General features: G+C 44.5%; 3 protein-coding genes and 1 long non-coding RNA gene across 11 annotated transcripts; 1 reads left to right on the plus strand and 3 right to left on the minus strand.

Annotated features, from left to right (window-relative positions):
• Positions 1-4,239: 4,239 nt before the first annotated feature.
• LOC106029622 (maestro heat-like repeat-containing protein family member 2B) lies at positions 4,240-55,795 on the minus strand. The gene is made up of 44 exons (XM_066996572.1): positions 55,784-55,795; positions 54,474-54,537; positions 51,367-51,448; positions 50,694-50,822; positions 46,355-46,479; positions 19,769-19,902; positions 19,225-19,347; positions 18,556-18,724; positions 18,136-18,234; positions 17,633-17,787; positions 17,183-17,326; positions 16,801-16,893; positions 16,440-16,509; positions 16,217-16,330; positions 15,882-15,955; positions 15,539-15,658; positions 15,179-15,271; positions 14,843-14,996; positions 14,600-14,640; positions 14,202-14,340; positions 13,457-13,509; positions 13,223-13,333; positions 12,836-12,955; positions 12,548-12,655; positions 11,972-12,127; positions 11,651-11,773; positions 11,299-11,378; positions 10,724-10,823; positions 10,535-10,630; positions 10,065-10,169; positions 9,811-9,934; positions 9,169-9,290; positions 8,753-8,905; positions 7,986-8,140; positions 7,592-7,733; positions 7,190-7,386; positions 6,614-6,751; positions 6,328-6,439; positions 6,050-6,196; positions 5,559-5,741; positions 5,023-5,178; positions 4,796-4,918; positions 4,531-4,624; positions 4,240-4,381 (listed from the first exon to the last, which is right to left on the minus strand). Exons 1-44 carry the CDS (start codon positions 55,793-55,795, stop codon positions 4,269-4,271), a joined length of 5,145 nt encoding a protein of 1,714 aa, XP_066852673.1. The 3' UTR covers positions 4,240-4,268.
• LOC136790656 (maestro heat-like repeat-containing protein family member 2B) lies at positions 20,117-42,861 on the minus strand. The gene is made up of 41 exons (XM_066995746.1): positions 41,710-42,861; positions 41,386-41,519; positions 40,842-40,964; positions 40,173-40,341; positions 39,753-39,851; positions 39,253-39,407; positions 38,803-38,946; positions 38,421-38,513; positions 38,060-38,129; positions 37,837-37,950; positions 37,502-37,575; positions 37,159-37,278; positions 36,799-36,891; positions 36,463-36,616; positions 36,220-36,260; positions 35,822-35,960; positions 35,077-35,129; positions 34,456-34,953; positions 34,168-34,275; positions 33,592-33,747; positions 33,271-33,393; positions 32,919-32,998; positions 32,344-32,443; positions 32,155-32,250; positions 31,685-31,789; positions 31,431-31,554; positions 30,789-30,910; positions 30,373-30,525; positions 29,606-29,760; positions 29,212-29,353; positions 28,810-29,006; positions 28,234-28,371; positions 27,948-28,059; positions 27,670-27,816; positions 27,179-27,361; positions 26,645-26,800; positions 26,418-26,540; positions 26,153-26,246; positions 21,691-21,827; positions 20,725-20,802; positions 20,117-20,158 (listed from the first exon to the last, which is right to left on the minus strand). Exons 1-41 carry the CDS (start codon positions 41,732-41,734, stop codon positions 20,117-20,119), a joined length of 5,169 nt encoding a protein of 1,722 aa, XP_066851847.1. The 5' UTR covers positions 41,735-42,861.
• Positions 55,796-63,973: 8,178 nt separating the features above from the next.
• Positions 63,974-99,171, minus strand: LOC106043985 (uncharacterized). 2 transcript variants are annotated; one of them, XR_010831246.1, is made up of 9 exons: positions 99,017-99,171; positions 98,838-98,923; positions 98,311-98,491; positions 77,210-77,295; positions 72,174-72,267; positions 69,635-69,712; positions 64,945-66,711; positions 64,743-64,851; positions 63,974-64,059 (listed from the first exon to the last, which is right to left on the minus strand). It is a non-coding gene; the product is annotated as an uncharacterized lncRNA (long non-coding RNA). The 2 variants fall into 2 exon arrangements; XR_010831245.1 differs by having other exon boundaries at positions 64,743-66,711.
• A 33,898-nt stretch (positions 99,172-133,069) lies between these two features.
• Positions 133,070-207,911, plus strand: TECRL (trans-2,3-enoyl-CoA reductase like). 7 transcript variants are annotated; one of them, XR_010831248.1, is made up of 15 exons: positions 133,074-133,627; positions 147,358-147,409; positions 166,565-166,609; positions 167,955-168,058; positions 179,199-179,314; positions 181,598-181,703; positions 183,428-183,500; positions 184,881-184,924; positions 188,589-188,646; positions 189,924-190,009; positions 190,407-190,452; positions 195,572-195,610; positions 196,366-196,550; positions 205,975-206,094; positions 207,382-207,911. XR_010831248.1 is itself a non-coding variant. In XM_066996331.1 (13 exons), the coding sequence occupies exons 1-13, from the start codon at positions 133,394-133,396 to the stop codon at positions 196,461-196,463; spliced, it is 1,101 nt and encodes a 366-aa protein (XP_066852432.1). In that variant the 5' UTR covers positions 133,074-133,393; the 3' UTR covers positions 196,464-196,878. The 7 variants fall into 7 exon arrangements, 3 of the variants coding, with proteins under 3 accessions (XP_066852432.1, XP_047929487.1, XP_013049237.1); XR_010831250.1 differs by having other exon boundaries at positions 133,070-133,627; positions 167,955-168,043; positions 205,975-207,911; XR_010831247.1 differs by having other exon boundaries at positions 205,975-207,911.
• The last annotated feature ends 80,447 nt before the right edge of the window (positions 207,912-288,358 follow it).

The following is a 288,358-nucleotide window of genomic DNA, read 5'->3' on the forward strand; positions in this document are numbered from 1 at the left end:
GGACTTGCTTCACTAGATTACCAGGGGTGGTGGGAGGTGCACCACTAGACCTTCTGTTCACAAACAGAGAAGGACTGGTGGGAGATGTGGTGGTTGGGAGCTGTCTTGGGCAGAGTGACCACGAAACGGTAGAGTTCTCTATCCTTGGCGATGTCAGGAGTGGGATCAGTAAAACTGCTATCTTGGACTGTCGGAGGGCAGACTTTGAGCTGTTCAGGACACTGGTTGGCAGAGTCCCTTGGGAGGCAGTCCTGAAGGGCAGAGGAGTCCAGGAAGGCTGGGCACTCTTCAAGAAGGAAATCTTAAAGGCTCAGGAGCAGACCGTCCCCACGTGCCCAAAGACGAGCCAGCATGGAAGAAGACCGGCCTAGCTGAACAGAGAGCTCAGGAAGAAAAAGAGGGTTTATGGCCTTTGGAAAAGAGGGTGGGCCACTCAGGAGGATGATAAGGCTGTTGCGAGGCTGTGCATGGGCAAAATTAGAAAGGCCAAAGCTCATCTGGATCTCAATCTGGCTACTGTTTTTATAAATACATGAACACAAAAAGGAGGACTAAGGAGAATCTCCATCCTCTACTGGATGCGGGGGGAAACCTAGTGACAAGAGACGAGGAGAAGGCTGAGGTGCTTAATGCCTTCTTTGCCTCAGTCTTTAGCGGCAAGGCCAGTTGTTCTCTTGGGTACCCAGCCCCCTGAGCCGGTGGAAGGGGATGGGGAGCAGAATGTGGCCCTCATAATCCACGAGGAAATGGTTGGCGACCTGCTACAGCACTTAGATGTATGGAAGTCAACGGGGCCAGAGAGGATCCACCCGAGGGTGCTGAGAGAACTAAGTGGTGGAAGTTCTGACCAAGCTGCTTTCCATCACTTATCAGCAGTCCTGGCTATCAGGGGAGGTCCCAGTCGACTGGCGGCTAGCAAATGTGATACCTATGTAAAAGAGGGGCCGGAGGGTGGACCTGGGAAACTATAGGCCTGTCAGTCTGACTTCGGTGCCAGGGAAGCTCATGGAGCAGATTATCTTGAGTGTTATCACGCGGCACTTGCAGGGCAACGAGGCGATCAGGCCCAGTCAGCATGGGTTTATGAAAGGCAGGTCCTGCTTGACGAACCTGATCTCCTTCTATGAAGAAGTGACGCGCTTAGTGGACGAGGGAAAGGCTGTGGAAGTGGTCTACCTTGACTTCAGTAAGGCTTTTGACACCATTTCCCACAGTATTCTCCTCAAGAAACTGGCTGCTCATGGCTTGGACTGGCGTACGCTTTGTTGGGTTAAAAACTGGCTGGATTGCTGGACCCAAAGAGTCGTGCTGAATGCAGTTAAATCCAGTTGGACGCCAGTCACTAGTGGAGTCCCCCAGGGCTGAGTACTAGGGCCAGTTCCCTTCAATATCTTTATCAATGATCTGGATGAGGGGATTGAGTGCACCCTCAGTAAGTTTGCAGGCGACACCAAGTTGGGTGCATGTGTTGATCTGCTCGAGGGTAGGAAGGCTCTGCAGGAGGATCTGAATAGGCTGAACCGATGGGCTGAGGCCAACCGTATGAAGTTCAACAAGGCCAAGTGCTGGGTCCTGCATTTGGGGCACAACAACCCCAAGCAGTGCTACAGGCTGGGAGATGAGAGCCTGGAACTGCCTGGCAGGGAAGGACCTGGCAGTATTGGTTGATAGTTGGTTGGATATAAGCCAGCAGTGTGCTCAGGTGGCCAAGAAGGCCAACAGCATCCTGGCTTGTATCAGAAACGGCGCGGCCAGCAGGACTAGGGAAGTGATTGTCCCCCTGTACTCGGCTTGGTGAGGCCACACCTGGAGTGCTGTGTTCAGGTTTGGGCCCCTCACTACAAGACGGACATCGAGGTGCTCGAGCGTGTCCAGAGAAGGGCAATGAAGCTGGTGAGGGGTGTGGAGAACAAGTCTTACGAGGAGCGGCTGAGGGAGCCGGAGTTGTTTAGCCTGGAGAAGAGGAGGCTCAAGGGCGACCTTATCGCTCTCTACAGATACCTTAAAGGAGGCTGTAGCGAGGTGGGGATTGCTCTGTTCTCCAAAAGGCCCAGTGACAGGACGAGGGGGAATGGGCTAAAGTTGCGCCAGGGGTGGTTTGGGTTGGATAGTAGGAAAAACTTCTTTACTGAAAGGGTTGGTAGGCATTGGAATGGGCTGCCCAGGGAAGTGGTTGAGTCACCATCCCTGGAGGTCTTTAAAAGACGTTTAGATGTGGAGCTTAGTGGTATGGTTTAGTGGAGGACTGGTTCGTGTTAGGTCAGAGGTTGGACTAGGTGATCTTGGAGGTCTCTTCCAACCTAGATGATTCTGTGACTGTGTGATTAAATTTTGCTTGCTTTGACAAGCCAACGGAACTAACTGCTGAGCCACCTGTGCTATCTATCACTGGGCTGGCAGCACTCAGACCACGGGGAACCTCAACTTTGGGTGTCAGACTCGTTTCTTCTGGTGAAGAATGGCAAAGCTGAGGCAGAAACGGCCATCTAACAGCCCTAACGACCACATAACGACTGTAACGGCCACCTAACAGCCATGGAACGGTCTCCTCAGCAAGGGCGCTGAGGGGCTGCCTCACGCCCGCCAGGCGGCGCTGTGGTAACGGCAGCCGCGCGGCGAGGCCCGGCCCCTGTGCCCGGTTCCCGGCCCCAATTCCCGGCCCCTGTTCCCGGTTCCCGGCCCCTGTTCCCGGTTCCCGGCCCCAATTCCCGGCCCCTGTTCCTGGTTCCCGGCCCCTGTTCCCGGTTCCCGGCCCCAATTCCCGGCCCCTGTTCCCGGTTCCCGGCCCCTGTTCCCGGTTCCCGGCCCCCTCCAGTCGCGTTGGAGCCAGCCCGGGCGTAGGCAGGGCTGTAAATGCGTCTCTGTCACGACGGTCGGTCTTCATCTTCGTGCTGTGCTCACATGTTGTGTGAACGCTGACCGGCTGTGTTGTGCGTGTAATTACCTGTCTGCAGGTAATTACAGCTGGTGCTTGTCCCAAAAGCCTGGGCAACTCGATCGCTGTTCTAACTGAAATGTTAATGCCAGACGCCCTAGTTGTGCACTGTATACATAGTAACTAATACAGTCTGGCCTGGCTGAGGGCTTGGCCCCAAAGCAGCCGGTGGGTTCAGTTTCTGAGCCTGAGTACACTGGCACTGGGCTCGATTCCGAGATCCCAAAACGTGCTGCTTACTCTCCATTTCTGAGCCCCCAGGCTGGACAGATGAGCCTGGCTGGGCCCACAAAACACAGCAGGTGGTCTCCCTTTTCAAGCCGCCCACAGCTGCCCAACGAGCCTCCTATAAAGGCTGGAAACCACAGGACTGCCTGCATTGCTGAGCCTGAAAACCAGCCAAACAAGGCTCATTTTGAGCCCCCCAAAGACAGATGATGACTCCATCTTCACATAGGGCCCCAAAGCTAGTGCACAAAGACTGGCGTTGAGCCCCAACGTGCAACATTTCACCTCTGTTTTCGTGCCCCAGCCCAGTTTCCCCAGCTGTGATCCCAGCCGCCATCAGCAGCCCCCCCGTTTTGCTTTTCTTTCTGCCCCAGGCCGTGTTTGTGTAGTCCGTAGGTTCGTGCCCGCGCCAACAAGCACACAGAGTCAGAATCCACATGAAGGTCGTTTAATTAAATAATTAATTATATAACTCTGCAGAGTCGGGTGCTTGGCGATCTTTCTCAAAGCAAGCACACCTCTGACTCGAATCACCGTAATTTATACACAGCAAACTTGTGAAAACTCTCTCTTTGGTTACTTTTGATTGGCTGTCATAGCTCACCTAACTTATCTCTACTGAGTTTGCTCATTACAAAGGAACAGTGGTGGAGGGGAGGACACCAAATCCCACATCAGCATACATTAGCATTTTGATGGGCGTGATTTTTAATATGTTAATGACCCTTAATGAGCAAAAGGTAACTATAGTTGGAAAACCAGTCTGGAGCTGGTTTTCTCCTTCTTCTTTTTAACCTTTTATCCCTTATCTTCCTTGCTTCTGCTAGCTCAAGGCTACCTGTCTCTTTCCTTCAGCTAAAAGACTACACAAGCTGCAGGCCTCCCAATTTTCTTCAAGGTTTTCTTGTTTTTTCCCAGCTTTGGGACTACATTTGGACATGGATGGGGGATCGGAGCACTGGTGCTTTGGCCCTGACCCTCCCCATCCCACCAGTGCTGAGAGGTTTGCAGGCAGCGCTGCCTGGCCCCAGCTCCCACCAATGCCACCCTGGGAAGGACCCAGTCCACAGCCGCTGTGCTCTCTGGATTTTTATTCTGTGGGTGCTCAGGCCTCTGCAAGCTCGGGGACGTCTTCTGTGTGCCCCGAGAGATCTTCTGCATGCTCTGGGATGTCTTCAGCATGCTTTGGGCTGCCTTCTTTGTGCTCCGGGCTGGCTTCTGTAGCGTGGGGAAGAAGAGGCAGTGTCAAGATACGGCCCCTGGCCGTGCCCTCCTGGGCACCGTAGGGAAGGCGGCTGGGGCAGCGCTTGGCAGCCCCTGGGCCGCCCCGGTGGGAGCGGAGCAGAGAGCTCCGTCCCGGCTCTCACCAAGGACGTGGAGAGTGGCATCTGTGGACCGCTTCTTCAGTGGTGGCTTCTGCTGGCACTTGAGTGTCTTCAGCAGCTCGGGAGCATGTGTCTCCTGGGGGAGAGCAGGGAGGTGTGAATTCTGCTTGGGCCGGAGAGGCCTCGCTGCCGAGCCCTCAGACTCCCGGGGAGCATGCGGCGGGACGGACGGACGCGTCACGCCATGCTCCCCGCTCGGTGCCGGGCCCCGTGGCCCCAGCGTCGCCCCGGGACAGGGCTCACTCACCAGGTAAGAGCAGACCTCGCTCTGCAGCTGTGCTCCACTGCGCCCGATGGCATTCTTGACGACTACCTGCAGCCCCTTTGGCTCGACGAAAGGAGCGCAGACATAGAGGGCTGTCCTGCAAACCTGGAAAAGAGCATTGTGCTCGGTCGTTCCTTCTCCCTTGCCAGGGAGGCAGCTCCTCAGGGAGCCTTTCTGTGGGTTGGCAAATAAGCTCAGGGGGTTCTTACGCTGGATACTGCACAGCTGGGGTCCTGGAGGTGCAGGAAGAGGCTTCCCAATATCTGCTCCACTTCTCCGCTGAAGAACGTGGTGAGATTGTCCTTGGCGCCAGCAGCCAGGGCCGTGTAGAGACTGAAGGCCGCAAAACGAAGGTCCTCTTGCTTCTGCAACCCAGAAAGCCATCTGTGAGCTGGGTCACGAAGGCATCGTCTCCCAGCCTCTCTGCAACAACGAAGCATCAGGGACTGACAACTGAGGGCGAGCGAGCACAGCGCTGTTGGCAGTGGCGCTTTGGAAACCAGCTCCAGAACGAGGTCACCTCATCCCGGCCCCTTCCCTGCCATGTGGAAGGTCCCTTCCTCGTCCCACCCCTAAGAAATGGCACCTGAGTGCCGGGGCGCTCGGTGCGTCCCACCCGCAGGAGAGAGAGAGAGAGAGGGGCCACGGCAGCTGGTTGCCTGGAGGAGCACCTCCTCGCAGCACAGGCAGGCCCCTGCCCACCCCACGCCCCTCGGACAAGTGGGAGAAAAGTAGGTTCACTCACGGCATCAAGGAACTTCCTGGTGGAGCGGGCGATGCGTCTGAAGGCCCCGCCCAAGCCCTTCGCTGTCTGCTTTGCAAATATTTCTGCCAGGGCCAACATGCTCTCCACAGCCACCTCTGGATGGTCCACGTTCCTCATTTCACGCTCCAGTGCTGCCACGATGCTCCTCTTGTGCTTTTGAACCTGCAACGCCAAAGATGCGCACAAGCTGCTCGCGGCTCCTGCCTGCAATGCCCACCCTTTCTCCCCACGTCTGTTCGGCAAGGGGGTGCGGCTGCGGCACAACCCCGTGACGAACGGCACTCGCACGGTTCCCCGCTGCCACCGTGCTGAGCTTGGAGAGCAGCCTGGCTGTTGGGAAGCCCCCATCTCCCCGTGCTGCTCTGCCCCAGGCTCCCGAACTGCCCCGCGGCTCTGCTTGGCTCTCACGCAGCCTCTGCCCGGCTCTCTGCTGGGGGGCTGCAGCCAGAGCAGAGGAAAGTGCGCCTCACCTTCTTGGGCAAGCCACTGACAGCACTGCCCAGGCCTCTCGCTGCCATGTGCTGCACAGCACAGCTCGGATGCTGCAGCTTCTCCAGGAAGAGCCGTACCAGGGGCTTCAGGAGATCCTTCCCCTCAGCTGGCGGGTCCTTCATCAGCTACAAGACAGCCAAAGGTCTGTTAGTGCTGGCATGGGACCTCGGCTGGTCTCTTCCATAAAGAGACACCCCAAGCAGCAGTTTCTTCCGAAAAGCCCTCTGAGCCCGCCCCGCCCCACGCGCCGCCTCACCTCAGCGAAGAAAGCCAGCGCCGTGACCTGCAGGTTTGGCAAGGGGGAGTGCAGCCACGGCAGGAAGGTCTGTATGAGCGCACGCGAGACGAGCCGGGCACGGAGCAGCACACTGCACACAGAGCACAAGCAGGTGACGTGGTCAGGTGGGAAGGCCACGGGCCACGGCCCGAAACGTCCCCTGCTGCGATGCAGGCGCTGCCCTGCCTCCCAGGAGAGCTCCCCAGGCACACGGGAAGGGTCCTGCGGCTGCTTCCCGGGGCACAGCCACCCGCTGGGCTCTCACCTGGTCAGCAGCTGCACGCTGTTGCAGTGCCACTGAGGCAAGTCCAAGGATGGCCACACTCCGTGCCTGCAGAGCACCTGCTGCCACCTCTCGTCCAGGCATCTTCTCAGCACTTGCTCCAGAGCATCACAGTAGAGTCTGGCGAAAGAAAACCCACAGAAATCTCACATCGTGGCACCAGAGGGGAAGTTTTGTCTTGGCTCTGCCGAAACACCCCGGTCCCAGCGCCCCGGGCTGCCCCACGCCTGGGGTCTCCCCTGTCCCGAGAGCTGCCAGCCCTGCGCAGGGTTTGACGCCCGGTCTCTCCTGGATCGGTCCAGGGAGAGGAAGGACACGCTGTAATCGGGGACGCAGAGGAGACAGGCCGAGAGCAGCCGTCGGTCCCGTCCCGTCTGGGAACAGATCCTTCTCCAGCAGAGGACAGAAGTCAAACGAGCCCCGGCGACCCGTTTCCACACCTGGGAGACAGGGCAGGCTTGGGAAACAGGGCAGCCCTTTGGCTCCCTCAGCACCACGAACAAACGTGCCTGGCTGGGGAACTGAAGCCCCCCGTTCCCCGCCCCTGCTGCTCCTTACCCGCACAACAGCTCCTCTTGTCCCGTGTCCTTGAAGAGGAGGAGTCCTCTTGGAGGACTCAGAGGGGGAAACAGCAACTCTACCCCCAGTTCGTTGCTGACCCACTGCAGGAGGACTGGAAGGAGGTGAGGAAGCAGGTCCCGGACTGCCTCCGCGGTCAGCAGAGCAGACACTACCTCAGAGATCGCACAGAGGAGCTGCAGGGAAATGTGACCCACAAGAACCTGTTAAACACCGCCTTTCCCACCAGCCCGCTGGTGCCCCTGTCCCCCTGGGGGACTCTTCCTGCCGGCAGGTCTCACACCTGGGACAGCCTCGGATGACCCCCAAGTCCCTCACCCTGATGAGCTAAGTTAGAAAGCAGGTGGGAAGCTGCAGAAATGCTTCTGCCGACGAACATACCTTGAGACGATGCGGCTCTTGATCAGCATCGTTGCACAAAGGTCTGGTTTTAGGTGGCTTGTCCAGCCTCTCTGCTAAGTGCCTCAGGACCTGAGGCCCGAGGTCGCTGCTGCCCAGGCTCCTCCAGAGCTGCACCATGTCTCTGCAAGCAACCAGACGTTCACCCGTGAGCCCCGTCCTCTGGCAGCCCTGGTGCCCTCCCCAGAGGCCAAACGCTCTCCTCGCCAGCAGCGGGCATACGATGCCTGCTTCCCCAGAGGCACGAGCGCACGATCTCGCAGAGCCCAGGCTTCTGGGGGAGGAATGGGACCTGCTGCTTCCCTGGATCTGCCTTCCGCAGGCAAGCCTGGGGTTGCTGTTTGGCCACAGCGGGGCAAGGGGGGAGCGCACATACCTCTCTGAGGGCAGTTCTGTCTGGAGGAGGCTGTCCACCACAGGCTGGGGGTGGAAGCCGGCCAGGAGACGGGCTGCCTTGAAGAGCAGGTCCCTGAGGGTGCCCTGCTGCATGGTATACATGGCCTTCCACAGGATGTTCACGACTTCAGGCACCTGCAAGGCAAGGGGCGAGATGGCACACCTCAGCGTATCCTTTGCCTGTGCAGGACCCCAGCACGGTCACTCGGCGCCTGAGCAACGCCTGCCGCCTTGGCACGCTGACAAGCCCTCGTCCCTGAGCCCTGCCTCACGGCTGGGGGCGCGTGTGCTCTCGGCGCTGACGCACACCAACGTGCACACGCGCACACCCCCCTCCGTCGCTGCGTGTGCCTGGGGCCGGCGGTGGCAGCAGCTGAGCGATTTGAGCACACCGAAGGCCTGGGCACATTTTATGCCCAACAGCCTGGATAATCGCCGGCGCACGGCTGCAGCGATGGGAGATCGCAACCCAGCAGGCTCCGACACCTTGCAGGCAGTGGGGAGGAACGGGAAGGTTGGTGTGTCCCAGCGGTAACTGCCTCGCCCGGGGCAAGGACCTGCGCCGACGGGAGACTTGAGAGTGCAGTGCCTGAGTCCTCGTCAGAGGACCGCACAGAGCAGAACGTGTCAAGCAGCAGCGGTCCCCTCAGCTCCGCGCTCGGGCTGCATTTCTTCAGCCCACACGAGGTGCAGCACAACAGCCAACAGAGAGAAGTCAAGGCCGAGGGTTACAAGGGTCTCCCTTACCTCTGGACGTATTTCCTTTCCGCACGCTTCCAGGAATCCGATCATCCAGTCGCCAGCTGCCTGTGCACGCTCCTCGTTAGCGCATTCGAAGGTCTTCATGATGGCGTCCATGAAGCTCCTGGCCTGTCCCTGGGGGAAGTACTGGCAAACCCCCTGGAGAGACAGGAGAGACACTGTCACAGCTCTGCTCCGGCTCTTTAGAACAGAAAGGAAACTCCAGGGGCCTCTGAGCTCAGCAGCTCGCTGGTCACTGAGAGGGCACTCAGGGCACACTCCTCTGTGCATACGCTGCTTTTTTGTACTTCCTGCAGCGGAGGGGTTTAGAACCATCTCCTCTCGTCTTGTTTCCCTGCGTGCGAAACGCACCTCCTGACAAATGCACTGGGGCCCCCACCTCACTCTCTGGAGCCAGTTACCTTCGCTATTTTGGCAGGCTCCTCACACAGAGACCCGTCCTCCGTGCTCTTCAGCCTCTCACACAGCTCCTTGCAGTCAGGCACTTGGAGCACCGCTCTCCTGGTCTTCGTCATGCCACATGCTGTGAGGGAAGGGAGTCCTGGTTAGGGGAACTGAATCTCTGGCGCCAGACGTGGATAGAGGAGGCTGGGGAGCAAAGGCCAGGGCCCTCCCAACCCTCCCGTGGCAGGATGCCACCAGCCCGGCTCCGTGGCTGACACATCCCGGGCCGCACAGAGCCCTCCTTCCCCTGGAGCTGTTTTGGGGCTGTGGGGTCCCAGCAGCCGCAGGCCTCTGCTCCCAGCTGCTGCGTCCCCAGGTCCTGCACCGGGCACCAGCGTCTCCGGGAGGGAGCAAACCTCCCCGCAAATTCCTCAGCGCAGACGCTGCTCACTGAGGAGGGGGCAGGAGCTCGCTTCCAACCGATTTCTTAGTGGGAACGGTGATTGTGCAGGGCCACAGAGCGCCCCGTCCACTCCCCTCATTCGTCGCGACAGTGTTTCTTGACTGGCTGGGAAGGGACGTAAACAAAAGCCCTCGCTGGGCAGGGAAGGAAGAGAAGATGGGGCTGATGGGGGCCAGGAAGAACCCGCTTTCCTCACCTTGGATCCGGAGGAGGCAGCTGAGGCAGGCCCCTGCCCTCTGCCGGGACGTGGCCTGGGAGTCGCTCAGCAGAGGCCCCAGCACGCCGACCAAGGAGCCGAACTGCGAGCAGGTGCGTTCCCTCTGCGGGGGCGAGAGGCAGGAGGAAGCTCGCAGGCAGCCCAGTGCCTGCTCGCCTCCCCAGGCCATGGCCAGGCATCGGGGCCGTGGCCAGCAGGGAGAGGGGACGGGGCACGCGGGGCTCCCTACTCACCGAACACTTGAAGAGCTCTTCGTAAGTGCCCAGCAGCTGGGCGCAGACCTGCAGGGCCCTCTCTCGCTCCCATGCTTTCGTTGACGTGAGGTGGCGCAGCAAGATCTGGGGTGGAGCACATGCGTCTCGTGACGGGTGTCCTTCTCTCCCCAGCACCCCTCTCTGCCTCCCTCCTCTTCTGGCCCCTTCCCGCAGGGCCTGCCCTGCGGCTCCGCGTGGCCCCAGCCCCGCCGAGCACCGGCACTGCCACCCCCCTGCCCCGCTCGCTCCACGCACCCCTGCCCTCACCCAGGAGCCGTTTCCCCACCGGCATCTCCCTGTGCCAGCCTGGCACTTGGGAGCCTGGCTCTTGGCTTTGCCTCCCGCAGGGCCCGTTCCTTTGCCTGCCCTGGCACTGCGGCAGGGAACGGATCCTCCTCTGGGCATCCCCTAAGGCCCCAACTCTGCCCCACTGCCTCATGGATACTCACGGAGACCACGTCCGCGAAGGCGCTGGAGGTCCCTTCTGCTTTGAGAAGGGCTGACACAAGCTGGCCCAGAGCTTCCTCACACGATGCCTGCAGAGACTGAAAACGGGAAAGGAGGAGTGAGGCTGAGCACCGCGGCAGCTGCCAGGGCACAGGGAGCGCTGAGGTGTGCAGGGAAGGGCTGGCAGGTACCTGCAGCTCTGTCTCCTCAGGAGGGCACGACAGGACTCTCCAGCAGCACACAGCCACCTGGGAGCACCTGTTCTCCCAGTCCATGCAAGGCTTCAGCGTGCTGGATGGAGAAAAGAAGGAGAGAACAGTGAGGGGGTTTACCAGCAATCTCCAGAGTGGCCCAAACGCCGACTGGGTTTGAGCCCCAGACCCGGCCCCCCCAGCCCGTGCTGGTGAGCTCCAGCTCCGGCAGTTCCTGGCAGCTCCCTGGCAGCGGCCAAGCACTCACCCCCAGGGGCAAGGAGACCCCCCCCAGGTGCCCGTTCCTTGCCCTTCCCGTCCCCTGGAGAGCCAGGGCCTTTCTGCCGGCACAGCGCTCATGGCTCGCTGACCATGACAGCCCAGCCCCGTCTCTGTGGATGCGGCCCCCCAGCCCCAACAGCCCCCCGGCCTTCGGAAGTCACCCAGGACGGGGCACGCCGTCCCGGCCCAGAGCCGCACAGCTCCCTGCCCCGTACTCGAGACCACTGGGGCTGCACCAGCCGGCTGGGCTGGGACGCACAGCGAGCCCCCACAGCCTGGGGCACAGACCTCACCTCAGCTGCTCCAGGAGCTGAAGCATCTTGAGATGCACTTGGGACACAGGGGTGTCGCAGGCATCCTCCTCCATCAAGTCCTGCAAGTCCCAGAGAGACGCACTCAGGGCGGGCAGTGGCACGGAGAGCCTGCCCACCCGCCCCAGGAGCCGGCTCTGCTGACAGGCCTGCGCCCGCACCAGCCCCTTCATCCCCACGGCCACCACAGAGCCACCGTGCTCCCCAGCCACCGAGTGCCAGCTCCCCAGGGCCCAGAAGCTGGGGACAAGGCTTCGGGAGCTCAGGAGCTGGTGGGTGGCCGGGGGAGACCATCGCACCTCCCCTGCGGGCAGCCCCGGCTCCAGGCACTCACCAGCAGGATCTCTAGCACCTCCGGCTTCTTGCAGAGCCTGAAGCTGTGCTGGGTGTCCGCAGCCTGGATGGCACAGGTGACCTCCTTGATGCTGTTCAGCAGGGCGAGCTTGTGCTGCAGTTCCTGAGACCCGAGAGAGAAAAACACCAGTTGAACTGCTTGAAGAGCTGGGAGAGGAACACGGGCGAGGGGTTCTTAGGGGCTGGGGTTGGACCTGGACATTCAGGACAAACCACTCAGGGGACGTTCAGAAAGAGACCGTCCACCTCGGCACGTGGGGGCCCCCAGCCCTCCCTGCCCCTCTGTGCCCCACGCTCCTACCTTTCTGCAGGCATGGAAGAGCTCCAGGATGTTGGCCAGGATGTCTTCCTCCACGCAGGCCAGCAGTTCTGACTTGGGCGCGTGCAGTGCAACCTTGCCATAGGTAAGCATGGCTGCAGCCCAAGCGGCCTGAGCTCTCTGGTGTCCCTTCTGCGCCTGTGTTGAGTAAGATGCCCCGAGATGTCAGTCCGCTGGCCCTGCTGTGCCCCAGGACTCGACGAATTTGTGGGGCTGGGGAGCGGGGCTGTAAGGGGCTGTGTGGCTCAGCTGTGCAGGGCCGTGGAAAACCATCCGAAGGAGTTTGTCCCATTCCTGCCCTGAGGTGAGCAGCCTGTGCCCGGCAGGGGCGTACTGGCCATGAAAGGCTTGCCCATGGCCCCCAGGTGAGGGGCAGAGCCAGCAAGAGCTCACAGGGCTCCGGCTCCTGGCCCTCAGCTTTCTGGAGGGGGCAGTGCGTCTTAGGTAGCTCTTACGGGAGGGGTAAATGCAATGTGGCTGCCACGACTCGGCCGCCACTGTTCAGGAAGTGAGAACAGGGCAAGAGAAGGCCGAACACTAAAACCCTGCACCCATTACCTTTCGACGTCTGTCGAATGCGATGAGCCACTGGGTGAACTCACGCATTGCATCCAGGGCCAGGTAGAAGTGGCGCTCAGCAGCATAGGAGACCACTGAAGCTATTCCCTGCAGTGATGGAGAAATGGGAGTGAGCTCTGGCACACGCTGGCCAGTCCTGGCCAGCTACGACGGCAAGGCAGGACATTGCCCGAGGGAAACAGCAGCTACAAGGAAATGAAAAAGGTCCGGAGCAGGGCTGGGACGAGGGGACACCGGGCAGAGCAGGGGCAGGAGAGGAAACCTCACCTGTCTGTCACATGGGCTGGTGGCATCTGTTTCTTTTAAGTATTTCAGCAGCTGCCCTTGGACGTGGGTGAGCTGCCGACAAGAGGCCAGCACCGTGCCGAGAGCCTGGTACAGGAAGTTCTGAAAGAGAAGAGACCGAGACAGAGACGTGGTAACGGCACGACTTGTCAGGACAGGGCCTGGCCGCGACAGGCCCCAACAGCCCAGGGAGCAGCCGCGGCGCCCGGCTGTAGCCGACCCTGGGCAGCACGGAGGGAAGCATCTTTGGGGCGAGGGCAGGGGGAGCGGTGACGACAGCCCGCACGGGGAACGCGCTCCTTCAGCCCCAGCCCCGGAGCTGGGTGCCCCGGGGCTGTGCTGCCAGGAGGGTGCAGGCAGGGCGCAAACCTTGTCCTCGGCGCTGCTGGAGGGGTTGCTCAGCTGCTGGCTCAGCTCCCGGCTCAGGCACACGACCCATGGCTGGTCCACCAGCATCTCCTCCACCGACTCCGTCAGGAACTGGGGGGGAACACGACAGGAGGCAAATGTTGTCTCGCCCTTTGCCCGGGCCTTTCACGTTCACGTGCCCCAGGAGCTGTCGGGGCACAACTGCCCACAGCCTCACCCCCAGGGATGCTGTACCTTAAGCAGATAGCACTGCCACTCTTCAGAGTCCAGGAAGCCCTCTGTTTTTTCTGGAAAGCAAGAGGAAGCAAAATGCCTCGCTGTCACTTAAGCCAGCACCGGAGAAGAAAGAGTTCAGTGCTCTCCTTCCCTGGGAGCCAAAAACCCCAGAAGTCCCGGGCTTGAAAGGGCCTAAAATTGCCTGCACCAAAGCTCTTGCCAGGCTGCAGACCCGGGCTGGATCCCAGGGACATTGGCCAGAGCCACCGACTCAAGCCGGGGAAGGAAAGACTGACTGGGGCCGATCGCCGCTGCCCGACTGTGATCCCCGCACTACTCGAGCACCGTGCCCCAGCGTGCACAGCCGCACACATTTTCTCCTGACAGACCCAACACTTGCAGCCCATTTAGGGCCTCCTCCCAGGCTACTGCGCTGCCCAACGTGGGACCGAGCTGCCCAGAACAGCTGCTGCAGACCTGCCCCAGGCACTCGGCCTTCCAGAGCCAGGGGCGCTGGTCCCACCCCTGCCCCAAGCACCGTCCCAGCAGGGGCAGGGGGACACTGCCCAGACCTGCCCTCCACGGGGACATCGATGGCCCCGTCCACCCCTGGGACGAGCTGATCCCAGCAGATCGCTGCCCCCAGCCTCCACGCTGGCTGCCTGGAAGGGGGACGGCAGCGGTTCCCCTACGCCATGCTGGGAGGCTGTTTTCCTGCCCCCTCCAGCTCTCCTGAGCCCGGCCCTCCACACTGGCACCTTACCTTCAAGGTACTGCAGCATGCGGGGGATGCGGATGGGCCACAGTCCCCTCAGGGAGCTGTGGATCCTGCTCTGCAGGGCCTGCAGCAGCTGTAGGGCAGCAACCGCGCATTCCCTGCACTGATCACAAGCTGCCACCACCTAGACGAGGACAGAGAGAGATGGGGTCACTCCTTCCACCAGGGACGCGGCTTCTCCCACGAGGGAGCTCGACTCTGCCTCGGCGCCTCCCCCCACGTGCTTCCAGCCCCAGGGAGGGAGCGGGATCCCCAGCCCGTGGGCTTGGGCACGCTGGGACGCGCTGCCTCCTCCTCGGGGCTGCCAGCAAAAGCATCCCTGCCCCAGCATCTCCCCCTGCCCCTGGCCAGAAAAGCTCTTGCCCCGGGGCCCCGCTACTCACCAACAGCCGAACCAGTAGGGCCTGTGGCGTGGGCTTCTTGGCTGCAAGGAGGAAAAAAGGCAGGGTGAGCCCCTGAGCACCTCTGCACCCAGCCCCTCGCACCTTCGACGCCCCGACGCGGGGCTGAGAGTACCCGTGCAGCTGCAGAGCTGGCCTGGGGGCTGCCAGGGTGCAGGGAGGCATGCACCAGGCAGGCCCCTGGCCGAGCCCGGCACAGGTTGCTGGGGCACCTTCTGGTCCCACCTTGCTCCTGGACGTCAGCAGGCTTCTCGGTGTCCTCTTGCCCTTCCGTTTGCTTCTGCCTCTCGATCAGGGCTTGGAGACAACGCAACAGCGGGACCAGCATGCCGCAGTACTGGGCCGGCACCACGTACTGCAGGAGCCGTGGCCACAAGAGCTGCAGAGGAGGAGGAGGAAGTTTGGCACATCAGCATTCCCATCTTGGCTCAGAGGTGAAAAGGATGGCTTGCGCATCCCTTGGAGCCCATTAGGGTCGAGCTCCGGGGGGGCAGGCGAGGGCTGGCAAAAACACCCTGAAGGTGAAAAGTGGCTGCAGCAGCAGGGAGCAGGACCACTTACTTCGGTCATCCCTTCCACAGAGAGATCCAGAGACTCCAGGATACCTATGCACTGGGCCTGAAGGTCTCTTTCCTCTTGGACGTCTTCTACCGCCTGCAAGACAGCGTTGGGAAACCCCCCATTACTCTCAGCTCCCACCTCAGGAGGCTCTGTGGAGGATGAGGACAGCCAGGCCCCACTCAGGGGCCACGTCCCAGCCCCAAGGAAGTGCTGGGCAGCTTGGGAGCAGCGAGCGCTGCACAGGGCTGTCGGGCACACGAGGTTCTGCGGGGCCCAGGCGATGCTGCGAGTGCCACTGAGGGAGCTCTCGGCACAGCCTGGGCACGGGACCGAGCCGCGGGTGTCCCGCTCTGTCCTTACCAGTCTGTCCGAGGCCCGCCTGAACTCGACAAAGATGTGCGCCACCACATCCCATGCCAAGCAGCTCGGGATGCTGACGCTGAGCAGATCCTTGATGAAACCCAGGAGCGCTCTCCTCAACTGCCAAGGAGACAGGGTGGTTACGGTCTGCCCCGCCAGCAGCCAAAGGGAAGCCACCTTTGCCTGGGGGCAGCCCTCGCAGCCCGTGGAGAGGCAACGAGTGCACAGGAGAAGCCTTCGCTGCCAGGGGTCGGGGCTAGGCTTTGTACAGCACAACAACCTGCCCGCTCTGGGGGCTTTCTCTGCCCCACTGGTCTCGCTGTTCCTTCCTAAATGAGCTCACCTGGGTGCCGGACTCAGTGAACAAGGGCTGCACGGCCTCTACAATTAGGGGCAGCTTCTCTCTCACTGCAGGTTCTGCAAGAGACACAGAGAGGTATGCGTTCAGGCAGGGCTCAGATGGCAGAAGGGATCCCTCGAAGCTCCCAGGCTTTTCACAGACAAGCGGGACAGCACAGCAGGGCTGGGCTCTGACTGCAGGGGAAGCACTGGCGTCCCAGAAGGACTTTGTTTCTGCCGCTACTACTGCATTACAGGGCCTGAAAGCTCTGACAGCAAATAGCTTCAGCCCCCTGACTGCCCCAGCCCTGGCTGGCGGCCCTGGCCTGTGGTACTGACCGTCAGAGCGGGCCACAGCTCCCAGCAGAGTCAGCGCTGTCCCGCGGGAGCCCTGGTTCTCGCTGCTCAGCTGGGACAGCAGGAACGTGACCGTCTCCTCCGGGTAGATTCGAGCTGCGGGCAAGAAACCATGTTTTGCATGAATAGTCAGCAAAACCCCATGGCTGAGGTTCACAAGGAAGTTGGGAGAACACGACAGGCATCGTCCCATTCCCTCCCTTACCTTGAAGCACAATGCACTGCCTCAGTTCTTCTTTATGGCCTGCACTGTGCTGCCTGGTCTCGTCCCCAAGCTGTGGGAGAAAGGTCCATTTTAGAGAAAGATCGCAGGCAGAGCAGCGATCAGAGGCTGCCTTTTGGGTCCCGGCACTCCAGAGTCCTCCTGCCAGGTGGCTGAGAGGGAAGTGCTGAAGGAACTGAGCTGCCCCTCGGGCCTGCACAAAACAGCCAGGATCAGGGTGCTCACAGCCTCGAGGCACCTCCAGGAAGGTCCTGGTGGAAGGACGCCCTGCCCTGCCCTGCCCCTCTGTGGCAATCCGGCCTGCAGGACCTGGGCCAGCAGCACAGGCACGGGCTCCCTTTACCTCGTGGTGCACAGCAGCAGCGATGGCACGGAGCTTGTCCTTGGGGGCGACAGCGTGAAGTTCCTCCAAGGTCTTCAGGAAATAATGGAGGCTCTACAAGAGAAGGGAGAGGACGAGTGGGTTAAAGCCACTGAAGCCACGTGGGAAGGAAGAAACCCAGCACGCCTGTGGCATGGGGAACCCCTAACCCCAGCTCCCAGGGAGAACCCCAGAGCTCCTGCCCAGGGCTTCCTGCTCACCTGGGTTGTTCTCTTCCTGCCCGAGCAGCCCAGGAAGCCTCACAGCTCCCCTGCTGCCCCCCTGCCTTCTCGGAGGGCTCCCCGACACCTCGTGGCACTCACACGCACACCACAGCCACACCAGACCCCGCGCAACGCCTCACCTCTGTCACCCGGGAAGTATCTTGGACCTCCTGGTACTGCTGCAGGAGCCAGACGACCTGCTTCCACACCCGGTCCTGGTGCTGCGCATCATGGAGGACGACAGCCATCATAGCAGTCACTGCTCCGAAGATGGCCTGCTTGTCCTGCAGAGGGAAGAGACGAGATACTCTGAGGGCTGTCTAGCACTCGGCGTCCCCCAGCACATGCCTGCCTTTGCACAGAGAGGGCTTTCCCTTTCCCTTCTGCCCCACAGAAGGGCTCTCTCCAGAGGACAGCAAGCATTCCCCTGCCAAAGGGCCCTGGGGCCCAAGCACTTGCCAGCTGGGAGCCCCCAGCCCCGGGCACGGCGTCAGCCCGCCCGCTCCCTCCCCTCACCCCTCTGCTCCCACCCAGGGGGCACGGGCAGCCCCAGCCAGGCACAGCCCCGCTGCTGCCCCAGCAGCGCTCACCTCCTCCTTCTTATGGCGGCCCAGCCAGTTTACCACAGCGTGGCAGAACAGGGAGTACACCTGCTCGCAGAGCTGCTTCTCCCCGATGCGAGGGAAGGGGCACTGCTCCCAGGCGTTGAAGTAAGCGTTGATCGCCCTCGACCACTGCTCCAGCACTGCACCAGAAGGAAGGAGCTCGTCAAAGTCTGCAACAGGCAGCGTGCCTGGCTCCCTCACCCACGCCTGCGTGGAGCAGTCCCTGGCTCACCAGGCGTCGGCTTGGGACTGCCAAGTGCTGCGCTCCCGGCATCTGAACTAAAATACGGTGCCCCTTCTCCCCTTCTGCACACCGCACCTCCTCCTCCTCCTCCTCCTCCTCCTCTTCCTCGCAGGCCTCTTCCCCTCCAGCACTTACCATTGCAGCCCCCGCCCTGCCCTTCCCAAAGTTTGCCCCCCAGCGCAGGACCACGCCGCGATCCGAGCGAGGCACCGAGGGCCTGCCCGGCCCCTTCCCCTCTACTCACCACTGCAGATGGTGCGCAGGATCCGGCTGCTCTCCACTTGTCTCAGCATGGCGTGCAGAGCAAGGAGCGTCATTTCGACGAAGGGGATGCACCGCAGGGCTGCAGAGAGAGGACAGGCAGAGGGACAGAGGGAGCCACGGTCAGCCAGAGCCAGAGCAGCACCGCGGGCAGGAGGGCTGGGGCTGCCGGGCTGGGGGACGTGTCAGAGGGACAGGGGAGGTCGCTGCGGGTTCAGTCCCCAGCAGCTTCCACCCTTGCAGCACTGGCATTGGGGTGGTGGGGCGGAAATCCCAGCTCCAGGCGAGGAGGTGCCACAACCCCACAGCCCTCTGGCCCAAAACAGCGTTCAGGGAGGGGCAGGGTCCCTGCTCCTGGCCGTCATGGACCATAACCCAGAGCACGAGGCCAAAGGGGCCATACCATAGCTGCTGGCCAGTTTGCTCAAGGTGGTGAGCACAAACTCCTGGCATGCTCCTCCCCTCATGGTCTTCAGGTGGCCCTGGAGCTCGGACATCACAAATCCAAAGTGGGAACGAGCCAGAGCCACCAGGACGTCACCAGCAGCTGCTGTCACATTGTTCATTGCACCCTGAAAAAGAGCCACAGGTGAAATGCTGCCCAGGAGAAAGGCTGAGGCACCAGGTCAGGCCCTGCTGGCCAGTGAGGACCACGGGGCTTCAGCTCATCGTTTTGCTGTCAGAGCCACTGGTGAGACGACCGCGTCTCCCCCACAGAACACCCCCGGGACAGCTGTGCCCGAGCTGGGACGCGTCCCCAGAGCCTCTGCGTTAAGCAGGAGTCGCGCGAGGCAGGAACTGGGGGACTGCACGGCCCAACTCCGGCCCTGGGAGGTGGCGCACACGTCGCCTGGCGTGGAGGAGCTCACCACGCTCTGCACAGTCTGGAGCAGGGCTGGATACAGCCTTTCCCCTAGCGGGATGCGCTCCCTGGGAGAGGGAGCAGCCACAGGGGCACTGGGGAAGTCCCCAGGCCTGAATCCCTGTGAACCATCTGTGCGCCACTCCATGTCACACCCACAGCTGGGGAGAGGCAGGCTGCTCCGTTCGCCCTTCTAGAGAACAAGCTCACCTGGGCTGCCTTCATGTCTCCAGACACCTCTGCGAGCACTCGGTTCACAACGCCGCTCTGCAGACGGGTATCATCTCCTTGCAAGACATGCTGGAGGCGGCGGTAAGTCTCCGCTCGGTCACCCTAGGGAGAGACCACGACACCACTTGCTTTGCCCTTATTCCCGGGCAGCTGCGAGCTGCTGCCCCTCACTCTAGAGTGAGAGCCCACAAGCAGCACCACCGCGTCCTGTCCCAGCTTGTGTCCAGCTACACAAAGGAGCCGAGGGAGCAGCAGCCCTGGGAACCGACCAAGCACCAGGCACCAGCCTGGGACCATGGTACAGGGCCAGGACAAGGATGGATGCTTGGGCAGCTCCAGGCTGAGCTGCTGCGGGAAAGGAGGCAGCGCAGCAGCGTCAGCCCAGCGTGACCGCAGGGTCAGCCTTTGGGGACCGGGCACCAGCAGCAGGACAGAGGGGCCATCAGGCAAGACCCCTCGGTGGCACCCAGGGTGGAGGGGAGCCCTCAACCCCCCACGGCACAGCGGGATGTCCGCAGCTCACCTCTCTGTCTTGCAGCTTCTTTAACAAGGAATTCACGACGGTGGCAGAGATGGCAACAGTCTCAGACCCTGTCTCTCTGCCACCGTCCTCATGACGTGTAGGTCCAGTCCTGACCCCTACACAAGCAAAGGAAGCTGGAAGGAAACAACCAAACAGTTTGCGTCAGCTTGGCTGGCTGTGGGGATTCGCACCAGGTTGGGGCAGGCATCCTCCCAGCCTGGAGAGGAATCCTCCCCAGCACCAACAGCACAGGCTGGGGTCCCCATCTCTGGTCGTGCTGGGAACTCATAGGGATGCAGCCCCCGGCCTCCCCCTGCCCCTCACCAAAAAATCTTCTCAGCCTCCCCATCACAGCAGGATCACCCCAGAATCTCTCTCCAGGTCCTCCTCCTGTGGCCGCCGAGAAGCAATGGGCCACCTGCGCTCACCGCAGCAGCTATGAGGCACCCAGCCATTGTGACCTCCCTGAGGGCTGCCATGGATACGGGGACACATCACAGGGCAGGGCCGGAGGTGGCAGCACCCCCATGGCCCAAACCCACAGCATATCCCCACTCTCCATCGCTCCAGTTCGCTCCGGTCCTTGCGTGGTTTTCAGCAACGGCCTTCCGTGCACTTCTCTGCCCAGCCCCGGTCCCATCTGGTTCCACTCTCCAGGGACCCCAGGGCGCAGGAGAAGGGAGAGGACGAGTGGGTTAAAGCCACTGAAGCCACGTGGGAAGGAAGAAACCCAGCACGCCTGTGGCATGGGGAACCCCTAACCCCAGCTCCCAGGGAGAACCCCAAAGCTCCTGCCCAGGGCTTCCTGCTCACCTGGGTTGTTCTCTTCATGCCCGAGCAGCCCAGGAAGCCTCACAGCTCCCCTGCTGCCCCCCTGCCTTCTCGGAGGGCTCCCTGACACCTCGTGGCACTCACACGCACACCACAGCCGCACCAGACCCCGCGCAACGCCTCACCTCTGTCACCCGGGATGACACCAGGCACACGACCCATGGCTGGTCCACCAGCATCTCCTCCACCGACTCCGTCAGGAACTGGGGGGGAACACGACAGGAGGCAAATGTTGTCTCGCCCTTTGCCCGGGCCTTTCACGTTCACGTGCCCCAGGAGCTGTCGGGGCACAACTGCCCACAGCCTCACCCCCAGGGATGCTGTACCTTAAGCAGATAGCACTGCCACTCTTCAGAGTCCAGGGAGCCCTCTGTTTTTTCTGGAAAGCAAGAGGAAGCAAAATGCCTCGCTGTCACTTAAGCCAGCACCGGAGAAGAGTTCAGTGCTCTCCTTCCCTGGGAGCCAAAAACCCCAGAAGTCCCGGGCTTGAAAGGGCCTAAAATTGCCTGCACCAAAGCTCTTGCCAGGCTGCAGACCCGGGCTGGATCCCAGGGACATTGGCCAGAGCCACCGACTCAAGCCGGGGAAGGAAAGACTGATTGGGGCCGATCGCCGCTGCCCGACTGTGATCCCCGCACTACTCGAGCACCGTGCCCCAGCGTGCACAGCCGCACACATTTTCTCCTGACAGACCCAACACTTGCAGCCCATTTAGGGCCTCCTCCCAGGCTACTGCGCTGCCCAGCGTGGGACCGAGCTGCCCAGAACGGCTGCTGCAGACCTGCCCCAGGCACTCGGCCTTCCAGAGCCAGGGGCGCTGGTCCCACCCCTGTCCCAAGCACCGTCCCAGCAGGGGCAGGGGGACACTGCCCAGACCTGCCCTCCACGGGGCACATCGATGGCCCCCTGCAGTACAAGCACAAAAAAGCAATTTCTGCTGTTGGAGACTCCATGGGCTTGGTTTGCAGATGTGTCTGAGGGAAAAAAAAAAAAAATATATATATATATATATATAAGAAAAGGAGGCAATTGGCATCTCCTGGACTTGCTTCACTAGATTACCAGGGGTGGTGGGAGGTGCACCACTAGACCTTCTGTTCACAAACAGAGAAGGACTGGTGGGAGATGTGGTGGTTGGGAGCTGTCTTGGGCAGAGTGACCACGAAACGGTAGAGTTCTCTATCCTTGGCGATGTCAGGAGTGGGATCAGTAAAACTGCTATCTTGGACTGTCGGAGGGCAGACTTTGAGCTGTTCAGGACACTGGTTGGCAGAGTCCCTTGGGAGGCAGTCCTGAAGGGCAGAGGAGTCCAGGAAGGCTGGGCACTCTTCAAGAAGGAAATCTTAAAGGCTCAGGAGCAGACCGTCCCCACGTGCCCAAAGACGAGCCAGCATGGAAGAAGACCGGCCTAGCTGAACAGAGAGCTCAGGAAGAAAAAGAGGGTTTATGGCCTTTGGAAAAGAGGGTGGGCCACTCAGGAGGATGATAAGGCTGTTGCGAGGCTGTGCATGGGCAAAATTAGAAAGGCCAAAGCTCATCTGGATCTCAATCTGGCTACTATTTTTATAAATACATGAACACAAAAAGGAGGACTAAGGAGAATCTCCATCCTCTACTGGATGCGGGGGGAAACCTAGTGACAAGAGACGAGGAGAAGGCTGAGGTGCTTAATGCCTTCTTTGCCTCAGTCTTTAGCGGCAAGGCCAGTTGTTCTCTTGGGTACCCAGCCCCCTGAGCCGGTGGAAGGGGATGGGGAGCAGAATGTGGCCCTCATAATCCACGAGGAAATGGTTGGCGACCTGCTACAGCACTTAGATGTATGGAAGTCAACGGGGCCAGAGAGGATCCACCCGAGGGTGCTGAGAGAACTAAGTGGTGGAAGTTCTGACCAAGCTGCTTTCCATCACTTATCAGCAGTCCTGGCTATCAGGGGAGGTCCCAGTCGACTGGCGGCTAGCAAATGTGATACCTATGTAAAAGAGGGGCCGGAGGGTGGACCTGGGAAACTATAGGCCTGTCAGTCTGACTTCGGTGCCAGGGAAGCTCATGGAGCAGATTATCTTGAGTGTTATCACGCGGCACTTGCAGGGCAACGAGGCGATCAGGCCCAGTCAGCATGGGTTTATGAAAGGCAGGTCCTGCTTGACGAACCTGATCTCCTTCTATGAAGAAGTGACGCGCTTAGTGGACGAGGGAAAGGCTGTGGAAGTGGTCTACCTTGACTTCAGTAAGGCTTTTGACACCATTTCCCACAGTATTCTCCTCAAGAAACTGGCTGCTCATGGCTTGGACTGGCGTACGCTTTGTTGGGTTAAAAACTGGCTGGATTGCTGGACCCAAAGAGTCGTGCTGAATGCAGTTAAATCCAGTTGGACGCCAGTCACTAGTGGAGTCCCCCAGGGCTGAGTACTAGGGCCAGTTCCCTTCAATATCTTTATCAATGATCTGGATGAGGGGATTGAGTGCACCCTCAGTAAGTTTGCAGGCGACACCAAGTTGGGTGCATGTGTTGATCTGCTCGAGGGTAGGAAGGCTCTGCAGGAGGATCTGAATAGGCTGAACCGATGGGCTGAGGCCAACCGTATGAAGTTCAACAAGGCCAAGTGCTGGGTCCTGCATTTGGGGCACAACAACCCCAAGCAGTGCTACAGGCTGGGAGATGAGAGCCTGGAACTGCCTGGCAGGGAAGGACCTGGCAGTATTGGTTGATAGTTGGTTGGATATAAGCCAGCAGTGTGCTCAGGTGGCCAAGAAGGCCAACAGCATCCTGGCTTGTATCAGAAACGGCGCGGCCAGCAGGACTAGGGAAGTGATTGTCCCCCTGTACTCGGCTTGGTGAGGCCACACCTGGAGTGCTGTGTTCAGGTTTGGGCCCCTCACTACAAGACGGACATCGAGGTGCTCGAGCGTGTCCAGAGAAGGGCAATGAAGCTGGTGAGGGGTGTGGAGAACAAGTCTTACGAGGAGCGGCTGAGGGAGCCGGAGTTGTTTAGCCTGGAGAAGAGGAGGCTCAAGGGCGACCTTATCGCTCTCTACAGATACCTTAAAGGAGGCTGTAGCGAGGTGGGGATTGCTCTGTTCTCCAAAAGGCCCAGTGACAGGACGAGGGGGAATGGGCTAAAGTTGCGCCAGGGGTGGTTTGGGTTGGATAGTAGGAAAAACTTCTTTACTGAAAGGGTTGGTAGGCATTGGAATGGGCTGCCCAGGGAAGTGGTTGAGTCACCATCCCTGGAGGTCTTTAAAAGACGTTTAGATGTGGAGCTTAGTGGTATGGTTTAGTGGAGGACTGGTTCGTGTTAGGTCAGAGGTTGGACTAGGTGATCTTGGAGGTCTCTTCCAACCTAGATGATTCTGTGACTGTGTGATTAAATTTTGCTTGCTTTGACAAGCCAACGGAACTAACTGCTGAGCCACCTGTGCTATCTATCACTGGGCTGGCAGCACTCAGACCACGGGGAACCTCAACTTTGGGTGTCAGACTCGTTTCTTCTGGTGAAGAATGGCAAAGCTGAGGCAGAAACGGCCATCTAACAGCCCTAACGACCACATAACGACTGTAACGGCCACCTAACAGCCATGGAACGGTCTCCTCAGCAAGGGCGCTGAGGGGCTGCCTCACGCCCGCCAGGCGGCGCTGTGGTAACGGCAGCCGCGCGGCGAGGCCCGGCCCCTGTGCCCGGTTCCCGGCCCCAATTCCCGGCCCCTGTTCCCGGTTCCCGGCCCCTGTTCCCGGTTCCCGGCCCCAATTCCCGGCCCCTGTTCCTGGTTCCCGGCCCCTGTTCCCGGTTCCCGGCCCCAATTCCCGGCCCCTGTTCCCGGTTCCCGGCCCCTGTTCCCGGTTCCCGGCCCCCTCCAGTCGCGTTGGAGCCAGCCCGGGCGTAGGCAGGGCTGTAAATGCGTCTCTGTCACGACGGTCGGTCTTCATCTTCGTGCTGTGCTCACATGTTGTGTGAACGCTGACCGGCTGTGTTGTGCGTGTAATTACCTGTCTGCAGGTAATTACAGCTGGTGCTTGTCCCAAAAGCCTGGGCAACTCAATTGCTGTTCTAACTGAAATGTTAATGCCAGACGCCCTATAGTTGTGCACTGTATACATAGTAACTAATACAGTCTGGCCTGGCTGAGGGCTTGGCCCCAAAGCAGCCGGTGGGTTCAGTTTCTGAGCCTGAGTACACTGGCACTGGGCTCGATTCCGAGATCCCAAAACGTGCTGCTTACTCTCCATTTCTGAGCCCCCAGGCTGGACAGATGAGCCTGGCTGGGCCCACAAAACACAGCAGGTGGTCTCCCTTTTCAAGCCGCCCACAGCTGCCCAACGAGCCTCCTATAAAGGCTGGAAACCACAGGACTGCCTGCATTGCTGAGCCTGAAAACCAGCCAAACAAGGCTCATTTTGAGCCCCCCAAAGACAGATGATGACTCCATCTTCACATAGGGCCCCAAAGCTAGTGCACAAAGACTGGCGTTGAGCCCCAACGTGCAACATTTCACCTCTGTTTTCGTGCCCCAGCCCAGTTTCCCCAGCTGTGATCCCAGCCGCCATCAGCAGCCCCCCCGTTTTGCTTTTCTTTCTGCCCCAGGCCGTGTTTGTGTAGTCCGTAGGTTCGTGCCCGCGCCAACAAGCACACAGAGTCAGAATCCACATGAAGGTCGTTTAATTAAATAATTAATTATATAACTCTGCAGAGTCGGGTGCTTGGCGATCTTTCTCAAAGCAAGCACACCTCTGACTCGAATCACCGTAATTTATACACAGCAAACTTGTGAAAACTCTCTCTTTGGTTACTTTTGATTGGCTGTCATAGCTCACCTAACTTATCTCTACTGAGTTTGCTCATTACAAAGGAACAGTGGTGGAGGGGAGGACACCAAATCCCACATCAGCATACATTAGCATTTTGATGGGCGTGATTTTTAATATGTTAATGACCCTTATTGAGCAAAAGGTAACTATAGTTGGAAAACCAGTCTGGAGCTGGTTTTCTCCTTCTTCTTTTTAACCTTTTATCCCTTATCTTCCTTGCTTCTGCTAGCTCAAGGCTACCTGTCTCTTTCCTTCAGCTAAAAGACTACATAAGCTGCAGGCCTCCCAATTTTCTTCAAGGTTTTCTTGTTTTTTCCCAGCTTTGGGACTACATTTGGACATGGATGGGGGGATCGGAGCACTGGTGCTTTGGCCCTGACCCTCCCCATCCCACCAGTGCTGAGAGGTTTGCAGGCAGCGCTGCCTGGCCCCAGCTCCCACCAATGCCACCCTGGGAAGGACCCAGTCCACAGCCGCTGTGCTCTCTGGATTTTTATTCTGTGGGTGCTCAGGCCTCTGCAAGCTCGGGGACGTCTTCTGTGTGCCCCGAGAGATCTTCTGCATGCTTTGGGCTGCCTTCTTTGTGCTCCGGGCTGGCTTCTGTAGCGTGGGGAAGAAGAGGCAGTGTCAAGATACGGCCCCTGGCCGTGCCCTCCTGGGCACCGTAGGGAAGGCGGCTGGGGCAGCGCTTGGCGGCCCCTGGGCCGCCCCGGTGGGAGCGGAGCAGAGAGCTCCGTCCCGGCTCTCACCAAGGACGTGGAGAGTGGCATCTGTGGACCGCTTCTCCAGTGGTGGCTTCTGCTGGCGCTTCAGTGTCTTCAGCAGCTCGGGAGCATGTGTCTCCTGGGGGAGAGCAGGGAGGTGTGAATTCTGCTTGGGCCGGAGAGGCCTCGCTGCCGAGCCCTCAGACTCCCGGGGAGCATGCGGCGGGACGGACGGACGCGTCACGCCATGCTCCCCGCTCGGTGCCGGGCCCCGTGGCCCCAGCGTCGCCCCGGGACAGGGCTCACTCACCAGGTAAGAGCAGACCTCGCTCTGCAGCTGTGCTCCACTGCGCCCGATGGCATTCTTGACGACTACCTGCAGCCCCTTTGGCTCGACGAAAGGAGCGCAGACATAGAGGGCTGTCCTGCAAACCTGGAAAAGAGCATTGTGCTCGGTCGTTCCTTCTCCCTTGCCAGGGAGGCAGCTCCTCAGGGAGCCTTTCTGTGGGTTGGCAAATAAGCTCAGGGGGTTCTTACGCTGGATACTGCACAGCTGGGGTCCTGGAGGTGCAGGAAGAGGCTTCCCAATATCTGCTCCACTTCTCCGCTGAAGAACGTGGTGAGATTGTCCTTGGCGCCAGCAGCCAGGGCCGTGTAGAGACTGAAGGCCGCAAAACGAAGGTCCTCTTGCTTCTGCAACCCAGAAAGCCATCTGTGAGCTGGGTCACGAAGGCATCGTCTCCCAGCCTCTCTGCAACAACGAAGCATCAGGGACTGACAACTGAGGGCGAGCGAGCACAGCGCTGTTGGCAGTGGCGCTTTGGAAACCAGCTCCAGAACGAGGTCACCTCATCCCGGCCCCGTCCCTGCCATGTGGAAGGTCCCTTCCTCGTCCCATCCCTAAGAAATGGCACCTGAGTGCCGGGGCGCTCGGTGCATCCCACCCGCAGGAGAGAGAGAGAGAGGGGCCACGGCAGCTGGTTGCCTGGAGGAGCACCTCCACGCAGCACGGGCAGGCCCCTGCCCACCCCACGCCCCTCGGACAAGTGGGAGAAAAGTAGGTTCACTCACGGCATCAAGGAACTTCCTGGTGGAGCGGGCAATGCGTCTGAAGGCCCCGCCCAAGCCCTTCGCCGTCTCCTTTGCAAATATTTCTGCCAGGGCCAACATGCTCTCCACAGCCACCTCTGGATGGTCCACGTTCCTCATTTCACGCTCCAGTGCTGCCACGATGCTCCTCTTGTGCTTTTGAACCTGCAACGCCAAAGATGCGCACAAGCTGCTCGCGGCTCCTGCCTGCAATGCCCACCCTTTCTCCCCACGTCTGTTCGGCAAGGGGGTGCGGCTGCGGCACAACCCCGTGACGAACGGCACTCGCACGGTTCCCCGCTGCCACCGTGCTGAGCTTGGAGAGCAGCCTGGCCGTTGGGAAGCCCCCATCTCCCCGTGCTGCTCTGCCCCAGGCTCCCGAACTGCCCCGCGGCTCTGCTTGGCTCTCACTCAGCCTCTGCCCGGCTCTCTGCTGGGGGGCTGCAGCCAGAGCAGAGGAAAGTGCGCCTCACCTTCTTGGGCAAGCCACTGACAGCACTGCCCAGGCCTCTCGCTGCCATGTGCTGCACAGCACAGCTCGGATGCTGCAGCTTCTCCAGGAAGAGCCGTACCAGGGGCTTCAGGAGATCCTTCCCCTCAGCTGGCGGGTCCTTCATCAGCTACAAGACAGCCAAAGGTCTGTTAGTGCTGGCATGGGACCTCGGCTGGTCTCTTCCATAAAGAGACACCCCAAGCAGCAGTTTCTTCCGAAAAGCCCTCTGAGCCCGCCCCGCCCCACGCGCCGCCTCACCTCAGCGAAGAAAGCCAGCGCCGTGACCTGCAGGTTTGGCAAGGGGGAGTGCAGCCACGGCAGGAAGGTCTGTATGAGCGCACGCGAGACGAGCCGGGCACGGAGCAGCACACTGCACACAGAGCACAAGCAGGTGACGTGGTCAGGTGGGAAGGCCACGGGCCACGGCCCGAAACGTCCCCTGCTGCAACGCAGGCGCTGCCCTGCCTCCCAGGAGAGCTCCCCAGGCACACGGGAAGGGTCCTGCGGCTGCTTCCCGGGGCACAGCCACCCGCTGGGCTCTCACCTGGTCAGCAGCTGCACGTTGTTGCAGTGCCACTGAGGCAAGTCCAAGGATGGCCACACTCCGTGCCTGCAGAGCACCTGCTGCCACCTCTCGTCCAGGCATCTTCTCAGCACTTGCTCCAGAGCATCACAGTAGAGTCTGGCGAAAGAAAACCCACAGAAATCTCACATCGTGGCACCAGAGGGGAAGTTTTGTCTTGGCTCTGCCGAAACGCCCCGGTCCCAGCGCCCCGGGCTGCCCCACGCCTGGGGTCTCCCCTGTCCCGAGAGCTGCCAGCCCTGCGCAGGGTTTGACGCCCGGTCTCTCCTGGATCGGTCCAGGGAGAGGAAGGACACGCTGTAATCGGGGATGCAGAGGAGACAGGCCGAGAGCAGCCGTCGGTCCCGTCCCGTCTGGGAACAGATCCTTCTCCAGCAGAGGACAGAAGTCAAACGAGCCCCGGCGACCCGTTTCCACACCTGGGAGACAGGGCAGGCTTGGGAAACAGGGCAGCCCTTTGGCTCCCTCAGCACCACGAACAAACGTGCCTGGCTGGGGAACTGAAGCCCCCCGTTCCCCGCCCCTGCTGCTCCTTACCCGCACAACAGCTCCTCTTGTCCCGTGTCCTTGAAGAGGAGGAGTCCTCTTGGAGGACTCAGAGGGGGAAACAGCAACTCTACCCCCAGTTCGTTGCTGACCCACTGCAGGAGGACTGGAAGGAGGTGAGGAAGCAGGTCCCGGACTGCCTCCGCGGTCAGCAGAGCAGACACCACCTCAGAGATCGCACAGAGGAGCTGCAGGGAAATGTGACCCACAAGAACCTGTTAAACACCGCCTTTCCCACCAGCCCGCTGGTGCCCCTGTCCCCCTGGGGGACTCTTCCTGCCGGCAGGTCTCACACCTGGGACAGCCTCGGATGACCCCCAACTCCCTCACCCTGATGAGCTAAGTTAGAAAGCAGGTGGGAAGCTGCAGAAATGCTTCTGCCGACGAACATACCTTGAGACGATGCAGCTCTTGATCAGCATCGTTGCACAAAGGTCTGCTTTTAGGTGCCTTGTCCAGCCTCTCTGCTAAGTGCCTCAGGACCTGAGGCCCGAGGTCGCTGCTGCCCAGGCTCCTCCAGAGCTGCACCATGTCTCTGCAAGCAACCAGACGTTCACCCGTGAGCCCCGTCCTCTGGCAGCCCTGGTGCCCTCCCCAGAGGCCAAACGCTCTCCTCGCCAGCAGCGGGCATACGATGCCTGCTTCCCCAGAGGCACGAGCGCACGATCTCGCAGAGCCCAGGCTTCTGGGGGAGGAATGGGACCTGCTGCTTCCCTGGATCTGCCTACCGCAGGCAAGCCTGGGGTTGCTGTTTGGCCACAGCGGGGCAAGGGGGGAGCGCACATACCTCTCTGAGGGCAGTTCTGTCTGGAGGAGGCTGTCCACCACAGGCTGGGGGTGGAAGCCGGCCAGGAGACGGGCTGCCTGGAAGAGCAGGTCCCTGAGGGTGCCCTGCTGCATGGTGTACATGGCCTTCCACAGGATGTTCGCGACTTCAGGCACCTGCAAGGCAAGGGGCGAGATGGCACACCTCAGCGTATCCTTTGCCTGTGCAGGACCCCAGCACGGTCACTCGGCGCCTGAGCAACGCCTGCCACCTTGGCACGCTGACAAGCCCTCGTCCCTGAGCCCTGCCTCACGGCTGGGGGCGCGTGTCCTCTCGGCGCTGACGCACACCAACGTGCACACGCGCACACCCCGCTCCGTCGCTGCGTGTGCCTGGGGCCGGCGGTGGCAGCAGCTGAGCGATTTGAGCACACCGAAGGCCTGGGCACATTTTATGCCCAACAGCCTGGATAATCGCCGGCGCACGGCTGCAGCGATGGGAGATCGCAACCCAGCAGGCTCCGACACCTTGCAGGCAGTGGGGAGGAACGGGAAGGTTGGTGTGTCCCAGCGGTAACTGCCTCGCCCGGGGCAAGGACCTGCGCCGACGGGAGACTTGAGAGTGCAGTGCCTGAGTCCTCGTCAGAGGACCGCACAGAGCAGAACGTGTCAAGCAGCAGCGGTCCCCTCAGCTCCGCGCTCGGGCTGCATTTCTTCAGCCCACACGAGGTGCAGCACAACAGCCAACAGAGAGAAGTCAAGGCCGAGGGGAACAAGGGTCTCCCTTACCTCTGGACGTATTTCCTTTCCGCACGCTTCCAGGAATCCGATCATCCAGTCGCCAGCTGCCTGTGCACGCTCCTCGTTAGCGCATTCGAAGGTCTTCATGATGGCGTCCATGAAGCTCCTGGCCTGTCCCTGGGGGAAGTACTGGCAAACCCCCTGGAGAGACAGGAGAGACACTGTCACAGCTCTGCTCCGGCTCTTTAGAACAGAAAGGAAACTCCAGGGGCCTCTGAGCTCAGCAGCTCGCTGGTCACTGAGAGGGCACTCAGGGCACACTCCTCTGTGCATACGCTGCTTTTTTGTACTTCCTGCAGCGGAGGGGTTTAGAACCATCTCCTCTCGTCTTGTTTCCCTGCGTGCGAAACGCACCTCCTGACAAATGCACTGGGGCCCCCACCTCACTCTCTGGAGCCAGTTACCTTCGCTATTTTGGCAGGGTCCTCACACAGAGACCCGTCCTCCGTGCTCTTCAGCCTCTCACACAGCTCCTTGCAGTCAGGCACTTGGAGCACCGCTCTCCTGGTCTTCGTCATGCCACATGCTGTGAGAGAAGGGAGTCCTGGTTAGGGGAACTGAATCTCTGGCGCCAGACGTGGATAGAGGAGGCTGGGGAGCAAAGGCCAGGGCCCTCCCAACCCTCCCGTGGCAGGATGCCACCAGCCCGGCTCCGTGGCTGACACATCCCGGGCCGCACAGAGCCCTCCTTCCCCTGGAGCTGTTTTGGGGCTGTGGGGTCCCAGCAGCCGCAGGCCTCTGCTCCCAGCTGCTGCGTCCCCAGGTCCTGCACCGGGCACCAGCGTCTCCGGGAGGGAGCAAACCTCCCCGCAAATTCCTCAGCGCAGACGCTGCTCACTGAGGAGGGGGCAGGAGCTCGCTTCCAACCGATTTCTTAGTGGGAACGGTGATTGTGCAGGGCCACAGAGCGCCCCGTCCACTCCCCTCATTCGTCGCGACAGTGTTTCTTGACTGGCTGGGAAGGGACGTAAACAAAAGCCCTCGCTGGGCAAGGAAGGAAGAGAAGATGGGGCTGATGGGGGCCAGGAAGAACCCGCTTTCCTCACCTTGGATCCGGAGGAGGCAGCTGAGGCAGGCCCCTGCCCTCTGCCGGGACGTGGCCTGGGAGTCGCTCAGCAGAGGCCCCAGCACGCCGACCAAGGAGCCGAACTGCGAGCAGGTGCGTTCCCTCTGCGGGGGCGAGAGGCAGGAGGAAGCTCGCAGGCAGCCCAGTGCCTGCTCGCCTCCCCAGGCCATGGCCAGGCGTCGGGGCCGTGGCCAGCAGGGAGAGGGGACGGGGCACGCGGGGCTCCCTACTCACCGAACACTTGAAGAGCTCTTCGTAAGTGCCCAGCAGCTGGGCGCAGACCTGCAGGGCCCTCTCTCGCTCCCATGCTTTCGTTGACGTGAGGTGGCACAGCAAGATCTGGGGTGGAGCACATGCGTCTCGTGACGGGTGTCCTTCTCTCCCCAGCACCCCTCTCTGCCTCCCTCCTCTTCTGGCCCCTTCCCGCAGGGCCTGCCCTGCGGCTCCGCGTGGCCCCAGCCCCGCCGAGCACCGGCACTGCCACCCCCCTGCCCCGCTCGCTCCACGCACCCCTGCCCTCACCCAGGAGCCGTTTCCCCACCGGCATCTCCCTGTGCCAGCCTGGCACTTGGGAGCCTGGCTCTTGGCTTTGCCTCCCGCAGGGCCCGTTCCTTTGCCTGCCCTGGCACTGCGGCAGGGAACGGATCCTCCTCTGGGCATCCCCTAAGGCCCCAACTCTGCCCCACTGCCTCATGGATACTCACAGAGACCACGTCCGCGAAGGCGCTGGAGGTCCCTTCTGCTTTGAGAAGGGCTGACACAAGCTGGCCCAGAGCTTCCTCACACGATGCCTGCAGAGACTGAAAACGGGAAAGGAGGAGTGAGGCTGAGCACCGCGGCAGCTGCCAGGGCACAGGGAGCGCTGAGGTGTGCAGGGAAGGGCTGGCAGGTACCTGCAGCTCTGTCTCCTCAGGAGGGCACGACAGGACTCTCCAGCAGCACACAGCCACCTGGGAGCACCTGTTCTCCCAGTCCATGCAAGGCTTCAGCGTGCTGGATGGAGAAAAAAAGGAGAAAACAGTGAGGGGGTTTACCAGCAATCTCCAGAGTGGCCCAAACGCCGACTGGGTTTGAGCCCCAGACCCGGCCCCCCCAGCCCGTGCTGGTGAGCTCCAGCTCCGGCAGTTCCTGGCAGCTCCCTGGCAGCGGCCAAGCACTCACCCCCAGGGGCAAGGAGACCCCCCCCAGGTGCCCGTTCCTTGCCCTTCCCGTCCCCTGGAGAGCCAGGGCCTTTCTGCCGGCACAGCGCTCATGGCTCGCTGACCATGACAGCCCAGCCCCGTCTCTGTGGATGCGGCCCCCCAGCCCCAACAGCCCCCCGGCCTTCGGAAGTCACCCAGGACGGGGCACGCCGTCCCGGCCCAGAGCCGCGCAGCTCCCTGCCCCGTACTCGAGACCACTGGGGCTGCACCAGCCGGCTGGGCTGGGACGCACAGCGAGCCCCCACAGCCTGGGGCACAGACCTCACCTCAGCTGCTCCAGGAGCTGAAGCATCTTGAGATGCACTTGGGACACAGGGGTGTCGCAGGCATCCTCCTCCATCAAGTCCTGCAAGTCCCAGAGAGACGCACTCAGGGCGGGCAGTGGCACGGAGAGCCTGCCCACCCGCCCCAGGAGCCGGCTCTGCTGACAGGCCTGCGCCCGCACCAGCCCCTTCATCCCCACGGCCACCACAGAGCCACCGTGCTCCCCAGCCACCGAGTGCCAGCTCCCCAGGGCCCAGAAGCTGGGGACAAGGCTTCGGGAGCTCAGGAGCTGGTGGGTGGCCGGGGGAGACCATCGCACCTCCCCTGCGGGCAGCCCCGGCTCCAGGCACTCACCAGCAGGATCTCTAGCACCTCCGGCTTCTTGCAGAGCCTGAAGCTGTGCTTGGTGTCCGCAGCCTGGATGGCACAGGTGACCTCCTTGATGCTGTTCAGCAGGGCGAGCTTGTGCTGCAGTTCCTGAGACCCGAGAGAGAAAAACACCAGTTGAACTGCTTGAAGAGCTGGGAGAGGAACACGGGCGAGGGGTTCTTAGGGGCTGGGGTTGGTCCTGGACATTCAGGACAAACCACTCAGGGGACGTTCAGAAAGAGACCGTCCACCTCGGCACGTGGGGGCCCCCAGCCCTCCCTGCCCCTCTGTGCCCCACGCTCCTACCTTTCTGCAGGCATGGAAGAGCTCCAGGATGTTGGCCAGGATGTCTTCCTCCACGCAGGCCAGCAGTTCTGACTTGGGCGCGTGCAGTGCAACCTTGCCATAGGTAAGCATGGCTGCAGCCCAAGCGGCCTGAGCTCTCTGGTGTCCCTTCTGCGCCTGTGTTGAGTAAGATGCCCCGAGATATCAGTCCGCTGGCCCTGCTGTGCCCCAGGACTCGACGAATTTGTGGGGCTGGGGAGCGGGGCTGTAAGGGGCTGTGTGGCTCAGCTGTGCAGGGCCGTGGAAAACCATCCGAAGGAGTTTGTCCCATTCCTGCCCTGAGGTGAGCAGCCTGTGCCCGGCAGGGGCGTACTGGCCATGAAAGGCTTGCCCATGGCCCCCAGGTGAGGGGCAGAGCCAGCAAGAGCTCACAGGGTTCCGGCTCCTGGCCCTCAGCTTTCTGGAGGGGGCAGTGCGTCTTAGGTAGCTCTTACGGGAGGGGTAAATGCAATGTGGCTGCCACGACTCGGCCGCCACTGCTCAGGAAGTGAGAACAGGGCAAGAGAAGGCCGAACACTAAAACCCTGCACCCATTACCTTTCGACGTCTGTCGAATGCGATGAGCCACTGGGTGAACTTGCGCATTGCATCCAGGGCCAGGTAGAAGTGGCGCTCAGCAGCATAGGAGACCACTGAAGCTATTCCCTGCAGTGATGGAGAAATGGGAGTGAGCTGTGGCACACGCTGGCCAGTCCTGGCCAGCTACGACGGCAAGGCAGGACATTGCCCGAGGGAAACAGCAGCTACAAGGAAATGAAAAAGGTCCGGAGCAGGGCTGGGACGAGGGGACACCGGGCAGAGCAGGGGCAGGAGAGGAAACCTCACCTGTCTGTCACATGGGCTGGTGGCATCTGTTTCTTTTAAGTATTTCAGCAGCTGCCCTTGGACGTGGGTGAGCTGCCGACAAGAGGCCAGCACCGTGCCGAGAGCCTGGTACAGGAAGTTCTGAAAGAGAAGAGACCGAGACAGAGACGTGGTAACGGCGCGACTTGTCAGGACAGGGCCTGGCCGCGACAGGCCCCAACAGCCCAGGGAGCAGCCGCGGCGCCCGGCTGTAGCCGACCCTGGGCAGCACGGAGGGAAGCATCTTTGGGGCGAGGGCAGGGGGAGCGGTGACGACAGCCCGCACGGGGAACGCGCTCCTTCAGCCCCAGCCCCGGAGCTGGGTGCCCCGGGGCTGTGCTGCCAGGAGGGTGCAGGCAGGGCGCAAACCTTGTCCTCGGCGCTGCTGGAGGGGTTGCTCAGCTGCTGGCTCAGCTCCCGGCTCAGGCACACGACCCATGGCTGGTCCACCAGCATCTCCTCCACCGACTCCGTCAGGAACTGGGGGGGAACACGACAGGAGGCAAATGTTGTCTCGCCCTTTGCCCGGGCCTTTCACGTTCACGTGCCCCAGGAGCTGTCGGGGCACAACTGCCCACAGCCTCACCCCCAGGGATGCTGTACCTTAAGCAGATAGCACTGCCACTCTTCAGAGTCCAGGAAGCCCTCTGTTTTTTCTGGAAAGCAAGAGGAAGCAAAATGCCTCGCTGTCACTTAAGCCAGCACCGGAGAAGAAAGAGTTCAGTGCTCTCCTTCCCTGGGAGCCAAAAACCCCAGAAGTCCCGGGCTTGAAAGGGCCTAAAATTGCCTGCACCAAAGCTCTTGCCAGGCTGCAGACCCGGGCTGGATCCCAGGGACATTGGCCAGAGCCACCGACTCAAGCCGGGGAAGGAAAGACTGACTGGGGCCGATCGCCGCTGCCCGACTGTGATCCCCGCACTACTCGAGCACCGTGCCCCAGCGTGCACAGCCGCACACATTTTCTCCTGACAGACCCAACACTTGCAGCCCATTTAGGGCCTCCTCCCAGGCTACTGCGCTGCCCAGCGTGGGACCGAGCTGCCCAGAACGGCTGCTGCAGACCTGCCCCAGGCACTCGGCCTTCCAGAGCCAGGGGCGCTGGTCCCACCCCTGCCCCAAGCACCGTCCCAGCAGGGGCAGGGGGACACTGCCCAGACCTGCCCTCCACGGGGACATCGATGGCCCCGTCCACCCCTGGGACGAGCTGATCCCAGCAGATCGCTGCCCCCAGCCTCCACGCTGGCTGCCTGGAAGGGGGACGGCAGCGGTTCCCCTACGCCATGCTGGGAGGCTGTTTTCCTGCCCCCTCCAGCTCTCCTGAGCCCGGCCCTCCACACTGGCACCTTACCTTCAAGGTACTGCAGCATGCGGGGGATGCGGATGGGCCACAGTCCCCTCAGGGAGCTGTGGATCCTGCTCTGCAGGGCCTGCAGCAGCTGTAGGGCAGCAACCGCGCATTCCCTGCACTGATCACAAGCTGCCACCACCTAGACGAGGACAGAGAGAGATGGGGTCACTCCTTCCACCAGGGATGCGGCTTCTCCCACGAGGGAGCTCGACTCTGCCTCGGCGCCTCCCCCCACGTGCTTCCAGCCCCAGGGAGGGAGCGGGATCCCCAGCTCGTGGGCTTGGGCACGCTGGGACGCGCTGCCTCCTCCTCGGGGCTGCCAGCAAAAGCATCCCTGCCCCAGCATCTCCCCCTGCCCCTGGCCAGAAAAGCTCTTGCCCCGGGGCCCCGCTACTCACCAACAGCCGAACCAGTAGGGCCTGTGGCGTGGGCTTCTTGGCTGCAAGGAGGAAAAAAGGCAGGGTGAGCCCCTGAGCACCTCTGCACCCAGCCCCTCGCACCTTCGACGCCCCGACGCGGGGCTGAGAGTACCCGTGCAGCTGCAGAGCTGGCCTGGGGGCTGCCAGGGTGCAGGGAGGCATGCACCAGGCAGGCCCCTGGCCGAGCCCGGCACAGGTTGCTGGGGCACCTTCTGGTCCCACCTTGCTCCTGGACGTCAGCAGGCTTCTCGGTGTCCTCTTGCCCTTCCGTTTGCTTCTGCCTCTCGATCAGGGCTTGGAGACAACGCAACAGCGGGACCAGCATGCCGCAGTACTGGGCCGGCACCACGTACTGCAGGAGCCGTGGCCACAAGAGCTGCAGAGGAGGAGGAGGAAGTTTGGCACATCAGCATTCCCATCTCGGCTCAGAGGTGAAAAGGATGGCTTGCGCATCCCTTGGAGCCCATTAGGGTCGAGCTCCGGGGGGGCAGGCGAGGGCTGGCAAAAACACCCTGAAGGTGAAAAGTGGCTGCAGCAGCAGGGAGCAGGACCACTTACTTCGGTCATCCCTTCCACAGAGAGATCCAGAGACTCCAGGATACCTATGCACTGGGCCTGAAGGTCTCTTTCCTCTTGGACGTCTTCTACCGCCTGCAAGACAGCGTTGGGAAACCCCCCATTACTCTCAGCTCCCACCTCAGGAGGCTCTGTGGAGGATGAGGACAGCCAGGCCCCACTCAGGGGCCACGTCCCAGCCCCAAGGAAGTGCTGGGCAGCTTGGGAGCAGCGAGCGCTGCACAGGGCTGTCGGGCACACGAGGTTCTGCGGGGCCCAGGCGATGCTGCGAGTGCCACTGAGGGAGCTCTCAGCACAGCCTGGGCACGGGACCGAGCCGCGGGTGTCCCGCTCTGTCCTTACCAGTCTGTCCGAGGCCCGCCTGAACTCGACAAAGATGTGCGCCACCACATCCCATGCCAAGCAGCTCGGGATGCTGACGCTGAGCAGATCCTTGATGAAACCCAGGAGCGCTCTCCTCAACTGCCAAGGAGACAGGGTGGTTACGGTCTGCCCCGCCAGCAGCCAAAGGGAAGCCACCTTTGCCTGGGGGCAGCCCTCGCAGCCCGTGGAGAGGCAACGAGTGCACAGGAGAAGCCTTCGCTGCCAGGGGTCGGGGCTAGGCTTTGTACAGCACAACAACCTGCCCGCTCTGGGGGCTTTCTCTGCCCCACTGGTCTCGCTGTTCCTTCCTAAATGAGCTCACCTGGGTGCCGGACTCAGTGAACAAGGGCTGCACGGCCTCTACAATTAGGGGCAGCTTCTCTCTCACTGCAGGTTCTGCAAGAGACACAGAGAGGTATGCGTTCAGGCAGGGCTCAGATGGCAGAAGGGATCCCTCGAAGCTCCCAGGCTTTTCACAGACAAGCGGGACAGCACAGCAGGGCTGGGCTCTGACTGCAGGGGAAGCACTGGCGTCCCAGAAGGACTTTGTTTCTGCCGCTACTACTGCGTTACAGGGCCTGAAAGCTCTGACAGCAGATAGCTTCAGCCCCCTGACTGCCCCAGCCCTGGCTGGCAGCCCTGGCCTGTGGTACTGACCGTCAGAGCGGGCCACAGCTCCCAGCAGAGTCAGCGCTGTCCCGCGGGAGCCCTGGTTCTCGCTGCTCAGCTGGGACAGCAGGAACGTGACCGTCTCCTCCGGGTAGATTCGAGCTGCGGGCCAGAAACCACATTTTGCATGAATAGTCAGCAAAACCCCATGGCTGAGGTTCACAAGGAAGTTGGGAGAACACGACAGGCATCGTCCCATTCCCTCCCTTACCTTGAAGCACAATGCACTGCCTCAGTTCTTCTTTATGGCCTGCACTGTGCTGCCTGGTCTCGTCCCCAAGCTGTGGGAGAAAGGTCCATTTTAGAGAAAGATCGCAGGCAGAGCAGCGATCAGAGGCTGCCTTTTGGGTCCCGGCACTCCAGAGTCCTCCTGCCAGGTGGCTGAGAGGGAAGTGCTGAAGGAACTGAGCTGCCCCTCGGGCCTGCACAAAACAGCCAGGATCAGGGTGCTCACAGCCTCGAGGCACCTCCAGGAAGGTCCTGGTGGAAGGACGCCCTGCCCTGCCCTGCCCCTCTGTGGCAATCCGGCCTGCAGGACCTGGGCCAGCAGCACAGGCACGGGCTCCCTTTACCTCGTGGTGCACAGCAGCAGCGATGGCACGGAGCTTGTCCTTGGGGGCGACAGCGTGAAGTTCCTCCAAGGTCTTCAGGAAATAATGGAGGCTCTACAAGAGAAGGGAGAGGACGAGTGGGTTAAAGCCACTGAAGCCACGTGGGAAGGAAGAAACCCAGCACGCCTGTGGCATGGGGAACCCCTAACCCCAGCTCCCAGGGAGAACCCCAAAGCTCCTGCCCAGGGCTTCCTGCTCACCTGGGTTGTTCTCTTCCTGCCCGAGCAGCCCAGGAAGCCTCACAGCTCCCCTGCTGCCCCCCTGCCTTCTCGGAGGGCTCCCCGACACCTCGTGGCACTCACACGCACACCACAGCCGCACCAGACCCCGCGCAACGCCTCACCTCTGTCACCCGGGAAGTATCTTGGACCTCCTGGTACTGCTGCAGGAGCCAGACGACCTGCTTCCACACCCGGTCCTGGTGCTGCGCATCATGGAGGACGACAGCCATCATAGCAGTCACTGCTCCGAAGATGGCCTGCTTGTCCTGCAGAGGGAAGAGACGAGATGCTCTGAGGGCTGTCTAGCACTCGGCGTCCCCCAGCACATGCCTGCCTTTGCACAGAGAGGGCTTTCCCTTTCCCTTCTGCCCCACAGAAGGGCTCTCTCCAGAGGACAGCAAGCATTCCCCTGCCAAAGGGCCCTGGGGCCCAAGCACTTGCCAGCTGGGAGCCCCCAGCCCCGGGCACGGCGTCAGCCCGCCCGCTCCCTCCCCTCACCCCTCTGCTCCCACCCAGGGGGCACGGGCAGCCCCAGCCAGGCACAGCCCTGCTGCTGCCCCAGCAGCGCTCACCTCCTCCTTCTTATGGCGGCCCAGCCAGTTTACCACAGCGTGGCAGAACAGGGAGTACACCTGCTCGCAGAGCTGCTTCTCCCCGATGCGAGGGAAGGGGCACTGCTCCCAGGCGTTGAAGTAAGCGTTGATCGCCCTCGACCACTGCTCCAGCACTGCACCAGAAGGAAGGAGCTCGTCAAAGTCTGCAACAGGCAGCGTGCCTGGCTCCCTCACCCACGCCTGCGTGGAGCAGTCCCTGGCTCACCAGGCGTCGGCTTGGGACTGCCAAGTGCTGCGCTCCCGGCATCTGAACTAAAATACGGTGCCCCTTCTCCCCTTCTGCACACCGCACCTCCTCCTCCTCCTCCTCCTCCTCTTCCTCGCAGGCCTCTTCCCCTCCAGCACTTACCATTGCAGCCCCCGCCCTGCCCTTCCCAAAGTTTGCCCCCCAGCGCAGGACCACGCCGCGATCCGAGCGAGGCACCGAGGGCCTGCCCGGCCCCTTCCCCTCTACTCACCACTGCAGATGGTGCGCAGGATCCGGCTGCTCTCCACTTGTCTCAGCATGGCGTGCAGAGCAAGGAGCGTCATTTCGACGAAGGGGATGCACCGCAGGGCTGCAGAGAGAGGACAGGCAGAGGGACAGAGGGAGCCACGGTCAGCCAGAGCCAGAGCAGCACCGCGGGCAGGAGGGCTGGGGCTGCCGGGCTGGGGGACGTGTCAGAGGGACAGGGGAGGTCGCTGCGGGTTCAGTCCCCAGCAGCTTCCACCCTTGCAGCACTGGCATTGGGGTGGTGGGGCGGAAATCCCAGCTCCAGGCGAGGAGGTGCCACAACCCCACAGCCCTCCGGCCCAAAACAGCGTTCAGGGAGGGGCAGGGTCCCTGCTCCTGGCCGTCATGGACCATAACCCAGAGCACGAGGCCAAAGGGGCCATACCATAGCTGCTGGCCAGTTTGCTCAAGGTGGTGAGCACAAACTCCTGGCATGCTCCTCCCCTCATGGTCTTCAGGTGGCCCTGGAGCTCGGACATCACAAATCCAAAGTGGGAACGAGCCAGAGCCACCAGGACGTCACCAGCAGCTGCTGTCACATTGTTCATTGCACCCTGAAAAAGAGCCACAGGTGAAATGCTGCCCAGGAGAAAGGCTGAGGCACCAGGTCAGGCCCTGCTGGCCAGTGAGGACCACGGGGCTTCAGCTCATCGTTTTGCTGTCAGAGCCACTGGCGAGACGACCGCGTCTCCCCCACAGAACACCCCCGGGACAGCTGTGCCCGAGCTGGGACGCGTCCCCAGAGCCTCTGCGTTAAGCAGGAGTCGCGCGAGGCAGGAACTGGGGGACTGCACGGCCCAACTCCGGCCCTGGGAGGTGGCGCACACGTCGCCTGGCGTGGAGGAGCTCACCACGCTCTGCACAGTCTGGAGCAGGGCTGGATACAGCCTTTCCCCTAGCGGGATGCGCTCCCTGGGAGAGGGAGCAGCCACAGGGGCACTGGGGAAGTCCCCAGGCCTGAATCCCAGTGAACCATCTGTGCGCCACTCCATGTCACACCCACAGCTGGGGAGAGGCAGGCTGCTCCGTTCGCCCTTCTAGAGAACAAGCTCACCTGGGCTGCCTTCATGTCTCCAGACACCTCTGCGAGCACTCGGTTCACAACGCCGCTCTGCAGACGGGTATCATCTCCTTGCAAGACATGCTGGAGGCGGCGGTAAGTCTCCGCTCGGTCACCCTAGGGAGAGACCACGACACCACTTGCTTTGCCCTTATTCCCGGGCAGCTGCGAGCTGCTGCCCCTCACTCTAGAGTGAGAGCCCACAAGCAGCACCACCGCGTCCTGTCCCAGCTTGTGTCCAGCTACACAAAGGAGCCGAGGGAGCAGCAGCCCTGGGAACCGACCAAGCACCAGGCAGCAGCCTGGGACCATGGTACAGGGCCAGGACAAGGATGGATGCTTGGGCAGCTCCAGGCTGAGCTGCTGCGGGAAAGGAGGCAGCGCAGCAGCGTCAGCCCAGCGTGACCGCAGGATCAGCCTTTGGGGACCGGGCACCAGCAGCAGGACAGAGGGGCCATCAGGCAAGACCCCTCGGTGGCACCCAGGGTGGAGGGGAGCCCTCAACCCCCCACGGCACAGCGGGATGTCCGCAGCTCACCTCTCTGTCTTGCAGCTTCTTTAACAAGGAATTCACGACAGTGGCAGAGATGGCAACAGTCTCAGACCCTGTCTCTCTGCCACCGTCCTCATGATGTGTAGGTCCAGTCCTGACCCCTACACAAGCAAAGGAAGCTGGAAGGAAACAACCAAACAGTTTGCGTCAGCTTGGCTGGCTGTGGGGATTCGCACCAGGTTGGGGCAGGCATCCTCCCAGCCTGGAGAGGAATCCTCCCCAGCACCAACAGCACAGGCTGGGGTCCCCATCTCTGGTCGTGCTGGGAACTCATAGGGATGCAGCCCCCGGCCTCCCCCTGCCCCTCACCAAAAAATCTTCTCAGCCTCCCCATCACAGCAGGATCACCCCAGAATCTCTCTCCAGGTCCTCCTCCTGTGGCCGCCGAGAAGCAATGGGCCACCTGCGCTCACCGCAGCAGCTATGAGGCACCCAGCCATTGTGACCTCCCTGAGGGCTGCCATGGATACGGGGACACATCACAGGGCAGGGCCGGAGGTGGCAGCACCCCCATGGCCCAAACCCACAGCATATCCCCACTCTCCATCGCTCCAGTTCGCTCCGGTCCTTGCGTGGTTTTCAGCAACGGCCTTCCGTGCGCTTCTCTGCCCAGCCCCGGTCCCATCTGGTTCCACTCTCCAGGGACCCAAGGGGATGTGGTCTTATGGGGGATGTTGCCCCTCTGCTCCCCTCTGTGTCTTTTCCTAATTTTCTCCAAAAAAAGAGGGTTCTGTGCACACTGAGCCTGTGTGTGTCCTCTCCTCAGTCTCCTCCATGGCCTTTTGCTCCCCTTTCCCAGCCAGGATATAAGCGACCCACAGATCTCCAACCCATCGCGGTCCCAGCTGCGTCACCATCAATGGTTTTTGCAGTGGGGGCTGCAGGGGTGGCCCCTGTGAGAAGAGCACCTTTAGACCAGTTGAGAAAACATCCCATTTCATGTAGTTTTATTTAGTTTCATCTTGTTTAGTTTAATTTCTTTTAAAATGTTATCTAAGGAGACCTAAAACAACAAATAAATTATGTTGTAAAGTCTATCCCCTCAGGATTTAAGGTACTCTCTGAAAATTGATGATCTACAACCGGTGTTTATTAGCAAAGCTCCACTCAGACCAAAAGACTCCACTGCTCCCCATTTGCTGAGGGCCTTACCCAGTGCTACATTTAAATGTTGACCCTGAGGATCTTTCCATCACAGCTCTGAGCAAAGAAATACTGGGAACTCTGACTTTTTTTGTAGTTTCAGGCTCTGTGAGCATGACAAGGCTAAGGTAGGGCTGACATGCACGTGCAGAAAGAAATGGGCACAAGCTCTTCTTTCTGCTGTACAACGGAGAACCTTGCCCAGCACTCAGCCCCCGTCAGGCAGAGGGATAGAGGAATGGGGACTCTGTACTGCAGCAGAACTAAATACCATGTATCATGGAAAATGTTAGCACTCACTCAAGAGTTTTCTTTGTGGGTCACAGATGCAGTTCATTTGCTAGCTAGAAACCCATTCAACCACTTACTTATTTCCTAGAGCACAATACCCTCTTCTTTTGGAACTTAACGCATCTTCTTGCACAAAGGATAACTTCAGTTTTATGACATGTGGCTCATGTAGACATAAATTAACAATTATTAGTTTGTTTAATTCTGTTTTGTAGCACTAGATACAGGAGCTTATGCTGCTGTGATCTAGGAAACCAAACATGGGAAGACTGACTTAAAATCTTCATGGGTGCAAAAAACCTATTAGTTCTGATACAAAAAAAATCCCTCAAACTACAAGTGACTCCGTATTATCTGAATGCCTGTCTCCCAGTTTTATTGGACTGTAGGGTCCAATAAAAACACATAAAATATTTTATACTGCCTTCCATGGAGCTTCAGTGTTCTCAGTATTAAATGTCTATCACTTAGTGAATGGTTACACTACTACAAAGGGCATTAATCCTGCCTTTACCATGAGAGATTGCTATTCAGATGGATTTTTTTCCACAATCTGCAAACAGTACAGATTCCTTGACCAAAGGCCTTTGTTGTTCTTTGGAAAATGAAAGGGATGAAAATGTTTTGGACAGGAAAGCTGGAGCCCAGTAGGAGTGTTACACTGACCAGTGGAATCCCAAGACTGGGCACCGAGAAAAACACCAGTCTTGTGCTGAAGGTACTGGAGCAGGTGTCAGGAGGCAGAGGTGCGCAGCCTGTAGCAGACTTCACAGTCAATCCTGCTTTTCACTTCATTTTCATGCTTCAGTACCACATCTGGGAAAAGTCTAGATAGAATGCCTTCCCAAGCTCAAAGGAGGCTTGCAAAGACAAAAGCCCTCACGGTTCTGTAAGGCTCAGACAGTGCAGTGACAGAGGTAGATGAAATGAGATATTCAGCCCAAATCCAAGCTAGTGGCAACAGGAATACTTGTTGTGGTACCCAAGCACAGGAGACACTCATCAGGCTTAGTCAAGTCAATTCACCTAATTCCCAGAATTATTTCTGGGAAAAATTAATTCTGGGAAATAATTCTGGGAAATAATTCTGCAGTACTGTGCAGAACAAAACGTTGTATTTCTATCTTATTTCTATTAATTCTTATTCAATGTTGTTATGTGTTAAATGAACTTTATCTGCAGCTTTCGCTCTGACTTCTGAGGCACATTCCTTGTCCATTGTCTAGTTACAGTCAGAAGGAATCCTTAGAATACACTGAAGTGAAAAACATTCCTTCTCCAGGATATTAAGAAGGGCTAAAGGGTGTAAGATATTATCTTAAAGCTGACCTACAGGAAACATTTACTGTAGCTGCAAAGACTGGCAGAAAACAACTCCTGAGGCTACAATAACTAATGCTTGATATACAGAGACTGAAATGTCATACCACTGGCATTAAGAGATCCTAATGAATTAATAATGCGAAGTGATAAAAGGAGCTTTCTCCTTGCTTCACCCTAAGGATAGTTCAAAGGAATGCTGTGAACCTGGGGGTTATGGCTTTTTAAAATCAAGTTCTCAAACCTACATGTGTCACACCACACAAATGTCTGCAGTAAAACTTCTCTTCAGTGCATGGTTGCACAGCAGCCTTTAGCAAAATGTTCAACTCTTCTCACCTAAATGTAGGCATTTAAACAGCTTACTTCATCCTAAATGGTGCTTAAGTTGCCTAGATGCCACAGAAAGCAAGAAGAGTAATGAATGCTTGAATCCCCACTGCAAACAATGAATGCAATGAGCACGTGAAATTTTTGAAGCACTCAAGGAGCAATTTTTGCCTCATATTCTAACCAGATTCTAGTGATCTTCTACTGGAGATGTCAATTACTGATTTTCCTAATGGCTTAGAAGGGTTTGGTCAGCTTTGCATTCAGCCTTAAAATGGCATGTGAGTGTCAGAAAACAAAAGGGTTAATTTCTCTGCAATCTTTTTCTCTGGGTAAACAAAATACATTTCCCCAGGTTCTCCATAGATCAATTGCATCTTCCACACAGTAGTGCAGGTTAAAAAGGTCAGTCTCCTTTAAATAAGCCCTAATTGACATTTACTTCCCAGAATGAGGGTTATCAAAGGTTAAGGTACATTTCCCTAGGCAGTCAGCGACCTAATTCTAAACATCATTAATCCATTTCACTCTGAAAAGTAACACTGGCATTTTGAAAAGCCTGCTACATGGAGGTACATTGCTGCTGCCTCTTCTGGAGGTTGAGTGAGTTGGGTTCCTTTGCTAAGAGCTCAGGCCATCTCCCATTATTGCTCCTCAAACAATGCCCATGGTCTGCATCTGGCTCGTTATACCTCTCCTCATTGCTGGCCTCCTGTGTGCTGGGAGCACAACTGCTTACTCCTGTCACACTGCCTGCAGGTCTGTGAGAACTCACCCAGTTCCCAGTTGTGTTCCTCCACCTGTTCACGAATGGTTGGTGGTCTCTCACTCAGAGCATGAGTTTGAGCAGCTCCTCATCTGCTCCAACCTATACTGGAAATGCTTAGGCTCAGGTTCACAATGCTCAGGTTCACAGGCAATGACTCACCTGACTCTACACTATACAAATGATGTTGTTATGCACAGATCATTTCTCTGTCACTTTGCTCCTCTCTTCTTGTATCCTCTCCTCCCAACTACCAGTGCCCTGGAAAGGTGTAGGGCAGCTGCCTTGGATCCATGGCTGACCATCTTGCTGTCTTAACAGAGCTGTCCTGTGTGCTTGCTTGAGTTTAAGAAAATGATGTTATCCTCCTTCCCTGGCTCTGCACAGTTTTCCTTGGTAAGCTGATATAGCAAATGCTCAGCCTCCAGCATATCTGAGAACTGACCAGAAGACATCCTACAAGCAGTGCCTTCCTCACTTAATCATGGATGTGAGCACCTCCTTCAGTCATGTCCTGAAACTCCATCAAGACTGTGTGTGTACCACGAGGCACTACAGAAGTGACCCAGAATCTGCTCCTCCCAAACTTGCCCATTTTTCTGTCTAGCATTATCATCTCCCTTCTAACTCTGCTTTAAAGGTGGCTGCAAACAGTTCAACCAACCGGCAGGCACTGAGCAAAGTGGTCCAAAGAGGACGCGCTGTAAAACAGTGAGTCTTTATCTCCTCCTGGTGGCTGAACTATCTGTAGCCACCTGTAAGCACACTGCTGCCTTCTAACAGGTAACAAATCCTGCCAGCTCTGGAGACAGAAATCCCCTCAACACAGTCCCTCCAGGGATCGTTAGCCCAGAGGTTACTGCACAGTCATCTTCAACGGATCCATTTACCAAAGAACAGGAGTCTAAAACATTTCAGGAGAAACTGAAAATAACAAATGAAGCGGTATTTCCAGATGGGAGAAAAGCTGAATTGAAATATTTTCTAACCTCAAAAAGGAAGTATGTTGATAGTTGACACCTTTTCTGTGATACTGGTTATGTTCAGGCTGCAACTGTGGGGATGGAAGAGTGAGCACTGTGTCTTTCACAGTCGGCATCTCACCTGCTGGAGTCAAGTACTTCCAGACTGCGGGCAGGAGCACAAGGCTGCAGGCTGTAACCAGGACTGTTGTGCACTGTGCTGGGGGCTCCTCTGCCAGCTTGCAGCAGAAGCAGTCTGCCCAAAGCCTAAAAGGACAAGAAAAAGAGGTGGGTGACAAGGTGAGGCAAAGAGAAGTCATGAATCAGAATTAGAAGGTAGCAGGGATGGGGGACAAAGAACAGGGTGCTGATCCCTCTCAGGAATCTACACGCACTCCCATCAGCCCTTCTCTAGCACTCTTATTTGCAACTAGAAGGAAGATGATGAGAAAGCTGTTTCCCCTCCATTTTAAAGAAGACTCTAGGAGCACTATAATACAATGAGAGCCATCTCTCAAGGCAACTTGCAACAACTCAGTTCCCCTGGATCTGAGTCGCATTTCTCTCAGGGTCACTTTGATCTGGGCAGGTGCAAAAACAGAATAAGAGGAAAACAACCCAAATTGCAGATACCTTGTATTGCAATAGCATCCCTGGCAAGAAGTTCATTAACACTCTGGTTGAACTGCCAGGTTAAATCATGGATCCATAAAGGACAGCTTTGTACTGAGAGGTTCAAAGGCAATAAAGAGTGTTTATTAGGCAAGGTAATAAGGCATGGCTAGTGTCTGTGCTCTGTAATCTTTTCCATCTGGCATTTACGTGTTTCTACTGACGGCCTGGAGCTCAGCAGCGTTTGTAGAAGCTACTTCATTCTTTTCACCCAAGTGATTGTGCACTGTTGTGGCTCAGCAGCAGGGATGTCTGGATGCTGTCCGATCCCAGTCATTTTAGTTGACCCAAATGTCAGCATCAAAATCAGTGACATCAGTCCTTAGAAAGAAAGAGAGAGGAAGAGGAGGAAAGAAGAAAAAAAGCAAAAGCACTTTTCGGTGTATCCCTTTTATTCAGCCAAGATCATGTTCTTTTTAGTCTTGTGCCCTGCTCAAGGGAGAAAGTAACTTTTGATGGAAAAGAAGATGTGGGTGTCTTAAGGAGATGAAGAGATCAAAGAAACCCTTCACAAAATGGATCACCAAAATTGCTTTTCGTCCCAGTTACAGAAGTAATTCTCAGGAAAAGAAACCTTTGCGGTCATAAGAATGGCATTACTATTTCAGGCCAAAGATCTCTTTTCTGACAGGGGGCACAAGCCCATGGTTAGGCAAAAGACAGAAGAAGAAAGGAAGGTTTAAATGATTATTCTCTTTGTGTCATTTTTCTCAGGTGCCAAAATTTTAAGAACCCCCTCAACTGTTGGTTATATCTGCACCATTCTATTTAACAGCCACCCATGCATAAATCCTCTACTGTCTTTCTGAACCACATTTATACTTCCCATAGTGTCCCGTGGCAAGGAGTTATGTCCTACACCAGTGCTGGTGTGGCGGCTGACAGCAGAGGTCTGTGTCCTAGCAGCCTGATTTTTGCCCTCCCTGGGAAAATACCCCAGGTTACCCTTGAGTTTCATGAACCATTTCAAGCCACAGCAAATTCCAACAAGAAAATAAGTCACTGGAAAATTTCCAACCAAAAAGACATTCTAGGTGGGGGAAAATCAGTATGTCTAAATCCAACTTTTATTTTAGATTTTATTTCTATACTATGTTGCAGCTCTGACTGCAAGTCTGTACACTATTTTGGATACTAATATCCCAGTATTAATGAATATGTTCTCTGCATCAGTGAGGTCTTTGATAACATACCAACAATGGAACTATACACTATGATGTTCACCACTGGTGATGAATCTTTTGAAGCCATGTGTCAATCTATGTCTGGTAAAATAGGCAGAGGGCTATCTATGAAGATTTTTTTCCCAAGGATTGCTATTAAAAGTCCTTATCAGTTTAATAACAGGCTACAGAAGGAGGTGTGTTGTAGGCTCCTTTTAACTTTGAGTTCAGGTATCAATTCAGTAATAAACAGAGCAGTGGGCGTTGTTGAGAAATACAGCATTTTCACTTCTGTGTGAGAGGCAAAGCATCAATAAGGTGCATAAAGGTTCCGAATTTCAATTCAAAGTTCCAGTAAATAAGCCTTAGCCTTCTACTGTAAATCAAGGTGATGAAGAGCCAAGTGTTGCAGCTTGATTCCCATGATAGCTATTTCTTTTTTCCTTTGACTTCAGGAAATGTCATCCTACTCTCTACACATTTGAAATATTTGCACTGTGGCCTGCAAGACATGTTTCAGGACTTACTAGAAGACATATTTCATTTTCCTATTTCTTTTTTTTTTTTTTCCTTAGTCTTGGATAAACTGTTTGCTATTAATGTTTCAGATTGTATTTTATAAAACACTGCTCTGAGTCATATAACTGAACAGCCAAGTTGCAACTGTCTTTCATTAATATTAGCAATATTATGCTATATAAATGAGAACAAAATAATTCAAGAAAGATCCTCTTCCCAAGTCTCCTACTATTATTTCCACTTCAATCTACTCCATTTTTCTTTCTCAAAGTTCATTTCTAAAATAAAAACACACAAAAACCAAGTTCTGGCTGTGACTGTTCACTGAGAAGTTGCTAGCTCTCTGAAATCATTAATTTATTTTATTGGAATTACTTAGAATAAAGGGATTTATACAGGGAAAGCAAGAATCTCAAATCTAACCCATTAATATCTTCTCTCCCTTGTGCCAAAGCTAGGAAGACTGTGGCAGATCTTTTCACTTAAAGGCGGGTTGAGAGTAGGGAGAAGAACCTGCATTCTTTAAATGGTGTTTTAGTTCTAAGTGCTTCAGGATTTGTCTTTGTGGCTGACCCAAGCTTTAGAAAAAGTTGTCAGTATTACTACTAACACTGTGAGTGGCACTGCTGCTTTCAGTGAGGCTGGCTCCAAAAGGAAGATGTCACCAAACAGAAGAAATAGGCACACAGCCCGGCTCCTTATTTGCCAGTGAAGTGTGAGGTGACTTTCAGAGGACCAAGCCTAATGCACTAGTTCTGCAGCATGAGGTACCAATTCGTCTGTAGAGGAGGCATAATCAAAGCCAAACAGCAGCTGATTTCTGAACAGGTGCTGGTTATAACCTTGTTGTTTACCTATCTGTAAATCACTCAAGGCAGCTGTGGAGCCATCCTTGTGATCTAAGAGCACTTGCCCACTGAGACACACATCAGCTCTCTTCTCTTCTACATCTTCTTAAAAAACTGTCAAGTCCTGTGTGAAAATATCAGCTGTTACCTTGAATTACTGTTACCACAGAGATGCTCCACTCATGTAAGCCCAATCTGAAGTGTATGAGTAGAAACATGGAAACTGATCGGCCAACCAAGTACTGTGCAACTCTGAAATATCTGTCCTTACATTGTCTTATTCCAGAACTGCTCCCACAAATCTAGATTACGCTGTTCATTTCCCACATATCTCCCTTTACATCTCCTCTCTGTGGGTGGACATGATCAGGAAGGATATGAGAGACTACCAAGAACAGCAGTGGCTCGCTAGATCCCTATTTTGGAGTGAAGAATGCAAAGGACAGATACAAGTGAGGGTCTAATTTTACACCATGAACTACATTCCCAGCTGATGTTGAGAGTGTTAATGAAATCTACTTCTAGCCATAATCCAAGATGTTGACCCAGACCATTGACAACAAAAGGAAGAAATGTGTAAGGAGGTGGAAACATGCCATTGGATAGTGAACATGGCTCATCACTGAAATTCTGATGATGCACCTGTGTCACAGGCAGGCCTGTATCAACAGGAAAGAAACAAACAAAAAAAAAATCCCGCTCTCTATAAAGCATCCTACTTCCTCCAGCAGTTAAATAATGCACAGCAGATTATTATGTCCTAACTGTCCTCAGGGTTTCCTCAGCTAACCAATAGTGACCTATCTGATGCTATCTTTAGATGCTGTACTCTTGGAAACCACAGGAGACGAATGTTAGTCCATGCAAAGGCCATATCACTTAGAAGATTATTTTTCAGAAATCCTTTAGAAATTATTTGAGACTGTTGAGGAAAACATGGAGATTTTTACCAGGAAGACTTCTATGATAAGTCTTCCAAAACTGATGTGACACGAGAACACTAAAAGGTTTCCAGATCATCACTGGACTGTTTTCCCTCATGCCTCTGGCAGATAGAGAAAATACGTTTGATTGCTTTCAAACCTTATGAATCCAGGTCTGTTCAGCATCTCTGAGTAGAACATCCCCTGCTCCCTTCATATGAAGTGTTGTACAGACAAACAACAAGCCAGAAGCTCCAAATAATGTGAAACTGTAGGAGATTTCCTGAGACATGAAAAGTAGTCAAGCATCTGAATTAACACAGATATTAGATGGCGGTAGTATCTTCAGACATTACCTTTGCTGGCTGCCTTTTTCTAGCCTCCACTTGTGGAGATCCCAGTGGAAAGGTTTGCAATGTTTTTTGAAATCTGAATGTCCAAATCTCTTCCCACGACTCTGTTTAAGCCTCAGCCAGTCCAGCTTCCTGGAGGAGGAAGAGCAAGAAATAGGCACACACCCATTTGTCTGAAGATGAAAATTCATTTTGCCAGAGAGAGAATTAGTTCATATGAGACTAAGAAATTGGAACTCGCCAAGCTTGTAAGCTGTTAAATAGGAACTAAATCCCTTCATGTAAACACCCACAAGAACAGCCCAATATGCGCCAAGGGCTCTTCTCTTCCTGTCAAACCCTGGAGCTACCCTCAGCTGGTTGATCAGCATGTCACCAACAATGCACATGATGCACTGGAATGCAGCACCTAAACACAATCCAGGTCCCATGAAAAGACAGTATATTTAAAGGAAGCTTCCACGCAGTAGCAAAATTTTTTCTGTCCTCCTGGCTTATGGGGAAAGCCTTCAATATATTTACAGGGACACACGTGGAGTAACACAGTTGCATGGCTGTAAGTGTGGTGCTTTGCTTCCTCCTCTAAAACTATTTTTAAGACAGTGTCTAAACTTCAAATTGCTGTACTAACTTGCCAGTGTTCTGTTTCCATTAGCACAGCCATTGACTAACTCACCTGGGAAGTGTCTGATCTGAATCATCTACTGTTTGCTCCACGGCCAGATCCAACAGCAGCAGAAAACAGCTCTTGGTGACAACTCAGGCAGGCAGACTCTACAGCAAGGTGAGACAGAACAGAAAATGAAAGACCACGCGCAATGTGCCCTTCTTTAAAGAGCAACATTTTAATGTCCTTTTAAAGATGTGCATCTTCCTTCGGAAGAAAAAGATGTAAACCAAGAAAGAACTGTAATGCTTCAGTCCCTAAAGCAGCACACCCAATGTAACCCGGTTTTCGTGACACCTGTAAATGTCATTAATATTGCAAATTAGCAAGTTTAATTATAGGAACGGGTGGATTATGGTATGCTGTAACTTTATTTCTCAGCTTGCCTCTGATCATTCCTAAACAAAAATGTTGTGGCTAATTCTGTAGATATTACACCAAGTGACGTGATTAAAAGGAAAAAGGTAATTAAAAAGTCTGTATACAATAAAATAGGTACTTAATTGTACAGTATACCTTAATGAAAAAATTATTATTCATAAATTTAATCAGCCTGTAATTTGCCTCCAAGGCACCTGATTAAAATAATGGTAATGAAATCTTGGCACAGTGAGACAGATACTCAGAACCCAACGGCTTCCACTGAAAAAAAAAAAAAAAAAAGACTCCTTGTTGCATCTGCCAGGCACCTCTGAAAAGCTGGCCACCTCACTTATGTGAACCAGTGAACCAGGCATGCCCCGAGAGGGCTTTTAATGCAATCATTCCATTTAGGTACTCTATTTGCAGCTGCTTTAAAGTACAACATGTCAAAACCTGACCTTGTCACCTTTAGGCTGAGCGAGGGAAGGAAAGAGTAAAACATGATCACCTCCGAGATACAAAATCTGCCAGATTCTGCCAGTTCTGTTGCCCTAAAGCACACCATCTGCTGCCGTACTCTGGAGATGGTGCTAGCACTGTGCCCACTGTGGGTAAGAGACAGCCCCAGGTATGTGGGTTTGGATTTATGGGGTATCAGATGAGCTGCGCCACGAAGCCTGCTCGGTGATGGCTCTGCTTGAAGCTAGCTGCATTACTGTTTTTCTAAAAGGAAAATACTGTTCACAGAGGACAAAGGGCTTTCTGTCAAGTTGTGGAAGGGACTCGGTTTTGAAAAGGTGGAGAAACAGCAACAGTGAGGTCAGCTTGAAGAGGAGTAGGGTCACAGTGAAGGGGTCCATGAACTAGCTTGTTCATTTTAGCGTTGCAGATACATTTTTTTGCCTCATTCCTCAAGTTGTGCTGAACGCAAAAGAGGTTTTACCCATACAGGACTTTAACAGATCTAAGTCATCTCCCAAAAGCACTTTTCACTGAAGGATTCTACCCTTGTGCTCATTGGTATGTCTGCTCAGCCTGGTTTACCCTAAAGTGATGACTGCTTTATGCTTCTCAGTCCCATTCAGGACAACGGTGTGTTCTAAGGGCTGATGGAGGAGAGGCAATCTTCAAATGCACTGCTGCCATAACAGAGTTAGAGATTTCTCTAATTTTCCTTTAAGAGGCTTGAGATTATTGTTCTTCTGATTTATACAATTTTTGCTCTGGCAGTTCTCCCACAAAGTCACTGAATTTATGTCGCCGTAAAACAGTTGCATGTAGTACTCTGTGTGTGTGTTCCTCTGTTAGTGTGGTTTTAAGCTTCATAAAACACTGATCTCACAAGTGTGGAAACAGTCAGTTGTTCAGCTGGAATAAACCACAGCAACTGTTGTTATCAGGAGCTAAATTTATTTACCTTAGCTAAGAATTGTGGCATAAGCGATCTTCTCAAGTTACCTGCAACGTCTCTAATCTACTGACCTTCAAAAATAGGAAGACTTTGTCTGGCAAATGTTTATTTCTTGCTGTAATTTTCTCAATTGCCTTTTTCCATTTCCAGACTTAGAATATTTGTCAGTCTTATCTAGTACTACTATTGCCTTCTACAAGATGCTATCATCAATAACAGATAAGGAGGACTAGCAATTATTTTCCCTTTCTTTCAAATGTGAAGCATGTGATTCCCTGCTGCCTAGTCCTGCAGAGCAGATATATAAGAAGGTAGGGTAAATATAAAATAAATGTGGCTGCTCTGGGGAACGCGCAAATCTTCATCTGTGAACAAGGATTTTCCTATCTCCTTTATGTGCCAATCAAAATGGCAACAAACACAACACAATCCTTTTCCTCACACAAATCGGTTTATTTTCCTCATCTGCCCTACTACAGTTTTGCAAACCAAATTCACGATTTGGCTTTTTGTAGACATAGCTCTGACATGATCATTCTTTGTTCTGCAGGTGATGCCATACGATCTCACAGTACAAAGGCCTGCAGAGGTCTTTCTGCAAATGTGTGAAACATCCCTAAAGACACAGTCTGAGCTTTCGGAAGGGGTGAAAGGGAAATGAAGCTGTCACATGAGGCAGCATCCTATTAGCCTCCAGTGGAAAGTCAGCCCATGCCTCTGTATTTCACATGCACAAACAGATGGCTGAACTCCAACTTAACAGCTTTTTTTTTTTTTTTAAAAAAAAAAAAAAAAGATTAAAAGCAGGATACTGATATCTCTAGCTGCACAAAGGTAAAATTGGGGGTAAAACTGACCTGGTAAAACCTGCCCATACTCTTCTGCTGCAGCAGGATGCAGCCTGACAGAAAGAACATAACTCCTCAAAACTCTGGACTTAATTCTCACTTAAGCTTAGACAACTCACTCTCTCCATCTACCTCAATGCAGAGAACATACATTGCTTTATTTATAAATAAACCAGAAATACAAACCCTATAATCCTTATTCACCTTATTTTCCAGACAAGAGTGAGGACTTGTTATCCTTTAAGTTGTGGTTTTGCACCTTAAAAGAATCAACCAGAGCCTTCAGTCCCTTCTAGAGTAAGACAGACCTTTTCTAATGGTTTTTGGAGTCTTTTCTTTCCTTCTTTCTTTTTTGGGGGGGTTTTGGGGTTCTAGTTTGGGGTTCTTACACTGGAAGCCTGTAAGACTCACACATGAAGCTATTTTTAACTCTTACTCCGATAGATCAAGGACAACCTGGAAGATAACCAAGGGAATGGAATACACAGGCTCACCTGAGGATGACTCGAAGCATGTGTTTAGCTTGTTAATGCCACAATCTGCAACAAAGACCCACATCTGAAAAATGAAACGCACAGAAAGCAATATAAGCAAAATAAATACTGCAGCTTTTCAAGTGCCCATTAGCAATATACTTTCAAAGCAAGCTGACTGCTTCAAGTGTAGAGGAACTTTCATGAGCTTGCTTATGGAACCCTCTGCCAGAATTCAACAGGTAAAAATCTTCATTTAATCATCTTAGGATAGTGTCATGCTGGGCTACTCAGAGATGAAATTGAAATGTTACAGATGGTTGGCCTTTCTTTACAAGTTTCAACATTGCACAATTAAAAAGACAACATCTAGCCCTTCCATACTAGTTCTGGTAAAAACCAGAAACGTGGAGATGCCACAGAGCCATTTTGCTAGCTCAAAACCAGCATGCTAGGGTCTAGCTTGGAAAACAGCACAGTCGGGTGCAAACATCACGCACCCACCTTGCAAGAATCCCCTAAGCTAAAAGAGTTAAGATGCAGACTATGACATGGGAACACAGGAAAGGAGTAAGGTAGTGTGAGTGGAGAAAAAACAATCAAATTACACAGTTGCTTTGATATTACATTTATGATTTAGCAGTGTTCTCTCTGATTTGAAAAAAGAAAAAAAAAAAAAGAATGCCTGCTGGAGTAGCTGAGAAAATTTCCCTTTCTCAAATTCAACACTCAGAATTTTCCCCTTCTCGGTTTCACTACTGTATTTAACGTTGGAAGACACAGAGCTACCACAGATCTCCTGTTCAATATTTCCTTTTGAACAAAGTGAAATGCCAAAGGCAGTATGAAACCAACTAGAAATAGGAGGTCACATTCTGGTGTAAACAGGCCTAGCCTCATTAAAATTTGCTGCAGCTCAGTGATTTACCCAAATCAAGGCCCTAGCCTGTGATTATTTGACATCTTTTATCACAAAGCAGACTGTGTTCCCAAAGGGATGGATTCTCTCAGCATAAGACCTAACTCCTTAACCTGCTAAAACCAATGCCACTGACACAACTGTGGGATATTATTCCTTTTGAGTAAAGGAATCAGCCGGAGTCAGCACCAGGTGAACTCTAGGCTCAGCTGCTGACTAGCAGACTACAAGGACATGATTCTCATACAGTAATATTATTACTAGCACACATGCTGTTCAAATCCAGGTGTAAATTAAATACTCTTTTTTTTCTAGATTCCAAAGATACTGATTCCTGGACATGAGGTTTGAAATTGAGATTTACTGCATGTGTTGGAGACAGGAAGGACTAACAGATTTCTATATTCTGTACCTGGATGGGCATATGCGGCCTTACCATGTCTAGGCTTGACATGATAACCACTGGGTTTTCTAATCAGAAGTTGAGAGGGTAAATACCACACAGCACTAATCATGTAGGAAACACATTGCCCTTGGTGAATTACAGCACTCTTTAGGAAGCATTCCCCTGATCGTTTGTTCCCTGATGGATACTCATTAAAAAACAAAGCGTAAAGGCTATTGCTGTCTGTGTTGACAACAAAGGGTGGCTACAACAGCTGGGTTTGTCTAACATTTTCTAGACACAAAGCAAAGGACGACAGTAGCCAAACACAGACTAGGTGCCTAGTAGAAATTCGGAGGAGAGAACAATCAAACACCTCATCCTGTATTGACACTGTAAGCCAGGACTAAGAAAAAGAGAAGCACCTGGAAAGTGCATTCCTTTATAATGTCCTTGTCCTCCTGTCTTTACTTACTTTTTGATGCATGAGGAATTTGACAAGACAAAATATTACATTTCTCCCTCTCTTTAGTGTTAACCTGCTGGTCACAGCTTCTGATTTACACCAGTTTGAAGCCACACTCAGGTCGATTAAGTTTTAGCCAACTTCAAGCAGAAAACAGAAGAAAAATGTGCTCATTTGTAAAGTATTCATCTGAGATTTGGAGCCTGGGATTGCATTCCTGTCTCCTACAGAATCCAAATGGATATCTGGGCAAACCAACTCAGCTCTGTGTCTTGCAGACACACTCCTTTTTCTCTAATCTCTTTGGGGTAGATTTTGGAAATGTGCTTGGTAGAGGGATGTAAGGGATTCTCTGAAAAGGCACAAGACACTCTTCAGCCTTGCCTGTGTATTTAAGTGCATATAAATTACTCTCATAAGAAAATTCTTCTCTGTTTTTCTGTCAGGTTTTCAGATTAGGAATGGAGGCGGAGGGTGGAAAGCTGTCCAAACACCGACAGCTTCTGCCTAGCATGTCTGGCACTGCCTCATACGGAGGTACTGTGTTCACGCTCTAGATCCAGCCCGTCAAGTTGCCTCTCTGAAATCAGCAAAGCACTGGTGTCAATTAATGAGGAATCATAGAACTTACACACTATGAAGTCTCCCTCACTATTCCTAAAGCAATGTCTATTGCTTAACTCAGCCAGTACTACAGCATTTAAGTCCCCAAGCTGATCAGTCACTGTTCTAAAATGCATTGCTATAGAGAGTTGGAACTCAATACTGGAAATAAAGCAGAGGGAATGAAATGTGAAGCACTATGTATTAGACTTATACCAAGACACAGATCAGAGTTATTGTCCAGCAAGAGCCGATGTGAATCTGATTATATTTCACTATTAAGTCTGTGTATTATCCCTTTGCTTCAGCTATGTTTCTGCTAAACAAATTCCTAAAGTAGATTACTTCTTCCTGCCTTCTCCTATCCATCTCCATTGTACCCCAACAGCAAGATGAATCCGTTAGTGGCGAGGATTTGACACCATTTGCACTCATTTCCCACTCTACCTTCAAGCACCATCCTCATTCCCTGCTTGTCATTCATGTTCATGCAATGCTTTCCCTCAAATGTTGTCCCAAGCCAAATGGGGAGCAAAGGAAATTGATGCTTCTGACATGGAGCTTCCCATTTTGATGTATTTTTCTATTTGCTGTTAATGCACTGGAAACTGTTATTTCTGACCATCCATTTGTTTTCTGTACTAGCAGAGCAGAGAAGCAGCTTCTAATGCCATGTTCTGATGGGACAAAAATAACACAGAACTTAGTCACTTCTGCTGTGTTTCTTTTCAAGGTGTAAGCGAGGTTTGTACTTAATCTGATCTTTTGTCTTCAGATCAGGTAAATAAATTTTCAAAGCTTCATTGTGAAACCAGATGTTTAGATCATCTTTGGTTTATTTTCTGATTAAAGTATGTGTTTTAGTCTTACACTTATTTTAAAAACTTCAGCCCAAGAAGTAAAATAAGGTCTAAGGGCTCCAAATTTAGAAGAGCATTAATTTATGCGTTCAAAAAACACATCGGTTGCTTTCAAAAGACAACTACTTTTTTGGAAAACCTGCAACACATTTTATTCACGGTTCCACAATTTCCTTTAGGCTTGAAGTGAGATTTTACATTAGCATCTGCCTTTCTCCTTTGAGGGGGCGAGGGGGTGAGCAGGGAAGAGAAATAGCAAGTACACATCTGTCCTGAATTGTAAATATATGTAAAATCCAGACTTTCTAATGTGCCTCACTGTAACTCATCAGGATATTTTGGCTATTTGTGCTAGAATGTGTTTCTTTTGTGGATGAGCCATCAGCTGATCGTTGCTGTAGTACCACTCTGGTGATAAAGAACAAAACCTTGTGCAGAGTTGTTCCCGAGTACTACAATATCAGAATAACTTCCTGTACAGGAACAACTTAAAGTTGTGTGTCAGAGGGAAGAGGGCATAAACCAGGTATAAGGATGAATACTAAGCGTACAGAAAGAAAAGGCTCTTTCAAATCCACCTACCTCCTGGACAATCATACAGGTGTCACATGCCATCACGCTTGCCACAGGAAACAGGACTGGAAGGAACATCATGCAGTTACATGGTGTGTCCCACTGCTCCACTGAAAATGAGAGAAATATGGCTCAGAATCTTCCACCAAGGACTGGGTTTCAAGCTCCTGTGTGCAAAGCAGCTGTAAAACTCTACTTCCAGATTCAAACTCCAAGTTCAGTATCTCTCTTCTTACCTGAGATGATAATTCCTTCTTTCAGGCATGCTGCCATAACAATTATGACAATTTACATTGGAGCAGCCAAAGAAGGGCAAATGATGGATCACCCGAGCATAGTAAATAGCACCGTAGTAACACTGGGAAAGATTAATTGGTCCCTTCCATGAAAAATGTGCAATTCCAGGAGCAACCTAGAAGCAACAAATGGAAACAACGAGCAGATGGTAACTGGGGGAACCCAAAGAAACAATAAAGACAATTACTGATAAGCAGTGGTGCTGTACACCCTCCAATGGGATATCATTTGAAGAAGACAGTGGTTTGATTTCCTTGCTATCTTGTGGGCTACATATCTAGCACAACAAAGCAACCATAAACTCAATTTAACAGGCTTTATGACGTGCTTTATGTTTGCTTTGTGCCACTGGGACAATGTTAGGCAGAGAGTGCCTGCCTATGAATCTACCTCTATGATATTGGTCCAGGTGGGAAATAAGCTTGAAATGCAGTTGATTCGTAAGAAACAGATGGTGAGATTCACTGCTATGCAGGGTGAAACCAAAGCAGTCCAAGTCGGGGTCTGGGGTCCCTGGCTGAGCTTTTGCTTCAGGAAGCTGCCACTTCACGTAGGCAGGTATAGGAAGTGCCACATTGGTGCTTTTCTCTCTGGATAACCTCACCATGTCTTTGGACAGTCTGTCTTTTCCCAGGACAGAATGAGGAGACCTGAAGCCTCACAGAGTCTTCCAGAAGCCTATTAGCTCCTCTGTAAGTTCCCCTGAAATCCTACTCTCTTTTCCTACCGACAACTCACCCATTTCTAAAATGTCATTGTCCCTTTCCTCCATCCCCTAAACAATAACTGTGTGGCTAAGAAGCTCCAAGCTAGACCTGCTTCAAGGTAGAGAAAATGTGTTTCTAGACCTTAAGTTCCACAGAAACCTGTGCGTCTCTGGATAGATCCTGCAAATGGAGGCAAAAATGGGCTAAAAGATGTGTTAGGAAGGGAACGTTCTCTTCCATACACAAGACAATTAAGCCCTACAAACATTCCTAAAAAGGTTCATCTTTCCCCCTCGGTGCAGACAAGACCAACACCACACCATTCTTTCTTTCTTTTCCCTTGTCTATGCTCTCTCTCCTTATGTCTGTGAGGCTCAGGCTGCGAAATGCAACACCAGCCATCCTTTCAGACACTTCATTTTCTAGTGTTCAGTATCCTTGCCCCCAGAAAAGAGGCTATTCCAGAGGCTGGGAGAATTCCTCAAGACAATGTGTCTCAAAGTGTCTCTAAGGAAGAGAAAACAAGAAGTCTGATGCTGGAGATGAGTGTCTCAAAAAAAAAAAAAAAAGCTAATTTCCCTGTCAGCAGCCTCCCATTAACCAGGTGCTTGTGCATGGGTGACACAGGGGAATGTTCTCGGGAAGAAAACAGATTTCAGTGTCAAAACTGAAAAGGGTTATTAATACAAACAGAGGAGATAAACTACAATGATTGCTGAACATTATGAAAAATACCTCAACAGTGTCCTTTTCATGTTGCTTGCTCACAATTTGAGAGTTTAAAGGACAAAGTCATCATGCAGATCCAAGAGGCTTCCTGGAAACACTCACATCTGCCTTCGAACATCCTTTTTCTTTTTTTCCTTCTGACAATGTGATGCATAATTGACCTTCTGTGTTTAGCATCTGCGGTTATCAGAACAGCTTCCTTCTAGTTAGGGAACATAACAAATGCAGTCACCTCAGTCCTGTTCCCACTGAAATTAGACGTGCAGCTTTAGCAAAAGCAACATGAAAAACTGTAAAGGATGATGAATACACAGCCTCTTGTGTAAGGTCCATTACAACATTGACTGTTGCACAGATCCAAGCATAATTACAGAATAAGATGAAATAAACTCAGGAAAGTTTGGCTCCATTCAGTATGCTGCTGGTATAAGTGCTGAGCAGAGGGATTACACTGACACACCCTGAAGCATCTTGTACCCTTTCGAACTCCTTCCAAACACTCATGAGAAGTCAGGAGGAGACACTGGAGAGTTTACCGAGAACCAATTCAACTGACAGTCAGCAGCTCAGCACTTCAGGATCTGTAAGTGAATTGGGGGCTTGTGGAAGAACTTAGTGATGATCTGGGGGGGGGGGGGGGGGGGGGGGGGGGGGGGGGGGGGGGGGGGGGGGGGGGGGGGGAGTAAAAAGTTTGTGGTTTAAGTTGTAGACTAGTCAGCAGAAAGAAATAATGAAAGGATGGGACTTTTTCCTTAGCAGCCCTAAAGAACAGCACGTCTATGAACAAACACTGAAGGTCTGAGCACCTAGTTCATGCAGAAGTACCAACATCTAACTACGAGAGAGCAGTATGAGAATGACATGGGTAGCAAGGGACAACCTCCTTCTGCAGAAGCATTTGATGCCAAGCGTTGTGGAGGACAAGACAATGAAGTAAGTGGGTGTAGTCCTGGTCCTGTGTCCCTGTGATCCTAAAAATCCATTGTATGACTTTGAGTGGGATGTAGCAGCTTTTCTAAAGAAAAACTAATACCCATGTGAGATATTGCTTGGATTTCTCTATTATAGAAAGAATAATGTTTTGGGTTCCCCCCAAACTACTCCCACCCCGACCACCTCTCCTGGAAACCTAACTGCATTTAAATTTAAAAATAAAAATCTTGTTTCACTCTCCTGCCTCAGACGATGAACGTATGCCTCTAGAACGGCCTTTGATTAATCTAATAGCATTAAACGATGAGAAGAAAAATGGCAGAACCAAATTCTGAGTTCTATGTTGGCACCTGGAAATGAAACGTATCAGAAGAAATATGCTCTGAGACTGGAATGCTCTGAATGACAACGAGAAAACAGCGTGCAGGATTTACTAAACAGACTCGTTCTGTGATGCGCGAGGCTGTAATACCTTGTTACTTGAAGCAAGTGCAACCACAGGTTCAGTTGTTTACATAGCAATATTTTGTTCAGTACCTCTCTCACTCTCTTCCTCAGACTGAAAGAAGGAAAAGCAATGCTTGATATCCACACCTAGTTTCCTACCTGGAATTAAGAGAGTATTAGCAGGTACGTTTTAAACAGTGAAGCTGATGAAGAGTCAGATCCTGAATATACACAACCGTTCCTTTCCACATTGAAGCTTCTCTTCATGTTGTTGTATATTAGGCTTTTTGCTGCTCCATAGGCTTTACATCATTGATTTCAGGACAGTACAATCATGCTGACGCTACAGACACATACATATTTCACAAAAATCTTCTAGCTATAGGAACTCAGGAGTGAAGCAGAAACCCTGTAGAATAACAACAGGATAAAACTGTTGAGGTGCTTTGCACTGCTTTGCTTGTATTTCAATTTTTATTATGGATGAGGAAAAATACAAAGTCCCTGGAGATCTTAATTTTGTGTCTTTCTCTTTCAAGGAAAGCGCCACTTCCTTTGGGGCACTGGTAAATCACTCTCCGTACCTCATGCCTCCGCATGTCTCTAGATAGGGGAGCTTCAAGGGAGTCTCTCACATTCCTTACTGACAGCACCTGATGCCAGGAGCTACCAAAGTGACAGGAACCTCCAGAATCCACAGTCACGAGAACAATTGTCTCTGAGCAACACTACGTGCCCTGTCTGTCCAGGAGATACACCACAGAATGGCTTGGGTTGGAAGGGACCTTACAGATCAGCTGAGATCCAACGCCCCTTACCATGAGCAGAGATGCCACCCAGTAGATCAGGGCCTCAACTGAACCTGAAGGGCTGAAGACAGAGACAGCTACAGCGTTGCTCGAGCAAGGACTGCAGGCCCTGGGCCTACATGGAGCTCACGGATCCATGGGAAGTGGGTGGGAGCCCACATGAAGCTGCCAAAAAGCAGTCAGGGCTTTTAGGTAGCGCACACCAGGGATGCCTGCTGCCCACCTACCCTTAATTTAAACAGGCCATGCGTAGAGCCTGTATGCTCGACAAAAGGAGGCTGGTACAGAGACAGTTGATGACACAGCCCACGGTGCAGGTGTTTTTCCTATGAGAAAGGCACCGTAACACCATCACAGCCCGAAACATCAGTGCTTAGAATAGATCTTCCTCAGATTCTCCAAAAAATCCCGCTGGAAAAAATGCACCACGAATCCAGAGCTAGTCTGAGTAACAGCAAATACGAGGTGGGGCCAAAATCAGGGACACGAAGAAATGGGGATTTAATTTAGCTCAGGGAGGCTTTTAGGTCATGGCAAGAACCAGAAAGTTGTTTAGTTGTTCTCAAGTCCCAAGAGCTCCTATACCCTACACAAAGGAGAAAAGCTTACTCAAAGTTTGCTTCTGAGCAAGGGCCATTAGATGAAACTAACCAACATCAGCCAGCTTTTTAAAGTCTTTTCAGTTCAAGCTTCCTGAAAGAAAATTTGTTTTTAAAAAAACCTGGCACAGGTTTCTGCAGACCAGAACCTTAGCTGGGACTAAGAAATGTTCGTGATGGATCTGCTTTGCCCCTGTGAGCCAAATCCTAGTCTCAACGGCAAACCTGTCAGATTCCACCTTTAAGGAAGAGAAAACAAGAAATCTGATGCTGGAGACGAGTGAATGCTGGGAATGGCAGCTTCAACCAAGACCATAAGGACAAAAATTCATGAGCAGCTCCACTACCGATGGCCGACACCAGGTTTGGCAGTAAGCAAGTTCCAGCAACTCTAACTGTGATGTACTTGGCTCAATTTTCAAAGAAACCCATCATGAGAAAAATAAACTCCAATCCTCCCTATTTCACACCGTTGCATTTAGCCATGCTTCCCAAAATGGCATCTACCGTGTGCTGATGATTTTTGCAGATCTGCCTGTTAACGTCATTAATAAAAAGCAAATTATTCTGGAAATCTCACCCCAGTTTTGAGTGCATTTAAGAAAATCTGGGTTTATATGCACACTAATCAAAAAAGTCAATCTGCCTTTAATTATCTTCCAAAAGCAGGTCTCCCCATAAACTGCTGAATTATATTCACCCACAAAATAATAATTCTTCAGTAAGATAGCTCAGACTCTTATGAATGGGAGAAATACAAATGGAATCATTCACTGGGCTGCTGAATGTCTCCTTATTTTATTGTTTCACCAATTAACCAAGCCTGAGAGCCTTTGAAGTATCAGCTGTGATAAGCTGTTTGACATCACTGTCGGGCTTCATCATTCCCAATGAAAAGTGACAGTCCTGAGATTAAGCTATTATTTCCTTATAAAGATGAAGAGTCACATTTACTTATAATTAGTATGCAGGCTTTGACAGGCCAGGCATTTGTAGCACAATTTCAAATTACCACCACGAAAAAGAAAATTAAAAAAAAAGACTTATCTACAATGTAATATTTATGAGGTGGATGAGCAGCTAAATTTGACTACCTTCAGTGGGAGATCATTCTGTAAAGGAATAGTGACCTCTTTCAAGGAAAATCATTCAAAACAAAACTTGTGGCAACAACTGTATGTTCCGTTCAAAGTACCTGTTATGCTTGAGGAAACGCAGGGCGAACTTACACACTGTAGGAAGAGTGCTTTGGAAGCCACTTTCCAAAAGCTTGTCTCCCGCTAAAGAGAATAAACACAGCAGAGAAAAATCTCAGGCCAGAATCTGAGTCTGAGCAAGTCTGAGAGCATGATTCAGTCTCCTGTAACAAACAAAAGCTGTTGACAGTGGCCACAAGAGGAAGATCTAATTCTTGAAAGAGCTGCAAGAGAAGGGGGGTCGGTAAAGTGCCAATTGTTCATTGAAATCCCAGAGACGGTATCCAGGTTCTAATAACATTTGCAGAAGCAAGCCTCAAAAATGCACAAGCGGCAATAATTAATTTCTAACTCCCTCCTTTTGCACATACTGACCTGGATGAACAAAAATTGCCTAAAACATGAAAGAATACACATTTCTTCAAAAGCACCTCTGACGAGGTAAACTACACCAGGAGAAACAAGCAATTCTGCCGACATACAAGAAGCCGATGATCTTTTGTTTCATTACTCAATCACATTCAGCACGGCCAATACTGAATCAGTGTATACAGGAGGAAGGTTGCCATGTCTGCACGCAACTGTTTCAAGGAAGAAATGGGAATTAACAGCTGAAAGCAAACAAAGAGGTCTTTGTTGAGATGTTGTGAGTGTACATTCAGAAGACCAGAAGATTTACCAAGCTATGTGGCAATACTATCCCTTTTTATTCATTCCTTTATGCAACTGGGATGGTGATATTTCATTCACCGCTTAAATGCTTTTACCTCACACAAGCGATTTCCAGATAGTGGCAGGCAATTCATGCCATGCTGGATTGCTTCCTCACCAAGATTCACCTCAAGTTGCATCATTTCTTCTTTTGTGCCCTGGAAGCTGCATCAAAATATTGCAGTTAAAAGAAAAGCAGAATCACAGAGAGTGGCCAGTCTGAGCGCTACAGCAATCATTTGGTCAATCTTTACTCACTGAGAGCCAACAGCAGGTATCCTGCAGGTGACTGTGCATGTGCAATGAAACTCCTCATGCTTTTTGGAGGTGCTACGATAACTTGCTGTGTGTGGAAAAGGCCATGGACGATCCAGTGCAAATACTTTGTCCCAAAGACGTATGTTCTTCTGTGCTTAAGGAGGCAATGATCAAGGCCTCCAACTCTTACCATAACCCACAGAACACTAACAGTAGTAGTAAGTGACACAGAGCAGACGAAGGGCCATAAAATCTCACTTTCCACAAGAATGGCATCTCCTGAAAACACTCTAATTGAAAAAGCAGTGGTCAGTAAGCAAGTACCAAACAGGCACAAGCTACTGAACATTCATTTTATTTAGAAGCCTTGTGCTGTGGCTCCCCCTTTAAATTAATTTAATGTAGAAGTCCCATCAATAACACTGCCAGCATCAAAACACCTATGGGCTGAGACTCTGCGAACAGCCATTCCATCGTGTCACAGTTTCTTCTCTCTGGAAGCTTTAGCTGCTAATTAGCTGCAACATTTCTGACAATGGACCATAATTCACCAAGGTCCTTCACAAGTGCCTGTTTTCCCAAAGTTAGTGTATTTTCAAGGCTTAAAATAAACTTGACTCCTTTAGCAGGTTTTCCATCTTGACGGTAGTCTCCCTTGTCTTGCACTACCTGTATTTTGCATGCTATGTGATACAGTAAAAACAGTATTAATGAAGTGATGGTGTTGATGGAAGTGTTTAGGTCACTGTTTTGTCTAGGAAACACTTTCTGTGAACTAGGGAAGTTAGTGCATACCTGAGGACAGATTCTCAGTTGGACTAGAGTAGAGTAGGTTGTTTCAACCCTGTAGGTTGATTACGCTTTACCAATTTCTGCAACAGAGGCCAGCAAGACTAGCCTGATTTGCACCAGCAGAAAATTGGTCTTGCTTCACAAAAATTTGCTAGTAGTCCTGAGTGCTCCAGGTTTCCCTTGAGTGCCTGGTACTTCTTGAACCCATTGAAACTGAAGTTAGTATTTGCATCAACTTCTGTTGAGCATATACACCATAAAGAGCACCGCCATGCTGAATCTTGACAAACCTTACATTTCAGGGTCCACTCCCTCTTCAGCAGTGGAGTATCTTTTACTAGCACCTGTTCCATCAGCTCTTAAAGGGGTCTGGGTGCTCTGCACCTCTGATGCTTTTGGAAATCTTGTCACGAAATTGTAAGACTTATTGACCTCTTGACAGAATTTTTTAAGCACCTAATTGTTGGAAGAGATTCCTCCATACCAAAACATGATCATCTTTAAAAGCCATTTTAAAACCACTGGTCCTCCATGAGCCGTCAGGTTGTGATTGGTATTAATAATCTAGCCAGAAGATACGGATCCTTCTCCTTCTCACTGAAACTCTTCCTTTCAGTGTTTGATTTGGCTGTCATTACATTAAAGACACCTCCTACGTATAAACTTAAGAGTTCTCGTTAATCACTGCTTGCAAACAGTCTTGCACTCAGGCACATAGAAATGTTAGATTTCATTACAGTTAAGTTTCATCAAAACGTTAAGTTTAAGTTTTCACTCAAATCACATGATACCATCTTCTTCAAAATGCCCAAATCACTGCTAAATGGGGCCTCACACCTCTCAGTACTCCCAACACTTTCAAAATGCTGCTTTTAACTAAGGTAACAAGGCACCCTTTTTGATGTTTTGTACTTACCACCGCCTTCAGCATTACTAACAGTAGAAGTTACACGTGTTACATGTCATCATTGTACTCTGGACTCCAACAAAACGTGAAAGAAGACAGATTTTAATTATAGCATGACAGAGCATGACACGGTATGAACAGATTCAAGATTCAAATGAGTCCTAGCAATTACTTCATGTAGGCTGAAATATAGCTGCAGAAAATACTTAATAATTCAGTATGATGGAAAAAAATCAGTCTTGTTTGCAAACAATGCAGTACAGAAGTTTAAAGAGGCTAAATTAATCAAATAAATTATTAATTACAGTTAGCTCATCCATTGGTGTTATAGTAGCATCTAAATGCACCAGCCAGCTAAGGGCTCTTTCCTCTGGCCCCCAAAAGAACTTGCACAAAGGCAATCCTCTAGGATCCTCTAGGTACTAGGTGGCAGGACTGTCTGCGACTGAAAATCCCACCACTGGTCTGCCAAGGTAAAAAAATAATAAAAAAATCCCTTCTTACCTGGCCCAGTAAATGATCATTTTCTGTATGCGAGAACACTCATTCAGCAAGATTGGCTGAGAATGTTGCTTAGCCAGACCCTGCAACCCTGAGGTCAGGCATACTCTGGAAATTGGAATGGGGAGGGCAAGGAGAATAATATTTTGTGCAAGATCTGAACTGAACTGAGCCTGTTCATTGCTTCTGTAAATGCTTTAACCACTGAATTGAAGCAGTTATGGGGGAGTGGGGTGCTTTCTTCCTGCAACATGCTTCAGAAGAAAAGAAAGCCTTTTGGAAGGGAGGGAACAAACATTTCTCTTCCAAATATTGCATATATAGAGTGGGAAGATATATAGATTGCATATATATATATATAGATTATATAGATAGATATAGATTATAGATATATAGATAAGATATATAGATAATATATATAGATTGCATATATTGCATATATAGAGTGCCCTGGAAGCAGTTAAGTCACCCAAGACCTGTGAAGGCTGGGTTCACATGTTATTTCTCATTCTGACATCCTTGGCTCTCTACAACCAACACACGCAGCCAAGTGACAGGATGCTGCATGGTGCCCTGCGAAGGGATCTCAAGATCTCAGATCTCACAGTCAGCATTACAGCGCTCGGCCTGGAGGAACTTAGAGCAGCAGCTCACAGTTTCAATGACAGAGCAAGGACCAGGGTGTGGGTCCCACAAGTCACAGTCCAGTGCCTGATTCACTGGACCACAAACCAGGTTGCTTAAAAAAGCCTTAAAATACACATAGCATGAAGCTATTACCTATTACTCTATCAGGATCAATAGGACAATTCCATTCTGCAGAACTATGTTCTACTAAAACTCAAAAGACTGATTAGAACAAAAGTTTCAATAGTATTTTTGTGATACCATTTATTATCCCACATGGTTTGACACAGTGTAGTATATTGAACCTATAAATCAGTTCCAGCAAATTATTTAATGATGCATTAACTGTGGAATTTCACATATATTACAGTTCTTTAGCCAATGTTGAATGCTTTTTCAATAGCTTAATCCATCCCAGAAGTACCGAAGCAGGCATATTCATCCATCATCAGAGTGCACAGAGTCTTCTCTTTGCTCTTTTTATTTTATTAAAGCCCTCTATCTACAGGCATGGCATTAAATAATATCCCAGAGCTTTTTCTGCACCATATTCCCACCACCACCCTCACCCTTCTCTCACAAAAAACTTTTCATTCTCTATTAGATGCTTGCTGTCCTCTGGCACAGCTTAAGCCTGGTTTAGCACTGACTTGGGCAGCCCTGCCGAGAACTCAGAGATGACACCACAGTGTCATCACCATACCACATATGTGAAGGTGTTATAACAAATTACTTTCAGATTACAGAAATGATGTGCTCAAGAGCTTGAAAATAAAAGCAGTGAGTCTACCTAGAACAGGACACAGAGGAGGAAAAGACCCAAGAAGGGATGATTATAGAAGAAGGGATATAAATATATAAATATACACATATATATATATTTAACTTCCAAGGTAAACCTTGATGAACATTCCTCTGACGTCCTGGAGATATACAGAATTGGGAATTTAATTTTCTGGGGGGAGGGAATTGCTCTCTAAGGATCCCAGACATCAAAATAACCTTATTTAGTTTTATGATATCCAATTTATGGTGCTGAATTCAAACAGCACTTTCACAGGTAGAAATCCAGATGTTTTGCTCTTGAACACTACATTAGGCACCTACGTAAGAGGCAGAGCACTCCAGACTTTCATGGAGTTCTGACTTTGCACCTCAGCAAGTTTCTCCATTTGGGGAAAATCAACAGTTCTAGATGTTCCCTAGCTGATCATTCCTTTAATGTACTCAGCTTGCTGAAAGGCACTGAGATTATTATTGGGAAACTTACCATTTGAGTCATCTCTCCCCCTAATAAAATGGTTTTATAGTTCTGCAAACAGGAAGATTTAGTTTCCCCTGAAGATAAATATTGATAGACCTACTTTAGTCAATATTTACTATCTGCTTTTGGGAAGGAGCAAAAAAGCCTAGCCTGAAGTTTAATAGAGTTTGAGAACTGATTTTTATCTACACTACAAACAATATCACATTGCTGTCTTGGCAGACAAAGGAAAATTAGTTTTTATTCATATTACTGAAATGCTATGGGGCTCTTTGTGCTAGGAGAAGGATGGGAGCCTAGGGCTTGTGCACCAAATATAACCACATTGCTTACAGCTGGCAGTGCTCTGTTGGATTTGGTTTTGAGGGGGCTACTGAGGTGCAGCTTAGATGTGACCTGCCACTTCTGTTATAAAAGGCTGCATCCCCACTACATAGAGGCTCTCCTCTAATTCTTAAAGTAGAATTAGCTGCTTTACAAGCACCCAAAATGCAACAGCACTCACTTAGGGAGCTCTTCACCGTGCTGTGTGAAAATATGCATTAATTTGGCTTGGCATGAATTGGTAATTCTTGACACTTAGAAAATTAACATATTACCTTATTAAATGCTGTTCACTCACAAATGTGGAGACCAGCTGTTTCCTCCCTCCATTATTGAACTGTAGCAAGCATTTTCTAGAAGAAAATTAAAAGTAATGATTACAATCCATTTTAAAAAAATCGATTTAAATTCTTCAGCTACAGAGGGAGCCACAGCATATTTTCAAGAACGTTGTATTCCACTTTGTCAAAAAGTTCGTACATGTTATGTAGGGCCTCCTATAGATAAAATATCCTCCTTCAAAATTACCCGTTTGCTTACTTTAGACAATGTGCATGCACCCAGGCAAAAAAAGAAAACCTGACCAGAGATATATAGGACAGCCCTCATCCAAAAACACTCTGAAATTGTGCTGAAATATAAACACAAGTGTTTAATCAGGCAAGGAGGTGGATGACAACTAAACTCTCTAAAATACACTTGGAATTCAGACATCCCCTAAACCTGACAGTTCTGATCAAATAGTAAGGGAAAATTCAAGCCATGTCAGCCAGGATCTAGTAATTACTCTCCTTCGCCAGCTCAGGTAGTTTTCCATGGGTCAACATGGAATACTAATTTTCCCTGCACATGAAGTTCTCTTATATACCACTTACATTGAACTGCACCCAAAGAATATTTTCAGTGAAGGCATGGAATGAAAATGATTCTCTTTTAGGGTTATTGAAGAAGACAGGCAGCAGGTACCATTCCCCCCATTTTATCTTGCACTGTAAAGTACTTGCTCTTATTGGTTATTTTTCCTCACGTATTTTAGCAGCCTTGATTGCCAAAAGCAGAAAGCAAGCCTTGATAAGCATGCATTCTGCAAGAGCGTTTTACCTGGTAGAACAAATCACTAGCACTGGAGCGAGCATGGAAATCTTGATTTACGACCACCATCAAAACACTTGTCAAGTGAAGGCACTGATGAAAGGAACCAGAATGAGCTTTGTTTGCTGTGCTGCCTTCCTTCCTGCTGCAACTTTGCTTTTGCATGCATGCGTGTATGAAAATGTGCATTCACTAAGATCTGTGCTCCTGTTATTCACTGGGTTCCTCTCACACAGTGATCACCGCTGGTCCAGAATGCTGACAGCTTCTTCTGGGTGCTATCTTCCCACTCCTTTGACATTTAGGTGACCTCGGCTGCATTGGTATTCAGTCAGTGTCAGAGATGTGCTTGCTTCAGCTGCTTGGGCCTGGGTGAGCAGGTGGGGGAATGACCGGTTGAAAATGAGTTGTTAAGACCACTACAGCAAACGATTGGTGCAATTAATTTTTCATTATGTACCGTCTCTCTGGATTGTAATCAGCTTGGATTCTTCTTCCTCTGAGGCACAAATAAAATGCAAATGTTTTTTGAACGAAAGGAAATGTTATGAGCTACTGTGCTATTGAGAGCAGCAAAATGGCTTGAAGTAAGTGGGGATTATGAAGAATGTTTTATGAATCCACCTAGAAGAACTTAATATAAGCTTCATGCAGGGAAAACCACGGGTGAGTTTTCCATCAGATGATCATATTACTGCTCAAGCAACTGGAAACAAGGAAGAGCTGAAGGCTTTGAGTCTTATTTAATAATACTAATACCTAGCTCTTTTCATGAGGAGATTTCAATGCTGTTTACAGAGAAGGCACTTATCTTACAGATGGGTTTAAATTAATTATCTTCTTCAAGGCTTCCCTTCCCGTCTACAGCAAAGACTAGGTAGGTACGTTTGCCAAAGCCCTCCCCAACCCGTGGCCGTACGTTGGATCAGAACAGGGGCCAGATCAGTTTTGAACAAGGCTGTTCACACTGCAAAGCCTTCAGCCAGACAAAACAGATGCACTGTACAGTTGTTTCAGAAGTTTGGCCACACAGTCAGCAGGCAAATGCTCTCCAGACCAGGAACGTGGTACCTAGAGACTGCTGTATAGCACACCTACCCTTCAGAGTCAGAGCTCCTGCCGTACAGAGTAGACACTAGCTTGGCAGTAAGGCAATTGTGCCAGCTACTGAGTGGTCCCACACCCCAGGATAAATGAACTATTTCTCAGCTGGGCCAGCAGGCCCAGGGCTCAGCCCACTAACAGCTTCCTGAGTCAAGGAGGATGGAGTTTAACTGCAGGGAAAAAGGCCCTTGGTGTTAGCAGCAGCACTGAAGGCCTGTGTGTCTCCTGGAGGTTGTGTGGTACTACTCAGAGGTGGATTTAGAGAGTAAGGTGCTAGATCCAGAAACAAAACACAAACTGGGCATTTCACCCAAAACAGAGTGAAACAGAGATCCTGGTAGCAAGACACAGATAGTTTCCCTTGTGGTTTAACTGCAACTGCATGCAAGAACGGGCTCAGCATCTTATGACCAGTCGAGGCCTAGGCTGCCCCATATGTGTAACATGGCACACCACTTGAGTATCTTCACTCAGTGAAGCCACTTCATTGTGAGGCTTCAAATCCTCTTTCCAGGTCTTTTCCATTATGTGAGACACAGTCCTCAGGGAGTGTGAGGTAACCAGTGTGCTACAACCAGAACAAAGTGTTCCTCGCCCCTACTTGCCTGTTATGCTTACCCATTGCCTGCAGAACATGATGCCATACAGTCAACAGCACCAAAACAAGGGTCTGTCTTCATTTCCACAGCAGGGGTCTTCTTTCTGGGTATCACTGTAATAGATGTACACGTTATGATTCCTATGGCAGAGGGACCACAAGCCTATAGCAGTCAGTTCTGAGTGCCCTGGTACAAGAACCCCAACAAATGCTGTCGTTGCACCTTCAGAACCATGAAGTGACAGGATCCCCAAAGTCATATGCTAGTACATGTGCTTAATCAAGCCCTGCTGATAATAGTGGCCATGCAACTCGAGTCCCAGGCCGGGGACTGTCTTCTCCTTTAGCTTTCTAAGAATTAAGCTAGGCTGTCAGGCTACGAGATGAAGACTCTGACAGCTACATGCAACAGCAGCCTCTGCCGGAGGAGCCCAAGTTGTATGCCATTGCTCAGGTCAAATGCAACTGGCAATGTGTACTCAAGTGTGCAGCAAGGGTTACAACTGTTCAGCAGTAACCGAGAAGTCTGCTCCACTGAAGTCAGCGTTAATTTTGTTGACATGATTCACAGAAGGGTTCCACCAAAGTCAACTGACTTGGAAAATCTCAGCCCAAGAATCACAGCTGTTCCCTGGTTTTTAGTTTAAGGCTCTGCTGTTTGGCAGTTCTGTTCTGTTTGTTTCTTTAGTTGTTGGTTGTTTTTTTGTTTGTTTTTTACAGTGCACATCAATTTAAATATGAGGATTTCATTTCAGGATGATCATGGCAGAGGCCAGCTGTTTACCTGAAATCTGATGTTTTATGTTTCACGACAGCAGTAGAAACATTTAAACACATGAATACATTGCAATGCTTTGCTGCCGTTGTTTACGTTCTCAAACCCTGATGCAAAAACATGGGTATCAGATGGTACCAGGAGACACATTTTCATTCATGAGACCTTAATGCCTGTTAACAAAAAGATTGCGTTTGAAAGATCTCACTCTACTGAGCAGACTTATCCTTTGGGATCAGTGTTACTTCACTCTTGTTAAAGTTTGAACAACACCTAGGAACCGAAACATACCAAGGACATTTCAGCACAATGCAGCCCTCTTCTGGCTCAGAACCTCTAGCATAACAGTATAACATATAGACTATCTTGACCAAAAATGTAAACATCTAAGCACAAGACTTGCAAGTTGCTTTTGGCTTGCATAGTACACATTCTCTAGCATACCGAAGGCTCATCACACTCTACATGCCAAAACTATTCCATGTCCTGCAAAGAATGTGTTTGGCAAAGTCAGTTCACTGCTTAAAATAATAATAAAAAAATGCATCTATTACATAAATCATTAAAGGAAAGGGGATGGGCAGTAAGAGTCTGGATTGCTTCATGTTTTCATCTGAAACTGCACACAGCAGACATTTTTTCACAATGCCCTTGCAGGATATATGGCGTTGTGCTAAATAGGAAGAAATAATGTTCAGGAGAGAACAAAGGCAGTATGAGCCAGATGAAACCGTTAATGGTTTGGAAATTGGAAAGGCACACTGTCAGTCAGCCTAGGTCAAGTCAGGGTGGTGAAGTGTGACATAGCCCCACCTCTGCCCTGCCAAACCGTCAGTCTCTCAGCAAGGCCACTGGTCTTTTCCTCTTGGAATGGTTTTTAATGTGCTGGTCCCGATTTTATTTTTTAAGCACACCTCTGACCATCTGAAATTTTCCTTCCCTTCACTCTCTCTCCACTTTCTTTTATGCTCTCCCCTTTGCCTTTTGAAACCCCATTTTATCGTGTAACTGGAGAGACTTAGAACAGCTTTTTCTTCATGTACTTGTTCAGGAGGGGCTTCCTAAAACTCTTTTGTCGCAGTGTCTGATTGTATGGTATTAATTCAGAGCAAGTATGCCAACGTGCATGGAAGCCCCAGACCTGAAAGGCTAAAGAGTTAAGAACTATAAGCTCTTCAGGGCAGGAAGGATATTTTGAGCGGAGTTTTCCCCAAATTGGAAAACTCCTGTGTCACTACACTGTTTTTGAAATTAAGTCCAGAAATCCTACAGGAAGCATTTAATTTGCATGTGGATTTGGCCCTAAAGGAAATAGCATGTTACACTGAAAAAAAATCAAAATAAGAAACCTGGCCCTGCCATTCAGTAATCCTGCAGTTTACATGAAGAATTCCTGACTGAGTGCATGTAAAATGATTCTATGTGGCATGAGTGTTTGTTTAGTTTTGGTTTAAGGATCTAACTACACAGCAAGCATCTGTGAAGTTCCTTGCTCTCTCTGATGCAAACACTGTGCTCGAGGATTGCTCTGGAGAGTGGCCAGTAGCAGGTGTCTCTGTAAGAGGGTAAGACCAAAGCAAGCTCAGAGCAGTATTTCCCAGCTACGTGCTTCAGCAACCCAAGACATAAGGCCCTTTGAAGGAGATGTGTTGATGGGGACTAGCACTCTGGAGTGGCTTTCTGTTTTGCCTGAGTTTATTCAGTCACTTTTTTGAAGCCTTGCAAGTTCCTAGCATCCACACCACCCTATGGTGACGAGTTCCACAGATAAACTGCATATTGTACAAGAAAGCATTTCCTTATGCTTGCTTTGAACCTGCTCATCTGCTAGGTTGCTGCTCCTACAGCATCTGTTCCACACCCTTGATCAGACTGTACACTTTTTCCTGCCTGCTCGATTTCAGAGGCTGGTATGTCAGCTGAGCTCTTGCTACATGCCTGGGCTCATGATATTAACATTTATTAGTGGCATTTCTGGTTGGGCTTGATAAATTTGCTCTGGAAAGACAATATGCCAACACATCTTCCTAAAACACAGAATACGTTTAAGTGCCTTGCCCTGATCTGACAGTGTCAGCAGCATAAAGCACAAGAAAAAATGACACTGTTGGCACAACAGCCAATTGCCAGCAGTTTTAAAAGATATTGTCTACATTCATATTCCTACTTTATTGCTTTACATGCATTCATAGCCCTCCAAACTGATAAAAGGAAATGTAAGCCCTCAATGTCACATCTATAAGCTAATCTTACCAACAAAGAACAGAAAAGGACGCGTTTAAGAGGAGCAGAACTTCTCTTTTTATTCCTAGGAAGCAGCCAAGCGGTATAGCTGTGACCTTTCCTTAGCCATTTGCTCCTCTCTGCTTCTCCCTTAGTTGTGTTTCTGTGTCACTTAGCAGTCGCATACATAATGTCAAGAAGCCTCAGCCATGGAAAGCTGCAGTGAGCCATGAGCCATTCCAGCTTTAATTAGGTACACAAACTAAAGCCAGTAGTAATATGTCTGAGGTACCAGTAATATCACAATCACAAGTGCTTGCACTTCGTGAGAGCAAAACATTTCAGGAGACATAAAGAAATCTACTATGTCATAAAGAAGCAGATTTGACTTTCACTGGTGCTGTTTCAATTGGCAGATGCCCACTCTGTTCATCAAAGACCTCAGGGTTTTCCTTTCTCCACCCTGCCTTTGCCCACCTGGCAGTTCTTGAGGTTTTCGAAAAGGTGCTGAAATGCAAACATAACTATCTTAGAGCAGCTCCGGCAGCACTCTCTGCATAGGAAATACTTTGGAAGAGTTTCTGGCTTTCTGAATAATTCAAATATTCATAATTGAATAATTATTCCAACGATTCTTGGAATCCTGATAATATATCAGGCTAGGCAGTAAGGCACTCAGCTAGGCCTCACTCTGCTCATAGTGAAATAGTAAGCCAAATTCAACCCATGTTCAGTTATCGCAGACGATAACTGTTTTTAAAACCATGGCTCTATAGCATATCTTTTAAAGGACATTTTTAAGAGTTACGATTGGGTTTACAAAGGAACTTTGGGCCAGCTGCCTTCCCTGTCACCTGTCTGGCAGGCTGCTGGCCAAATGCTTTTGGAGACGCGCTCTCAGATGGCAAAGAAGGTGGCAAAAGGGAAGTGGGTAACTGAATCCATTCCCCTCAGCCTCCAGCTTCAACTAGATTAAGGTGACAAAAGCAGAAAAGTCAAGACTTAGCTCCTGGCTAGTCTGTGGTTTGGCTGCACTTCCAATGAACTCATCAGAGATGTATTCATATGAAATAAGCTCTTCGGTTTGGAACGTCACTAGCAGTTTAATCAAATTAGTTTGGCATCTTGCTGATGATAAGCTAACTCCTCAAACCCTCCAGAGGGTGAGCAGATCAGGTTACCCTCATCTCATAGGTATGTAAAGCCAAATTTGCTCCTGCTCAGCTTCATTTTTTCCCGATTCATCATTCATCCCTTGTGTTTTATCTTACTGAGGACTCTTTATCTCATCTTTGGTACTGGGTCATAATCAGATGCACATTATGGTCAAAAAATATAAATGCTGAGAAACCATTTTCTGCAAAATAATTTGGGGCTTCTACAATACTTCGTGTTAGTGGAGAAAAGTATGAGAAAATATATTTTTTTCAGTGTTGCAGCTGTTTTTGCCCACGGAAAAACAGCCTGAACTTCCAAGAAATGATTTGAAGGTGGACTCACACTGTGGCAGGAGGGACTGAGAATATAAATGTGTATTCTTCTTTTCCAAAACAGTTTTTCAGCTTAGAAGTTTTAGGATCGAATCAGTTCTCATACTTTTGCAGATTTTTATCTTATTTTTTTCAAAATGAGGCATTAATGAGGCGTGATTTTTCTCATTTTGCTTTTGTTTTCCTGAAGAATTTTGATGTCAAGAAATCTCTACTCTGTAAACAATGATGCAAGTGAGGACAATTCAGATGCTTTTGTGATTTAACTCATAGCAAAATTAATTGACAGGTGTGGCCAATACTGACACAAACCTAATGGGTCCCAGCAAAAGCAGTCGAAAAAATATCCAGAATAATCTTCACCAGTCCTTTCATCATTTTTGGTAGCCCCTAGAAAATTCTTAAGCCACAGTATTTTAGAACTCATTAAATGACACGGGGTTTATAGTTTCTGTGAAAGCCATAGACCATTTTTTAAAATCAAAATCTGAAATACCAATGAAAAATCTTATTTCAGTGTTTGTTCCTGACAGGCCTAAGTGAGAAGAATTGAAATTTCATGACTCACCGCAGATGAACTGCACAACGTTTCTTATCCACCAGCTTCAGGTCAGATTTAGCTTCTATGGTTTGACCAGACGTCCATTCCTGCAGCTGAGAAACACAGGTAACATTACAATTTTTCCCCTTCATTTTCCTGGTCAGTTTTAGGTGTGAGATTTGGTCTCAGTTGCGTGTGAAGGACTTGCTTGTGTGAAGGGAATGACGACACTGACTCCAAGACAGTCGAGAAATGGAGACCCCTTATTGTCCCAATGCCAGATCTTATAAAGTTTTTCTGGGCCCCTACACGCACTGCACGTGGCTGGCAAACATAGTTACAGGCTTCTGATTGGTGCATCCCTTTTGATCACGCATAGCCCGCTATCGGCCCGTCCGAGCCTAGCAACTCCTCCTTACTGCTTCCCACTTGCTCTTATTCTAGCCTGGTTACCACTCTGTGCCTCTGAGTAACCTTCTTCTTAACCCTTAGTGCACCGCCGTATCAATCAGCTCCAGTTTGTCACCGAACGGGTCACCCATACTTGTGTACTAAACCAACTTTTCTGTCCAGGTCTGCCCCTCTGGAATTCATCATGAGTCTTTAGTGATACACAAAGAGGATATAAGAAGTGACACAAGGGGGCTAGGTGCACAAGGTAGGAAGGAGACTCTACTGTACCTTCCTCTATACTGTGATTCAGAACACAGGAGGCTAGGTTATATATTTTTTCTTTTTAACCTTATTTTTTTTTTTTCTTCCAGAAGTGAAATTTAATCACATTTAAGCCATGGTATGCTGCACATGTTTAATAATACTCTCTTGTCCAAAAGAAAGGGTTTCACTGAAAAATTAGTTTTGCATAGGAAAAATATTCCTAGTGAAGCTGCCTGTAGAAGGGAAAGTGTTTAAATGTTTTTTGTTGTTTTGTTTTTAAACAGAAGACAAAAAATTACATGAAATGATGATTCAGCATTTGGAAACACCAAAAAAAAAGAAAAAAGAAAAAAAGAAAAAGGTATGTTTAGAAGCAACTGTCTCTTTATTAAGATAACAGAATTTAAGCACTTTTTTTTCTCTTCCCTTGCAGAAAGGTCACGATTTAATTTCATTTTGGATTTTTTTCTCAGCTCACTGAACAGATACACGATATACCACCTCAGCTTTATAAGATATATTTATATATATCCTTTATATTAAAGGATCGACATCACTTACCATTCAATGCAATCTCAAAGGTTGACCATGTCTTACCTGAACTGGCAAATTACCTGCCACTTCCCACCAATTTTCTATTAAAGCAAATCCTGATTCAGCAAGGTAATTAAAGCTTGTACTACTAAGCATGTGCCAAACATTAAGCATTTGTCAAGTTCCACTATGACCAATACTAAACTAGGGTTTCAGAGTACAACAACATCTTCTGATTTCAATCTAGAAACAACTAGCCTTTAACAGGACTTCTCTTCGGTATTAGTTCAGCTCAAAAACTGAATACGGATTGGCACAGAACCAAGTAACAGAGCTGGTCCTAATCTCAGTGAGAAACCCTGTGCTTCATAAAAGGTATCAGGAGAGAATTTGCCTCAGCATTGGCTATGTAAGAGGTGCACTCTAGCGGCACAGACACTGAAATACATGTTCTGGGCTACCTCCACACCTCAGCCCCGCTGCTTGCATGCAGATCTGCAGAGATGTTTTGGGTACCTGGCGGATTTGACAGGCTGGAAGTCACTTAGCATGCCCTCCAGCCTGAGGGCATCCCAAATGACATTCCTGTGTGTGATTAAGGCAGAAGTCTGCCCGCAGTTTCTACTGCATTACTTTTATTTATTTTTATATTTATTACTGTATTATTTTACTTGCCTCGCTGGGTCAGAGAGCAAAGACATGCACAGGCTGCACTGCAGACTGTTAAACCACCATGAAGTCTGGGCTGTCGAGATTACAAACAGCTTATTTTCTCAAGACAACGCAGCTCTGCAGACCCCACTTTTTTTAGGTCACTAAAAATTGACCACTAGTGAACCCAGTTATCTAAAATTTTCCTAGATATTAAGTGCCTAAACAGGACCTGAACCTCCTAACATCTGTCCCAAGAGCACCTGAACTTCAAGCTAGCTAAATCAGCATTGATGCAGAGAAGTCATCAGCAGAGCCACAGCTGGAATTACTGCCCATAACAGAGTTAAAGTGAGGCTGAAGATCAGTCCCTGTATTTGAATAACCCAAAAAGTAGCTTGGATAAAGTCCAAATCTCCCCTGATAGAAGAATAAACTAGAAATGAAGGGCTTCTGGGTGCCACACATAACCAGTAGACACCAGAAGGAACTCATTCGCATTAGCTTAACCTGCTCACGTCAACTGCATGTCCCGAACCAAAGCCAAAGGTGATCTGAGAACATTACACAACAAGGTTTGTGGAGGTCATTGCCCGTGACATGTTTTTGATGCTGGTAGGCCCTCACTGTGTAGAAATGATGCACCAGGCAAGTCATGGTTGCCTCTCAGACTTATCCTTGTCATCTGCTCTGCAGAGACCTTCTGAATCTTTCCAACTACCCGTGTGTGCAGCACGAAGCACAACTGGACCATGACCTTGGTTGAAAGATCTAGGATTCGCATTAGACAGCTAATGTTTGTTTATTAGCAGTGCTATAACAAGACCACATCTTGTGTGTAACATTTTAACCTGCACACTGAAAGCAGATTTTATGATACAGGCAGCACTTCAAGATACTTGCTTCAAAAAACAGTTTAAAAGCTGTTCACAAATAATTTGGGGAAAAAAAATAATGCAAAGGACAACTTCTATGACAGTCACCTGCATCTCAACTGTCAATGCGATTCTGCCACTGCTTTCTTTGCAAAACATCAAAATATCTCTTTACGGGGGAAGCATTAGCCATCTTTTTGAAATGGCATCAAGGGAATGTGTTCTTCTAATTTCAGTTACCCCAGGGAAAAGCTAAGGTTGAACTCTTCTGCTGGCATTCAAGAACCAAAGTGACCTCTGTCTTCTGCTTCAGAGAAGACTCTCCTTTTGTGCCTAGTATTCCATGGTCGTGATCATTACACTTTAAAAACAAACAAACAACAACAAAACAGATTTTTTTTCCTATTACCATACAGCTGTAGATCAAACATCATCAGTCAGGTGCACAAATAAAGCATTCTGAAGCCACTCTTCGTGCACCTTGTCCTGTTTGCGATTATTCAAGCTGTTGGCTTCAGGCAATAATTTGCTTATGCAGGTGCATCATGTTTTCCTGGGACTATACAGGCTGGAAAAGTGACTTTGAATAAAGGAGAGATGAAATCCTACAGCTGTCACAGAGCTGGGCCAAAAGTTAGGGCTCTGGACTGACAGGGACTATCGCCTTCCAGCCATGCCTGTAGAAAGACCTACCTTCAAATATCAGAGGAGAGTTTTCATTTCAGTAATTGATTGACACGTAGCAATGCATTCAGTAAAGGCAAAGGTGATAAAAGTGCTGAGGATATAGTTTCATGGCTGTCTTCCTAATCTAAACACAGGTATTTCTCCCTTGAAGGAAGAAAAGCTGTTGAAAGAAAATAGGAGGAGAAAGAAAGGGAGAATATCAAAGATATTCCCATTTAAATAAAGCCTATTCTGCAGATGCTAGGGTGAAGGTGCATAACAATCCGTACAGCTGACATGTTTTCCTCTAATTGTCATCCTTGTTGTTCTTTTATATCAAGCTCACATGCCATGAGAAGTAGTGAGGAGAATTTCATATCTGCTAATTATTACCATGATGTTATTAATTTAGACTAAGGATAATAAGATAGGGTGTGTGCAGGAAGAATTCATTATGAAATTAATTGCTCTGACTAGGGTCAACACATAAGATAAGGTTTATAAAGCATTTCAGAAACAATTAGTTTTGAGGGCTATTTGGCTTCCTAAGACATGTAAATCTGCAGCATGTAGTTTACATTTCTCCCCCTCCCCATTCATATGCTAACTCCTCTGATAAATGCCACTTGTTCAAAAGAAAATTGAAATCAGTGGATTGAAGCAAAGCTGGATAATGAGGTATTATTGATATATTCTGTAAATGCTTCAATTATTCCTGCCTTTGGTTTTGAAATTATTTCACAGAAGCAAAAAATAAAAAATGGCTTTTTACAAAGTCAATTTTAATCTCTCCATTGCATTTGTGGTTGTTGTCTTTTCCCCTTAATAGCCATGGAAAGGACTTGATTATAGTTATCTTTCTGAATATACTGTTGCTCTTTGTAATTTCTTTCTCTTGACTCTCAAGGGCTCTCTCAGAATGGTACCCCTCAGTTATGTGAAACACCTGTTTCCAATTCATCTCCATAAATGAAACTTAACATGGCTTTGTGTCCTTGCATCTCAAATACACTTTTCTTTCACTCCTCTCAAGTCTTTTAAAAAAAAAAAAAAAAAACTGACAGAAGGAGCTTGCAATAATATGCTTTACACAAGAGGCTGTGCATTCAGGATGTTCTTTACCACGATGTCTGCAGCACTCTGACTTCATTCCCTCCCTGAAGCAGTCGAGGTGGGCCCTCAATTTCCATGTGATCCCATTCACAGAGCCTATCCCAAGGATGGGCTGCTTACAGCAGGCAGACAGTTTAGCTAAGTGGCTGGTTCTGGCCCAGCAGCGCTCTGATCTGTCTGCCACGACACAGAGCAGCAGCAGCGTAGCTGCCCATTCACCACACAGTTCCCAACCGTCACCTTCACCCAGCGCTCTGCCCTCCAGCAGTGTATTAACAGCCTCGAGGCACCAATGCTGTGCAAAGCATCCTTGACACTGCATTTTATTATTCTATGCCACAGTTTCTCCCTTTGTTTTTTCCACCTGATGTCACCCCACGGAATCTGGAGTACCCATTCCAGCACTTGGCAACATAAACTGGGGGGGGATGAAGCCCCAGTGCCTTCACAGAATAAAGGCAAAATCACCTTTTGTGATGGATCAGCATGGGAATGAGTGGGGTATCCCCATGGCACAAGGAACACCCCCAAAAATTCCCATGTCAGTGCTCTGTCCTTTGGATGTGATGGGAATTTTGGAGAGCAACAGCAATGCAGTGCACTGCAGTAGGGGATATGCCACTCAAACAATGCCCCGTATCACAGCAGACTAGGCTCTTTCGTGAGTCCAGTACAATGAAAAGAAAAGAAAACATGGCTTATACAAGAGCAGGCAGCCCTGCCGCTCAATACCAAGCAATAAAAATCAACTGAATGATCAATAGGCTTTTCTGTCCACCAGGGCTTTGAAGAGTCTGCTGTCGTGCTTTCTGCTATAAATAGCACTTGACTAACTTAAAATGGTTAATCGCTGTGAAATTGTCTCCTACAGAGACAACGCACATCTGGAATAACAGTATGCAATTCAGGGTCTGCGGAGTCCCACACCATTAAACACAGAACTTCAAATGGAGTTTTCGCCGCAAAAATGGAGCTGTCTCTTTGACATGCTCACATCAGCTCTGGTCCACTTGCTTCCCACATTGCTGACAGCAGACAAACTCCAAAGAGCTCGGGGCATGCCTTAAATCAACCACAGTGTTTGCCTGTTTAGGGATGAACATACTCTCCTGGTGGTAGAGGAAGCGTGCTGGACCACCCTCACCTCAACTTCACCTTCATGCTCAGAATGAAGGCAGGATGGCATACAGGAGAGAGGGAAGAGGAAAAAATGACCAATCGACCCATTCCAGGCTATGAGGGCTCCAGTGTAAAATAAGCTGCTTTGTGATATAGAGCAGAAAAGAAAATCTTCTGTGGGGGAAGAAAAAGGAAGAAATTCATTGCAAATGTGACCAACTCCAACTGACGGCTTTGCAAGGCTGAGGATGCAATGGAGATGTACATGAAAGTAAATGCCTCCTTTGTTATCACGGCGTTGTTCACCGCACATATTTCATCCTCGCCTGCTAAATGAAAGCAGCACTCTTGCCTGAGCTGGGGACACATACCTGAAAAGGAAAAGCTGAAGCAATAAACCAGGACAAAGGGCAAGGAGAGGCTGATGTTTTCTCTACCATGTTCAGCAAAAGCTTGGCCATGATCTCAGTTTAGAACCGATACATTCACAGGGCTAGGATAACCTGGACTAATGCTTCTAGCTCAGCTATTTATGACTCATGCTGGCAATCACCAACCCCAGAAAAGAAGACCCCCTTGTATCAGACTGCTATTTCCAAAGAATATACGCACAAGATGGATCAGATGGTGCCATCAACCTTGCTTGAAGGGCTAATGCCACAAAGATAACGTACTGGACTTTCACAAAACATTCACCCTGAGGAGCTGGCCATCTCAAAAGGAGGACCCATGACACAGGAGCACTACGTGGCAGCTCTATCTGGCCTAAGTTGCCTTACACTCTATGAAGAGTCTAACAAAGGAAAGCATGCAAATGGATTTTGTCCTTCGGGGGCCTTTCAGGGCCAGTCCTTAGGACCAAATCCTGATTAGGGAAGCTGAGGCGATTCCAGATAAGAAAGGGTTAAGAATGTAACTATTAAAGGAGAACAGAACATTAGGTGTAGGGCAGGAAACAGATGTACGGACAATGTATCTCAAAATAGGACATATACAGGCAATATATCTCGAACAAGACATTGGAATCCAAGATAAGAAAATAATGAGCAGAAGATTCGAAGAAAAAACAGTCCTTGCGGTTAGGAAGAAAGCTAATTCAGCAGAATCCTGACCAAGGGTGAAAAGTACACTGTGAGGAAGACTTATGGCCTTCCTCTCTGAGACCACCGACCACAGCTCGACGACCCCTGCCCAAGACCACTGAGAGGATCTGCGCAGGCGCAGGACACAAAAAACTGATTAGCATGAGAAGCGAGAGTAGGCGGGGTTAGATAATGAATATGTATAGGCGTTAATAAAATATTAATCACTGTGATGTATAAATTTGGGACGGCTTTTCACTTCGGGATGCACGATAGGCGGAAAGATCCCCCGTGCATCCGGCGCCGTCAATAAAGAATAAATCACTTAAAGAAATTGGATTTATGATCTTTGAATCAATCTGGCACCCCAGATGGGACATCTTCTCTGTCGGACCGCAGGACCCGCTGGGAACAGGACTCCCTAGGGTACCCCCGGGATTTCCCGGAGGGACTCCTCGACTCAACGGATCACTGCGGAGGCAGACACGGACCCCATCACTGTAAGTGATTATATTCTTTATTTTGGTTTATTTGGTTGACCGGTCAATTGGGGTCGTCTGTAAGTCAGAAAGTAAAAGTTTTCTGCAGGACGGCATTTGGTTTTTTGGAAAGCACTCAGTTGCTGTTGGGAAACAAGTAACCTTTGCATGCGAGGTTGGTATTACGTTGTGTTTAAATGTGGAACTTGACCTTGGCTATTGTCTTTGGGATTTTGATTATACTCTTTATAACGTTACTAGGATCTTGGTGTTATTGTGGAAAGCTGCCGGCTTGTATTGTGTAACAAGAAACATTCTGAACTGTAACATGGGGGGGCAGCAGAGTAGTGGGATTCCAAAGAAAAGCCCGTTGGGATGTATCTTGAGTCATTGGAAAGATATAGGGGGATCCCCCGGTGGAACTGAAAATAAGAAAACGTTGATAAAATATTGTAATCAATGGTGGCCACTTTATAAGTTGGATTGTGAGGGAAATGGCCACTGAATGGAACCTTAAATTATAATACTTTACTACAGTTAATGTTGTTTCTAAGGAGAGAAGGAAAGTGGGATGAGGTGTCATACGCAGATATGTTTTTCACTTTGAGAAACCACCTGGAATGGCAGAAGGAGTGTGGAATTAACTTAGCCCCACAGGATCCTTTGATCCTGGCAATAGAAAAGGATATGAAGAAGGAAGGGGCAGGAAAAATGAAAAGATGTTGTTCGGCGTGCAGTATCGGGCAGAGATGTTTGAAATTGAATGAGTCAGAGGAGAGAATGGAGGATTATGTCCTCCCGCCCCAGATAACAGAACGAGACGTGGGGGCGAGCTCAGGAAACGGCAGAATAGATAAGAAAAATGAGAGTTGGGGGAATGGAGACTTTACCCCGATCACGGCTCGAACCCGAAGTAAGGTCGGGCCCATTATTCAAGCCCCGTTACGACAGGCTATGGGGGCTAACGGACCAGCTCGGATAAAAGTACCTTTCACAACTGCTGAGTTAGATTCATGGAAGGAAGCTGTGAAAGGATACCGGGATGATCCAGAATCAGTGGCCCGGAGGTTTGAGCTGATTGTAAAGAATTTAGATCCCGATTGGAAAGATATAGAGATAATGCTGGCAGCATTATCGGAAACGGAAAAGCAACTGGTAATTAAGAATGCACAAACTCAAGTACAGACCCAGGTAACGTCAGGAGTTTTACCTGGAACTGTGGAGGTATATGTGCCCAGAGTGGACCCAAACTGGGACTATAATGATGAGGGTGATTATAGGTTATTAAAAAGATATCAGGAATGGATTAGGATCGCCTTGGAAAGTGCGATACCAAAGTCTGTAAACTGGTCTAGGTTATATACCATAAAACAGGGGCAAACTGAGACCCCGTCAGAATTTCTCGATTGACTAAGGACAGCAATGCAAAAATTTACAACGATAGACCCCTCTTCTGAGGAAGGTAAAGTCCAGCTAGTATCATTGTTCTTGGGTCAGTCTGCGGACGATATAAGGCGGAAGCTTCAGAAAATGAAAGAGCCGGATGTGAGAGATTTAGAAAGGCTGGTGGAAGAGGCATGGAGGGTATTTAGGAATCGAGAAGGGAATGAGAAACAAAGGCTGGGTAGGGCTATTGCTGTGGCAACTGTTGCGGCCTTACAGAGGCAAGAAGAACCTTTTCGGGGAAAAGGAAGAGGGAATGGGATAAGGGGAAGGTCAGTAAAGCCTCCCCTGAGACCGAATCAGTGTGCATATTGTAGGGAAGTGGGTCATTGGAAAAGGGAATGTCCGAAACAATGGGAGAAGAACAGGTTGATGGTAGCTAGTGTATCTCCCGACCAATGAAGTGGACCGGGGGATTCTACCCTAGCAGATCCGCTGGTTAAAATTAAGCTAGGGAAATCAGGACAGGAAGTGAAGTTTTTAATTGACACAGGAGCGACTTATTCTGTGTTAAACCAGAAATTGATACCAGAGGATGAGGATTTTGTGACGGTGATAGGAGCTACAGGCCAGCACGAGAAAGCCTTTTTCCTAAGGCCTTTAAAATATAAGTTAGGGAAACAGATGGGAATACATAGGTTTTTATATTTACCAGGATCCCCGAAGTCTTTGCTGGGGCGAGATTTACTAGAACAATTAGAAGCGGAAATTGTCTTTGAAAAAGGGAAGGTGGGGTTAAAGGTGAGAGAAGAAAAGCTGATAACTGCGCTAAGCTTAACGCTGATACAAGCAGACCCCATCGGTAAAGTACCTTCGGAGATTTTAGACCAAGTTTACCCAGGAGTCTGGGCTACTGACATCCCTGGGCGAGCCAAAAATGCAGCCCCGATAGTGGTGAGATTAAAGCCAGGGGAAAGGCCAGTTAAGATTAAGCAATATCCCCTAAGATTAGAAGACAGGAAGGAATTAAGGGGATAGTGGATAAGTTTTTAAAACATGGACTGCTGGTTGAGTGTGAATCTGAATATAATACTCCTATACTACCAATTAAGAAGCCAGATGGGAAGAACTATAGATTAGTGCAGGATTTAAGAGCTATAAATAAGATCACTGAAGATATACACCCTGTGGTAGCCAACCCGTACACATTACTGACTAAATTAAAAGATAATTTAGTTTGGTTTACCGTACTGGATTTAAAAGATGCCTTCTTCTGCCTGACTTTAGCCCCAGAAAGTCAGAAGCTTTTTGCTTTTGAATGGGAAAATCCAGACTCAGGACGAAAGGCTCAATTGACCTGGACCGTATTGCCGCAGGGATTCAAAAACAGCCCCACGATTTTTGGGAATCAACTAGCAAAAGAGCTTGAGGTTTGGGAGGCCCCAAACACCGAAGGAGTTCTGCTGCAATACGTTGATGACCTTTTGATAGCCACTGAGAATAGGAGCAGCTGCATGCAATGGACGATAAGTCTCCTTAATTTTCTGGGTTTGAATGGGTATCGAGTCTCTCAACAGAAGGCTCAGCTGATTCAGTCACGTGTAACTTACTTGGGGTTTGAGATTTCAGGGGGACAAAGGGAGTTAGGAACAGAACGGAAAGAAACTATCTGCCGTACCCCAGAACCACAGACCATTAAGGAATTACGAACTTTTCTAGGGATGACAGGTTGGTGCCGTCTATGGATTAATAATTATGGACTAATTGTAAAACCCCTATATGACCTCATCAAGAATAACCAATCAAGATTGGTCTGGACGGGGGAAGCACGGGCTGCCTTTAAGAAGCTTAAATTGGAGTTAATGCGAGCACCAGCTTTGGGTCTACCGGACTTGTCTAAACCCTTTTGGTTGTACTCCTATGAGAGACAAGGGATGGCTCTGGGGGTGCTGGCACAGAAGCTGGGCCCCTACAGGAGAGCTGTGGCCTACTTCTCTAAACAACTGGATGAAGTAAGTAAAGGTTGGCCGGGTTGCCTTCGAGCGGTGGCCGCTGTCATCATGAATATACAGGAGGCTCGGAAGTTCACTATGGGACAGAAGATAACCGTGCTGGTATCACACACTGTCTCGGCAGTCTTGGAGCAGAAAGGGGCACACTGGTTATCCCCTCAAAGATTTTTAAAATACCAAGCAATACTGGTGGAGCAAGATGACGTAGAAATTGTGGTTACTAACATTGTGAACCCAGCTTCTTTCCTTAGTAACGCTCCTGACGAGCCAGTGGTCCACGATTGTATCGAAACTATGGAAACTGTGTATTCTAGCCGACCAGATCTCAAGGAGGAGCCCTTGGAAGACGCGGACGAATCATGGTATACTGATGGAAGCAGCTTTGTGAAACAAGGACAACGCAAAGCAGGGTATGCGGTGACGACCACTCAACAGGTAATTGAGTCGAAACCATTACCCCCTGGGACGTCTGCTCAGAAAGCAGAAATAATTGCCCTTACGCGGGCATTGGAACTAGCAGCAGGAAAGAAAGTAAATATCTGGACAGACTCTAAGTATGCATTTGGTGTGGTGCATGCACATGGGGCTATCTGGAAGGAACGAGGATTATTAACGGCCCAAGGAAAACAAATAAAATATGCTGAGGAGATTTTGAAGTTGTTGGAAGCGGTAAAGCACCCAGAGAAGGTGGCTGTTATACATTGCCGGGGACACCAAAAAGGAACCGCTGACTTCGAGGTAGGGAACCGATTGGCTGACCAAGAAGCAAAAAGGGTGGCCGGATTGGCTGAGGCAGAAGCGCTCACTTTAATACCAGACGGTAAAATACAAACTTTAGGTGAAGGACAGGAACCTAGGTACACACAGGAAGATCAAAAGTTAATTGGGGACCTGGGAGGAAAAGCAAGGAGTGATGGATGGGTATACCTGAAAGATAATAGGGTTGTACTACCCTCTAATTTAATATGGCCTATGGTCATGGCAGAACATAATAAGACTCATTGGGGAGCAGACACCTTATATAAAAATCTGAGTCGAGTCTTGGTGGGAAGAAATCTGTATACTACGGTAAAACAAGTAACCCAGCAATGCAGTATTTGTTTGCATCATAACCCTAATACAGAAAATAGGGTAAAGTTCGGAATAATCAGTAAAGGAAACTATCCAGGACAACAATGGCAGATAGATTTTTCAGAACTGCCAAGAAAAGGGGGGTATCGATACTTGTTGGTTTTGACAGATACTTTTTCCGGGTGGCCGGAGGCTTTTCCCTGTCGAACCAACAAGGCAAGAGAAGTGGTTAAGGTTTTACTGAATGAGATAATACCGCGTTTCGGAATTCCGGCAGCAATGTCCTCGGATAGAGGCTCTCATTTTTGTGCGCAAATAGTTCAAGAAGTAAGTAAGGTCTTAGGGGTAGACTGGCAACTCCATACCCCTTACAGACCACAGGCAAGCGGACAAGTGGAAAAGATGAATCATCTAATCAAACAACAAATAGCCAAAATAGGACAAGAGACTAATTTATCATGGCCTCAGTCTCTCCCTTTGGCTTTACTTAGAATTAGAGTAAAACCACGGACAAAGGAAAATCTAAGCCCTTTTGAAATATTATACGGAAGACCCTATCAGTTTTTGTTCAGCGGGGAGGACCTGACGCAACTGGGGTCGGGATACTTGTGTAATTATTTAATAGGACTCCAAAAACAGTTGGATCAAATATCTAAAGTTGTCTCAGGAACCAGGGCTAGAGGGCTGGACCAACCAATCCACCCCTTTAAACCTGGGGATTATGTGTATGTAAAAGCATTTGCAGGTCGCCCTTTGGAAGAAAAGTGGACGGGACCATACCAGGTGCTGCTGACAACACATACCGCCATCAAGATTAAGGAGCAAACGGCCTGGATCCATTATTCGAGAGTGAAGAAAGCTCCAAAAGCCCCCTGGAAAGTAACGCTGGGTGACGGTGAACTGAAACTAAAGTTCAGTCAAGCAAAATGAAGACACTATGGTCAGGAGTATTTAGTAATGTAGCTAGCAGAAATTTAGTTAACAGAATTGTTTTATTTCTGTGGCTTATAGTTGCAATTGTGATTCAAGAACTGGAAGGTGCTTCTATGATGATAGAGAATGGTGGGTGGCCTTGGTCTGAAGCCGTAACCACAGAGGATAAGAGCATTAATGGAAAGTTAGCTGTTGTAGTTATTTGGCGAACAAATGGTGATCATTTCTCAAGCGTGTTGAATTGCTAATACAAATTAACATCTCAGCAGTTCAACCAGCCTGTTCTCCTTTCCTCCCATATGTAGTAAGGAACACAGGCCAACAACAATCTGGAACACAAAACTAAAACAGCCCCTGCAATCATCCTTACTGGCATTGGGAACTAGCCAATGGCAAGTTTCAAAGGTGTTACCAATATGGGAAAAGGCTGAAGACCAGGACCACAGACTAATAATAGATGCACTTAGTATGGCCCAAGATAATGTATCCTTAGCTCTTAGTTGTATACAGGTACAGTTATGGATGCAGGCAACGGCTGCCTTGATCATTAGGGAAGGAAGTGAAGGCATTTTTCCGGCTGAAGTCCGAAAGATTGTTTGGGACAATGCCAATGATTTTGAAAAGAAGTTCCAATCTTGGTGGACTCTGGTAAATTTTACCTATGATCCCATTATTAACATGGCTACTGCCTTTGTGCTTACTATACGTAATGCTACAGTTTATGTTATCCACCCCATTGTTGCACTAGGGTTAAATCATGAGGAAACAGTGCTCTATCCTTCGGAGCATAGAACTTGGGCCCGGATGAAGAACGGGAAATGGCAGTCTGTGAATCTAGAATCATGTGTTACCCGGGAACAACAAGGATTTATTTGTGAGAGCAACACAATTGATGCTCAGGATGTCTGTCTTGACACTGAGCAAGGTGTTTGCCACTTTGAAATTCATCCAAATACTAGTCAAAAGACGGTGCTTGTATATATTTGTCAAGGCTGTGTGTGTTTAAGAACTGCTTGTGCTTTTGTAGAAGTAGATAAGGAAAACATAACTCTACCTAGCAAAAATCACTCTAACTTTTGTATTTGTAACTTTGTTAGAATCATCGGGTGTGATTTTTTTATATTCAGCACCAGTGGTATCCCACCAGTTGATCAAGTCCAACAACACAATGTATCACAAGTTATTACCCACACCTATTGGGATGAACCTCACGCTAGTGAAGCAATTACTTAAACACCAAGACCTGATCAAAATTTTAAAAGGCATTCAGGAAGATGGAGAGAAGACTTTAATCACTGTCCACCATGATACAAAAGAAATAAACAGAGTTTTGCAAAGAGTAAAACAAGACACAGATCATAGCTGGTGGGACAAACTCTTTGGATGGTCGCCAACTGCAACTGGGATTTTGAACACATTGTGTCACCCAATTATTGTTCTATTGATGTTAGTTGGTATAAGTTTAATATTGTCTTTTGTAATACTTGTTTGGAATTGGAAATTGTTACAACGAATGGCAATATTAGCTTCCCTGACGAAAGTACATGGCAAGGTATTGAGAGATACATATCGTAGAGGCTGGGAAGAAGAATTTTTGTATTCGGAAAGGTCTCTACCGACATAGAGGAAATATAGAAACAAACAAAGGTTCTGTATAAGATTAGTAAGGATAACATTTCATGGGGCTTTGAGGAAATATGGAATAAGTTAACCTCATGGTTACCCAACTTTCAATAGTTAGAACAAGTTTTTACTGATCTGGTTATGTTATTGGTAGTAGGAATATTTGTATGTATGTTACTGCGATACTGCTAATGATAAGGGCATGCAATGCAAAAGAATTTGCATGGGGAAAAGAAAAGGGGGGATTGATTAGGGAAGCTGAGGCGATTCCAGATAAGAAAGGGTTAAGAATGTAACTATTAAAGGAGAACAGAACATTAGGTGTAGGGCAGGAAACAGATGTACGGACAATGTATCTCAAAATAGGACATATACAGGCAATATATCTCGAACAAGACATTGGAATCCAAGATAAGAAAATAATGAGCAGAAGATTCGAAGAAAAAACAGTCCTTGCGGTTAGGAAGAAAGCTAATTCAGCAGAATCCTGACCAAGGGTGAAAAGTACACTGTGAGGAAGACTTATGGCCTTCCTCTCTGAGACCACCGACCACAGCTCGACGACCCCTGCCCAAGACCACTGAGAGGATCTGCGCAGGCGCAGGACACAAAAAACTGATTAGCATGAGAAGCGAGAGTAGGCGGGGTTAGATAATGAATATGTATAGGCGTTAATAAAATATTAATCACTGTGATGTATAAATTTGGGACGGCTTTTCACTTCGGGATGCACGATAGGCGGAAAGATCCCCCGTGCATCCGGCGCCGTCAATAAAGAATAAATCACTTAAAGAAATTGGATTTATGATCTTTGAATCAATCCCACCTTTTTTACGCTTTCTCTTCAATTTTGGAAAGACTGCTGTGGAAGTCCTGCCATGAACTTGTGAAGAAAGAACTGTAGATCTGTTAGCACTATGCTGTCTTTCATTATGTGGACAAGAAGGTAAGATGTGAGGGCTGGAAAAGAATCTCTAGTGTGTGATCTCAGCATTCAAGCTGGGTTGCTTAAAGCTAAGCCTGTGCTGACACTGCCAGAACATGCCAAATCACTCCTGTTTCCTATCTACAAGGCCTGGGAGCTAACAGTGCTCTGCAACACCCAAATACAGTAAGAATTGTCTGTTGCTGAAACAGAATAGTATCTCATATAAAAAAAAAAAAAAGCACAACTATGCACAAATGCAGATTAAAAACAACAAAAATCTGCGAAGTACCAGTGGGCATTTTCAGTCTGCTTTTGTAAAGCGCATGTAGAACTTTTTAAAGAGAGGGGTTAAGCATTTGACCTTCACTTTGAGCTTTCCCACCTCTGAAGTGTTTCCACAGACACCTAATACATGAGACAACCTGACCTTTGAAGAGTGCTGTATTGAGTTTTCAAATATTATCTAACTGTAGCACTTTATCCCTAACCTGTTCTTGGCTTCTGTTTCCTATTAGTATGATGAATCCAGAGTTTTCTCCCTGTACAGGCAAGGTCTTTGCATTTTTCCTTAAAACTGCAGGAGATCAGCACTGGAGCCTGCCTTTGCTCTCACCAGTCCTTCGGCACCTGAGCTCTGACAATAGAACCACAGCAAAAGCACAAGCACTACAACAGCTTTGTCAACCAATTCCCTACTGCCCTTAGCACCCCAATCTCCCGTATCTTTTTCTAGAAAAAATGAAAGTGTAATAAGCTTATCTTTAGCATTTTAGTGATAACACGCTGGAAGACAACCCGAACACGTGGGAGAGCTTTGCTTAGCTACCTTTCAACATGCTACATGGGTAGCAAAGGCCATGCCAAATTGCTCCCCTGACCTACAAACATATCCCAGCACACTGCCAGGGATTTCAGCTCTACTGGGACATTAGATCTACTGCACCTGTGTTGTTATTCACATTGAAAATGCCTGGGTTATGGTTTACATTTCAGGGAAACACCCCAAGTTACAAGAGCTGGAAGTGCTGGGCCAATGACCTCAAATGAAGAGATGATAATTTACAGCAGCAGGTTGGCAGAACATTACTGATTTAAACCAGTGGAGGATTTTGCCCGTTATCCCTGGAAGTATTCCACAAAAATACAACATTCCCTTTGGTCGTCATCATCTCAAGCAATTACTGCACTAAATCCCCAAGAAAGGGTTTAGCAATATGTATTTTAATCTCAAGGTGACTTACTGCCTGTTTTTCCATAACTAGAGATGAGCGGTTTACTTCAACAGCTGTTATTAGTGGTGAAAAAGAATAGGCAGTGATCAGACTTTGTAACTGAACGGAGAAGGTAATTCACACTCCAGTCATCTTGGAAATGAGACTTTTCATTAGAAAAAGGAAGAGGTCTGGAAGGAATACCTAGCTTCTGTGCACAGGGATACATAAAGTAATCTGGAGAATAGTAGAGGCTCTCTCTTCCTTTGTTTTTGTTTGTTTGTTTGTTTTGGGGGAAAACAGAGCTAAATCCCAGCCAGATCTCTCTGGCACTTCCCAGTTACTTGGCTTATTTTTCATGACATCTGATTTTAGTAGGAGCACTGTGTACTCTAGCTATAGATCAGGTGACTGTCTGAAGAAGTAGAAAGCCTCAATTTTAAACAAAAGGCTTTGATTTCGATACAGAGTCAGGAATTTCAAGGATGAGACCGAAATCAGTGGCCCACAAAGCTAGGCTTCCAAATGAATAGATGGGAAGTTGGTTCAAAGCCCAAAGATATGTTTCACAATAAATAAATAAATAAATAAATGTTTTGATACCCTTTGATAAAGTTCCTAAATAAAGAAAAAAAAGACCACTTACAAGTACATTTTAAGCACCACTTCCGTATATACAAAATTTTACATTTTCAAGTCACTTGGAGGGGTGATCTTCAACGCAGGAAAGGAAACTGAACTGTGTTTTCAGAAACTGGTGTGGTTTAGTTTCTTCTTCTACCTTATCTGGTTGCTATGTTTATGGCAAGAATAAATGAAGACGGATAACCTAAGGGGAAAGAAACTGCATTTCAAAAACTCTTGAGCCAAATGAAAAAATAAAGTTTGTCTGAATAAGAGGTTTCTAAACTTAATATGACCTAGAAACTGCACATTCCCCTGTAGTCCCAGCAGCTCTAATTAGTTGAAGAAACTGTGCATTATACCACATAACCTTCAAATCATCTCTTTGAATTCACTCTTTGCCTCTAAATCTCAATGGTTTCCCAAGTGTTTCCTTGTCTCATTTCATAGAACTAATGAAACAACTCAATCAAGCAGCAGGTTTTCATACGTGAGCAGGTTTTGCCTGGATTCTAGACTGAAATTAGAAATAAATTACAACTCATTGCTTTGTTGCTTGAAATAAAATAAGCGTCAGTGCCATGTCCTCTTTCTGACCCATAAATGTTTTGTCCGGTACTCCTCTTTACTCAGAAGAACATTTTCACATCTCAGGAAAAGAGTTTTGGCACGGGAATCCAAAATACTTTGTTTCTGATGCACAGCTATTTGAAATGTGTAGCCCCTCTCCAGCTTTACCTTTGGAGATGGGGTATTTTTCTTTGGAATTTGAGTGGCATTTTTACAGTTTCTTCTGCCTTTCTCCTTGTTTTCTTCCACTCATTTTAACTATAAGTAGTAAAGTACAGTTAAAAATCACTATTTATTGGAGTTATTACCATTGCCAAGTCTTCTTCCGGGAAAGAAGCTCTAGGAATTTAATATTTTTGAAATATCAATCAATAGGATTCAGACTGTTAAGGAGACATAAGGAACCTAATTTCCTTCTAAATTTGGGATCCAGGTGGCTCAATTAGCTACCCAGAATTGTCAGCCTCATCACTGTTTATCTTTCTCCCTTACTCACCAAGAAGTGACCCTAGTTAACAACAGAAACTAGTCATAGAGATTTGTCAGCTTTACTAATCAGTGGCTTGAGAACTGATGTTAAGTGAAAGAAAATGAAGTCTATTTGTCTACAAAAAAATAATTTAACGTCGCTTCTCTAAAAAATAGTCAATTAAACGCTTTAAAACTAAGGTTTTAAAACACCACTAGGTTTTCACTAAAAAAAAATCCTGCAAAACTTGTGATTTTGTATTTAAACTGAAGAATACTGGGCAAAAGATTCACTGAAAGAATGTGGTCAGCCCCAGATGCCAAGAGAACTTCTACCTTTGTCTTACTGTTACAGATGTAGGGATAAATACATAATGGGGTAAAGGAATTATATATCAGCAAAGACCTGTCTGTCTGCTTTCTGAAACAAACAAACATCTTGTAATTGATGACAAGAACTACAAGAATGCAAGCTCACTGTCTGCAGCATTATAACCCATTAGTGCCACAGCAGAACAAAGAGAACAAAGGAAAACAGAAAAGGAAGAGATGAAAAGTGCACAGAAATCTGAACTAAAGGACCAGCTAGGAATTTTCCATCAGGAGAATTCCTCAATGGAAAGCAACTTCCACAAACATCCGAATTGCATTTTTAAAGTAACTATTTCAGCTCCACAGTGGGGGAAATTGCAATGAAGTTACGTGATTTTGCCAATTTCAGGCACACAAAGGATCTTTGTTTTAACTTGTATACCACAGTTATTTCATTTTAAATCTGGTTTTGTCAAAATCCATTCAGTAATACATCCAAACAGGCCAGAGAATTCATGCTGCAGCCCAGGAGACACAGCTCACTTGAATACCACAGCTGGTGGCGCTGGGCCTTAAGTTCCCAGAAGGCTGCACTCAGGTTGTTTACAACTTCATGCTCCTTTAGTTCAAGAGTATACTCATAGATTATCTCCAAGAACACACCAGGTTATTTTAGAGAGACCAAAGAGTATTTGGCAATTTATAACTGCAATACACCTGTTTTGGATTCAAAAGTTTTCAACATTTCAAATTCTACTTTAAGGCAAAGACAAATGCTCAAAGACTTGAACATCCCTTAAGAGAAAAACAAAAGCAAGCAAACAACAACAAAACCAACAGATTTTGCTTAACCATACCCTTAATTTGACTTTCTTGGGTAAGCTTTCCTTTTGACAACCAAATACCCATCAAATGGAAGCAAACCCAATGGTTCAGAACCAACTGAAATATCATTCATCTCACAGCTTTGACAGCTTCTGCTTTCCTCAATGTTCTTGGAGGAGTGTTATTCAGAGAAAGTGCAGAGGGTAAATTTGCTCCAGGTTGCATTCATTTCCTTTTCAGATTAATCAGAGATAAAGTGAAACTGACACCACCATCAATAAACCATCTATCCCTCTTATTCTGTACCATGTTCTGACTCCTCATGATGGGGGGGGGGGGGGGGGGGTAACAGAGCAGGTGGTTTGCTGGGCCTGTTCAGCGTCACATATGGATTATACACCTCTTTTGCTCCAGTTGTCGTTCACTTCGTAAGAGCTGCTATTTTTCCATATGTGAAGTTTTGCAGCTGCTTGAAAATCCTACTGGAAAATGTGCTATGTTTCTGACACTGTTTGCCTAGCTGTATCCACTCACAAAAAATAGAGACCTGACTCAAGACTTAGCTCCTGGCTAGCCTGTGGTTTGGCCGTATTTCCAATGAACACATCAGAGATGCATTCATACAAAATAGACTCTTCATTTTGCAGTGTCACTAGCAGTTTAATCAAATTAGTTTGGCACCTCACTGATAACACAAGCTACTCCTCAAACCCTCAAGAGGGTGAGCAGATCAGGTTACCTTTATCTCTTAGGTAGGTACAGCCAAGCGTGCTCTTGCTAGGCTTCATTTTTCCCAACTCATCATTCATCCATTTGGTTTTGTCTTACTGAGGACTCTTGTTATCACACCGTTGGTAGTGGCTCATAAGCAGATGCACATTAGGGTCTAAAAATACAAATGCTCGAGTATAAGTATATTGCCTGCAAAAACAGTCTTGGGCTTGTACAACACTTCATGTAACTACATGATATTTTTTTTTCCTAAGTTGTAGCCACTTTTCAGTCCCAGAAAAACACATGCGTGAAGAAACAGCCTGAACTTCCAGTAGACGATTTCAAGCTGCACTCTGCCTGTGGCACAAGAGACTGAGAATACAAATGTGGATTTTTGTTTTCCAAAACAGATTTTCATTCCAGTGGTTTTAAGAATTAATTGGTTTTCACAGTCACAGCTTCTGCTTTCCTCAGTGTTTTCCTGGATGGAGTGTTTTTTCAGAGAAAGTACGAAGGGTAAATTTGCTCCAGATTTCATTCATTTCCTTTTTGGGCTAATTAGTGACAAACCGAAATCGACACCATCAATAAACAACCTATCCTTGTTCTGTACCATGTTCTGACTCCTCATGATAGGGGTAACTGAGCAGGTTGCTTGCTGGGCCTGTTCAGCATCACATACACGTATCATATACCTCTTTTGCTACAGTTAGTATTCCCTTCTTAAGAGTTGTTCTTTTTCATGCACACAATCTTGCAGCTGCTTGAAAATCCCAGTAGAAAATACGTGCTCCTATGTTTCTGACTCTGTTTGCCTAGCAAGATATGCACTGTCATATGCACCAGCTAGCCAGAGACCTGACTGAGAATTTTGCCAGAAATGCAACTGATTCGAGGCCATTACCTTAAAGAATTAAAAATAGCAGACGTTATCAGTCATTTCATGTGCATATCTAAAAACTAACTTCTCCTGGAAAGTTAGCTGTATGATGCTGAGCTGATGTTGTACCAGATGGTTAATTGATACACCACAAGGCATTTCTGCAGGGCAATAAACTGCTCATGCAATTCCAGAGCTCACCCTTCCTTTGCTTGACACTCACACCTTTCGAGCTAACCAGAACGTTTCTTACTGTTTCACCACAAGAAAACTTCTCCTGCAGAAACTTTTTCTAACCCATTCCAAAATGGATCTGTACTGTGAAGCATGACCAGTTCGAGAGTACACAACACCGCAGTTTCTCTCTCACTAACTCAAAGTACTTCAGCTTTGCCTACCTGGGCTGCTGCAGGCTGGCCCTGGTGTCTTCCCCCAAGCCAGCCCTGGGAGCTAGGAGCTGTGCACTCCCCCGGCTGGGAGAGCAGGGCTCAGGCTGGCGGGCGGCGTGCACCACCTAGGGATGGCCGCAGGCTGGCACAGCTCCTCTTTCCTTCCTGCAGTGCCCCGTGCTGGGGATCTCTGCAGGAGGGAAGGAAAAACAAAGAAACTGCTTATCACAAAAACAGTGACAAGGGCTAGCGTTCTCTCCTCAGCATCACAACTTTTTAACTGGCTTTTTCTCTGACGCACTATGTAACACCGGGTTAAGGGCATCTGCATCACATTTGTATGGATAACGCACGGGATTTAGAGGACACAAGGCGCTGGTACTGGCCTCACCTGGAGGAAGCAGGATGCAATGGGGAGGGCCCTGAACATTTCCATATGCGTTTTTTTCTGTAAATCCAAAGTTTTCAGACAAAAAGAAAGTCCACGAGGGTCATTTATATTCCCCAGGAAACAAACAAACAAACAAAAAACGCACCTTCTAGTTCCAGAGGCTGGTGACGTTTGCTTCAGCGGTGAAAATCAAGTGCCTAAACAGGGCTTACAGGAAAGCTAGGAGAGATTCTGTACCAGGGAGTGTAGCGATAGGACAAGGGTTAACGGCTTTAAACTGAAAGAGGGTAGATTAAGGTTAGGTATAAGGAAAAATGTCTTTACCATGAGGGTGCTGAGGCACTGGCACAGGCTGCCCAGAGAAGCTGTGGATGCCCCATCCCTGTAGGTGCCCAAGGCCAGGCTGGATGGGGCTTTGGGCAACCTGGTCTGGGGGGAGGTGTCCCTGCCCGTGGCAGGGCGGTGCAACTGGAAGCGCTTTAAGGTCCCTCCCAACCCAACCCTTTCTGTGATTGTATAAACAGAGCCCCCCTGCCCAGCTGGACATGTCTCGGCAGGTCCCAGGCCACCTCTGCTGGAGCCTCAGCGAGCTCTCAGCCCGTCGAGAGCTGAGCTCACAGCCCCGCTCCTCACGGAGCACCCCCAGCCCGTTCCCCTCGGCACTTTTCTCCCTGGCACGAAGTCCCTGCCACACACACACTTGTCCTACGTGCTGCCAGAGGCTGTCAGAGGTCATCTTTGCATCTCCTAAATACCAGAATAGGTTTGGAGTAACTCTAAAGGCCGACTCCAGATTTCATGTGTGGAAATGATAGAGTTGGGCTAAACAGTTTAATTTCAGGTCCTCACTGAAAGCCGCTAAGGATTGACCAGGAAACCCCTTAACTGTAGGGAAGGCATTATCCTTTCTCTTCTCACTAGTAAGCCAGACCATTGAGCAATGCTTCAACGAGGCCATAGGAGGAAGAATTATATCTTTGGCAAGAGGATGCAAGGGACACAGTTTGGAGGCCAGCTACTCATCCAGCCATCAGGAAGAATCTTTGTTCCTAAACATCCCTGCAACTTTGTTTTCTGAACAGAAAATGTCCTGCCAAGCTCTCTAGACAGGATTGTTATAAATGACTGAGTCCCAAATAGGATTACAATCAAAGTTTACAATTTATTAAATGAATAGAGGCAAGCAAACAGCGCTGGGTGCGCCGGGAGTCTCTGCTCCACCAGGACGCACACCTGTTACGCAAGGTGGCTGGTTTTTATGCTCCTAGGCTAATACATATTCACTACTACTTCTAGAAGAGGCAGGGTTATTATAATTGGTTTCCCGAATCCGAACTCCTCCCAGGTGCGCCTGCTTATCAGTCTCTGTTAGTTTCTCGGGGGCCGCTCGGCCAGGGAGGCTCATATTCTTCCTCCTTATCTAGTGGTCTCTTGGCCGGCTGTCAGAAGTTACTGCACGTCCGTGCAAAGTCAGCAGTTTTTCTCTGAAGAAATCCCTTTGTTCTCTTCTCGCCTAAACCCAGGCCTCAATGTTAACCCTTCACACCCCTTAGTGGCACGAATTGCTGGACTATTCCTTACAGGATGATAGGTGTTTTAGCATCATTCACAAATAACTGCAGACCAAGTACTTCTAAAACCTTTGCCTCTCAAACAGCCATGAAATAAAGAGAGGCAATCACAAAAGCTGCCATAGAACTGAACAGTTCAGTCAAGTGTCTTCACTTTCCTCCAAGTGTCTGATGATGAAATAGCAGCAAAAAAGAATTGCAGAACCGACTGTAATGGACGTCACTAATGGCAAACAGAGAAGGAACTCTCAAAGGAGACAAAAAGTGGCAAAAAGGGTCATTTAAGGTTCCTTGGTTCTCTGTATAAAATATCAGTGCACTCTAGATCAGTAGGGAAATTGCAGAAGGAAGAAAAAAGGATGAAGCCTGGAAACTCTTGAGCATTCAAAACAATAGAACTACCCAGGCTAAGCTCATTAAAAGTAAAATTGCTCCATGCCTTGCTCTTTCTGAACATTAGTTAGTGCCATTAATTCAGTCCATCAAAATGACATGGTGCATCACATCAGTCTAAGCACAGAGCAAAACAGGAGGAGCCCAAAACACAGCTGGGTCCCAGAGGTGCTCTAGGAATGCAGATGATGGAACAGGTACAGAAACACTGCATTCAAAGTGGAGTTGGTCTATAAGAGGAAGAGCAGGAAGAATGGTTTAATAATACAGCTGATGAGCAGCAGGGTAGACTCTAGAACTGTTAGCTGATTTGGTATTGCTGAGCTGGTGAGGCTGTCTGATGAGAAGATGCTGCTTCTATTTTAACTTGATGCCATTTTAAGATGGGTCTAGGATGTGCATTAATGTGAAGTCAGAAAAAAAAAGGATGTAGGTTTTTTAAAGCTTGAAAGCTGACTGGGAGGGAAGGAGGGAATTAACAGAAAGAGCAGCTGGTTTATTTTTCAGTGCCTTTTCTTTGTCTTTTCTGCAATGCACTGTGATCTAGACTATTAGAGAAAAACCAGGAGTCACCATCTCAAGCTCTGAGATGCGTTGTTATTGTTTTAAAAGTGTGAAAGTTTGTATTTCTGTGGTGTTCCTTACAATTTCTTTACGTGATACCAAGGAGCTGTTTTATCAGCCTGGAAGTTCCACACAAATTTCAAAATAATTTTCACTCTTTAGAAGTCTTAAGGAGCTTTTCAGCCTCCAATCCAATGCAGTAATTTTATTCTACAATGCAATTCAGATGGAAAAAAAATGAGTTCTGTGAAAGGAAATATAATCCCAGCCTGTGCCTTAAAAATATCTGCTGCAATGAAGAACAATTCTGTAACATCCAAGTAATGTCTTATTAATTTCATTGAATATGTATAAACTAGATCTGTAGATATTAGCATAAGTAGCATACTTGACAAATAATTACTTAGTATGCAGTTAATTGTTCAATTATTACAAAATCAATTTGGAAATTGGAGAAGCCTTGTGAGTTACAATAAGAAGACTGAAGAGCAGATAAAAGGAAAAGAAAGTAACTTAGATGAAATTTTAATTGCATTGAACTCCATCCTTTTTAAGATAGTGTAAAGAGGCGGGCAATTTCCATCCTACTGCTCAGAGAGATCACTTCTCTGCCATTCAGATTTCTAACCCCATTAGCCCTGATCCTCTGAACCTTCGCTTGCACAGTGGCTTGACCTGTTGCATAGGGACTGTTAGTCTCACTGAACTGTGGGGCTACTCTCCTTCAGAGAAGCTTACTTATGTGTACAAACAGGGATGCTTGAAAGCTTCTCCCTTCAATACCACATTATTGGGAAGCAGCTTTCTAAGTACTGGAGTCTTCTTCATTTTTGCAGGCTCAGCATAGGGCTTGCAGCAAATATAGGTGGACCATCAGCCAGTCTCTGATGCTGCCTGTAAGAGCATGTTCAGCTTTAATGACCCTCCTTTCATGCAGATGTACCAGCAGCAAACTTTAGACTGACTTCTACAGAAAGCTAGAGCTTTCTAGGCCAACGAAGGTGTGTAGGACAGTACATCTCACTGGGCATTATGTATTTCACACTAAGGGAAAGGTGAAAACTATAGTTTTTTTTTTTTTTTTAAAGAAGGGAAAAGGCAGGGTGTTAGAGTAGCAGAGCTGAAGACCAGAGGGTAAACAGCTCTTTAGGAAGCAGCACTGCAGTCACTCAAGCTTGGCAAGGCAGAACTGCCAGCAGTGGGGAGAGGCAGCACCTTGGAAGAGGCCAGCAAGTTCTGGTGTTCACTTTCTCTGACCACCTTAAAGCACAGCCTCTCCTTCTCACATGCTGCTTTTCAATTCCCCTTTATCTTAGCTATGCCTTCACCCACTAGCAAGTTTCCTTTTCAAACAGCATTTCAAGTGAGAGAGAGTAACTGCAATTTTAATAAGGGACACTTTCAGATGGGTATTTATTTTTAGTGAACAGTCTGTTCCTCCCTCCCTCTCCTTTCTTCCCCAGGTAATTGGGTACGCTCCTACTAGATTACCTTTCATTCTTTGCCATTGGCTTATGATGACATTTTCCCTGTCACTCACTTTCTTGGTAGTTAAAAAATGTTTGCCAGGATGCAATGTGTTCTACTGTTTATGATGTGAATAGTGAAACTCCCTTCCTGCCTCTCTCACCCCCCCCCATTACACAGCATGCAAATATAGTCATTTACAACATTTGCAAAGCCTAATTTTTTTCCTTGTCCATTTAACTATTAGCAGCTGCATTCATCTCTTTCACATATATTGCCATTTCCTCCCTTCCTCTGCTTTTCTCCAGCTTCATTTAAACGCTGGTAAGGACAATACAACTCCTGGACATTTCAAAACATTTCAGCATTATGAACACTCCCCCCAAGTAAATGAGCCCCCTTTATGGTCCTGTGACCTTTTTTTCAGGGGAGGTTAGCTGTGGGTGAGAAGACACAGCCAGATATCACAGCTCAGCTGGCCAGGGATAACTGTATGAAATGTAAGTCTTCACAATTAGTGAGATAAAGAAACCTTGATGTTTCCTAGTTCTTTTGACAATGAGAACAAACTGCTTTGGAAAGGAGCTTTGTTTTGTCAGCTTTTGGGGAATACATCGTTGTGGTCCTCATTCAAACACCTACATGTTGCTAACCACAAATGACTGATACTCACCAAACAGTTATTTGTTGTATTGTTCTTACTCATACTGCTCTCTTTCCTTGGCATTCCTCTATTTTGTCATTTCAGTTGTCTGCTTTAACATGGCTGTGGTTACCCAATAAGCACACACTATTTCTCTCTTGGAGTTGCACTACATAACACAGTTACATTACCTTTTCCCATCAAGGCAGCAGGCAGTGTTGAGATGTGTTAGGCATCAGGCATAATGCAAAGAAAAACTTGTTTGGGAATAGAGTTGAAGGTAACCATAAGAAAAACTCACTCTGTGTTTGAAAGGTAACTTTGTCCCAGATGTTTCAAGGACTGAGTGTTAACAAAGACTTGTTATTCTTGGTGCAAGGTTGTACTAAAATGCTGAATGCTTGCTCTTCCTCAGAGTTTTTCTGTTTCATTCAGCAAATACTGGAAAGTTTTAATTAAGATAGACCAAAAAGAAATCAATGAAAATTGTGCTGCATTTATCTCAGCTGCATCATACAAATGCTGTAAAAATCTTGAACAAGTGCAATTGCCAGTAGTAGTTCTGCACAGGATAATATCTGCTACTCAGCTTACCAGAACAGAAAATGCAGTGGTAACTCATAAGCACTGAGTATATGTGTGTATATATATATATCAGCTAAAAGCTTATGTATGCCAGGCTAGTCTAAGAAGTAGCAGGTCTGCTTTATGCTGCTATTGGTCTTACCATCCTCCACTCACCTAGGGCTGGGGAAACAGTGATTTTGTGCACTGGTGTTGACTTACTGTATGCTCAGAGGCAAACTGCCTAGGATCATATCTGTAAAGATATTCAGGGGCAGAGAGCTTCTAAAACATAAACAACAGTAAAACATTTCCTCATTGATATATTAAAGTTTGAGGTGATAAAGTAGTTTGGTGATAGAAGGAGTGTAGGTCCTTAATAAATGCCTGAAAATAACCCCTTTGCATCCCTCACCCTAACTGGACATTTCTAATTTATCAGCTCCAGCATGGCTGGAAGCAATGTATGGAGAATGAAGAATCTCATGTTACGCCCATGTCAGTGAACAGGTACATTACTAACCAGGCAGACTCACAGCACCTGCACTACCTGCAGGTCCCAGATGACAGTGGCAGTTGCCCTTCCTGGCTGAATTGACCTGCAATGAAATCAACATCCTCTGTCTGAAGAAGTCATGCTGATTATCAGTTCCTTCCAAGGGTCATTCAAAAGCTGTTTTTGTGATGTGGGATATAAACCATGCTGTATAATAATTTAGGACTTGGGCAGGCTTTGAAAAAGTTAAGGTTTCATATAAGCCAGTTATAAAATCCTTAAAGCCTGCAGAATTAAAAAAAATTGCCCCTGTAGCTACGTGCCTGGTATCAACAGCCACAGAGGTCTTCCTTCATAGTGTTACGGTGGCATGTCAATATTTGTCCCTTGTTATTTACGCTTAAAAAGTGACACTTAAGGAAACACCAAGTTTCCTGTATTTAATAGGCTTAAGCTAGAGGATCAGTTCTTTGCCAAGTTTTCTTGCTGTACCACTTGATGGCACACTTGCCTAAGCACACAGCAGCCTCAAGTCAGCAGAAATCAACAAGCAAATCCTGTCCAAAGTTGTTCTACTTAATTTGTTTTGCATGATGAATGTACCTGTTTAATTGATTAAATGAATCTAACGCTGTAGTATTGAGTGGAAATAAGTAGGGCAAACAAAATAATTATGCCAAGAAAGCCCTGTATTTTGCAAATTTAATCCCAGATATTGCCTGGATAATTCATTACTTTTTCATTCTTTCAGCAAGTTTGGTAACAAGCTTGCTTTTACCTTACTGAGCCCTTTCCAAGGGTTGCAGATTTTCCTTTCCTCTTTATAAGAATGTTTATAGCAGTTTTGTTCAGTGCATATGTTCATGCACTGCTCAGGGATTTCTTTTGTCCTTTTGGTTCAAAAGCAGCAAAGCAGTAAATTCCTACTGAAACTATACAAGGATACCTTCTGTTTGGCTAGAGAGAAAATGGAAATTAATTTATATCCTCTGACCAATAAAATTATGATCCAACTTCATATCAAAGAAATATTCTCCAGGGGGTTATATGAGGTTAATAAATGAGTATGATGTGTTACTACATATGCCACTTAACTCTAGGTAGTTGTAAATACATGAGTGAATACTGCAGATGGTTACAAGCCACAGACAGAAACAACTTGCTGGTCCGTTGGATTTTATGACTGTATGGAGAATGTATTAAAACATGCACTAGCTCTTTATACACAGACTTTTAATGGAAAGTGTAACTGACTGGGCTCTTAAGTTAAAAGGTTTTAGGGAATGGGGTGAAATTTGCAGAGGGCGCTTGACTGTCTTAGGAGCATCTTCTATTCAAGGGCTTGGATCAGAGTTCCAGATGAGTACATTACTGGAAGCGATATAAACAACTGGGTACCAAATGACCCCTAGATTTACCAAGGCCTAAGTCCCACAAGCATTTCTGTTTTAACTTTACCTAATCCAAAATGCAGTTACTAACATAATCTTACTTGCCTGTAACTGTCTGATCCCTTCCTGTTACTTCATCAGTTCTCCAGAGGGCTGAATTAGCGAGGTTAGCGAGTGCTTACCTTTGTTCTGTAACTACCCTCGTTTAACTTTTGACTCTCTCTTCTCCCACACTCATTCACTGCTCTTTCAAATACGCGGATGAAAGATGGGTTAGTGGTCTAAATCAGGGTGAACAGATGTTTTTTATCCTGACTGGAACATGATATGCCTGGAACAAAGGAGGAACAGAGTGGGATCATCATAAATAAATGTCATTATCAGGTAGCACCTGAGAGTTTTTGAAGCATGTACTTTCCTGACTTCCTCCGTTACCCAGTGAATTGCATTGGCAGTGATAATTACAGCTTCAGCAAAAATAACTGCTAAACAATGATAGCAGTAAAGCCCTACAGCCTTCCTCAATTATATGAAGTGGAAATTTAGTCCTTGAGTACTACTTCTGAAACTGGCTGAGCAGTGTAAGAGCATGTTCTGTGGTGGGTTGGAGGATAGCTTGTGACAGGAGAAGCAGATTGCTTGCTTTGCTCCGTGACCATCCTCCCCATACCACATCCAAAAACTCAGTAGCCACTTCTGCCCTGTGTCTAATACTGGCACGAGAATGAAAGCAACACATTGCAAGTTGAATCTACTCTAAGACACCGTGTAAGCTGATGAATTTAGGAGAAGGTCACTATCATCTCTGTAGCCATCATTCCTCTCCTAGTTTTGCATCAGCAGCTTGTACTTTCACTGTTATTCATCTGTCTCAGCCTCAACCTCTTGATCTTTGAAGGCTATTTTGGTATTGTTAGTCTGTCCTTTCTACCTCCTTTATTTCTGCCTTTTCTCCTTATCCTTGCATACTTATGTTTGTCAACACCATCTGCACATATCTGACATTTACAAATGGGTCTTACAAGCTTTTAGTCTTACAAAGTAGAATTTTTTGTTGCTATACACTTCTGTGTGAAAGGAAACTAGGAACATTTCCAGTAACAAAGGAAATATCTTTACACTGATTTGATCTAAACTACTGTTGTGGTTTAAGCTGGCAGGCAGGTAAGTACCACACAGCTGTTTGCTCAATCCCCCTGACCCACTGTGGGTCAGGGGGAGAGAATTGGGGAAAAAAAGGTAAAACTCATGGTTTGAGATAAAGACATATATATATATAATATTATATACATCATAATTTCATATTATAATTATATATATAATATAGGACATATAATAGGACAGAAAAGGAAGGGAAAATGATGATGATAATAAATACATAAAAACAAGTGATGCACAATGTGATTGCTCACCACCCACCACCCTATGCCCAGCCAAGCAGCACTTGTCCCACCCTGGCCAACCCAAAAGTCCTTGACACTGCCCTGCAACAACTAAAACTTCAGTGTGTCATCAGTATTATTTTCCTCTTAAATCCAAAACACAGCACATACCAGCCACTATGAAAAGAATTAACTCTGTCCCACCTGAAGCCAGGACACCTACAGAAAGTGGGAAAAATGAAGCAAAAAAAGCTGTGAAGACTTTGTCATAATACTTAGTCAAACTAGGAGATTTTCTTTAGATGTGTCTAAGGGAGCATTTACTTTAGCTTTCATAAAGGAAAGGGAACTCTTTTTTTTTTTTTTGGAAGAGAACAGCCTGCAAATTGACACAGCCTTTTAACCTTTCTGCTCTGCTAACAGTACCTTAAATAAGTAGAATGGTGTTTAGCTGAGCTTTACATAATGTAACTCTTTAAGAGGTTCTGTCTCAAAGTGATGCTTTCACTGTAGTACCTATTAAATGAAGACCACACAAAGAATAAACAAAGAAGATGAGATGAATTTAATGCACTTTCCATAGCACAGAGGCTGTCCCTAGTGGTAAGTAAGGAGTTACTTTAACAACATTTTGTCAGCGGACAGTATTATTTCCTTATTGACATGCAGCAGGCCTTCCATGAAGCACAGAACTGTAGGGATGGATGCTTCTCTGCTGCTCAGTGCAAAGTGCAGTGTTGGGGGTAATGAAGACATGACCTTACACTTTCTTTTGGGTTAGGAAATCCTTACATACTACATTATGGTTCTCATGTGAAGTACTTGGGCACAGATCTGCATAACCAAATTGTTCACAGTGCTTGGAAAAGGTATGTAACTTTGGAAAACATATAGGCACAGCACATGACTGATTAAGAAAAATGGGTGCATTTGTGCAGAGCTTGTCCATTGAATTGAATTTGTGCAGTTCTCCCCATAAGGTGACCAAGCTCCTAGCTGTGCTTTCTCCCTTTCATCATAATTTCTTGTGCCGCTTCCCCGTTACTTTCAGTGTATTTTGAACAGCACTTAACCCCAGCACTCTGACAGGCACTTTATCAGTGTAACAAAGCATCCCAAGCCTTGTGGGAAACAGAAGTAGTCGTCTGTCTGGAAGTGGCTAAGACTTACTACAGGTTGTCATGCAGAGTCAAAGGCTGGGAAAAGAGAACTTGTCAGCTTTACCTTGATAAACCCATGAGTGTGAAAGACATGCCACATGCAATTTCCATTACAGAGATCACTAGGAATCCAAAAGAAGCATGAATGAGTGGAAAGAGTCAGGTGTGCGGAAAGTTATTCCGACCAGAAACCTTGGCCAGCTTCAAGTGCTCTTCCAGCTGTACTTGTGTTCCATAGGAAGAAAGGGGATTTTCAAACTTGTCTTTAAAGGTCAAGACAAAATAATCCATTACAAAGTACATCAAGATAGCAAGATAATGTTTTCAGATCACCCTATGTTACCTCTCCCCTCAAGTCAAAAAGAAGTTCTCTCACAGTAGGAAAGCAGTTTTAGTATCATCCAGAAATATTCCAGTGCTTTTCCATTTTGCTAGGACCATCTTCTTGGTTCACTTCAGAGCAGTGTACTGCATCCTTCTTTTCTTGTCCTGATACTGGCAACTTCACCCACAGATACAAGCATCCTCTCCCTTTGTGCTGGAGGAATAATATGGACTGTCAGGAGAGCTAGCTTCCAGAGATTGTTTGAGCATCTCAGCTATCCTTCCTTATAAGAGAGATCCTACTCTTAACAGCATCACAAATTTTGAAGCTGAGTAAGCAACTCAGGAAAAATAAATTAGTATATTAGGCCAGTGAGGGGGCTAAAGCAGTTGTTGCCCCCTACGTGCACAATATCCATGTCCCACTGCTGGCCATTGGACCCTTGTAACGCAGCAGCCTTCTTGCAGCTGACATGAGTCCATCTAGGAGATGAAGGCTCATATTCCCGAAGCTGGCTGTTTTGTGTCATCTGGGAGTGTTAGAAGCAGCAAGAAGCCATGCAGCTTGAACACGTGTTTGTCACTGGCTGAGCTGACCTGGGTAAGGAAAGGGGCTTCCTTTGGCACATGCTAAGATGTAAGCAAGGAAAGCCCTGAGCTCAGGCTTGTCTCTCAGCAATGGGGCATGTATGGGTGCTACCACATGTTTTGAGCAGTGCCTAAAATCACCAATGTAAGTGCGCACAAACACATTTTTGAACAAATGACTGTCTCCACAGCATGAGTGCTTGGTTTCCAGTCAGCAGCTGTGTTTTTAAAAGTAATTGCAGTTAAGGAAGGAAGCAAGTCTTTGTTACTTGCATTCACCCCCTCACACAAAGTTTCCACACCTGAAAGCTGATAACAGCACAGCATAATTTTGTAGATGTTAAGAATACTCTTTTGCTTAGGAAAAATAAAGTCTAAAACTCCAGTTAGTTGAAAAAGAGATGTGATATTCACATAAGACCTTTCAGACAAAATGTTTGTTCAACCATACAGTGCTAAAATAGCATCATTCAGTAGTTCAGCAGCATAGTTTGAAGAACTAAAGTGAGAGATTGGTTACTTTGGCAACACAAGTAGAAGCAAAACCAAACCAAACCAAAACACCTGAAAGACAGTGCAGTCATTGGTCACAGTCAACATGGGTTCATGAGAGGAAGGTCCTGTTTAACAAACTTAATTTCCTTTCATCGCAGAATCACAGGATGGCCAAGGTTGGAAGGGACCTCTGAAGATCATCTAGTCCAACCCACCCGCTGAGCAGGATCACCCAGAGCACATTGCGTAGGATGGCATCCAGTCGGGTTTTGAATATCTCCGGAGAAGGAGACTCCACAACCTCTCTGGGCAGCCTGTCCCAGTGCTCTATCACCCTCACAGTAAAGGAGTGCCCCTCATATTCAGCCGGAACATCCCGCGCTTCAGTTTGTGCCCATTGCCTCTTGTCTTCTTGCTGGGCACAACTGAAAAGAGACCAGCTCCATCCTCCTGACACCCTCCCCTCAGAGATTTATAAATATTGGTGAGGTCTCCCCTCAGTCTTCTCTTCTCCAGACTAAACAGGCCCAGCTCTCTCAGCCTGTCCTCATACAACAGGTGTTCCAGTCTCCAAATCATCTTTATGGCCCTCCTCTGAACTCACTCCAGGAGCTCCATGTCCCTCTTGTACCGGGGAGCCCAGAATTGGACATAGTACTCCAGGTGTGGCCTCACCAGGGCTGAGCAGAGGAGGAGGATCACCTCCCTTGACCTGCTGGCAACACTACTCCAAATGCACCCCAGGATACCCTTGGCCTTCTTGGCCACAAGGGCACATTGCTGATGTGTGGTCAGCCTGCTATTTATAACAAGGTTACCCACCTAGTTGACCAAGGGAAGCCAATTGATGTAATCTTTACGGATTTCAGCAAAGATTCTGCTACTGTTTCTCACAGCACCCTTCTGGATAAAGTGTCCAGCATATAGCTAAAGAAATACATGATATAGTGGGTGAACAATTGGTTGATGGGTTGGACTCAAAGGGTTATAGCAAATGGGGTTACATCAGGCTGGCAACCAGTCACTGTAGGTCTCCATTATAGGGCCTTTTTAATGCTTTCTTAAATGACTTCAATGTAGGAATTGAAGGTATACTAAACATGTTTCTGGGTGTCACTAAATTTGGAGAAGCTATTCACTCCATCAAGGGTAGAGAGGCCTTGCAGAGAGATCTTGACAAATTAAAGGGCTGCGCTATCACCAACAATATGAAGTTCAACAAGAACAAGTGCTGGATTCACCTCCTGGAACAGGCAAGCCTGGCTATATGTACAGACTGGAGAACAAGAGGATGGAGAGCAGTCCCACAGAAAGGGATCATCTGGGGGTTCTGTTTGATGGCAAGCTAGATATGAGCCAGCAGTGTGCCTTGGCAGCCTAAAGAGCCAACTGTACCCTGGGGTGCACCAAGCACAGCATTGCTCGTTGGTCAAGGGAAGGGATTGTCCCAGTCTGCTCTGCGCTGGTGTTTCCTCACCTTGAGGTACTGTGTGCAGTTCTGGGCACCACAATTTAAGGACATAAAACTATTGGAGACTGTCCACACTCTCCAGAGGCTGAGGAGGTCTACAAAGATGGTGAAGGGTCTAAAGGGGAAGATGTATGAGGAGCAGCTGAGGTCCCTTGGTTTGCTCAGCCCAGAGCAGAGCAGGCCGAGGGGAGGCCTCATGGCGGCCTGCAGCTCCCTCACGAGGGGAGCGGAGGGGCAGGCGCTGAGCTCTGCTCTCTGGGGACAGCGACAGGACCCGAGGGAACGGCATGGAGCTGGGACAGGGGAGGGTCAGGCTGGGTGTTAGGGAAAGGTTCTGCACCCAGAGGGTGGTCGGGCACTGGGACAGGATCCCAAGGAAAACAGTCATGGCAGCAAGCCTGCTGGAGTTCAAGAAGTGTTAGGACAACACTTTCAGACATGTGGTTTGATTTTGGGTGGTCCTTTGTGGAGCCAGGACTTGGACTTAATGATTCTTGTAGGTCCTTTCCAACTCAGGTTATTTGGTGATTCAAAGTCTGCTTATGTCAATCAGTATGAAAATGTAATTCAATTCAGCGCAACACAAATCAATTTTTCTCTTAGGATCCAAGATAACCAAATATCACACAGACAGCTTAATTAGTTTCTGATCTTTGTACAACTTCACCTTTAAACTCTGGAAAAAACACAGTCTGTGTATTTGTTCTTTATAATTCCTTTTTCCTCTGCTTTCATGCTTAGGAGGAGGAGGAGGCTTGGTGAGCTTCATAGTGACAATAAAATCTTAGTCAAATTCCAGCTTGCTTTCTGAGACCAGGAGGTGGAAGCAGTGTTCCATCAGATCCTACAGACCGTCTCAGTATCCCTAAAACAAACTAAACACAAGGAAGAGCACAAAAACAGAGGTCTTCAAACCTTCCAAAAACCATTCTCCCATCAGTAGCCTTCCCTAGAGAGGAATATCAGCACATAAACAGAACAAGACCTTCATTTAAACAGCTTTCTGTTCTCCAAAAACATACAACTATCCAAATCCTTTTCAGCATCAGTGGCTTCCCTTAAAGCCCCTGCTCTGCCATCTTGCAGTCCAGGGACTGCCAGGTCCTCACATTGGGGCTAGGAGCTCTCACAAAGCAACCCAACTCTAACAGACAACACAGAAGCCCTAAGTAATATCCCATAGCTTTATGTTGCTCTGTCTAATGCATTTCCCAGGTACATTTGTTTTTGGACTTTCACACACACATGACCCTGCAAGGGACATTACGCCCTAGAACAGGTCTTTGGGCAGGCCCTTGCCCCAGGGATGCAGAGCTTTTTCCAGCCATCAGAGCACCTGGCACTTTGGAGTCAGGAGGCCAGCAGCAGGGTGCAGGAAAACCACAGCTGCTCCACCCAGGAGGACAAGCAGGGAACCCAGAGATCCACAGCATAGGCAAGGCAGCAGCTTCACCAGTGTGGTCACGCTGCCAAGTGGAGCAGGGCTGGTAGCAGTATGAAGTCCCAGCAGCAGTCCAGAGACCATCAGGCAGACATGCACGAAAGAAACAGCTCCCACAGCAAACTCAGAAACCCAGAGAGCAAAAGGGCTGGACCCAATTTACCTGCAACACAGCTCCCAGGGAGAAGGGAAGGGCCCAGACCTCTCCAGGCTTCCATTAGGCTATGGGTGGAGCCTGCAAGGCCGTAGACCCCAGGAAAAGTTAATGAGGGCAGTTAGGGTCTTTTATCACCCTCCTGCCTTGCCAGCTGGCTCTCCTTAGGCTAAATTTGTCAGAAGGATATTACCACTGGTCCTCCACATGCCTTGAGAGACAGTGGACACTTTGGTCATTGAAGTATTTGCTCTGTGAAAAGAGTTTTACTTGTTCTGAAAGTTGTAATCACACAGCTGTGCTCATCCCTCATCCCAGATAAAGTCTGTAGAGGTTGAGCTAAGTTGGCTTTTGCACTTCGGTCTGTGCCTCTGAGTCTGAGGGAAGGACTATTTCTGAAACTCCTGAGCGGTCTCTTTTGCAATTTGCCCTGAAATACTCAGCTCTGTTCCTTTCCCTTGTGCACCTTGCTGGCTCTGAAGTGCTTTTGCAGGCTCAGGCATTTGCCGTCAGCACTGTCCTCAAAGAACAAAGCCAGGCCTGTGGGATTCACTGGTCTTCGGAACAGGCACGGTCCTGCTGTGCCTGTAACCCAACCTGAGCAGCCCCAGGTCAGGTAGGCAGTGTGGGATGGAGCAGAGATTTATTAATGATTAATGTTATGTTCTCCAGACCACAGTAAGCACTTTCATAAAACCATGTTCACTGAAGGGGGATTCAGTGAGAGGGGATGGTCGCTTTAGCAGAGCTCCTTTAAGTGCAAAGTCATGATGTGATAAAATGAAAGATGGAAAAAACGCGTGGCTGTGCAATGTGCAGTGATAAAGATGATTATAACCTCAAGTTCTCTTTAAACTTACCAAGGGCAATGGGGTGAGGGCTTAGTTAATCAATGCTGAGGAATCCTTTCCTGCTATCTTTTCCATCAGTGAAAGAATGAAATCACAAATGATGATGATGATTCATACCCAGCAAACAAAGGCATAAGAAGCTCAAAGTGCAGTTGGTTCAACGCAGCTTAATTAAAACAGGCATTGTGGGATGCTGTTGATAATGCCTTCTCAAATCTTTTTGAAGTGACTACATCCCAATTAGATAAGGTCTTGAGGTAAAAATTCTCTAAAACTGAAGGCAAAGAGCTTATTTCCACGTCACTGGCCTACCATAACATGGGTGTGCTGGGGCAGAAACTGGAAACCCCAGCTGAGAAAGCAGCACCAGTGTTTCAGGCACTGGACCATCGACCTTAAGTTGTGTTGGGATTCCTTTGCTTTTACCACACATGTAGCTAGCTGCCTGAGGCTTTCACAGGGGTTACCTGAGTGAGAAGCTGGCTGCTGACAGAAGCTGAGGCACAGTATAAAACCACAATCCCCCCCCCCGCCCCCGAAGTGCACACTTTGGAGCTTCCTTATTGACTCTTGGGTTAGTTATGGGATTGCAGAGGTAAAGATGTCAAGAAAGGAGTGTATGCATATGGATGTGTATGGATTGTGGAGGGAAAGAGAAAAGCATTAAAAATATTTGGACTGGCAGGGGAAGCAAGTTGGAGTGAGACCGATCCTTTGTGGCACATCTGATTGCCTGTCATGGCAAGAATTCTTTGCATGGGTGAAAGTTGTCATCTTTGCATTCCCATTGGAATGGGTCACATGTAAAATTAAGCATCTTTCCAGGATCTTGCAGCTCTTCTCTGCTAAGATAGACAGTGCCAGCCTTGCCAACACTGACATTAAGATCATCATGCTTTGGGCTTCAAAGATGAGAAGCTTAAACTTTCTGGTGATGAAAACTGATACTCTCACATAACCTCTCTACTCCAAGAGGCTGATCTTTCCAGGAAACTTCAAAAACCTCCAGCCTTGCAAGGTTCATGCTTAAAATCTCTGCAGGTCTGATTTACTGCACAGGATGGTTTAGGAGGCAATCGGTCCTGTGGCCATGTTGGTGCATGTTACTGTGAGCAGCAGAATTAAACCAAGCAAAGCTGGGGGAAAAGAAGGGAAGATCCTGCTCAGGAAGGAAGAGTTCTCTAACAGAAAATGTACTTCATTTTCCCTGTGTTTCATGAGTTGAAAAATTTGCTGGGTAGTTTCAAACTGCAGCCCAGACCGATGTGTAGTGCGAAACACCCAGACCGGGGTGCTCAAAGCCCCATCCAGACTGGCCTTGAACAATTCCAGGGAAGGGACATTCACAGCTTCTCTGGGCAGCCTGTGCCTCACGACCCTCTGCGTGAAGATTTTCCTCCTAACATCTAATCTAAATCTACCCTCTTTTAGTTTGAAGACATTACTCCTTGTCCTATCACTACGTTCTATGAGAAAGACAAATATATTGAATCAAGGAGAAATTACAAAACTGTATGTGTAAATAAGTTACTTTTTTTTTTTTTTTCCCCAGTGAGTTTGTTGAAAACTTACATATATACAAGACAAGAAGAAAATCTTGAAGGAGACAGAGAGCTGATAGCATCTAGGATTAGACATCATTAGTTTGCAACCCATTTAGAAAAGGCAGTGCCATTCAGAGCTGCCTGTACAGAAATTCTCTGGTGCAGTCATCTCTCGAATGTCGTGCTGAGTCTGGGCCGTGTGTTATCAGTAGGCAGAGGTCACAGCTGACAGAGAAAGAAATTGATGAGCAGATCATTGACTTGGAATGAGCGACTTGTACAGTATGAGAAGATTAAAAGTACCAAAGTGATTTATGCCATCTGAGGATCTGAGCTAGCTAGTTTAGTTTTGGCCACTAGCCAACCTAAAGGGTGAGAATGGAGCTCAGCAGTCTGCAAATAACCAAAGGCTGTTAAATACCAAGGAGGAAATGAAATGATTTAATGAAGCACACAAAGGTGTAACCAGAAGTAGTTGGACTTAATTAAGGAAGGGAAAATTGTAAATGAGTATCCAGAAAGATTCTTGCTAATGAAATATAATAGTCTGCAAAATCATCTTTGCCTGAGACTTTTAAAACGGGGTGTGATGGAATACAAATATCCTGCAGGTTGAGAGAGGTTTGTGTGTTTGTGGCATATGAATTTACAGTTACCATGGGGCTGAGCCAGCTGAGGGTTAGCAGTCTTGGGCTCATCACATTTAATACTTCCCTATAGTTATAGCAAATAATATGTGCATCTTAGCCAAGGAATGGTTTTATGTCATGTATTTTTGAGAATCATAAGCAAGTATCCGTATGTTTTTGATACCTTTGCTCATGTGTAACTACTCCTTTCACTTCTGGAAAAAAAAATAATATAAAAATCCAACCCCCCAAAACCCAAGCACAAAACAGATAGTAACCAGTTTTCTGGTTAAAAAGTGGTAATAAGTGCATGAAAAAAAATAGGCAGGATAGCCTTTACCAAAGTTCTCAGATCAAAAGATGTTTTCAGATCTGTCTCAGAGTTCTTAGAAAATGTCTACTTTGCAGTGAAGGCACTGTGAAGTGTCTGTGCTGTCCTGTCAGGAAGGAAGGCTGAGCTTGGCTGAAGCATTTAGGCATCCCTACAGTGCAAAGAAGAGCTACAGAATTGTTACTGCTCCCTTGACATTAAAACCAGTAGCAACAGACTAGGGGAGTGACATTTCCGTTTGTGAACAAACTGTGAATCATTAGCTCAGATATTTGAGAGATCGAGATTATTCTGAATTTACTAAAACGGCCAAATCTGAATTTATTTCACAGCTCATTAGGGAGCTGTGTGTAATAAATTACCCAGCATGTTACGTTCAGCTAACCTGCCAACTCCCTGGTTTATTTTATGCTCTGTGTTGCTGAATGTGAATAAGTGCCTATTCGACCACCAGTGCTTCATTGTGAAAATGACAGAGACAGTGACTTGTTAGAACCTTTTAGAACCCTTTTTTTTTTTTTTTTAAAAAAAAAAAGTCTAGGTTGAATTATATTATTATATTATTATTTATTTTTACTTGGCTACTCATTCTCCATGTTCTCTGTGGTCCCACCTCGTCATCTCTAGAAAAGGTACTGTTGCTGATGTAGGGGAGAGGGGCAGAGAAGGAGTTTCTGTGTGTATTCTTTTTTTAAAAATGTGATTTGGCTTTTCAAAGTTTGTTTTTTTTTTTTTTTTTTCCCCCCAGAATTTGAACAGCCTGGGCAAGATCTTTTACTTTTTTTTTTTTTTTTTTTCAGTTTTCTGGTTATTACCTAAAACAGGTCTCTACAGAGTAAGACAATGTTTCATTAACTTCTGTGGTGTTTCTAGTACAAAGAATAATTCGTTACTTGAACCAGTGAAATATATATATATATATATATATATATGTAGAATTGTAATGTATTTATGCTTTCTAATAGCAAAATCTTTTGAAGTTGAGTTTTTATGAGATGTTTTCCTGTGGAGTACTTCCATTTTCTGCTAGTACACTTCATCAGTGGGATTGATTTTTTATGTCTGGCTGTATGAGGCTGTGTGGGGCAATTCCTGTTTCCTCTGACATGTTTGCATTAAATCTGGTCTAAACATAAAAACTGTACCGATTCTGCAGATTTCCCACTTCTGTCCTGATTTCTTTAAATCAGCAAAATCCATGACTTTAATATGTGTTCTAGAGCGGCCATTGATTTTTTTCAGTGTACCCTGAGTTGTTGAAAAAAACAAAACAAGAACAGACATATATTGAGTACTCTTTTCTTGTATAAAGAGTGCCCTGTGAAAGAAACACAAATTTCAAACAAATGCAAGTAGATTGGTGCTCAGATTGACTCGTATTCTTCCATAAAGTAAGTCACAACGTAGACTTCAATTTACAGGCTGGTATTAAAGGATCAGTGGTGTTCACAGGTACATGAAAACACTACAGAGGTGTTAAGCCACCTGAATCCAGTGGCCGCATTTTTAACATCGGCCACTTCCCTCTGCTGAGACGAAGCTGGGATTTTGTGAGCTGCCATTTGGGACCTGCAGGTGCCTTGCAGCAGGCAGGAGCCATGAGCTTAACTGGAGGCAGACTGTGCCATGCCAACCCTGTACCACTTCTGAAAAAACAATTCCTTTCACCTCTACCCCAAATACATCTGCAAACTTCTGACCAATATTTTCTGACACTGACCTGAGCAGGGAATGGAGACTACCTGCTATATGCGACAGAATAGAGGTATTTCCATTTTCTCCAAATCACACAGTCTACTTTAATTGCTTTCCTGTAATAATATAGCAATATGATGTTGGATTTGTATGAATAATTCAGGGCAGTAAAATGATAAAGTTATCAACAAAAGATGGCTTACAGTGATTATTTAATGCATTTCATAGATGTTTCAAAGACAAAAAGATACATCTGCAAGTGGAATGTGAAATATTACATTGAGAATGCATACAAATGTATTAACTCTATTACCGGGGTAGAGGAAAAATAAGAGTCAGCTGAAGATAGTGAATAAAACATTTTTATATTCCCCAAATGTATGCTCTCTTGTTCTATTAAATAATGAACAGAAGATCTTTTGAAAAATTCAGATAATCTCTTGTGCAATAGGTGCACTTTATTTCATGAAAAGGCACGGGAAGATGTAAAGAAGATACTAGGAGTCTTTTCTACTAGGCTGGTTAGTAAACGTGGCACTGCGGATTTTATGTGTAGGCTACACATTACAGGGGTTGTTAGGGCTTTACCTTAGAAATCATTCTCTGAATGCTTCTTTCTTTGTCGTCTTCACTCCCTGAGCCCCCATGCATTGAATGGTGTGGGAATGGTCACCTGAGGGCAGGTTAAAAACAAAACACGAAATGTTGCAGCTCTCAGTTTGCAGGCTGGGGCAGCATTTTGTGCTGCCTCTCCTGCCAAAGCGAGCGCTAAAGCCAAAGGAACTGAGGGAAACTCAGCTTTTCAGTGCAAAACCCAGTGGCTGCTAAAGCCTCCTGATGGTTTCAGCCGTGCTAACAAAATGTGAGTGGTGGGGTGAGGAGAATCCACCTTTTCGCTGGCCCTCACCTCCTCTAGTCAAGCTGGCTTGTATGCTTTTTCCCCAGCTTGGAGCACAGGGAAGGTTGGGTACCTCCTTGTAATACTAAGCAGTGTGGCTGTGGTCTGTGCTGCTCTTGTAAGCCAGCTACCAGGAAAACAGACAAAGCAAGCAAGGTGTTTTACCCAGCAAGGGATCCTCCTGCATGCTTAATCCCTGTTTCTGCACCTTCTCCTCAAGAAAGGTGTTCTTCCTGTCGGGTGTGATATAAGCATTTGGGGAAGGGGAGAACATGTGGATGCACATTTGGAGAACTGCCTGAGGCTCCTGCCAGTTTGCATATTCAACTGCTTCTCTGCGGAGACTCCAAGGACTAAGTTGGCTCCATCACTGCTCCGTACAGCCCAGGCAGGAGGCAGTGTGTGCACAGTCAGCCTGCTCAAAGGGGCTCGAGAGTTTACAGCTTAGACCTTGAAGGCTGTCCAAAGACCACTGCTTGTCATCTGCTACAGAGAAAAAAGGCTGTAAAGGTGCAGGCTCTGAACTGTAGGGAAAAGTCCTAAGTCACTCTGAAGATCAGATCTCAGTTTGCTTTCTGCAAATCATTTGTCCGTGCAGTGAAATCCTCCATGTCCACCTACACTTTTGCAGTGCAAGCACCTCTGGACATCTGCCCCTGAAATAACCTTGAAGATTCCTCCTGTGTCAAGTGAATCACCTTGTTAAATAAGACCCCCCTCCCCTTTTTTTTTTATACATTTGTCCCCATTTAAAGACATGTTAAAGAGAAATCTTTAGTGTTAGAGAAAAAAAGATCTTGATTTAATTGTCTTGTCTCTTTTTTTCCCCCATTCTATTACCCTTTACACTATTCATTTACTCTTTTACTATTAAAATAGCTATCTGATGGTGGCATTACTGAGTGAAGTGATACAGATATGCTAAGTGGAGTGTGACAGATGAATTCCATAATTTGAAAACCTGCTAGCTATGAGGTAGCAAGCACTGGCTTTTTCTGGCTTTATTGACTATTAAAGCTCCATTTTGCAGTGCATACTGTTCCAATGGCATGATTTTCCATGCAAAAAGTCTTGATTTTTTTTTTTCTGAAACTAACAGACTTCCCTTCTGAGATCAGATGGACGATGTAATTTTGGGGTCATTTATTCAGCCCTGAGAAACTTTGTTTAGTTAATAAAATGGTTTTTCATCAGCTTTCTAGAATGTATTTTTTATAGGTAAATTAAAACCTTGCTTATTAATTGCAAGGCACACAAGTGCTGTTGGCTTTCTCTCAATGCACCCATGCCAAGGCTGTTGATGGCCAGGACGTGGCAAGGCAAAGGGAGAGATCCTGGGCTTGTACAAATCCATCTGGTCTGAGCAATCCTAATGGGAGGTCTGACCACAAATCTCTCTTAATTCCTTCCTGTGATTGCCTTCTGCTCTAATGGCTCTGTGGAAGGGTAGAGCGGTTGTCCCCTCAATAAGCTGACAAACTTTTTAGATTGGAACAGCAAAGTCTTTTCTGTCAGAGGAGGCTTCCACTTAACGGGCTAGGAGTGCTCACAAACTCAGATAGCTCATCTCGATTTTGGCTCAGTTCAGTTCAGCAGCAAACAGCTGAGGAGTAACTTCATTAAACGTGTGCTGTGTGGCCGGGGACCATTGCTTTTCCTAAATCCATGCTTACTGTGGAGTGTGTTACTTTAAAGAGAGAAAGCTAGGATTTCATTATGCATTTATACTTGTGGTAAAGATAATTGTATTTGTCTCTCATACAGCAACTCTCACGGCCTTCGATAGAGATGAATTAAACCTAACCTGACCATTTGCTTTGCAAACAAAATTATACACATTCGTCTTTAAAAATCATCTCTCAAAATAGGCTTTTATTTTATATACAAATTTATTGTTAATAGGACTGTGTGCTGAAAATGAAAGACCAGATTTTTGATCCTGGTTACCCACTAAGCAATGGAAATAAATGTGCTGAGGCTAATAGAGATGCATGCAGATGTTTTCATGATAAAACAAACAAACAAACATAAACCTTGTCTGACTGTTAACTTTGGAATGGTGGCCTTGTCCTTTGCTTTGTGGTGGCAGGTGTGGTAACTTGTCTTAAGTCTGCGGGGAGTCCTCTCATACTGGAAAGTTTTTTAGGAGCTGAAACCTCAGGTACAGTTTCTGATTGCCTACAGTTTGGGATCCTTGCATCGTTTTTCTGAGAAGTTTGCAAATCCCCAAATTTAGGCCGTGAACTAACTGAAGTGTATCAGAAAGCAGAGCTTTCATTCCTCGTGGATTTCTCATGTTGTACATTTAAAGGGATATTCAGAGAGCTCAATCATAGGCATGCAAATCCACATTACAAGAAAAGAGTGTTTCTTTCCCAGGACAATTACGAGAAGTTGACCAGTTTAGAGGCTTTGATTTGCCTTCTATCCACCGACTATGTAGGAAGGGTGCAGCAAGCAGTACCCTGCGCTGGATGGTGTGAGCAGACGTGTTTTATTCATTCCTAGGCTAAAAACATCTGAATGAGGGCTTTAAAAATAACTGAATTAAAAACTCTTTATCCCATAAAATGTTACTATCTTTTTTAGGTTTTGAGAGATTTACTTTTTAACTGCTTTATCATGACACTTTTACTCAAGGACACAAACATGCTGGTGTTATTCAATCCAAACCAAGTTCCTTCTGGCTGCTCCTGTTGCTCAGCCTCCAGGTCACCTGCCTTTGAGCCCCCTGAGGGCTTCAGTTTTTGGTAAGCTCCCTCTGGCCAAATGCCCAGTCCACATGAACGCACTCACTATGATTTTCAAAATTCTGCCCAGATGGTCTTTGCCTGTGGAATAGTTACGATGCTCAATCTCCCATTTTCCTCGGGGGAGAAATACATAATTTAATTTGTGGGTTTTAGTAGTCTTACTAATGACTTTCTGCTTGTTCTGTTGTTCTAAGTAGCTACAGATGCTTTACTGGCACTTTTATATTGTCCCGTATTGTTGCTATCCGTTGTTCGATTTCAGAAGGGAGAGATGTAAACTGTACTTCAGCTTCTCTGGGACCAAGCTGACAGAGCTATTGAAAATGAGGCACATGCTGCTTCTGAAGATTTTGCCTTCTTGCATAGCATTTCTCAACAGACAGCTATAAAAAGTAGTTCCACGTGAGAAACTATCAAACCTGAAAACTTTGTCTCATGAAGTCTAAAGATTATCAAGTAGGAACTGATCAACTTTTGGCTCAGAACTTGCCCTGTAGTGATACACAGCACATTATTAAAGCAACCGCTAAATATTTCGCTGGGGAAGATGCCTGACTCCTTCTTTATCGGCATCTCAGCAGTGCTGACTTCAGACTTGGGCCTGAGGAGCCCAGCTTGTCTCCCGACCCGAGGGGCTGGCAGGACTGTGCAGCATCCCGCTGGCGATATTCCCCGACAATACGGGACGTGCTGGGTTTGTCTGTAGGATTCCGGGGGCCTCCTCTACTCTTCGCAAAAGAACCTCTCCCTTTGTTTAGGAGTGTTTTAAAAAGGTGTGGTGCACTAGTTATCGTGTAAGAACAAAAATGATAATGTCATCAGTGCGTACTGGTAGACTGTGCAAAAAGAAGATACAAGAATGCTGCTATTTTCCTCGTTAGACACAGATTCTTTTTTACCCTTGAGCACATCTCATATTATTCCAGTGCTACAGCTAGCTGAAAACAGAAATGTTTTCTGGGAGAAACTTTGAGAGAAACTTTTTTTTTTTTTTGGCCCTATTCATTAAATTTTTATTTTTATTCTGGCTGAAGAACTAAGTGTTTAATTTTAAATTGGTGTTAGTCTGCCAAGGAAATCCTCTGAAAGAAATATTTTGAGGCTGAGCTTGTGGCTCCCTGTAGTTAGGTAGTCCCATGCTTAGCTTAACCAAATTCATACACCAGGGGTCAGTCTGCTTTGCTGTAAATGCTGTGAATTCAAATGCTTATTAGAAACCCGAGGCCATTTTTTATTACTAAAACTGTATACATCAACAGTTCACCTTGAAGCTGGGAGCTCTGTACCAGCTAAATCTGCAAAGAAAAAAAAACACAAAGCGGACTGTGATCATGTCCCTTTACTAGTTATTTTCAGTGTCTGTTCTTAGCTGTTGTGCTTTTGCATGCAAAATCAGCTTTTGGAGAACAGAATGAAACCCCCAATTCCTTTTTATTGACAGCAGCATCAGTAAAGCGGGTTCTTTATCTGTAAAGACACTTGCAGGCACAGCCAGTTCCTCTCGGGGCTGACAGAGTGCCAAGAGCTCTGGCACAAAGACTGGTAAACCAGGTGGGCTCTCACACAGCATCTGCGGCGCTCGTACGTGGTATGCTCTCCACGGAAAGTCACAGCGGAAAGCAAATTGGAGCACGGTCTTTTGTATGGCAGCGATGCCCGTGGTTGTCTGCAGCTCTGGAAAGAGAAAAAGGCAGAGGATGTGAGGGTGCAGCGTGGCTCTGTCATGCATGCACAGCGAGGAGCCCTCGTCGGCTCATCCCTGCCAGTCAGTGCGATAGAGCATCACACCAGGATTATGTCTGGTACATCTGCAGCACTACATGGCTTGCCAACTGCCTGACAGCTTGAGGTGCTGGGCGTACGGAAAAAGAGCTGATGGTCAGAAAAGAAAAAGCAAAGCTGTATTTCATCGCTTTTTAGACAGGGCAAAGGTTCACTTATTTAATAAAGTTGTATAGGGTACCTAGCAAGCGGGCTGAAGGGTGTACGTCCTTCCTAATGTGGGCACTTTGGCCTCCCATTGTAAGACTCCCATTGTAAGATGGCAGAGGTGAGCCAGGGTGCTTGGAGAGCTTCCTTGTTGCAAACAAATTCTGTATCTCCTCAGCTTGTAGAACTAACAGTAACTGCAACAGGCTCCACTATGCGGCTGTTGATTTTCCCTTTCCACTGGCAGATTTCTAGTCCTAGAAGATTGCAAATGTGATGCTAAATCCTCCCTCATGCTCCCTTTACATACGGGCAGCATCTTCAGCCATTTAGAGTACTCCACACAGCGGGGTGTATTGTTTCTACCCAGGGGATGTATTTTAGAGCATTTTTGAAGGTGTTTGTTTGAACTGAGTTGCTTTCTGCAGCAGGAAGGCCTGGCAAAGCATGCTGACAGCTTACAGGTAATCTGCCCGTGTTGTTTCCCAGGCTGTTAAATGCCACAGCTCTCCTTGTCACATCTGTCTGTATGACCCTGTCCCCAGAACGGTTACGGAAATTGCAAGAGTGCCTTATAGAGACAGTTGTCAGCCTAACAGCAGATTCGACTATTTTTTCTTTTCTTTTCTTTTTTTTTTTTTTAAAGCAAAGATAATTCTGACAGCTGGATGTAACCACACAGTAGCTGTCCTGAAACTGCTTCCAAGCTGGTCCCAGCCATTCCTGACTAGGAGCTGTTAAACTGAAACTCGGACTCCAGAGGTGTTGAGTGACACACTGCTGTCCTAACGTGTCAAGCAACAAGTGCTGTCTTCTGGCAGCCCAAGCTCACATATCGGCTCCTGTCAAGGTTTTAAAGTCTGCTGTGGCAACCATCTGCTTTAGCTTTGCTTGCCCTCAGAGCCAAAGTACTTACTGCTGAGTTGTCACACGCTAACTAATACAAACAGCAAGTCTCTCTCCTTCTTGATTTGCAAAAGGATGAGGGAAGCCTGTGCATCGTTAGCTTCACACAAATTAGTGCATTCTTCCCTGCCAACTTTGCTGTACAGGCAGCAATCTTTTGGGCTTTAAAATGCTTCTGTGCAAACATCGTTTGTGATAAAGCGTGAATAAACAGGTATGTGTCAGCAATAGAAAAACAGGTGGAAAATGCTTTCTCACTATGAACACAGGTGTTTCATGAGAAGCCACAGAAGCATTTCTGGAGCTAACAGTACCGTTTTCACATGTAGCTCAAGTTTAAAGCCCTGTTCTTCTCAACTTCTGCGTTCAACTTCCGAGTTCCAGGATGCCGTGTGGCGTAAGACCATAAGGCACACTTCTTTGTGTCTGCACTCCTGTCTGGTGATCAGCAGTGGCACTGAAGGAGGCTTGGAGCGCATACAGGCAGGTCGTGGAGGGTCATTCAGCGTTGTACCTTGCGTAGGGTAGGAGGGTGTCTCAGCAGGCTTTATTTCAGGTTATGTGGTGGCCCCAGGTGCTGTGAAGATGGCAGGCTTGATGAGGTGGTAATCTTTAAAGGGCAATGCTGCCAAATTGCAGGCAACGCCCGGGCTGTTGTCACCTACTTCTACTGCCAGCAGAACAGTCTGAACACTGCTTCACATGCTGGACCGGGCCCTAGCCCTGCCAGGAAAGCGGTCTGATCTCAGGAGAAACATCTTTCTACGTCCCATACGTATGCAACAAGAAGAGCACTAAGCTGGGGGGTGGGAGCTGTAGCTGTGTAGGCAGAAGAGACTAAACAGGAGGAAGAAACAGAAAAAAAACCAGAGTAATTCAATTTGATGAGCATGTTTGCCTTTGTTTTTTAATTTTGCTGCATTTTTCCAAACATTTCAAGCTTGAGAAAAACCGGCACTGGCACTGATTGAATGAAATAAATAAAATCCTCTTTTGTTCGCTTGTCTAATTCCAAGTTTTCAGGAATTCTGCTGTTTCTCAGAATCGTCCTGCTTTGAGAGAAAAATGTCACAAGAATATATATATATATTTTTTAGTCAATAAATGTAAAAGTAAAGGACTGATCATTTTTCTTTTAGCTCAAGATTAATTTTCAGGCTGAGACTGAATATTAAAAATGTCATACTAAATGGCAACTTTTCTGAAAACTTGAAAGTTTGTGAAAGAAGGAGGTTACGCTGACAGATGTTTCAGAAACCCAATTAATGAAGCCCTGAAATGAAAAATACTAAGAACGATTTGGCTTCTTGTGTAAGAAGAAATAACACATAACATTTCAAAAAGTAATAAAAGACCAATCACCCCAAGAACTTCAGATAAAAAGTAAGATTCTAAAACAGGAGCTAGGTTTCTTTTTGCCATTGTAAACCATTTAACATATCTATGGATAGAAAAGTCTGAAAAAAACAAAAAACATTATTATATTTTGTGCCAATTATTGAGGTTTCAGGATTTTTTTATATTCTACATTAGCAAATAAAACCTTTTGAATATTTTTTATTGCTGAAATAATTCCTTTCGAATGCTGCAGGTGTTCTAGCCAAGGCTTTTCTTCTCTCTTACTGGTCAGAAATTATTAGAGAGACCAGATTGTTCGCACCATCAAAACCTTTCCATCCGAATGAATAAATCTTTGGAATTGCTTCGGCGTCAATGCAAACTGCATATTTGAACAACATTTTGTTTTCTTGAAACTACTCCAAGTAACTCCAACTTCACGTTGAACATAATGGTTTTACACAAAAGAAAGATGCATTTAATCTCAGTCATAAGAGCCTGGATTTGCCAGTGCTGTACTGCTGCCATTTGTAGGAAATAGCTTTGCATTATTGTATTTCTTTTCATCATCCTTACTTAGTGGCTGATCAGCTTCTGATAATGTGGTTACTTGATCTTACCCTGTGAAATTACAATCCGTTATCCAGTCAGGATGTGTTCTCTGAGAGGGGTTTAAAAAATGCTGTCAGTAATATACTCAGTTGAAATTAAGTGAGGACACGAAGTAAGCTTACACTGCTGCAAAGTACAGGGTATCAGCACCTGTCCTACATTAATCCACTCAGTCTTCTCTATTTAGTCCATGAAGTGGCACGATAGCTTGAAAATGCAACGAAATGCAGGGAAACTTGCTGTCTGTCCATGCTCTGAGGACTCTCATCAACGTAGGTGCTGCTTTGTTGCTTGCTTTGCTGCTGGGGTGCAGAGACTGGCAGGGAGCTCATCACACCACTGAGTTACAGAAGTCAAGCCAGTGGCTTTCCTTAAGGGAGCAACTGCACATTACAGTGCCCAAAGCCTGCTGTGAGACCCTGAAACGAAGTCAAACAGTTGGAAGTAAGTTTCTAACCTTTGATAACTGAGGTGCCTTTTTTTTTTAGGTAGGCTGACAATGGAGTAAGGGAACATCGCACCAGTATTAAGACCAATGTATAGAAACACTTGTTGCCATTGAAAGGGCAAAGGCTGCTTCAGGAGATGCTAAAGGCTGTGGTGTAATGCTGTAGGGAACATACTGCCGGTAAAGGTCAGTGCAATTTTACTCGTAAGTATTTATTGAGCAAGCTTGGGTGACATTTCTTTATCTCCCCAGACTGCTTTCTAATCTTTGTCTCGAAGAAACTATTAGGGCAAAGCATATTGTCAGCACAAAACTCAAAACATGTACAGTGCTGAGTCCCACATCTCTGACTGTCTGCTAAGTGCCAAGACCATACTTTGTTTTAAAAAAGCATCGTTGTTTTTAGACCATTAGAAGCCAAGTTCTCAAAACATTCCTGTTTGTTTCTAATTGCTACGCACTGACCCAAGTGAAAAAGAATAACAGAATGGATAAGTAAAAAAAAAACGATGGAGTATTTCACGGTCACATACTTCCAAATACCTAGTATTCTGGGGAAAAGACCCTGTCATGCCTCAAATAATGAATGAGTAACATCAGGAATATCAATATTTGCACTGATTTACTTGAATTACAAAAGAACTGAAAATCCTAAACTGCACAACTGTAGATGTTGATGTAGATGAATAGTTCCTTATTTATTGTCAATAACATTAAGAGATTGATCTAGCAGGTCACCTACAATAATTCCTTTGGGCCTCTTCATCACTTGGAGCATCTCCTTTGGCTTCTCCATTGCTGCAGCCCAACAGCTGTCTTTTACAACTTATACTGACTGCCATCAGATTTGAGCTCTGCATCACGCTCTGCATATTTTGGTAGAGAAGTAGGTGTGTGTTTGCGTGCGAGGGGCTGGGGGCGGAGGTTTCACTTTGTACTTCTTGCAGATAGGATTACCGTACCCGTCTGTTGGCTGTGCTTATTTCTCTCAGGTCTGTTGCGGATGTCTGTGGGGGATAAAATGAGTGCCGGGTTTGGATTTGATTTATATTGCGGATTTGCTAGTAGCTGATACCACACACATCAAAGTTTAAAGTCAGTTTTCAAAGCCAGAGTGGTAAAGCCAAGCCACTGGAGTGAGATTTTAAACAGGGAGCAAAACTCTGTTGCTGTGGTCGTGAGTCGTAAAAACCTCCTCCTCCTGCTGGGCTGGGACAGCACTGGAGATCTCCAGGCCCTGCTGGCAAGCTGGTCCCTGGGCTCTCCCTTCCCACAGCCTCTGAAGGATGCACTGTGAGCTGTGTGGCTTTTGGTTGTGTGATGTTTATGTTGTGCTGCTCACAGGGTCAGAAAGGTTGGCATCATCTGCTGCAGAGCCCCGCCAGTTTAGCTGAAGGGGAGGAACGTGGGGGTGTATCACTTTTGCCCCTCCCTAGCAATAAATCTAAGGTCTGGTTCAGACTTTAGAATTATTTAAAATAGCCTTAGGATTATTTTGTGTTAAAGAGTCAGTGCTACTGTGCTTTTCTTTCCTGTCCATTTCTTATTTGCTAAGAGATTTAGCTTCAAAATAGAAAATTTAAGTACCAAGTGGTTGTAGCAGTACCACTGCAGAGCTTCTTCTAAGTGTCTTTGCATGTGTGTGTGCAGAATATTTTAAATTCAGTTTGGGGCTGCAAACGTAGGCACGTACAAGCAAAGAAGTCCCAGAGCTTCTTCGTGCAGGTTTTTCTTTTTTCTTCCCCACCCCCCAAGAATGCAGCCTTTAATTACATGAGAAAATGGCTCTTGGGAATAATGGTATCAAATTTCCTCTACAATACACTGCAATCTTAGATCTTTGTTTCTAACAGCCAGGCTTAAATGTGTAAATTCCTACTCTGCTTCAGAGGTGCATTCTAGTTGTTATTAATGTGATATGAGTAACAGAATCAAAGCGATGTTTAAAAGCATTATCTCCCAAAATAATTCAGTAAACCTATTCCTAAACTTGCAGCCAGATGAAGCCAGGAGCCAGACAAACAAATTATTGTTACTGTTTTTACAAATGTTTTTTCAAATGTTTTTTTCGCATCAGGTCCTTAAATCCCTCCTTGGACGGCTGAGCAAAAAGAGCCTGCACAACTACCTTCCTACCTGGCTCTGAGCACATCAAACTCGAGATGTGGAGCAGTTCTAATGAGATCAAGCACAGTACCAGGCCTATGGGCTGCACGGCTGCCAAATGAAGGTGGTGAGGCCATGGGGCACGATGTGGACCACCTGGACACAGCAGTTGGGATCTCCTTTAGAAGAGGTCTTGCTGCTTGTTTGCGACACAGTTGTTCTCAGCATCTCCTTCCCCAGCAAAAGGAGTGGCAGAATCTCTAAAAATGAGGAAATAAGGTGTGTATGTGTGACCCTGGGAATCTGCTCTAAGTGGCATGTACCTATAGTACCGAATACTTGGGTCTTTGGAGTCTGTGACTTGGGCACATTGTTCATTTCTTTGGCATCATGAAGCCAGTGGGAAGTGAATAACCTTGCTTCCACCAAGCATGCAGAGTGCACAAGATAACAAAGTGATGTGTGAGGGGCTGCTGACAAGCGCCTGGAGTGACAGAGATGGTCCTGTGCTGCTGACTTAACAGGCGACATTTTGCAGACCGAAAGGAGGTGATCAGTTCTGTGGGGAAGAAGGGGTACAAAACATGACCAAAGGTGAAAAGGTACTTTAGAGGCACCTTCAGAACCCATCTGAGATCTCATGAAATCCCTTTGTTCCAGGCTGTCTACAAAGGCACAGCTCAAGGGAGCATCACAAGAGAAGGAATATTGTCTGAGAAGGGGACAGCAGAGAAACAGCAGCTCCCTAACCACACAGGACAATCAGTGTCCTAAACAGAAACTAAATGCCAAGTCCTTGCCCCTGCCCAACACTTTGTGACCCATTTTGTCATGGCCTGCACAGCCTGACGCTTGTTTAAGATGCTGTATGAGAAGTATTGCAAAAAGCCAACTGCAGCTGTTGCTTGTGTTGTGAAAACATCAGCAGATCAGTAAACGAGAAATAATGGCCCTGCCGCATCTGGAAAAAAAAGTGCCTTTCAGAGGGATGGCTTAACAAAGTGCCTGCCCATCTGCAAAATGGCTCATGTCAGGCAACTGCCAAGTGAGGAGAGGAGGTAGAGCCACAGTATGAGAGTTACGCCCATCTGCGTGGCCCCTTGAAAATATCGGCCCCTTATATGGCAGGAAATTGTGCGCGAGTTGAAGCTGTCAGAGATGATATAATTCTTGCTGAGTGCTCTTTGACTCCTCTCAGAGTCCCAGAATGAAGCTGAGGTCAAGGAGTCAGGGTCTGTTGGCTACTAGCCCTACCAGAGCTTTCAGAAGCTGCTGTGCTAACAGCTCATACCTATGTAATGCTGATCAATAAATCTCACCATCGGGCTGATTGCTGGCCCCTCTGCACTGGGACTCTCTGTCTCCAGCATTGGGGTCTGAGGCAAGGTACATCTACTGCACTGAAAGTGAAGATGTGCCTTCTGTCCAGTAATTAATGTTTCCCTTCTGTGTGCACTTATACATAGAACAGGCCGAGTTACTTCACATCAAGCCAGGAAAACCAAGCCCATTGATGACATGCAAGCAAGTGCAGTACTTGGCACATCGATGGCAAAATACCCACTGCTTTTATGCACCTCTCTTTTAGAGCTTAGGTTAGCGGTGGTAACTCTATCCCTGGTTATTTTTGGTAGAGTAGCTCTCAGACACCTTATATGCAAGTTTTATATTTGCCTTCAGTCAGTCCCCACCCCACTCACTGTGTACAGGAACGGTGCTACAGTCTAACCCTAGATCCATAATTTAAAACAATGAAGAAAGGGCCAGTTATCTTCAGGGAAACCCTACTAGTTACTGTTAGCTAAGGACTTGGCTCTCTAAAGAGCTTTTTAATCAAATTTTTTTAATCAAATTTTTTCTTTTTAATCAAAATATTAAAATTGCATATCATTAGCTTATATTGGATTTTTTTTTTTTTTTTTTTTTTAGCATTTTCCTGGAGTTGATTCAGGTTCATGACATCTTCACTGGTCAGTAATAAAATTCTGACCATTTAAATGTCTGCAGGAAAACAAAAGTTTTTTTTTTTTTTCCTCAGAAGAAGCAGCTCAGATGTTGTCATTTTAAATAACGTTATAAATATACCCACAGTAATGACTGCAACACCAATTCCTTATATGCACAGAAATTAGTCTTAATTATCGATATTGTTCTTTTTTGCTTTTCAATTGAAATAATTTTAGAGATATACTAATACCACAGAATCACAGAATCATCTAGGTTGGAAGAGACCTCCAATATTACAACTGACTGATTCATAGATTTTAAGGCTAAAAGGGGGTATTATATCAGTTTGTGTCATCACTTGTTCAGCAATTTATACCATTTCCTTACAGTAGTCGGTTGAAATAAGTGTATCTCACACTTCAGGACAATTTAGGACCTATGTGTTCTGTGATCTTACCTGTCTGTTTTTATTAAGGCCCTTACAGTCAGTCAATAATTTGTCATTCTCCACGCTCTGACCAATTTGTACCAAAATTTTTGCAAATTTGCTCTGCTTGCTATATCGGATCTATCAGGGCTGTGGTTCCTTTCACACCTTTCATCTAGACTCAGAGACAGGCATACTTCTTTGATCACAATATAATGTACAAGTCTAATGACAACGTTTTCTTTAGATGCTGATTTGTTTTCCATAATTGGCAAAACACTGATTTCAGTATAGCCAAAATTTCATCCTTATTGATACTGGCTAACTGGTATTATACTTCTGCATCGCCATAATCAGCGCTTTCCACTAACAGAGTCAACAAAGGCATTTCAAAGGCTGCACGACTGCATCAACAAGTAATAGGGCTTTTCTCAGACCTTAGCTACCCAAAAGTTTGCCATGTCATATGGACATGTAGCATCTTAGTTATAAGTTGGGGCCAGCCTATTTAGTCAGAACAACTGGCTAAAGAATCATAAATAAATTAGAATACTGCTTGGTGTTGCAATGCCCAGTCCTGTCACCACTGAACTCAAGCCTGCTCATGAGTTCAGCCCTTGATAATTTGCTGTTTCTTTCTCATATGTCTTTTCCATATGTCTATATGTAGCACACAGATTTCATGTATGCAGGCGGATCCTCCAGCACTTAAGCACATTTATAAATTGCATGTAGTATGGATTATTCCTTGATGTAGTAACAACTACACTCATGCAAATGAAGGTAAGCATATGTGACAATTTTTCCAGGAGAGAAGCTTCAGCTGGGAAATGGCCTTCCCTGGGGAGGATCCCCTCACTCTCTTTTTTAATTTCTGCAAAAACTTACCGATTATTTTTTCAGTTATTTCAAAGGACTTCTTGTCATGTGCCGCTAGAAAAGACGTGGTGACCACTAAATTTTCTGCAATAGTAGAATCAAAGATAAGAGACTAGTTCTGATTCTACCCCCATCTCCCAGAGGGGGTGTAGTTGTGTAGTCCCCTTTATCTTGTTGAAGGTTTTTTCTCCACCTAATTAAAATTTCTTGGTCTCATGAACCTATACGATTTTTGTGATTGTAGTTTTCCTGAGGTTTTGCCATATAGAAATGTATTCATAACATACTCTATGCTTGTCTGCAGAAATCTGTGGTGGCCTTCTAACACTGTAATCCTAGGCAGCTCAGGGAAATTTAGGGAGAATCGCAGGATGCAAAAGTGCTGCTATTTATCATTAAATCATATAAAAACCCCTAAAAGGAAAAATAAAGTTTAAACAAGACTTGGGAAAGCCCTTTCAGAGAATACATGTTGTTTTAATGAAATCCTTATTTATAACAATTAAGGCTATTTTTTTTTTCTGCAGACTTTCATTGTGAAAAGAACAAAAAAATAGAAAAATGATCAAAGCCCTGAATTAGTGTCTTTATGGTTATCATTTCCGTTACTTCAGCTGAGTTTCCCTGGTGGAGCTACGAGGAAACCTCTACACTATTCAGTAACAGCCAGTTCATGTACTAAATACAAACAGGTACAAAATGCTCTCAATATTTGCAGGCAAACCCAACGTTTTGCTGATCAGCTCCTTGCATTTTGTTATTTCAAGTGCTTGGGGCCTCCATGACAAAGAGGAAATATTTTCAGAATAGATGATTTCTGACAGTGCTTTACAGCTACATATTACGGGTGTGCATACACACACAATATATACATATATATATGTACACACATGCACATACCTATACATATGCCTATCTGTGGGCACTTTTGAACAGCTGTCTCAGTTGATAACAGTGCAATTTGCTGCATTCATTTCTGATTTCTCCGGGGCTCTGGAATTTCAGGGTCAGACTTCTCACATTAGGGAATAAATATAATGTGTTGTTTCAAATGATGGTTTAAATAAAAAGGAAAAAAAAAAGCAGCAATACAGCACATCACAATAGTCGGTTAAATATAGACACGGATTACAGAGCCATTGTTTTCACTCCTGCTAAATAAGACAGTACTCTTAAAATGGAACGCCACTTGACCTTTCATGTCTCATCAGTCTGTGATTGTATTTAACTGATGCAGAGAGGAAACATTTTCCCCCTGGAACTGTCCCCTGTTGATATGACGGTCACTACTGCTGGGTCGCACAATGCTCAGAAGGCAGAAACTCGGTGCCCCCGAACACAAGAGGGATCCTGCAGCTCATGGAGGAACTCTGTCCATGTCCCACAATAACACACGCTCTTTTTTCAACTTTTCTCAGCTTGTGCTCTCTGCTGGCCATCTCAAATCACCACCAGTGCTCAAACATTCAAAAATTACTTACTTTGAAGTGGAAATCCTTGATGTGCAAAGCAAGAAGCAGATCTGCATTGTGGACAAGGTGAGTGTATTATTCCAGCATGCTGGGGATGTGCCTAGTACATGCAGTGCCACTTCAGGGATTCTGTTTTCTCTCTGCTGTGATCTTCTTCTGTAATGGAAACACTTTCATTCCTCCCTCTGGGAGATACTCAAAACTTCTGCTCAGTCACGATCCTCGTCTGTTTTCTTCTAGGATTTTTACAAATGAACCAACACTGATTTCTTTTAGACCAGACTGTGCTTTGGACTCAAAATATGTCCTTTGCATGTCTCTTAACGTCTTAACGCTTAAATTACACTGATGATTTCCGAGCATGATATTTAAATGTCTGCTTCAGAATAGATATTAAAATGTAATACATTTGCAAAGCTTAGCATTTCTGTAATGTTATGGGTTCTTGCTGTATTTTCTATTTTTAAACAAAGTGGCTTAGCTGAGTTTTTTTTTTTTAAATGATGTGAATCATTAAAGATATAAACTACATTCAAATTGTCTAAGCAGAATGAGATGACTGTGTAGGAAAGAACTTTACAGCACAGTAAACAGCAGTTGAAAACATACCTCGTATTTACATTACAGTTTTGATTCATTGTCCCTCAGCAGAAGAGCTGGCCTCTCGCATACCATTGAAAACGGGAATCCTAAGCTGTTTACATTGTACGAATTTTCTGTAACACAGTAGAATTTTGAGACTTACTGTTTTGCAAAAAGAAAAAATCCCTTATTCTCACTGGCAACAGCTGGAACTGGTGGATAAGTTTTACTTTCAATATTTAATTCAATGGCTTTGAAACACTCAGGGTGGAATACTACCAGATTTCTAGTGCTCCGTCACTTAAAGGGTGTTTTTGCAATGTGTGCCTAGTTAAAGGCAAATGTCTGATTTGTTCATTCTTAAAAGGCCAACAATTTTTTGAGTTTTTTGAATTTAGCTAAAGGGGCAACATGTACAAAATGATCAAACAGCTCTGATGATTGTCAATACCAGTTCTAATGACAGCATCTGTATTATTTGATTTACTGAGTAATATTTATACAAATATTAAAAAGGGCTGTCTAAACACTGTACTGAATGAGGCTTCAATCCATGAAAAGAGTGAGCATTTTTCTTATCTTAAACTTTTGTATAGTCTCATTAAAAATATATATACTAACAGAAACAGAATTAGGCCAAGAGTGACATTTCAGGAATCCTTCCATTATGCATGGAAGATCTGCAGTCTGTTTTAATTTTTATTCAGAATTTTATGAGCCTGAGCATTTTCTGCACCTTTCCCAAACATAGACTCTGCCTCTGTAGTGGTGGCAAAAAGAGTTATGAGTGGTGATTGCAAATTACTCTCCAGATGGAGGTAAAATACACACAGAGGAGCAATAGCAACTGTAAGCTGAAAGTGTCTGCTCAGGAAGCTACGTTCAATTTACATGGCCATGGCCAGCCCTTCTGGGCATGGACCTAATTTATGGATGTATTTATTTATTTATTTAGGCACAGTACCCAAGGGATGGGTACAAATATAGTGTAAGGCAGAGATTTCCAAGACTGCCTAAAGAATTTGTATTTTGAATGCTGATTCACCTGGGTGTCTAAGTCCCTTAATTTGCTATAATAAACCCTTTCTAAGGCAACCCTGAAAGCAATGAAGTTGAGTTCCTTACTTCAGTGAATACTTGTTAGTACTGGTGAACCTCATTTCAGTTGATTATTAGAGCAATCAAGAGACCATTTCACTGGATTATGCATAATCTTCTGCTTAATTAAATACAACATTGATACAGACCCAACTTGACACTTCTAATGCCTCTTTTCTGTTTGTAAGATAATTATGATTAGCTTCATTTCTCAGGGTTGCATGTAATTAATTCTTCTCAGGATGTATAATAGGAGAGAATATGAGCCATATATTTTAAAATGTGTACATTTATGCTCTTATTGAATATTGTTAGTAGTTCAGAATATTATGATTTAGCAAATGTATTTGTAATATTCTCAGATCTGTCAGTCTCAGTCTGAAAGAAACAACTAAGTTAAGAAGACCCCTTTCTTTCTCCACCTAATGGAAACTCAGGCAGTGATTAGATGATTAATGAACTGATTAAATACCAGCCAATGCTTCCAGAGGTTTAGTTGCTACAAGACACTTGCATATTCATATGAATCCAGTTCAGAGTAGTAGAAACTCTGTAAAGTCTGCAAAGTGATGATACTTCTAACTGGTTTTGGTATTTAGAAAGAAAAGTTGTCTTGTGCTCAATGCAGTGTCAGGGATTTGGAAGAGGTGTGTTCAGCTGTGTGATCTCAAGCAATCAGTTGACATCAGAAGGCTTTGGATCAGGCATAAGTAACTGTGAATTAATTCTCCAGCTGTAAAATGAGAATAACATCATCTCCTTTGGCTTTCTTACCCACCTTACACTTTGGGGAAGGATCAGCCATGTAATATAATTGAGCTGAGTGGTTAGTCTAAAGTCCTGATTGTCTTGAAGACTGGCTTAAAGGCACAGAATAAATACATATTAGATTGGTTTTAAAGCGTGTAAGACACATTCACTTCATACTGCAGGCTTTTCCAGAGTCAGAAAAGCCAGAAAAAATACTGAAAGAAAGCAGTAGAAGAGGAAAGCCCAGATATTTTATCACATAGTCATCCCCTCCAGGAGCTGGGTCCTGAATACCTAATCCTGCAAAACCTGAAGTATTCACTGTCAATTCTTTCTGCACTTGTGTGCTTGTACATAAAATTATTTTTAAAACTAGCATTACTTTAATATTGTCAACCTGCTCTGGCAACTTGCTCTGCAATGGATGTAACATTATGCATATAGTTTGGTGCAGATGAGCTTTTCTGATGAGTTACTTAAAGAATTTAAATGAGAAACAAAAACAACATATTTTTCCCCAGATTTGCTCTTGGTACTGAAATGAATTCTGAGGTGAGATGTCATGGAGAAGAGGCTTCAAATTTTGGGGCTGTGGAGAGACGGGAGGAAACACAAACCTGTTTCAAATTTTTTTTTTCCCCAGTTATTCTTCAAAATGTACCCAAACTACTTCTGGCAGAGAGCAGGCACCGGCAGTGTGTAGACAGAAAGGGCTACCCTTGGGAGATGGAAAGAGGGCTCATGAAGATGTAGGAAAAGCTAATTTAAACCTGAGCTAACAGCCCCATCCATCTGTCCTTAAAAGTTAAATGCTCAGAGCAATTACCCTAGGACCAGACTCGTGAGCAAAAGGTATCTGCACACTTACGTGATCGCAGCAGTGGCACGGAAGGCACTGAGGTTTCAAGGGTGCACATGAGCAGCCTCCTGCACTGCACGCTGCCTGCGAAACAGCAGGAATCCAGGAGCATGGGTCCATTTCATTAACAGTCACAACTCTTCCTTCTGTCCCGCTCCTCAGGTAGCAGGCTTTCTCTTGATGAAATTCCCCTCTGTCTGTAAAGAACAAGAGGGCGTGTATTTAGTGTTGATGAATATTTTTGTTTGAAATATTTTCAATGAAAACCAGTTTGCGTAAGGATTCTGGCTCCCATTTTTACTTCCAAAAGGTTAAGAAAACAACAGAGCATGAAAAATTCATGAAGTCCTAAAAATGAAAGAAAATAATTCTTTTTGCTGTATTTTTAAACAAATAATCCACATTTTTCATCGCCAGCCACAACTTATGAAAGATACATAGCTACTCAAAAACTGTTTTACTTGTACATTATTCCAAGAGCCTGAAGTAGGTTAGTTTTAAGGTTATCGATGTGCAGTGATTTGATTTATAAATTCTGTTAAGGCAACTTGTAACTGTTTCTGTTATAGCATTCATTGGATAATATTTTTTTCTTCAAATTAACTTGTAGTAAAATGTATTTTCCTTCAAATGTAGTGCAATGTAATTAATTTTGCATGAGTTGCTTTTAAGGCAGAAAGTGTTGCACAATATTGTTTTACAGAATAAATCACCTTTGGGGAAACCAGCAGAGAAAGCTTTTTTCCCATCAAAAGTCTTGGAGCTCAGTAGTTTTGTGCTTCCCCATTTTGCCAACTAAGCTATAAGCGGAGATGCAAACTCAGGTTTTGTCAGCTGCACGGTGGCACTCCTTTCCAAAAAAAAACTTCTTAAGGCCTACAGAAGAGAACTTGCTTCCTAAGATGTGTAGGAAAGAGTCTCTTGTCTTGGTGTACTGCAGAGATTGTAGGGTAGATTCTTTCTCCACTGTTCCTTGCACTGGTCCTCCATGCATCCTGTGCTTTCTCCCACTGGAATCTCCTCTCCGCCACCTCAGGTACTTCCATATTTGATTTCTTTATATATTTCAAGCACAACACTGTCACCTCTTGCAATTTTGCCACAACCCACTTTTATTCATTTATTTATTTTTTAAGTCACCATCTCTTGCAATCATGGAAATCCCAAAATACTTTATTTAGATTTTTAGATACCTTTCACCTCTCTATTCTGACTACTGGACACCTGGAAAACTGAAAGTAAATAAAAAGAACTCATGATTTACTTCTATTTTTTTCTGTTTCATGATTCATAAATTCACAACTCAGATGGCAGACTTTGGAAAGCTGAGTTACTGGTAGGAAATGCTTGTGGTTAACAGTATATACTACAGGAGCAAACTGTCTGTGAGCATAGACTTGCCATGCAATGTCTGCAGTAAAAGTGATGTGAGCATTATCATTTTTCTTAAATTAAAGGATCTCTGTGTAGGGTCTGTCCCTTTTTTACACATTTTTGTTGCACCCAGCGTAATACAAGCCTATGCATCAATCCATCCACTTATATACACAACTTCTTGCTGTCAAATATAACACAGTATATAGAAACACGGGATGGTTTGAGTTGGAAGGGACCTTAAAGATAATCTAGTACCAAACCCCCTGGCCTTGAACGCTTTCAGGGATGGGGCATCCACAGCTTCTCTGGGCAACCTGTTCCACTCTCACCACCTTAAGAGTAAATAATTTCTTCCTAATATCTAATCTAAACCTACCCTGTTCTAGTTTAAAGCCATTACCCCTTGTCCTATCACTGCACCCCCTGACAAAGAGTCCCTCCCCAGCTTTCCTGTAGGCCCCCTTTAGGCACTGGAAGGCCACTGTAAGGTCTCCCCGGAGCCTTCTCTTCTCCAGGCTGAACAACCCCAACTCCCTCAGCCTGTCTTCATAGGAGAGATGCTCCAGCCCTCTGAGCATCCTCTTGGCTCTTCTGTGGACTCACCCCAACAGGTCCATGGCCTTGTGCTGAGTGCTGAACGCACGACTCATTTTGATTTCTTTGAAAAGGTTGTCTGTTTGTGCCTGAAGATGTTCACAATTTCTGTTTGTAAAGCACCTAAAATAATAGCACCCTTGTATCTGCACACTGCAGTTTAACAATAAAATGGAGTTTCTCTTGATTTACACTGGCATGACAACAAAATCAGATGCATGCAGCAATAATACCTTCAGTATCAGAAATCTCTTCTTCTCACCTGCAGGTTGCATCTCTGTCACAGAAAGTGGGCAGCCAAAAGAGCAGTCATCACCAGCTCTCTTTTGCATAGTCATATCTAGTAAATAAAAATAACTTCTCACATCATAACTTGGAGGCTATTCTTTACATACCACATTCATATAAGGGGAGCAAATGCAATTATGGAAGTATGCAATGCAACTCAGCAAAGAAACTCACTGCAGTACCAGGGCATTGCCTTTTACATCAGACTTTTCTCATTTGCTTCTTACTAGGGAAGAATAGTATTGAAGTCCTTTTCCACAAGCTAGATATTTAATTGCTTTGTATACTTTTTTTTTTTAAATCTTGTAATTTTAATATTTATAAAATATCTCATAAATGTAATATTTTTTCTTGTGGGGAATGAGCTGAGCCTATGCATTTCCACAGCTGCCTCTTTTCATGGGCAGGATTTTTGAGATTATCATCTTTCTCATTCAAGCAGTCTCTCTTTACAGATACCCTGCTTCTGTCTGGGGTGTTTTTGGTGCCAGTGCTGCCCAAAAGAATTCAATAACCAGCTGTGTCAAAGGAGGGGGGCTTCCTCGAGAAGACCACATGTTGATACCAAGTCCCACAAATTAGGAATTCCCACAGCAATGCAGGTGAAGGAGCAGAGATGACAAACTGGCCGAATGCAGACTCATTGCTGTGTAAATCCTCTTTTTTATTTTCTTTTGGAAGGAGGCTTTTGTGGTGTCAGTGTCTTTTGCTGTATGTTTTCACCACATCCAGCTCAACAGGGAGCTGGTCCCTGCTGGTAGGCACTGCAAATAAATACATTACATTTACAAAGATGTTATAAAGTCTATGCATTTTCTTGCCCATAAGAATTGAATCTTATGCCTGCTCCTACTGTTGGAGGTGCTGGTAGTAGTATTTTCTTCCTCAGTTTTTAGTTAAACATATTCAAATTCTATTGAAGCAATGCATTACATTCATTTCTTCCCACTCTACTAGAAATTCACATTGTTTTTATGTCAATATAGCTACAGAGCTACAGAGAGCTTCACATGAAAAGAGGCAACTGGATATGTAAATTTCTGTTTGAAATTACCATTCTTATTTCAGTACAGCTTTTTAGATGTAATACCTGGAGAAATGGCCTTTGGTTTATCTAGAAGAGGGAGACTGAGGAAGGAAGAAGCTGGTAACTTCAGGGCATTTCACATTTGTAAAGGGACGGTTTAAAGAATTAGAGAAGCCACTAGAGAAGACTGATGCTTCAGATGATACTAATTTTCAAAGCTTAGGAGTGCCTTTAAATGACAGGTTTTATGCATCTCTTATTTTAGTTATAAAAGTCTAAGCCTGGGTGTGGGGGGGGATAGAGTGAAATACAACAGATAATCCAAAAAAATTAAAGCTATATTCAAAGCTCAGTAAAAACAAGAGAATGAATTCTTGAGGCACCAACGGTGCTCCAGCTCTTCATGAACATTAGCCATTCTGGCAATGGAAAAAGCCAGCTATTCTACAAGAGCAGTGAATATTGCCAAAAGTACATCTGTAGAGACAGATTCCTAACCAGTGTGAAAATGTCCTCTTTCCCCACAAAGTTATGACATTTTACCCCAGCTGCACATTTGCCTTATTGCGTCAAAGGTAATTCACACATAATTGCAAATTATGAATGTACTGGAGCAATATAAGACCATAGGGAGCTGTAGGTGTTTTATTAGTCTAATAGTTAATCAGCACAGCCCATGATGGAAATTTAGGTGTATAATGTCATCTCATATAGGCATTATTGTAGCATTAAAATACTCCTGCCCATGATTCATCAGTCCATTAGAATACGCTTCAGGTTCTTTCTGAAATCTTAGTGCTGTGATTCTTCACAAAATACCCGAGCCATGCAGTAACAGATCTATAAGTATCTAACAGTATATATTAATGTTATCGCATACATGTCTACATTTAAACACTTCTGCGCTTTTAAAAGTCCTTAAAATGCAAACTCTCCTTTTTAAATACATACAGCTCCAGCACTACAGGAGAACAAATTTTGGTAGTCAGAGAACCTGTACTAGAGGTACAGCAAATATCTCTTCACAGCACTTGATACTGTGAAAAGTATTTCGATTTCGCATTGCCCTGATGATATCTAATTGTTCTTATAGATCACCTTCATTTCCCATTCTTTTCTGCTTCTCAGCTTCATACTTATCCTCATGGACCACGGGGGGCTGGCTGCCTCTCCATCTTTCTGTCTGATCTCACCAACATAACTTTGGACCTATTGGCCGAACATAAATACTCCTGAAAGAGAAGAAAATAGTTCAAAAGATTATTTAGCTCCTTCTTGCCTAACAAAAGCTGCTGGCTGGGTAGCACAGTGTTTCAGAGTGGGGAGGACAGGCAGAACCCAACCATCACCAATCATTTTGCCCAGTGGGAACATTAGAGGAGACAGGGAATAGGTACGGGTCAGCTGGAGAAGACTGGCAGGATCCTCACTTAGGAGAATATAAAGCTTCATGAGCCCTGCTACTTCTGGAACCACTTACCTTGCCAATATGTGTTCTGTGAATTTTCCTTTGAGTTGGTTAATCTTGTTTGCATGTTTGTTTTCATACAGTCCCCAGTATAGTTCATGACCATCCTGTGCTAAGTATTGGTTGAGTTTCTTAGGTGCATTGCTTGATTATATACATTAGCAGTCTGCATAGGTATAAAGAAGCAAGCACAAGCCTCTACAGCCATTTGATAGAAAAGAGAAGACAAATAGAGACAGATATCAAGATATCATATCATAGCTGAGCAGTATGCTTAATACTGGCAGTCAAAATCCAAACAAACCCTAAGCCCCACCTTTTTCCTGAGAAGAGCAAGAACTGGTCAAAATTGGTGTTTTTTTTTTTTTTTTTTTTTTTTTAAGTGCATATCACAGATGTTGTTTTCTTTGCAAATTACAGTGAAAACAAATGGATCTTGAATTTTTCAATGAGAGAATTTGTGAGAGAAAGATGGCATTACAAATTAATTTTGGGATATTTCAATCTGTCATGACACAATAAATATTTCAAGTGCAATTTGTTTTACAATTTAATAGTGCATTCATTTATTTGAATGTTATTTCCTATCAGGTGATTTTCCATAGTTTTAGAGGGTGTTATATTATTTTACACTATCATGATTGATGTGTCATAAAATAATGCAAAAGTAATGAAAGTTCTGTACAGATGAGAAATAAAAAGGATTGAAAATAACACAGTGAGATGAATTTTCAGCATATTCCTGAAACAGGATTTAAAAAGAAAAAAACAACAACACAAACATTTTCTTTTTCATTTTAAAAATTTGAAGTCAATATAAATTTACACATCCAAAGTTTTGCCAGAACAATTCAATTTTCCTAGTTGAAAAGTGTTGTGACAGAACTTTTCTGACTAGTTCTGTTGTTGAGCTCTCAAGGTGAGCACAGGAACTTTACTCAATTCTTTTTAACAAAAGGTTAGAAGGCATGGAGGCATGCCAATGCTGGTCAGATTTGCTCAGAAATAGTTGGACGTGATGAACTCTGTAAATTGAGGGATGGCCTGCAAGCCCTCTATCTGCTAATAGATTGCTTTTTCTTTACTTCCTCACTCATTTTAGTAGAGGGAGAAAAAGCTCTTACCTGTGTATTACACTTTTTTTTTTTTAAAGGGAGAGGATTTATTTATTTATTTTAAGAATCCAGCTAGCCCTATAAAAACAATATAACATGTTCAGAGACAAACGTGGCTAGTGTAAATTGACATGACTGCACCTAATAAGCATGCAGTTATGTGCATTCATAGATATTTTGACCTGTGGTCATTGGGAATGTTAGTCAGTTGGATTATCTCATATGCCAGAGTTCAGGTGACAACATAATCTCCAGGAGACTGCTAAGCAATATAGCTGTAATAGGCTTGGGCTAAACCATGGTTCTGAATCTCTCCAGTTTGTGGAAATACCGGTTTGAGATCAGAGCTGGCTCTTTAGTATAGAGTTTTCACTCCAATCTATTGAATAAAATACTGCATTTCATGTAACTCCTTTGTGTAGTTGCTCACAGCACTTCCCTATATGTAGTTACTTGTCTAAATGTGGTAGGTATTTATATCCCTTTGGACATGACCAGCTGGTTCACCAGGCTAACAAAAGAGCCCATTGTGTGACACGCTGAGGGAGGTTTTCACACTACCCATTTTTAATACTGTCCATGAAATTTAACAACAGGAAAAAGTAATCATATTTAGAAGCCGAACTCACAAAACACGGAGATCAATTAGAAGGGGTGTTTTCCTGATTAACTTTCTGTGAATGGCTGCAGATTTATAATAATACAGCATGTTCCCCAAGCAAGGACAGGGTGTCAGAGCAGTAACGATGAAGTATTTGTTGACTGCTGAATTTGAAAATGACCTGGCTTTTCCACCGGCTTGGTTATCTGTTTTGGAATCAAATCCTCAGCTACAATAAGCTGGTGTGACCCTTTTGAACAAATTTACCTGGCTGCAGAGGGGGCTGTCTGCTGTTAATGAGTAGCTAGAGTCGCAGAATTTCTGAATTTCTGCAGTCACGGAAGATGCCTGTTGGAAAGCAGGTGGCTCAGCAGTGCAGTCAGACTGGCATGTCACAAAGAGGAAAAAACATTCAAAAGGAAATGTTGAATGAAGGACCACTTGTTTGCTAAAACTGTATTATTCAAATTCTTATTGATATTCTTCTAACCTGTAACTGCTGAAATAATTCCTTAGTATGAGAACTGTGATGCAATTACAGACAGATAACCACATTAAGTAATTCCTTGACTTACAAATGTGAAAGAGGTATGAAAGTGGAAAGCTATCTGATTAGCCTGCGCTCACAAAAGGCAGTTTCAAATTCCCATAATATCTTCCACTTGGAGCTCTTCCTTCAGTCATAGCTTAAGTTTCTAATGCAGTATTTTAAATCTTAAAAAGAAATGTGATGCTTTGTGCATTGCTGCATAGAGGAAGGACAGAAATGGAAAAGATGACCCAGAAGATCCTTTCATTCCTGAATTCCTAAAATACTAAAAGTTGCCTTGAGCGGAAAAGTTAAAATATTTTTGCTATGAAGATATAGAGAAAACAGGATATGAGGTTTTAAACTCATCCTTTTCTGAATGAAAATTGTAATGAATGCAATCCATACCCTTGAAATCTGCATTTTTATTTTCTTGGTGAAGAAAAAGTAGTCTTGAACCTTAATTACAATGACAACATGTTAGGAAGCTATACTTGAAGCCTGGTGTTATACTACAAGTTAAGAAGTTGGGGGCAAAACTGGCTTGACCATCAAACATAGAAGATATATGCTGACTAAGAGGTGCTTTTATAATGAAATTCATCTTGTTTTAAATAAACCAAGGGTAGGCTTTCCCTCTGTTTTCCCTTTGCATATTTGAAAAGTGCTGAATTAGAGGAAAAGGAAGGTTATAGCACTTTCATAAATAATTTAAAAGGATAAAAGAAGAATAGGACTAATAATTACAGTGAAATGTTTCAGGGTGTTTTATTCAGAGAGCACAATGGGTAATAAGAGCAGATGCTGTTCCAGTCCGTGCAGTTCTTTAGTTTGTATTGATGTACAATGAAAAGAACAAAAGATAATTAATGGTCTACCAAGAGGACACTCTTAGTAGTGAGCTGATGTCTCAGCATCCATCTTCACGTTGATCAATATTAGAATCTATAGCTTCGCCCATTGTTTTATGAGGTCTTTAAGAAAAAGGACACAGAATTATCAAGATCATAAAAAAATGTATTTCATTCTTTTGTGTCTCTAGCCTCATTATTCTGCCTGAGAAAAGGCACTGCAATTCCTCTGTGTCACAGCCCATTCTGAAGAAGGAAGGTATTTGTGTTATTTTTCTACTTGTGGTCTGTGCAGCTTGCCTCGAGTGAAGAGAACAGCCCTTGTCCAAGCCAGCTGGCCGACAACACAGATGTCCTCCTGCCCTCTTGGCTGAATGCGTGCTCCAGGCCTTCCCTGGGCACACGCAGCCGGTACAGCGTGGTGCCACCCAGAGCCATGACCAGGCCATGACTGCCCAACCAGCCAGCTGGAGCTGGCACCACTGAAGCCAGACCTCGCCTCCGGCAGCTTGGATGTACTTACACGCAGCAGTGCTCTTGCTAATGAGCTCTACATTGCTCATAGATGTAGTAAGGGAGCGCCGTCCCCCTCAGCTATAGTTGTTCCAGCACCAGCTCTGGATGTGGGGGGAAGTGGTGTCTGGTGCGCACACCATGCCCAGTGGATATTCTCACTGCAGCAGGACGCTGTAAGCACAGATGCTGTCAGGCAAGGGCAACTTTTGAACACCCAAGGCTTTTAACTTTCCCTTGGGTTATCGAGATGATCAGCTCTCCAGAGCACTGGTTAGCCTTTACTGTTCTTTACCAGAAACCAATATGGCTGATTATCTGTGGAAGGCAGGCCCCATGGTAATGCAGCTTACTCTGTTTAGGGAGCCAGATGACCCTTTCTCACACTAGAGAAGACCAGTCCCTTCCTTGAGCTGTTAATGACAGCTCTGAAAACCTCCAAGCCTGTACCATGCTAGGACATCTGACAAGGTTTGGTCTGCAGCATTGTGAACTCTGTAGTTGTTCCTAGCTAAGAGCACTTGAATCCCTATCTGACAGATTTAGGGCTCCAGACTTCACGGGTGTGAAATTATGAGATGTAAGAAAGCAATTTCAGATATTTTTAGAGGTTTTGAAAACAGACAAATAAAAACAACAAAAAAAACCTTCCTCTCCTATTCAAGTCCAAAGCAGTTGTACACCTCACAAAAAATGCACATGCAGACTATGTGAAGATGTGCTGTTCTACTGCAAGTTGTGTGGCATGAGTGCAAATATGGACTTCTCTAGTGCCCAGTAAATCCCTCTTTAACTTTGGAAAAGAAAGCACTCTCATCTAAACTCAAAGAAAGAGCCAGCAAAAATCTGAGCATTGCATACCACTTTAGCACAGGTATCAATACAGAGCTTTAGATCACTGAAATTCGTAACGTGCTATCTGCCTGTTCATATTGTCAATGGAAGAATGTTGTCTTGCTCCTAAGCATTAATGGCATATATATCGGATATTTGCATTGGCTGTCAAATTACATAAGTGCAAAACTTCTTATTTGGTGTTGATTTCTAGCTTTTTTAGCCAGCAGCTAGACTTGAGGCTACAGTGCCTAAAATTTCTGGGGAAGGCAGCTTTCTGCCATCTGCTGTCTGGCTGCAGCCATGAAGTCTCTCGTTAGAGCCAAAATGGATCCCCGTGGTTAAGATGCAGTTCAATTTATATTCCCCAGAAAAGAAAAAAAATCCCTTATAGTTCCAGAAGGTGGTGACATTTGCTTCAGCGGTGAAAATCAAGTGCCTAAATGGGGCCTACAGGAAAACTGGGAGGGATTCTGTACCAGGGAATGTAGCGATAGGACAAAGAGTAATGGCTTTAAACTGAAAGAGGGTAGATTTAGGTTAGGTATAAGGAAAAATGTCTTTACCATGAGGGTGCTGAGGCACCGGCACAGGCTGCCCGGAGAAGCTGTGGCTGCCCTATCCCTGGAAGTGTTCAAGGCCAGGCTGGATGGGGCTTTGGGCAACCTGGTCTGGGGGGAGGTGGCAGGGCGGTGGAACCGGAGGAGCTTTAAGGTCCCTCCCAACCCAAACCATTCTGTGATTCTATGATCCTCAGACACTTTGAACAAAGTGTGTTACGAAACTAATAAGCATAACAAAATAGAGCCTAAAAGACCTCTAGACTGCCACCAAACACTGTGACACCTGAATTGCTTCAGTGCACAGGAACAACGTGTGGAACCAGAACAATTTCAAGCAGAAAGAACAGAACCTGCCACCTTTGCTACTGGCCCCTGAAAAAAACTGCTAAGAGCCAGGTCCTAGCATGCTTGAACCTAACCTTAAAGCTAATCCTTGAAGTTGTCCCATTGGTTTGATCTTGGGGGCAGTCACTGTCTCAGCAGGGCCAGCAGCTTTCCCTCTTGCCCTTGGTATTTTACTCTTCTATTGAATAAGCAAAGGTGGCCCAGGTAATACATAAATCAAATGTGAACAATCCTTAATACTAACGTACCAACATGTGAGAGAGGAATTTATTAATTTTCTTTGTTATTGCCTAAAGAACTTGCAGACAAATTGAATCATGTCTTCATTAGAGGAGGGAAAAAGCGACCTCAGTTTGAGAAGGTAGAGAAATTAATCTGCTTGCATTTTGTTTTCTCTTTCAGGTACCTCCATCATCCACTCTTCTTGATGTGAAACACAAATTTCACAAAGCATGTAAGTACTTCGGCTAGCAGGCTGGAGACATGGTTAGAAGCCTTTCAGCATGGAGAAGTAGTCAAATTTATTTTTCATGAAATCTCACACAAAAGCTGAGGCTGGCTTGACAGCTCCAGTGCTAAATGAGAGCAGTATTCGGAGTAAGGTTCTCCTGTAGCTATCACAGACATGAGAGGCTGGAAGGAGAGGACTGCATAATTCATCACTGCTTGCCCATAAGGGGCAATACTTTTTTATCCCGTTTTTAACATTACAGTGTCAATTCAAGACCTCAGCTGCATTTGCTCTCTCAATGTTATATTAGATAAGCTTCGATAACATTAGATTGCTTCAAGCTGGCTATAAATAGACCGTGTGGACCAAATAGTTACTGTAGCAGGGAGCTCAAGCAGAGTGATTAAATGATTTATCTGGGATCATGGAGGCAATCTGGCAGAGTTCTCAACTGACTCAGCACTGTCCAGTTCCTTAATGGTCAGGGCAACCTCCCTTTCTTCTTGCTTTTTTTGTTTTTCACATCCATGAGGAGAAAATAGTATAGGGGAGGGTAATTTTTGGCACATATGCACAGCAGATGTGGACCTTGTACATGAGACGAGCAATCATACTTGAAGATACCTCTTTTCTTGCTGTCAGAGAACAGAACAGTTTTGTTGGATGCTTCTCTTCTGTCACCTCCTAGTCACAGGCATCCTGCTCTCACTGGGGGTGTTGGATGGAAAGGAGAGAGAAAGAACAAGACAAACAGCTGTGTGCCAAGGTTTGATGGCATTTTCATTTATCCTTTATGAATTGCTGTATCGGTATTTTGAGGAGTGGGGCTAAATGTACCTGAAAGCTACGAGATAATGTATATGTATATATGGTATGCCTTGAGTTCTGAAATGCTGTAACCGATGTTTGTAGAGAGCCCAGTTTTGCGACCTTGCTTCTAGACTGGGAAATGTTTCTTCTACTCCTGCCCATGGAAGGGAAGTTGCTATTTGTGACCATTACTTGTAGCCTTGAGTGTCACGCACATGGGATATGCAGGTCTATGCAAGGCCTCTTAAATTGAACTGGGGTATTTAGTTGAGTAGAAAAAAGATGCAACAAGAACTGAGGGTTGGAAATGAAGACCACACAAACTCAAATTAGGAAAAAGGCATTTGATTCCAAGATTCAGGATGGTTTACTGTTGGAGTAAGAGTTCTAGATGATGGACTTTTCATTATTTTTACCAAAAAAAAAAAAAAAAAGTCTATGCCACTAAAGACTAGATGCCTTTTGCAAAGAAATGCTTTAGTCAGATGCTAATATCAAGTTCAGAGTAGGATAAGTGGAAGAAGCATTATACTTCTCTGTCCTTAGAATTTTATAAAACACCGAAGCCTAAGGCTTCTGTGACTGCACAAAGGTTCAGTTAATGAAGCAAAAGGCTGTTGACACGACTGCTCCAAAACCACTTGTTTTCAACCCCTGTAAGAGCCTGCAATATGCAAAAATCTAAAAGTCTGAAAACTCAGCACCTAAATATGTGAAGACTGAGTGCCTAAGATTTAATATTTCAATAAGGATATGTCCTCCCACCTCTTTGTGAAATGCAGTGCTTTTCTGCTCAGGCTCTCTTAAATCATTTGAGACTGGATTTATATTGATGCAGCTTAAATCAGCTGAAGATCACTGGCACAGAGGCTTACGACAATTTAATTGTAATAAGGTTTTTAATTAATTTGGGATAAAATAGTGCAAGTTTGTGTATCAGCCATTTTATTGGCATCTGTTTTCATATTTAGAGGTACCTTACTCCTCAAATACATCCAGTGATTAAGTGGAGCTGTGTATGAAGGAAGACATTAAGTAATACAACAAAGCATGACACACACCATGAACTGAACCTCTGAAAGGCTGGCATGTGCCTTCAAAGTTTTTCCAGTCCCCAGTTTCTTAGTTCTCAGGAGTACACTGTGTCAATGTCCTGTGTCATTTCTTCCCATTCCAGCTCATTGCTTTGATGTCTTTCTTCCAGCTCAGCCTGGATGTTGCTGTCACATGAGGTTCCCCCTTCCTCCTCCTCTGGCAAAGAACAAACCTTCCTTTTTTTTCTCTTTGTGTAGTTTGGAGGATGACAGCTTACAGAATTTATATTACAGTTCTTTTAGGCAAGAGCTGAGAAGCAGCTGAAGCTGATCTGTGGATGCCTTTGGTTAGTGTGCTATTTGTGCTAGTTCATGCATTCATTTCTGTCATTTCATGTGTGCCAGACTCACATGTTCCCTATAATCTCTTGCTAAAACACTCCTACGCACACACCCTTACAGTCTCCCTGTCCTCATGCATTCTCCTTTGATCACCCATGCAATTAAGCTTTCTCCTCAGCTGGTATCTTGTCAGCCCTTCAGTGAGTGAGAGGAACCCCTGTGCAGCAATTTCACAAGCATCAACTCTGTCACTGATCAGTTTTTGCTGCCTGATTCAAGAAAAGAGGAAAAAAGACTGAATTATGAATTGCAGCAGGAGACTGCTAATCATTAAAATAAAAGAAATGGGATGCAAGTGGCACATAACATGTTACCGTTCAGTAGTTTCTAAGTCAGTCAAACATTAGTTTGGATCTGTGTTTATATGAAAGAATATGGACTCAGAAATCCAGGAACAAATACTGAAATATTCTATGGCTCTCAATTCAGCAAAAGTCTCCTTGTGGAAACAAACCCAGCAAAGGCTAACACCGTGTTTTCTGCGGCACTGAGTTCAGTGGGGCAATCGCTGGGGATTCAGAGATCTATGAGCTTTTAGTGGAGGTACCACCTAAGATAAACTGCCATTTCATGGGAAACAAGAGTCTTTCTCCAGACGGAAGAGCACAGTTTTGGATCAGCCCCTGGCCGCTGTAGCCACCGTCTGTGGCAGGGACTGGCAGCGCTGGGATCAGCAGGGAACTGCAGATTGCCTGTCGCAGAGCTCCAGCCCTGGCTCTGTAGGGGCTTTCTGTAGCAGATGTTAGACCCAGGCTGCCATGCTTAATAGGAAACATCACACCTGCCCACCATGAACCCATCTAATCCTTTCTAAACCTACTTACAGTTCTGACCTTAGCAAAATCCTCTGGGAAGGAGTTCCACGATACGTGCTTTGCGGACAAAACCACGCTGTTCACGGTGGCATCATACAAATGCCTACACTTCTGTTGCTTGTTTTCTGCCTGAAATTGGGTGGCAGCTGAGTGCCTGGGTGTTACTGACCTTCACGCTGTACCATCTAAGGCACGGTCACAGAAGCCTCAATCAAATTGGTGCTGTGCTGTAGGTGAATTTACTGCTCTTTTCCTCGTTCCTTTGGCTGGCTGGCAGAGGTAAAACCACACGAGTAACTTAGTCTACCAGAAGGAATCCTCTTGTCCCATTTTTTCAGTTGCTTATAATGAGTCAGGTACCTGGCATTTCCCCTATCTATAAGGATGATGTTTTCAATGGGGAAAGAAATACCTTGTAGACTAAACTTTGCAAGCTCTTGTCCTTGGCAATAACTCTTCACCTTTAATTTATTTTTATCTTTGCAAGATGTATTGGGCTGGTGGAGGAGGAAATCTTACAGATAGAAAATGAAAAACTGTAATAATAATGCTAATCCAAGTATCACATAACTAAAATAAAATACGTCTAGAACAGGTAGTATAGTGGAGTCGGTGATCATTAAATATTTTCAAGGTTACTGCACACAAAAGTTTCTGGAAAAGCTCTTGAAAATGGAGGAAGAACAGAAAGGAAATAAGAGCTCAGCAATAATCTAAAAAACTCTTGGATACAGCATCCTGCACAGGGAGGTAGCACAACTGTACCTACTCTCTGAAGTCAGAAGAGCGAGTTTAGGGAGGCCAGAAACTGCCCCTAAGGCAGCATCAGCAGGCAAATAGGGAAGGGCAGATGGGAAGAAGCCTGGCAATGGATGGAAGGAAAAAGGGAAGCTGAATGGAATGAAAATAACACATGCAGAGCATCCCAGCCTGCAGAGGGGAATGAAGTACTCAAGGAAAAAGGAACATAGCTTCCAGCTTTCCCAATAAGATATTAACTCGTAATCATTCAGCTCCAAAACCGCAGGCCTCCCTCTCCAAGTTAGCAAATGTTACATAGAGTATATAAAAAAAGCAATGTTAATCAAAGTAAATCATTAAGAAAGAAATTGTCAGTAGGTGGCACTCAAGAATAGACATCATAATTTCTGGACACTTTGAAACTTCAGTGGTCTGTGCTACAGTCTTACAACCGCTTCTTGCAGGTATTTCTATAGAGATCCTGAAACCTACATCCCCTGGAAAATGACTGAAATATTTTTGCTTTGCTTTCCTCTAGAGAGAGGGCAAGGAGAAAAACAGTGCAATTCCTATCTCATGCTGATTGGTCTTTATAGCCCAATGCAAGGAGACACCTTACCATCCCAGAGGACAAACGTAAGCATAAAGACCATAGCACACACTCCTTTTCCAGTGGTGTGGGAGGCTTGTGCATCGTCTCCCTCCTTCCCTTCTCAAAATGACCTGTGGCTGCTGCCAGCTCTGCTCCCCCTGCAGTTGCCTGCCAGTAGCGCTGAGCTCTGCCAGCGCTGGGCAGCTGGAAGGAGAGCAGCATTTTAGAAACATCGGTTCCTTGCTTGCGCCCAAAGCCCTGAAGCAGATCGTCAAAACACAGAGCTGCGGAAGCCAAGCTGGCCTGGTGAAGAGGAAGGAGGAGAATTTCTCATTGCTTAGAAATGACACAGCTACTCTTGTGAGAGTAGCTTAAGGCATGTGAGGTACTAAAACTAATCCTTTACTGGAGGACTGGGTCCTCTTTCTTTTCTACTTCCTAAGTAGTCTGAAAAGGGTTTTCAAGTTCTGCATCTGCACCTTTCCTGTTTTTAATGACATCTGAGAACTAATAGCGTGATTGCAAGAGCAAGGGCTTACGGTAAAACTCCACATTTGCCAGCCTGGTGTTAAATGCAAGAGCTGGATGGAAAGGATGACTATTCTTACTGCATCATATAATTTCCATCTAGAGGCTGGCCGTGATATTAAACTGCAAGGCTCAGAGAGGTGAGAAAGGATGCTGTGGGGATTAGTCATTAAGAGCAGTACCAGTGAGAACGGTGACTGCTAAGCCAGTGCCTTGCCTACCGGCTCTATGTAATCAGGAGTGTCTGATAACACGGTCTTGCTGAGAACCTGCAGTTCCTCTGATTTTTCCACACTGCCTGCTACAGCTGGATTCTCAGGCTGAAGAAAGTTAATGAAATCTGTCAATTCTGATGCCTGGAGAGACTCATGTGCCCAATGAATACACCTGCTGGGGATGCAGAGAGGCTGAATTATGCTATTTATGGCTCTCCCAAGCTGACTTCATAGTCCTTGCCTGCCAATCAACCAGGAGCCCTTCATGTGTCTCGCAAAATGAAGACCCAAATAAGTTATATCTAGGGCACAAAGCCTTCCAGAGGGATCTTTCCTCTGCCCTCTATTTGCAGACCAGGCTTTGAAAAAGCCAGCCTTTTGGAAACAGAGCCATGATCTGATCCTGGCATGAGTTGTCTTGAGCTGGATGCACTCCCCAGGCAGAAAGGCAGCTGTAAAGTACAGTTCTTACCGAATCTCCAAGTCCTTGCTTCCTGTTTTTATCCTAAGCAGTTCATGCTACCCCAGAGTCACAGCTCATATATGAATGAGTTTTCAAAGGGAGAAGTAATATCTTCCCGTGCAGAACTCTTGGGCCCAGCATTATGTCTGCGTCACAGATTCACAGGACGCATTGGGTTAGCAGTCACATCCAATGATTGTTCTCAGTAATTTTTCACTTCTCTGCATTCATAACTCAACTGGAAATTAACAATGAAGGTGAGTCGCTAGGGACGGGCAGTTATTGCAAATGGGCACTATGAACTACAGTGATTTCATCTGGGTAAATTGCTCATTCATCTGTGTTGACTTTCTAAATGAGAATGACTAGATTAGGAGGAAACATGATGAGATTTATTTCATTTTATAATTTACTTTTCTTTTGTCTTAGCCAGACAGCAGATAGTAATAGAAGACTAGGTTACAGTGAATATAAGTATCCATCAAATGACACAGTTCTAAGGTCTTTTTACTTCTCTGTGCCTGTTGACATAACTCACTTTACTAGGAACTCGAATTTCTTGTTACTGCCACAGCAAGGCTCATATATATTTAAACTCTTTACTTTCTGTTTTGCAACGCTAAGCATAAAGTAAGCAACGAAAATCAAATGATTGCCACAACAATCAAATGATCACTACCATATTCCTTCCCAGCTCATGATCAGATCTAATCCATGAGTAAATTGCTTCCTGGCCCTGCTGAGTGCTCATGTCCTCCAGTGACCTGATTTCTTGCCTTGGCGTGCTGATTTAGCCAGGAGGCCAGTCTGTCTGGTAGGCTTCATTTCTGATCTACGCAGCAAGAAGTTTCAGGAGGGTGACCTTCTATCAGCTTATTTGTGGCACATCTGTGCAAATCTCTCTATTCAAAATACTAGAGTCTGGCTGTTGGCACAGATTTGTGTAGCTTGAATTTATGGCTTACCTGTCAAAATAATTGAAGTATACCTTTAAAAGCTGGGAATACTTTCACTTTTATAATAGCCAGCCAGGAAATGAGGGTGGCATCACTGACTTAACATGGTTAAAAGAAAGCAGAAGCCAAACCGAGCTAACCTTGTGATTTTCATTTTCAAAGTGACTAATAATTTAGAGTTTATACCCCACTTTCAGCCTTCATCCATGCATTCTGTGTTGGAGTTACAGAAAATCACTTCCGTCTTTTTTTTCCAAAGGGAAAGGCAATGCAGGGAGTGTTGCAGCTGCAGTCACAATGTGGGTTCCCAGGCAGCCCTCCAGAAAGTGGTGTGTACTTCACTGACAACCCATTTTGCATCCCGAGCTCTGGGTCCTAACCTTCCATTTGAGCCCTGACCCATGTGTGTCTTGCTGATGCTGCTGAAGCCCAGAACTTGCATTACGACATTCCTAGCTGGGGTGCTAAGTCTGGCTCCTTGCTTCCAGCTGTCTGACTAATGAGGAGAGCAAACACCAGACTAGGCACCGCATTTCACTTTTGCTGAGCACTCGAATCTCATAAGTTGTGGAGAAAGAGATACTAAATAAGTCTGAGAAGCGTCTGATTGTGTGTCCCTGGAGATTTGCTTTCTGAAACGTACATGTGGTTATAAAGAATGATTTCAGTGTGTACTGCATTAGGAAACTATGGTTGAGTTTTGGCTTACCCACCTAGTGTAAAAGCAATGCATTTAGCCCTGTATGACCTTAAGTAGGACTTCTAGGGTCAGTTATTCAAGGCATTTTGGTCTTTGAAGATAACAGCAAAAGTCAAAGGGCTGGCTGAGATTTTTAAAATTGCCTAATTCACGCTGAATTGAATGTGATATCTGGGACATAGTTCTTCAAGGCTTAATTCAAAACTAGTGGGAGTCATGCTATTGACTTGGGTGTGTTTTATGCCAGACGCTTTCTCCTTTTTGAGCTTCATTTTCTCATCCATAAAATAAGAATAATTAACCTGCCTTTCATCCACCTTGCACTCTTTTGTCTGTTTTGGCTGTGATCCCTAAGAAACATTTGGGACAATGAATGACTTAAATATATGCCTAATGACCTATTGAACTGAAGGCAGTGAGGTGTCTAAAACACAAAAGCTAGGCTATCTATTAAATGCTTGTGAAAGTAAGCTGGCCTTCAGAAAAAAAAAAAAAAAAAAAGGTGATATTCAAACCAGAAAAAGTGAAGATCAACTCAAAAACTTTAATGGAAATTCACATTATTTCTCTTTTTGGCAGATGCTGCATCTGATGTTATTGCATTTCATTAGCAGGATTACAGATATCATTTCAGATGAGTAATATAATAAAAGAAAAGGCAATGAATCTATAGAGATGTAGCTTGAAGCAGAACTGGTCCTCTCTGCTCTCTGGGATATTGTTCCCAGCTGAGATTTACAGGACTCTAACAATGCATCACAAATGACATCCTATGTAAACAATTGGAGAACAAATGTGAGATGCTACTTAAATGCCTCATTAAGAAAAGGAAATTTCATAGCTAGATTCTTTGCTTTTCTTTCCTTTGCAGTAGATTTAGTTGACAGATCTAGATGAGAAACAACAAAATTTGTTTATCAGAATTGCCTGTTATTACTTACAATGTATCTTATTACAGTGCCTATGGCTCAACTGAGAAAAGGGCAGTACGAGGCACTATACAAGTAATCCAGGCCCTAGAGAATGTGCGTTCTCCGATAAAATGAAGAATTAAAGCCTACTGAACTGTTAATAGAAGATGCCAAAGTAGTTCTTGTTCTTAAAGAGTTCCTATATCAATTTAAACTCAGGTATTACATTTTTGTCTGAGCAACAGACTTCCAACCTGAACCTGGTGTTCATCACCACATTCATGTGGGCTTAAGGTTCATTCAGCAGGTCTTCATGATTGTGAAAAGAATCTCATGTCCATTAATGAGAGATGCCTATTGATTACGGTAGGGTATAGATCACTTCAGGCCTTCAAATATGCCCTGAATCTACATCAAGGTTTTCAGAGAGGTCCCCATGCCTTTGGGCATCAGAGTTGGGCTTTGCAAAAAGACCCAGTAGTTTCTTTTGGGAGGAGCTGCATGGAATGGGTCTGCATGAAACATGCCAGAGACGTCTTGTGAAAGAGAGCCAACAGGCCCTGGGATAGCAGAAGAGGAAGCAAACCTCCCGTGATAGAATGAGAGGAACCTACCTCCTCCTTGGACAGCTTCAGGAGAGTGATGAATATAAACCAACAAGGTCCATGATTTCTTATCTGCTCAAGAGGTCACAGCAGAGGCAGCAGCTCTTGCTGCTAGGTTCAGATTTTCCCCTGGGTTTGCTTTGTGACAGTGACTTGTTTTCCATTCATTTACTCTTTCTCTTTTGATCCCAGCTTGCCTATTTATTTATTTTCCTCTTTGGGCATAGAGGGAAAGAAAGTCTAAGAACAATCAAAATAAGAAATCTTTCAAATAAAACTTGATATTTACCATTATTTCAAGTTAATGAAAGCAATGCATCAAAGACAAGAAGCTGAACAAATGATTTACAATAAAAATAATGTGATAGAGGGGAGCTCTGCCTCTTTCTAAATTGTCCCTACATTACAATGATCTTGAATATATTTGCTGCTGGAAATAATTCACCATTGAAATAATTGACATGCGAGGTGTTCTGGGTCTGCAGCTCACTCATAAGCTGTGCTCATATAAAACGTGGACAGGCCTTGTTTGACTCACATTGTTACTAGTGTAAGTTAGGTGCCTAATTCTAAATGCTCTTTGCACACCTACCTCTGTATCCCAGTCTTTAGTTCTTTATTTCATTTATCCCACCATTTAGTTCTCTCCAGCATGCGAGGGAAAAGTATTTGTCCTCTGTCATAGAGCTGAGGGAGGAAGAGCAGTTTCACAAGCTTTATGGCAGTGCTTCAGAGGCACAGAAGCCTCTGCTTAACTTAATTAAGGTGCTGGGGTGGGAGAATTAAACCAGCCCAAATAAACTTCTCTCAGGAAGGACGCAGGAGCATGACAGGGCCTGTGACTTGCCTGCTGGTGTCTGATCTGCTGCCAAAGCAGGGCAGCTCTGTGCTGCCTCTTCCTCATGGCCCATGGTGAAGCTACAATTTAGCCTTCTTATTAGCGAGGATTAACTTTTAGCGTGGTGAATTTACCAATGAATTTATGAGGATTTAATTTGCACAAAGGAAGAAATCATGTCAGTTCAAATGTGTTCATTTAGTCAGTGATAGCATTGGTGTGGTCATTAGATAAAAATATAAAGCACTGCTATTAGGGGTTAGTGAAGGAACGCATCCTGATTAGATTAGGAGCTGGAGAAAGAGCTATCCCCTGGACAGTCAAATATTGAAATTATACCTCACTAGCATATTTTATTAGCCAATTGACTAGGAACGCTTTTAAAGAAACACAGCTAGGGCCTGGGGTAGGACTCTCCTCTGCCCAGTACACCTGGGGTGGAGGGATAAATGAGCTTTTGAGCCATCTTTGCCCTGTCAGCTGTGCTCGTTGAACCACCAGGTGCTTTCTGATGCTGCAACATAACTCAGCACGGCCCCAAGGCTGCTCCATGGCCCCCACACTGCGTTCAGGCAGCAGGCACGTAGCATGGGGTAAAGCAGCAGTCCCTCTGAGGCCTGGTGGAGCTCAGCAAGCACGCAGGGCGCTCAGCAGCTCATACAGGTGCTCAGCACCCCCGAGAGAGAAGAAGAGGGAGAGGTTGAGGGATGCTGTGGCTCCCTCGTCCTCACTGAATTTGAGTTTCCCGCCTGAGAGAGGCAAATGGCAGGGAAGACCTCGGTGCAACTGCCCCGTCAGTTCTGTGCCCCGTGTGTAGCCCTGTGGAGAACTGCTGCCCGAATGTGCCCGACAGGCTTGCTAATTGTGGCAGTACCCAAAATAGAGCTTTCTGAAGTGAGGAGGCAATGACCTGTGTTATCAGTGCCCTGAAACACGGCCTATCACATCATATCTTCATCATAAGGCACAGTGCTGGTTGGTTCTCTCACAAACTTGCATAGGCTGAACACGAGCAAAGGTTTTGAAAGAAAAGTCATTCTGAAACAGGCTTTTATATCTTATTACTCTTTTTTCTGAGACTGCAAGGACGTTCAGATACCTGTGTTAAATGCTCTGCTTTACTGCCTATGAAACCCTTAGGTGGGTTGGCCAATGCCACACATGTAAAGGTTTTTGAGCAGTTAAGGACACAGATAGATGATAAGCGATTTCATAAACCACCAAACATAAAGCTGCCTTTTTGAAAATCCCACGCTATTATATGAACAGGCAGATAGAGAAGGAAGGATATCTTGTAGTTCCGGAAACACATACACAGTTTGCCAAATGCATGTTCCTTAATGTGCAGTGTCTCATGTTTGGGTCACCCTTTGCATTAAGGCTTCTCTGACAGCTTGTAATGAGGAAGAAAATCCTGCGCGAGTTCTCACATCCCCCTGATACCTCAGCAATTATCTTTGTTATCCTATTCAAACTTGTACAGAGAGAAGAATCAAAGGCAAAGATAACTGCCAGAATTAAAGCACTCAATCGGCATAAATTACTAAGTCACTCTTTTCATTGGCATTGGCACTTCAGAGCCAGGACCCAGACGTCTGCAAATAATATCAAGCAAGCTCCGTGCTATTTTAGTGCATGGATCACAGGGCGCAGTCCTCCCTGGGGGTCCCCTGCTCAAAAAACTCCCCAAACCCATTAGCAGAGCAGAGTGCAGTGGGTCCAGCCTCACCAACTGATGCCCACCACTGCCACAGGAGCTGCAGCACGATGCCCAGGAGCTGCTCGGGGCCAGGCAGTGTGTGCTGTGCTGCTGCAGGTGGGTGCTCTCAGCCTGAGTGCTGCTGCAGTGCCGCAGCACTGTGCATCCAGCAGCTCCTCACCTCCTCGCTCCGATTTAAGGGCATTCATTCCCTTATGGGAACATTGCTTCGAGCTCCATCATTGTCAGAATATCTGTTTGCTTGTTTCTCTGTATTCTGCTCTGTGGTTGTTATTAATGAAATAAAAGGTGAGCCTCATTCCCTTCCCTTGCCCACACACATTAATTTAAATGCAAATCCACACAGAAAGATCAAAATTAATTATACTTTCTGCAGCAGGCTACATGGAAAATTGAAATGCACAGGGCTGCCTTTTCTTTTTCCTTTCTATTTTATTTTATTTTATTTTATTTTATTTTATTTAAGAAACAATGTAGCAAAACTATTCAAATACATATATAAATGTTGCTTGCATGCTTGCCTGCTTTCAGTTTCTGATGCTTTTTGCTTGTCTAAATTTCTGGTTGTTTTCAGCACCAAGCTGTTTGAGATGGAAAATTGAAAGCTTAATCTGCTAGTGACAGAAATCGACCTCTAAATGACAAATAATATTCTGTTTGCCACTAATAACAATTGATCTTCATTAAGACAAGCTTTGCTGACTCTTAAGAAATTTGTCCATTATTGCCTGATCAGAATATAGCTAAAGTTTAATTTTTTTTTAGGAAAAAAACTCGCTGAGTGAGTGGCGGGAGGGGGGAGTGCTCTGTTCCTCGGTAGGTTCAGGCATTTGTAAAAGTTAGAAGTTGATGAAAATGTAGTCAGGTGAATTTGTGCTCCAGGGTGCAGTGCAGAGCCACGCAGGCTGGTGTTGCACAGCTGGACACAGTCACAGCTGCACAGCTGCTTCCAGCTAGATGGGGCTACCCACGTTTGTCAGATCCTGGGCGAGAAAAGCACAATTTTGACACTGTTTTTAAGGGAGTGCCCGCAGGGACTGATGTAATGTAGTACTCTGCTGTTAGAGCTGGTAGGTGTGCTCTGAAACACCTCCAGGATCAGGCCTTGTGAGGATTTGTGAGGTGGGTGCTGAGGTAACAGCAGCTCTGAGCACAAGCAAACAGTGCAGACACATGACTTCATGTAGGAAAAATGGATGATCGTGGATTTTAAGCATCTAAAACCAAGGGGAATGGTCAAATGGACAGCTAAAAAGGAAGCACATGACCAGACACTTTGTCAGGCTGGGACTTACTTGCTTTGTAGGCTTTGGGAAGTGTGTTTGTTGTGCCTCTTGGGCAGATCTATCCATAACCTCTCTGTAGCACTGTTGGTTTAGCTAAGTACTGGAGGCGTCAGTTCGCCCTGCCCACAGCTTGCTCTCCATGTCCAAGCAGTATGTTTGTAGCTAGATGCATTCATGTATTATAAAAACAGAAGAAAGAAATGGAGGCTAATGATCAAATGGATTCTTTCTCAAATTTCAAGTAATTAAGAAAGCGGGTATTTGTGTAGGCATAGCAAGTAAAGATCAAGATGCCTTTGGAAAACACGTGGCCAAATATCATCCTCAGAAAGCCAACAGGTAACTCATGTAAGAGGAAAGAGAAGCTGAGAAAGAAAAGGGATTTATTTTTTTAGCCGTTAAAACCAACATCCCTTTCTTTCAGTGCCCTGCTGAGATTTTACCCAACAGGGCCCACTGGGTCTGCTCTTTGTACTGGCTTCCCATAAAAACACAGATCTAAGTCAAGATCGTGCTCCCTCCTAAAACACTCTGATACAGCATATCAAAGGTCCTGCTACAACGAAAAACACAGGCTAGCCAAAAGATCCCGGACGCAGCAGGTACCTTCTCAAGGACCTAGCAAGAGGTGGAAGCAGCATTTTGTTGTTCACCTGGCCCCCATAAGCTCAGTACGGTGCCAGGCAAGGACAGCTGTGTTGTACCTGTCATTTATTACAGGGCAAATAAACACAGTAATAACTTCAGGTACTTCCTGTCTGGGTCTTGTGGCCCAGCTTAGTTTTACTGTGGTTTCTTAGGTGTGCCTTGCTTACTGCCTTCATGCTCAGGACTCACTCAAGTGCACAGTGAATCCCACGCCCTTTTCTTCCGAACAAAAGCAGAAGGCCACAGTTCCAAGTCAGTTCAGCATCCTGCTTGCCTGTCAGCTCCGTGAAGCAAGGGTGTGCAAACTTCTGTCCAGCAAAGGCTGTGGCTATCAGCATGGTGATATCTCTGTACCTGCTTCCTCGGAAACATCCCTGGGAGCGCTCACATGCGCCTGCTGCAGCCGAGAGAAATGATGTTTATGACCATTGCTGCTTGAGGTCACGGACTCGGAATAACTATATTTGTTCAGCATTTACTTTTCAAGGAAAGAGTCCAGCAAGTTACTTTCAAGATAATCTGTGTGTCAGTATGTCTGTCTGTCTCTATTTATTATGTACAAAAACACCATGCCCCCAGCAATGCATGAGTCTTTTTTAGCAACCTTTTATTACTGCAACACAGATACCAGATCAACAGTCTGGTTAAGGTGGCAGAGTGCATTTCAGCTGTGCTCAGTTCATACAGGAAGGTGCTGTTACCTTGCTCAGCTACTGCATGACCCTTTGCGATCATATAAGGGACTTCGGTACCGCAACGTTCCCCAAAATTTCCTATACTTCTGCAAAATTAAGCAGCATGCTTCTGCTGATTGATTATAGTAATTTTGTTGTTCATATCATCCTATTCATATCACAGCAGGTATTGCTGGTAATTATTAAGCCTATTTGTTATTAGAGATGCATGGGTGGTGAAAAACAATGAGAAGCAAACAATTTCACTGATAAAATTAGCTGTTCATGGAAAGTCAATCTGATAATTATCTCCAAACTATGTCTGTCAGCTCTGCTTGGCATTTCTTAGACTCCTTACCCCCCAGAGGAACAGCTTTTGCATGGCTGAGTTCTAAGGAATGCACCTAATTTCCCAGCAGGAGAGATCTTCATGATTTTTTTATTTATTTTTTTAACCTTTGCTCTCATATAGGTTCATGTAGCTTCATAAATACTACGTGACAAATAGGCATTTGAGCGTGTAATTTACTAAAGAACAGGCAATGCACTAAAGAATTTTTATGAAAAATAATAAAAATTAGTGACCCCTTCAATTTCATAATTATTGGAAAATACCTAGCACTTAGATTTCTTGGTTGTTAATTTTTCAAAACCTCCTGTCATATTTAAGCAGTGGAGCACACATTAAGGTCAATTTAAATCATGTGGATAAAGAGTACCCTTGCACGCTTTTAAAACTGTATATGGGCTGTTAAAACTGTCCTCAGCTCTTGTGACTGTCTGCTGATTCATTTACTGAAATTCTAGTAAAAATGCAGTGAAAAAAAACCAAACAGTGGGACCAACAGAGCTTGGTTTCCTGTGCATCTTTGCATGTATGGTACTGAGGCTGCCATTTTATTAAGTGTACAAGCAGTACCTCTCCTTTTATGTCCAATATTATCAGGTGGCTATTAGCTGGAGATGGCCAAATTTAAAATGGCTGTTTTTATTTATTTATTTTTATATCCTTCCTTCTAACGTGTCAGCTTGCTTAGGTTTAAATTTTTGTTTTAAATACTGCCATGTACAACAAAAAACTTGGCTAAAATTAAATATTTTTCTTCACTTTCATATTTTAAATATAAAGAGTGAAGTCAGTGTTTACTTTCTTTACTTCAGTGTCACTTTCTAAGAAAATATCAACTTCTTGTGTTGAAAAAATTAAAATGCTTTAAATATTTTTACTTTTTCATAATGGATATATGTCTTTTTCTGTTTTGGACTAAAATATTCCACCAAGTTGGAACAGATTCCTGACAGAGAAGAAGGAATATGGTAAATGGCTTCAGAAGCATCATGAATTGCTTACATTTCCATAATAAAGGAAGCTTGCACGCATAGAACAAACATGTTTTTTGAATCACAACAGTAAAAAAAATCAAGCAATTTGTGAATATCCTTTCAGCTGAGGAATGGGGCAAGTTTTCAAGTACCCATGTGCATGCATTTGGGGGTGATGGTTTTAAAGACAGAGACAAACATTCTATATCCTCAAGGATAAGTCTAAAAAGTAGAGAGAATCAAATAGGAGATGAAAAACCAGGAAGCAATTTCAATGGCTGTTTAAACACACTGCAAGATGGGTGAAAGAAGCCACAGCTATTCCACACAAATGCTAGAAATCTAGGAAATAGGATGGAGGAATCACAACATTGGCTAAATGGTTTGAACCATGATGGCCATTCTTATGTTCTGGCCAGCCTATGTCTGTTTTTTAAGTTAAAACCAGTCTGGGATATAAGTGGGCTGAAAACTTAGTTATTTTTACAACCGTCTTCCAAGCGTGAAATGCTTAGCCAAAACCATAAACCCCAAATGGGGGAACTGAGCAGCTCTGCTGATCACAAGGAGCACACACGGAATAAATATAACCTCCCCAGTACCATGTGGAGCTCACAACTGAGCTCTGATGCACTCTCAAAATATTAGTGAGTAGATGATAATAATATGTGCTTGATCTTACACTCAGCAGGAGTTACAAGATAAGCTTCAGTCACCTATGCTCTTGGATCACCATCAATCTCTACAGAAGGCACCAAAGGAGAGTGTTAATAAGAATAAACTGGGCAGTAAACCCTACTAAAAATAAATCCCTGGAAAAAAGAAAGCCTCCAGCTCCAGCAGGAAGCAAGGGGAGCTCTGCCAGATGTGGGAGTGCAGAGAGGCCTTCGAGCACCGCACACAGCTGCAGCTATGTCTCCGTCTTTAATGAGTGCTTGTTTGCTCTGCCTGGAGCATGCACTTTCCATGTGCACTTGTGAACTCCTCCTGACAGTAGGTGAAGCTCATCTGCCAGCTACTGCTGGCTCGAGGTATCAGAGAGAGCCATCGACTCCCTGTTTGACAGGCAGCAGCAAGATTTAACGGGGGTGATGATGAGACACTGTGGTTGGCTTCTTTGCACTACCACAAGAAAGCTCTTCTCCTACAGGGTTGACATGAATGTGTGCTTGCCAGAGCCAGGCTGGACTGGAATGGCTTCCCAAATTTCCAGACAGAAATCCAGAGTTGTCAGAGCCCTTTGGAAAATGCTCAGTCACGAGAAGAAGGCAGGTGGCAAGGGGAGCCAGGGTCCCCTTGGCTGACCGTCACGCAGTGATGAGCAGGCAAATTGCTGAGGCCTAGAAACGTGTGGGGTTTTCTCTTTGAAAGGAGTCTCTCATCAGGCTGGGAGAACAGACCAGCCAGTGCTCTGAGAGAGACCTCCCGAGAAAAGTGGAGTCGCACTTCCCTCCAGAAAGCAAGGCTGTTTTTTGCAGGATCCCAGGGCAGCCAAGACTCCAGAACAGCCTTGCTATACTCTGCGGCCAGTAAAGACTAAAAGCGAGAAACCTTTCTGTCCAGACTAAAACTGACATATGTACAAAAAGAGATGCGTTTGCACTTTGTCCCCCCATTCCATCTGCATAACATTTCCGCTTGACTTTAGCTAGTGGGCCCCTGCCAATATACAGAGCTGGGAAGAGACATCCTGACAGCTAACTCCAGGTCCCCCCAGCAAAACACACACAGCACCCCACAGATGGCCTGGAAACCAGACACGCAGTGGGGTAATGACAAGGTCACTTGCAGACGAGCAGCAGCAAAGGCACATTCCCATCTGTCTAAATCTTTGAGTATGTTCAAAAATAATGGCGTGCTGAGGCTAGAGGACTGGAAATGTGGGATGATGTGCTTAAAACGCACAACCTCTGCTTGCCCTTGTGCAGATGAAGAGCCATACCTATAAGCACTTTGCCACAGGATCAGGTAAATTGGCTTTTATTGAAACATACTGTAAGATGAGTTGGGGGGGCTGAGGGGAAGATTCCAATTTAAAGCAGGTACATTGCATTTCAGGTTCCCAAATAACTATTGATATCTGCTGTCCTGGAGCAAATCATATCTTCCTTGACAAGTCAGACAGCTGCTCTTTCTCTATCTTCCTTTTGTTATCTTTAATAGCCATGAATTGTTTTGGTACCTTGAAAAAAAATGTTTGCGCCTTACTTGATGGATGTGCTTCGCCTCCTGCTATTAGCCCTGGTTCAAGGGGTTCATCTAATGCCTGTTCTTGCCTACAAAATTCACACTTAGCCCAAGTGCTTTTGAAATGGGAGTGTCTGGGTCGGTGCCGTGCACTATGTGTGCAGCCCCCCTTCCCCTCCAGCTGGAGGGGTGAACAAGCTCTCCTGACCATCATGGCACGTAGCATCATGGAAGCAACCTCTTGGGCTCATCTGGTCCACGCTCCTGCTGAGATCAGGGCCAACTTCAAAGTTATCTAAGATGACTCAGGGTCTTCCCCAGTTGAGTTTAGACCATCTCCAAGGAAGCAGATCCCACAGCTTCTCTGGGTAACTGTTCCCATGTTTGGTTACACTTATTATGAAGATTTTGTTCCATTTGTTTAAGGTACATGAATACTGGTATCTTAAATACAGCAATACCAACAATTGTAAGGTGGGTCTAAAGAAAACCACAGCTATATTTGACCAGTTTCACTCAGACTTTGAACTGAAGAGACAAAGCAAATTTTCTTCAGGCTATCTGCTGTCCTAAGGCACATCAAAAGAAATAAAGACAAGCATCATGGAAATGGCTGGGGGATGCCATAGCACAGCTATTCCTTCCCTTTCCTCTGTCACACTTTGCTGCCCCCAAAGCTCAGTCAACAATGTTGGCTGTGTAAGTTTTCCCAAGGATGCTCCAATGCCAAGCGTGCTAGATCAGCCCAAAAACCCTTCAGCAGCAAATCTGAAGCAGGAGGAGGAGGCAGTTAAAACTACGTTATGTCTCTTTACAATGCAAAGGAGGTGTGCTTACCTTGTCCCTTCAGCCAGCACAGCTACTGGGTCAGAGCCTCCTGCATACAGGCACTACACAGAGCTGAGTAAGTTAACAATTTGAATGGCCACAATCTTTTCTGCAGTCCTTCTCTGGCACTTACCCACTCACTCTGGCATTGAGAAGCACAAATGCAGCTGGAGATCTGTACCTATTTGAACAAACTGACTGGTCTCCATCTAAAATCATCAAAGGGCACCTAATAACAACCTCCAACTGTTATTGTGCATTTATAGGAGCAGCCTTTAAACTAGACCATTTTAAAAGCTGCTTCTAGGAAACACCCATAAGGTGATGAGTATCATGGAAATCATATGTGACCTAGTATTAGCTACCCAGACGCCTCTGCTTTCTGTTCACTATTTGCCTAAAAGATTACCAACTGAGCATCTGTGATTAAGTAGTGCTAGCTGTGTGTCCCTAGTCAGATTTTATATTCCTAAATGGGAAAAAACAACCCCCTATGGACCAGACTGTACAAAAAGCATCGTTCTGGGGGTAAAGGCTACACTGACAGATTTAATATGGTGTTTTGACAAATATATTAATAAATAGGGTCTTATTTATACTCCCCAGTAGCGTATGCACATTGTATTTTCCATGTACTAATGGAGCATTCAGCAATGAGACTGGCCCATCCAACACTGGACTTAGGAAAAGGGGTTTCTGCTTTACCTGTATGTGTTGTGCTGTGCATCCCTCCCAGCTCTACTGTATTCTCCTTGTATAGCTGAGACCCAAAGATTTTTTTTACCTCATATTTATATCTGTCAGCTAAAAAGAATACTAGCAAGAAGATAAATTTAGATCATCCACCATGAAATTAACAGCTGTGCTTTGTGATTTGAACAGGTCCCCAGTGGTACCCTTCCCGTGTTGGTCTGCAACTGGAACGCAGTAAGTTTTCATATGGATGTTAAAAAGACCCCTAACGTATTACTAAACCTTTGGCAAGTTATCCTCCTAATAGTATTACTCTCATGATATGTGTTAGTAGGTGAACTTTTAGTACTTTTTCATTAATTGATATAAATCATGAAGTTATTAGCTTCTTCATCAGTGCAGGAGTCTAATGGTTTTCATAACCATTGTGTAAAAATGTTTCAGAATACAGCATGTGCTCGGATAATGAAGACAAAGCAGTTCTAAAGCCATTCATGGCAAAATTCACCCATGTCAGTCCCTCACTGTGATTCCAGTTGCACTCCTTGTTCGCAGCCTCATCAGAAGATACAACTGGCCACAGGAGGCAGCCTCCTTTTTTGGGCCAGCACACCAGTTCTTGCTGGACATGGCCATGGGAGCTGTAGCTGCTGCTGACCAGGTGGCATTTGTCTGCGGACATGCAGTAGGGCAGAGCCCCAGAAAGTGAGATCTGAGCAGCTGGCAGAATTTGGCACCCTCCCTGACCTAAACAGTGAACAAACATATATCGAAAGGGAGATGCAATATGTAAATTAGAAAAGAGAAAGAAGTGTTGCAGCCATGGCAAAACCCCATGCCCGTGGCTGTTGGGGTTTCCTAATATCCAGCTCACCGCCTCTCTGAAAAAGAACCGTATCTTCCTATTTGATGTCTTTTCTCGTTCACTCCCGGTTCATTAGGACTGGGAACAGATGCCTCAGAGTGCTGTGAAAAGGAACGTAATGCTCAGATACACATGGTCTGCCTAGGTCTGATAGTTCACAAAGAAATCCTGGACTGGGAGCTTTTGCCCAAGAAGTTACATTCATCATGATGGTGCAACCTATTGTAAAATAACCTGAGAATGCAAATACTCAGGCAAAAACTATCAAAAGGCATCAGTGATCAAGAGGCTGTATAACATTGACTTTCCCATTAGTCTTGCAAGACAGAATGAAAAGTGATCTATGAAACTGTGTGATTGCATGGCATGTCTCTAATGATCTAGATGAACAGAGATAGCATCATAACAATTGCTGTGCATTGCTGCCCAGCAGCATGTCAGCCTAACGCTTTTGTTAAAAGGAGAGAAGAATAATTCCCATAGAAATGCTCTAAGCTGCTAACCTGGAGAATAAGGACCAAGTCACCAAAATAAATCACAATATAAGTTGTGCCTTTTACACGTAAGGCATAGGCACTAGAGTGCAATGCAAATTGAAGAAAATGGTTTAACTCCTTGACTATTAACAGGGCAGCCTACACGTTATGCTGAAAGGATCCACCGTGAGGATGTGTGCTGTTCATGTCATTTGCTCTTCCCTTTTTATCCTTACAGATGGGCCCTACCTGAAGGACTCTGTTAACATTCAAAGCCTTGCAGTTTCCTCCATCATTACACTGTATTTTACAGACCTGGGTCAGCAGGTTGGTTGGACTACAGTAAGTATGTTCTTGTAACAGTAAGCATGACACCTTAACGTACACTGTTTTAGCATCAAACTGCTCCAACTTCCTCAGCCTGCCCTTCCCTATGTCAAATAGTGTAATTACTGTATCAGCAGTCAAAGCAAAATTAAATTGGTAGTAAAACAAGTTATCACCATGATAACTCTAACATTCTATTAAAGATTAGAAGGTGGACGTAACAATATTGCCTGAGGAAAAAAAGATCAATTTTTAAAAACATTTTTAACTTATCCAGGGTTTATATGCCTGTGTAGGACCTGTAGCCAAACGTACTCATTTGCTGCAAGGCTCCTCAGCTTTGAAATGATATTAACAAATAAATAAAATATGGATTTCTGGTAAGCCTGTTACTAAAGCAGGAAAATTACTGCATGGGACTCTCCTACAGCAATGTCCTACAGTGGGTCACTATGGGTTTTATTAACTTGTATTGCTACAAGTTGCTTAATAGAGTGGACATGCTATTACACGGCTCCTTTTCAATTAACCAGTACAGTCAAGGTGGGTGTTTCTGCCAGAATTGCTTCTGACTTCGGGAAGAAACAGTTTCTGGATCAGCACTATGAAGTCACATATCCATCTGTCCCGCTCAAGGTCACATTCATTTCTTACTAGCCAGGGTAGCACGTAGCCCCTAGCAGCACAGTCTCTGGGAGGCTTTAACCCCTAAGAGTAAGAATGTGACCTATATCTATCTTTCCCAGCTCCAGTAGAGGACCCAAACCTCCAGGCTTTAACAAGCAGATTACATCAGTGGAGTTGGAGCATCTCACGCTCCGTGACCTCTACCCATTTAGAGATCTGTGTGTTTGCCAAGGCTGAGGCTTTGTCCCACTGATTTCCATGCTGCCATACTAATTAATGGTAGTTGAGGTCCTGTGTCCCCCTCACCCAAAACATCTCTGCTCTAGCAATTTAAAATATCCCTGATGGAAAAACAACTGTGGAATTTCCTTGAAGAGCAAAAAGTGTGAGTAGTGTGGCCTCTTGTTTGCTGCAACTAAGTAATCTGCACGAGCCTTATTTTTATTTATTCTCTCCTTTCCTGGTGGTTTATGTAGCCTAAGACAGTAACATAACTAAAGCTTAATATCCCATTATAAATAGTGCAGTTATGACTAGGCACTGATACTGCAGGCAGTGGCATTTTTTTTTACGATTTGATCTGTGTGTGCAGAAAGTTGACTCCACAAGTTTCTGAATACTCACCTTACCCCATTCTGTTCCACATTCCAAATCGTCTCTGTTCTCGGTGGGAGAAATCTTCCTGGCCACATCATTTAGTTTAAACAGTGGAGAGATTTTATAGCTAGTCTACAGCAATAGAGAAAAAATTCATAAAAGATTGTATTTTAACAATAGCAATTAAGAATGTATTTGCACACAGGATGTACAGTTTTACTGCTATTTTTGCTGTGCATAGAGCTCCCATTCAAACCCCCTTGCTGTTCCATCAGATTTATGCACACAGGGAGGGACACTTATGATTTAAAGGGTTGACATTTAAATAAACAAGGCACAGAATAAAAATATTCTTATCTCATCAGCAAAATGATAGCTGAAGTACAAAGGGCCACATTCAGTTCTGCAATCTAAAAATAGGCATAGGAGCATATGGAGATGTGCTGTTGCTCCAAGGGATGATGCATTGGGCATGGATCTTGCTGGGGGAAAACTAAGCACAGAGGTCTGTCTGCTGGGGCTTTTCACCTCACTGGGGTCATACCTGAGATGCCCACTTGAGGATCAAGGACACCAAGTCCTTCAGTCTTGGGGATTTAAGCACAGAAGAGGAGCTCATGTTTTTCAAAAGGTAGGGGCTAGGGGAAAGGGCTACCCACTTGCACCTCCTGGGAGCAGTACCCTCTTGCAGGCATGTTGTAAAAGAAAAGGCGATGCTCTTGTCTGTTCCCAAGTGAACACAGTTTGGGTCCCTAAGTCTAGGAGCATACATCTCTGAGTCAGGAAACCTCACTTTCTCTTGTGGGGCATGCATGGTCTCTGATTTACAGTCCTTGGCAGACATCACCTTGATGACTCAAGGGCCTGTTGTCTCCTGTTGCCTACTCTCTTAAGTGTTGCCACTTGGTAGGATGCTTCCTTCTCAGCCGCTGCCTTCTGAAAACGCGGTTGCACGGTGGCTGTGCAAATAGGTTTGGTTTGTGCTGTGAAAGGCCAGACATCCCCTGGGCTCAGGTTGCACCCCAGCCCTGATGGGCTACCCAGATGCCAACGAGTTCCAGTGGCTGAGTTGCTCTGAGGAAGAGAGGAAAGACAAAGTGGTGCGAAGGATTTACGGTTGTCCTCTGCTGGAGCAACTAAGCTCTGACTCTCTTGAGAATGAAGCCCTTTCCTGGGATAACGTGGGTATAAATCCAGCCTCACTTGGCTCTTTTAGAAGGATTCAGACCCTCAAGGTGCATCCCTAGAAAGCTATTTAGGGAGAAAACAAAAACTTTCCTTGCATCATAGATGTTGTTAGAACTGTCCCTTTCATCTGTCTTCTTTTTAATAAAACAAATATTAGCAGAAACACCTAATTTGCTTCTGCACAAGCGTTATCTATTCCCTTACTCTGGGAATTGATACAGTATCAATGATATACCTGGGTGGCATAATTGAGGTTTGCTGACTGATCTGCAGAGAGATGAATGAGAGCTGAGTGTACGGATCTCTTCTGTATGCTCCCTGCAAAGCCTGCACCCCCAGAGGTGTTTGAAATTCCCAGCACTGTGGTGATGGCTTCTTATTTTAGATTTCTGTCCAATATGGGGCCTAAGCATGTTTGACAGAGACCTTTTTTTATATACTGTGATGCAGCATGTGACTTTTGAAACATGGTTGGCATTTTACCGCTACAAACGCGTACAGCTGCTGTAGTCAAAAGGAAAAAGAAAGCCATTCTTCCTGCCGAAATTCAGACTGGTGTTAAAGCTTTCCCTGTTTGAACAGTGATTGCAGCTTCTGATTTATCAGCTTCTGTTGTCTAGTTGCTATCCAGGCAGGCTACCAGAAGGATCAAAATAGAACTGCGAAAACAACACGGAGCTGTGAAAAATATATTATGCCTCCAAGTCTGTGAATTTTTTAAGAAAGATTAATCCTGAAACGCAGTGCTTCAGTAAATATTTTTTGTAACCAAGTTAAAATTAGGGATTGCTTAAATACTTTGACTCTTGGGAGCCTTAAAATACTGAGGCTGGCAGCAAAACTGCTCCATTTGCTTATCCTAGTTCCTTAGGTTGTACATTTTTTTGCTTTGTGTTTGCACAGCCCTCCCCTTCCTGCCCCCCACTTGCATGCACAGTTACCATTTCAAAAGACTTCTGCTACTATAAACCATACAGCTGGCTGAAAAAAAAAAAAAAAAGGAACCATATTTAGTATGTTTAAGATTCTATTTTACATATTTTTCGTGAGGTGTGCCTGTTTTCTTGGGGGTAAAGGCAGTGCTCCAGGCAGCGTGGTCCTCTACTTTTACTCACATAGTAAAAAAGGTTTTTTTTTTTTTCCCTGTCGGTGTGGGTGGGTGATAAATAGGGGAGGAGTAATTTGCTGTGACCATGGCTGAGAGCAAGGAGTTGGTCTTGTGAATGTGGAGTAATCTCATGAAGTCTGTGGGATGAGGGGATATGAAGCAATTTATGAGTATCAGTGGGTTTGAAAAAGAGGTTGCCAAACTACTGTAGACTCCTTTTCTTAGCCTCCTCTACACCAAAATCAGCTCTGAGCTTCTAGTGGGGAAGCTTAGGATGCTTTCCCTAACTCAGCAACAGGAGAAGAGAATTTGGTAGAAGTTTATATCCTCCTCATGGGATTTAATAAGCAGTACAGACAATTAAAATTTAAGAAAAAAGACAGGATCTGAGGAATTTGGAGGAGTGGGAGGGCTGGGAGTCCCAGCAAACTAGTGGGTCAGTGTGAAGAAGACAAATGTAAGAATACTCATATGATTATTGCTTTGGAAGGAATTTGGGATCAAGGTAGGAGAGAGAGCTGAGGATCTGCAGCGTGTATAGGTAGAGAATGTATTTCTCACTGGAAACATATTAGAGCTTGTGTATTTTGGGGCCAATTCACATACTGTTGTGGGACAGGACTCTTCCAACTGAGTAATACTTTCATAGAAGTGTGGGAAAGACTTGGCAACAACGCCCAAGAAACAGAACATGTGACTCTGTGTAAATCCTTGAGCAGCTTAAGAATGACTGCAGCATAAACTGCCAAAGAAATTTCCCAAAACTTTTTTGATTGCTTAAACTCTTGGATCAATAGAGAATTTGATCACAGATGATCTCCAGGAAAAAAAAAAAAAGTCATTATTTCCTCTACAGCCACTTTTCCAACTATAATTATTTGTAACACAAAGCACCTCCGGTTTACAGCTAACAGTTTGTACTTGGCAGAGATTTCTGCTTGAACACACAATATTGCACACGGAGAGAGTCGCTCTGCCTTGGTACAGCTGGCCAAGTCCTGAGCTGATCAGAGTCAAACGCTGCAAAACACTGTAACCTTTCACAAAGACAAACTACATACATAAGATCGGTCTTATTTTTCATTTAATTAAGCCTAATAGTTTGCAACCTCCAGGGTTATCAGGAGAGAACAGCTTGCATTTGGCTGATTTCTTGCCATAGTTTTATATTATTTATGCCTTTCCTTGGGCCACATACACTTTTGGCTCTTTGTTACTGCCCAGTGGCAGCGTGAAGTGAGCTGATAAGGCAAGAGGAGACCTCTCTTTTGCTGAGGCTGCCCAACTGGCTGATTGGGATTGCTCAGCCTCTGTTTCTAGTAAGGCAAACAGCACTGCAATTTTATCTCCTGGTCTCGGCAACAAATGCCACCAGCTCACGATGAACCATGCCAGAATATCCATCCTTCAGGAGCCAAAGGGAGCTAGGAAGCTACTAGGAAAACTAAATCTAAGAGAAACGAATGTTTTAGCTGCTGTTGAGCAGAGCACTGGCTGCATAACCCATGTATCGCTGTTCATAGTAATACCCTGGAGTTTTTACTGCTTAAAGTCCGCAGTGAAGGTAGAGAGAATTCAATAAGCATAAACAGAGCAAGCTGGTTTATTTTTTTTCAGTTATACACACCTTGAACCAATTCTGCTACTAAAGGAGCAAGGGATACTCAGTGTATGGTGCTGATAAGTATAGACCCTGTCCTGGGTGCATGCAGAAAAACAAGGGACATTGACAATTTGTCAATCTTTACACATATTTGTGAGAAGCTTTAGGCCTTCTAAAATGTAGAAGTCTGGCAAAATTATTGTGGATGGAGAAATTTGGTCCAACCTTACACTGTGGTTAAGGTAGAACACAAAGAGGAGAGTGACCCAGACTTTTTAAAGTGAGGTTCTTTGCCCACCTTGTGTGGTGACCTTGACTGAATGTATCTCCTGTTCCAGTTCTGTGGCAAGAAAATAACAGTATTTCCCTCCTTTACAAAGTGCTTTGAAGCTTCGAGATGGAAAGCACTGTGGAAGAGCTGGTTGAGCTTATTAGTAATAGCCAGGTGTTCAAAAGCACCATTTCATTCAGGTGTTTACATAGCAGATGATGGATACACATTTTTGGGCAGATTATAGAGCAGATCTCAAAATGCTGTTGAAGCCTTGTAAAGACTTGGCAGAAAGTTTGAATTCATACTGCTCTGTGGTTACAAACAGAACTTGAGTGCCTCACTGAGTATATATAGGTACGAATATACATAACGTGCATGTATACGTGTGTTTAAAAAGAGCATTTGTTAGCTTCCATTTTAAGGAAGAAACGCGCAAAGCCACATGCTCAGGGAAGAATTTTGTGCAGAGTATTAAGCAGTCTTGTGCCCTGCTGGATGTTTCAGACAGACTTAGGAGAAGATGTGATTTCCCCTGCCTCTTCCCCCAGAGGAAGCACAGGCCTGGCTCAGGAAGAAGCAGCATCTATCGCTGTTCACTCCCCAGCTCCTAAGTCAGCTGCAATTTGCCTGTAAAACCCTACAACAAATCCATCCTGTATCTGGTATTTGCAGTAAATACTGCAGTGCAGCCTTAAATACTCCCAAATACTGAGTCACTGTAAAATCTGCCCGGACAAGGAGAGTTTCAGGTGCCTCTGTTTGCACCATTCAGATCCTGTAGAATGGGTCGTCCAGTTCCATGAAAACTGGATGAAAAATCATTGAATTTTCAAGAAACCCTTAAGAATTTTACTACCTGATGCAAAACTGCTGCTGCCGAGGATTTCTGCAGACAGGAAAATACAACACTTTTTAAAAGGTGAAGATTTAAAGACGCTGCTAAAACAATGTCATTATCATCCCCAGGTAACTATACGACCTTTAATGAGGTACCAGAGCACATGAAGTAGAAATTAGTCCAGAAATAATAAAGTTCTTTAATGATCATTAGCTCAAGCATACTTTGGGCTGGGATTGTAAAAAGAGTCTAGGGGAGTTTAGACGTTAAGTTTAATGGGATGTGGGGACTTGGGGGGGATTCAGCTGCCTGTTTCTTGTGGGTTTCTCAGAAATCCCAGCTGCTGTGTGTACACTCTCCTATGGTAATGGCCTGTCTGGTATCAGGAGATCCTCCTCCTAATGTGGCACGTACTGTCTCAGTCTGACCCTGGCTCAGACCTGCATCTAATGCCTTTGTCTCACATTTATCAGAGAAACTTGGCTCCGTCTGTTAGATAATTTATATCCTGCAGCTGTTTTTCCATCAAAGTTACCCAGGACACACGTGAACTTTTTTTTTTTTTGTATCTCCTGCTGTGCTCAGAGCTTCAGGCAGCGTCCCCAAGTCCTTGTCCTGGCTGCAGGTATTGCCCTCACATCACAGCCAACGCTTCCCCTGCTTGAACCCAGACATCCCGTTGGCAGTGGGAGAGAAACCATTGCAACCAGCACTGATCAACTGGGAAACTGCCCCTACATGGCATGGAAAGAGCTGCGGGAAGGGATCAGCGTGGACAAGGCTGTACGGCCTTTCCTCAGCTCCACTCTGCAGCTTGTCATAAATGAGATAATGCAAGACTACGCCAAAAGGCAACATGATATGAGCTTGGGTGCGTCGTATGGTATTACAAAAAGGGCATGTTGTAAACATTACAGAGAGGAATTAGCTGATGCCCTCATGTGAAGATTGCTAATCTGTGGGCTGTTCATTTATAAAGGTTCTCCTGGACTTTTTTCAGGCTCCTTCCAGTCCATCCCCTCTATTTATAGCTTCCTTTTGCCCTTTTCTGCCTTTTCCCAAGCAGTACCCGCATTCCTATGAACTCACATCAGAAATCCTTCCATCGCCTGCAGTGGTCCTGTTGGGATGGTGTCAGGCACTGCGCCAGCTGCCCCTACCAGCCAGGAAATTCACCTCACATTCCCTCTGCGTTACAGAGAACAAAACACTTCAAACACCTCCTTTCACCTTTGCTGCATTCAGCTCTCCCTAAATAGATCCTTTGCCTCATCAGGTCTGGGATTATAATTCTTGACCTGGCTGTTACTTAGTTTAGCTAGGTGTTACTGGCATAATAACCTGAACAAAGGATTAAAAAAAAATAAAATTAAATTAAAAAAAAAGAGGCCTTTGGAAACTCTAGGGAAGCAGGTACCATCCTGCTTATACAGGATGAGATACTTTGCTGTCTGGAAATGAGTTATTTTGTATTGCTTTCCCAGTTCTCTCATCAACTCTAGGAGACAAGCAGGTTGGAGGCTCCTGTTAGCTTTCTTTCACCATATTTCAATTGTTTATTAATAGATGCTTCCAGTTTAGGTATTACTGAATCAAGTTCCCAAGGTCCTGAAAACTAAGGTGGTTACAAAATTTGGGTTCAGCACCCTGTATGGAGCTCATGCCTTGGAGAGTCTTGATTCAAGAACAGCACTTTATCTGTGCCACTGAGAATAAGAGGTAACTAGAGTATGTAAAGCCAGACACTTGAAAAGAGAGAAGGAAGATAAGAGAAATGGACACTGTGCATGGTATGAAATATGAAATACAGAGTGCGCAGATGTGGGGAAAAAAAAGGCCAGTCTCCTGTTCTATTTCTTCAGGGGGTTAATGATGAATTAAATTCTGTTGAGCTATGTAATAGAGATGTAATGCTCCGCCAGGAAAAGTTCTTTGTGTTTATTATGGACTACCATATCTGGCTGCACCAAATATATCAAAATAATCTAGGCAGGCCCATGAGATGATAAAGAAAAAGTAATTTTCTTCCGAATATTGGCTGTTTTGGCAATTTCTGCAGAGCATACATGCTGTATGTTTTAAATCATCCTTTTTTTGTCTTTTTTTTTTTTTCTCAGAAACCACAAGTTACAATGCTACCATTTTCTTTTTTTTATTGTTTAAAATTTAATATTTTTTTTCAGGATTTGTCAGCAAAAACTAGTATCTTAGTAATTTTCCAGGGTTTTGAGCATCTCTGAGAATAATAGCTTGACGGATCCTTAACATACAACTAACAACCTGCAAGCCCAGTTATGAAAATACTAGGTAGGCTTAGTTGCATCTATGTATTGAAAATCAATAGAAAAAGAATAGTGCTTGTCTTTGTTTGCCTTTGGTTAGAACTGATTGCAATTTTGTGTTAACTGAAGACCACTTTCCCTTCCACCTGCTTGAACTTGGGGGCTTTGTAGCAGAGTTTCTCTGGAACTCACTTCTCACTTCTGGTGAATTTACAATCAATAGGGCAGAGAAGGAGAGCAGAAGTTGCAGCACGGGAGATGGAACAGAGGGAAACAGACAGAAACTCACCCAAAGTGTCAAAAAGAAAATACTCCACTGCAGAAAACTGAAAGTCGTCTTCTAAAATTGAGCGCTACCAATCTTAGCTACACGCCAGCAACGTGATGCAGTCATGACAAAGGCAAATACAGTCTTGCCTACTAGACAATACCTACTTTGATTGCAAATCTCAGCGTGCATGCCTCTGCACGGGTGATTAGTGCTTTGTGTGAGATGTGACGGGCACACGGACGAGGCAGGATGCTGTCCCTGGCCTGCAAAGCACCTCGAGCATGCTGATGCTGCTCAGCTCCACAAAACTCCAGCCTGAGAGCTGCTGTTGGTGCTGTCAGCATGGCAGCTGCTTCTCTGCGTTGCTTGAGGGGAGGCCCTCCATCCTCCTTCCTATATCAAAATCACCTTATCCGGCCACCTGGATTCAGCTGCCTGTAGCTTTGGCTGGATTTATTTATTTATTTTTAATAAATGCTGAAGCTCTCCTCTTCCTTTCAGCACCTGAAATCAGACAGGGGGTGAGGAGTGGACACTTGGGGCAATGACAAGTAACCACAACCTGGTGCTAAGTCCTGCCAGTCTTTTCCTGGCAGCTTTGTTGTGTGCTCATGCTAAGCAGACGATGAAAGCTGGCAGCTACGGGCGTATTTTGTGGTGCATCCCATGGCTGAGGGAAAAAGCTACACTGAAGCAAGCAGTTCACTGACCTGTCCAGAGCATATTATCTATACATCTCTTTCCTGTACTATCATTGCCTATATTTAATGCACTAGGTTCTAATGGCAGAGGCAGTTTCTTAGTGTTTGCAGAATGCCTAGCACAATATGCTCACAAAGTGTCAGGAATAGACCAGTACAACTGTTACTGACACAAAAATCTGATAATTCTGTGGCTGTGGTGTGTTCCACAGCAATGTGGGTTCTCAGACACTCCTTGCTCACATGTTTCCATGCACACAGACACATGTTACTGCTCTTGGGCTCATGCAAAGTCTAAATTCCATTTTTTCCACAAAAGTCGTGGTGTCATATGAAAAAAAGAATGTGACATTTCTCCTCTAAATGACACTCAAGTTTTTTACTTTTGGAGACAGTCTTGCTATTAAAGGCTGATATTTCCAAAGCTTCCCCCTGCAGTAGGGGAAAAGAAATGGTACTACGGGTCCCAAAGCAAGGAAACCTACGTATAGAGTATTTGTGCTGGAAAAACTTTCTGTTTCAAAGCTCTTCTGAAGAGAGGTAAGAGGAACAGCTGAGGGTCAGAGTGCAGGCCAAATACTGTTTTTGAGAAAGGTAGTCTAAATTCAGTGTTGCTTCCTTAAGCCATGGGTACTTACCTGTTACAATTAATTCTACAGCAGTGCAAATGGCCACCTTAAAGCCAAACAGCCCATTAGTTAAAAACCTTAAGCAATACTATGCACTTGAGTTGTGATTTACCAGTTACTGGCCCTTATAAACATGTAGGACTGTACTTTTTATACTGCTATTTCATTACAGCGGAGACGGATGATCAAATCCAGACCTCACGTCATCCTAATCATGCTTTACTTCCTCTAGCTTTTTTAGCTTAACGATGTGCCATGACAAAAGGCGATAGGACTGTAGCAAACCAAAGCCAAAACATAAACCTGAAAGTGGTCCCCCTTCCCTCCCCTGCTTCTTCTCTCCTCTCAGCTTTGGAGGCTACCTGAGATTGCAGAGGAGAGATGAAATCATTGCTTTCTGTTCTACAGACTGACTTTACTTGTCCAGTTTGCCTACTATAGGATGCTTCTAGGGATGCCTGCATAGGGGAATCCCTTTTCAACAGCAAACAGAGGCTCAGAACACTGTATACCAGGCAGGCTGGCCCTGCTCTTCTACCCACTGCCAAATTTCAAGCCATGAACCCTCCCTTCCAGATGACTCTGCTAGCAACCAGGATTCGAAGCTCTGTTTCCTTCTGTCGTGCTTGGTTGGCTTTAGACCAGTGCATTGCATAATTGCAAAAAACACTGGCAAAATGCGAGCTGCCTTCAGCTTTTGGGCATTTGTTTTAAATGGTATTTAGATTCAAAATAGGGATCTTATGGCACAGTCAGAAGTATAAAGAGGAGATAACTGTGATTTTGACCATCTTTCACAAAACCTTCATGATTGGGTTAATGTTCTGCACAGAAACCTTTCTCATTTGCTAGATGGATTTTACTCCGTTGCTAAAGAGACAGCAGAAAAACACCTATATGTCATTTAAGTCCTCAAAATGAAGCTGAAATGACATTTGAAGGATGAATGGGTGTTGTGGATGGGGTTATACTTTTTCTCATGCCTTTATTGGCACAATTTCCCACTCTGATTCAGCTATTTTCTTTTTCATTTCTAGTTTTTTCTAACAGAGTACACCGGGCCTCTTCTAATATATCTGCTCTTTTACATTCGCCTCTCAACTATTTATGATCAAGTGGAAAGTACGAAGAACTTCCGCCACCCAGTGGTTCAGTAAGTGACATTTGTGTGAGCTGTGTCCTCGAGGACAGGGAGCCAGAGGGGTGGTGGCTGGCTTTCCAGGGCAGGGTCCTGGAAACTGGTCCCAGAGTCAGTGTTCAGAATTTCGGATGGTTCTCATCGATAGCAAATTGGAGTTTTAGCAGAACTCGTAAGCCTGGCTGAAAATGCAATTCCAGTTGCATCACTGCACCTGCTCACAATGCAGTATTTGCCCCAAATTGTTTGCATTCTAGACACGCAGCCTGAACAGAAGGTAAAGTAATGAACGTGGGGTAGTAACCCAAAGTCAGGCTTGACAGAGAGGAGAGGACAGGACTTCAAGTGTCCCACTCTCTTCAGGTGTCTCTTCACAGTGCCTTCCCACTCACACGATGGGGAGCGTCAGCCCTCCTGCCAGCTCTCACCTAGGTACTCACCTTAGTTTTGAAACTAAGCTCTTCAAAGAGTAATCGTTCTCCAAGGCCATGTGCTACATATTTGAATTCTGAGAGTTTTAAGAAATGAAATTTAAGCAACAAACAAAACTAAGAGCTTAGCCGCTTCTATGGAAGAGTGAAAAGCATATGTTGTATCTAGCTCTACAGAAAAAAAAGTTAGAGGAGCTCACACAGAAGCACAAACCTGACAATTTTGCTTCTCTCCATCACTGTAAGAGTACCACTAACAAGAAAAACAAAACACCTCAGCTATGATACAATAGTTGCTGACCACAAAGAAATGAAGCCTGGTTAGTCTGCTAGAACTGAAGAGCGTACCAAAAAGAAACGAAGAGATGACAGCTGACCAAGATAACTTTTTAGGACCTCTGACAGTCCCTGCCATTCCCGAGCCTTTTGCAAGACTCTTGAAGAAACAAAGCAGATCTGATTATGTGAGTGATCAAGAACTGCTGCAGATGAGAAAGTGGCAAGCAGCAAAACGCCGTAACTGCCTCAGAGGCTCCTGGCTTTGCTGCCACCAGCCGTGACCCTTCCACAGGATGGTGGTTTGTGCACCAGGCTGGGAATTTTTCACATTTAAGGAACATATCTTCAGTCTGATTGTCCCCATTCTGGGGGTGTTAGTGGAGAGACATTAAGGGAGTTAGTGGAGCTGGGAACGAGAACACAGAATAGGTGAATTCAAATCCAGAGTTGCAAGACGCTTGCCTTCTTTCTTTTGCTCACACACTTATAAGGAGAGAGTTTTTGGAGGCACAGAAAAGTCAGAAATACTTTTACCTTCTTTTAAGTGGGTAAGGGGTGTGTGGAATCCTTCCAGTGACCGCTCCTTAATGGGTTCACTATCAGCCAAATCGGTTATAAAATTCCCAACAAAGCTGGAAGTTTGCTCTAGCCTTTGGTTAAGTTGTTAATCATTTGAAATTTTCTTAGTTCAAATCTCTCTGGTTTAATTACTTTGAAATTGTTTAATCTTTGACTCTGGCTACCATACAAGATGCATAATAGAAGTATTTGAGATTTCGCATGCTGAAAGCCACTTTTCATTTATGCCTTGTAATTGGTTTGCAGTGAGGCAGGCTCTGGTAGCATGGTAAATGTAACCAAGATAAAATGCCACCAGGAATCACTCTTGACATTTGTTTTTGAAACTCAATCTCTATGAGCCGCAACTCATTTTCTGAAGCAAATCAGCAGTGCCTGTTATTGTTTCATAATCTTCCTCAAAAGAGAATCAGTATAATAATTCCTACAACAATTACCTCATTTCTTTGTAACGGGGAACAAAAAAGCCATCAGAATGGATTAACTTTGCAACAAAATCTCATTTTGTGTCCACAAGGAAATGAAATATAAACTACCTCCATGCAGATACTGGAGTTGGCAAAGGACAAGGAAACCATTCAGAAGCAATTCAGAATGTTTTTAAATGTCAGCCACATCCTACAGGAGCATTAAGGTAGCCTTAAAACATGGGAGACGTCTTTTGGAAAAGCACGGCAGACGTCTGCTTGTATACACAGCTGTCCTGTTTTAATGTCCTGTCAGGGCTGTGTATCACACTCAGAGCTTTAGGAGCTCTTTTTGATTCAGGGCTAGTGAAAATAAGCTGCTTCCCTACAACACGAAAGCAACTTTGTATAACACTGAAAATGATTCTATTAATCTTTGGTTCCAGATGCTTCAATTAAGACAAAATCTTAAATCCCACAGTTTCACTGTGACTCTGCAGTTTTGGAATATTAGTCCTTATTCTTTTCGTGACATTAAACTGTTAGGTAATAAAAATCAATCTTTTGCTTACCTTCATTTCCTTTTTTTTCCCCCCCTCCAGCCTGGCCTGCTTCTGCCATTGTTTACACTACATCAGACATCTTCTGGAGACGTTATTTGTTCACAAGTTTTCTGGAGGGCACACTCCTCTGAAAAATATGATAAAGGTGACTGTGCTTATTATTTTGGCAAGAGAGAATATCCTCATGTTGAAGTAGTCCTTGGAAGAAGATAGGAAAATAAAAAATAATTTATTTTCTAGCTCCAGCGATTACGACTAGTCAAAATATAAATACGAGAAAAATCTCAGGGTCATATCCCCAAGGACATGAATTGAAATCTATGTCCATTTTAGCTCCTGCATGTCAGTGTCCACTTTGACTCATCCACCCAAGGGGCTGATTGTCATGTCCAGGATATTTTTCAGACTGAATGCTATTTTATTACGAGATACGCTGCTGCAATAACTAGCAATGCTGACAGAAATCACAGTCCACTTTCTTGGTGCAATATGAATACAGTGCAAGAGACAGCTGTTGCATTAGGAAGTTAAAAACTAATTACAAATACAAGTGTGTATATATATATATATTTCTCATTCTATAGATGGAAGCCTCGGTAAGGAAGATACATAAAGTCTTTTGTCTCCCAAAAGCCTTCCAAATTTCAGCCATGTGTCATTATAAGCTCTCCTTCCTTTTATTTCACTCACTGAAACTCCTTTTGCATCACCCCACTCCCCATCCCTGAAAAGCCTCTCTTGCAAAGTTTTGCAAGACATTTAACATTTTTGTGAAGAAGATAAACATACGTTCAGGATATCTCCATTCCGGAGTCAGAAAGGAGCTAAGAAGATATGCACAACTAGAGATGCTGTGTTACAATACACGTTTCTGAAAAATAAAGAGGAATATAAGCTACAGCACCTATATGGCTTAGGCGCCAGAGTGCCATTTCTAAAGTGATCCATGCATGTGGGAGTTAAAGACCCACAGTAACTGTTGTCCCCTCACATCTGTGGCACATGCACCAGAGTGGCATTGCATAGAAAGATTGAGAAGACTTTCAGTCTGACTTGCTGCCCTACTTTGGGATGGGGCTGTAGCCAGTGCCAGCACACTACCTGAGAAGGTACAAAGTGTGGGACCTTTAAGTTTGACACGTAGAAAGGCTTTATCCAGCCTCCACGGTCATTTCAGCTGGCTGGCTGGTGAGTTCGTTTTTTTTTCTTGTACGGAGGATGGGAGCAGTGACCCTTAAGAAGGGCAGGAACACAATGAAATTATCTCTGCTTGAGCTTTTCCAAGCCCATGGCTTTGGTCACCGAACAAAGGTAGCTGGGGTGCTGGCTTTTCACAAATGGATGGAACTGGGCTGAATCTATGGTGGTAGGTGCAGTACATAGCTCAAAGGCACCGAGGGCCTTTTTTCACCAAGTTTAAAACAGGCCTATTTGGATGTGCCCTTTATTATCTCAGCTGCTTTAGCGTTCCGTTTGGCTAGCTCTATCTTGCCTGGAAATACTGAATTTAAGGTATTGTCACAGCTCAACTGTTTTAACCAGCCCGAGGCTTTTAATAGTTCAACTCAGAGAAATGTGCCCTTCAGTGCTGGAATCAAATAATAAGAAGAAAACAAATGTCAGTCCCTACAACAGGAATGAAAAACATTCAACAATGAAAAATCTGCACTGTGCATCCTTTTTTTTTTATTTATTTATTTTTAGTGGCTTCATAACATCTTAAAAGATCTATATTCTGTAACTCACAAAGCCACTGCAAAGTCTTTGAGTAGTCATCTGGGTTTTGCACTTATGAGAATTTATAGTTGCAGTTCATACTTGCTTTGCATCCTTTCCAACAAAAAAAAAAGTATCTTTTGTCCATACCAGGGCTGCGCCTTTTACTGGGGATTCACTTCTTGGATCGCATACTACATCAACCATCCGCGATATACGCCACCATGTATGTATAAGTAGAGTGCAAAACTAACCTTTGTTTTACATAGTTTTTGGTGTGCAACCTTAGGTCCCCCAAAATCAGTAGCTGTTTCGGCCCTCACATCAGATGATATGACTAACCTGGACAGAGACTGGCCTTTGTTCCCTGTCAGAAGGAAGGTTGGTGTGCAGGTGACACTCCTCTTGGGTCACTGATAGTTAATGTGCAATGCAGTAATGCTGCAAACAAGGTTGAAACCTTCTGAGACACCATTTTTATCAGTCTGGGCCATTCCATCAGTAGGCACAGCTTCTTTATTTATAGAGAAAACTCTTTGCTCAAGATGCAGCTTGAAGCCAGAAGCTGTGTTTATTCCTTTAACTTCTAATTGTTTGCCACTGCCTTAAAATGGCAGTTATATAATGGGTCAACACTGGCACCTCTGGCACAGTTAGCTGGATAGAGTTATTTTGGATGTAGGAGAAGGTGACCTCCACAGCCACATCCGAAGATGGTTATTTTGGCGACAGGTAAGGAAAGGCGAGCAGATAGTTACAGAAGGGAATGCAAGAGTGGTAAATTAGACCAGGCTGACAAAGGGCCCATGAAGAACATCTGCTTAGCAGCTACATACTCAGCTGTTGACATGTGCTGCCCATTCTGGGCAGGAGCTTTCGCATATGCCCTTGGCAAACAGAGCCATGCACCAGCCAGAGAAAAAACGCTTGCAAAAGTAAAGGTTGGATGAGGCTTGGTCAGTGAAGTGAGGGACGTACATATGGTTTATGGCCCTCAGCCATGACCATGGTTTACAGGAAAACTGTAACTTTGGAGATGAACATGGTACTGCCCTAGAGTGGTCTGGGGACGACAGCAAAAAGGAGATGGCAGGTGAAGGGCAGGTAAAAATTGCGAAGGATAAATACACCTCTTGCATGGCGAGACTGTGAAGCAGATACAGTAAAGCCTCACTACTCAAAAAAATAATGGCTAGCTTATGTCTTGGGTTCTCTGCTCAAGGAGATAGAAAGGCCTGTGGATAAAACAGAAGGATAAAGGTGTAACTGCCAGCCTGGTTCTCCCACTGATGTTCACTTCATCCCTCCCCTTGCCTTTCCAAGGATTATAACCACCAACTGTTTTGACAAAGTACTTGGATGAGTGAAGCTGACAAATGATAGGAAAAGTTAGGTGAAAACCACCTTGAGATCAGTGGTGAAAAGACTGGCATTTCTAGAGTGCCTTTGCTATTTACATTGTCTTCATATTGCGTGATAATATCCACTCCTTGCAGAGCCTGTCAGGAAAGAAGTATTTCTGCTCCTCAGCACTAGATTAATTTCACCCATTGCAAACCATGTGTATACTGTAAAATGCAATTTATCATTTCATTCTATTTTCTAGCATTTGGCCATAGACAAGTGTCTCTTGCTGCCCTTGGTTTTCTGGTAAGTACAAAATATATATATATATATATATTAATGATTGTGCAATAGGAACAACTTATTATTTAGCAAAATGCAGTAATGCTGCTATGCGTGTGTGTATATACGTCCACTCTCCCAGTCCTGTGTCATTTGACTGGATTTAGTGATAATCTACCAAGGTTTCTGGGCCAGGAAGTCTCCTCGTATTACTGGCCTATACAGAGCTTAATGTAATGCACTGCATCTGAGAGCTGTGAGAACTACATCAGGATTATTACTACTCACAACTGTGCAAAACAATAATATTTAGACAGACTGGAACTCAAAAGGTTCTAAGACAGAGGAACTTTACACTAAGTAGACTTTCCAACTCTGTACCCTGAATAATTTACCCTCGGTAGATATTAAAAACAATTAAAAATCCCTGTCAAAATGGGTGAAGCCAAGGGAAGCACAGGTGATGAAGGATTTTTGGTGGCATTTGTTTTTCAGACTGCTTGACTTTGTCTTTGTGTAGATAGAGTGAGATATACCACTTTTGGTGTTTGGATAGCCTTCCATTGTGGGCTGTTATGGCAGGCAGAAATAATGGGTGAGAGTGTTTTGGTCTCATCTGAAAACAGAGCGATGCCATAGACAATCGGGGTGGCTTTTAAAGGCGATGTCTTTTTGGGAAGTCTTTGTAAGAAACAATTCACCTGGATCATTCTAAGGATGTATTTCAAACAGGCTACTCAACACAGGTTAAAAAAAAAAGCCTCCTGAGAGATTTAAAACCTTGCAAACTAGACGGAGAGTCAAAATAGTCTTTGCTGGGAAGAGAGGAAAATGAATAGTTGCACCCACAGGTGACTGCTGAACCTGATGTTTCAATGAACATAACTATATCCTAGGACAGAGGCTCAGTAAGATAAGAAATTCTGACACGAAAATGTGTATTCTCTTCCATCCTCTGTTGGCATTGCAGTTGGAAATGCTGAGTATTAACTTACCCAAGCAAGCATGGGTAACTGAAGCAGCCAGCCTCTTTGAAAATCAGTTGCAGATCAATTTCCAGAAATACAACAGGAAAAGAAGAAAGTAATATATCTTGTCCTTCAGACAAACACTATTCTGAAAAGCACTCAAACAGCTCCTGTGCGAAATATAAATGCTTCCGTAAATCAGAACCCTTAAAGATCACAGTTTTGGCAGTGCTCATCTCTGGGGTTGGCCATGCAGTCCTCAGCTTTTCCTGCCCAAATAAGGCACAGCAAAGACATGCAAAATCCTCATGCAAAGAGGCTTACTTCATGAGGCTGTGCAGCTGGAAGCAATAGTCCCATAGTGTGGTGCCAGGAGGCTGTGGTGCGCAGTGGTGCACCCAGAGCCTGACTGTGCCCTTTCGAAGCTCAGGGATTACTTGAAACCAAGCAAACTAGTTGCCAGTAAAACTAGCCCTTGACAAGATCTCTGCAAAGGAGCAGACATCCTTTTTAAAGGAAACATCCTTGTGACATGCTCTACTATAACTTTTATGGAAAAGGATGCCATCAAGGCAAGCCAAGAGCCCTGTTGAGGATGTTTGCTGCACAATACAGCCGTCCTCTTGAGCTCTGCATCAGAAGATCTGTGGTCTGAATTCCTACAGCTCTTTAGAGGAATTCATACCCAAGGAAACTCAAAACTTTTCTCTTTCAGACATCGTGCTGGCAGATTCTCTGACAACTTAAAACAGCAACATACAAAAGAAAATGATTTGAAGCTGTTTTCACAAGATTCTTAAACATATGAATGAAATATTTGTAAGACTTATTTTTTCTCTAAGACTTGTCTTTAGTACATATCCTGATTTAAGTGTATGCAACCATAGCTGCTGTAAACAACAGTACAGAGTAATTTGAAGAGTGTCACCAGGCCCTTCTGAAAGATTTTCCTATTTAGAGAAATTGCTCAAAGCTGTGCAGGGATGGTTATCTTACAGGGTACACGTGGAATGCAAAGAGGAGAAACAGGATGTAGGCTTCAACAGTTCAGCCTCATAAAGATGCTAAGGCTTCTGTCTGCACTTCTCCACTGCCCCACTTTTTATATTTCTGAGACACTAAAGACTGGCTTAGGTTTAGCAGTACTTCTCAATTTAGAGCATTACCAGCCACATTTCTAAAGAGTGACATAAGAGCTACTTACTAGCTGAATGCAGCTGCAGAGCCAAAGGTAAGCCAAAGAGAATCCCAGCAGAAATGCCCTTTCCCTGCTTTAACTTACAATCAATTATGGAATTACTACATGTTATCTATAGTGTATAAATCTGTTTTTCTCCACAGTGATATAGGTAGCACACCTTTCAATCTGTGCAGTGTTTCACAAAAACAGTTTAAACTTTTAACCTTTTTTTCTTTTTGAAGCAATTGTAAACAGAAACAATCATGTTCCTAGTTTGTAATCAGAAGTACCTAAATTAAATGCACTTCTAATGCTGTGGCTAAAATTACAGCTCCTGATAAAATGTTTTATAGTAGAATTTCCTTTTCTGCCTATTTAATGTTTCACATCTGGTGTTTATGATAGATGACAGCTAGGTAGTTGTAATTAAAAAAATAAAAGGACTGCAGGATTTGACCCATGACTACCTATCCATGCAGAATAACAGCTTTGCTAGCAGGAGAACTGATTTCAACTTTCGTAACAAAAAACACAGAAATGTCTCTGCCAAAAAGGGGAAAATTCTTCAGCAATGCTATCTGCAATGTTCTTTCAGATAATGGCACGTTTCAATACAAAATGAACTTATTTATTTCTTTCAGTTAGCTTTCATTAAAGTTTGTTATGGCTGCCTTTTTCATAAGTGGCTTAAAAATCATATTTCACTTGTTTTCTGTATTAATTTTGTGACTTTACACTTTTAATGTCTCTAGGTTTTAGCAGTCTTCCTCCTTATTATTCTAATTTCTTGATTTTTGCCAGCTTAAAAAAATTAAGAGTGATAAACAATACACGAAAACATAACTTTTTAACACTGCATTTTTTCAGTGTGAGAGAAGAAATCGGTCTTCAAACCCAGAACTGAATAAAAAAGTTCAGTCCAAGACTGAAATGTGTACTAGCATTTTGATTTTCTTCATAAAACAAGGGAAAATGAAAAATACAAAATGAGGTTGTTCTACTGATAGGTTTTCTTTTCCAGGCAAACCTGAAGCCACCTTGTTCTACATGCTATGTAACCAAACAGGGACACCTGGTGCCTCTTCTAAAGATTTTAACCATCTAAATATTAAATATCAAGTGTGAGAATTTGGTTAGGCTGGAAATGGCATAAGCAGAGAGTAGCAGAACAAGGAATAATGTTGGCTCCCTTTACTTTTAAATTCCTGATTATTATCCATTACATGAATTTTTTCAGAGTGGTTCAGAGAACCACTATGTGTTTATTCAGCCTGTTTTTTCTTCCTCCACAATTTACCTAACTACTGGTTTCCAGACTCTCACCCCAGCTTCTGCCCATGGCACTCCCTCACTGGGCACTTGTGTGTTGGACAAAGGGCACAGCATGCATTTCCCATAGGGTGGCTGTGGAAGTCCTTCCAGAGTATATTTTGGAGACAGAGACAAAGCTGTAGGGGAGAGGGGGGCACTCTGGTTATGCACGGTAATGCAGCTAGCATTTTAGGCATACAACTGAAAAGATGTTTTTAATGTCTTGCAGATGTGTGAAGCTGGAAATCACTTTATCAACGTAGCGTTAGCTCACCAAAATCACTCAGGTCTGTTTCATATTTGTCTATTTAAGACTGAAGTGTGCTTAACCTATCCATCTTCTGCTGGTATATAATAATTTATGTATCTACAAGCATGGAATAAAGAAAGATTAAGTAGGTACCTTGCCATCGGTACGATGTGCTCAAAATAAATGTGGTGACAAGGAAATATTAACAACACTTGTTGTTCTAAAACTTGTAGCAAATTTATCTTAATTATACACACCTACAATTTAAGTGTGAATTTAAGCATGGAATTCCTCTAAAGCATCCTGTTGACAACAGAGAATTCAATTTTAAATCAGTTTCAAAAATTTAAAAGTGAAATTGCTGAGGTTTAGATATACCCATCTCACACACAGATACACATCCACATATGTACAAACACACGATAAAATCATGAATACTTAACACAGACATCTATCTAAGTGTGCATATGTATGCTTTTAAAGGCTGCTTCAGGCATGTTTTTTTTTTCAGGATCTTTTATACCTTGCAAATAAAACCTATATATACTGGATATACTAGAAAATAAAATATATTTTCAGGTAATAATAGTGTAATTTCCCACAATAGCATCCTATTCAAGAAAATACTTCACCGTGGTACAATCAACTTCATACACTGAAGTCAGTTTCCTCTGTTCCAGAAAGCTTTTGATGTACTGTGGTTAGGCCGGTGCTTATGTTGTTTATTGCAAGGAGTCTAAAGCAGTTTAAAAGCAGCAAAATCATTTTTTTAAGCATTCTCAGTGCCTACAAGTATTAAAGACAGAACTGTTTCCAGAACTCGAAAAGTGAAATGCTGCAATTTATATAAGCGTTATCAGTGGCTGTAGAGAGTAGTGCTGTTAGCTCTGGAGTTGTTTTCCTGTTCTGCTCAGGAATGAAGGATGAGGATGCAAGAGGGGACAGGTTCATGGTCATGAGTCAGGCTGAATAAGATACATCTGCGTCCTTTATATCCCAGAAGAGTGCCCTTAGCACTCTCCTGCTGGCTAGTCCACATTAAACTACTCCTTTCTCTCTTCCTCCGAACAAAGGTCTTATGCTTTGGACATGCCAAACTTTTCCTTAGCATGGCTTGCTAAGCAGTGTCCTCACTGGGATAAATGCAGCTTTGCTGTCTCAAAGATTTCACAAAATTTCCAGACTATGACTATACTCTGGAAGCATTGACCAAAGTGACCCTTGTCACATAGCTTGTTATAGGGCCTTGTTCCCCTCCCTGTAATAAAACCACAGACTTGTCTTTTTCTTTTTTCTTTTCCCTTTTTTATAAAGGAAGTAAAGCCTGTTTTCCAAGTCCAACCTACAACCCCTTCACATGGCTCTTCTTGCTGGTATCCTGTCCCAACTATACATATGAGGTACATGACTTTCTCCTGTTTCTTTGCTAAGGGCGGGTTGTTAGGTTGTGTAAAACTTTCAGCCTGTGCCCACAGCAAATCTGCAGCTCCTCCACACATCTCCCTATACATCAAGCATTTTTGTTCCAGAGTCTCCTTGCTCCTACAAATGTTTCTCCACCAGCCCTTCTCTTCCCTCACATCTATAGCATGACTTTTGAATATATTCTCCTCCATTACAGAGTCCCCATCAACCAAATGATTTACCCCCCATCTCTTCGCCCTCACACAGCATGCTGGGTGGTCCCTTTCTACCTGTTTTTCTTCTCTCTCTAGTGCAAAGTGTTAGGCTCTTCTTCTGAAGATTTTCCCTTTTGTTTTGTGTATACAATTAACAATGCCTCTTCCTTTGCGACAGGTTGGCTCTTGGATCAGTTTCACGGTGATGACACAAACACTGCCAGGTAAGTTTGAAATACAGCAGAGATAGCTCTGAAATTGTTGTTTGTGGAGGTGAATTCTGTAAAATTAAAACGTGCCCCAAATTTACAGCACATGATATACTATCATCAAATCTCCCCTGTGACAGGACTGTACGAACCTTCAAAGTGCTACCCTCAGAAAGTTGTGGGGAGCATGAACACTACTGAAACACCCCCAGTCAGCTTCTTTGGATCTAAACCTACTTTTTTTTTTTTTTTTTGTGAAGTATTATTGTTTCTTCACTTTTCACAGTGAAAATTAACTTTGAAATTTAATTAAAAAAATATATTTTTCATTTATAGTCAAACATGATACAGGGAACTTTCTTTTCACTGTAAACCTGGAATGATACTTCTAATAGGAAGAGCTAAAAAGACATACTGAGTAGTTCCAATGAGTAAAGACACACACAGGTGTCAGGATTTCCCCATTTGCTTTTATCAGGCACCCAATTCCTAACATCAACCTGCTTAGCAGTGTTTGCAGATCTTGCTCAGTATTTTCCTGAATCCTTAGAGCCCTAAATACCCATACAAATATGGTCCCTGGGACTGAACTCCCCGGGACTGAGCTCTCCAGAACATTCACTTTTTAATTATCTCTCCATTCCAAAACAGAAAACAATAAAAACTACTTGCAAAAAGTAGCCCCACGTGGTTTACAAATGAAAAAGGAAGGGATTTCAGAAGCGACTTAAACTCCATCATGACAAAATAAAAATAAAACTTTTAATTTTGTTTGAAAGATAAAACATTTTTGTGCTACAGGTCCAGGTATGGAAATGATCTGAAAGTTCAGGGACATTGTAGGGCTGCATTCCCGGGGGCAGAGAACAGCAAAGGATGCTGTGTGCACATCCTTTCAGTGACTGTCCCAAACATAACTTGGCCAGATGCCAGATGAATCTGATCCCCCAGCTCATTTTAAGGGAGAAAAAGGGTACTGAATTTGGAAAAAAAAAAAAAAAAAAAGCAAAACATTGTATACTTCTCAGCCTGAAAGGAGGGGAACCTAAGAGACCTCTTACTGAGCCTTGATGACCACAGCAGGGGCCCATGCATCTACACTGAGGCTTTTGTGAGACCTCACTGCTGGGCAGCTTAATTTGCGGCTGTCTGCTTGCTCCAGGGTCCAGATGTACAACAAAACGTTACAGCACGGCTCCCTGTTGCGGTTGGAAGCTGAAGGTAAAAATGAAGCAGTTTTATAGGCCAGAAGCAAATCAGAGAAACAGTCGTGTGTGGTCAGGGAGAATTCTGTGCCGCGACTGCACGAGGCCCAAGGAGGCCGTGATTTATGATGAGGCCAGAGGTGTTTCAGGGTGTCTCTAGAAGATGTGAACATCTTCTGCATGCATTCTGACATGGCAGCTGTGAGCCTCAGGACACGTTACCACAGCCACTGCAAGGCTGACAACGAGGGCAGGGTTAACTTGTCTCTGCCCACAGAAGAGACTGCAGACTTTTCCCTAAAGCCTCCTGTGTTCACAGAAACAAGCGCTGAAAGAAAACACGATCCTTTTTTTTTTTTTTTTTTCCCTTTTTTCTTGATAGTCGGCATTTTTGCTTTCCTGATGGTCATCCAGATGTCTCTCTGGGCCCAAAAGAAACACAAGCTGTACCTGAAGAAATTTTATCCAGAGGTGCGGAGAAAAGCAGCTATGATTCCTATCATCTTCTGAGCCCTTCACAAGAGTTGAAGCCTAAGTGTACAGCTCAATAACTAATGCAGAGTAAATGAGCCATTTAATTCAGTAACCAAAGAGGACAAACTACTGGATATCTTTTTCAGAAAAATAACAGATCAAAAAGAAGAGGTTTTAATTAAGTGAAAAAAAAATAGTTCTTGAATTCTTCTTTCCCTCTAAAAGATTTTTAATTAATTTTCTGCAATGGAGCTAATTGGGAGATGATGAGAAAATTGTTTATGTTGAATATTAGGCTAGATATTTAGCAAGTGTAAATGGGCACAGATACTGCTGGAATACACCTCAACTGCATGCATTCAGATCTGGTGATTTTAAGGTTTGGTGTTAGATGTTGACCAGATGCATGGATTTTTGCATCTATTAAACTGCACAGAAACAGCATGTCCTGCCTCAACTCCTCTAAAGCATCACATCAAAGGATGACTTGCTAAGCTGTTAAAACAGTTTAGACTACTTTTACAACTTTTTTTTTCCATCTTTCTTTTTTATTTGATTCTGATAGCAAATAGTTCAATGCAAATTGGCTTAAAATGATTCACTGCAGAGATGTCTGGTTTTCTTTTATTTTCAGGCAGGCAGATCAGCCCCGCAGTCCCAGGAGGGGACTGTTTGTGAGCTGCTTCCCAACTTGCTACTAATTTGCTGCATGACCTTGGGTACATCATTTAAGTCCATACCCCCTTTCTCACATTAAACAGTTCTGGAAATAGCAGAAGACTTTCTGGACTAACAAGCATGTTAGGATCTTCTTGTTCAGTGCCCGACTGCATCTGGACACCATTCACTTTAACTTGTATCAAGCACTGTGAAACCCTTGGGCACGAGGTGAACCAGATTACAGCTTGTTATCAAAAAGGAGAGGGATCCTGATAAAATTTCAGTCCCTATCTGAACTGTCACAGATGGACACTGCTGAATGGCTTCTGCTCCACTTCAATTTGGTCAGTAAGTTCTCACTGCTACTTTACTTTCCAGGACATTATTTTCTAGGGGATCCCCTGGATTTGTTATTCAAGTCCTGAAAACTGTTTAGCTCCATTTGCAAATCAGTGCATCCTTGCCATGCAGAAGCACAATTGTAGTTAGAAACAGCAAGAGAATCAGAACTGTTTAAGCATGCATTTATGGCCTAACTCTGTATATCTTAATTCTAGTTTCATTCTACTACCATTGCACATTTATCAAGGTCTTTTGGCTCCCTTAGGCCTGTGAAAAGGTTTGCCTGAAAACCTTTAATTGTTAGAGAAATACCAAAATACAGATGCAAAGTAGGCAGTCTGTCTCCTAGAGGCACTGTTATCTTAGCACTAGCCCAAGTGTTCTAACAAAGTTCATTTGCCCCCAAAACTGTGTTTATATTCCTCTTCTAATGTCTAATCTAGAGTCTCACAACGTGCCTATTAGCAACAGTAACTCATTTTCTTCTTGGTAAATAAATCACTTTCCATATTTTTTTAACTTTTAAGCTGATAACATCTAATTTTATTTTATTTTTATTCCTCTCAATGGAAAACCCAAGTTACAGTGAACACCCAGTTTTCTAACCCAGACTACTAATAAAGATCTGTTTCAGAAAAAGTATTTTCTGTACTCTTTAGTCACTTATACCTAACAGAAATATTTTGAAACTTTTTTTCCAACCAGTGCTAGACATGTGAGTCATAAGAATGTTGTCTCTTTTTGTTTTTAACTCCAGTTACTGGGTTTCTTTTAATTTCAGGTCAATTAAATGTCTCATTTTAGCAGTCTTGAAGTTTGAACAGTTCATGAGGGAGGGTAACTTGATAATTTATCTAGTAGTCTCTTGGTTGAGATTATTGCAGCATTAAGTCTGTTCAAGGCATGTTACCAGAGTGATTCCAATTGCTGGGAGCACAGTTCCCCTTCAACAATTAGTTTAGGCCAAGTAAGTACTTCAGGAATTGTTTACCTCTCTGATTTTTAGTAGGTCATTCAGTATGTGAGGATAGGGAAAGAAGGGTGTTGGCTCCCTAATTGAATGACTGAAGTTTTGAAATCAGGGCAGGAGCAAATACTAGGTAAGAACAAAGGAAGATATACAACAGGCTGTCTCAGAAAAAAATAAATAAATATGGCAGATATTTTGGGATTCGCTGATGTGATCTTGACTAGCTAAAATTGCTCTAAATTGTGTTAAGTCACTTCACAAATAGCAATAAATCCAACTTCCTGCACATTCATGGATCTTTCTCTATTACTCTACCTTCTGTGATTTTCAAGGCAAGTTCTGTGTGATTAGAACAGATAACTTATCTCCCTGTATTTGCCAGTAATTTTAGCCACAAGCATCATGTATATTCTGAAACAAAACAATTATCTCCACACAGGCATTTTCTTGGGAAACTTTGTCATGACTACTAATTACTTGGGAAAAACAGAGTCCTTACCGAGCTCAAAATACTCTGATATTTTCTTGTATTAAGGGCTAATGAGGAAATAAATGGTTAACTGAAAACACGTTTGGCAATATTCTCTCTTAAGCACAGACCTAACTTTTTCAGAGTCATCAGTAGGAGGAAGACACGGGCAGGGTCACCTGAGTGCCAGAATACCATCATCTTTCAAGGTCAAAGGGAATGAGCCAACATCCAATGTGACCCATTGCTCAGGTAGTTGCACCCTACTTTGGCCACTTAATACAGAGTTAGTTAGTCAACAGACATTGTGAAGGATGTCACCATCACAGCACTCTGCATGCACTGGCATACATGGGAAAATAATCAGGAAAACGTGAACGGAATTTTTCAGTCCTGGTTCCCTGTGGGGGCCATGAAATCTACGACTTGCAACAAACAAAACAATTCTTTTCCTTCGAGCTCACTCTCTTTTTTTTTTTTTTTCACCTGGAAAGGTGATGGACTGTAGGGCAGTGAACCCACAGCCCTGTGGTGCTCAGGATTTTCCTTACCCTTGCCTTTTGCTCCAGTGGCCAGCCTGAGCTTCCTTGATGCTGCTGCCAGCCTCCATCTTAGACGCAACATAATGATGTTTGTCACAAGAAGCAGGAGGCTGAGCAATGTATAGCAGAAGAATCAAGTGGTCAAAGTTGGAGTGAGACAGATTCTGGTTAGATGCAGGGAGCCAGCACAACTACTGGCACAGGCAGGGCCTCTACTGGGGCAATTCCTGCTCAACACTCTTCAGAAGCTAGGCCATCCAAGCCAAAAGACCACAAATACGGCAAGGTACAGAGACATGAGCCTACTAGACAACAGTTCTGGCGGGGACAGTGTGAAAATAATCAGCTGAAGTCCCACGGAGTCCTTCCTGGCCTGCCCAGTAAGGCTGGTGTGAACACTACTGCTCAAAGTACTGCTTTCTCTCCCATCGGTGGAGACTCCTCACACCAAGGTCCCTTTGTGTTCACCCAGGAGCTTGCTGCTGGTTTTCTGCTGCGATCTTCCAGATGGGTAAGTCTCATCTTTCTCAAAGTCTAATTTCAAGACTTTCAAATGGGGTAGCCTAAAGTGGAGCCTTTGGTTTCACAGATCTACATTTTTGTCGCCTGCTCTTGCCATGAAATGCCGACCTTGACAAGAGCAGGCACCAGCTCAGGCTCTCTGGTGATGCAGTGAGGCATTGTGATGGGGAACCGAAGTGGCAGATGCTCCTGTACACAGCTTGGCAGCCTGCATTTGGATGCCCAGTTTGAAAAAGCCCTTAAGACCCAGCCATATGCTTGTCTTATAAGACAGTTAACACATCTTCCCAGTTGACAGGACTGAAGATCGTCTCACTGATTTCATCTTTCCATAGAACACTGAAAGCAGGAGAAGTGAACAGGCAGATGGTCATCCTTTTTTAAACATTCCATTATCATCAAAATATCTTGTACTTTCCATTGTTTTGTATAAAGAAAGTGACTCTAAATTGGCTTTTATCACACTAGGAACTGAGATAAAGCAACCTGATAGCAAAGTAGTTCTCTGAAAGAGAGCCTGCAGTGATAGCTAAATATAATAAAATAAAAATCACTGGATGTGAAGACTTCTAAAGTACACTATAAGAGGGAGAAAGCTATAGGAAAGCAAGAGACTATTTATCTATTTATAGTTTTAACAAGTGCTGCTGAACTAAAAATTAATTCAAACCATAAAGAGTTTTTCAGCAAGCTAATATTTTCCACATGATGCTTTATTGGCTTCCCTTTTCTGTATTTTCCTAGGCACAAGTTTTGTCTCCAAGCTATATTCCCTGTCATTAACATTCATGAAAGCTTTTAGAGAAATGTACTGTATGCCAGTTCCAGCGTTCCACAGATAAACGTAAATGAAGTGTTGCGTTGTCACTGCACAGTGACAAGTATCTACATGAATAATATTTTACTACGAAAAGCCTGGTTTATCACAGGTGAGTGTATAAAGGCTGCTGTATAGCTACAATTAAAGGCAGTTTTCATAACATACGGCCTTAGCATCATGGAATAAATTTTTTTTCTAACGTTCTCTGCAGACGTAGTGTTCAGCTATGTATGCAACTTGTACATGTAACTCTTTCTGCAGGTATTGGAACCAAGAGTAGAGCTGCCCTGGGCCTTTATCATGGCACCAGTGGTTGGCTATTTATTTGCCTAGCTCACCAGAGACTGGCTTTTACTCTGGCACTGCCCTGTGAGGATGGCTCTGAGAAAACATTTTCTGGTCCGTCTGGACAAGAAGTGGCCCACGTGAGGGGCGTCAGTCACTGTGCGACTGAAATACTCTGCACTGAATTGCCTTGCAACATAATGGTAAATCTAAAGCCTCTTTTGTCAAGTGAAAAGACAAGCTAACGGTTCCTGAAGTATGTGCATTTGGATTAAAAAAACCTACCACATATTAACACCTTCACAATACCTAGAGTTCTAACATCTATCTGCTTTTATCCAACTTCTGAAGCATTTGAAGGCTGAGTAACCAAGCAAGAGGAAATCATTTATAGATAAAAGAAATATGATAAGAGTATTCAGCAATGCTAATGAATTCCTTATTTAAAAAAGCAAACTTCACATCTTTTGTTGAAGAATTCTGATCATTAGCCAGCTTCCTCCTAATACATGACATTATTCCTGGGAAAAAGTAACATAGCTCTACCCGTGATCCCTTCTGCTGTTCCAAATACTCTGCCATTCTCAACAAGGAAGGCTTTTCTTTTAAAATTACAGCTCTCACCATCTGGGGGCTCTTTCTTTTAAAGCACTACAGGGCAGGCTCAGAAGAAAACAGACCCCATCAAGCATTCTTTTGCTCTTACTCATAGTGAAAAGTCGATGAGTTTTCAGTTGACTGGTGGAGCACCATGACACTGAGTTACAAAATAAACAAATACTTAAAAAAGTGTCCCTCTCCTGAAGATGAGAAAAGAAAAAAAAATATATTTTTTTTTCTAGGACATAATATGAAGCCATTTCCTAGGTTCAAGGGCATCCTTGCAGAATGAAACATTGATTAGAGAGCTGGAAGGACTAGAATGTGGCTGCAGTGTGCTTTTAGGGATTAACAGATATGTCTTTTTGGAGAGAAATTTCACTCTTTCTGACAACAGAGCTTGACAGAAATGGATTAAAGATGACATCTCCAATATTGCATCTAATGAAAAACAAAGTACCTGTTCTGAAACCAACAGTGAACACTGTCACATAAGAACACTGTATTCTTCCACCCTCTGGTTTACGTCATCTCTTTGCAGAATGTGCTTTGCGTTTGGACTAGTATGGCTTTCATTCTAACTCTTACTATTTATCTGTTAGAGCTTTGAGATATGCAGTAATGTCAAAGGAAAACCAACTCCTGATTTCAAAAGGCTACAGATAAAATATCTATGTTACCTATTTCAGCCCTGTTGCCCTACACACCCTAACTTCCGAATGACTCTCCTACACACTTCCTTTGCTCCTAACCTCTGCAGCTGTTCATGGCCTTCTCCCTGCAAAACACAAGAGTAATTCTTCCAGGTCTAACTAATCAAGTTTGTAACAGCATCTTACTATTAAACCATAAATCTGTGAAATAAAAGCTGCAACATAATCTCACATACGTTTGAAATGTGTTCTTATGTAGAGAGCCCTAGCAGGTAAAAGGAAAAGATATTGCAGTAGTACAGACACAAGGACAAAGTGAATAGGACTGTGGTAATCTGAGAGCTGTAGTTTCCCCAAGGGCTAAGTGCCTTGGACATCTGTCCCAGGAGAGGGAAGCACAGATACAATAAAGATTTACTGCAATGTAATAAAGGCAGTGCTGATCTTGCTTACAGACCTGAAATTAACTTTAGAAGACATAGTACCCTGAGAACACTTAAACAAACAGGTAATCTATTTTGATAACATGCAAATATTTGTTGGAAACTGTACCTCAAATATTCTTGCACTTCATTTGGAAATGCCAATTTTACAATAATTTTCACTCATGCTCTATGAGCACACCATGGACTTGCACTGAGTACTGCAAGTTACACAGGGAATTACTGATAATGACTAAACAAAAGCATGCTGTTTTATTATGTGCAGTTATTCGTCTTCATTTTTGTCAGGGAAATAAAGTGCTATTCCTACCAGAGAAGCTGGTGAAATTTCTTGCACTTATGAACTGCGACACCAAACCCTCAGGGCAGCCACACGACTGTGCCAGAGAGCTTGAGCTTGTAGAGGGAATTCAGGAGTCATTCGTAAGTAGGAGATGACAGCTCTCCACAACCACCCTGCTCCTGTGCTGATGGGTCTGAGTCCCTGATGAAGCAAAGCCCATTTCAGCCACTGCTGCTCCTTTTCAGAGCTGCTCTACCCAGGGGCTGTGGCCCCAGCCAGATATTTCAGCACACAAATTCTCTTTAAGCAGCTCAAGGGCTGGGATGCCACAAGCCTACCGCATCTCTGCTAGAAGATGTGCTGTGGACTCCAGGCCAAGGTGCTGAAGCCAGATGCAAGATGGGTTTAGCTCTCCCGGTAAGCCTGCCAAACAGCTAATGCAGTTTGTCATCCTTGAAGAAGCTACCGATGTTAGTTTCTCATCCCTCAAGCAACTTGTGGTACGTGCCAGCCGGTGGTTTGCCGACTGGCTCTCAGTGGCACAGGGCTGCCCAGACCGACAAAAACAAGCACAGCAGCCACTGCCTGCAAACGCTTTGAAAAATGATTTTTATTTACGGGCACGCAGTTTGTGTAAGGGCACTAAATCTAGGCACGTGCAACAGGAGGCAACCTTGCCTACTGCAGTTCTGTAGCCTTGGGACTGCAGATGCATATGTCATCCAAAGGGCATATTTAAAGCAAGCAAAAAAAAAAAAGGAAATGCCTCGTGTAATCACAACGTCGTGTTGCAATTATATGTGAATAATGTGTTATAAAACACGCTGACAAGATCCCCACTTCTCAGCAGCCCTTTGAGCAGTCATTTTTTTTTTCAGATACCATTGAGCAAATAGAAATAAAATCAAATCCTTCAGCATCCACAAACATATGGTTGACACACACAATCAATAGGCAGTTACAAAGAGAGAAAAACTGCAGGAGTTTTCTTATTGGAGATACGGAGGGGGGAGAAACTCCCACCCCCCACTTGGAGCAGAGAAAATAAAATTGATTCATTGGTTACAGTGCAAGGAGATGAGCATCTCCAGCAAGAATTAAGGACACAAACAAGGTCACGACAAAATTTTCAAGCGGCAGCAGGCAGGATTGGCCGAACTGCCTTCCATTTTAACTGCAATTGTCGATAAAATAGGCACATTATGAGGCAGGCTGAAGGATGGTCAAAAGGTTAAGCCTGGCGAGCTGGTAGAGAAAACAGTCAAAACCACCCTCTGACACAATAAACCTCTGCAGACGGGGCTTCTGCTGCTGCTGTCCTGATGGGGAGAAGGGCAGAGAGCTGAGGGCAAGCAGATGTCCTAACACCTTGATCTCAGGCAGTGATTTGCAGTGTCCCAAAAGCAGTCTGTGCACAGGTTCTCACCAGGTCTGGGCTGCTTCTCTGGCACTTTTGGGCAGGCTCAGTCTACTGCTGTCCTTGTTGGAGAAATCCCTGGTTATCTTGCTGAAGGAAAGTCAGCCTCTAAGCTGAAGGAGCAGCCACCAGTCTACTGCAGCCCCAGGTTCAGTCCCTTACCCTGATTCAGAGCAGAGTGATTCAGGCCCCGTGAGCCTCCAGCAGGCAGTGAAACCAACAAAGGTTAGAGGGAGCAAAAATCATGCCTGTTATTTCTACTGCTTACCTAGAGCTGCCAGTGAATTTCCCTGCAAGATTTTCTTTCCATTTCAATTTCTTTCATCGCCAGAGGAGATGCTGCATGCCTTTATGTTGCAGCAAAACACTCTACAGCCGCAAGAAGTGAAAGCCATCTGTTCTTTGAAAGTGTTTCAGATAGGTTTTTTTTTTACTATTTTTTCTAATTAATATAACTAATCTTTCAGCTTGCTTGCATTTCACAGACAGATGAAATACTACGTATTTCAGCGTAAGCTGTGAGAGAAATAGTTCAATCAATCCAAAATGACTGTTTTTTTTTTCCTTCTGATTTTTGATTTACAGAAAGTGTTGAATATTTATGTTTTCACCAGAAACCAAAATTTCCCGATTCCCAGTGGGGACCTCCCTTTCCAAATCTCCCTTTTAAGACCCAGTTGCTCGCAGTGCTTCTTTCCCTCAAACCAAGCATCACTTCATTGCTAATTCCTGTAAATTACGAGTGTGAGGGACAGCATCCCCTTGCTTTCAGAGAGAGAATCAGCTAGGCTGAATCCTGCAAGCTGGAAAATGTAAAGGTTGATTTCCCCAGCAGAGAAAACCTCTGACCACTGTGCACATGGGAGTCTCTGACACAGCTTGAACTGAGAGTGAACCGAGCCTGATGTATCAGACCATGGAAAAGTCAAAGCAGCAGCAGGAGTCAGCATGCTGCCAAGGGGGAAACGTGTAGTTGGAAAGCTCTGACACTCCATTTAACAAATGGAGCATGGGCTAAGAGTACAAAGGAAAGATGACTGTATCATAACCAAGGCTTAACATGCACCCAAATTTTCGCTGTGAGAACGGGCTACCCTTACAGTCAAGGTAGGCAAGAGGCCAGCATCCAAGTTGTTCCATCCATGAGATGTGGAGGAGAAACGGGCGAGGAGCAGGCTGCCTCTCTCCTTACCCCCTAGCTGAAGCAATGAGTTTGCTGCTGGCACGGACGCACTGTTTGGGGACCGGGAAGGAAACTGATGGTGCAGAAGCTCTCTGAGACCAGCTGGCTCCTGAAGATAACCAGGCGGTGCCCTGTGCCTTGCCCATGCTTCCAGCCCCCAGATGTTTCCCCATCTTTGAGCCTGCCTGGCTCAAAGCAGCCTTGGGGCAAGAAGGGAAAAAGTCACCAGAGACTGAGGTGTCCCTACCATGGGCTCTTGGCAAGCCTTCTTGCCCTCGGCGACCTGACATCCTTGAAGCTCTGCCCTGTCCCCCACATCCCTTTGCCCTCGATGGTGCCATAGTGCATTCCTGCAAAACAAAAGCTGTCCACGGTTGCAGATGGCTGTTGTAATCTCCCTGACTGACATAAATAAAATAGATGGATGCGAGCAGACTAATGATCTACTCTAGGAGGCTTGGTTATGATGCACTGAAAAGAACAGCTGGTTGTCAGCAACATATTTACCAGGAATTTAAAAGACAACAACAGCCATATAATCCAGAGGATTTAATGACAGAGTGGAATGAATGCTGAATAAATGCTCCTTTTGATAAACTCACAAACATTTGGGGGATGCAACAGTGATTTATATTCTTATGGGAGAAATAAACAAATTAAGGATTTCACGGCCTTGTGGAGACTGGATTTTGTAAATGTGAATTTCAGTGTACTTTCAGATTAACCTTTTCTCTCTTGGTATTAGAGGGAAACAAAACGTGGAATTTTCAACTTGCAAGAAGCTCCAGATTTTTGGTACACAGTTGGCTTGTTATTCTGCCCTCCCTAAATCAAATTAGAAAAAAATTGTTGCACATTCAAAATGTTCTGTGGAGCAGGATTTCAAGCTTGGTCTATACTGAAACCATCAAATTACCATACCAAAATTTTAACTTTCTGGGTGTCAAAATGTTTGAGTAAAAAGTTGGATTTTCATAGTGTTAAAATGTTTCCTTGCTACACGGTAAAAATCACTGCGATTCCCAGCACGGAGTACAACAGCTGCATTTAAAAATGTCTGTTATCATCTGAACTAATACAAATAGACAGCACTGCTGATGGGTGAAACGAAACTCTTCAAAACAAAGCTCTCTGTCTGAATTCAGTTTTTGACAATCTTCCTACAGAGCTTTCAGACGTTGACGAAAGAGCATTTTCCAAGAAAAATCATTCTGGAAAATGGCTTCGGCCAACTCCGAGGAACATGCTGAATAACTGACGGTACAAAGAGCACAAGGCCCTAGCCATGCTGTCTCTCCAGCATTGGACCTCCTTCACCTTGTCTACCTTATATTTCTGTACTCTCCAAAGACAGGGTGACAGGCAGCATGGCACGGCTGATGTTCAGCCATTTGGACACGGCCTCTCCTGGCTGACACAGCAGCAGGGAATGCACCGAGTGGGACTGGTTCTGAGCTCCTTAAGCCCAAGCATGCAGAAGTTGCTCCCTCTGTATGTGCCCTCCAAGTAGCATGAGACCGGGGTGAGGTACTTTGCCAAGTCAGCAGCTCGGGGTGTTGCGTTGTGAATCACGGTTCAGCAGAGAAGAGGGCTCAGAAGTGAGAGATCTCTCTCCTGTCCCATCTTGTGGGTGCTGGCAGGATTTAAAGGATATCCCACTTGGATCCCCTAACTACAATACAACAAGTGAGACATTGCTGAGCTTCCGGGAGCACTCTCAGACATGACCAACAGGCAGAGGATCCTGCTGGTTACTGGCACCACCTTTTTCCTACTTCTTACCCCAAGCAGGAGTTGCAGCCTTCTGCTGATGTTCCTCCTGAAATGCAGCTCTGTTCATCCTGCCTCACTGCATGGTACAAGCCATCAGCTGTGAACACACTGGTGTTATTACTGTGCTGTCAATGCTATCATTGTGCTGGTGCTAGTTACTCTGTACTGAGGCTAACTCCTTCCAGAGATGCTATTAATCTGCCTGACGTGAGTCTTCAGAGGTTTCTGGGCACTACCCTGAGCCAAATCACAGGCACACGCTCATCAAGCCCTGCACAAACCGATGGGCCAAGACTTCTGCAGCCCTCAGTACCTGACATTCAAAACTGAGAGGACTATTAAAACTGTTCCACTGCCCATGGTGTTCAGCTGTGCGAAAAGGCCGTTATTTTAGCATTGGCAAAAAGTTCAGGAAATCAGCAGAGGAATATTGCTGCAAGTTCGCCGGGGTGCCTACTGCTCTTTCTGTTGGCTGTTGGAAGCAGCAGCGATCCGTATTTCCTACCAGATATTTCCCCAGCCAGTTCACAGCCTCCCCGTGTTTCCCATACTTTCCTTGCTCCTCATTAGTTGTTGCATTAACACCTAAAGCAAAGGTCGAGACATCACTGTGCTAGATGCTGTATGCAAAAGCAAAAAGGAAAAAAATCCCTACTCCCATCTGAGCATGAAGGGATGCAAGGGCAATAAGTCTTGAGTTATGGAGGATGATGTGACAAGGAAAAATCCTTCTAGATTTTCATTAGCGAACTCATTTGAGATAAACTGGACGAACTATAATTTCTTGGAGGGGAAACGAACTTCACACTGTTAAGCCTGTGCTGCCGAAAGCAAAAGATAAGCGTGACCTCTGCTTTTAATGTATTTGTCTTTCCATATCCACTCATAGACAGTCAACCCAGCCTATTAGCACCATTGGTCTAACACTAAAAGTCAATTTGATTTAACTGCAGTTGCTGGCACTGCAAACTGCCTGGCTATCACTCAGCTAGAAAAGAGACATTAGCTCAGGTGCTGCCTAAGATCTAACTGCTCTCTTGCCATTATAAGGTGCCTGGGATCCTGCTTTAATTCAATCCAGGGTTGTCAAAAGCATATGGGATCAAATGAAAATGCCAAATTTAAAATACAAATAACCATTGAAGGTAGATTTTTAACTGCTAACACTGTATCATTAAGCCAAAGTTGATGCCTTTTACAGCAACATTAAAGCAAGTGTTATTAAAAGAAAATGAGGCATTTATCAATAAACATTTTTAGTGTTATTGAAAGTCTCAGAATTAACACTCTTGCAATATTTTGACTAAAACAAGCTCTTTCAAAAGCTCTTTCTAGCACATTAACATCTCGTTAAACTTTGAGGATGTTTCAGATCTTCCTTCACTAGTAAAGGAACAAATTAAATTCCAATAAGAATGATACAAAACTATAAGTGCATGCATTTGCTGTTGCTTACATGCTTCGAAATAAAAACAGTCAGAATAGAAAGATCAGCCTTTTTGCCAGAAAGTATAGAAATTAACTTTCATGGTCCCAAAAGGAAATATGAGCTAAATTCTGCTATCCCCAGCCATTACTGAAGAATTTTGGATGATATTAATTACCCATTACCTTTTATGGGGCTTCAGTGAGAATGCACCCGCTGAGAATTACAGGACTGTCTCCAGCATTGTAAGGTTAGAACAAGCTGCTAGTGAGTATCACAGACAGGCATACATTTATTGCGAGAGCATTTTTAAATATTTGATTGCAGGACAAAACTTTCTGAGAACTGACCTGCGTTGTCTGAAGAGCCCTTAAAAATGTATTCCTCTGTTCTTCTCCAAATACCTATATAGTATCTTGCACGTGCAGATGTCTCAGGGCAGAAATAAGTATGGGAAACTCCATCGACTGCACACCATGCCGAGAAGTACAGAAAATCTAATTTGAATCATGGTATAGAAGTAAGAGGGACCTAGGTCCCTGAATGAATTAGTCTGCTTAGTTAAGATGTATAAAACACATTTTGCTATTTAAGATTTCCCCCTGCATGGACAGACATAAGGATTTTGCTCCCAAATCCTGGTGCCATGGCCCAACCTGTTTGCCTCTTTACTGCCTCTCCTCCGCCTCCCAGCCCAAATCCTTGTGTTTTCCACCCTCTTTAACACAACATATCTGGACAGAACTGCCTCAAAAACCATTACATTTCTGCAGCATGCTGCAAGGGGACTTCCTTACCATGGACAGACAAATAAAAATGTGTGCCTAGCTCTAGCCACTCACTTGAAGTCTACGTGTAGCAAGGCTGCGAGTGCCCTTCCATTTGGCTTGTGTACAGGGCAAGAGGGCCTAAGGTACTACAGTAATAAAGCCAAATGGTCTAAGTTTAAAAGACTCTGATAAAACTTGTGCTCAAACACAGAGTGAGCAAGCTCTATCCTGTCTCTACAAGTGCCACCCCTTTCAGTTGAAGGTCTGGCTTTGATTATGTTCATCAGAGAACTAATTGAGCTTGGTCAGCTTGGTCTTTTGAACCTTTTCTTATGGATTACCTTTTATTAGAGCTAACACAGAGGACATGAGGAAGGCTGGAAAGGACACGGAGATGATAAGCCTAGTATGTGAGAGGAATAACAGTTGTATAACATGTTTGTGAAGACAAAATTGGGTTCTAGAAAGAAATATGATACAGCCATGTACATTTTAATACCCTGTAACCTGCATAGCTTTAGAAATCTTTCTTATGCTGTTTTTCTTTCTCTACTGTTCATTTCTGTAACTGTATTTCTAGCTTTTCTAGGCTGTTTGTGACAAAACAACGAGATTGGAAAGTGACCGCAGGAGGATCTACTTTTGCCACACGGGAACAAGACATTATTGTTAACTAAAGACTCTACATGTCTTTCCACAGAACAAAATGGCCTCAAGAAGAAAACTGGTATCCATAGGATATTAAAAATGTGTCTGTACTGGTATTTACGTGAAGAAAAAAAGACAAAAAGAGCCCAGCAATAATAAAGGCTGTGCAGAGGTAGGATGACTTATTAAAGCTGCTGTTAAAAGGAAACTTGTGTTATTGGATATAGGCTTTGAAATTATGGCACAGGACTAAGTCATACAGAAAAGTAACAAGTTACAGTCCCTGACAATATTCTGCTATTTTTCCTAAAATAATAATGCTAATATGGAGAAGGGGAAAAAAAAGTGCAATTAGAATATTTTATCTTTTAAATTTGTTTTGGAGAGCATACATTCTGTAAATGCCTTAGCTCATATTGAGTAATGATAAACAAGGTAGAAAGCATTTCATGTTTCCTAAAATTTAAAGGAGGTCTTGTATCTTTCTCTTTCCAATGATCATCCTATGCTACAATTGCCTTCCTTTTGGCTGTCTAAACAATAATCTTTTGAAGAAAAAGAACATGCTTGTGAGACACAGAAAGAAAGTATCTTATTTAATGCACAGTAGCCAGAATTCAAAGGCAAAATAAAAGAAATTGAAGGTGCTCCCTGGACATACCATTTTTGCTCACTGGCATGAGAAGAGGGCTACTGGCCAGGAAATACATGGCTAGTGTGAGGCTCAGAGGTAGGTGTTGGGGTATGTACGTTCACTTCTGAAGGCTGATGCAAAATAGGTCGCTTCCGTGAGAGGAGAGCATTAATTCCCGTACAGGACAACTTGGGGAGACCTCAGCTGCAATTCAGGGGACATTTCTTGCCAGCTCCGTGCAAAAAATATAAACCTAGCAGGGCATAGGTGAAGGATGATCAAACGAATAATGAGCTTGTTTCTCGAGAGTGAACTAAGGATGTTTGTGTTATTTAGCTTAGCAAAGCGAAGACCAAGAGAGATCTGATTGGGCTCTATAAATACAGTGGGGTAAGCTTCAGGGAGCCAGAAGAGCAATTTAAACTAAAGAACAATGTTGGCACAAGAACAGATGAACATTAATTGGCATGAATAAATTTTGGCTGGAAAGCTGAGGGTGATTTCTAGCTATTTGAGGAGTGAGTTCCTGGAACAGCCTTCTAGTGGTGGGTAGAAAGAGCAAAAATAAAGAAAACAAACCAAAGCAAAACAAAAAAACAAACAAAAACCAAATATCAGGGAGATATAAGGTAGAGGCTGATGCATGCCTGGCTAGAATGAGACAGCATGGCCATCTGTGATTGCAGCAGACAGAATTCAAGTGATCCTTTCCTGCCCTAGTTTTCCATGATGGCTTCCTTGGTGGGATTATCGTTTGCAAAAAGAACTCTGCTTTGTGGTCTGGGATCTTGCTGACAATTTCAAAGAAGTGTAAATGTTTCCTAGGAGTGCAGAAGCTCGTCCTGAAGATACAAAGCCTCTGGATTTTGGATCAAATCACAGGCTCCCATGCAGTATGAGTATGCACACCACAGTGATAACCTCCCGCAGCCCCATATGAATCATGTACAGTTAAATCTCTGCACAGAACAAGCCACTGGTCCTAAGATGCTAATGCCATCAACAGAAATGCACAGCAGGAGGGACAGCTCTTTATTCTTTAATTAACTCATACATTTCTTCAGCCATATCGTACATCAAGCCTGGCCATAAAAATGGCAATTTTATAGTGTGTAAAAAAGAATGAAATGATTCAGAAAGATTGAAGATCCTTTTATAGCGAATGTATATGCCTGTCGGAGCACAGCAGATTCCAAACAGATACATTACTGTCATCCATAAAACTACTTTGATAACTTATTTACTGTAACTTTGGGTGACATTGTCACAGATTAATGGTTTTGTAATATCCATAGGTCCTTCAGGTCATCACACTGTTCTTGAAGGGATTTTTCTGTCAGATGTGTGATGTTGGTATGTAGTGAGTTGCCATTGCAATTGCTCGATGTCCACTGTTTTGTCTACATATTGTTAGGATGTAAAATGGATGGATGAACGACAGAATAATCTGGGCAATTCAAGGCAAATCTAATCAGAATATTTAATTTCTTGCCTAAACTTTTTACCCCCAAACCCTGCAAGACAAGATATAAATGTAACGTAAATGCAACTAGTTAAAAAAAAAAGGATAAAATTTAAAATTAAGATAGGAATAAGAACTTAAATGCTGTAATCTCCAAAGAGAACCAGCAATCAAAGTCTAATATCCTCATATTGTGCCAGATAATGAAACATTAAGCTGAAGATAATAAGATTTCTTTCCACTGGATAGTCTTCAGCATAGTTAAACTTGCGAATGAACAGCTGAAGTGTTTTACATAAGCAAAAGGTTAGATGTCAAGGATTCTGAGGGGTGAAGGAAAAAAAAAACAGGTCATTTACTACAAGGTAAGTAGAACTCACTTATCACTCATTCACTTTTAAAATTGTGCCGTAATTAAATGCCCTTTAAGACAGACAGCTTCACCATTTTATGCACTGATGGGCACGGAGGATGCAGTGGACATTTTCACCTAGCTGCCCTAAGGGAATGAAGCCTAATTGTGCTGCACGTATGTGTACAGCAATGCCTTCGTCCTCCTCAGTAAATTCAAAGATTTGCACATTTCTGTTAAATATGACAAAAAGGCAGACATCTCAAATGCAGTAAATTTCACAGCACTGGTAAAGCTAAGAGAGATGCATGCTAGCAGAGTATCCCACTGAAGGAACAGATAGGTCACCCAAATCAGCCTCCGAGAAGCTAACACAGCACAAGAAGTCATCGGAGGCCAAGCCAAATTCATTCCACTGCCAATGGAGTTGCCAGCTTTGTAATGTGCTGCTGAGGTGCAGTAACACTGGTAAAATAATCACTGCCCTGTCTATGGTACTGGACTTGGATGGTTATTCACCACAAGGGTTTTTTATCTCTAGAGATGCAAAGAGGGGATGAGTCCACTGTGCCTGCTATGGAGCGTGAAGAAGGAACTGAGCTCTGTGCTCTAGGTAGAAGCACAAAGGAGAAATGAGTATTTCAGCTGGGATGTTACAAAAACCCTACGGGGCTGAGACAAGTGCATCTCAGGGAAACACGGATACCTGCCTCCTTGAACGTTACCTGTAAATCCAAGGCTTAATCATCTCAGTAAAAACTATTAAAATGCAGCAGTGGAGTTGCATACATTGAACTGAAATGTCCCTGCAGTGGGTTTCAGCCTCAGGGTCTGACAGGAGCAGGGCCTTACAGAAGAACGTAACAGAGGACACAGCAGAGCACCCTGGCATCTTCAGGCCATCGTCAGTGCAGAGGCTTGCATGCTACGGGTTACGTCTGAGCCAGTGCATAGAACGGCTATCAAGAGGTTTGTCTTCTGCCAGCCTCTTCCCTGCTCATCCTTTCTGATGAATGTCTGTTCACTTTTAGAAAACCTGAATAGATGTTTTGCCAGTTTTCAAAAATGACTTGAAACAACCCATCACTAATGCTCTAACACCATGCTCCGTACAACAGCAGACTGCCATACAGCAAACGAAAAGAGAACAATCTCCCATGCTATTTTCAAGTTGCATTGAATTGCTAACATAATGCAATAAACAGAGTTTTCCCAAGGAATAGTTTTGAATAGATGGCTTCTTTTACACTGTACTCCCTTAACTATCACAAATATTCACAGCACTTCTCTGCTTCATCCCACATTACAAAATCTCATCAGTATATCTCTCACCTTCACTCCATTTTTTGTATGAACCTTTTTGTAGGCAAATTATGGAGAAGCGAGGGCATGGTCATACATCCGACATCAAGGTCAGGGACACTGAATGGGGCACCAAGATTGCAGGATGGGATTGCCAAGAGAAATAACCTAGTACCACAGACAAATAATATGCTATTCATGTATTAGCATAAAACAGACTTTTTTTTTTTTTTTTTTATCTTCTGCTAAACTTTGGGTGAGGTAGAATCTCACAGAAGTAATATTCCTTAACGCATTTGCAAAATCGCTGTGGAAAATGTGCACAGAGATCGTGAACTGACACTCAGCATTGAACTACCTTTCCAGCAAAGGCAAAGCCAGGCTCTCCTGGGAGCATGTTTGGTCTTTGCAAAACAATGAATATGTTAGGGTTTTTTCTTCTCTTTCTAAAATAAACCACAGTAATGCACAAAGAAGGTGGCAGATGGTTGCTTCCTAATCTGCACATGAAATATCTTTCAATTACAGAATTTGTTGCTTAATGTCTCAAAGTCCGTATTAATTATACACACTAACAGAGGGGCAGTGCTGAAAACGACTGGATCTGGTTGTGAGGCTGAACAGTCTTCAGTGTGGAGTTTAATTGTTTTTCCCCATAAAGCAGGTGAAAAGCTCAGACAAAGAAATTTTGCCAGATGGCAGCTGATAACACAACATCTTGTGCTGTTTTTTCTGCTGCAAACTGCCAGGGGAAAAGCAGTCCACAAAGTCTCCCATGGGTTCGAGGATTTGGGATATTTTTTTACAAGAATAGGGTACAATTCACGCTTGCTTTTGAGGTGACAACACCGTCGATTAAGTACCTTGTGAAACTTCCAGAAAAGCTATAGGTGTTATTTGAATGCCCTATAGGCCTTGTCCTGATCTCCTGCCAGGGTTAAGCACTTAATAGCTTGATATTAATCACTGAACTGCGAGAAAATATATTTGTGATATACACGGAGAGGAATCAGATTAATTACCCACCCACATCCTTGTGAAGCTGCAAGCTTGTAATAGAGAAACCAGCTATTTTTTTGACGCTAAAAGGAAGAAAAATGCCATGGCAACTTCTCTGTGCTATTTAATCACATTTACTGAAATTTTATTAGGTGCTTTTGAAGTAAAATGGCAGGAAATAATCTATAAAAAATAATGTGCTTTTAAATACAAAGACCTTAAATGTGAGTACAAAAAGGAAACCAAATCTCTAATTTAGTGGAACCAGTATGATTAAAAATAATTACATTTGTAAAGTGAACATTTGGAGAAAAAATGATTAATGTGCTTAGTAATAACATCCATCTAATTTGTATAATGAGCATTTTCATTTAAAGCCATGTTTCCATTCAAAATATGAGGAGATTAAAAAGAAATAACTCAGAGTCGTTAGCATCATCTATCCGTATTTACATCAGCATCCTGATTCTGAGCATGGCATGGCTTAATGGCTCTGTTTGCCATTCATTCTTTACAAAAAACCAAAAGCGACAACTTCTAATTAAATTTTTTTAATTTATAAACTCACATACATGCCATGAAACATTAATTGTGGCAAATCAAAAGAAATACTAGACATTTAAATACTGATTGCTCGCCATGTCAGCAAAAACACAAAAGTTAGTCATCTATGTGGATATAAATTAATATTCATTAGAGCTCTATTAACTTTCCCTGATACCAACCTTGCAAAATATTATTTTGCCTGTGTGTGGTTATAACTTTGGATTTTTCACTTTATTTTTCACTCCATGCCAGACTGCCCCTTCTCTCTCTTTCTACAAAGGGCTTTGTCATTATTTTCACTCTAAGTAAGCAGGGGATAATACTGGATAATTAACTACATCCCTCAGGCGATATGATGGTGTGTGCCTGCACCCAAGTCCCATCATGTTGGTGCTCTGCAATAATCTCGCACCAAAGACAACTGTGACTCTGCCTCAAAGCTGGGTAATAAACCTGGTCCCGAAGTCTTCGGCATTTCACTGTCCTTGGCCCTCTTTCAGATTATCAGGTTTCTACAAGCTTTGTGAGCAGCCTGAAAACACCTTACGCTGGCAAGATGCCTGAATTGAAATGGCATTTAAAGATCCACAGCACCTGGGAAGCCCACAGGTGGTTGGGGAAAACGCCACCCAGCTCAGACACTGCAGAGGGACCCGGAGCCTCCTTGCTTTCCTGCTGAAGGCCAAGATGTGCTGCACACAGCACAGGACTCTCGGAGGTACAGCACCCCAGGGAGCTCTCATTCACTGACAGCCACCGTACCCACGCCTCATTTCTCTCCTTGCTGCAGGTAGAGTCAGAAGTGTCTGAAAGAGTTTTCTAGGAAAGAAGTCACTTAAATGCACTGACGTTTGCCCTCGTGAATTCTTAGTGCTTTATTAGTTCCTGTGAGCTGCTTGAGTGAATAACCAATGATAGCCACAAATGCAAACTCCAAATTTACCCAAGTCTGGTGCCAGAGACCAGGCACAGGTCAGCTGCTGCTGTAACTTTTTTATTTGTACCAATTCTCTATAATCCAACTATTCCTACCAAAGTGTATCTGCGTGATCTAGTTCATTGCATTTCAGTTCAAATTCAAGAGAAGTTTCACAGGAAAACCGAACCTGCATTACATTACTTCTCTAATGCAGCAGTTAGTTAGAATAACTCCATTCCCCATGCACTCCCTAAAGGTTTTGTGGCAAAATATGTTTTCCATTCACTGGCTAAAGGGATGGAGGGGAAAAGAAAAAGTTCACTTTCACTACAAACCACTGTACAGCACCAAAAATGAGGAATCTGTTCACAGTTCTCATTTTTCAAGGAGACTACAACAGGAATTAAAAAAAAAAAAAAAAAGAGAGAAAAGGTACTCCCCGCAAACTTCCTCTAGATGTGCCACGTTCTATTTTCTCAATGTTTAATAACACTTTCAAACTTATTAAACGAGACAAGGACATTTGAATTTCTCCTGTGTCTCCAGCCTTGTCTGTGCCAGGGAAGTTTAAGTGGTTTTTATGTTGGCTGACTGAGCTGGTTATAGCTGCCTGCGCTCCTGACGCTGAAAGAGCAAACGCGTACGAGAGAGTTGCAAAAACATAATCTGATAGTTTATGTGTTAGATGCCCAAGGTCAAGGGTGCAAATCCCTTAGTCTAAGTGGTGCATCAATTGAAAATTAATGGGGCCGTTAAATGTTAAGAGGAGCTTTAGTCACGTTATTGTGCTCGGTGCTGGGGCACAGGGGTGAGATGCTGTGGAGGGCAAAGCGGATGATCTAATGCATCCGCCTGGCCTTAAAATTTATGAAAATGAATAACGCCTGAACTTAAACTCTCATTTTGTTGTAAAAGTGCCTTCTCCAGTTTGAATCAAGTTGTGTGGAAAACGTTGCTAAATTTATCTGAAATAAGAAGCCCCAGTGCAATGATTTAACCGTACCTTACTAAGACAAACTCAATAAATCCCTCATGTAAGCAAATGAGTTAAATCTTCCCCTTTAAGAGTTACTTTTGCAGTTGGGGGTCTCTGCAGCAGAGAGCTGCCTGGCTCTGCGACATCCCGTTCGACCAGCTGAGGGCTCTGGCAGACGCACTGGGGACATGCCACTGCCATCCTCCTTCTCAAGGGATGGGGAGAGGTGTCTGGTGATCCTTGCTGCAAGGACGTAACCCTGGGGAGAGGCAGGAGGGGCAGCATATATCTCCAGCCACCACGTGCCCCTGAGACCCTACAGGGTGGCAGGGACACATCCACCACTTGTGACAGCAGAGCTGCTGGGACAAGCACCCTCCCCTGCCAAAAAAGCACTGCTTTTAACGCGGCTTGTTTCTATGATCCTTTTGGTAGCATAACCCAAGAGCTGCTTGCAAGCAGCTCTCCTGCCTCACCTGAGGAGCAGCGTCCTTTAGACACACTGCTAGATATGTGGGGTGCCTGCCACCACAGTACCTGCTAAGGTTTTTTTCTCCTCTTCCCATTATCCTTTCACAAGGAGAAAGAAAAATAAAAAAAAAAAATAAAAAATCCAGCCCCCCAGACCTTAGTTTCTGGACCTGTTTTGCAAGCATTGTTCCCTTTAAGAAAAAAAGGTCGGTGGGGATAGGAAATAAACTGTCATTTCTAAGGCAAGACAACAAAGAAGCTGTCACAACCATTATTCAGCTAATCAGGGATAACGTCGACAACCTCATTCTGTCAGAAAGTATGCACGGCAGTGACCTCTTCCTTTATCAGGAGCAATGGGATACGACAGCACAGCCATTATTTCCGTGTAGATAAGGAGCCAGCCATCCCCTGTTGCTCCCCTGACCAGTGATGCATGCCCATGGCTTTTTCCAGTGCCTCCCATTTCTCACATCTGGCACGCTTTGGTTCTGATATTAATAATTTATACGACTGTCCTGTTGATAATCTACAGGTATCCCTCCTTAATGAGAATTAATGGCTGACGGTGGGGTACGGTGATGATCTGGGGAGCCCCGGCAGCCCTGTTTAGTTAGGAAAAAAGCAATGGTAAGCATGCCTGTCTGGGAACCCCACATGCAAGGGAGCCCGACAGCCCTGCTGTGCAAACTCCACAGCTAATTGGTAGTGGCTTACGGCTTTATTGCTCCAGTTCACAGTCCCTGACCTGCGTTTCCAAAGTGATTAATAGGTGCTTTAAGCCTTTTTAATAAATTTGCAAGGACCGCTCTAATTTTACAGACTTATGATCTGCATAAAGGCAGGCTGAAGATCAATATCAAATAATCTCTGCATTGACCCTGTAATTCCTGCATGAGCACAAGCAGTTGCTTTAGAGAGATGTCATGGGAAGAGATGGATCATCTACCCCAACTTGAGGTTACTCATTCCTTCCCTGTCCAACGTTTCCACTTTATTGATAGACTCTCTCTGGCCAACTTCATTTTCCAGGCAATTATTTTCATGATGCCTTTTTTTGCGGAGATTTTGAGTATCAAAAATCCCAACTACAGTTCCCCTAACTCTGAAGTCTTTCTGTGGTTCCTGTTGGTGAGAAGCTGAGTGGCAAAGCCATCATGTGAAATCAGCAAGGCCCAGAATTTGGGAAAATGAATTCAAAATTAGCATTTTCTTTCTTTTTTTTTTTTTTTTTTAATAGTGGACAGGAAAGCAACTGAAAACCTGAAGGCATGTGCAAAGAATCCCTTCACAATTTTCACACTGAATTTCTTAAAACTGCTCTCATTAAAAATTTTTTCCTGCCAAGTGTTGTTTGCTTATGCCTTCAAACTGTCTGCACTGATGACGAATAACTTTCCTGCAAGGTATTTGCAGGTGTCTTGTCACTGCCACAGACAGCAATTTCATAAAATGTGAGAAAAAGAAATATGGAGAGCCTGGGGAGTGAATTCACCAATTGGGCCTTTATACTCGCTGCAAATGACCGTATAATATCTCAGGAGAAATGCTTTCAGCACACAGGTTTGTAAAGCACCTTTGTGGGCCTATTATAATGATTTGTCACAGGTAGGTTTTTGCAGGCTGGATATTCAAACTACACGAGTTAAGTTAGCTCGCAATAAGCATAGGTGTGTCTCAAAAAAAACAGGTTTCTAGACCATGAATGCTTTCTGTTCTTCTCTGAACCTTTCATAGCTCCCAAACATCCTTGGACACATCATTCATGTAACAGCTTCAGTAACTCTGTATGTGGAAACAACACAAGTTCTCTCAATCTCTGGCTAAACCCTACTTTCAGAAGACAGCTTCTTGCATTTGAACTCAGCAGGTCCCCAGGAACTCACTGACAACTTCTCTTGAGGTGCTCAGCTCCTCTGCTGAGACTCCATTCTCTGAGATACTCAGCGCCACCCAGTGAGTTCCTACTATAACAGGCATTCCTAGGTGCATGGTCTTGTGTTGACTACACTAAAGACTGCATGTAGTTCAAACGAAGCAATGACACCACACAGTCTCACCTGCTTCTTATAACTTCATTATCCTTATTGGTATTTTTCACTCTACAACGGTTATTTTTTTTTTTCTCCCTCCAGCTAAGGCTGGACAGTTTCTTCCAGACCACAGGAACAGATCATGTAGACGACTTGGTCCAAAATAGATTCATCCAAACAGATTCCTGGGAGACCCATCAGTTACATAACCGTTATGTTGCTAACTCCCTGTTTACTAATGCATTTGGGGAACTATCGATAAACACATTTGCAATCGGTTCAATAACAGAGACGTGACATGAATGAGACGGACACCAGCGTTTTTGCAGAAATCTGCAGTTATGCTGATATGAGGTATAATGATGGTCAAGCTCACTGCCAAGGACAGACTCGCTCTTCTTCCCAATGCTTTCACCCCAAACTCCAAAGCTCCCTGAAGTGGGCGAGCCAAGATCACGCTGTGCTAGCTGTGACCAGGCAAGGAACAGCTCAACTCACTGTGTTTTGAACTGCACCCCTGCTCAAATCAACAGCGTGAACAGCAGTGACAACCACGGGACTTCACATGTGTGCCCGCTTCCAAGCCTGCACCCACAGACACAGCTTCCTGGCGTGCTTTTGCCTTCCCCAGGCTTTCTCTTCCCTCCAGTGCCTGCCACACTAGGTTGGGCAGCACAAGCTGTTTGCCTTTGTTTGTGTTTCTAAGAGGCCTTATAGATTGCAGATGCTCACCTCACACATTTGCAGATCAGTCCCAAAAAATCCTGTCCAGAGAAAGGATGAACTGTCAGTCATTTGTGAAACGCACACTGCAGGTTCAGTCTCATCCACCTGCACTCTTGCTGATCTTTATATGAAATGTCTGCTGAACAAGCTACACAAAAAAACTAAGCACTGCTTGAAGGACCATGAAAGAACCAGAAAAAACTAAGTCACTACAGGCAACAAAATCAGTTTCTTTCACATGAATTGTAAAGCCCTGCTCCACTGTGCAGTAACAACAGGTTGCCACTTACTCACACTTCAACACTGAACAGGATCTGAGGATACTTTTTTCACAAGACTAGAGGTAAAAACCAGAATGGCGAATACATGGGCTGTGTGTGTTGCTAGCACAATTTGCTTTGAGTGGCGGCTGAGACAAGTAGTAGGTGTAGTTATGGCAAACACAGCACCTGCTGACCTGAAAATCTGTGAAGAGGTCAAATACCTGGAGAGTGCTTCTTTGGCTGTTGCACCATGGGTGCAACTTCAGTTTGGTCACCTCTTTCTGGAAATTTGGGCTTGTTAAGCAGAGACAGGAGGTGCCAGGCTGGAGAGAGGCACACACAGACCTGCCCGTGCACAGGCTGACCCCACGCAGCACAGCGATTCCCCGGCTCAGCAGAAATGAGACAGGTCTGGAACTAGCAGCAGAGCTGCATCCTGCAAAGGAGGACCTGCAAGCTGAAGGACATGCTTTTCAAGATGAAATGAACTGTCCCTGCGGGGTGCTGTGAAGTATTATAATTGTACTTGGAGCTTTGGCAGGCTTTGTAATACGGTCTGTTGGGTATACACATGCTTGGGGTAGGCACAAATACTCTCCATGGAACATCAGGGGATAGATGGGGGGATGGATGGGCACACAGGAGAGAAACTTGTCTGGAGGCTGAGTACTTGTTTGTACAGTGCACATTCATAGACCTAATGCTGCTGATTTTACTGCCGACCTTAAAACTGAGAAGTTGCACAGTTCACTTGGAATACCAAGTATGTACCACCAAAAGCCATGTGGAGTAAATCCTGAAGACATGAATTAAAAATGCAGTTAATTTTCCCATGTTTTAGAGGTAGATTTTACTTGCCATCCAGATTCCCACAGAGACTCATTTGAGAGAACTAATGAAACATTAATGCCTGCAAAAGATTTTTAAGAGTGGTACTTTAGGAAATATTTGGCTTTGATAAAGGGTTTGACTGCATGATAACCCCAGAGCCTGCAGTTATAGTACAATATTTATAAATGGAAGAGACATTTACAGCCTCATAAAAGCTTCTGTTTATTGTTATCAAATTGCAGCATTGCACTGAAACATTAGTGTGTGGGTTAACCTGTTTCTTGTAGCACTGCAATGAGAACAGATTAAGTAGCTGAACAGGCATAACGGGCAAAAAAAACGCCCAACAAACTAGCAAAAGCCAAATGACAGCAATAACATGGGACAACCAAAAAAGATAGCCTAAACTGCTACCAAACCTGCAGCCTGCCTTTGGCTCTTGAGATATTCGGCACGAGTACAAACAGGTCTGGAGCGGAAGCTTGTCAATGAGCTGTGCTAGATGTCTTTGAAGATTTCCAACAATCAGACAGGTTTTGGCTAGGAATCCACTGCCTCGAAAATGCAGCAAACTCCACCGCAGGACAATGCAAGGAGGACGTGTCTGTGAAAACTTTTGTTTCCCCTGTTCCTCCTGATTAAGTATCACATTTGACATAGATCAGCAGCCTCTGATGGTACAACTGCTGGTGAATCAGAAATAGTGTGATACTTTATTTTCCTCTGTGATGGATGTATACCCATGGCAGTCTCTGAACAAATGTATTTCAATTTAAAACATTACGAGTTCATAAAAGAATGCAAAACCGACACTGATGCTTTTATTGTCAAATCAGCTCAGCGTATAACCTCTCTCCTTCAAGCAAAGTCTTGAGCAAATAGACCTTGCAATGTGATGTGAAGGTTAATGAGCATAGTTCTTGCCTGGCTAAAACTGGCAGAAAAAAAGCTACAGTGGCTGCTTTCTCCTTTGAGATCCCCAAAGCAGCTCGTGGAAGCTGTATTTCCATGCCCTGGTTGTGCCCCAGGCTCTTCATGGGAGCCACACCTTCCCTAAAGCACTGTGGCTGTGTTGGTGGCAGGCTCTGCTCCACAGCTCAGTTACGTCTATTTTAGCACAGCATCTCTGTGAAAATATCAGTTCTTCGGGGTGCCCTGTCCAGAGGAGATGGAAAGGGCTGGAGGTACAGGTTACCAGAATAATGCACACCTTAACCTCTTCTTAAATTAGCTTGCTAGGTAGTTATACAGCTCCCTAAAATTTCAAATATTGAAAGTGACCCAAAATGGACATTTCAGTTTTCCTGGTGCATTTTTTAATAATCTAACAGGAATCAGATTTTCTGAAGTAGCTTTTGGATACCAGTTTCCTGGCTAGCTTTTTGAATTCCTAAGAAACCACTCTTCCTAAATCCAATAACTGCCTTGGAAAGCTTCATTTTGTTTTTTAATACCCACTGAGAATGAAAATCTTGTGCTCTGTACTTCGGTCATTTTTTTTTTTTGCTCCAACCTGTTAGGCACAACATCAGTGAGACGTGATAAAGATCATCAAAGACTTTTCAGTGCATGGATCTCATACAGGGCTTTTAGTGGAGGCAACACAGAGGCTGTTGAGGACTTTGTGTTCCACGTTCAGCACTTTGGATTACAAACAGCAGTGAGCTCTACAGACCAGGGGTGCAACACACTGCACAAGTGCTCCTCATGGGTATGCATGTAAGGAGCTGAGCAAAGTCATTGTAGAAAAATGTGTGCCTCAAACTCTCATGCAGTCTAACAGCAAGAAAATAATAAAGTGGGAAGTTGTTAAAAAACATGCTCTTAGCTGAATTAATTCACATTTCTTTACCAAAGGAGAAAGGTTCTAGGAACACTGTGAATACAATTGACTATCTAAAGCTAAGTGTTGAGCTGCGTGTTCCACAGTGGGTTAAACCTAGCTAAAACAGAAGGGCTTAAATGCTGCTCTTCATTTACAGCAGAGAAGACAGCAATCCTCAAGTCATGTCCATGCACAAATACAACTGTACCTGGTCAGGAAACTCCTAATCTATAGGAACACCCCCACCAGCATACAACACTGGGTCCCACCATGGATATGGATGTTCAGAATGAGCTCTCAGACTTACAAGATCACAGGAAATAAGGCTGGAAGAAAATCCTAGAAATTGTCTATCCTGCTTCCTTCCCATCCATCTTACAATCCTCCCTGAACTATGAAATGTTTGTGTCTCATTCTTCTTGTCTTCATATTGAAGTCTTAGTATCTTTACTTCCCTTTCTTTGGAATCTAAGAACTTAACACAAACCATTTAGGAGAAAGAGGAAAAAAAAGAGAAAAGAAACCATGCAAGATTCTTCTGACAATGGTAATGCAGATGCATAAATCTTAACTGCTTTTTCAATTTGTGTACTGCATCCCATCAGATATGCTACCTGCTGAAACCAGCATGATAGCTACACATTTAAAATTGGTTCTTAATCGGAAGACCTTTGAGTTTTGAGACTATAAACTTTCGTGTTCAAACTTTGTGACATTTATACCAAGGCACCATGATTACTTGAATTTATTTTTCATTATCAGTAAAAAAAAGACTTCAATACATTATGTTACTATTAATTTGAATGCAAGTCCCTGAAACAGGAGAAAAACAAGAACACTCCTACTCTGAAGTTTTAGCACTAAGCAGGTTTTTTTTTTGTTTGTTTGTTTGTTTGTCATGGAAAAATATCCTATTTCTTCTACCGCTTACTTGGCAACCTTAGGAAGATGGGCATGAAGCTTTTAATGTCTTTGTCCATTTATAAAAGCTCATCTGATCACCTCAAAAAACAACAACAAAAAAACATCAACCCCAAACCCCAAAGGGCTAGGTTCTAATTACTGCATTTCCTAGTGGCCAAAACATTATACAGCAAATGTTTTACTAATGTCACCCTACCCATCCATTTCAATGCTGATTTGACATTTAGCTCAAAACTGTTTGCAACGAAGACGAAACGTGTAAAAATCCACTTCCAATTGTAAGTACATTTTCCATGTATTGTAGAGCACAACCTGACCACACACAGTGTGCCCAGACATGCTTGCTTCCACTTCCAGCTGTTCATTTGATGCTAGCTCACCTGTGTGTACCCAACAGCTGTCATGGGAGCAGATACATCGCCAGCTGTATTGACTCTATTGCACTCTGTAGATTCTCTCCCTTGGCAGCTCAGGGGTTGCCTTCCCAGCTAGAAAACAGTTATCTCCCCAGCATCGTGCATATACCATCCTTGCAGCTCCATCATTCAGCAATCATCATCACTGAGAGCAGGAAAAGCATGGACACACAACAACATTGCACAAACCATCTAAGCCTACAGCCCCAAATTAACTGATTTCGCTCTCAAATCTCAAGTTTTAGGCAGGCTGGTTTCCTCCCTTTCCTGACATCTGCTATGTTGTGAAGCAACTGAGCCTACCTGCCGGTCAGAGGCTCTTTCCAGCAGGGATCATTTTGCTAAGCAAAAGGATTTTACTCCCAAAACATTTCTCTGTTCATATGTGAGAGCTTCTCCTTTTGCTTAACATCATGGCAGCACGTCCCTTTGACAAAAACAGTATGATATCGCTGCTGAATAAAATGCTTGCAACTGAACAAAGTGTCCCTGTGTTCCTGCCAGAGGAGGAAATGGGGATGCAGGACCTTACGTGCCTTACAGGTTCAGAAGAACAATGGCCTCCAAAAATACCTGTGTAGACCAGGAAACTGCAGCATGGCTCTTGCTTCCACTGGGGAAGTGACAGAAGCAGTGACATGAAGGTGGCACACCTGACAGCCAGCTCCATCACCTCTCGTGTCAGCAGCCATCGGTACCACCAGCCTTGTGCCACGTATGTCAGCAGCACACACAGAGAAAGCTTTGCTAGCAGCAGGGTGAGTTGAGGCCATGTCGAGACAAAGAAGGGAGATGAAAACACGATGGGACTGCAACAGGCTCCACCCCACGAATTCCTCCAGCAGGAGCTGGCAAATAATCACTGCAAATTACAGCTGCCAGCCCAGAACATAATTAATGCGCAGCCTCAGCCAGAAGACCATCTTAAGGGAGAACATGGTCTACTTAGTTCACTTACCCATTGTAAAAGGAACTTTATTTTTAGGGATCACTGCTAACGGCAGACAGTTTCTTGGGGGCCATCAGGACTTAAGCAGATGTGGGAGCAGATGGCAGGACAATAATGCTTTTTTGGATGATTGACTAATACCTTTTGCCAAATGCCAGTAGTAATAAACATATTTTGCCCGTCTTAGATCGAGTGACAAAGGATTTTCATCCCCGGAGGTGGCAGGAGTTGAGTCTTACTTTTCGTTGTGTGTTTGCAAGCAACAAGCAGCACCTATGAACTGTACTCCACAACGCCTTCACCTTCTTTCCCTCCACCTAAGAAACTGCAGTTCTCTATCTATTTTGAAAAGGTAATACAAATGTTTAATCAGTTTTGTCATGTCTTGACTCTGCTGAAAGCAGGATGACATATATACCAAAGCAAGGGAGTAAAATCTGTCCAGCAGAAGGAAAAATTTATGGCCGCAATTTTGCAGAAGGGTCCCTATGATGCAGTAAACTGCAAGAATGAAGCATGAAGAGTTTATTAAAGCCATAAGAATCCTGAGATGAGATTACAGCCTTTATACTCTGCCACGCTTAAAATTTGATAACGCATGTCTCTCCCCCCCCTCTCCCTCCCCCTGCCAGCACTCCTGGAAAGGCGGAGAGGGGAAAAAACTCCACAGCAGATTGATTCTGATTTCACATGTAGCGTTCTCATTAATTTTCAAGGCATCAACTCACGCAGATCAAAGTGGCAGAAGATGCTGACATCAGCTTTCATATCTGAGAGCTTATCACTCCCTGATGATAAAATTGTAGGATTATCAAGGAGTGTATCTGCAAGTCTATAGCTACTGTAAAAAGCACTGTGACATATAAATGCACAATGTGACACCATTACTGTATCATCTTTACTGGAACACTTAGCAAAACATTTCCAGTGTCACCAAATGACAGCCGTGCCTTTGATTGTATTTCTTGGTTTTGTAGCCTTGGAAATTGTAATTTGGGGGGCAGCATGTTTTCTCTTTGTCCTGGCTGTCCCCAGCTCTGCCGTGACCATCTGCCATGGAAAATGTGCCATGGAAGATCTGGGGCAGCGTGGCCAAGGAATACTTTGCCTTTATCCAACATGCTGATGGAGATAGCATCACTGTGACAGCAAATGATTCCATAACACCACCATTAGAAATGCTTATTTTGTCATTTTTTTTAAACTTAGTTTTACTCCTACACAAAAGCTCAGGAGTAGAGGCCACGGTGTCCTCTGGAGTTTAAACAAGCTATACCCTTTTGTTTGCTTGTTTTGTTAGAAAACGGGACAAGTCAGGGAAACCAACTTTCCTTAGTTTTCCGGCACAGAGGGTCGATACATTTCTAAGAGCTCTTAGGGCATTAAGTAAATGGAAAAACAATTTCCCAACAATGACAGAGCCTAACATCCCTGGTACTTAGCCTCTGACAAAAGAGAGAGGTTGCAAATTCTGTGTTAGGCGGTGATAGCACACTTACCTTCCCAACCACTCTTCTTCCCTCCGCTACGTCCCACCATGCAGCAATGCAGGCTTAGTGATGAGTTCACCAGAGGAATACAGGGAAAAGGCTATCCGATGGAGCTCAGACATGTAGCTAGACATCTCACCAGAAGCCTGTCTGGTTGTATTGCCCTAAGTAAGCTTTGGCAAAAACAAAGCTGCAACATTTCTCAGAGCCTTTTCTCACTACTCTGGGAATAACACAGGAGGGCAGATTCTTTCTTGATAGTCCTCATACCATCAAAATGTATCTCGCCCAGAGTCCGAAAGTGTTTATGGATTGCAAATATTGAAGAAGCAAGGTGGAAAGCACCCTTGTAGCACTCCTCATATAGGCAGGCTTCTTGGCAACCACAGGTGAAAGAAGTCTACGTTCTTGTTTACCATAAACCCAAACCACTACAGAAATCTTCAGTCAGAAATCCTACATGAAGAATATTGCAAAATGCAATACTCTAAGGCATCAAGCTGTTCTGAAACTGTTAATGCCCAGTCCCCACACTTAAAAAGTACTGCTTGAGATGTCCCAGCTCTAGCCTTGGCCATGCCAGTCCTTGAGGCCTACCAACACACCTGCTTCTGCACAGCTACATAACATAAAGCATTTAACCTCCACCCTACCTCCACGCTTCTCTGTTTATCTTCAAGAGAGTGCAGAAGAGAGTTACTGGAAGGAGTTGGGATATAAATCACCTGCCTCACGGTGAGAAGCTTAAGGCAGTTGATTGGGTTTATCCAAGATAAAGTTACAGCAAAGGCATAGTTCACAAAGACGAGAGGTTTGCAACAGAAGCCAACTGGAATTAAGGGTCATGTTCTCTGAGAAAGGGTAGATATCACCTGCTGGCTATACTGCCTAAAGTAGCTTTTAACTCACCCATTCCCCATATCTACCCCAGATTTCCTGAGGAATCATTTAGATAAGTGATAAAAATGAGTCCTTTCCAAGAAAAGGGACTATACCTAGCAAACAGAGAGCCCAGCTGGCTGATTAATGGGAAAAGCCATTTGATCTGTGAATAGAAATAATAATTAGTCACCCAGAAAAAAACAGCAATGAACGCTATATTAGGAAAATAGGAACAGGAATTGAATAAAATGCCTTTTTAGAAGGTTATGGACCACCACCTTCATAGATGGTGTGATGTCGTGACCACTGAAGCACTGAGTAATGGATACCTCTTTTCTGTACATTTAAAGAGCCTGTGATACAAAACCAATATTAAGACTACTTAAACATGTTCTAGGCAGAACTCAGACTGAGGACATAATGAAGAAATACCACCCAGCAAAAGTAATAACGCATGCTGTCAGCACTTGTAACAGTCCAAAAGCAATTCCTCCACCAGAACTGGAAAGGAAATACTTTCGTTCAGTGGGATCTTCTGACATTTTGAAATGCATGTGTATTATAAAATAGTACAAGAGTTGAGATTTCTCATGAAATACCACAAGGCTGTGTTTTGATAATGTTGAACCATTTTGTTTAAAGAGAGAATAGGATGTCTTAAATCAACACTGAAGCAATATAAAAGTGAACATAGAGCTTTTTAGCATAAAATGAATGTTAGAGTACAAAAGCCTCAATGGAATTAAATGAAATAGCATGAAAATTAAATGTTTTAACTCATTGAGACAAGCAATTCAGCATTACATAAGTGACATGCACAAACTATTTGCTTCCACACCTTTCCATTGAAAATGGCATCAAAATGTAAATGTGCCCATGAAATTTATTTCATTAAAACAGCACTGTTACAGTCGAAAGCCTTGTTTTTCCACATTTTTCTTCTGATTTTTACTTATAGAATATGGGAGTCAACTGCAGAAAAAGGCTCCACTTCTCTGTTCATGGTTAAGCAAACTCGCTATGATAATAATACGTTTTTTTTTTTGTTTGTTTGTTTGTTTTCCCCTCCCAACTCTTATCAAAGCAATGGTCAGGTCTTTTGAAACTACATCCTTTTTAGCTTGGTGTATGAACATACGCTGAGAAATCCTCTTCAGATCACATCTGAGAAATTTCTCTGTTTAGGTGAATTTTGAAAGCTACAGCAAGTTTGATGGGAACAGATTCAAGTTGGATGTACTGACAGGGATTTAATAGCAAGAATGCCAGCAAATATCAATAAATGTCCATACCAGATTGTGACCTTTCCTAATTCAAAATATAACATGATCAAGCACAACACAGCCCACCATAATGGTCTTTTACAACCTTCTACTTCTTTTTCTGACTTGTCAATTCAGGTGAGGCTTTTTGCTATCCAGTGGCTCTTCCCTCCTAAATGCAAGCATCTTACCACCACTGTCAGACTCTTTTCCCACTTTGACATGCATGGTGTCCTCTTATTTGGCAAAAGGATGTATTTGTCAGCTGAGGCAGGTGAAGACCTGCTGAGCTGAATGAAAAGCTGCTGCTGCAGACACCACTTGGAATTTTAATATCTAGATCATCCCAAGTCTCTTCTAGCCATCAAAAGGTTATCATTTAACCCACTAAGTGTGTGTGATTAAAGGTCAGGATTTTAAAGGAGTGCACATTTTAATGCTACCAGCAGTGAGCTTGTTGATTTAATGTCCAGATTAGATCACTGAGTCAAGCTTTCCTGCCTATTAATGTTTACAGCTAAGCAATTGAGTGAAGATATTTAGCATCTACACAGTGCCCTCCTTATGTACACACCCAACATGCACAAGGTGGTAAATAGTTCAACTTCCAATTTACAGAGGAAAAAACAAAGTGGGGGGTTGGAGGGGAGGGGGGGGCTTGCTGCCACTTGCTTGCTCAACATGACTCTGCATCAGTAATGATGCTGGGAATTTGATTCATCCATCCTGGCAGCTGCCCCTGTCCTCTTAGCCAACATGCAGCACTGATCCAGATGGCAAAAAGGAGCTTCAGATTCTCCAAGCATGTTTTATGAAGAAGGGGTAGGAGAAAGGGGTACTACAGCTCATCATCTCTGACTCAGGTGAGAAAAGGGCTGTCGAGATAGCAGACGGAAACTTAACTTCTAATACTTTTGGTATTTTTTTTTATACTGAGTTTTCACTCCCCAAAGTAGTGCCATTAAGTCATTAATAGAATCTGATGTTTTTTTGTTCTGGTAAACAGTTTTCTGACACGAGTAACAGAGGCTCATTCTGGCAGTCATGAAATGGACCCTGAACCAGAGATTTCAAACTCCATGTCGCAACTTTCTACCTTATGGGTATCTCATTCCTATTCTTTCTTACCTCCTTTCCTGTCGGGATTATTTTTTATAAGATCTTTCAGGTTTAAAATTGGTTTAATGACTAAAAGAACCTTTCTATTTTTTTCTCTGTGTGAGATTTTTCAATATAAGATGTTTGGTGACCTTAATTATTCTTGACAGAATTTGTTATACATATCTCTTGAGATAATTCAGTTACGTTGTGTTAGGTGCTCTGTCTTAGTACTGCTCCTTATAATTACTTCTGAAGTCATAAATCTCTTGTAAACTTGACTTTTGTTTTCCTTTTGTTGCCTGTTGGAAAGCCATTCACACTGAAATGATCTCATCAGTCTTTGCAAATTGAGAAAGAAAACACTGTTAAATGTATATTTCACCACCTTGACCAAACCCATGTATTTCTAAAAGAGGTTCCATAATTTTATCTTTCTGCTTTGCAGAAGCATCTCGTGAGTACCTATGTCCTGGCATAATACCAGAACCGTAACCAATGGATTACATGGATTTCCAAACCATACTTATAACATGGCCCGAAAGTGTTTTCCTTGAGATTCAGTGCAAAAATACTACATCACAATCCTAGAAAACTCTTTGAAAAAGATGACATGGCAGCCTCAAAGGTGCACACAGAATTATTCTACCCTCCTCTGTCCTGACCGATCACTCCTCCATCCCCTCCGTAATTCAGCAGCCACGCGGCTGTGTAGCCTTTCCTTGCAGCAGTTCTCTTCTCTTTGGATTGATTCCAAAGGATAGGGAAATCAAAACAACAGCCTGATTCCCATCCAACTGCCACAGAGACCCACCTCCACTCCCAGCAGCCAGTTGGCACATCTTGTGTTGCATCCTGAAATGGTGCTCCATGAAGGACAGCAAGGAATGTGTCATCCCTGCTTCCAGTCCCCCATTTTCCTTGGCCTAGAGCTGCATGTAAATCTGAAGATTGCTGGAACATGAGCTGAGACCCAACAAAGTCCATCTGAGATGCAGCTGGCCTGAATCCCTAAGAGGCATATACACGCAGGCATACAGGCTGCTCGTTCTCCAGACCCACACCTAGCTACTGCAGTCTGTACTGTACTTTGCAGCGAGTGTTACATCATGAAATAAAAAGAAAAAAAAAATCATTTGCTGCCTTTGATAACCTGGTCTTTATTTTTTTTTTTTCTACTTAAACATTCCTTTGTGGCATCTGACCTTTACACTGATCCCCAAAGATACTGCCAGGATTCTATGTTACACTGATGAGAGGCTAGAGCCTGAGCTGGAAAACATCATGTGGAACATGTGGAAAAAGGTAGATAAGGCTGCAATTTGCTAGGTCCTGCATTTTTGCCACCTAACCTTACCCATGAAAGTGTCCTAGAAGAAAGCTGGAGAGGGCCTCTAACAGGGAGTGTAGCCATGGAACTAGGAATAACAGCTTTGAACAAATGGAGGGGAGATTTAGATGAGATGTGACGTGACGAAGAAATTCTTCACTCGGAGCACAAAGCACACATGGGAATTAGGGCTGAAGATGCACCTTGCTTCTGTTCTTTTTTGTAAAGAATAAAATGAAATTACCTAAAAAACAGTGTTAAAAATAAACCCAGGGCACAGGATGGGAGGTGCAGGGCAGTCCCTGTGGCCAAGGGGCAGCCTTTTTCTCTGGCAAGCCAAATGGCCCGGGGGGAGCCAGCCCCAGAAAAGGGGTCCTCAGCACCCCCAATCCTCCTCCTTCTTCCACGCGAGGGCATCTTCCAGGCCGCTCCCAACACAGCCGCCTTTGGCCACACGTGGGCCACTCCATCACAGAGGCTTGCTGAGGTCACAGCGGCCACCACTGCCCTGCCTTTGCTGCGGGCCCTATAAAACAGGACCCCTGCAGTTGGCCCAGCATTCGCTGAGCATCTAGGCCCTCCGACTGCCAGCTTGTGCGGCAGGAGGAAGACTAGAAGAGCAAGGCGAGCAGCAGGCCTCCTTGGTGTGCGAGGACAGCCATGCAGTCCGGTGAAGCACCAAGAAGGAATGCACCTGACCAGAAGGAGATGTGTCGTGGGTGGAGGGATAGCACTGGTGGCACAAGAGACACCAGTGCCCAAGGGACCTCTGGCGCCCAGCCCACAGACATATACAGGCGGTACCATTGGCACCGCAACGATGCGGGGAACAGGCCGGCCCCTCACACACCCAGCGACAGGGGGCCTGGGCCTTACCATAGCAGCAATGGTGACGTGGGGCGAAGGCAGGAGCATCAGGCAGACAGCCGCAGGGATCAGAGGTGTGCCAATAGTCTGGAGCACAGTGCAGGACCCAGTAATGGCTGTAAACCAGATGGCAGCGTCGGACCCATGCATGAAAATCAAGCCGACAGTGGCATGGGACCGAGGTGTGGGACTGGACGACCCCCTGGTTCGGCACCCTGGCCTGAGAACATTCCGGACGGAAGGCATCCAGTTTGGGCAGTCCTGGGCAAAGACTGGCTTAGCCTTCTGCCCAACACCGTGGAGCCCATGGAGCTGGATCCACCAAATATGGAGGAACGGATGGAAGTGGATCCACCTCTGCCAGAACAGACCTGGGACTACTGCGGCATGTCTTTGTGCTCTGCCATCCGAGAGCACCAACAGCATTGCAGGAGTGCCTGGCGAGCCCCATACTCATTGCTCAGGCTCCATTGCAAGCATTAGCTTGGAGCCACCAACCACCACAGACATCCCGCAGGCTTGCCTGCAAGATGTCCCGGCAATAAACAGCTCTTGCCGATTCTCAGGGGTTGTGCGAGTGCTTCTTTTTTTTTGTGGTGGGGAATGGGCTAAAGTTGCGCCAGGGGAGGTTTAGGTTGGATATTAGGAAGAACTTCTTTACCGAAAGGGTTGTTAGGCATTGGAATGCGCTGCCCAGGGAAGTGGTTGAGTCACCATCCTTGGAGGTCTTTAAAAGACATTGAGATGTAGAGCTTAGTGATATGGTTTAGAGGACGACTTGTTAGTGTTAGGACAGAGGTTGGACTAGGTGATCTGGGAGGTCTCTTCCAACCTAGGTGATTCTGTGAAACACTGCCTTCAGAGCCTGCGTAGGGAGACTGACAGCAATGAACTGGTGTCCCAAAGAGAAGGGCTATCATACTGCCACTGACAAGGACTGCCTTTGGATATGCACAGTGGAGAAAGGAAGGAATTACCAGGATGGTGACTTGACATCAGCCACTGCAGCAAAGAGACCAGCAAGTGATGGTGCAGAGCTGCTCCACATCCCCTTTTCATTTATGTTTGCATTTATAGCCCCAGTGGTACCACAGCTCTGATGCAGAATAAAGCACTACAAGAAATTTCTTGCAGAGAGAGCCAGGAGACCATGGTACACCTCCAGAGCCATCTGTTAGTGCACATACAAAATCTCAGACCTTTTATTATCCAGGCAAGCCTGCTGTATGTCTTATATAAACTTACAAGCGTACACTATAAGCCTACAGTATTTCACACCCCAAATGCATATGTGCACTCACTCATTCACTTCAGGCTGGGAGTGATCCCTTAAGCGTACTGTCACAACCTTGCTTTTTCCAGGTAATTCACATCTAAGCAGCTGCCACTGCAAGAAGCAGATCTCAAACAGAAATAATACAATTTCTGCAGTAACTCCTGCTTCGTTTACACAGAGGAAAATTCTGAGCAGAAACTGAGCTGAATAAAAACTTCAAATATTAATGCGACACAAGACAGCAAACCAAACAGTCACACTATTAAAGTGGCTAGAGAATTCACATGGGTGCTTACAGTCCCTTCTCAGGCAAACTCTCACCAGTGGTTCTCAATGGTATGAACTGGGAATGACCTGATGTGCCAGAGCACACAACAGACTCTCCCTGTTCCAGGGAATGTTTGATGATACTTTCAAAGTGGTACAGCTGTAATTAGAAGGGTGAGGGACTCACCCCTCTCAGTCTAAAAGTTGGTAGGTCAAATTCTCAGCTGGGATGCAATGAACACGGCCTGACTCACAGTTGGGACATGGATCACGTGTCCTAGATCCCCTAATACCCAAACCCTGACCACAAAGAATAGTAGTAGTTCTAGAGCCAAATGTCAGTGTACACATGCAGACATGCACATATTCGTGTTCCCACTTTTTTTTTTTTTATTCCGGCATGCAATAGATGTCCATTTTTTAACTTGATTTCCTCCTCCCCAGCAGAATCCTACATAAATGGTGCCATCCCTTCCATTTTCTTGCAGGTAACTATACACACATCTTGTCTCAGTTAGTGAACAGGTTTATGCTTTAAGGCAACATTTCTATTTGGGAAAGTACTTGAGTATGTGTGTAAATCCACTGCTCCAGAATGGCTCAGCTACCATGTGTTCATCAGCGTCTTCTTCAGTAGTTGGCCTTATATATTTCTCCCTGGAGTGGATATCTGTAAAGTGGAAGTTTGCTAGCCAAGTGGTCACCTGCCAGGGACATAGCAAGATACACGTACTACTTCTCATTACTTTAATCATGTATATGTCTGAAGTAAGTTTATTTGGGGCTCTTGAGACAAAGATAAACATTGAATAGGAGAGATATTTGCATGGGTATCTTCCCTTGTGCTAATTAATACAATTAGAGCAAAAAATAAAAAAAATATACATCAGAACAATGATGTGGCAAGACAAGACAAGGCAAATGCAGGGCTCAGGTTTTGTTCTCTGGGCCAACAATGGCCAAACAATCATTTGTTCTCCAGCTCAGATCTACCACATTCCTGCAGTAGTGATCTAGTTAGGCAGACTATTCCAGACAATAACTTTACAACAGCATCTCATGGAAATTATAGCTGCTCAAAATTCATCAGAAAGGATTTGAAAGAAATGACACTCACCTAACTGGAAACACAAATATTATTTTGTTCTGATTTTGATTAGATTTGTTCAGGTTTATAATGCAAAACTGAAGATTCAAGACCTTGTGGTCTTCCTGCCAAAGGCAGACAGATATACATACAGGGAGGCATATCTGTGTTGGTTGTTTTTTTGTCAATGAAAACACTAACATGTACTAGAAAAACAAATCTGTGAAAACAGAAATTTTGAGTGTTAAGTAATTTCTTAACCACTTTTGATAAAATTATGTTCAAACTATACCAATCCAAAAGGTAATGAGCATCATTTAGCAGAAAGAATTCAAGCTTTGAAGTCAATAGATTTGCTTGTGCAAGTAATTGATCTACTATAATAACTTTTGTCTGTTATAAGAACGCCATTATCTCAGGAAAAAAAAAAATCACTTTCTCTGTAAGACAACATAAAAAAAAGACCTGCAGTAGATGTGTGCTCTGCAATTTGGTAAACATGCTGTAAAACAATAACATTTTAGCTACCATGGAGAACGTGACTCAGCTGAAGGCACTGAAATTGCACACAGTGAAAACAAACAGATTCAGAATACCCCATCCTGCCTCAGCCACTGTAGGCAGTCATAAAAATGTGCTAGTAGAACGAGTGCACAAAGCCCTATTTGAAGGCATTGTGCCCTAAATGCAGAAATGGTAGCCACTGAGCTTTTTTCCTGCTGCATGTTTTTGGCTTTTTATTTTCAGCTGGAGCCTCTCTCTCACGTGCCAGACAGCAAGTAACAGGACAGTTTCCTGTCCTGTGCAACCACTAGAAGGATAAGTGACTCAAAATTTTGAGATACAGTTACTTTAACAGAGATAGCCTTTAAAAAATGTAGAAAAAGGTGTTTCTCTAGTAAGGTTAGATTGAAAAGATTATTATTTAAATGGACACTTACTAAAATGTTTTTGTAGGATACAACCTGCTGTAGCATGACAATCTATTTTAGCATAGGGTTTAATGCCAGTGAACGATCTTCAGCCCAGTGGTCCTCACTTTTCAGTGTCTCTCCCCTTCTGCTTGTCACAAAGGATCTCCCACCCTTCAGGCACTGCCCAGGCTTCGCAGCACATAAGCATCCTACCTCGTCCAACAAATTCCCACATTGAAGCAATATAAATGAAGGAGTATGCCCACACAAAATACTGTCTCCCTCCTCATATAATGATATGCTGAGATATACAGCAACCACTACTGAATGGTGAAAGAAAAAATACTTCTTACATTCAGGGAAATGAATTACCCTGTAGTCCCTAATCACACATTCATGGAGAAAACAGCTGCTTGCTGGGTTTTTCTCCATGTAGCCTGCAACAGTACAGTGGGATTACTTGTCAGAAAGGTAAGCTGAATTCACACCAGAGAGGACTGCATGCTATTATTTAGCAGAGAATATAATTAACAGTCGCATTCTAATTAAGGGATGAGATGGATTTTTTGCTGCTTGAAGCATTTCAAGAAGGATCCAGTGTCTCCTTTTGAGAGAGAATCTCTTTCCAAACTACAGGCTCCAGGCAGGATTTACTAGCTCTGATCTATTAATAATGCTGATGGTTAGACTAGAATGATCTTTTTTAGCTTTGAAATCTGGAATCTAGGAATAAACAACAGGCCCGCATCATGCACATTCCCTGTTAACCTCCATTCTTTTCCTTTCTGGAAAAATTCTTTCCTTTCCTGTTAACCTCCGTTCTTTCCTTTCTGACCTGCCTTCCCTTTCTTATCAGATGAAGTTTGCACTGCAGGTGCTGAGCAGGAATGATAAACAGCATGCCTTCAGCAATCATTGGGGAAGAAAAAGAGAAGTTTTGCCTATTAAGTCTTAGCTAAAGGTATTTTTAAAACAGATTTTACATTGGAACAATAAAAATGGAGATATTTATAGATATTGATTATGTGTCCTAAGCAGGAAAGGAAGGCAAGCAAAAGGAAGAAAAAGACGACGACTTTATTCCTGGAAGTAATGCTGATCCATCGGATACAAATCAAAAGACAAGGACTTGACATATAGTTTGAAGAGTAATTGATGAATGGATTAATCCATTAATGATTCGATGATTTTATCACGGTGTTTTCTATCTTCCTCTGCTATAAAGTTTTCTTTTTTTCTCACTAGATCTCATTTTGCAAAATTATTTTCTATTCAATTGAAGAATTATCCCTCTGGTTACTAAGACTTGAGATGACACACGACAGACAGACCGTAGGACACAGTAAAATATTTCTGCAGTCAGCACATCCTGTGAATGGCCCAAACCCACAGGAGGTTAGTATGTGTAAACTCTGCAGAAACTTGATGCACAGTACTATGAGCATCTCAGATCTGCACTGGGAAGCCTCACTGGCAATATACAGAGCCTGATTTTCAGAGATGTGCAGGACACAAGAGCCATCAGGATTCCTGGAAAGGCAGGCTTTTAAAGTAGGCCTGTCCTTGGGGAACCGTGATGGACGTTGTTTGTGATCTCTCTCCAGTTACATGGCACACTCCTCCCATCTCCCTGGCTGCTGCTATGAGATAAACGCTTCTGGAAACCAGGCTGCATTTTTAAACCCCATAGAGTGAAGTTTTACAATATTTTGTAGGCACAGAATGAAAAGGAAAAAGTAATATTTAAGGGTAGAGACCTGAACACATCGTGCTATTCCAAACCGTGGCGTTGGTTTGTCATCTACATCACTCAAATCAACAAGCTCTGTATGTTTAATTTCCTATCTGATCAAGGACTAGAGCTACCCGTATCTCTTTGGGCTGTTGGAAAGCTTTGTATCTACCAAGCATAGATCTGGAGTACAGAAACGAGGTTTAAATACACAACACATGAGATCTAACCTTCATTAAAGACATCACAGTTGGTACTGGTCTATCAGCAATAGCGTGTCCACAAATGGAAAACTATGCCATCAATTTCATTAATATCACACTATTGACCAGCCTTCCCTGACAAGTTCAGAGGACATATTGCAAGTAGTGACTGTGGATCTGTATTGGAGTTTGTACCACCCAGAATCATTTTCTCCCAAAGGTTTTCCCAACTGCATGACGCACTTAGCTGGTCATCTTGACGTGTGCTGCTCAGTTAGAAACAGGATCAAAATTCATTTCTCACTAACTGGCTGGGAATTTTGCTGGTTTCAGAGGAAATTGTGCCTAGTAAAACTGAGGGCCCCAAGGGACTCCAAACACAAATCTTTACCCAGGCTTTTTAAAATCACATATGTAATTTAAATCAGAAAAAAAAAAAAAAAAATTAAAGGATTAAAGGACAGCCTTCAGCTTTTATTAGATATAAAGTGTTAACAAGAATTGTCGGCAATGAAATATCTTCACTCAGAAGTGAAACATACAAAACCTTGTATTGGAATTTGAATGCCAAATAATTCAGGGCCCCCAGTAACATGCATGCTTAAAAAAGATGCATTTTGAGTAGTGGTGGGTTATTTATTTATTTATTTTTTCTTTCTTCTTTTGTTGTTTGTTTTGGTTTACTGTTGTTTTGTTTGTTTTTTCTAATTGTTTTGTTTGTTTTTTCTAATTTTAGAACAAACACAGTGTTTCTGAAATGCACTGTTATTTGTACAGACACCTCACAAGCTGGTAAGCATAAGTGGGTTTAGAACAGAGACATTTTATTCACTGAGCACTTATGAGTGAGGAAATTACCTTTGGAGGCAACCCCTCTCACTACATTTACATTTCAAAATAAATCAAGTTTGCTTAATCTCTAGTTAGCATCTGCACTTCATGCATTTTTTTTTCCTAAACAAAGATAAAATGCCATGTACAATGAACTAATGGTTTAGAAATAGCTTCCACATTAATCACCCAACTACCAAGATGGTGCCAATCCATTAATCTCGACTGTGGTACTTCCTGAAGAAGGATAGATAAGTAAACAGCCACAAAACATGGAGGTGCTTAGCTTGAGTAGAATTAACTCCAGTACTGGTGAAAAGGAAAATATGAAAGAGGCCATTAAACACATGGTTGCACTAATTTATTTAGATTTAAAGAACAAGGGGACCATTTGCTGTAACTAAATGTAAGATAATTAAAAGTGGGAATTACCAATTAGAATCAATATATTAGCAATAAGCACTCCTAAAAATACTGCAGTGCTGAATGTGCCAATACTAACAGTCCATTTTGTTTTCCAAGCACTGCTATTTCAAAGAGCTCTGAATAGGCTTTCTAGCATACAGCACAGTTCACTGATTTCTTATGAAGACAAAGCATGCTGAATTTCCCCTTGTATTAAATGTTCAGTAAGAAACAGCACGTTAACTAGCCTCCATCCAAGCACTGCTTGCTTTTACTCTGTATTGACCTCAACATACATGTGTCCATCCTAGCAAATTTTACAATTGTATGCATAAATTCGGCATGACCTGTAGCAACTACATATCAGCAATAGCCCAATAAGCAACTGCAGCACAACTGCAGAAGCAGCCAGGTCTAATGGTAAACAGCCAAGTCTGCAGCCCAGATCAAGCTTGTGACCAGACTTCCCAAGCCCTGCCCAGGAATAAATTGCAAGGCTCCCTCCTTCCATTTTGTAAGCAAATATTCTAAGTTGAGTCACCTTTTTAAATAAATGGGGTCTCTTTTTCTTACAGGGAGAACAGAGATAAAAGAGCAACAGGTGATGATGATTCCTTTTTGCATGAATGCAGCCACGTGTACTTTCCATTAGCACAAAAGAGCTTTACACACATATACACCAGGAAGATATTCTATGCCCATACATCTATTGAAAGAAGAACAAAAGTACTGCATGAATGGCAACCCTAAATACAATGGTTAATAGAGTATCGTGTATAGCTGACAAGCAAGATAATATGCCTACAGCCAAAGAAACACATTTTTATCACCTGTAGGTAAAAGCAAGTGGATATAGTTTCTTACAAATTCCTATTTACACATTTCATAAAACCTTGATTCCCTGTAGTCCTGTCCAGAAAAGCACTCCAAATTCATTTCTCTTAGTAACCCAATTCACTATTATTGACAACAGGCTTTATTCTTTGCAAAACAACAAGACTGAGAATATTGCAGGGTCTTTCTCTTTCAGACAAAGGAAGTCTCATCCATAAAGATCTCTTGGATGACAGCCCTCATCATGACACAGATGCATATGAAGAAGCTGATGCAGGTCAAGGAAGAACACTGCTGAAAGAGCAGTAAAAGCAGTAAGAAGCACGTAAAGTGATAAAATACGGAGACAAGATGCTTTGCCAAGGAAATACAAGCTAACATCATTTAGAAATATAATGCCACCACAGCAGTACCTCAAGGACTCAGTAGAGGTATGTGCTGCAGGATAGGAGCTTTCCTTGACCCCAGAGATCTTGTAATTTGAAAAGACAAAGTTACACAATGCTTGGCAGGGGTATATAGGCAAGAGAGGGCAAGTCAACTGCCTGAGGTTATTTTACATTTAGTCGCAAGCTGCAAGGTATTCTGAATGCAGGCTCCAATACTTGCATTATCTGCAAAACAGTAAATACTTGCTCCTGATACCAACAGACTTCTTGAGCAGTCTGGGCATGAACCCACACAGCATGCAATCTTCCTAAAGAATAACACCAGCAGAATTTATCTAATTTAGTCCCATACGTTGCTCTCAAATCAATGGGAATCATCTGTGTCTTAGTTTTAAACTTGCCTTTTGGAGTCTCAGAACACCAACATACTTTTCAGTACAAGTAAGGGAAAACGATCTATCTCCTCTACCATCAGTTCCTTTATAGTACTTTACTCTGTGTGTTTTCAGTTGGGATAAAAGTCTTCCCTTAGGCTTACAAGCTCTAAGCATTCAAATTTCTCCAGGCCACTTTCTGTGCCCTCATGTTTCTTCTCCTTACCTCTGAATGCCATTTATTTGCTGACAAGCAAACTCACGACAATGTTTGTCAATGAATGTAATGCTCTAGTTAGCAAGGAAGAAGCTTGTCATCTAACACTTGCTATAAATACTCTTCATTCAGTGGGCAATGGACTATACAGGCATTTCTCTGAGATAAGTTGCAGCAAATAATTTTAGATATTTTTTATCCACTTGAAGTAGTCAATCTGAATTGAATGCAACAGAATGATTTTCATGGCGACAGCTGTAGCAAAAAGTCCGCCTATAAAAGATATGTCTGTATATAAAAAAAAAAAAACACAGTTAATAGGAAATGCTGCCTGTAGACAGAAAGGAATACATAGTACCGTATAAATGCTAGGTGGAAAATAAAGCTCTTCTTGTGATGCCAGGCAAAAGACTGTCAGCATCAGTATGTATGTGGTCCTAGGACCACGCAAAATATATTAAATAGTGAAGAAAGGAAAGAAAACTAAACTAGGCAACTTATAGGGTTATACAGAGTGTCTACAGAGATTCAGCCCCTAACGCATATTGAAATCAAGATACTAGGTTTTTGAAAATAGCATTAGGTATATATCTGCTTCTCAAGGGGCCCATATGCACTACAATGCCTGGCCCTTGAGTAAGCCTATAGTGCTCCTAAATCCATTAAAGACTCGTGGAAATCTCAGAGTATTTCTAAATTGCCATGTTCATAACAGATTTCCTAGAGGAAGCTCTGAGTTGTAACAACTTCTGCTGGAAGTGCCAAAAAAAAAACATTACTATGATGCATAGGGCATTAGTTGCACTGCAAAAAGAAACAGAATAATGGAACCACACTGTAATGATTTTCAAAACTATTAACTTTGCTAATGAGTGATTAAAAATTTACTCCCTGTACTGATTCGGTGAGAAAACACAATCATTCATTAAAACTTCATCCAAAAGGCTCTTAATCCAGTTGCCTTCTGAAATGTATGGACTGTGCATATGCTTGGCTTTAAATTACAAAAGCTTGGAACATGGACAAAGTTCTTTTTGGAAGGAGTAATGCAAAAGTTTTCTCGAAGCATTTTTTCCAGTTTTACTGCAGATGTGGAACAGAAGTTAAAGAACAACAACAACAAAACAAAGGAAATGCGCACACAGGTCACTGGGACTAAGAGATACATTAAATATTCAGCTATTTAACATTACTAAACACCTCTGCTCTGCTGCTAACTATCTGCTTAATATAAAATAACTAAACACGAGCTTACAGAACAGGAAGAACGTATTAAAGGATAGCATTATTTAATTTTCCAGGAATGCTTGTCCCATTTTCGAGGGTTTTATTTTTAAGGAGTAGGTAAAGGACAGTGGTTGGCAGCCAACTTCTCTATTTCATTACAAATCTAGTGATATTTCATGCTCAAGTTGTGGTTCCTGAAGCCCTCTGTATCGTGAAGGAAATTCTCTCCTTGTCTTATTCATTAATGACCTGCCTTTCAGCTGGCAGAAGAAAGCTTGAAAATGTAAACCATGAAGAAATATCCAACACACATACACATATCATGGTATATCAAGACTGTAAGACAATTTCATGACTTATGGGATATTTGCTTACAATTTCACTACTTTGGCAAGTGGCAAACTGCTCTGAAGTAATCTATGAATATGCAATTACAGTATCAACACCAGGTACTATTGTATTTCAAATTAGAACATTTTCCTTTGAAATGCTGTGAACTAATACCCAATGGGACTGCAAGAGAAGTCACTAGGGAATAAAAACCACAGGCTTCTCAAGACCACACCAGAAGGAAGGTGGGAAAGCTTCAGGCATACTGTCCCCCATCACGTTGCCAGTTCTGTTTCACTACAGCTTAGGATCCTACATCAAAAGCCCTTCCAAGACAGAGATGGGTGCATCTGCCAGATTTGTCTAGTTAGACAGGTCAAAAGAAATGATTTGGAAGGAGAAAAAAACTTGAGAGGCTTTTCAAATCAAGGAACGGTAAAGAAAGAAAATCTACAGTCATCCTTATTTTGTTTTTACTGTTTCAGCACAAGAAGATGATAACATGCAAGACTGCAGAAACACCATTTCTGGCATTAATTTGGACTCGTGAAAACCTTGTTAACCTCTTCTGCTCTAATATGCTTTTAAAGTGGTTCTCTCAGGATCCTCTATAAGAAAAAGTGCGTTTTCATTGAAACATCTGGGAGTAGGACCTCAGAAAAACAAAACAAAACAAAAACTTTTATCTTTGGGGAAAAAAAAAAGAGCATGAATTACTAAGAGGCAGGCAGTTTTATATATTAGTTTCAGTAAAAGGGTTGTAGATCTGTAGAAAAGCTGTTAAGCCTAAAAGAATTTCCCATGATATTCAGAGTGAATCATCTTCTGGGCCCCAAAAATTCTTCCAAAACTAACTAGAGTGGTTCTATGTATTTTCCAGTCTAAAAGTCCCACTAGAAGAATATAAATGTTCAGAAAAATGCAGAGGAAAACAATTACATGCAAACGACTGCACAAATCTCATGCCATGGCAGGTTACCTGAAGGTCAAACTACACAGCAGAGCTGCCTTAATCATTCTGACAAACAGATAAAATATAATTAATTACCATTCCTGACAACTCAGGCCAAAGATGAAGAAAATAAACGCTGCTAAAAAATTTGCTGGTCAGATCACCGATGAGGTGTATTAAGAAAGTCTTCCTGCCCTGGTTGTTAGTTACAAGGGCCCAAGAATGCTAACAGAAAGTCATAAAGCACTCTTGTTGCCATCAGCTTTTTGGGCCATGAAGAGGAAAGACTTCATAGCAGTTCAAGGTATGTTCACTTCATGGGTCAGAGCATATGACTGCAGTGAATAAATACATTAATTTTTAATCTTTTTTGTAGGAGTCTTTAGAGACAGCATCCCCATAAGCCCTGTTTTATTCTTTATATAGGCATTCTAGGAGTTGCATGTTATGAGTAAAAAGGCAAAGTTTCTAAGTCTTTCCACACAACCTCCATCCACTCCTCTCCAAAATCTAGAGGACTTCAGCTCCCAGAGATGCGCACACTTTCCAGAGCACTAGCAGTCTCCCAGCTGCTGAGCTGTTTTTTGGAGATGTCTGATGATATGCAGACAGAAATGTGTAAGCACATCCAAGGAAACACTTTTCCAAAACAGCAAACAAGGACTGGAAACATGGCAGCAAGCATGCTAATAAATCATGATTAAATGCCATCTTGTTTAGTCACCGTGTTTTTCAACGCATTTTATTTTCATGTGCTGGTTCAACTCCTTTGTGTTGTTCTCATTGCCAGTGCGTGAGCTGCTCTTGTCAATGACAGGGTGGCTGATCCTAGAAGGTGTTCGGGGCACCTTCTGGGTGCCTCTAGTTTGCATTGGTACTGCCTGGGAACCAAGCAGGCTGAGCACGATGGAGGATAAGGCCCGAAAAGCAATTTGAAATTAGATGTTTCTCCTCTGGCATCCAGCAGGGACGACATGCAATTGGCTAGCACACTGATGATTATTTTTCCATTACTCTGAGAGCAGTTTCATCCTTCCTTATTTTCCTCTAATTGCCCTGAAAGTATTTCCTAATCTGATCAAAGTGGAGCACATTTTAAAAATATATGCTTTTGCTTCTACACATACTGTTAATTGTTGACAAGCCTTGAGCTGTTTTGTTATGTAAGGAAAAAAAGGATGCTTGCTCTAGACCATTTCAAAATGTGAGAAACACTGATTTTTCCCAATTACTGTGCCCTGAATCCTCTGCACATGAAGGATAAACACAAGATTAAAGTATCCTTCTGGAAACCAAGATACTAGTGCCTGCCTCGGGGCTGTGCTTGCAACTCCATGGGTAACCAGAAAGTCTCTCTTAACTTCTCCCATATCTCCACTGGTCAGCCCAGCAAAACCAAAACAAATATTTTCCTTCCCTCAGTATTTTTGTCTTATCTGTTCGGTTTAGCACATCATCTGGGATGGGAATGTCTTGCACTGTGTGCACAAACAATGCAGCATCACAAGATACCAAATCCTGGCTTGGCTGGTGGCCTCAAGCTGCTACAGTAGTATAAAGAATAAAAATTACTGGCCAGATCTAAATGGCATTTGAAAACTGATCTTGCTGTAACAGTGCTATAAAAGCTCTACTGCTTCTTCATTAGAATTAGTTACCTCATCATCCAATATATTCCTCTTGAATTTTTCATCCCAAACTACAACACACAGTAATTTCTTATTGCTGTCTACTATGAAGGCTGCTACGTTAGCCTCAACATAAGCAGAACTAATGAGCTTCAGTCCATGCCCTCAAAAACATACTCCAGAGGGACTTCCATTTATAAAACATGAAAAATGGATGTCCAAAAAGGTCAACATGACAACTATAGAATCTTCAAAGGAGGTGGAAGTAGAGGGTGGTTGTTTTGGTCTGAGCTGAAAAGCATAACATTTCCTTTTTTGCATTAAAATTCATCCTTCCCATCCCTCCATACAACATTTCAGTTTGGTTTTAGCACAGTTTTAACCTTCAAAAATGGAACATATTCACATTTCCTAAACTTTATCTCAAGATATGATTTCTAAGCAATCAAAATATTTCCTCTCTGAAAATGCCACCTTGATTTCAGCACTTTTAAGCAAAAACAAAAGGGCAAGATAGGAACAAATTATCTGCAGATTCAGGCTGAGTTCAGTAGGTAGTTACAGTTAAAAGAAAAACAACATTTTTTCACGAGATAAACTGTTCAGCCAAAGCACTCTGCACATATCTGCTGTGAACACTTTACTTTGCTGCTTCTTTATTGGGTTCTGGAAGGAGTTATTGAGTTTCCTTATTGATTTTTACTGAGTGAAACAGTAGTATTCGTTGGGGCTTGACTGAGCTAATTGATAAGCTCTTGGTAATAAACAATAGCAGTGGCAAAAAGGTAAATGAAACACAATCAATGCAAGTCAGAACAACAACAACAAAAAAACCTTCAGAAATTTGCAAAATGGTATCATTATAGCTACAAGCCAAGTGTTGCTGCAGAAACACTTGAGAGCTGTCGGAGTAATGAGTGCTACTGGAAGTGTAATGACTGCACACTGAGTAATTAACATGTTACATGAATTTCTGATACATTAAGGACGCATGTTTATTTTAGCTTGCTGGGCAAGATCAAGTAAAATAAAGTATTCTATAATTTACCCAGTATGGAGTTTTTGCTTCCTACAGCTTGGTTATAGCCTAAAATTGAAGATGCGATTGCCGACGTAAACTCTGCATTCGCAGTTAAATCAGTAGGGTTCACCTTAAAAACCATATCGAAGACCACAACTTGTTCTCTTACTGCAAACTATTAAAAACTATTGACCCATTGCTCCAACAGCTTGTGAATAACATAATACTACATAAATCATTATTGCATTGGTCTAATGCCTTCTGAGTCATGGCTGATGAAATCTTAATCAATTTGCTCAACAAGCAAAAAGCCACGGTTTAAGTCCAAGAGGAAAACAGCCGCTTCACCCAGATATTATACAGATGTAATGCAGCTGTTCAGCTGACTAAAAGAGAGTCCTTGCTCCTCTCCCTCTTGAATACACACGTACTTTTAGGTATTAATGGCTGTTATTAAATCTGCGACAGGTGGCAGTTCAAAACATCAATCCATAAGGTCAAGGAGGGCATGCTAATCCTCACGGGTCCCTTCCAGCTCAGGATATTCTACGAGTTTATAATGCAGTTAGCATGGAGCATGTCAAGCAGATACAGAGTTCATCCCTTCCATGCTGCTGAATAATAAGATTTGATTGTGAAACAGATGTAGGCAAATACTTAAAAAAAAATAAATTAGAAAAGCCTTTTTCACAGAAAGACTTTTTTTTCTCTTCTTTTTTTTTTTTTTTTTAATATAGGAAGTTGAACACTGCCTATAGTCATGTGCTGCTGACACAACTGGAAACACCACTGTGGCTCCTCTTGGGAATTTCTGTGCCAAGCATTTCTCCTTCCACGTAAGATCTCCTGAGCAGACTGCATTTCCCACCAAATGCTGAACACTTCCCCACAGCCTTGCTGCACCGAGCTGCTGTGGCCCTGTGACAAATGTGGTTTGAATGGGAATCTCTATCCCTGACGGGGAAGGAAACACTCACTCCACATCCACAAGAATTACAGCAAACTGAAAAACATGCCCTGCCCCAAACCTCTGTCTGTTTGCAACAAGGCAATGAGCTTGACAGAAAAATCATTTGTCCATCCCGTTCACTGTAGTAAGCCCAGCCTTAGGGGCAGTGTGGCTAACCCAGGTCAGGCCACCCCGAAGAGCATGCTCACCTGGTGACAGAACATTCACAAGCCCAGACCTGGAGTGGGAAGGACCGAGAGCACGTGCAGAGAATCAGGGATTTGGAGATAAAAGTGCCATAGTGGGTTAGCAACTGTATTTCCTTGAGCTTTTGTTCTTTACAGATTCACTCTTCTTCTGCTTCACAGAATAAAAGTCAAGGATCTTCAGTCAAAAGCATACTTCTTAAGTGATAAATGCCCTTGCTCTGGTTCTCGCTCACAGTCTGTGCTGTTGTATACCTGCACGGTTCAGGTAGAGCACGGCTTCCTGATAGCGAATAAAAGATTGGTCCATTTGCCCGTATTTCAGGAACAGCTGGAATCACAGCTCATCTCGTGCAGTGGCATTTCAGCCTTGCCAAGACAAGCTAACTGCACATCACCCTGGTCCCAAAGGATTCTCTGCCCAGCCACCCGTACATATGTAACCTACGCATACCTGCCCCTTCCCCTGGGAAGCAAAGCACGTAGGAAACTGCTGCTGCACTCCATAGCCCTCCCTAGGGCTCAGCATGCCCCACGCAGTAATTGCTCAAGGAGCCCCTGGGATTAAGGGGCAGGTAGGTTTTTTTTTGCTGCTTTTTTTTTTTTTTTTAACCAGCAATGAAGGCTTCAACCAGAGGTGAAGCAGGATTAGGCATGACTTTAGGCAGAGCTGGCTTTTCATGCAGCCGCTCAGCTATTTGCGTCCTAGGTGAGACTTTCAGGTTTTTTGAAAATATTCTTAATGTGATTTGCCGACTTGCAGGGAGAATAAGAATCAGACAGCTGTAACTATGGCAATAAGATCATTACTGGTGCAGAAGATCTAACCTTTCCCAATGCTCCAGCAGCCTTCATGCATGATGCCAATTAGACAAATTCTTCATGATCCCTTCAGACTTCTACAGCATTGAATGCAGAGGCTTAGCCTCTAATGAACAAGATTCACTAAAAATTATGTGACATAACCATTGTTGTAAAGGATGTTAAACAAATTTGGCCATTATTTTTGCAGGCTGCAAATCATTTTTGATTTCAGTACCATCTTTTAAAACTTAGTGACTGAAGGCTACATGAGATGCATGCCTGTGTCACAGTGGGTTAGAGCATGCTCTGCCAGATCACCCTTTGAAAATCTTCATGATGTGGGGGGAATAGATAGTTCCCAAAAGAGCGATGAGCCATTCAGAAATCTGATTTCTTTATTTTGGGTGTAAAGCTCTTTAAAGGTGTCTGGAAGCCAGGCCTACAAGGTGACTAATTGGATGGGTATTTGCTAATCCCATGGTCATATGTGCTCCTCCAAGCTTACAAAGACTGAGTGCACATTTGATTTTCCTAACATGAATGGGTTCAGTGAGATTCTTTTGACTGTTCCTTGGTGTGAAGTAAAAAGTGCGTGCAAATACCTCTGAGGGCTTATACCTATCATTGGGTAGCTGTTTTCCAGAAAACAACTATTTCCATTAGAAACAGGCAATGGGCAGAATTAAAACGTTTTGTGTGAACACGTCCCTTTTGATGAAGGATGATCACTTGGCCCTTTCCCAGCCTGGCTGGCTTACTTTACCTTAGCAGGTCCCCAGCAGCCCTCCTGTGAGCTATTGGACTCCTGAGTTCTCAGCTGCCAATACACGGAAGATTTTCAAGGACCACAGATCCTGGCTGCGGTTCTGCTCATCCAGTTCATCTGCTGTCCATGAGAAAACTAGCATCCCATCCCCCTTGCCTTTCTTAAAATCTAGCCATGGCCCCAGACCTAATACCGATAGTCTCCAACCCCTTATACAAGTTCTAGTTCTTACTCTAGTTCAACAAGGTTGCTTGCAATCTCTGCTCGGTACCCATTTCTGTATTTCCTCTAAAGCTTTACAAATAAAATAGGATAGAGGTGAAAAAGCAAGGGAAGGTCTCCACTGCCTGTGAAGCACCCAACTCCTACAGTCCTGTTTGTATATCAGCTTCCTCCCATGGCTTTAGCCAATCACCACCAGTTTTTTTAATTCTGGCCAAAGCTCTTATATCACCTTGTTCTGTACTGTTAAGTATCTCTTGTATCTCATCACAAAGACAGTTGCCTTTCAACTGTGAGCTAAACAAAATCTTTTTCTCAAAATACCCCAAGACTATTGAGAAGGCTAAATAATCAAGGTTTACAAAGTGCTTTGATGCTAATCATCAGATGAAAGATGCTGCAGGAACAGAAATATCATACAATAAATCAGATAAAGACCTTTTTAAAATGCCCTTTTTAAAAGGATTTCACAGATTTGAGTGACATCATTTCTCCCGAGTCTCTACAGACAGAACTCATGCACGGGCAGCACACTGTGGATGGGGTAAAGGAGTCGTCAAGGAGATGATGGTGCAGTAATCACAGCTTAAAAAGTTATGGACAGCAGAGGCAACAACCCCAAAAGCTGATGTTAAAACATCATATTTGTACAGCCACAGGTCTCACACTTTAACCGTTCTGAAAGATGATGGCAGAATTCAGTAGGAAGCATTTTCAAGCAAGTAGGACCAGGAAAATGGAGTTGGTAGGAGTTAGTTGCAGAACAGAAATCTCTCTCTCATCAGGCTTCACTATATTACTGAGCTGACATCTGTGGGGAGCAAGGCAGAAGCACCGCCATCAAAGCCAGTGGAATTGCTGGGCTGGAGTCAGGAGTAAAAATGTCCCCCAGAAGTGAGAACAGCCTGCAAACACATCCTATCATCCTGTATTAAAAATAAAGGGGGAGGGGGGCGGGGGGGAAGCTGTGTTTAATGTAAATCTTCATGGACCAGCTTCATTACAAGCCTTGCCTGCCAATTTCAGTAGTTGTTCTTATTTACTGCCATATACATTCCCCTTTCAAAGCAGATTATTACTCTCATTGCGCAAAAGTTCCCTGACACAGGCAGACTTATCAGGTGTTTTTTTGTTTTTTTTTTGTAAGGGCTTTTTGCTCGTTACTGCTTGACATGCAGACAGCTCTTCATAATCCCAGAGCTTAACAATTACATTAATTTTCAACTAAAGGTTGGAACCATAAATTCTCCCCAACATTTCCCGCAGCTACAGAAACTCGGTAATCAACAAAAAGAAAACACTAATGATATTTCATGACTGTTTTATTTTCCTGTCACACATGTGGCAGCAACGTACAGAGGTAAACAAGTGCCTACTTACCAGATTTCATTTCAAACACAGAAATCACTGTAGGGCACAGAATAAAACTTGTTTTTTGACATATGCTACGCAATCAATAGGTAACCCTCAGCTGCACATTTGATACAAGGTGCTCTGCTTCACCTTTTTTTCTGCTGCCTCTTTCTTTTTTTGCACGCTATTTGATTTCAATTAAGCTGGGACTAAATATCTCAGCTCTGGGGAGGATCCCCTTCCTTAAACCAAGCAGCACTTTGCCTCACAGTCTTCAACAAGTGCTTGTCGGGGAGGAGCCCCTGGTATTGTAACTGGGCGTCAAGTCTGCCTGCGAGCATCCTTGAAAGGAGCAGTGTATGTGACAGTCCCGGAGAGGAGGAGTGGGGCTACTGCATGCAAACGAAGTGAAAAAGTGATCACTGACAATAACATCAATGCTGATGCCAAGAATAACAACCTGCTCCAGGGGAGGATGGTAAAACCTCAGCTTTTCAACCAGCACAATACAGATACAAGTCATTCAAAAGCTCAGCTTAGATGAATTTGGCTATCTGGTTCTACCTTCTCTGTCTGAAGCTTTCTTTAGGGTAGCACCCAAAATTTTCAGAAGCAAAGGTCAGATCATAAACCATGTCTGATATTTCAGTTAAACAAAGGCTAGACAAAGCACTATGAAGATGTATACTAGTTTGAAAAGGGTTGTACTTTCTTCCAGTCCCCAAAATCAGCATTTCTGTGATCCTTAAAAATTACTTTTCTCTGGACTGTGAAGTGCCTGTGTGAGGCTCCCTACAAACCAGAGAGTGTTACTGCCATGTGGCAGTCACTGGTCTTAAACACGTCCTTGGACCTCTGCTTCTCCTGCCTTCTCCTAAAGGTGTGCAGCTTGGATGGAGAGTTCAGCCAGCCCCAGGGAGAGATCTCAGCACTTTCATGGCACCCGCTATCTTTCTTCTTGCTCAGATAAGATCAGATTTTGCCCTTCTGGTTAAAATAAGGTAAAAAGGACGGGTTTTGGCTAGCTACTACCCAAGAAAGTGAGTACCTCTGCTGCTGCCACATAACCCCCACGTTGTGTAGCCAATAATTCTCTTTGCGATGCTGTGAAGAAGTGCTACAAAATCCTGCAGTCTCCACAAAAGACTCGGTGATACTATGGACGTGCAGTTCTGACTTTTTATGCCTGTTTCTCTGCTTGCACAAGCAAAACAGCAACCACGACCACAAATAAAGAGGCTTCCCTACATGGAAAAGTGTCTGGCTACAGGGGATGGGAGGGGTGTGTGCCATGTGCTTATCTGTCAGGGCAGCCTCCTTCCCTGTACCTTATGGAGCAGCAGTACCAGACCACTTTTGCTATAGAACAAATGTTTTACAAATTTAAAGTGTCCTTCATTATTTGGCATTTCAGGGCCTCTATGGGGACATGAGATGGTGAGCTTGTAAACCCGTGCCCTTTTTGAGGTAGCATCCCGCAGCAAACCTTGCCTCTGTATGTACAGAGAGCCTGGCTCCCTGAGAGCACCTGCGATGCTTGCACTGTGTACGGTGAAGCAGAAGTGAGGTTACTGGTGTCAAAAGGGTTGGGGAGAACCAGGGGGTCCACAGGCGATGTGCTGAGTGTTTGATCCTTCCAAACCAAGGAGCGTGGCTCCCCTGATCGATACCTGGCCCTGTTGGACAGTGATCCCCTACCACTCCTGAATGTGAATACTGAAACACGCAGGCAGGATTGCTCTCTTGTCATTTTGGGTTTCGCTTTATAAATGTCATGGAAAGTTCACATGAATTTCATGAGGTGGAATTTAAAAAAAAAAAAAAAACACAAACAAAAACCACAGAAGAGCTCTGCTTCCTAACATACTTTTGTTGGTTTGTTCTTAGGAAAATAGCATCTTGCAGGTGCCATCGTGCCCTCAGCATCCAGTGCAAGGCTGTAAGCAGCAGAAAGGGGGAACAGTTTTGTCACATGGGATTTGTTTCTCACCTTCTGCACATCTCCCTCCTCTGGAGCACCCCATTTATGACTGCCAGCAAGAGGAAAGGCCTTATAACTGTTCTGGTGCCACTTACTTCTTTTCTGAAGTAAATTGCTTAGTAGTAGATGACACATTTTAATTAACCTCAGGCTTATATAATTTATTATATTGGGGGAGGGAATTGTCTCATTTTTGGCAGCAGAGATTAAATCTTCCTTCTGACAGAAGAACACTGGGGGACCTTGGGCACACCTTGTGATTTCTGCATCAGTTCCTAGAGAGCGATGGCCATTTTTTGGCCTTTTTCTAGCCACGAGCGTACACAGCTTAAGCAGAAAGTTTGTATTTAATCATTAATACACATATTTCTTCATAAACTGTTCTTATTTGAGGTCTTAAGTATTATTATAAATGTCCAAGGCAGGAAAGCATCCTGTGCAAGGAATTGGTTAAAAGTATCCAAATGTTAAGTACTGTTTTTTTTTTCTGTTTTTTTTTTTTTTTTAAATATTCTTCTGCATTAAGTCTTTTGACAGGAACAACAGAAACAAGATGGTATTTCTGCCCGGATAGTCTTCCGCCTTGAGTTAGAGTTGACAAAGCATTAACGTATGCAAATATGCAGCCTGCAGCTTGTTCATTAGGAAACTGAGAAGTAGAGAAAAGGATGTAGGCTAAATGTCACTAAGACATATAAAACTGCGTGGCTATATAAAGCTCTTCAACATACTAGAAATAGGAACATGCAAAGTATAAAAAGGAGAGAATATGCAACATCTCCACTCCCAAATGCCTCATGATGGCACAAGCCAGGCACGCATGAGACTAAACTTCTGTGATGAGCAAGATGCTTTCCATAGCAAGCTTGAACATATTAAGAACAACTAAAACTGCCTGAAAGATTTCCTTGTTTTGCATGGACTCTTGACTCAGAGAAATTTGTTCTACCTGGATATTTGCTGCACTTTGCTATGCCTTAACTTAGACTTCCCCATTCCTCATCCGTGTTCAGGTTTGCTCATTGTTTGTAGCACTAACCACATCGAGGACGTCACTGCACAGCAGAAGCGGTATGACTGATAAATAATTGCATTCCAGCCTTGGATTACCCCATGCCACAGCTTTGGGCTTTGCTTCTTCTCTCAGGGGGTATCTGCTGAAGCAATTGGGCTTGACTTGCTCCTTATCAGGCTATCTCACAATTTCCTACTCCGATCAGTACCTTATCTGTAATGCTTTTCCAAGTTCCTAGCTACATGCAATACAAGATCTGCAAACCTAAAAGAACCACCACGTATTCTAACAATTGACAAATGGGGTGAAGAGTGACATATTTGCCAGCCACATTGTTAAATTTAATCAAAAACGTGTTTGTTTTGGTCTGGTTTTGAGGCTATCCAAACAAGTCAGGTCCAGAAATACATTTTTAAAGGGTGTGTGCACACAAAAATCAAATTGTTTCATTTAAACATTTTTGGAACAAAATCTGCTTCAATTCAGAATGCATTTAAATGATATGAAGTAGCCAAAAACTTCATTAGTGTTGCTGTAGCATTTCAGCTGACCTTACGGACTGATTCTCCGTCATGCTGAGATTCTCACTGTCCTGCTTCCAGGCCCTCATGCTCATGCAAAACTGACAGAAGCAGCATAGCTCACTGCCACAACACAAACCAAACCATTTTAGTTTTCACCAAAATGCTGTTTCACCCACTCGCATCACTCATTTTCCTGAAAACGTGAAGCCAGGACTGCATCCTCTGAACAGAAGGGACTCTTTTTTTTTATTAGCGTATTGCTCTCATTTTTGCTTTTTAAAAATGTGATCAAAATCAAAACAAAACTCTGCCAGCTCTCACACAAATTTTTGATGAAAAATTAATTTCAGAATTCCTTTTGTTATCCCACTTGGAATAAAAATAATTGCAGACTACAGAACAGCTTGCATAACAGAAAACCTACAAACAATGCCTTCCTAATACAAGCAGAGAAAAAGAAGAATATATTCACTATTAGTATCTGACTTTTAGAAAAATACAGTATTAGTGAAGAATTAGTAGCATTTGACAGTTGATGACTATTTCAGATTTTAGAGTGGGCTTCAAGCTTTGTTCTAGGGGTCACAGTGGGACAGTTATAAATCAGGAGGGCAGTGCAATTCAGACAAAATATCTGACCTTTCTCATAAAGCCCTACGTTTTGTTCTCAAGATAATGGAGTGGGGTGGAGGGAAATTTCAGACATAATATAAATATATATATAAATATACATCTGTATGTCTGGTGATATACCTATTTTTTTACTAGACAAAATGCAAAATCACAGACAAGATGTGTTTTAGCAGCTTTGTTTTATTAATCCACACAGCCACCAGGTGGAGCTGAGGTTATGCTTTATACAAAGGGGAGCACAATTAATTTCTGGAAGGATTTCAGTGAACAATATCCGTGCGTATAATACACAGATCAATGTGCATAGGCACATGCTGCACTGTATAAATTAGGTATATTGAAATAATTTAAATGATCTGTAGGAACTAGTAAAACGAGTTGACTAGTCTCTCCATGCTTTCCTGCTGTCTGAAAAAGTTAGATTTTTCTTGACAGTGGCTCCCCTATGAGCCACTAATACTTAAAAACCTGTAGGAGTGTAGCCCCTTTAACACCTTTATTTCTCTTCCAAATGTAATTGAAATTGGCCAGTAGCTTCAAAGCCTGTTAGACTAACAAGACACGTACAGACAGCAGAATTATACAAACCCCACTACCTGTCTTAACAACCAAGATGTAAAACACCTAAGAGACTTAGGCACCAAAAACTGAGCTTATGCTTCACAGTACTTTGCATATTTGAAAATACACACTTGTCCCTACCTACACACACATGCATACACATAGAGAACAAGTAAGAGGTTAAGATATTGCTAAATTTTCAGTGTGGTTCTAAGAAAGCCATGCTGCTTCCTCTGCACATTCACACAGAGTGCCAGAAGACCCAAACCAAATTACTGGGACAACAGTAAGCGATGCAGTCAAAAGGAGTATATATGCCAACTCCATTTAAAATGACTTGTTAACGTTTTCTCCCACCGTTTTAATGAAGCTGGCTCGAATCCCTGGAGTCTAAGGTTGTTAGAACGCAAATATGTCAAACATTATATATACACTTGTTGTTAATGCCTGCTACAAGATATATGACATGAATTAGTACTATAGGAGACACTGGAAAACTTGATGACTATCACTGCTCCTTTCTGCTTCACAGTTTACACAGGAGAAGGCAGTCCTTTTCTGATGGGATTTCACCCCAAACAGGGAAGATTCAGAGTAGGTGGAAAACACTGCAGTCTGTGTTATGGAGTGACTCTGCCATAGCCTGAAACAGAGCACCTGAAGACAACCGTCCATAAAATGATGAACAGTTGGTTTCATCAAAGGATTTGAGGTTTCCAAGTCTGAATTCGTTAAGAAGCAGAATTAACCATGACATTCTCAGAGAAAGAGAATTACTTGGGACTGATCTAAAGATTGTCTTATGAAGTCATTTAGATTGCACATGTGTATTGCATTATAATTTAAAAATGATGCCATTAAATAAAAGGAGACTTCCCAGAATCAAAATGGGATATTTTGTCAGCCTTAAAGCTTCCCTTCTCCCTCCTACCCACCACCCAAAATACAAAAGCAGAAATCAATTCACTTTCAGGAAGCGTTTGGATTGCAATGACACCAAAGTAAATACATCAGTTCCACCGATGTTTCTCCAGATCACCTCATTCTACGGTCCAGTTCAGCCCCTGAACCTTCAGAACTCATTTAATGCAGTTTACATTTTACCAGGACTGAAGAAAAAAACTGCCCAGGTGTACTGAAGCCCACTTGCATTGCTACAGTTGCTGTGAACGCCAGCACTCAGCATTCAAGCACATGGGGCTCACCAACTCCCAGACACCCGAAGCTTCTCTTTGATAATCTCGCTCACGTCCCATGCTTTCTTCACAGTAGCTGCCATTTTTCTTGACCACACTGGCTGCAAAGCCTTTCCTGATCATTCACCCCAAAGTCCATGTCTAGCCGTATCTGCTGGTCTTGGAAGTGGTGCAGGAGAAAAAACACAAGTGCTGATTGCAAAGGAGGGCCAGAACTGTAGGCTGTGACTGGCAAGATGTAAAACACCCAGCAGGGAACAGCATCCCCCGGGGAATCTTTCTTTCCTTAGGCGAGGAGGTCATGCCCTTATTAGCCTCCAAAGATGATGTGAAATTCCTCCTCTGGGCTGGAGGCTCACTCCTGTGCAGCCACAGCCTTTTGCTGCGGAGCAGAACCTGCTATTGAAGCAAGTTTTTCCTCTGTACTAACATACTCATGCTCCACATTAAAGGGATGTAAGGATGTGACTCTAGAAGTAAAAAAAAAAAATAATAAATATATATGGAAGCTTTTTTCCACTCCCCCTTAACCACCACTGTGGATAAATTTTGTCTTTTCCTGACATTTTGGAAAAAACTGCTGGTGAAGGGTACTTCTTTTTGCAGCTTGTGTGATCTGAAGCTGCTTCTGGCTGGCAGGTGTCTGAGCTGCTGGGATAGAAGTCACCTTTTTTTTTTTTCCTCCTCTCTTTCCCCAGCCCAATGCCTCAACTACGACAGAGTATGAAGTGCCTTCCCAAACCAGCCCAAGCAGTCTGTTAAATATCACAGTGTGGGTGAGAGATGACTACTGTGCAACCTTCTGATAGATGCTATGAAGTTGCCCCTACTACAGATGTGGGTTTAATGGCATCGTCCTGCCCCAGAAGTTACATTCACTGCAGCAAATGTTTGTTCTGTGGTTCTGATAGCTTCTGGGAAGAGTCTTCCTGCTTCCAGCAGAGATCAGGCTGAGGGAGGTAGCTCCCAGTGTCAGGAGCCATGAGATGTGCAGCCAAGACTGAGTCTGCATTCCCTTAACTCGCTTGTGCAAGACCAGAATTGGGTTATTCTTAAGGGCAAATCCACAATCTACTAATGCCATAGGACCTGGAAACAACCCTGTTGTCTGAAAGGAGAGCTATGAGGCACCCTAATGACAACATGGTTTTCCAAGACATTGCTTTGTTCTTTGTTGCATCACCTTGACTATGAGATGGATGAGAACTGCAGAGCTGTAGACACTTCACCTCCTTTGCTTTCTCCATGCAAGATTTCATCATTACACAAAGCAGGCAATTTTCCCAGCTTCATAGCTACTTTAGTACAGAGTCTCCAGCATATCATATCACACCTAGCTACCACTTAAACCACAGTGTCACTGGTGTGTACTTGCTGCACATGAAGAGGCAGAAGAGTAAACAAGAAATTCAGGGTAACAAGGTACAGAGTAACGTCCCAGTGTATGTATTCAGAAGGCACAAGTCAGTGCTGTTGATGTCAGGTCCAGCCCTGTGTCCACAAGAAACACAGAAATGGGATGGAAGTTGCAGTGATGGCTGAACTTTCAAGTCCCCTCAACCCTCTTTAGTGCCATCTGACAGACCCCATATGGGACTAAAACACTTTAAATAGGTCCTGTTATGTGAAGGATGCACAAACACTAAAAGAACATGGAGTTTAAGGACACTGGAATCCAATTCTGCCGTAAAGTGGTTTCCTCGGTAACCATAAGTCAAAGTAGCCTTCAAACCGTGCAAACAAACACACAAACCTTTCACTTCGTACAACTTTCCAATTAAAGAGGGACAAACAAGCATTTAAATTATGAAGTGCTAAAAGCTTTCCGAAGTGCCCAACCCAGCACAGAACGCCCTAACTGCAACGCATCTCGCTTGGATAACAGCACTGCCTGCAAAGTTTCAAGGGCAACCATAAAAGATAGCACAAAATGAAAAAGGAATAACACAATGTGCTTTTAGACTGCACTCAACGCAAGCTCCACAAGGTCTCTGATCATGAGTCCACACCACACCTTGTCCAGGTGTTTATTCCTACGTACCGAGTTCTGGCTGGAACGGCGGATACCCATCGATGTCACGAATACGGGCAAATTCCTAATGATGATACTGAAAACATTCAGCTTCTGGAAGAGAACAACATTTCGGCCCTATATTTTAAGTTTATCACTAATAAAGCTGGAGGGATTAGTGGATTATAGGGAGTAGCATCAGACATGCTTTAAGAAAAAGGCTCACTGCCATGATTAAAAGGTATTTGCCTGATTCCACACAGACCTCTAGTCCTCTGTGTGTATGCATATGCACGTATCTTATTTTTACAGAAAATCACCCATCTTTCTCTTCCTAAGGATTTCATGACTTTATGTACATTCTTGTTACATTGAGAATCTGCAGTAATGTTACCAACGAAATTGTCTATGAATAATACATTACTGCACCGCATAAAATAGTCAATGATTTCTTGAGGGATAATGAAAACCACTAGTACTTACCAGGTGTTCAGGCCAGGCAGTACATTGCTAACTAATTTATTTTAGTCTTTGTTAAATAAAATATACAATTCATTCATCTCCACTGTCATATATCATACAGCACTAGAGCAAAACAGGAAAGTGATCTGAGCACCCCGAATGGTATCGACAGCCCACAGCTAAGCTCTGCTGCTGTGCAATTACAGGAGGACACGGAGGGGACATTGGTATTCTGCTCTGCAATACAGGAGCCACTGCTCAGTTTTCAGACTGATACTCATAAAACCTGAGTTTCACGAGCAGTGCAGAGTTACCGTATTTGACACCTCAGGTATTTAGGTATCTTTCAGTTCAGTCTTTTTATGCTCTAGAGCTTAACCCACTAGCCTCTGCGTAGCCAGGGACAGCTTTCTGCCTAGGGAGTGCACCAAGTCAGCCTGGAAAATGGTGAGCTGCTTTTGTAGTAGTGCTAGTGCAAGGTGCAAGCAGAACTGCTGAGTAGAAACCAGCCAAAAAGTCTGTTTTGGAGCATATTCTTTTTCAAAAATAAAGACAGAAAAATATACTTTACTAAATAGAGCTCACTTTCTGGGGTACCCCCTTCTATTGTTTACTTTACAAAATACTGCATTTGAAAACAGTATTTTCATGTATACTGCATGTTCCAAGGTTCATTAAAATTAATTAATATCCAAGTCTTGACAGAGGATTGTCTCTAACAGGGCTTGGAGCTGTGACTGCCTGTCAGCCTCTAGAGGGATGACTGTGCGCTACATGGGAGAGCCCAGAGGCACGAGAACCATACAAATACAGACCAAAATCCTTCTCCAGGGAGTTAGTTCTGATCTGATGATATTAAACCTACAAAGACATTAAGTCCTGATTACATGAGTAATTATCATTACATGATAATTTGAAAATACACAAATCCTCCCCTCCATAACACTTCAGAAACAAAATGCTACCAAAATCAATAAATCCCTACTTCCTCTTCAGAGAAAAACTGTCTTGGGGGGACACCCAAATAATCACCAGACTGAAAACGTAATAATTATCCAAGATCTTCATACACTATTCCATTTGCTTTCAAAGATCGGAGTGTTTTCTTATAAAATAAATTATAGTGCTAATGCTACCTTATTACAACCATAGCCAGACACACCTCTCTCTTGTTCACTTCACCTATAGGTAGGGTTGTCTGAAGTGATTTGCTGCTGAGTCTTCTGAGAACCAAAGTAAGTTTAGCAGGGTAATATTTCATTAAAAATGTTTTCTTATCATTTAAGGATGTGTAATTTTGGCAAAATATTTCAAGCTAAAAGAAATTCTATGCTGATACAAATCAGGCAGCTATTTTTTTCCCTTTACCTGTGCTCTCATTTTTGTCATTATCAAAATGCATTGAGATAAAAGATAAAAACTGAGAGAAGGTCTGACAATCTTAGGGAAACACAAAGAAAACATTTAAGTCCCCTTCAAAGAGCATATAGTTGAACATGTTGCATTTCTATTTAATTCTAAAACAACACTTCTCAATTCATTTCCTCAAACGAGGAAAAAGCACGAGAGAAAATCTGAAACCTTTTGTCACAGTGCTCATATTTTTTTCCACAACAGCTCAGTCCACTTTTTCCAGCAGGCCCTATTAAGAGCTTCATTTCTCTTTTAATAACTGAACAAATGCAGCCGCTCCAAATGCACTCACTTGTGAGCCACCTACAAAACGTGCTTTGAATTCAGAGGAGACAGCAAAATTTTGTAAGAAATGAATGCTTGATGCTAGTACCAGAGGGACTCTGAGTGTTTTGATTCAGTATCAACCAAACTTCAGATGCACAGCTCTGAGTTCGTACAATAAAAATAGGAGACTTGCAGGGGAAAGAGGAAAGGTTCTGGCTTGATTAGCTGAACAGCAAAATATTATCTCCATAAGAAGGGGGAAGAAGGAAGAGAACTATGTATCCAAATGGATAGAGGCACCTGAGTTGAACAATTTAATTGGAAATGCAAGAAGTGTTTTCAAGTGCATTTTGCTGCAGCTAAAAGCGCACAGGCAAAAGCATTAAGCTACACAGACAATTAAGCCCCCAAATAACAAACTCCAAAGCAGCAGTAAGTTCAGCAGCACCAAACTTGTATAGGGAATTTTGCCCACTTGAAGACAATGATCTTTCTTCAACAACTGCAAAAGACTTAACACCCTGAGAGTTAGCAACTTACTAAACTCTAGCTGCCAGAGGAAACAGCAACTGCTTCTAACATTTTCTTCCATGGACAGACTCTGTGATTAAGTGGAGGAAGGGAAGAGAAGCAACCAAGAAACCTTCACACTCATTTGCTCTATTTCCATTCTATATTATTATTCCTTCTTTGTGTTACAGTACGCATGCAATCTCTTTCACTGGGAATATGAAACCTGCAGCCAATGTATCTTAGCAGGCATGTTTCCAAACAGTGCCTAATCTCACTGCCCTTCTTCATGTCTTTGTGGTTATAATCGCCTTTTCTCTAGGTATCACTTACCTGCATGAAAGCTCAGCTGTACTCTTTAAAGCAGCAGGCTCTGCAGTAAAACTGTGCTTACTAAAATCTTCTTCCCAAGGGAATCCCTGGATCTCTGGACAACTGGCCATTGTATGAGTCAGAAACCTTTTTATTTGTTCTTTTTACACGTACATTGAGATGGAAATGCCTGCAAAATAATTCTGAACAAGTTCTACAAACTCTCGCAGTGCAGACCCAGTGATCCCTCTTAGAAAGAGAGACGTCTTGCAGCTAGAGAAGTTAACATTGGAAAGTAAGTGGTGGTGGTCTTCTTCACGCTTAGACAGGAATTCTGAAGGAATTTGGGCGATTTCTGGATTGCAGAATGAAGCTCAGGATGGCCATGAGTCAGCTAATGAGCAGAAACGCGTATCTAGTCTATTTGCATCCTAAATAGTGTTATCTAAATCAGATAGATTTTGAACCAAAATGTAATTGCAGCAGCAAGCTGTTTTGTCCTTTTTTTTTTTTTTTTCCCTGAACACTTTTTTTTTTCAAACAAGGACAGGGGTTTGGATTTCGAACCTCTGGAAAAGGAGAGGGGAGAAGCCAAGGATTCGGTCATCCCATTGCCTGTTCTGCGGGCACACAAAAAAGACATGCCCTGCCCTGACCAAGGGACAAAACAGGAGTTAAACTGGGAGCAACACCAGGCGTCCTCATCAGCCAGCTGGAGCGGACTGCACTACCCTAGCAGAGCGGGTGTCAAAGCACATTTACTGCAGGAAAGCCACACGGGCTGGCACTGTGGTGGTGCACTAGTGGGAGCCCACAGGACAAACCAGTGCTTTTGGAAGGAAGCTTTTTTTGTCTGATACAGTTCCGCAGGAATTCGTTTCCATGAGAAATCAATTTGAATGCTTTCCAAGGAAGTATGACACTGCCTAGCTATACACATTTCAGCATGGTCCCTTCGCTGTCATCTTCTAAATCAATTTCTTTCACTCAGTGCCAATGCAGCATATTAGTTTTTAAGTTGCCTCCTCGCTGAATAAGATATGGCAAACCCGTGAATTTTATTGGTTATAAGAAAGCTTTGAAAAAGAGAACAGTAGAGAGAAATATCAAAGCTAGACTTCAGACCATATATTGCTTTTTCTTTCAGCACCGGAGGGGAAAAAATCATTCTTTATCTTGTAATGTGATTCATGGCTCTTTCCATATATAAGGCATTGATAATGTAATTCATGAATTTGGCATTGGTAGTCTTCACCAATTTTCTTCATATATATTCTGCTAGTATGAGCTTGTCCACACACTGAGAAGCTGTACTGCCTTAAATACATCAGCAGAGGGGCAACCCTAAAGCAGCGGCATGGGACAGGGATGTTTTTGTGAGGGGAAATCTACCCATCGTTAGCAGATGTGAAGCTAGCCAAAACTCAGAGGTGAGTTCAGAGTTTTGGGGTAGCTTTTTACTTCATTATTTTCTTCTTCTAAACCCTAAGCTTTAAAGAAAAAACTGACTACTCCCCAACAGCTTCTCTTCTGGTCCAAAAATTACCGTCTCAGGTTGCATGTCTTTAATTGCAGAAATTAGATTGAAAAAACAAGAAAAATAAAAAAACCTGACCAATAGACCACTCCCAGAGCACTTCATGGAGCAGGCCACAATCATTGCCCTCTTCTCTTAAATACAGCCATGTAGAGAAGCTGAGGTGCAGGAAAATGGAGCCACTCGAGGCAGTAGAAGCTGAGGCAGACCCCATGCTTCAGTTGTGTGCCCACTGGCTGGAAGTCATATTCTTGGAAGGTCTAAAATTGCCGTTAGAAAGAAAAATATCAAGTAACATGTTTACTGTCCTGTCACAAGAAATGGCAATTAAGACATTACCTCACAGTGCACTTGAGGTAAGCTGCTTATCCCCATAAAGTCGGGTCGTTGCAGAACCGTGTAGGATTATACCAACCTACACAACAGTCCTACAGAAAAACAGCACATCCAAAAACTCATGATCCCACCTTGCACGTTTAACTGATTATAATTACTGAAATAAAATGTCTAAGGTGGATTTTCAAAGGGCAGAATATGTTCAGAGTACATTTCCAACCAACTTTCAGTTTGAGTTTTCATGAATTTGACCAATTTCTGCTTCAAATGTTACATTTATTTTAAATAAGGACCGTTCTTCACGTTTTGTGTGCAAAGGCTTAATTCTTGTTCGAAAAGTCACCCTTGAGCTATTCGAAGCACACACAGCTCTAGAGACTTATAAACGCCATTTGATGATAATTTTCCCACTTATATGGCAAATAAGAACTTTAACACAGGGAGAGAGATGTTTGTGCTGCGCTGCCTTCTTTGCTGGCCAGTGACTCGTGGCTGATGTGGGGCTGATATTAGTCGCAGCAGATGATAATCTAGACTTCTATATTTTTAAATGCTTTGAATATGCACAATGGGGTGTAAATGCCAAACAACGTTGTTTTAACAGCACAGCGCTATTCATCTGCAACTGAATTAATCTACAGTCGTTTGGACACAAGATCATCCTGCACTGTAAAAATGAAAGGGAGCAGTTAAAGGTCAATTTTCACAATAATTAATATTACCCAATTTCTAGCTAATTCTAGCAGGCTTGCTAGTCTGCTAGTCTCTCTTGCAAACAGAATTCATGACTGATGGATAAATGAAATGCTCTCTAACACTTGCATTGAGATACTACACTGTAACAACAGTGCTGTAATATCTAATGGCAGGTATTCAAGGCTTACCTTTATTTGGCACTATTATCATTATCATATATCCAATATCCACGCAGTGGTCCTCCTAAGCACTGCTATGGCTGTACGGTGCACATTCAACTTTTTTGAGCCGTTCAGAATGAATCAAAAGAATTTTGTAGGACATGTAACAAACCCCAAAGAAAACAATGTTTTGAAAGTTGTAAATTCCTTATCTTATCCTGTAATCTACATTCACCTCGACAGTGCCTAGAAAGTGCTGCTATCAGCCACCAGTTAGAGTGATATTTGATGTTTCGATGTGGATTTAACTACTCTATTATGTTTGCGAGCACCTATGCCATGTTTTGTGCCTTTCTGCACATTTCTCCACACTGCCCGAATCCGAGAGCACAAGCTCCTGGAGGAGAACACCTTTCTTCTGCCTGGTGGCACAGCACCAGCTGCTTTGCTACCCTCATGCCTGCCAGGGCCCCTCGAGAGCCCGCAGCACCCATACAGCGTTGACAGCAACGGCAACAACGCCTCAAGTCGCAGTTCCGAGCGCAGCTGGAGTGACATCCATGAAGCACAGCAGGGCTGCTCTGGGAGCACCCATTAAAGCACCTGCATTTTTGCTCTGGGAGCACCTGGATTTTTGTTTTGATTTCCCTGAGACCTTCAGACTGAGACAAGCAAGCAGCAGGTTTCAGTAGCTCATGAAACATCTGTGTAAAGCCCTTCCCCAGTCTTGTAATCATGACAAAGTAGGCTGCTCCAAATTGTACATACACAACAGCTATACAGAGACCGTAACAGACCAATAAGACCAGTTCTTCGCACCTTAGTATTAGCATTTATTATTATTATTTTTAATAAAGTTTACATTTTTAAAAGTCTCCTAGAGGACTAAGGCACACATTTTATTTCATTTTTTTTTCTACCTTACCCCGACAGCCCAGGTTCTGAAGGCATCATCTAGTCTGCAATCACTTCCGTACTGTATTTACCTAAGCTTCATAAGATATACAAATACATAGACGGGAAGAGAAATCAGCTCATGGTTTTACATTACCAAAGCTTGTTGTGAGCCAGCGTGGGTACCTCTGCACAGAACAGCACTGGGTTGTGTAGTTGTACCCTAGGGGAGGTTGCTTGCTGAGTTATGCTACTGATATATGAGAAGGTTTCCTCTTCCTACAGACAACTTCTGTTGAGCATTCTCCCTGCTGCAATAGATTCATAATTTAAACAGAAAAGGCACTAAATAATTTCTGAAGGTGATACTTAGGAAATGAAACCATTTTTCATGGTAGAGCCCCAAACAAAGGGATCAGCTGTCACTGAATCTATCATGCATGACATTTGTGGTCTCGTGGGGTCAACCTCACTGTAAACAAACAAAAGGCACTTCTAATGATTCACCACTGCCTAGAGAGGCGAGGAAGAAAGCATCCGTTTCTTCTAAAACACAGGTTGACAGTCCTATGCTGATGAGACATTTACATCAGAAAGGTGTTTCCTTACGCAAAGAGACAGCTCTTTTCCAACATCCTCTTTCTGTTAGGGGGTGGTAGGAGATACCCTATCTACAGACAAGTGCTCCTAAAGCTGCGGGGCATAAACCACCGACTGTCTCTAAGTTTATGCTAAAGAGTAATAATGTTCCTCTGTAGTCTGCAAGCCTAGCAGTGATCTGTTGGTCTAAACCTCTGGGGAGTCATTCAAAAAAATAAAAGTGGGAATTTTCAGCCTCACAACTTCAGCGATGAAGAAGATTTGAAACCCGCTTTCCTTCTTCCATTACCATCTACTGTCGGGCAAAATCATACACATTTTTTTTTTTCAATCAAAGCAAGAGCCTGATAGAGAATCCTGAAGTGTCTCAAATTAAACTACTCTCACTCTTCCATGTAAGACTGCTGAGCAAAATAAGTCCCCAGTCTTTGCATTTTTACTTGAAAAGAGGTACACGGGGCCTTGTTAATTCCCCACTTACCACTTGACCTGTGGACATGACTTTGCTAATCTCACTGCAAAGCTCTTCACTGGTTCCCAGCTGCCCCATTACAACTTCCACAGGGGAAAAATGCTGGAGATGGCAGTTGTGACATTGACACTGTGCCCAAAGCCATGAGCCCACTCTTCGAGGAAGGAATTTAAGAGAGGGGATAAAGAGAGGCTCACAGGTACTTTGCATCAGCTTAGCTGAACCAATAATAACGAGCAACTTGTGACATGCAGGACTTCACTGATCCTCAAGTTGCCTGTGTGAACATACGGGTAACGAGAGCTTTGGATAAAGCATGTGTAGCATGGACTAACCAGAGAATCCTTCATTAGGTACTGCGTTGTAAGGCCTCTGTGCAAGAAAGTAGAGCTGGGAAGTCCGCAATCAGCTTTCACCGAGCAATTTCTTCATGTTAACCTCTAACAAGGACTCCCAAATTCACCCTCCAAGCTCCCATGCAACTGAGTCAGCTGAACTAGACCTTACAGGCACTGCTGTCTGCCAGTAATGAGCCTTCAGTAATAGCAGATAGGAAAGCTGTTGGGGATTCAACATTTGATGATCTGTGATATTACCATTTCCCCAACGCTCCTGCACTGAAGAAGTCCAGGGCCATGAAAGCATGAAAGGGGGACAACACTGTGGAGAAGAGAGTTTGTAAAGTGCTTCGGGTGGTATTTCCTGAATTGAATTGGGCTTCATCACATGGAAATACACTTGCATCTAAATTTACAGTTCTGGACACGACTGAAAAAAAAAAAAAAAACAAAAAAAAACCTTACACATTCCTGCTAAAACCCTTCTATTCCAGCCTAACAGGTCCCACTGGTGAATAATGCCATGCACAAGTTGCACTGCTGAAGATAAATGATCTAGATTACCTAGGTAATATCTCATCCGTCTGAGTAAAGGGTGCTAAATGGTGTATGAATGTGTGTAAAGCCAAGTGACAGAAGTACATGCTCATTTTCAGAAAAGGAAAAAGTAATAGAATAATGTTATATCCAGGCTTTCTAACAGAGCTCAAATTAAGGGTGGAATTTCATTCTATCATTATTTCCATTATATGTTTCTATTTGGAAAGGTTAAGAACTCAGCTATTAAAATGCACTCATGAAATTTCACAGGTAGAGAATTTCGGCAGGAAAATCAGCGCTGTTCATCAGGACGAGGAAATGCTTGTAATTCTTAGATCAGAATTCAGCATAAAATAGTTCCCAAACTTTTCATTTTCTTTAAACTGAAGTGTCAGGTGTCTGTGTTCACAATGAAGGCTTTGATGAATAAACTATTAGCATCCAATGAATTACACGGACCAAGGCAGATTGCAATTACCACTTTTGATAAATAAATAAATCCCTCTTCTAATACACAGACTCCTTAGGTCTTCCAAATTTCAGGAGGCAAGATGAAAAAATAAAAAATGCAGAAGATGCAGAAGATATGTTCTCTAACCTACAAGTTAAGGTTACATCATCCATTGACTTCCCTCCTGACAACACAGCATGGGCAGTTAGGTAAGTCTGGAGAGAGACAAGTCATAAGACCACTGCACCAGGTCTATTTAAAGCCAACTACCATCTCTTCCCTACCTCTCAGTGCAAGGATATTGCTATAAATGCAGACGTCTCACAGAGGATGTTTGAACACGATTATAATGAGAGCAACCACCTGGCTGATGGACACAGCAAGCACTGGGCTGCATAGCGCTGGGTGCTCAGTGGAGCTGCAGGCTGCTGACACCTGCAGAGGAACTGCTCACCATGTAGGGATGATGTCAAGTCTAAATATTGGATCAGCTTGAAAGGATGACCTTTGATAACTTAAACTTGCACACTGTTGTCTTTTTAGTTAAGCAACTGATAATATTACAAAGTGCTTCTAGTATATTTTAAGATTAAAAAATCTTATGGCCTGCTTATGCTGTTGTATTACAAACTCCTCAAGTGATGGCAATAAAGACAAACTTCATTTCGGCAGGACTCCTTTAATTAGGCTGCAACAAGCTTTGTCCTGTTAGAGGTTTATCGCAAATTTTGTGGAAAATGTACAATGCAATTCTATTAATTCTTACTCCATCCCTTACAAATAGCCTGTAAAATATTTTAAAAGCCTACCATTACAGGAACACGCTGTTCAGCTGGTCCTCGGGCTCAGCTGGTACTGGTCTCACCTGGGAGAAATGCTGCCCAAACCAACATCACTTACAATTTACAGAGGAAGGAAAATGCATACCTCCAGAGCCCATTCAGCTGAGGCCATCTGACCACACCTGTAATTTTCACCATTGGTGTACAAGGTCCTGATGCCAAAGAACATAGTGGCTGCCCCTCACAGGGGGACGACACAAAGGCAGGAGAGGTGAAATGGTATGACAGAGGTACCTATCACATTTTTGTGGTAGAGCCCAAATTTGCAAGCCTAGTGGCCCAATCACCAAGATGAGCTTTCTTTGATGAAAGACTTATGTCTGAATGTGAGGAGGAGGACTAACACAGAAGCTGCAGTCCTAAAATTAAGGATGATTCATGTCATGGCCATCGATCTGCTACGTGCTACTTTAGCCTCCAGTCTAACAATAAGGAACTCCACAGAAAAGTGGCATGGGATCAACTGTGTTCATTGAAGATAAGCTGATAATGTGGGGACAGTTAAGACCAGCAAAGGCTGCAGTAGAAAAGAGAAGGGTACGACTCGTAAAACAATATAGATTTTAATGTATATGGAATTCAGAGCACTTATTTCAAAATGTAAACACAAGCTTTAAAATTTCCCTCCCACACTTTCTCTGCTTCATGAAGAGCAAAGTGACTGTTAAGCCTCACTGCGGTTATTTAATTTTCTCCCATCTAAGTCTTAAACAAAAGCAGTAAGAGCAGAAGTGCCTATTCATAAAGTCCTCATTCTCAAGCTACTGCATCCTGCCAAAATCTGCTCTGCATTCACAGGCAGAATGGCCCCAGCCTCCAGTAGGAACAGCACAGAATCATCTAAGGACACAGCTTGGCTCCACAGGGACACGTTTGCCTTGAACCAGAAATACTTAGTTCTCAACTTTTACAGTTGTTTGAAGTGGTGCCTCTCTCAAAGTTAAGAGGAATTTGGAGCAACTAGAAGTGCATGCGGATCTTACCTCCTAAAAATAAACTCCTTTTGCTGTGCATTCTGACACTCAGCACCGAGATGATAATGAGCCATTCTAAGAAACGGCGCTGCACGGCTAGCAACGCCTAGTGACTGAACGCAGAAGAGCGCTTGGTATTACAGCCTGAGGGACGGAACAGAAACATCATAACATGGAAAAAAAGGACGGGAAAGGTGCTTTACAAAAACAGCTTAGTCAACCTGACAGGACAAGTTAACCAACTGCTTGACATTCCAACATCAATGTTCAACAAGATTGTAGCAATCAATATATTATTGTCTGGGGTTTTGGCATCCACCTGAAGATAAATTTGCATAAAATGAGAACCCAAGTGGAAATCTACTCTATGGAACCAAATTACAGCAGTACATGAAAATGGAAAGAAATAAAACTGGATCCAAGAAGGAAGCCCTGGAGAAGATACAAATTAGTCATTGTAGAAAAAATTGCAAAGTAGGAAGACTGAGCAAACTTGGAGAGAAGTGTCTAATGAGGAAGGAAACCAAAGCAAAGCCGTGCCCATGGTTCCAAGGCAGGAACGAAAGGGTACAAGTGGGCGATGCTTTGCTTCACTGCTGACACCAAGTGACGTTGCCTTTCTAAGCACTTGTAGAGCAGACTTTCAGCGTGAAACTGAGAAGCACTTTTTGGAAATTTAGCTTACAGAAAAATCAACAAATACATCCCCTTGTCCCCTCGCAAATAATAGCAGAAAATTCTGATGTCAATTACACTCCTGCCTCTTAATAAAACACTTCCCGGGGAAGTAGAAGTATTATAAAAATCTTACCACTTTCATTAAGTTTTGTGACAGCCCCACCTATGTCTTTGTTATTTAACACCAAGCTTTCTCAAGGATGCAATTTATTTGTTTCAAAATCCAGTGTCACTTATCCTTTCTGACCCTAAATGCAAGTCTTGAAGAGGACTCTCCAAAGAGTGGGACAGACATTGCTTACTCCCTCCTAGAGGATAAATGCTTGTCAGCACTGAACTCAGGCAGATAACTTAAAAAAAAAAAAAAAAAGTATTTCAGGAGTAAAACAGTATTTAAGGCTATGAAAACTGAGGCAAGAACTAAATCTGCCCAACTTTAGCACAACTCTCCTAAAGAGCATGAAGACAAGCTGCACAATAACATTTGAAGACTCTGCCCCATGATGTTCCCTGTCCTGAAGAAAACAGCTCCATAGCAATGTGACAACTCTTACTACTTCATACATGCTACAATCTTTATCCCGTGGAGGTGAACTGAAATTTTTAATCTTCTGAATATACCACATTTCCAAACATGCACACAGAGATGGTGCACACAGTCATTTTCAATAAATGGCATTAAATAAAATGATTTGGCAAGGTATACTGCCTTTAAAGGAGGGCTTGAAAATATATTCACCTACATCACTGTTTCGCAACCATCATAAAACAAGCAAAAAGATGTATAACAACCAACCAGCCAGATTTAAAAGCCTCTCTTTTAAAATGTTGCTGTTTTTTAACACTACTATACTACAAAGGTTGACAGGCAGATAACAAAAACAGTTGTAGTAAAATCTAATCCAGAAGGTAGCCATTTACAGAAATATATTGTGGGTCATTTGAAGACTGGCAATGACTGGTTTTGATGGGAAAGATCCCAGAGAAAAGTCAAGCTGTCTTATTTAGAGGCGCAGCCACACTGTAAATCACTTACCTGAAAGTAATGGCGCATATTTGGCCTTAAGCCATTGCAGGAGAGTTACATTACAGCCCTTGTGAAAAGCACAAAATTCACTGCACAACTCCAGCTCTCAAACAAATAGTGTTTTTTTAAAGCCATAGCCCCTTCAAAGTTATCTTTTTGATTATTTTGGACTCTCTCTTCAAAATAATTTTAGACTTTATCTTCAACTTTTCATGCCCAAAATTCTGAGCAGAATCAAATGGAGTGTTCTGTTCTGCCATAAATCTCCCGGAACCACAGATTTTAAACCAAAAGTTCTGCAGCTTTATTACTAATCTGTCAGAACCACACTTCCTAATACAAATGATCGTCCTTTTTATAAGAGCTATAGTTTGTTTTCTGTCAAAGAAGAAAAATACAATCTTTTATGAATGTTTTGTTTCTCCTGTGCCATAGTTAGTACTCTGCTAAATCATAAGGAATATGAATACCAACACCATTAACAGTTTTTGCAAGTGACATTTTTTTTCAAAGTAGTGCTGAATATATCTCCATTTTTTAAAATGCTGTCCTTCCTCCTCCTTCACTTCCCCCACCTAAAAAAAATGAATAATCAATACCTAGCAAAATGGAAAGGCAGGAAGATTGTCAAAGACTTAATGGCATGAACATAATGGGTATAAACTCAAACGATACTGAAACATGTATTTTTTAAGTGCAATACCTAAAGTCAGTCTCATTTTCAGAACGTTTGTATTCAGTTTTCTAGAGCATTTCTGGAAATCTATACACTTGAAATTAACAAGAACTTCTGTGAACTCGGTATTTTTAAACATTCAGGCCTAAAGATTCAGTTAGTAACTGAAGTGTGGACATCCATCCTGCAAGACTGATTTAGTGTTTTGAGTGTGAATAGCTGAAGAACCACCTTCCTTAGAGCTCCTTAAAAAACTCCTATTTCCCCAACGCACCAGAGTAAGCTGTATTGCTGTAAAATAGCTGTGTTATCTCAACTAATGTAATGAAGTAGTTGTTTACAAACATTGTCCTTTCAATGGTAACCTCTGTAAGCAGCATTTAAAGTTGTTATATACATGAAAAAGAAAAAAAAGAAAAAAAAACAGATAAGGCTTGCAAACACAAAGATATTTGATCTTTTTCCTGCAAAATGATGTGTACTAGTCCAGCACCAAGCACAGTCTTCCACTGCTCTCAGCCTGTAATTCTTTAGTAAGCAGCAACCTCTGTTAAGGAGAAAAGCAAAGGTGTGAGAAGAGGAAGTGAGCCAAAATGATGCAAGTAATTTTTTTTTTAATTAATTCTTAAATAGGTCTTTACATTTTAAAAGTGATTTAAATATTCATCTGCTTGTGTGACTGAAAAGAACTTCCCAACCTAACGTAAAAACAACTTGGGGCATGATAAGAGAAGCAGGACTCTAGAATCAAATATGACAAAGAGGCAAAACCTTAATATCTTTAAGATCCTCTGCAAGGTCATCTCAGAGCTGGAGTTAAAACCCAGGTTGCTTGGCAGCTCTTTATGTACTTCCCAGTGTTTCCCTACAGATGACTGTGTCCCCGAGCATGTACAACTGCTCACAATTTCACAACCAACAATCTCAAGCAATCAGTGGGGTTGCAAGCCATTGAAAAAAAGAACTGCTGCAGCCTGCTGCAGGTCTTGGGACCCAGTTTGTATCCATCCACAGTGCTGGAATAGTTCCTTAGGCTTGAAAACATTGATTGCCATCCTCTTTCCCCACAGATGATTTCAGTGTAAGTGGAGACCTGGCTAGGAGTTGCCACCACATGCTCATCCTCACACCAGCCATGTGCTGCCAGGCTGTGCAGCTGTGGTGTGTCTAACCACATGCATGTGTGCAGGCTGAAATCACACAGCTAGCTGCAATCCACATCCAGCCACAAAATAAGAAACAAGCCATCACACACAGTCCTTTTATATTTTCAATGTTACGTGGACCAGCACTGAACGAATACTGCATATTGCTGTGCTAAAACAAAGGGATGCTCTTTCCCAGGGCTTACTGTCTTGAAATAAGCACAAGCAAATAAGTTGGTACTGCATTTTGGAGTTTTGCATCTGGGAAAGGAATGGTAGCTGTGGAAACAGTCACTGAATAAGGGAATACTGGTTGAATCAAACACAGAAACATAGCTGGAGCATATTAATTTGTGAATGATGGCAGGGAGGGGAAGCAGGGGGTGAGGTGACGTGTTGTGTCTGTCTTCAGTCATGAGTGCAAGTACCTGGAGGTGTTGGTTGATGAGAAGCTCAACATTGATGAGATCTGGCAACGTGCAATTGCAATCCAGAAAGCCAACCATATCCTGGGCTGCACCAAAAGCAGTGTGGCCAGCAGGGCGAGGGAGGGGATTGTCCCCCCTCTGCTCTGCTCTCGTGAGACCCCACCTGGAGCCCTGTGTTCAGCTCTGGGGCACCAGCACAAGAAGGACACAGAAGTATTAGAACAAGTCCAGAGGAGGGCCACAAGGATGCTCAGAGGGCTGGAGCACCTCTCCTGTGATGACAGGCTGAGGTAGCTGGGGTTGTTCAGCACAGAGAAGAGAAGGCCCCAGGGAGACCTTACAGTGGCCTTCCGTTACCTGAAGGGGGCCTACAGGAAAGCTGGGGAGGGACTGTTCGTCAGGGAGTGGGGGGATAGGACACGGGGTAACAGCTTTAAACTAGAACAGGATAGGTTTAGATTAGATATTAGGAAGAGATTCTTTCCCACGAGGGCGGTGAGGCACTGGCACAGGCTGCCCAGAGAAGCTGTGGGTGCCCCATCCCTGGAGGTGCCCAAGGCCAGGCTGGATGGGGCTTTGGGCAACCTGGTCTGGTGGGAGGTGTCCCTGCCCGTGGCAGGGGAGTTGGTACTAAGTGATCTTTATGGTCCCTTCCAACTCAAACCATCCTGTGATTCTATTATTCTCTGTGAAATTGTAACATCTCCTGTTACATGGATGTTTAAGGTATGGGGAGAAAGAATTGGAGAAGAGCAAAATAAACAGCCTAGCAGTCTGCCCATGCAGCTCCTGTGATGATTGATGCTGCTCAATCAAAATGGTCCAATGTCCCAGTAAAGATAATTAGTTGGAGTGGCCTCAGTGATGTCAAGGACACAACCTGATATTATAAAGAGAAACATTTAAAAATCTGTGTGCAACCACATATGCTGACTGACTTTCTAATGAATTGCTGGCAGAAAGTAGCTTTTGTCTTTGTGCAAGTTGAAATCCAGGTTATCTTTCTGTGCCATTATCTTAAATATATCATTTGTCACACCGCTAAAAGATGTACATAGTAAAAAGAGCAGATGTCTTTGGACAGATGCAACATCATTAGAGGCATAAATTTCCTTTGTGTGATGCTCTTGCATATTGCTACTACCTCAGGAAAACAGACATGGAATCTAACACTCCTACAGATATATTTGAGTTCTGGTATAAAAGAATATCTATTTATTTTAGGTAATTGAAATAATTTATTTTTGAACACCTGAAATCAGCAGAAGAACGCTATTTGAGAAGATCACATATCAAATAACAGTTGCAAAGCTCCAACTGGTTGTAACATACCTATGCCCTAGCTTTTCTGTGGTGAGAAAATTTATATATTCATATATTAAAAATACAGAGCCTTTTTTGTTGTTGTTGTTGTTTAGCTCCTCTGATGCGACTTTTTAACCTCATGCCTGCTGTAGAATGACTGTGCCATTCCCCAGCCTCTGGTGAAAACAGATGAGTGCTGAACTACATCTGAGAGCTAGTACTGATATCCAGGGTCTTCTGCTCTTCCCATAATGAGAGCTCAATTTCCATACTGTAAATACCACAATAATTCTTTATTGCCTGATCAAGAAATACAGCCTGTACTGGGAGGCTAAGGTATCCAGGGCCTGTGATCACCTGCTTGCGACCGACAGCTTGAGAGCCCGTGGAAAGAGTCCAAAGCTGTTCCCGGACCCTTTGGAGCACATCTCTACACCAGAGGATGTCCTGGGTGGATAGGCTAAGGCAGACAAATGGCTGCATTTATCTGAAGGAGCCTTCTGTCTAGGCAGAGGATGAAGACAAGCTGTCAAGCATATTCATAGCTAAATATTTATAAGTCAAGACAACGAAGAATGTTAAAAAAATGAAATACAATGAAAGCAACATCCTCCTTGTCCAGGGCTGTCCTGCTTCCTGCCTCAGAAAGAAACAAGTCAAATCTGAAAACATTTCAAGCAAGAAACAGGCCCAGAATAAAATTTTGCATCGGAGTATCACATTTGGGCTACACACCTTAGCTCAAGAGCAGTCACATATTAATCCATACATCCAGGTTTGTACTTAGCTGAAATTCCAACCTACGGATTTGACCTAAGGCAGAGAAAAGTTCAGTGCCCAAGCTTGGATCTAACAGCAGAAACCCATCTAGGGGTTTGGTCCTTGTGCTTCTGCAGATTTCAATCTGCAAGATCAAGAGACCTGCGCTAAGCGATAAGAGAGCAATGGGATCTTCTTCTACCACATTCTTTCTCCTTTTCATCTTTTGAACTTTACCCAGTAACTCTTAAATTATACACGAGAAGGATAAACTCCCCTTCATGTTAACACCTAGTTAAATGCTACTTACTATAATTGCTTGGCAGTAGACCAAAGTATCTCCCTTAAGTCATACTTAATGCTAATAGTATTATGTTAGCTGTTGCCATTCAATATCCAAACCCTACTTCAGGTATGTGAGATGGTTCAAGGGACTTACCGGTGCCTCAGGAGGTGTGCAGAGGCCCTCTCAAGTTGTGCTTTCTCTGCCCTGAATAGTCACTAGCTGCTAATATCTGGGGTTGCAGAGCTGAAGGACAACAGTCTCAGCATTGCTCTTACATTGTAAGGATTTTGTTGTATGTTTGTACACTCACACCGTGTTCAGCCAACAAACGCAGGTGGATGAAGATCTGTGTCTATCAAGCCCAAGGAGATGATGAACATTCGACGAGATGATCAGCAGCCCGACTCTTTCACACACCACACAACCATGGAGGGGAGAGTTCCACCAATCTTTAGATTTCAGCTAAAGATGAGTTTTCTAGGTTTAATGGAGCCCAGAGCTTGAAATAGGCTGTTTGTAAAACATATGAGTTTTATTAATGCTATCAACAGAGCTGAACTTCTGTATCTCATCAGATGCTGCATCCAAAACGTTCTAGGTGAGATAATTAAAACACCAAATAACTAATCCCTCTGAAAAACTTATAGTCATAGCCAGGTTTCAAAACAGCTGCGCACACCTAGGAACAACAGAACTGCTTGCTGCTGAGCTTTCTTGGGAATTACGTTTTTAAAGAGACTCTAAGCTCTTCTAAATATTTGTCCTCTGGTGTTTGTGCTACAAACACAACCCCTCAAACTGATGAAAAATACTTTAGTAAAATTTGTCTTTTTAATGATTTATATGAGCATTATTACTGAGTACAATAGAAGTTCACTTTTTTTTTTTCTTGCCGTAGACATTCATCCCAATTCAACAAGCCACAACAGCTTAGACATCCAAAGGAATTGGCTTGCAGTGCTTCAGACTTATTTTTCTTGCAATATACTTAACAGGTTAAGTAAGAGTAATGTGATTCTCTCTCACTTTGAATCAACTCCCCCAACTAGAGTAAACTGCTTTTTAGTGATTCGGAATGCCCTCAAGAATTCAAGAAACAATTTTGGTAGGATTGAAGAGACATAAGAGTACAAGTCCCACTGACCTCATACACAAAGTGTATTCTCACTTTTCTCAGACACTTGATAAAAAATTTCCACCTTCTTCTGTGTCATCAAGTAGTGATCTTATTTCTTAACTGACAAATAAGGATGTTTTGCCTGTGCAGGTATATATTTTTTGGCTGAAATGAAGATGCAAAAGTAAATATTAAAGATGTCTGTGTCAAAAATGACTATGTGAGCATTAATATACATGAGAATAGTCATCAGAAGCCTGAGTCAAACACACACACATCAAGGGAAAGCCTCAGTTTTCTACTGACTCTAATGGGCCTTAAATTGGAACAACTTGTTTCTCTGTCACACATAACAGAATTTCTCCATGCAAAGGGCAAATAGTTGCTTGTAGCTGCCTTTCCTTCCAGTGCCTGTTGAAGCCTCTTCTTACTAGCTGCTGATTCCACAGTCATAATTTTAACAGAAACATGTATTTACTAAACAATAGCACTTATGCTTTTGTGTCTGCTTATTTCCTTTCCCTCTTCCTAGTCATTATTTCATTTTAAAACGTGCTATTACCAAGAGCAGAAAATCTCCCCTCCCTTCTCCCCCCACCCCCCCAGATTATATCTGTTTCAAAAGATAAATATTTCCTTGCTTTGGGATGTATTCGTTCCAGATAAACCACTGTTTTGCACATTACATTTGCTGCCTTCCAGAAGCAGCAGATAACATTGAAGAGATTTAATTAATATGTACCACAGCATGACCTCAATGGAGAGAACATCTACCCTAAAGGAGCAGAGCTGTAGGAGGTAATTAGAGCACACCATGACATTTATTACTAATGCTCTTCCATTGACATTTGCTGTTGACAGGCGGCATATAAAGATTTCCTCTGTTTGCATTGACTTACAATGATATAGATCTTCCCATATAAAGCAAGTGAAGAATGCTTTTGCTGTTTACAGTAAATTAAGCCATAAGAGACAGAACAAAATCTTGGCCTTTTTAGAACAGCCACCAAAACTCCCACCACTTTTCTGCATCCAAATTTCTTTTCCACACAGCGGACTATGAAGGGTTGCTGGTGTGAAATGTATCCCCTGAGAAGGGGAGAAATCCTATGTTCCCATCCCTGTTCTCTACTGCTGTGTGAATCTAAGAAAACAACCAACCTTTTAAAGTGTAATAGATAAGCACAGAGCAAAAGAGAACCATAATCAAGGACCCCACTCTTCCAATCCATCCCCAGGCCATGACAACTGCTCTGCCTTTGTGTGGCATTACAGATGGGGTGTCTTGGTATTTCACCAGCAGATCTAGGTCAGTTCTGCACATTTTCTGCCCATCTTCATCAGCAAATGGAGGTCCCTATTCCCATTTCCCTGCCTCCCTGTGCATCTTGCACACCATCTGGGGTGAGGCTGCTTCCCCAGAAGCAGTGGGTTGAAATCCCATCTTGGGGCAGAGAAGAGGTGTTCAAATAAAGCTCCCAAACTCTTAGAAAAGCCAGGTCCTTTGACACATCCACAACTTGCTGTTGAATCTGGCTGAAACTGGCCATCAGCTTCAAAAATGTTGATCTGGAGGGAGGACAGCAGCCTGCTCACACGAGAAAGCAGGCTTGCATAGCAAGACAGCAGGCTGTGTATATAGTGAAGCCTGTTGGGTGTTATTGCACCAAATATCTAGCTCCTAGGAAATATCTGTGCCAGCTCCTCCAAATCCCTGAGGTCAAAGAAGGAGGAAGCTGATGAGTTTAGCAAGCTTACGTGTGGGAAAAGATGCAAGTTGTGATTTGGGATGTTGGCCTCTCAATTCCATCAAGTTTCTACTTACCTTGCATATGGCCTTACATGATTAAGGCATGAAGAGTCAGGAATGTAAGACAGAACGGTGCCATGGCAATAATGAAATTTCAGAGTTTAAAACGTCTCAAAACTAGTGGAATTAGCTAAAAAGCACATAAAAAGTGGAAGGCAAACTCCACTGATGACAGCAGAAGCCTCCAGAAACACTACAAGAGCGCTGCTAAAACTCAACAAATTTTAGAAGATATGAAACACTACAGTGGTTGGGATGAAGCTGGAAGGTTTATTTTATTTTAAATCTTTTTTGACTCATTAACTCAGATAATTTCATTTTAAGCTATTTATTTAATTTAAGAAGCACTTCAGTTTCTCCCCTTTCATTTCTCCCTTCCCTCTCCCAGCATGCTAAACCTCACCATACATAAAGCCTTCTTGTTCCAATTAACATTTTTAGATATTTTTTTTTCAGTTAACATATTTTGGATTGGCCTGCTCTCACCAGCTGACAATTATACCTGTAGCTGTCGGAATACAACTCTGTCACCCAAATAGAGACTGAATTTTTGGCTTTGTCATAGTGAGCTATCAGGAAGGAAAAGCAAGTACTTGTAATGCTGCAGACAGCACAGGTCAGGTACACATTCAGCATACCTCAGAAACTGGCGGAATTAATTACTACTGTGAATAGCATCTCATGTATACAACACCAGAGCCTATTCTTGTGAAGTCTTCCACAGGCGGGAAGTGGTTTATGCTATCAGCTAATTGGAATGTAATGAGAGGTGTTACATCCCCCCTAAATTATGTTCCTCTCAGAATATAATCTATATGTGTTTCCAATTTTGTAGTAAAGAAGATTTAGCAGCCTCATTCCCTCATAATAGTTATGTCTATGAGAACATCCTGTATGTTCTGTTCAATTTATTTTCTAGCATTCCACCGAATTTAAAAACACACTAATAGAAAGCAGCAAGGACAGCACACACAATTACACTGTAATTAAAGATTACTTACCTAGAGGGAAGAAAAGCAAACAATTCCAGATAAAAATCAGAAGAAAGCTGTGTTGCTGGTCAGGCACTTGCCACAGCTTTTCCCATGGTAGAAAAAAAATGCATTAGATTTCTTGGCACTGAGGAAAAAACTGCTATGATTTGGCTAGGGTTTATCGGGCACCCTGTGCATTGCCTATTGCCCACCCTACAGTATTCTCCCACTCCTGTTTATCTGGCACTAAAGTTATAGGCTTTGGGTCAGAGACCCATTCCTATTAGGGCTGATTGCTCTAGACCTTGCCCCCAGGCAGCGAAATAACAAGAATCCTACCGATCATTTAAGATTAATTTTAGTTTCCGTTGAAATGAGAAAAAAATATCTATCATGCCTGTAGTGCTGTTTAAGAAGGTTTCTGTGTTTGATTTTACAAACAGATGATTTAAAAAAAAGTGTAATCTAGTTTCTGGACACAGAGTTGCTTACCCCTTTGCTGTGTTCTTCGCCATTACTTGAAGAGCCTGACTGCTATTACAGGTGTCCCACAGACATAGGGCTTGTCAGAGTTGAGCAACATGGGAAATACAGGTAATTCAATCAGAGAAGTTGAATGAGGCTTGGGCATAGCCTCAGTCCAAAACTGGTTTGTCTCCAGCCAGTTTGGAAAAAAGACAGAGTGAGCTCAAGCCTGCCAAGACATGTCCGCATCTTGGTGCTTTCCTCATTTTCCTGTGAAAAATATCTGTACGCAGAGCTTCTTTCCTGTAGCCACTCATGACTGGTCAGTTGGCCAAATAGACTGTTTAAATACTGCTTTGACATGTAAAAATTAAATTTTGGCTTGATCTTCTTTTTCCAGACTCATCTGCACTGAAATATTTTCGAACGGTTTCTTGCTGGTCCGACATATAGCACGAAATATGTGAAGTTTCAAACAAAACACTGCGCACCTCTTAAGACTTAAATGCTACAGCGTGTAGTTACACAAACACTTCATAACTACAAAACTTCAGATTGATGTCATAGTCCAAAATCACCAAAAACGTGAACCACTGCTGCATTCTGAGCATAGACATCTGTTATTTAGTGACACAGCCGCAGCAATCAAATCCAGCAAAAGCAAAGATTTTCTCGCGTTTCTCACAACAGTAGATCAAGAACAGATTTATTACGTGTCTCCCCCCAAATCATTATTTTTTGAAAGACTTTTTTTTTAAACTATATATGTGCAAGCAGGACACATGACATACACCAACAACCTTAGAACCATACATGCATTGAAAGGAGAGTGAAGTTTGAAATCAGAATTGCTTCCTGATACACAGTCCTCCCACCACATCTGGTCAGCAAACACGGTCCCATGTGCACTCCCAAGAGTTTGACTTTGCTGTGAGGCCTTGGCAATGTATTGTAATAGCAGACCAAGAAAAGAGAGATCTTATTTAATATAATCTTAGAAGAAAACATTATAAGCCCTTGTAAATGATGGACTATTTTGCAATTCCTTCACTTACATAGGTATATAGAAAACGCTCCTCCCTTAATTTTAGCTCCTTTATTTTAGATTATGTATTATTGCATTATTCATAATAAAAATGGCTACTGAAAGTAAAGAATTTGAAGAAAGCAGGAAATCTTATGAGTATTCTCAAGCTGGTTTCTGTTTATAGTGATGTCCTCTAGTTCTGTCAGAAATATATGCAATGTAAAAGACTCATGAAAACCAAGTCTCCGTGGGAATACTCAGTAAAGTCAGATTAGCTGAAACTCTGAAGACAATATGCATAACTTACAGCATGTTAACCCCCTGAGTGGTTAATATCCTCTTTTCAAAAAAGCTATAGCTCCATCAGTATTACACTACTGCAGTTGTTTCTGAGGGAGTCCATGTGGAAACGTAGATCAGATGCTGAGCCCTTTAGAGAAATTGAAAATCTGGTTCTACATCCACTTTAGTGAGAACACTGAGATCCTATCTCTGTGATTTGTTACATTGGTCTTAAACAATAACAACAAAACCACAAACACTCCCCTCACACACAACACAGGAAACCAAAAAGACATCCAGGATGTATGAAAGCTGTCACTTTGAACATTTCTCATGGGGTACCAAACTCTGGATTTCCCTCCTAAATTAAGCAGACACTATAGAAGGTGAGTAAAATTAAAGAACATATCATTTCTTCTTCTATCATTTCTCAATTGACCTAAATGGTTAAAAAATAAATAAAATAAAAAATCAGCCTCCACATCCCCAGTGTTCCACCTTCATTGCCAGTTTTCTTGCTGAAGCTCTGCAGGACCCTGGATATCCTCCTCCTGGAAATACAAAGCTAGTACTTGTTCTGAAAATTCAGAATCAAGCTGATTATAACTGGCTTGTCACGGTTTGTCCTTGTATTAGATTTCAACTAAATTCAATTACACAGTGTTCTCCTCGCTGCCATGAGATGAATGGCAGGACGAAGATGAATGAACACAACTGCTGAAACTGATTGATCCCAACATGCAGGCAGGTTGATTAAAGTGTCCAGAAGCAAAATGAGGAATAGTATTCATCTGTAACTACTGGTTGGGTCTTCAATTAAATGCTGTTTTCACCAAATGCCAAGAAACAGTCTGAATCCCGTTGATTTTGTAAGAGCATGTGTGCAGTACCCAAACTGAAGCTTGATGAATTGAAAAAAAAACACACTTATTTTAACACGGTCCATTTATGGCTTCCTTTTCAATGGCTACCTAGCTACCTCAAGCATTTACTTGGAACAAGTAAACACACAAAAAGCATGTTAATAAAAAGGCAAACTTTAGTTTTACACCTGATAATCAAATAAGTCCCAGGTGAACAGACTGGACTTTGTCCCATGACTGTTGCATCTCTGCACAGCATTTAGTCCTGTGGTAAAGAGAAGAATTGTGAAATTACTCAGCTACACATTCCCAAGTGGTCAGTGTCCTCTTGAAATATTTCCCAGTCTGGAAATACTACATCCTGTTGGTATGAAGGAAAGCATTGATTAACGAGAAGAAACCATTCTGCACGTCGTGGCGAGGGATTCAGTAACCACTCGGAGCCAAAGACTGACAATTCAAGCACCCCTTCAACCATAGGCAGATGTGCTCAAACTCTGTTAGTGTGCTGAATGGTTGAGGAAAAAGTGCCTGATCACATCTTCAAGGGGACAGGTAGGTATACCTCCCTCTACTCTGCCCAAAGTAACATTTTTCATAGGTAACTAGGGACTTGAGGTGTTCTTAACCCCAGGGTGATCCATTCCCAGATGTTATTGCAAACTATCTATTTCACCTTGCTAGCTCTACATTTAGTTCATGTATTTATTTCCAAAGCAGGGGCAAGATCCCAGACTTTTAACCATTTTTCTTGACCATCTGCAGCTGCTTCTGCAGTAGTAACAACTACTGTTTCTGGCACCATGTTGGCTTCTGAACCTGTGTCCAACTTCAGACTAACAAGTGTCCCTTCACTTTCAGGCTGACAGTCCATTTGTCTTGTCCTGGCACACCATCCTGTTCTCTGAATAACCCCTCAAACTGTAGTGCTTTCTTCTCCCAGGATCCACACATCACACTAATGTTTGCAAACTCACACAGAGCAAGGCCATCTGTGCAGGGCTCAAGCCTTCCCAAACCCCTCCAACTCTAGCTTTCACTAGGTTTTATTGACTGTGCTTCATTAATTTGCTGGGATCCACTTTCTGCATTTCCCCTCTCTTCTGAAACCTCTGGCAAAGCAAGTCATAACTGCCCAAATCTCTGCTGCACCTGCACAGACAGCCTCTTTGTCCGAGTTAATGGAGACCTTTCCAAACCTTCAAGTGCTTCAGAGGCTGCTAGTGTCTGAAATAAAGCCATTTCTCAACTCAGCCAGAGCTATTTCTCTTTACTTGCATTTGCTTTGTGCATTTTCTTAGTGCCTCCTGGCTGCCTTGCTCTTCCTACTTCGTACAAGACCAGGTGCCCAGCACAGGCAGAGGGTTTGATAAAGCCAGTGGTTGGGATGGTCCCTAGAGAGCTGCTATCAGGTGAAGGACAGCCTGGTGAGACTAGCACCCAATGACCTCCAGGCTCCAGCAGCAGGCCAGCACCTTCCCAAGACATGGTGGCAAGACCTCTAGCAAGCTCGTGTCATGGACATCCCAGCCACCAACCAGATGTATGCACACCAGAAATAAGCTGAATATATCTCAGCCACACAGGAATTCTGAAGTTACGGAAAGTTGATGACCCCCAGGCTAGCTCATCTAAGACTCAGAAAACTGGGACTTTTGAAATTGTCTAAAATAAACTGAATGTTTTTGAAATAAACTGTACGGAAGATACTTTACGCTCAATTTCATTATGATTTTTGCGTACTGTGCATTATTAATACAAGATGCAACACTGAAGATACCGTACAAATAGCAATGATGAAGTCTAAGCCTTGGTTACAGCGGACTACAAAGACTACAAGAACAACAAGAACATAAAAGAAACTCCAGTCCTGGTGAATTTCAAGGAAGCAGGTTTGAAGCAGAACAGGTACAGAGGTACAGATACAGTCCAGTTTCCCACTGGCCCTCCCCAATTCATGCATCTATAAGACAGCATATTCTTTCTTGTTTCCCAAACAGCAACTCTGCCTCTCCAAAAAAATAGAAACCACTCACAAAAGGAAACAGCCAAGGTATTGCTTATTTACAGTCTACTGACTTCCCTACACACAGTAATCTCTTCTGCCTGATGAAATGAACACAGCATGAACAAAACTAATGTACAAGTCAAACCACGTAATCTATTAAAAATGACATTGGAGGTATTTCACCAGCAAAGAAGATGAGGTAGCATTCCCTATACATGGCCAGTGTCAAGAAAGGTATGTTCACAGGCCTAAGGGTTGCAAGAATCATGCTGTAGGAACATCAGGACCAACTCCTCACCCTACCTCAATCCCTGGCAGTGCTGCTGACGAGGCTGCAGCCACAGTTCTTGAATGGAGAGCTGTTTTCTACATCCATCATCTGAGACCAGAAGCAAAAAGCAAACACCACTGGATGCAGAGACAGCTACGTATCTTGCCGAAGAAATAACTAGTGGCAGTGCAGTAAGAACCTGCAGAGCAGTTGCTAGAAGACAGTGGATGCAGCAGGCATCCTTTGGGTGCAGATGATGACATTTGAGGACTTTGTGCTGGATGAAACCACGGCATAAGAAAGCCTGGCCTCCTGGGGATCACAGATGCAGGACACATGCAGAGCACATCCACTATGCACATTAGACATAACGTGAGGGTGCCCCCTGTTTCGCAGCTGAAAGGATTGGCTTAGGACCAACCACAAAATCTCAGATATATGAAAACCTAATGGCCAGTCTTCTGAGAAACTGCTGACGGGTTTTAGCTGCTGACCCCTTCGTTCAGGGCTGGGGAGGAGAAGCCAGCGCAGCCCCTCTCATTATGATTGGGGCTTGCGTCTGAGCCTTGAGAGAAGGTACCTGAAACAGCAGTTTGAAATGGCAGTAAAGCTAAGCCAGAGGAATATTAAATATGCAGGTGGTATTTTGCTGATGTGGTAAGATCCTTCGGTCTGAGTTCACTCCTTTATTGGGCCTTACAGCACAGCCTTGCCAAATCTCTGGTTTTTAGACAAACTAGAAGGAGAAGGAGCTTTAGCTCTGAATTCCATTCCAGTACACTTTTCAACAAGGATCAAATGTGAGCACATCCTTTGCATTTTAGCAGTAACATCAACTCTGAGCTAGGAAAAGTAAAAATGTTTTAAAAACATTAGGTGTATATATATATATATGTATAAAAAGGAGAAGTTGAGTCACCAAAACTTTTTATTACAGAGCAGATATGATTTTATCAAAATAGTTAGCTGGGGAAATAAATTATATTCTGCATTAGTTTGCTCTGGAGATACCCAAGATATATGTTCCCAGGCATGATTCAATTTGTGAAAATGACCTTTTGGGGAAAGAAGAAACTTTCAATATCCTTATGTACCATGAATCATATGATTCTCTATAAAAAGGGGGCTGGCACTGTTTCCAAACCCGTGACTGTATGTAAGAATGAATGCAGATCTGTAGAAAATACATGTGCACAGTCAGTTGTTAGAGCCTCATTTGGGCAGAACTGAAGTGCCCCTCCTCAAGCAGTTTTGCCCTGTAGCAGCTATGAGGACTGTCACAAAGCACAACTAAATAAACACTAAATACAAATCTGCAGCTGAAATTGGCCTCTTCCATCTACGCAGCCCCAAACAAAATACAAATTGAAGGAAGTTATAATATTGGGATCAGTGAGATGAGAAGATGATGTACGAGAGAGAATTTATATACTTTGACTGCAAGGAATTGATCAGCTTTCAAGAGCTGAAAAAAAATCAGTTAATAAGTTTAACTCACTGAACAAATATTTCCAGAGAGACAGATGGTGAAGAAGTATCTGTGGATTAGACAGCCTGTCATATCAATAGGTCAAATGAAGCTATACTCAACAGAAAAGTTTCACCTGGTTGCGAGGCAGATTAGAGTTTTCTGACAGCTCGCATATTAACAGAAAAACATTGGCTTGACCTCTATGAATTCAGGTCAAAACTTTAGCCCACGTCAGAAGTTTGTTTCCATGTTTTAAAATGAAGCATGACTTTTCACTCTGATATTTTCTATTTCCAAAATCAGGCAGGTAAAAAACTTACATTTTCATTCTGCCAAAATGCAAGAAATGTTTCCTTACCTGCTGAGAAAACCAATTATTTAATATGGGATTGGTGCTAATTCCTTTTGAAAGTTCTATTATTTTACAAATCCTTAATTCTCCACTGCCAAAAACAAACACCAACAAAAACACAAGAAGAAAACCTTTTTCATTAAAAGCTTTTTTTTTTCACAGACTAAGAATTGCTTTTTTTTTTTTTTTTTTTTAAATCCAAATATGCCTGCTGCAAAAAATGAAAAGCCCACGTCTTTATGGACAAGGAAGCCAAGCAGATTTCATCTTGTGAAGACATTGTTGAAAGATATCTCACAGTAGTGAGTCCCACTGAATTGTGCACCCCAACACTGGGGAACCCATATTCATTACAAAGACGTTGCATGCTTCTACCACAGCAGTAATCCAAGCAAAGTACACTATTAAATGCTGATTCTTATTGATTACAGCCTAGCAAGATGTCGAAGGTGAACCATATAAAATTGCTGCATCTATTGAAATTGTCAGAAAAGATCATTTAATCATTTTCAATCCTAACTCAGTTGGTACAGTGATCTAATGGGTACAATGAATAAACCCAAGGTAATTTTGACATGTTTCTGAATGTCACACGTGTATTTGCATCCATTCTTATGTAACTGATAACGGTTGCATTTCCATGCATTAAATTATTTGTTCTTACAGAGAACAGTGCTAAAATTTATTCACCATTTCTCAGCCATTGGGAAAAAATGGAAAAATTTATATCCCAAATTATGCAAATTGACATTGCTGATCTTTTAAAATATTGCTGGGGGTTTTTGAGATATATTACTAGGATAACCTCTGTACATCAGAAAAACACCGGAGTGTTGGCTATCTCATTTCCATTTTATAGCCTCTGTTACAGACTTAGGTACATTATATTTCAGAAATATATAGCAAGGAGGCTTATAATTTATCCTCATCCGTAGAATGTGAAGTAAGGTTTTAGAGACTCCTGCTTAGGGCTATTCTGCAGTGCAACTTTGATAAAATTGACAACCTATCTTTTTAGTCAAAGATTTATAGGACACATGACTGCTTCCAATTTGCAGATACACCATTTCAGCCAGAAAAAGCATTTCATGTTGAAGGCTCCCACAGAAGACTTTGGGTGCAAGCGTAAGTGTTGAGAGGGAAGGGAAATGGCTTTTACTGACAGAGATTGATTTTTATACCTAGGTGAACCTCTCAATCCCTGGGGCTAGCTGGCATAGAGGCAGGGTGTCTAGCCAAATTATGGGCAAGAAGCTTAGCGGAAGGAGTGTGTTCTCACTACGAGCAAATGGGACTGGCAGGCACATGATTTCCTCTACATTTAGGATATTTGACATCACAGAAAAAGGTAGCTCTATATTACTTAAACCTTAAAAGCTCTAAGATTGAGATCAGTGGCTCCATCCCCTGTCCACAGTGACCCTGGTCTTCCGGGGCACATGTCCCCAAGCCTACCTCTGCTTTGCAGCCAGAGCCTATATATTCCCCACAAGTAAATTACTGGAAATTGGGTATCCTGATTTTTGTAAGAGAATAGCATTTGAAGGTGAGAGCAACAGAAAGCTAACCTCTGGCACTGGCAACAAACAAGCATGCCATCAAAGGGAGCACAGAGCTCCTTTCTGATGGTTTGGGGGGGGGGGGGGTCACAACTTGATACTTGAGGCTTCCCTGAAACACAGGTAAGGGGATTGGGGTTGATGTGATGGAGAGGAGGGATCAGTGTCTTCTCATGGCTGGAAATGAATGTCAGATTGGAAAGAAAATGGGGCAGAGACTAAGTGATCATCTGTGCCCTGCCTCTGTCATTTTACAACTATAGCTTTCCCTCATGCTAAAATAACAACCAACACAGACAGCTCTTTACATCTTCCTGCTTTTTACCTGCTCTGTAGGGTGTCCCTGCCCTGCTGTGGGTTGCCTGGGGGCTGAATGGATAAGGGGTGCAGCCTTGCAGCATGGAGTACCTCTGTCCATGAGCATGTCTTCAGTCTCGTTTCCCTTCCAGTGCCACCCCATGTTTCCTAATATCCCTTCATGTTTCTTCTCCCCGTCAGGCTCCTGCTTTTAAATATGTCTGCACAGGGGTGCCGTAGGGTCATACAGCAGGCTGGTGTTTTGGCCCACAGTGGGGCATTCGCATTGTTTTCAGAGCTTTCTGGGGCAGGCACGGGGCATTTTCTGGCCTCCACTCTCCCAGGGAACTGTTGCAGCCTCTGGCTCCCGAAATCCTATGACATATTCCCAATACAGCACTCACATGGGAGCTAACTGGACGCCTTGGTGCAAATGCAGCAAGTCCTGTAATTTATGCCCAATACAACTGTACCTGCTCAACAAGGGTGTTATGAGGATTAATTAATTCATCTTTGCAAGCACTTTGAAAGATTAAGAACTGCAATTAAAGCGCTTGGCTTGTACAAAGCTGAGACAACAAAACGCCATGCGAGAAAACAATAACATAACTTTAATATTAGAGCTGCTGCTTCAAAAGAACGCACGGACGGTGGTAAGTTAATGAACTGCTTTTTAATGAATACTCTAACCTGAAGGGAGGGAAAAATGCAAAGATGTGCTAAAATATTCTGAATCGCTGAACAACTGTGGATAGTATCCAGAGGCTATACCTGGCTATATATAAAAGATGAGGTACGGGTTTTGTGCATGCTGCTTACTGAGTCTAGCAGAGTTACTAGAAAGACAGTTACCTTTCTAGTGTCTGAACATCAAAGGAAGATGAATCATAAGGCAGATACTACTCTCTCTGTCATGAAAAAGCTGTAACATGGTGGAAAAATCTGACCTGCCTAGGAATTGTATTGGAACAATTAGTGTAACTGCAGTTTCACGCTGTAAAACCTAATCACTGCACAGCAAAGCAGCAGCCATCTTTTCATCTGCTAACAGTAATGTGGTTCCTGTTCTTTAATTTGTACTTGGAAAGAAAACAGATTTGTTCTCTTCAGGAAAAAACAAACAAACAAACAAACAAAAAAAAAAAAAAAACACCACCACTAAAATCCCTACAGAGAATGGGCCCTTGAGTAATTTATTTTGTTACCAAAACTTTCATGTTTTGCAGTGCAGGTTGGTTCTGTGAACTTTGAATACCACAGTGACTACAAAAGTAAAAGAATGCAACTAGGAATATTTGTTCAAATGTACTCTGACACCATTTTACTTCCTTCCTGCGAAGAAACAAATTGCAGATCTAAGATTAATGGAAACTCAGCAATGAAATGAGCATCAACTTGTCCTGCGTCTCTCAACTCTCAGGGTAACCACTTTCAGCCAGGCTTCTGTATGGGTATGACTCAGCAATAGATAATTTGAAATTCATCCAGGGTAGCTCTGAAGAAACTCGACATACCTCTTATTACACCTTGGTGTTGTTTTACGTTTTGGTTTGGGTCCTTAGTTGCTGTCAACTAGACTAACTTTACGAAAGCAAAAGAAATTTGTGTATAACCACAGCAAAAAGGAGTGCAGAAACAGGTAAACAGCAGTAGATGGAATAATATAAAGAGCAGAAACAGCACTTGGACTTCCTGAAGGGCCCATACTACTCTCCAGAATTACTAAATGTGAACCTAAGAAGCAATTAGAAAACCAGAACCTGGAAACTTGTGCAGTCACATCTCTTGTCACTGAAACGAACCTGAACTATGGGCTAATAGCACTGACCAAGGTATAAACCGTATGAAATTGTTGCACATATATCCCATTGAGATTTTCAAATAGCTGTATATCTGATTACTAGTTGATCGTAATGAACAAATTATCCACTGCATACCGGCTCCAAGCATAGCTCAACACCAGAGCATTCACTCCCTGATTTTACAGACCAAATTTATTCACTATTTGGCTGTTAGATTTATGTGGACAGACAGGGGACTAAAACCATCCATCAGCTAGAGCTGAGGAGTCAGCATTGTTTCTTTTTCTCAGCTAATCAAAGATTATATTTCTCCCAGAATTGCAAGTGCAACTACCACACATCTCGTTAGCGTCTCCAAGCCTTTATTTGGCCTGGCAGTTTCTGGCTACAGTACAGATGTGTATGGGCTGCCTGTGCCAGCCGGTCCCAGTACAACCAGATGAGCACAGCACTGGCCGGTCTCACCAAGGCACACAGATGTGGTGCCTACCCCAACCACCTGTCTCAATATCAGAGCTCCAGTCCCAAGGAAGCATTGCAGCCAAACACTTTGACTGCATCGACATGAGCAGACCCCAGCAAACACCCTCATAAGAGATTTGCTCCTTGCCCACCTTCCCCATTGCCCTCTTTGCTAAATCACATTCTCATGGCCAGCGTTTCTGCTTCTCTTCCAGGAGAGTGCACACAATTTCAAGATAAAGCAGCAACTCTTGAGCCAGTTTCTATTTTGTGCTCATTTCCTCAAAGCTTTGTTGATTTTACAGGATGTTGCCCTACAACAAAGATGCCAGTACCTCCATTGGCACACACAATTCAAAACTTATTATGGAACATCTGCACATCCTTCACATTTTTATTAACATAGTTCTCACAGACTAGTAAAGTTTCATTAGCTACACTTAAAGACATGATTATTACATTATGTGTTTATGTTATATAGAAATAAATCTAGAAAAATCTCAAGTCATATTCATCCATAAACACATAGCCACTTCCACATGGCTATGCAAGAATGCAAGGTATCATATGAAATGCAAACTTCTCTACACTTGCCTCATGATAAGACCCACAGGGACCATTCTTACTTTAAGGATAAATTGCTTCTCTATTCTTAATCATTCCTTGCCTCTGTCTGAGAATACCAAATAACCATGGGTGATAATGACTTTGTGGTGTGGATACCCAAGTGCCCAGAAAAATCCTCAGCCATGCAGGAATTTGCACTATTCCTGAACTTAAATCTGAATTAGAATAGACTGCCAACATTTGAAATATCCATTAAAATACATATTTATGCAAAGGTTTAATTTCATCAATTAAAACTGAACATCTTTTAAAATATCATATTGTAACTTCTCATCTAAATTTCAAAGAAAAAATCAAAAAGGTATCTTTTAATGAGGTAAAGCTACTTCATTTTGTTTTCTTTTATAAATGGAGTTTGATTGAAGCCTGAATGTTTCACAGAATGTTTTGATCTTGTTGAATAAGCAGTTTCTGTTGGAAAATTGTATTTTCATCATTTCTGTGCAGCTTGATGAAATTGGTATTGCTCTATTAACTTCAGTGATTTACAGCAAGTAAGGACCTGGCTTGTAACAGCAGCAATCTCTGTCAGTATCTCATGGACACCTTTAAAGAGAAAAGGTACTGTACAATGACAGAGCATATACTCTGGAACAATTGAGCATGCTAGGTACACAGTAAATTATTTCATATTAATAAGCTTTGTTTCAATGTCAGTCTTGGCAAGAAGAGTAGATGAGCAAAGAACCATTCCAGTGTATGCCCACAAATGTCTACCGTGCTATTTGCTTTACAAAACAGACTTCGAAATACCACAGAAATCTGGCCAGAAGGAGTAAGCAGGTTCACAGTAAGCCAAACTACAACCACATAAGAGAAAAGGCTGTATTTCTCTAACTGAGAGGTGACAGTGGCTCTTATCAGCCACTACACAGTGTGGACAGACACCTAGAACTTATGCTCATACTTGTTTAGTGTGTGTATAACATGCACATGCACGGACAGCATCATCTTTAATTCACAAAAACAGCTGCTGGCTCGTTCATTTCCTCAGATGACTCTCCTTATGTAGTGGACACCAAGCAAGGATTTACTGAAAGGTCTTGTGAGACTCAGCTCCCCTCAGCATCCTTATGGCACATATATTCACCTGATGAAGCGGGCCAGTACTTTTTTTTTTTTTTTTTTTAACGTGTATTTACAGCAAATGGAGGACCAGAGATAACATCAGGCCATTCCTTGATGAGGTTGATCACCTCACAAAAAGGGACATAGATAAAGCAGAGATGTTAATGTCTTTTTTGTCTCTAACACCGATGATGGGCCCTGGGACTGTTTTGAGTCCAAAATGATCCTAACAGATTGGGCATAGTGCCGTGGAAAAAAAAGGAAGCAGTTGAAAGAAAGCCAGAAGAGAACAATATGAATAATTGAAGTCTAGAAAACAGGACCTACTCCAAGAAGATGGAACAAGTTTAGGGTTTAACCTAAAGGAAAGACTTAAGGGGAAGTATAACTATTAAGTGTACAACATC

The sequence above is a fragment of the Anser cygnoides genome, chromosome 4 (genome assembly GCF_040182565.1).
Source record: "Anser cygnoides isolate HZ-2024a breed goose chromosome 4, Taihu_goose_T2T_genome, whole genome shotgun sequence".
In the NCBI taxonomy this organism is placed as follows: domain Eukaryota; kingdom Metazoa; phylum Chordata; class Aves; order Anseriformes; family Anatidae; genus Anser; species Anser cygnoides.

Coding starts and splice junctions, on each gene's coding strand:
- TECRL (XM_066996331.1), top strand. CDS start 133,394: ATGCTCAGAAGGCAGAAACTCGGTGCCCCCGAACACAAGAGGGATCCT. Junction 147,410..166,564: donor ACACAAATTTCACAAAGCAT/GTAAGTACTTCG, acceptor TGATTTGAACAG/GTCCCCAGTGGTACCCTTCC. Junction 183,501..184,880: donor TCCGCGATATACGCCACCAT/GTATGTATAAGT, acceptor TCTATTTTCTAG/CATTTGGCCATAGACAAGTG.
- LOC106029622 (XM_066996572.1), bottom strand. Junction 5,179..5,558: donor CCAGGAAGTTCCTTGATGCC/GTGAGTGAACCT, acceptor TCTGGGTTGCAG/AAGCAAGAGGACCTTCGTTT. Junction 4,382..4,530: donor TGCCACTCTCCACGTCCTTG/GTGAGAGCCGGG, acceptor CCCACGCTACAG/AAGCCAGCCCGGAGCACAAA.
- LOC136790656 (XM_066995746.1), bottom strand. CDS start 41,734: ATGGGGAGGCTGAGAAGATTTTTTG. Junction 26,801..27,178: donor CCAGGAAGTTCCTTGATGCC/GTGAGTGAACCT, acceptor TCTGGGTTGCAG/AAGCAAGAGGACCTTCGTTT. Junction 21,828..26,152: donor TGCCACTCTCCACGTCCTTG/GTGAGAGCCGGG, acceptor GCCCTCCGACAG/TCCAAGATAGCAGTTTTACT.